We start from the raw sequence: 244452 nt of genomic DNA on the forward strand, positions 1-244452 counted from the left end.
CCATTCTCCTGCCTCAGCCTCCCAAGTAGCTGGGACTATAGGCGCTCGCCACCTCGCCCGGCTAGATTTTTGTATTTTTTAGTAGAGACGGGGTTTCACCCTGTTAGCCGGGATGGTCTCGATCTCCTGACCTCGTGATCCGCCCGCCTCGGCCTCCCAAAGTGCTGGGATTACAGGCTTGAGCCACCACGCCCAGCCTAATAAATAATTTTTAAAAAGCATGTTCAGTAGAGAAAATTAATGGTTTGGCCAAGCAGCCCTTTTAAAAGAGATTAACATGAGTAGAAGGAAGCCAGGTTTTATTCATCAAGACGATGGGAAAATAACCCCTAAGGCATTTGAGAGATCTTTGAGGCAAGCTAGGACCTTGAGGGTGAGTTTTCCAGAGAGATGCAGATAAATTCCAAGCTCAGGTGCCCCAGCCATAGCTCAAGTGGACCCACATGGGGCTTGACCTGCCACTCCAGAAAGTACAAGCTGTAGATCAGTATACAATATATATATGTATTGCAACATCAAATTGCACCCTATAAATGGTACAATTATAATGTACAATTTGTCCCATTTCTGTTTAGATATGATGTGTCAATTAGAAAGATAACTTTTAAAAAGTACAAGCCGAGAACCTTGGCAGCATCCACGTGATGCTCATTCTACAGGTGCATAGAACACAAGTGCTGTGGTGCTTTGGCAGGCTCCACCTCCATCTCAAAGGATGTTGCAGACAGTCGGGGGACTCAGGAAGAGATGTATCACGGGGCAGGGCCATTTCAGAGTCCCCACTAGGGCAAAGGCTAGTGGAGCCATGAGAGTGGGGCAGTTCTTGAGGCCCCAAACAGTAAGGCTGCCAGTGTGTAACTCCAGCCTGGGAAAGCTACAGGGATGAGATTCCAACCCATGAGAGATGCTGGGTAGACTGAGCCCAGCTGCCTAAGGCCTTGGGGGGGTCAGTTCCCAACCCAGTATGCCCAGGACGTGGGACATGCAGCCAAAGACGATTATTCTGATATCTGAAGGTTTTTTTTTTGTTTTTTTGTTTTTTTGTTTTTTGAGATGGAGTCTCACTCTGTTGCCAGGCTGGAGTGCAGTGGCATGATCTTGGCTCACTGCAACCTCTGCCTCCTGGGTTCAAGCGATTCTCCTGACTCAGCCTCCTGAGTAGCTGGGGTTACAGGCGTGTGCCACCACACCCAGCTAATTTTTGTACTTTTAGTAAAGACAGGGTTTCGTCATGTTGGCCAGGACAGTCTTGACGTCGTGATCCGCCCGCCTCAGCCTCCCCAAGTGCTGGGATTACAGGTGTGAGCCACCACATCTGGCCTATCTTAAGATTTAATAGTTTCCTCTCTTGGGTTTTATACTCACTTGGGACCAGTAACTCCTTTCTTCTTGCCTGTTTCTTCCTTTCGGGATAGGAATGTCTATTTGATGCCTGTCCTGCAACTGTATCCTGGAAGTAGATAAAACAGGCCCACAGTTAGAGGGAAATTTACCTCAGGATGAATTGTGCCTTGAGCCTCACCCATATCTGATTTAGATGAGTCTGGAATTTGGACTTTTGAGTTCACACTGAAAGAAGTTGAAACTTCTGGGCTACTGGGATAGAATGAATGTGTTTTGCATGTGATGACATGAGTTTTGGGGGCCAGGGATAGAATGCTATGATTTTAATGTGTCATCTGAAGTTCGTGCGTTGGAAACTTAACCCCCACTGCAACAGTGTTGAGAAGCGGGCTTTTAAGAGAGGATTAGATCATGAGAATGCTGCCCTCATGAGTGAACTGATGTCATAATGGCAGATGTGCATTCATTATCATGAGACTGGGTTTGTTATAAAAGTGAGTTTGGCCCTCTCTGGCTCTCTCTCACCATGGGATGCCTTCCGCCATATAACGACACAGCAAGATGGCCCTCACCAGGTGCAGACCCCTCGACCTTGTAGTTCCTGGCCTCCAGCACTGTTAATAAATAAACCTCTGTTCTTTAGGAAGTACCTAGTGTTAGATATTCTATTATAGCAGCACAAAGTATACTAGTTGCATTTGTGTTAAATATGCATATACTGAGGCCGGGCGTGGTGGCTCATGCCTATAATCCCAGCACTTGGGAAGGCTGAGGCAGGTGGATCACCTGAGGTTGGGAGTTCGAGACCCGCCTGGCCAACTGGAGAAACCCCATTTCTACTAAAAATACAAAATTAGCCAGGCATGGTGGCGCATGCCTGTAATCCCAGCTACTCGGGAGGCTGACTTAGGAGAATCGCTTAAACCCGAGAGGCGGAGGTTGTGGTGAGCCGAGATTGCACCATTGCATTCCAGCCTGGGCAACGTCAGCAAAACTCCGTCTCAAAAAATAAATAAATAAATAAATAAATAAAAATTATATATATGTGTGTGTGTATGTATGCATATATATACACATGCATATATTCATATGCATATATACACATGCATATATACGTATGCATATATATACATATGCATATATATATGTGTGTATATACCATTACTCTGCTGATACAGCATCATATCTGTTCTCTGTGTCATTGCCAAATCCTGTGATAAGTTACCTTGAGTGTAAAAACATCTGCTCCTCCTCATAGGAGTAGGTTCCAACTGTCGCTTCTAAGGGTCAGGAGTCCATTTTGAAAAAGAATAGAGAGATAAAAATTGATAGTGCTTTGTCTTTATTGGTGATGCCCATCTTCTTCGGAGGTAAGAGGAAATGACACTGATGTACAAATGACTCACCAAGGGACTCTCACCTGAGTGTACCCTTGCAGGGGTAGAATAAATCCGTTCTATTTTCAAGTCTATTTGTCCCATTTCTGTTTAAACATAATTTGAAAGCCAGCTTGGGCCTTGTACTTTTCAGTTATGTTAATGTAAAATACTCGTAAAGAATGCAGTATGAGTTTAAAGTGAGCTTTTCAGATCCTATACGTGCTGCATCCTAAGTAGTGACAGGCTTTAAGATAAGGAATATATGCATTTAGTTAAGGCAGAAATCTCATAAAATTTCCATGAAAAACCAAACTTTTAAAGATAGGTTTATCTGGAAACTGGAAGGGTCAAAAGACAACAAAAAAGCACACACACAAAAAACCTCACTTTTAAGCAAATCTATAGCTTAAAAAAAATAAAAAGCCTAAGAATATTCTGAGAGTGGTACATAGTTTTACAGTAGCCACAGTAACTTCCAGTGACTGGCAAATTTCTTTGCATCAGCTGGCATGTGTGGTGAACGGAATTCCCATCAACAGCTCTTGCACCCTTCCACCTCCCTTCTACAGGCCTTAGTCTTGTTTCCAAAGGTGACTGCAGTGAGGATGTAAGATCCACGACCTCTACCGATAATGCCATCCACTCAGGAAGAAAGACGCTGAGAAACTCTAGGGATATCGAAGTGCACATGATGGGTGAGAATCAATTGTGGAGGTTTTAAGAAGACATTTGAATTTTTGCCCCTAATCAAGAAGTGTTTTGCCATCTGGTTTACATTCAAGAACGAGTTGGCTCATCATTTGTAGAAATAAACTTTCCTCTAGATTAGGAAACTTCATCATGAGATCTGAGATATACTGGTTTGGAAAGTTTCCTCAGTTTCTCTTGGCTTCGAAGTCCCCGGCCTCGGAGTGGGGTAAGGCCCATTGGAGGCAGATGAATCTGAATAATAAGAACAATAATATGAAGAATCATACTCATAATCATTGCAGCAGCTCGTATTCACTAAGGATCTACTCAGAAAGTACCATATCCTCTGCTAAGTGCTACATCTACACTGATTCATTTCTTTACACACGTTAATCCTACATTAACCTCATAAGAGATTATTATTCTAATATTTACAGATGAGGAAATGAAACCTCAGGGAAGTTAAATAACTTGCTTCAGGTTATACATTAAGAAGGGAAGCCAGGATTTGAACCAGATCTGTCAGATTCCAGAGCCTGTGCTCTTTGCTATATTGCCTACATAGAGGACAAAAAACAAGCATGGATCACAGAGCAAGTTGAGAATCCAAAGAAGGGGAGAAAAGTGTGTGTATACAAAGATGTTCTGAGCATAGTGGAAAACTGAGATCAAACTAAATGCCTACCAATAGAGGGGCTGGTTAAAATATGGCTGGGATGGTTAATTTTTCTTTCTTTCTTTCTTTTTTGAGACACTGTTTCACTCTGTCACCCAGGTTGGAGTGCAGTGGCATGATCTCAGTTCACTGCAACCTCCACCTCCCAGGTTCAAGTGATTCTTGTGCCTCAGACTTGCCAGTAGCTGAGATTACAGGTGCTCGCCACCACGCCCGGCTAATTTTTGTATTTTTAATAGATATGGGGTTTTGTCATGCTGGCCAGGCTGGTCTCGAATTCCTGACCTCAAGTGATCCACCTGCCTCGGCCTCCCATAGTGCTGGGATTACAGGCATGAGCCACAGTGCCTGGCCTAGGATGCTTAATTTTTTGTGTCAATCTGATGGGCAATGGGTGCTCAGATTAAACATCATTTCTAGGTGTATCTGTGAGGGTGTTTCTGGATGAGGTTAGCATTTGAATCAGCGGACTCAGTAAAGCAGATGGCCCTCCCCAATGTGAATGGGCATCATCCAAACCATGGAAGGCCTGAACAGAACAAAGAGGCAGAAGAAGGGGAAGCAGCTCCTTTTGCTTCCTGCCTGTTTGAGCTGGGACACCTCATCTTCTCTGGGCCTCAGACTGGGGATTTCTACCATGGGCCCCTTGGGTTCTCAGGTGTGTGGACTCAAACTGAGTACTACCACCAGCTTTCTTCTGGGTCTCCAGTTTGAAGATGGCAAATCCTAGGACTTCTCAGCCTCTATAATCACATGCACCAATTCCTTATAATAGATCTTTCGGCCAGGGACAGTGGCCCATGCCTGTAATCCCAGCACTTTGGGAAGCCGAGGCGGGTGGATCACGAAGTCAGGAGTTTGAAACCAGCCTGGCCAACATAGTGAAACCCTGTATCTCTAAAAATACACAAAATTAGCTGGGCATAGTGGTGGCGGCCTGTAATCCCAGCTACTTGGGAGGGTGAGGCAGGAGAATCGCTTGAACCCGGGAGGTGGAGGTTGTAGTGAGCTGAGATCGTGCCACTGTACTCCAGCCCAGGTGACAGTGCGAGACTGTCTCAAAAAAAAAAAAAAAAAAAAATTCTTTCAGGCATATCTAGATATATCTCTGTCTAGATATATAGAGAGCCAATTCCTCATAATAAATCTCTTTACATATACATCTAGCTGTCTCTATATCTACATATCTTCATTCTACCGGTTCTGTTTCTTTGAAGAACCCTAATACAATGGCACATTCTTTTTTTTTTTTTTTTTTTTTTTGAGATGGAGTCTCGCTCTGTCACCCAGGCTGGAGTGCAGTGGCCAGATCTCAGCTCACTGCAAGCTCCGCCTCCCGGGTTCACGCCATTCTCCTGCCTCAGCCTCCCGAGTAGCTGGGACTACAGGCGCTGCCACCTCGCCCGGCTAGTTTTTTATATTTTTAGTAGAGACGGGGTTTCACCATGTTAGCCAGGATGGTCTCGATCTCCTGACCTCGTGATCCGCCCGTCTCGGCCTCCCAAAGTGCTGGGATTACAGGCTTGAGCCACCGCGCCCGGCCTGGCACATTCTTACAATAGCATACAATGCAATCATTTAAAAAAGACTGGGCTGGGTGTGGTGACTCACGCCTATAATCCTAGCACTTTGGGAGGCCAAGGCAAGCTGATCACTTGAGGCCAGGAGTTCGAGACCAGCCTGGCCAACATGATGAAATCCTGTTACTACTAAAAATACAAAAATTAGCTGGCTGTAGTGGTGCACCTGTAATCTGTAATCCCAGCTACTCAGGAGGCTGAGGCAGGTGAATCCCTTGAACCCAGGAGGCTGCGGTGAGCCAAGATTGTGCCACTGCACTCCAGACTGGGTGACAGAGTGAGACTCTGTCTCAAAAAAAAAAAAAAAAAAAAGGCCGGGCGCGGTGGCTCAAGCCTGTAATCCCAGCACTTTGGGAGGCCGAGACGGGCGGATCACGAGGTCAGGAGATCGAGACCATCCTGGCTACCACGGTGAAACCCCGTCTCTACTAAAAAAATACAAAAATCTAGCCGGGCGAGGTGGCGGGCGCCTGTAGTCCCAGCTACTCGGGAGGCTGAGGCAGGAGAATGGCGTAAATCCGGGAGGCGGAGCTTGCAGTGAGCTGAGATCCGGCCACTGCACTCCAGCCCGGCGACAGAGCGAGACTCCGTCTCAAAAAAAAAAAAAAAAAAAAATTGAGGGAGAGCTACATACAAAGATGTGCGGAAGACATGAAGTAAAATAAGTAAGCAGTAAACATTTTATCCAGAACCCTACATATGTAAAAAAAAAAATAGGTACATGAATATAGAAAAAAAGACTAAAAGGGTGTACTACCAAACTAACTAGGTTGAGCCACTACAATATAAAATTGCTGTTTTTGTAGCTAAAAGAGTTGAATACTGACAATTTTCCATTTAACAGTTAAAGTGGTCACCCTCTACACAATGAGAATTTTTTTTTTTTTCCAAGAATTTTGGGCTGGGTGCAGTGGCTCACGCCTGTCATCTTAGCACTTTTGGAGGCCATGGTGGGCAAGCTGCCTAAGCTCAGGAGTTCAAGATCAGCTTGGGCAACATGGTGAAACTCTGTTTCTATTAAAATACAAAAAATTAGCTGGGTGTGGTGGCACATGACCATAGTTTCACCTATTCGAGAGGTTGAGGCATGAGAATCACTCAAACTGGGAAGGCAGAGGTTGCAGTGAGCAGAAATCATGCTGCACTCCAGCCTGGGCGACAAAGTAAGACTCTGTCTCCAAAAAACAAACAAACAAAAAAGAATTTTGGCCAGGCACAGTGGCTCATGCCTGTTATCCCAGAGCTTAGGGAGGCTGAGGCGGGAGGATTGCTTGAGTCCAGGAGTTCAAGACCAGCCTGGGCAACATAGTGAGACCCCCATTTCTACAAAAAATTAAAACATTAGTGGTGGCACATGCTTGTAGTCCCAGCTACTTGGGGAAGTGAGGTGGGAGAATTGCTTCAGCCCAGGAGGTCAAGACTGCAGTACCCATACTGTACTGCACCACTGTACCCAGCCTGGGTGATGGAGCAAGACTCAGTCTCCACAGATAAATAAATAAATAAAACTTATTTTAAATTAAATTATTGTTTTAAATTTATGGTATGAAAGAATTTGAGGAAGAAAAATATTTATATACATTTGTTATTTTAAATTCACATAAATTTGAAAATTATTTGTTTCTTGACATTCTGAATGTATTAAATTAATTGATACAATTTATTTTATTTTTATTTTAAATTTATTTATATAAATTTAAGTTTTATTTATTTCTTTTTTGAGACAGGGTCTTGCTCTGTCTCCCAGGCTGGAGTGCAGTGGTGTGATCATGGGTCACTGCAGCCTCAACCTCCAGGGCTAAAGCAATTCTGTCACCTCAGTCCCCCAAGCAGCTGGGAATACAGGAGTGTGTCACCATGCCCGGCTAATTTTTAAATTTTGTGTAGCAATGGGGGTCTCACTGTGTTGCTCAGGCTGGTCTCGAACTCCTAACCTCAAGTGATCCTCCCGCCTTGGCCTCCCAAAGTGCTCGGATGACAGGCACGAGCCACAGCTCCTAGCCTGGATGAGAATTTTTGACCATTTTTACTTTCTACTTTATGCATTCCTTTCATGTTTGAACCTTATTCTTTTAGTAACAACAAACCTACCTTTTATAATTAAAAAAACACATTTCCATAAAAAAGATGAAAGTGAAAAGAGAAAAGCTCTACAGTGTGAGCTGGTTTTCCCTTCCATACGTGGAAAGCTGTATAAGGAGGATACATCAGGCATTCATTGACATTTTACTTTGTTGTGATGGGCTGGCAGCATGCAACGATAGCTTATTTCCAACACGCGTCCCACAGCAGCTCTGGGCTTCTCAGCAAGCACTTGCCCTCTTGTTACGCATTCTTGGAAATAACCGGGTTGATGATAACCCACCACCTGTTAACCAGGAATCACACTTACTGGCCTTGGATAAGGAATCTTGTAATGCAGTCCAATTTCAATCCTGGCTGTGCATTCATCTATACACTGTTTAATTAGGTCTGTGTCTGTGAGCTATTAAAAGGGAAAAAGAAATGAGGCTGATAGTATGTTTCTAATGGTACATACAGTATAGGTATACATTTTCTCAAACTTTTTCAGTTCACTAGCCAGTAAATTAAATGGTGCTAATTTGGAAAATCAAAAGCAATTTAATTTTAAAGCTTACGATAAACTTTTAAAATCGTTAAAGTAGGTAAAAATAACTCAAACAATACAAAAGGATATAACATAAAAACTATGCTTCCCTCTTACTCCTCTCTTCCAGTTCTTCATCTCAGAGGCAACAATTAGCAGTTTCTTGTGTGTTCTTTTTTTTTTTTGAGACGGAGTCTCGCTCTGCCGCCCAGGCTGGAGTGCAGTGGCCGGATCTCGGCTCACTGCAAGCTCCGCCTCCGGGCTTCACGCTATTCTCCTGCCTCAGCCTCCCGAGTAGCTGGGACTACAGGCGCCCGCCACGTCGCCCGGCTAGTTTTTTGTATTTTAGTAGAGACGGGGTTTCACCATGTTAGCCAGGATGGTCTTGATCTCCTGACCTCCTGATCCGCCCGTCTCGGCCTCCCAAAGTGCTGGGATTACAGGCTTGAGCCACCGCGCCCGGCCTCTTGTGTGTTCTTGCAGGGGTATTCTATGTATATGTGAAAATGCACATGTATATAGAAGCTGATTATTTTTCTGACACAAGCAATAGCTCCCCTTGTTCTGAACCTTGCTTTTTCATTAACATAACTTGAAGTTCCTTCTCTATTCCATCTATAAAGCTGCCCCCTTCTTTTTAACAGCTATACAAAATTCCAACAGAAGGCTTTATTATAATTTAACCAATCTCCTACCCATGGATACTTAAGTTATTTCCAATTTTTTGCTATTATAAATGATTCTGCTATGGATCCCTCTAAAATTACTTTGCTTACATGCATAGGTATCTAAAAGATGAATTCCTAGAGAGAGAGGACTGCTAGGACAAAGGCCATAGATACACGCATTTTTAATTCTCACAGATATTCCCAGATTACTCTCTAGAGTTTGCACCAATTTACATTCCTACCAACAATCCATAAATTATATTCCCACCGACAATGACTGAGAGTGCTTCTTCACACCCCCTTCATGCTGATTAAACTTTAAAGTAACCCGATGGTTTCCGCAAGTGCTGTCCTGAAACCCCCAGAGTAGGACACTGGAGAATGATCTACACCTCTGAAACTGTCAACTACCTTGGCTCATTAGTAAGGGGAAGAAAGGGCTTTTGAAATTCCAAAATAGTCAAATCATGGTAATCTACTTTCAATTAAAGGAATAAAAAGTTCATTCTCAAAAACAGCCAAGTAGGAAAAGGGGAGAAACTCTTTCATTCTGAGGAGGGAAAATGAATCAAGACGTGGCTCTGCTAGGAGTTTGCAAGTGGACTTCAAAGCAGAGCTGGGATTGCATCACCACCAGATGACACCCACACAGCAAAGTCTGGGTCCATGTGGCTTGGAAATTTTAAGGGTGTTCCTGTCCTATGGAACAGAGCAGAGAAGAGTTCCAGGAATAGCAATGCAGAGAACCACAGCTGTGAGTCCCTTGTGACAGAGGGACTTTCTGACCTCTGTGCTTCTCAGAAGTCACTGATTTGCTCTCTGTGTTGGAAAAGAGTTCCATGTTCCCGTTTGCCCACTGAGATTCACAGCAGTTCATGGGATACCTTTGGATTATTAAACTCTTAGAGCAATCAAAGTTACAAGAAACTCCTTATGTCTGCATGAGGGACTAGGAAGAAAGAAAAAGCCCTTGACAAAGATATAGTTAAGGGGGTTGGGGCTTCTGGGGCTTCAGCTGTCCATCTGAACAAGCTTGGACTAGAGTACTCCAAATTCAGTCATTCACGGGCTGGCTGCATGATTCTGCCATATCCATATACTACTTACACTAATGTTAGAATTTTTCATTAAATGAACTCTCTCTTAAGTAACAGTATTTGTGAAACTGTGATCTAATATTCTCTTTCCTTTATAACACATGCTAAAGCAAGTACACATCTTAAAATTAAAAACCCATGTACCTCTTCCACCCACTCCCAAATAATCTCATGTACCATCAGTGGCACATACACCTCCCTCTGGCTCACCCCACTCGAGCCAATCTAGCCGAGGCAAAGGAAGGGTTATTGCAAAAACTGAAAACCGAAAAGTCTTGAGTAGTCTTCAGGTGAGTGAGTGTGCAAAGGTTTATTGGGCATGTACTATGATATCCCCAACACTGCAGGCTGGACAGTGCCTTCAACTATCAAAGTTATTACTTGGGCAGAACAACTCTGATACCTAAAGCTACAGAAAAGGCACAGTGGTATATAATCAATGGATGCAGTGACTGCTACAGACAGCTATGGGAATTCAGAACAGGCAGCCAGCATGGCGTTGAGGGGGAAGCAGAGAAACTGAGGAAGATTTCCTGGAGGAGGTCAGTTAAATCAAAGTATTTATAGCTGCTCATTCATTTAGTGACAACTACAAGGAGGTCCCTTGGGATAGACTAGAAAAGTACAAGACTTTGTCTATATGTTCAAGGAACTGATGATCTGGTTGGGAAAATCATGCCAACATAAATAAAATAAAGAAGAAAAAGGAGAATATAAACAACTATTTAGGGATCTCCAAGTCTTTTGATCTACTCTTTTTTGTTTTTTTTTTGGAGACAGTCTTGCTCTGTTGCCCAGGCTGGGGTGCAGAGGCGTGATCTTGGCTCACTGTAACCTCTGCCTCCTGGATTCAAGTAATTCTTGTGCCTCAGCCTCCTGAGTAGCTGGGATTACAGGTGTGCGCAACCACACCCAGCTAATTTTTGTATTTTCAGTAGACAGGGTTTCACCACATTGGCCAGGCTGGTCTTGAACTTCTGACCTCAAGTGATCCACCGGCCTCAGCCTCCCAAAGTGTAAGGATTACAGAAGTGAGCCACCACACCTGACTGATCACCTACTCTTTTCATTAAAAAATTTCTGAGCCCATAGCCCCCATATTTGTATTTAATTTATAAATGTATTAATTTATAAATTATAGATATGTACTAACAAGTTCATTGTAACTGTGTACCAGACAGACTTTTTAGAAAGATGAAAGAATAAATAGAAATAGCAGTTGTATTTTATTTCCATTCCTTAGAGGATTGTTTAAGGACTCCATGGGGTACATATACTCTGGTTTGGCAAGCATGGTCTGTGCCAAGAGCAGAAAAAGCTTGGGGAAGCTGGGTTTGAAGGAAGGTCAGAAGGGTAGAGAGAAACTTCCTAAGTAAGTCAGCCTTGAAAAGCTAGGGGCATCAGGGATTCAGAGAAGGGGAAGTTGCTGCAGATTAGGAGGGTTTCTTTGGTAATGCTTTTCTTCTTTTTTTTTTAAGAGACAGGGACTCGCTATGTTGCCCAGGTTGGTCTCAAATGCCTGGGCTCAACCAATCCTCCAGCCTTGGCCTCCCAAAGTAGTAGGATTACAGGTGTGAGCCACCATGCCCAGCCTTCGTGGCACTTTCTCAACTGTAATTTTATATTTCTTTCCATCTAACTCCGTCTAACTTTAGTAAGGGGAACAAAGGGCTTTTGAAATTCCAAAATAGTCAAATCATGGTAATCCACTTTCAATTAAAGGAATAAAAGTTTGACAGCTCTGTCTTAGTTTGGCTTATGTTTGTCCTCAACATCTAGTCTTGTGTTTGGCACACAGTGGGCAATCAAGTATTTGTTGAGGAATGAGAACAAAGAGTTGCAAAGTGGTGACAGGAGCTGTGACACCAATGGGCCAGTGGGGAAAGGGAGGCACTCCTGTAGAAAGATGATTCTGCTTTGGACCATTAAGCTGTGGTGAGGTCCTCCAGGTGGCCAGGCAGCAGCCAAAGCCGGGGATTCAGATGTGACGGCTTAAACCACAAGGTGGCTGCATGTTGCACAGGCTCAGCACAGAGGGCCGACCTTCAGAGGACCCCTGTAGCTGGCAGGAAGGTGTGTGATGACAGGGTCCAACAGAGACAATCAGAGGTCAGGAAGGGAAAAGTGGTTAAACTGTTAGGAGGTTTCATGAGGGGAGCAGTGACAGCGCTGAATTCATTAGATCAGTGAGAAGGCGGAAGAGAAGTCAGGCGTGAAAGCCTCTTCCATGCTTAGTGCCAGGTGGTCTTCCCCAGAGCTAACAGCTAATGTTTTAGGGTTCCTAGGGGTGGGTCCAATCTGGCTCCCTGCTGTCTGCATGTGCAGTTTCCGTAAATCAGCTAATGGAGATACTATTTTACCCAGTTCCGTGGTCCCAAAGGGCAACCTCACTCTACCAGCCAAAGAGGCTTGAGTTCAAAGCTGTTATGAAGGGAACCCTGTGTCTTAATCCTATTCTCTTCCTTCTAAGTGGGTTTATATTTAGAGGCTTTGAATAGTTTATGAATTGAAAAAACAACAAAACAAAACCACTTTCCTGCACATCTCCTACGGGAGTGGCCAGCAACGGGTACAGTATGAGGACTGGCTCCTCCTCTGAAAACTCTCATTGGCCTGACTAATGTCACCTGGCTCATGGGGTCTTCTGAGGACACTGAGCCACTTACTGGCTGGCTTGAGACGTGGAACAAGTGAAGAAAGAAACACAGGCTTCCCAGTGGTCAGGCAAGCTAGCCAAGCTGTGCACTGGCCCCTTCCTGCCCTACAATGTGCCACCGTGACTGTGCGGCTCAGCCCTTTCAATTAAGGACCGACAAGAAATAAACATATATCATAAGGAACAACTTTCCCCTGCGCAACCTCCAAGTGGGGCCTACTTACATTTTTGTTTTTCCGGAACAGCGTTCTGGCTTCATTTAGTATGTACTGTTTTTCTTTGATGGTGTCTTCCATCTGTCCTGATGTCGCCTGCCATTTCCTCGCAAGCCTGAAAATGCTGCGGTAGAGGCCAAGGACTTCTTGTCGTGTTGCCGTTGTCATCTTCAGACCCACCGAAATAGAAGAGGGAACATTTGCATAAAAATGCAACTTGACAGGAGGCAGCCAGGCAGATGTACAGTTTTTTAATCAAGACCTTTAATGGGTCTAGAAATAGTTGCTCTTTCTCAGCAAATCTGTTGGGTAGCATTGCCGAAACCATGTAATAGAAACACCGTATCTCTCAACTGGCTTTGCAACTCATCCCGAGGTTGAGGGTTGCTCAACCACACAGTTTGCCATGGTGGCCACATTTATGAACACGGCAACACCAAAACTCACACTTATTATTCTTTAAGCCAGTCCAGTAAAATTATATGACTCACCTGAATGCCTAAGAGAAGGCATATTTTGGATAACTGAATATTCTTGTTAAGTGAGAAATGGAATTTAATCCACTGGTGACAAACTCAAGTGCTTCTGCAGCCTGGCAGGTAATATAAATAAGAGGACCTGCTTGAATGGGGACAGTGGCCACCTGGATAGGAACTGGCCCCTTCAAAGGGAACAGTTGCTATTCAGCTCCAGCCAGCATCTGCCATGTAGAAAGAAGTCCCTAGGAATGCCAGATTTCCTGATAGCTTAAAAATAGGTGGCAATCCAGATTTTTAAAATATGACATCTCAAAAAAACACAGTAAGTCATTATTCTTGAAAATGTGAGGCCAGGCATGGTGGCTCACGCCTGTAATCCTAGCACTCTGGAAGGCTGAGGCAGGTGGATTGGGTGACCTCAGGAGTTCGAGATCAGCCTGGGCAACATGGTGAAACCTTGTCTCTACTAAAATACAAAAAAAAATTAGCTGGGTGTGGCAGTGTGTGCCTGTAGTCCCAGCTACTTGGGAGGCTGAGTCAGGAGAATCGCTTGAACCCCAGAGGCGGAGGTTGCAGTGAGCCAAGATCGCGCCATTGCACTCCAGCCTGGGCGACAGAGCGAGACTCCGTCTCCAAAAAGAAAAAAAAAAAGTGAGGACTGTACAGGCCAAACAAAATGAGTCTGTAGGCCCAGTTCCACCCAGAGGTTGTCAGGTTGCAACCTCTCAACCTTTTTGGAAATACTTCTCAAAATCGTTGGTCTACTTTCTCGTCCAATAAGTATAATTAAAAATCTTTCTGATGACTGGCCAGGCGTGGCAGCTCATGCCTGTAATCCCAGCACTTTGGGAGGCCGAGGCAGGTGAATCACAAGGTCAGGAGATTGAGATCATCCTGGCTAACACGGTGTAACCCCGTCTCTACTAAAAATACAAAAAATTAGCCAGACATTGTGGCGGGCACCTGTAGTCCCAGCTACTCAGGAGGCTAAGGCAGGAGAATGGCGTGAACCCAGGAGGCTGAGCTTGCAGTCAGCTGAGATCCCACCACTGCACTCCAGCCTGGGCAACAGGGCAAGACTCCATCTCAAAAACAAAACAAAACAAAAAAAACTTTCTGATGACTGAAGATCTGAAGGCCCCTCTGGGTTTTTAGTCTCAAACATCAGTTTTAATTTCAGAAGACATGGCCAAGAGAGAACTGACCTAAGTATATTCCATGAAGCTGACTGTATTTTTTAAAAGCACAATTCCCAGTATCTTTAAATTCTTTTTTTTTTTTTTGAGACAGAGTCTCGCTCTGTCGCCCAGGCTGGAGTGCAGTCGTGCGATATCTCGGCTCACCACAAGCTCTGCCTCCTGGGTTCACACCATTCTCCTGCCTCAGCCTCCCGAGTAGCTGGGACTATAGGCACCCACCACCATGCCCAGCTAATTTTTTGTATTTTTAGTAGAGATGGGGTTTCACCGTGTTAGCCAAGATGGTGTATCTTTAAATTCTTATTACAAAATATTTCAGATACAAAAAGATAGAGGTCAGGCACAGTGGCTCATGCCTGCAATCCCAGCAGTTTGGGAGGCCGAGGCAGGTGGATCACTTGAGGTAAGGAGTTTAAGACCATCCTGGGCAACATGGTGAAACCCAGTCTCTACTAAAAATACAAAAATTAGCCAGGCGTGGTGGCAACCACCTGTAATCCCAGCTATTTGAGAGGCTAAGGTATGAGAATCACCTGAACCTGGGAGATGAAGGTTGCAGTGAGCCAAGATCACGCACTGTATTCCAGCCTGGGCAACAGTGACTCTGTCTCAAAAAAAAAAAAAGGAAAGAAAAGATATTGAGACCAATATAATAGCCATATAGTTACAACAGACCTTAAAGAATAAATTATGTATATAGTAGAAACCCCCACTGCACCCCTTCCAAATCACATTCCCCTTCCTCTCTCCTAGAAGGAATCACTATGCTGAATTTGTTATCGTGCATATCTTTACACGTAACATTTATTGTTGTTTGTTTTGCAAGATTTATTTATTTATTTATTTATTATTACTGTTTTTGAGACAGAGTTTCGCTCTTGTTGCCCAGGCTGGAGTGCAATGGCGCAATCTCGGCTCAATGCAACCTCCGCCTCCCGGGTGCAAGTGATTCTCCTGACTCAGCCTCCCAAGTAGCTGGAATTACAGGTGCGCACTATCATGCCTGGCTAATTTTGTATTTTCAGTAGAGATGCGGTTTCACCATGTTGGTCAGGCTGGTCTCGAACTCCTGACCTCAGGTGATCCACTTGCTTCGGCCTCCCAAAGTGCTGGGATTACAGGCATGAGCCACGGTACCCCGCCTGCTCTGCAAGTTTAAAAAGTTTATAGGTAAGTTCTGCAATTTATTTGCCCATAACATTCAATAAGATTCATCCATGTTACACATGGCTCTAGTTCATATATTCTCACTGCTGCAATTCAGCCCACTGTATAAGATATCCCAATGTACCATCTATTTTGCTGATGGATATTAGGTGTTTCCTTTTTAAAAAAATTTATTTAAGATCACGTGCAGTGGCTCATGCCTGTAATCTCAGCACTTTGGGAGGCCAGGATAGGCAGGTCACCCTAAGCTCAGCAATTTGAGACCCACTTGGGTAACATGTATTTTACAAAACATTCATTTTGTAAAAAATACAAAAATTGGCCAGGCGTGATGGCACGTGCCTGTAGGCCCAGCTACTTGGGAGGCTTAGGTGGGAGGATCCTATGAGCCCGGAAGGCTGAAGTGAGCTGAGATTGCACTCCAGCCTGGGCGACACAGTGAGACCCCATCTCAAAAACAAACAAGCAAACCCCAACAACTTATTTAAAAACTCAGGCTGGCTCCAGTGGCTCATTCTTATAACCCCAGTACTTTGGAAAGCTGAGATGGAAGGATCATTTGAGGCTAGGAGTTTGAGACCAGCCTGGGCAATATAAAGAGACCCTATCTCTATAAAAATGAAAACACAAAACAAAACATTTCAGCCCCCCACTCCTTTTTTCATAACTATATTCAGGGAAGCTAGGAAAAAAAAAAGTCCCACTACTGGAAGATTCTGATTAGTCAGAATTAGAACAATGAATATTGTACAGCCTTGAACCAGAAGACAGGGTGGGAAGACAAGGAGGGCAGAAGGCCAGGCAGTCGGACACCTCATTCTGAGTTCTGGGTTTTCCTCTAACAGGCTCATCAGGATCGGGAAGTAAGCTGCTCAACTGCCTGCTTTTGGGAACATGATTCATTTTCAATTTATGGAGGGAAAGGCATAAGAAGTGGAGATACCATGCTTTAGGGTAGTCCTGAAATTATGAGAATTTGAGCAGCTGAAGAGTGCAGATTGGAGCTGGAAGTGGGCATGTTTACCTCAAAATTCTAAGTACTTGCAAGGAATTCACCTTACAGAGAATTTCTCTTTCCAATGTGAGCACTTACGCTGACTCTGATGACGTTTTTTGAGGTTTATCCTTGAGTAAAGAATGAGCCAAATGACGAAAAGCTTCAAAGACTACTTCACCTAATTCAAATGTTAAAAGGACCAAAGTTATATTCAATACCAATTCTGAGTCTATGAGGCTGCACAGAAAAAATGCTTACAAGGAATTCATAAAAACCAAGAGAGAGAACATCATGCTTTGCGGTTTATTGTAATAAAAACCCAGATGAGATGATGACATTTTTCCTGGTAAGGAAACAGGTTTCTGAGTTTCTGGCTCTCCCTAAAACTCCATGGTTTCATATGAAAATACGTGAGTCAGTTCCTGTGAGTTACAGGGAGTCTGTAACTAACATCTCTTAACGATTGCTTCACTTCCCTGTCATTAACAGACGGAACTTCATTGACTGCAAGACACTGGAGAAAAGTGATGAAGGTCAGGCATATTCATACAGCAGCAAGGTTTTTTTTTGTTTGTTTTGTTTTTTTTTTTGAGGCAGGGTCTCGCTCTGTCACCCAGGCTGGAGTACAGTGGCATGATCATAGCTCACTGCAGCTGTGATCTCCCAGGCTCAAGTGAGCCTCCCACCTCAGCCTCCAGAACAGCTGGTACCTCAGGCGTGCGCCACAACAACTGGCTGAAGCAACCTTCTCTAAAATCTAACTTTAGTTGGTTTCCTTGCAAGACTCTAAGAACCACAGCTTCAAATTCTAACTGATCATATACCATAATCTGATACACAAGCCCTGCAATTAGGTTAATACCCTCAAGGTAATGAGCAGTGCTTACAATTGGTACTTAATAGGACTATTTTCAAAACACTTTAATTAATGTTTAAGTGTTTTGAAAACTAATCCTGAAAGGGATTTATGTGATGTCTCACTCTGCAACATCAGGTGACCCAGAAAACCCAAGTTCCAAAGATTTCCCGAGAGAAGGGTCTAAAACTGTATTCACCACTGTGTACTATTAACAAACCTAGTCTACCATTTCCTTCGAAGTCTTGATAGAAAAGTCAAGAAAAGAAAAACACTTCTTTTTTTTTTTTTTTTTTTGAGGCGGAGTCTCGCTCTGTCGCCCGGACTGGAGTGCAGTGGCCGGATCTCAGCTCACTGCAAGCTCCGCCTCCCGGGTTTACGCCATTCTCCTGCCTCAGCCTCCCGAGTAGCTGGGACTACAGGCGCCTGCCACCTCACCCGGCTAGTTTTTGTATTTTTAGTAGAGACGGGGTTTCACCGTGTTAGCCAGAATGGTCTCGATCTCCTGACCTCGTGATTCGCCCGTCTCGGCCTCCCAAAGTGCTGGGATTACAGGCTTGAGCCACCGCGCCCGGCGAAAAACACTTCTTTTGTTCTTTTCTTGCTGTGTTTGTTTCAGGTCTTTGAGGGAACCATGTTCTTTCTTGCCTTAGGGGCACATATCCATGCTGTTTTCTTTCTAGAAGGCTTTCTCCTGACCCCCTCGCTTTTATCTGACCAACCCTATTCATCCTGCAGTTCCCAGTGAAAATACGGATGTCTCAGAAAATCCTCCCGCTTCCCCCACACCCATTGGGTTGGGGCTCTCTGCTGAACCTTCTCACAGGTCCTAATCTTCTTCCTTGTATAGCACTCCTCACTTAAGTAATGGTTTGTTAATGTCTTCCCCCAGTAGACTGTCACCCTTACGGGGGACAATGATCACATTCATCTTATTTACTGCTGAATTCTCAGCACCTAGAAAGGTGCATAATCAGTATTCAATAAATGTTTTGCTGAATAATTGGGAGTATTCTCTGCTATAGAAAGTTCGTAATTCTGGAAACAGAATCAGCCATATATTTTTAAAAAGTTTAAAAAGCTCTTTTCCTTTTTATTCTTGTCTTTGTTCCTAGAAAGCAACTCATTTAGAAAAACCACCTTTTCCCGAATATGGATTTAATGGCTTGAAACCAACACTTATTCCTCTATAACTATCAATTATCTCTCACAATTAATACAAGACTAAGGAAGCCTTTTTCCTTCTTCACTGTATCGGGGTTGATCTGATACAACAGGGTCTGCTTTTCCTACGGGTAATACATCAGGAATATTCAGTAGTTTAGAGGACCACAGTTCAACTGTGGTCTCAGCTGGTCATGAAGTCTATCCATGTAGATTTTTAAAAGTTAACCTGCTATAATCTTTATTCTGAGATGGACATTTCTTGCAATTCTTTACTCCTTTTCATCTCCCTAACCCCCAAATCCCAGAATGAAGAAAGACAGAAGATATAAGGTGTGCCTGGAAGGAAATGGCACTGGAAGCTGGTCTTTTTAAAAATCACGCCCTGTCTGTTATAACACAGGGTTATACATGTGTGGAGGCGAGGATCATTTCCAAGCCTCTATGATGTGCACGCCTGTGCCACTAAGAAAAGGCTGACAGATGTTGCTGCCAGTGTGTTTTGGCCTCTGGTCATAGTTGAGAAATGTGTCCCCTAATGCAAGTGTCCCAAACATTGGTTGGGGAGGTGATCTTAGATACACAATACAAACTGTGTATTAGAATAGCCCATGAAACCCATAATTTTGAATGATTTAGATTGTATGTGATATAGAGCTTCCTTTAAAGAAATGAATTACAAAACTTTTTAAGCTGGTTTAAAATATAGGTAAACAGCAAAAACTGTGATGTTGTCTCTGAAGTTTGGGAGCTACTGTTCTAAGGTGCCTTGCCATGTCATACTTCTCTGTCTCGGCTGAGTCTTCCTCTGCTTACAATGTCTCTTTTCTGCTAGCCACCCCATCTATCAAATAGACACCTACTTGCTATTAAGCTTTTTCAAAGCAACTTTTTCCTTGCTTCTATCATGGCCAGGAGATAGTTCCGCATTTCCTTCACTTTATGTTTTTTTTCTTCTGAGTCTGAATTCCTGGAGGGCAGGGATTGTATCTTGTTCATTACAGTAATACAAATATTAAAAGTTACATTTGCTTTGCATTTACTGTGTGCCAGATAATTTGCTAGGTACTCTATATATGCAAATACTACCAATATCCCCATTTTACAAAGGAGGAACCTGATGCAGAGGTTAAGTAACTTGTCCAGGGTCACACAGCTAACAATAGGCAGTGCCAGGATGCAAACTCAGCTGGTCTGAAGTCAGAGCTCATGCTTTTAATCATGAAATAGACTGTTCAATGTCAATAAATGTCGAATGTCTGTTGATTACTTTAAAGAGCTTAGCTAGTTGTGACAAAGGGAACTAAATAATTCTAGTCCCTTTCTATACAAACAGCAAAGGAAGCAATTTTTTTGCACATTGATGTGAATTGCAATAGTCTTCCCCATTTGCCATCTGCCCGTGTTCCTATCCTGCAACTGCCCTTTTAAATTATGTTACACACCAGCATGCTCTAAGCAGGCTGGGCACATGGCTGCACCGCTTTGCTTTTCCATTCCCTGTGGCAACCCTGTCCCCTCCGACTCCAATGGGAGCTGACATAAAAGCCACCAGTGCAGGGGCTCATTACAGTGCTACTACCTGGTAGGCCTTACTCTTCCCTTCCAAGGACCCATCCATCCATCCACTCACTCAACATTTATTGAAGGTCCGCCATGTGCCAGACACCTGCAGTTTCTGGGGATACAGTGATAAAAAAGCAGCCATGGTCCCTACCCTCCTTGAGCTTATATTCTAGTGGCAGAGGCAGATGATATACAAGAAAAAGAATTTCAGATAGTCATATGCGCTCTGAAAAGTAGTAAGATACAAATGAGCAGAAGTGGGGGTTATTTTCTGGGTGGTCAGTGACATTTGAGCTGAGTCCTGAATGGTGTGATGGAACCTAATAATGGACTCACGTCAGGGGAAGCTGATGCAAGAAGGGGGAACAACAGGAGCAAAGGTTGTGAGGTGGGAATCAACTTCACAGATGAACATGAGGCAGGGCATGGTGGCTCATGCCTATAATCCCAGCACTTTGGGAGGCTGAGGTGGGAGGATTGCTTGAACCCAAGAGTTTGAGACCAGCCTGGGCAACACGGGGACACTCCATCTCCATTGAAAAACAAAAAAATTAGCCAGGCATGGTGGCTCACGCCTATAAGCCCAACACTTTGGGAGGCTGAGGTGGGAGGATCCCTTGAGCCCAGGAGATCAAGGCAGCAGTGAGCTATGATCACACCACTGCACTCAAGCCTGGGCAACAGAGTCAGACTGTGTCTCAAAAAATAAAAATAAAAAAGATGAACATGAACGCAACAAGAGCCTTTGGGAAAGGGGCCACAGGTCCACAGAATCCACCACAGGTTGGGTGTAGGCCTTGGAAAGGCACTTTGTTTCTGGTCTTAAGAGCAAAAGACACTGGTAAATTTTATGCAAGCTGAAGTAATATGGTCTGATTTATATCTTTTTAAATACACTGGATATCAAACTACTGTATATCATAACTACTTATAATTCCAACACTTGTACAGATGGCAAAACAAGATCTTGCCTAATGCCCCTAATTAGTTGACAGGAGTCAGGGTCAAGAGCCCAAAAAGCTGGATGATTATTTTCCTGACTGACCACAAGCTTTTCTGTTTTTATTTTGGAGTCAGTAATGGGGACTCATAATGGGCAGTGATCAATCTAAAAAACAAAAACCAAAACCAAACACCAAACACTCACCCACTCTGCCATTCACTGTCCAAAGTGTAGTGAGAGGGTCTGGGGAGGTTCCAAGAACTTACTGTACAAGGCATGCCTAGACACTCGGTCTGTCTAGATCTAGTTCTACAGGACTATGGAAAGATCTGCTGGTATGAGGGGCCTTATCCACTATGCCCTTTTCCCCACCTCTGGAACGGTTCCCCTGCCTCTGGAGAGACCACTGCAGCATGAACACTTAGGAGTTTAAGAGCAGAGATGAAAATTCCCTTTCCCCAGATGAGATTTATAGAAGTATGACTCTGGTCTCAGGAATGTCCAAATTCCAAATGCTGGACTCTCATGAGGCTTTGCCTTCTAAAGAAAATGTGCTGCAGTACAAATAAAAGGGACAAAGGCAAGAGGAATTTACCCTGATTTTCAAGCCCCAGGAAGTTAAACACCCCTTTCCATTTATTTCAGGAAAGACCTACCCCTAGGTGGAATTTTTTCCCTCGTCAGAACTAATGACCATAGTATAGTCAGATTTCTCTCCCAAATACTTTATGATTTTTTAGCAAGGAGGGGGAATCATGAACTCCACCCAAATGAAATCATGGTCTTCTGTGCTCGTTATGTGATATGTCCTTCTTTTTGCCACAGGAAACCTCTCTAGTTCATACAACTGAAATATTCTTTCTTTGCCTATCTGCTGCTTCCACCTTTTGACTTCCATCACTTCTGAATGGGTGCACTTTTCACACTGGGGCTGGGTCAGTGTACCGGCTATGTGCACTTCTGGCACCTCTAGCGTACCCGTCATAATGTTCATCCTACTCTATCATAATTTTGCATGACTTACCTTTCTTTTTCCACCATGTGTGTGTTGCAGGGAGTAGGAGGTGGGGGAGCAGGGAGAGATTTGGGACTGTCTTGCACATTACATGCCTAGGCTGGCACATAGTTGGAACATGACAAATATTTATTAGAAGAATAAATTTACACACACAGAATGGTCATTGATAATGCATGTTCTCATCCTGAGATACACAGGGTGGTATCTGGACAAGCTTCCCAACTGATGATCCCAGAGCATCGAAGGGTTAAATACTAATTAACCCTTACTAGGATGCTTTCAAGAGCATTGTGTTAGGATAAAGAACTGGAGACTCAGTGTTATTTGGGGAGGAATCCTCATCAGTCTCATCCAGAACAGTGTTTAAGAGACACAGCTATGATGTAACCCTCACTCTTAAGTTTTCTTAAGGCTGGTTAGGGTTTGTCCACTGGACTGAAATACTTTATAATATTTCCATGAAGTTTAGAACCAAACATAGAAAAATGAGGTTCTGACACTTTTTTCCTGAAAAACAAAATCCTTTTGGGGAATAAGGTCCACTATACTCAGTGACCATGGATTAAAATCAATCTAGAAAACTGTGACTTAAAACTGTCATTTGGAAAGCCTCTATGGAATTGAAATGCTCTTGACAATGTCAAAGCAACCAGACGTTCTTGCCCTGTATAGCAGAATAGGGAATGTCTGTCCCATTTGTAAGGAATAGCAGATATAATACGAAAAAAATGAACATTTATTTTGGGCTCTTGGTGGACAAAGCTTGGTTTGAATCTTGACTTTACCCCATTGGGCAAATTATTAACCTGCCTGAGACTTGGTTTCTTAGAATGTAAAATGGGGTAATAGCAGAACCCGTTTCAGAGTCGTAAGGATTATTCATGAAATAATCCATGTACATCACTTAGCACTGACAGTTAACAAAGGCAAATGTTACCTGAATAGGAGGAAACAGAGGAAGAACAATGAGGCCTCTTTTATCTATGCTAAGCTTTGTCTGCAGAGGAGAGAAATGTGTGGCCTGTTGGTGAATTTACTGCTTTGTGGTAGTAATGGATTTTCCTAAAGCTGTTTCCCTCTGATCATTAATAATCCCTGTACAGCAAAGGCTATTGTTCTTTGGTATGAGTAAATAAACCTGTTGGAAGCACCGCTTATCTTCAGACCACAGCGCATACTTCTTACTGGAAATATAATGCAGGTGCCAACACCAAAGGCATGACCAGGCTTCCCTTCCTATTTTTCTTCCTTTATCTCTTATTCCTTGTTTATCCCTCAGTGCACTTTTCTCTTAGATCTGTTATACTCCCTCCTTTTTGGTACACCCATATTCCTACCCCAATCAGATAACCTTTAAGTGAAATTGTTCTCCAATACACTGGTCCCATATCCTCCCCTCCATCAATCAACCATACACACACACACACACACACACACACACACACCACAGACTTATTTCCTGTTTCAGATTCAGTTTTTGGTTACTAGAATCCAAAAAGGGAAGTGTAATGCCACACATGCCACACACTGTTTTGCAAACTTCAGGATATGCTTGTGTGGTATACTTAATCATACCACAGCTATTTTATGAAACAGCATCTTTTTACACAGAAAATGACAAGAATACAGTCTGTCAGCAATAGGGGGCAGGGAGGAGAGGGTGGATAGTATTTTTATTTTACCTAAGGGAAAATAATTTAGTTTAGGCCCTGTAATATAGGAAATTTTTAGAACACAGGGCCAAAACAAAATACTAATGTCTGAAAGACTTCTAAAATGTCTATCCCAAACAAGATCACTGGAAGCAAGCACACCCATTCTAAATATATCATACCAGCACTGGAGCACACACAAGATTATATTTGTACAGGGGAACTCAAATCAGGCTACTGTAACCAAGATAACAACCAATAGATATACAGCTATTTCCCCATCAGGGATAGAAGTTCTAAATGAAAAGTTATGGGCCCCTCAATTCAAAAGAAATGGAAGTATGTTTCCTTATCAGCATATTTTAACAGGCAAAGAGAAGGTAAGGGTCAGTCAGAGGTGGTGAAAAGCAATTGCCAGTTACCAGTAGTAGAAAGCAGTGGAAGAAATGTAGGGGAGGGGCTAGAATTGAAGGCCAACGCTAAAGATCAACCATTCATTCATTCATTAGTAACTCGCCAGCCAGGATCTGGCGAGTTACTAATGCATATCAAGTCGAGAAGTCTGAGAATACAAGACACTGACTTAAATTCTTGCTTTGTGACAGTTTTCTGAGGAACTGGATTAGGAAACTGACCAAAGAGCTTTGTATGCCACATTAGATACAGCTGGGGCTTTCTAGCACCAGCCCCTTGATGCAACTCTCTGATAAAGAACCGCGTTCTGTGCAGGGGTCCACGCCTTCAGGACAGCTTCCTCCACCATCAAATAATTATCGAATGCGCAACTTTTCCATCTGCAGAGGCACCAGAGCTCCTCACTAGGCTAAGTCCCTTGAGTTTCACATGTGGAGAATGACTAGCCTACATAGTACCCTCGAGTTCCTCCAGTTCAGTGCTCACCAAGATAACTTTCTGCGAAGGAAATGTTCTATCTGCTCTGTCCAATAGGATACACACCTGTCACAGGTAGCTACTGGCACTTGATATTATGTGTTGCAGGGACTGAATTTTTAAATGAAATTTTAAATTTTAAAATAGTCAGTGGCCACACAGGCTCAGCATAGCCCTAGACCAAGAATTGCAAATCAAATGCCCACAGGGGTCAGCCAGGTAGCGGGAGAGGAGAGGCCTTTTTGGCAAACCCTGAGCATGAGCCACATAGGAGGGGAAGCAGCCCTTCAGCTCTGGCTGACAGTTGCTGTGTAGGAACCTCTAGGAACTTCAGGCTGGCGTTGTCAGATTGTTGGATTTTTCAAATGAAGCCCAAAGTCTGGATTTTGATGTCCAATTTTTAAATGTTGGCAAGTAAATTTAAAAAAGAATTTAAATCACTGTGTGGGCTGAACAATATGTTTGCAGGCAATATCTGTCTTGTCAGTATGTAACTTCAAATCTAGGCCAACCCTTCAGCTCAGAGAGAAGAGCTTTATCCATGGCCACTCTGCTGGTCAGTAGCAGATGCAGGATTGAAACCCAGGCCTTCTTATTCGTCTTCTGATACCCTTTACACTATATTGTGGAACTGACCATAATTGTGTTGGGGTTGGCAGCAGCGGCAGGGGCAAAAGCCCCTTTTTGTGAGAAGCTGCAGGATTGTATGGCTGATACCTTATGAACACAGTGTTCCTGCCCAGCTACAACCACCATAAGGACAAGGCTCTGTACCAGGAGCCAGGAAGACACAAAGAAGGAACAGTCCCTGGGGGAGACAGCCATATAAATAGACAATTTATCGAAAAAGTCAGGTTTTCTATAACGGACACAAATTACCTGAGCACAAGTCCAAAAGCACTGACAGCTGGGACAGGGAGGGAGGGAAGAGATTTGGGCCAGGACTCAGCTTCTACTTGCTGCCAGTAGAAGCTGGCAAGTGGGTGGATGAGACTCACTGATTACGGGGATGGGTCACATTATTCCAGGATATTAAGGGGCCTCCTCCTTTGATCTCTGAGGTCTTGTCTGTGTCGTCGCCTTTGCTGGCTTCTCCTTCTCTGGGTACTCTCTAAATGGTAAGAACCCAAGGGATTTAGGAGTCTTCCTCTTTTATTCACACCCTCTTCTTAGGTGATCTGGGAGCTCCTCCCTGCCTTCCTGATTTATTATCTCCAACTATGATTTTTCTTTTTTCTTTTCTTTTTTTTTTTTTTGAGACGGAGTCTCACTCTGTCGCCCAGGCTGGAGTGCAGTGACCGGATCTCAGCTCACTGCAAGCTCCGTCTCCCGGGTTTACGCCATTCTCCTGCCTCAGCCTCCCCAGTAGCTGGGACTACAGGCACCCACCACCTCGCCCGGCTAGTTTTTTGTATTTTTTTTTTTTAGTAGAGACGGGGTTTCACCGTGTTAGCCAGGATGGTCTCGATCTCCTGACCTTGTGATCCGCCCGTCTCGGCCTCCCAAAGTGCTGGGATTACAGGCTTGAGCCACCGCGCCCGGCCTCTAACTATGATTTTTCATCCGACTTGTATATCTAACTTCTTGACAACTTCATTTGACTTGTTAATAGACTTATCAAACTTCATATGTTCAAAAGAGAACTTTCGATATTCCTTGCTAAACTGTTTTCCCGTAGGGAGTTAACCTTGGTTCCTCCCTCTCCTACACACTTCACATCCAATTCCCCAGCAAGTCCTGCAAGCACTACCCCCCGAATATACGCTGAATGGAATTCTCTCCATTTCCACTGTGACTGAGGGCCTTTTTCTTTTCTTTTTTTTTTTTTTTTTGAGGCGGAGTCTCGCTCTGTCGCCCGGACTGGAGTGCAGTGGCCAGATCTCAGCTCACTGCAAGCTCCGCCTCCTGGTTTCCGCCATTCTCCTGCCTCAGCCTCCGAGTAGCTGGGACTACAGGCGCCCACCACCTCGCCCGGCTAGTTTTTGTATTTTTAGTAGAGACGGGGTTTCACCGTATTAGCCAGGATGGTCTCGATCTCCTGACCTCGTGATCCGCCCGTCTCGGCCTCCCAAAGTGCTGGGATTACAGGCTTGAGCCACCGCGCCCGGCCTCTTTTTTTTTTTTAAGACAGAGTCTCACTCTGTTGCCCAGGCTGGAGTGAAGTGGCGCAATCTTGGCTCACTGCAACCTCCGCCTCCCGTGTTCAAGCGATTCTCCTGTCTCAGCCTCCAGAGTTGCTGGGATTACAGGCGCGTGCCACCACACCCGGCTAATTTTTGTAATTTTAGTAAAGACGGGGTTTCACCATGTTGGCCAGGATGATCTCGATCTCCTGATCTTGTGATCCGGCCGCCTCCCAAAGTACTGAGATTACAGGTGTGAGCCACCGCGCCCGGCCGGCCCTTTCAACACTATCGTCACTTCTCCTTTGTCGTACAGTGCAATAGTCTCCTAACAGGTCTAACTACTTCCACCCTTCTCTATCCAGCACGCAGAGCGGATTTTTAAAAATGTAAATCAGGTCAGGTCACTTCCCTTCTTAAAACCCTTCAAGTACACAATAGCCAAACCCCTGCCTTGGGCTAAAAGGCGCTGCTACAGTCATGCCACTTGCCCAACTACATCACAGAGTACTCCGGCCCTGGCTCTGTCTGCTTCAGTCACATGGCCTTCTGGCTGTTTCCAACCTAAAAGTCCTTCTCATGGGCTCCACCAGAAAAACCATTGTCTAGGATCCCTGCAAAACCGTGGCCTCCTTTGAATGGCCTTACCCGATTTCAAGGGGCCCTCCCCCATCTTCTGTCACCTCATCCGGTCTTTGGGGGAGCATTTCTCACTTGCTGATACCTTCTTTATTGATTTACTTAACTCTTTCCTGCACACGAATGAAAGGTAACGGAGCAACATCCTGCTCTCAGGTTTGAAGAGCAAGGGAATTATGAAGCCGGCTCTCACGGTCCTAGGGAGTCTCCGTTCCTGTACGGGACCTGGTTTGGGTCAACTTTCCTTAGCCAGACACCTCTCGCCCTCGGAGCGGACTCTACCATCTCCCATTTACATTCCGGGGTCCAAAAGATTCACAGCCTCCGAGGGGGCCCCACGCCGCCACCTGAGCGTCCCCACACCAGGCCTCCCCTCTTGGACGCGCGAACCACTTCCGTGAGGCAGGTCCCCGAGGCCGGTGGCGATGACACCGAACCGCCACCTGCGAAGCTGGGGTCACACAGGACCGTCTCCTGGCAACGCCGCAGCCCAACCTCCAACCCATCCCTGCCCGTGGGGAGCCAACCCCTTCCCCGCCAGTCTCCCGCGCCTCAAGTCGGCACCTCCATCCCCTACACTCACTCTGTGTCAGTCCTGCCTTCCCCCACCCACAGAAGCGCGCAGCCCGCGGTAGGCTGGGAGGAGGCGGCGCCAGGAGCCCAGCAGAGCCGTGGCCGACCGAGCACAGGCGGGTCCAGTAGGCCAGGCCGGACCAAACCACCGGGCCCACCTCTGTGGGAGCACCAGTTCCAGGTCTGGGGGAGTCTCAAGCCTCTCCGAACCTGACTCTACCCATCTCCCGCCGCATCCAACAATAAGCTGAGCTCCTCCTCCCCCTATTTTTCCTTTACGCTTTCATTATCCTCCCCGCTCTATTCCCCTAAAACAAGGAAAAAATGGTCCAGTCCATCTCCCTCCGGGTTGCTAGGTCTTTGCCCTTACTTGGCGACGGCTTCGTACGTCTTTACGTGCGTCGTGACGCAATCTTCCACTCGTTCCCTCATCGCCCCTCTCCCATTCTCCCTCCTGGAGCCGGCGGCCGGCGGGGTTACCGGAAGTGATGATGCAGGAGGCGATGGAGGGGGCGGGGCTTCGGGGCGGCCGCCGCCGGTGGGCCGCAGATGAAGAGGAGGCGGTGGCAGTGGTGGAAGAAGAGGCGGCGGCGGCGGGGGTAGGGAGCCTGGAAACGCGAGCGGGGATGGTAGGTGGTTTGGACCCGCCGGGCCGCCGTCGTTTCCAGAAAGGGTTTGACTGGAGGAACCTCTGGAGCAGCTGTGAGTTTTGGGGAGGGGGAGAGTTGAGGAAAAGGCGGGGGGCCATTGAGAGATGAAGGGGCGGGGGTTGGGTACCTTCGAGAAAGGGGGGTGGAAAGGGAGGAGTGGAAGTCAGCGCGTTGTCTGTACTGGTCCCTCTGAAAGAAGAGGCTGTGAGGGGAGCCTGTGGCGTGTCAGCCGCAGGGCTCAGAAAACTTACCTACTGTCCCTGCCTTCCCACCGCCAGCACCCCTCAACCCAGGGCCTGGGGTTATGGGGTCGGAGCTGCCCTGGAGGGGGTGCAGACTCTGGTGCTCTGTCCTGGGTGAGCGCTGTGAGGTAGGAGCCCCAGGGGGAGGTGGTGGGTGAATCTCCCAGCTCCCTCCGCCCTCATTTCCCTCCCCACCCCCATCCTTCTCTTTAATCATTTACAGCCCTGGAATTAAGGGCTCAGACCTGAAGGCCTTTCTGTGCACCTTTGCTATAAACGATAACCATCTGTGTCCGAGGTTATGGGGCTGGAGCCTTTGCCTGTATCCTCTATAGGAAGTGGGACGGGGTGACAAATGTATTGTTTGTTCCTCCCCCACCCCGCACTTCTCACCCCTCATCCTCCCCCATGCACACCTCTGGTTTCCCCTTTAATTCTCTGTGGCTGAGTGGCAATCGTGGGTTGTTTTTTTTTCCTTCCCCTTTCCTCCTTTATGGCACTCAGTGCCTTGGTTATCTCTTTTGAATTTGGTGTTCAGCCTCTATCCCAGATCTTAACTGTAAGCTTTGTAATACTTCATACAGGCTGTCACGTTGGGAGTACCTCTTACGCTGGGTTATACGCTCCGATTATAATGAGCATTTTCTTTTATGAATACTGGAATTCCAGAGCCTTTGCAAGGAATCCTGAATGGCATCATAGCCCAGGAATCAAGGTCTCTTGCTCGAAATACTTTATGTGTGAGGAATTTACATGTTGTCAGCTCTTCCCAAAATGATTGCTAGGCTAATTCTGGATTTCTGTGTTTCTCTCCACCCCCTTTTCATGATGCACTTCAGAGAACAGAAAACCCCATATTACTTTTTTGTTTCTACAATTGGACAATAGCTCTCTTACCTTTTTCTCCATTTGTGTGTGACACACAAATCTTCAGTGACACATTCAGCTTGTGCTGATTTTCATCTTTATGTAGCTGATTCTTTGTGTATAGGGGGTCCTAAATGAGACAATGTGATTTGTTTAGTTTTAGTTTAAGGGCGGATACAAACCAATAACGGATGCGAAAAAATTGTTTGAAGCAAAGAAGGGAAAGAAGGCCTCTTTGTTGATATGCTGTTGGTTTAAAAAAAAAAAAAAATCAAGGAGCACTCCTCTAGCCTCTCAGACAGATTTCAGAGTGAAATGTTACGATTTTCCTTTTGGTGTTGATTTATTCTTCGGAAATCTTTTGTAGACTCTGAAACTGTTTTCTGAAGAACTTTAAGAGATAGTGCCTACATTTTCCGAGTCCTTTGATTAGAAAGTGCCCGTAAGCCCTGTCCTTCTGTAACTGAGCTTGATATGCATAGCGCTAGGAAGATCTGATGCTAGGAAGTCCTATTCAGGGCTTTCGGACCCTACAAAACAGAATATTTAATGCCTTGATTGGACCAGTAACAGCGTGTTTAGATGTTTCACAAAAATACAACAGAAGAATGACTACTGTTCTCACTTTGACTGATTTGGAACCTAGTTTACCATTGAATAAAAAGTTCACAATTCATTAATTCAACAACATTTATTGACTCCTAAGTGCCAGCCAGTGTTTGAGGCAGTGGGTGTACACAGGTGAACACAAGCAAAAGGTTCACCTTTTCATGGAGCTTACATCAGAGCGGGAGCTGGGGACAGAGAGAGACATAATATATACCCCAGTAAACCAGATTTTGATTAAGCGCTGAAGAAAATGAGTGATGTGATTGAAAGTGTCTTAACTGTAGATGCAGTCAAAGAGGACCTTTCTGAGGAGGTGACACTTAAGTTGAGCTTTAAGTATAAATAAGGAGCCAGCCATCCAGAGATAAGGGAAAGATCCTTCCAGGTTCAGGGAACAGCTGGTGCAGAAACTGGCTGGAATGCGTTTGTCAAGTTCCAGGGAATGGGAAGAAAGGGTCAGGGTAGGTGGGAGGTAGTAGAAAGAGGATGGGTTGGGTGAGTAATAGCCAGAGCTTAGTGACCACAGGGGAGAGTTGGCGATAAGGTGAGAGAGGTGGATGTGGGGCTCAGAATAGGTAGGCAAACAAATTAAGAGCCAGAAGGAGTAGGAAGTAGAAAATGATGCTCCTTGTTGATTAATTCTATTGCCTTAACTAGGGTCTTATCACTTACTGTTTTTGCAGGTACTGTTGGACTGTCATAATAAAGTCACTCTGCTGAGTGGGAGAGGAAGAGGCAGTGGTCACCTGGGTCTTTTCTAGCATATAAATCTCAAGCTGAGTGTTCAGATTTTCAGCAGGATGTTCAATTGAGGGCCCACCTCTTTCCTTATTTTGTCTTATATGCTGCTATTTAAAACTGCATAATAAGTTCTCTGAATGTGTTCTAGTATACGAATCCTCCTTTGTTTCCAGCTCTGCATGAATTTAAGGATTGGGCAAGTGTTAATACACCCTTGTCCATCTACCAAGATGACCATCAGGATCTAAGTTTCAAGTTGTCTTTTGTAGGGAGGCAGTTTATGTTGCAATAGTTGCACTCTTGTCTTGGCCTTCTTATGACTAATAACACTCAGCTGAGGTGTAGGTTGGTGCTAAAAGTTCACTCAGTGGATTACATTAGATAAATGACCATTGTGGGGCTCAATTCCACTGTGTCAGCATCTTTGGGCTGGCATGTAACCAAGGGATGTAACCTACTTTTGCCTTCTGCTGGGGGCATTCATCTCTAATGGTGTGCTGCTTTTCAGCCTCACCTTGACCAGATTGTCCACTTGAGAGGCCCAATCAAGACTCCTTGATTTGGCCCTCTTGAGCCATGTCACACTGGGCCGAAACAGAATATGCTTTTTTCTACTTTTGAACCCCACGACAGTGACTAGTGTGTTCTTTGAGTGAATTGGCTCTTTGAGCCAGGCGGTTGAGAGACTTAAATGTTGCTTGGGCTATTTGTAGTAAACTCAGTATTAGAAATGCTAAATAAAACCTTTTAGTGTTTGGGGAAAACGAATCAGAATTTGAGGATTGTCACCTGTTTTAGGTTCCTGTATTCTAGTGGCACCTGTAGAAGGATTATCGAAAACTTGAACAGAGCTTTCTGGGCAGTTCTGGGGGGTAATGAAGGGGACGAGGTAGATCCTGGTACTGAATTGCTAATTCTGATTTGACTGCAAACAGAATGTCTTTTAGTTAGCAAGCAAATGACTAAAGTAAACAGCTAGGAACAGGCAAACAACTTCTACTCTTCATACTAGAGTATCTCAAAGGAATAGAGAATTGGTAGTGAGATTTATTAACTTAATTATTTGGCTTTGGCCCAGGTTAAAGATTTTGGACTTAATTTATATGCTGTTTCTGGGTATAAAATGCTGTATCCCATGGGTTACTAAGCTCTCTCGACTTCATTTTCATTTCAATGGTTTATTGTAACTGAAGTATGAAAATATCCTGTAGGCTGAAGTTTCATCAGCCAGTTTGGAGACTGGTGGCTCTTTTCTAATTTTTGAAAGGGGGCGGGTGGGTAGGAGGGGACTTGAACACAAGGAGAAGCCATTGACTCCTACATTGGCTACTAATTGTTTTTGGGGAAAGAATCCGAAAATTTAAGTAAATTGGATTTTCAGAGCTGAGCTGGCCTTTTAATTTAGGGTACCAGTAGATTTGTTTCTTACACTTTGCAGGCTTTTGGACAAACTCTTCTGAAAGGTGGGCAACCTAGAAAGCCAGTTGATGCCACTTGCTATTGGAGTTGTGGGTAAGTGGTTTTACATTGCATTACACAACTTAAAGGTGATCTGATTTTGCTACTGTTTTGGTATACTGATGCTCTTTGATTTACAGTGGGGTTACCTTTGATAACCCTATTGTAAGTTGAAAATACTGTAAGTAAAAAACGCATTTAATATACCTCACCTGCCGAACATCATAGCCTAGCCTACCTTAAACATGCCAAGAACATTAACCTGCAGTTGGGCAAATGCATCTAACAAGCCTATTTTATAATGAAGGATTGAATATCTCATGTAATTTATTGAATAAATACTGGAAGTGAAAAACAGAATGGTTGTGTAAGTACTTGAAGTAGTCTGGGACTGTCTCTATGTGCTGTAGTAAGGAGATTTAATTGTGCACTATCTGCTGGTTGTTTTGAGGTGAAGAAGTGGTAACTTAAATTGAAACAATGGTGATGACGTGGTAACTCCTGTTTTCCCGGGTCTTGATAACTTAAAATTATCTCTTTGTGTCTGTTTATAGATGTTGATACCAGTGAACCAGAATCGGTTCTCTCTAAATGTTGAGACTGTTCTGAAGCTCTTTGGACAATGGACTCGGGTTAATTGAATTAGTGTCTTTCAGTTCAAATCTAGTTTCACTAGTTCTTATGTCCGTTTTTCTAGATGATGGTGAATCCTATTCTTTTGGGTGGCGGGAAGAGATTACCACAGAACTTGACCGTTTAATTAGTGAATAATTATAAACTAGAGCGGAACGTATTTACATCCCCTTGATATCCTGGGGGATTGGTTTTGGACCCCTTGGATACCAAAATTCTCAAATGATCAAGACTCTGATACAAAGTGGGTAGTATATGGGAAGGCGCAGGGAGTGGCGGTGATGCACATCTGTAGTCCCAGCTACTCAGGAGGCATTTCCAGATTACTTCTTATACCTAATACGGGTTGGGTGTGATGGCTCATTCCTGTAATCCCAGCACGTTAGGAGGCTACTCCAAATACCTGCCCCCTTTTTTTTTCATTATGTGGGAGGATTGCTTGGAGACCAGGAGTTCATGTCCAGCCTACGCAACGTTGTCAAGCCCTGCCTCTACAAAAAATTTAAAAAACTTAGCCAGGCATGGTGGTGCGTGCCTGTAGTCCCAGCTACTGGGGTGACTAAGGCAGGAGAATTGCTTGAACCCAGGAAGTGGAGGCTGTAGTGAGCCGTGATGGAGCTGCTGCACCCCAGCCTAGGTGACAGAGCAAGACTCCATCTCAAAAACAACAGCCAATACAATGTAAGTGGTATGTAAATAGTTGCTGTACTGTATTTTTTAAAATTCATATTATTTTTTATTATTGTGTTGTTGTTATGTGTTTTTTTCCAAATATTTTTGACCCATGGTTGGTCGAATCTGCCGATGTAGAACCTGTTGATACAGATGGCCAATTGCACTGAAAATGAGAGAAAAGGTTGGAAGTGGCTCGAACTGTTATTCTTTGAAGTTGTGATATGTTGAAAGAAGAGAACGGCAGATAGGGAAGTCATTCTCTTTAGGATGTGTGCAAATGAGACCTTCTTTAAATACCATACATTAGAATAGGGAATCTTAGTCAATCAGTCTTGAGGTAGTGATTAGCTCTTGTGGCAAAATAAGTCACCTGTGCCCAGTGCCTGGATACCAGCCTGGTTGCATGCAAAGGCAGACATGTCGATGACTCCTTTTACCTTCCTGAGGGCTTGACCTTGTTCAGGAGTGTCCTTTGAGCTATACTATGTTGTTGGGCTTGGAATTGAATTGCCACACAGAAGCTTGGATTGCATAGTGTTGGGAAGCATCATCCCGGATCCTTTTGTGCCTTGCTCTGCTGGAGGGCTCAACTGCAAGACCTGGTGACTAGAAATAATTCTGTCACTTGGGCCTGCAGATTCACGCTAGGTCTAATGAATGACTAAGGATCTCCGATAGTAGCAGTGTGTAGTGTGGGACTCTTCATTTTTGAGACTGCTTAGCATCTCGGAGCCACTGCCCCTCTTTCTGCCTGTTGGTCCAAGAGAAAGTGTTGGAAAAACCTGCCCCTTTTTTATTTATTATGTATTCATTTATTTTTTGAGACAGGGTCTCTCTGTGGCCCAGGCTGGAATGCAGTGGCATGATCAAGGCTCACGGCAGCCTCGACCTCCCAGGCTCAAGCGATCCTCCTCTCTTAGCCCTTCTGAGTAGCTGGGACTACAGGCCTGCGCCACCACGCACCACTAATTTATTGTATTTTTAATAGAGATAGGGTTTCACTATGTTGCCCAGGCTGGTCTCGAACTCCTCACCTCAAGTGATCTGCCTGCCTCGGCCTCCCAAAGTGCTGGGATTACAGGCGTGAGCCACCACACCTGGCCTGCCCCTTTATTTTAGTAGCAGATTGTTTCCACACAAGCAGCAGAGTTGAGTTACAGCTTTTAGCTGTCTATCATTCATGATGGGTTTGAACTCTATGCAGTGTTTGCTTAAAGTGGATTAGTATGTGTCCTTTAATTTTGATTCTGAACGAGTCTCAAGTCATAGCTTTACTACATTGAATGCTGTTAATTCCTCTTCCTGAAGTTTAGGAAAAGTAGGAAAAAGTCAAACCCTTGCAGAATCTTAGCATATCTGGTGTTTATTTCAAGCTGGGCTTGGAGGAGCCCTCTCTAGCCATCGTTGAAGTATGCCTGTGGCAGGGATGGGGGGGGTTTTGCTGTTTTCCTTCTGTTTCATGTTACTACTTCAGTCTGTGAAAAGTTACTGTAATATTCTGTTATGTTGGGCTACCCTATAAGATTCTAGTTGAATAAAATGTTCTGAGGCTGAAAACAGGTTGAAAAGTGGTGATTTTTAGTGGGAAAACAGAAATCAAGAAAAATGAGTAGGCCTGGCATGGTAATGCACTGCATGCCTGCAATCCCAGTACTTTGGGAGGCTGAAACGGGAGAATCTCTTGAGCCCAGGAGTTTGAGACCAGTCTGGGCAACACAGTGAGACCCCATTTTACAAGAAATAAGAAAAAGGAGCTGGGCATGGTGGTGTGCACCTGTAGTCTCAGCTGCTCGGGAGGCTGAGGCAGAAGGATCGCTTGAGCCCGAAAGGTCTGGCTGCGGTGAGCTGAGATTGCACCACTGCACTCTAGCCTTGGTGACAGAGTGAGACCCTGTCTCATTTAAAGAAAAAAAAAAAAAGGTGAGTAAATGCTTAAAGTCACAGAGCAAGCTCTAGGCAGCAGCAGGGCTAGAATCAGGCCTTCTCTGCACTAATTCTTGTTCTCTCTGTTGCACTGTATCTCTCAAACAAGTCGGTGTAGGCACCCGATAAAGTTTGAGTTTAATTGAATCCTTGGTGTTTGGACTCTGTATTCTTGGGTTCTGTACTCAAACATTTTGTCACAAACTCTTTATCTTTCAGAGAAGACTCCTTATAGTGAAGCATATGCAAAGCGAAGTTATTAATGGGTGATGGGGTGGGAGTCTCCTTAGTTTTAGTAGTGGTTGTGGATACTTAATAGTTGGCTTTTTTTCTTCAGAATAGTTCTGAAAGTGACCATATTAAATTCAAATAGGAGTTGAGACATTATCCCTGTAAGTTTTCTTTTTTCCCCCAAACCAAACCCCAAAATGGTCAGTGCGCTGTAAGTTTTTCAGGTAAGCAAGTGGGCCTGCTCTCAAACACCTGTGCAAAGTGCTGAACCAGACTTCAGTTTCCTGTGACCTGCCCTGGAATCTGAAGAGGAAAATCCAGGTGGATCCATGGACAGAACAGCTTTTGAACAGCTCTGTGGAAATAACCAACATGGACATGCATTCCTTATTTTTAAAAAATATCTGTAAAGCAAACTGGCTTTCAGTTAAATAGTTGCTTTGTGTCTACTTAATGACTTGCCTAGTAAGTGCTCTTTAAACAGAAGGGGGAGGTGAATAATACTATTACAGTGAGGGTGCCGGGACTCTAGAAGTGTGGGTCCTACGAGACAGCATCCAGGGGCACACTGGAAGTCTCCGGCCCTTTGGGGAGGTATTTTTCCCAGTTGTGACATTTTCTTCCTTCTCAGTAAGTGGAATTAGAGAGTGAGGAGTGATAGAGTGAATGCTCTGTGTCTACTTTTGAGAATGTTGTCAGGTTCTTTTTCTCTTAGAAATGTAGTTGTTCTTTCATATAGTCACTTGTTCAGTCCTTTACTCAAAACAATTGGTGTATCTCATGCCCATGGTGAGGAGCATTCTGCTTGAGAGTTTCCTAACTTTTTATGAAAGAGAAAAGCCGAAAGACTTCCAGAGAATTAAGATGGGAGGTTCAGTTGTCGGAGACGAGCTTGTGTAGGGTAGCTGGCCTTTGAGAGGGCACAGTGGTTGGTGGTATTGTGGACTGGGGAGAAATGCCCATCAGTGGTCTAGCTGGGAGAGGATGGAAAATACTAACAGTGCACTTACTGTGGACAGAGGGTAGGGAACGAGCAGGCCCACAAAATTGCCCAACTCCAGGGAACGGCATTCACAAGGAGGGGACAGGGTCCTCCGGAGCTGACAGGTCTCTGACCACAAGTCCTCTCTTCCCCAACTGGAAAGGATATTTCTGCCTGAGAGGGATGAGTACAGGGACACAATGGCTGGTTTGGCCAAATTGGTCTCCAAGATGGACTAATCAGCCATAATCCGGAGTTATCCCTGTTCCCAGCTAGACTACTGATGGGCATTTCTCCTCACTCCACACCCAGCCCACAATACCACCACCATCACATCACCACTGTGATCCCTTGAAGGCCAGCTACCCTACACGAACTCCTCTCTGACAACTTAACTTCCCATCTTGGAGACCAAGCATCTTTACGGACTGCTGGCCGATTCCCCGCTCCCCGAGATCCCTGTCTCTTAGGGCTTTATTCTGACACATCAGAAGTTGATAAAGGAGGGATTGTAATTGTTTATATCCGTTAGAGTGTGGGGTTAGAGAACCCTGGGTGGTGGCTCTTGACATTTGACAATGTTTGCTCTCCAGACAGAATAGTTACATGTCAATTACTGAGGTAATTAATGATTCTGTTGTGGGAACTGTAATGTGAAAAAACTACTAATTAAAGAAAATCGGCCGGGTGTGGTGGCTCACGCCGGTAACCCAGCACTTTGGGAGGCCGAGGTGGGTGGATCACAAGGTCAGGAGTTCAAGACCAGCCTGGCCAAGATGGTGAAACCCCGTCTCTGCTAAAAGTACAAAAATTAGCCGGGCTTGGTGGCAGGCGCCTCTAATCCTACCTATTCAGGAGGCTGAGGCAGGAGAATTGCTTGAACCCGGGTGGCAAGCGATTACAGTGAGCCGAGATCGCACCACAGCACTTCAGCCTGGGTGATAGAGTGACTCCATCTCAAAAAAAAAAAAGAAAAAAGAAAAAAAATCATTTTTTACTTCACATTTCTACAACATCCACATTCTCTTTGGCAGGCCACTTTAGTTTAGTCTTTCTTCTTTAAAAAAAAAAAAAAAAATTCAACCAGGTACTGTGATCTGTCCATAGGATCTGATTTCCTACTAGTGCCAGCCTGCAGGCAGTGCTCTGAATTGGTGACAGGTGTAGATTTAATGAATAGATCAAGCAGGGAAGTGGCTTCTGAGCATCAGAATGGTTAGTTTTAGTGTGAACCTCTTAATGAGGTTATTAATCATATCATTCCAGCAGTTCTTGGGCAGCAATTGAGTGTCCAGTAGTTCAGTTCTGTTACTGTGTGTAGTTAGCACAGACCCCACCTGTTTATTTCATTTTTTGTTTTGAGAGACAGGGTCTGGTCCTGTCGCCCAGGCTGGAGTGCAGTGGTGCTGTCGTAGCTCACTGTTATTTCAAACTCCGGGCCTCAAGTGATCTCCCCACCTCAGCCTCCCAAGTAGCTAGGACCAGAGGCACACGCCACCATGGCTGGCTAGTTAAAAAAAATTTTTTTTGTGGAGATGGGGTCTTGCTTGTTGCCCAGGCTGGTCTCAAATTCCTGCCTCAAGTGATCCTCTTGCCTTGGCCTCTCAAAGTGCTGGGATTACAGGTGTGGGCCCCCAGACCCTCACATCCCACATATTATTTACTCATTCTCTCAAAATTGCTCCACTTCAGATGCCAGCTGCAGGTGTTGGATATTTCTACGTTACCTGAACTTCTGCCCAGCAGACTATAAATTTGGAGGTTCCCATGACTTCCCGTCCCAGGTTTGGTAATTTGCTAGCATGAGTCACAGAACTCAGGAAAGCATGATATTTAGGATTACAGTTTTGTCATAAAGGACTTATTTATAACTCAGGAACAGCTGAATGGAAGAGACGCATAGGGCAAGGTATGAGTTGGGGGGTGCAGAGCTTCCATGCCCCTTCTGGTGTGCCACTCCTGGCTCATAAATGCTTTTACCAACCCGGAAGCTCTCCCAGCCTCATTGTTTTGGAGTTCTGATTGAGGATTCATTACGTAGGCATGGTATTGACCATTGGTAATTGAACTCTGTCTCTAGCTAGCCCTCCCCTCCCCAGAGCTCAGAAAGTAGGGCTTTGAAGTCTAATCATGTGCTTGGTCTTTCTGGCTTGGCCAGCCCTTGACTGGAAACTATAAGGGCCCATGTGAAATCACCTTGTTAGCATAAACTCTGGCATGTGGTCCAGAGGGCTCTTCATGAATAACAAAAGACAGTCAGAAAATTCCAAGGGTTTTAGGAGCTCTGGCAGGAACCAGGGACAAAGACCAAATATATTTTTCTTATACTCCATTAGTACCCCAGTTTTGTATATTGTAAGTAGTAATGGAATAATGGTACCTAAAGTTGATTTAAATGATAATTAACAATTGGCATTTCTTGACACACCAGATACTGCAAATTGATTAGCTTTAGATTATAAGCAGCAAATTCTTCCTTCAATCAGTATGAAATGGCATTCCTAGAATATTCAGTGTTCTTGAACTTCAGAGGTGCATTAAGTCTATTCTTCCCTAATGCAAGAAACAAGCTTACTTTATAATACAGATTTCATGTTACCTTTATTATTATTATTATTATTTTTTCACTCTGTTGCCCAGCCTGGAGTGCAGTGGCATAATCTCGGCTCACTGCAACCTCTCCCTCCCAGGTTCAAGCGATTCTCCCACCTCAGCTTCCCAAGTAGTTCGGATTACAGGCATGTAATTACACCATGCCTGGCTAATTTTTTTTTTTTTTTTGAGACGGAGTCTCACTCTATCACCTAGGCTAGAGTGTGCAGTGGTGCGATCTCGGCTCACTGCAGCCTTCGCCTCCTGGGCTCAAGCAGTTCTGCCTCAGCCTCCCGAATAGCTGGGATTACATGCGTGTGCCACCATGCCTGGCTAATTTTTGTGTTTTTAGTAGAGATGGGGTGTCACTATATTGACCGAACTGGTCTCGAACTCCTGACCTAAAGTGATCTGCCCACCTCGGCCTCCCAAAGTGCTGGGATTACAGATGTGAGCCACTGTGCCTGGCCCTGGCTATTTTAGAAGAAATGGGGTTTCATTATGTTGGCCAGGCTGGTCTCGAACTCCTGACCTCAAGTGATCCACCTGCCTCAGCCTCCCAAAGTGCTGGGATTATAGGTGTGAGCCACCGTGCCCGGCCCATGTTACTTTTTAATATGACTTTTAAAAAGGTTTAGATATACATAGTGGGCCAGGCATGGTGGCTCATGCCTGTAGTCCTTGCACTTTGAGAGGCCTAGCCAGGGAGGATCACTTAAGCCCACCAGTTCAAGACCAGCCTGGGCAACATGGTGAAACCCTGTCTCTACAGAAAATACAAAAGTTAGCCAGGCATGGTGGTGCCCACCTGGGGTCCCAGCTATTTGGGAGACTGAGGAAAAGCACCCTAGCCTGGAAAGTTGAGGCTGTAGTGAGTTGTGATTGTGTCACTGTGCTCCATTCAGGGTGACAAAGTGAGACCCTATCTCAAAACAAACAAACGAAAAATAGATATACATAGTGCATTGGTTAAGAGAGCATAGGCTCTAGAGTCAGTCTGGGTTTGAGACTGAACTTTATCACCAAGTTGTCACTTGACCTTGGATGAGCCACTTCTCTCTCTAAGCCTCGGCTTCCTCATGTATGGAGTGAGGGTAATCACAGTAAATAGTTGTGAGGATTCAATAAGATAGTGCATTCAAAGGACATGGCACAGTGCTGGGCATAAAAACAAACATTTAATAACTTTAGCTATTATTGGCTCTATGGCATCCATTGCTGTGCCCACCTGGAATGGCAGCTGACTCCCACGGAGTCAAGAATCGTGTATCATTTTACCTCCTCTTAGAATCAGTTTATGGGACAGTGTATACAAGATTGCTAGGCACACAGTAGACACAAGTTATCTATCATTTGAAAATAAAACCTGTCCTTTGGGTATCTGGGAAATACACTAGTGACTCTGTAATGGAAACTTCCAGCGGGCTTCCAAAGCTGGCCTAAAACCCAGAGATGGAAAATCTTCCTCCTGAAACCCTATAGAGCCTGTATGAGTCCAGCAGTAGGGACAGGGACTAGGATACTTGTTTCATGTGTCTGTGTGAAAAGATCACCAAACAGACTGTGTGTGAGCAACATGGCTGTTTTCACCTGGGTGCAGGCGGACTGAGTCCGAAAAAGGAGTCAGCAAAGGTGGTGGGATTATCATGAGTTCTTATAGGTTTTGGGATAGGTGGTGGAGTTAAGAGCAATGTTTTGGGGGCAAGGGGTGGATCTCACAAAGTACATTCTCAAGGGTGGGGAGAATTACAAAGACACTTCTTAAGGGTGGGGGAGATGATAAAGAACATTGATCAGTTAGGGTGGGGCAGAAACAAATCACAATGGTGGAATGTCATCAGTTAAGGCTATTTTCACTTGTTTTGTGGATCTTCAGTTGCTTCAGGCCATCGGGATGTCTACGTGCAGGTCACTGGGGATATGATGGCTTAGCTTGGGCTCAGAGGCCCACATTCCTGTCTTCTTATATTAATAAGAAAAATAAAACAAAATAGTGGTGAAGTGTTGGGGTGGCGAAAATTTTTGGGGGTGATATGGAGAGAGAATGGGCGATGTTTCTCAGGGCTGCTTCGAGCAGGATTAGGGGTGGCGTGGCAACCTAGAGTGGGAGAGATTAAACTGAAGAAAGATTTTGGGGTAAGGGGTGATATTATGGGGTTGTTAGAAGGAGCATTTGTCAATACTGTTGGATCAAAAACTGGGAAACTGATCCAGGAGACATTTTTGTCTTTGTATGCTTTGAGGTTCAGCTAGTTGGGCAAAACCACATTAGACTGGGAAAAGAAATAGATTTATTTCAGCCAGTCTAAATAACGTTTGACAGAGTCTCAGATAAAGTGAAAAGCCCAGATCCCCATGCAAAAGGGCTTCCTGACTGCTCAGAGTTTACTTGTTGGTGAACTCCTGTGAGTCCAGGTCTCTAATTCTTCCTGTGGCTCAACAACCAAGAGACTCTACTGTAGTGGGACTACCACTGGACTAAGTCCTTAGTTCCAGTCTAGACTCTGCCACTGTTGCTGTTTTTCCTTGGGCAGATCACATCCCCTCTCAGTCTGTTTCTTTAATTAAAACATTAAGGATTTAGGACTAAATCACTCTTTCTCAAGGTGTGGCTTTGGTTACACTTGTAATTTATGTGTTGCTGAAATGAATAGTCACGTGTTTTTTTTACTGCTGATGGTGCATAAGATGATTTTTGGTGGTACATGATGAATACTTTTCGTTTACTAGTTCTGTTTTTTATTGTATTTACTTATTTTTTGAGATGGAGTCTTGCTCTATCTCCCAGGCTGGAGTGCAGTGGCGCGATCTTGGCTCACTGCAACCTCTGCCTCCTGGGTTCAAGCAATTCTCCTTCCTCAGCCTCCCGAGTAGCTGGGATTACAGGCGCCTGCCACCACGCCCGGCTCATTTTTGTATTTTTAATAGAGATGGTGTCACCATGTTGGCCAGGCTGGTCTTGAACTCCTGACCTCAGGCGATCCACCCTCCTCTCAAAGTGCTGGGATTGCAGGCATGAGCCGCCACGCCCGGCCTAGTTCTGTTTTTTAATGTGTATGAATGAAAACGTAACTATCAGATCACACCTATGAATTCATGGACAGTAGTGCTTAGGATGATACTAAAGTCATGTCAAAGACAAAACTGCAACCAGTTTAGTTTCCAGATCTCAATTGGCTGTATTGCAATTCTAGAATTGGGCAATGTTTCATTCCATAATATAGAATAAGTGTTTAGATGAGCTAAGCAGGAGTTGGCTTTATAAACAGAAGGGCTGAAGAAAGCAGAAGCAAAGAACAAAGAGTGTATCAGTCTTTTCAAAGCTGCTTTTCTTGTAAGGCAGGACAGGGAGACAGAACAATAGAGAAATAACTGAATAGTTAGCATTAGATTACTTCAAACTTTTGTGTGTGTGTGTAAGGATTAGGGAACTTCATTATCATGCCAATTGAAGATTTAAACACGGAGTTTGGGAAGTTGGATGTTATCTCTTTCTCTTGGTTTCTGGGAAGGTCAGATAACAAACTTAGTTTGGGCATGAATGACTCCAGTTTGATTTTTAGTCTGGTCTCTTGGAGCCTAGTGCAGGAGCTTGGTCTAGAACCATGACCTTCTATCATTTTTATTTAACAGTAGGTATACTTTTTTTAAAAACTCTTAAGACAAATATTAGGTAAACAGTAGATGGGATGGTAAAGATGGGATACAAGTGGCTGAAGTTTGTAGGTTTCAGGACTCAGTAACTCTAGTGCAGTGCCACACCTTATTTAATGAAGTCTTTGTGGTGATAGCCACAGCTGAGCAGGTCCAGATTTCAGGACTTAACAACTTGCCTTCAGAAGTCTCAGGCAAAAAAATAAAGACTTGACTAACTCAAGCAAATTGACAAATTTCTTGTTTTGCATTCGTGGCAAAAATACCCACAAGTAGGTTTTGTAGAATGTAAAATATCATAGACATTAGTGTTGGTGGCCTTTTTTTTTTCCCCAGTGAAAAAATGAATAATATTGTTTCCTCTTTCACCTTTAGCAGTTTCCCGGCTACCTGGATTGCTCCTCGATTCCTCATTGTTTGCTGTTGGGACTTTCCATGTTAGAAGTAAAGTTAGGGTCTGACTTGTTCTGTTGGGGTGGGAGAAAAAGCCTAATCACTTCTTGAACCCAAGCCAGTGCATGGATTCAAGGCTGTGTCCCATCTCAAGAGCTGACCTGTACATTACTTCTTCCTGGTGACAGTGAGACATGTGCCCTAAAATGACGTTAAACATTGAGGCAGGCAGTACTTAAAATCTCATTTCACTTTGTCATATTGCACATAATTCAACATAGTGGGGTCTTGAGAAGGGAAACGATAGAAATGTAGAAATGATACTACTGTGGGAGGCACTTGCTTTTTTAGTAAAACCCAGAATAAAACGGAAATCTCTGTTAAGCAATAGAAGCCGAGAAAGCTGCTTTCAGATGTAGTTTATGGTTTTTTTTTTTTTTTAAGCCTTATTACCTGTAGTCCCTAGACATTTTCTCTGTATCTTAACACTGTCATCCTTCATTATCTACAGTTGGGTGTTGGTCTGTGTTTGCAAGTGATCTTGTTGAATTAACACCCTGTAAAGGGTCATGGATCTGGTATAGCTCCTTGTAATATGTTATTTAGTGTTTCAAATTTTAGTTTTAAAAAATTGCTGTAAAGATGGTTCCAAGTGTGATAGCTCCCTGTGTCAAGGGTTACTAGTGAAGATTAGGTTAAAATAGAGCAAAATGCCGGGTGCAGTGGTTCACGCCGGTAATCCCAGCACTTTTGGGAGGCTGAGGCAGGCGGAATCACGAGGTCAAGAGATGGAGGCCATCCTGGCCAACATTGTGAAACCATGTCTCTACTAAAAATACAAAAATTAATCGGGCATGGTGGCGGGTGCCCGTAGTCCCAGCTACTCAGGAGGCTGAGACAGGAGAACTGATTCGTTTGAAAGGAGGCGGAGGTTGCAGAGAGCTGAGATCATGCCATTGCACTCCAGCCTGGTGACAGAGCGAGACTCCGTCTCAAAAAAAAAAAAAAAAAAAGGAGCTAAATGGTGGCAGTGATATAGCCCAAGATTATTCTCCTACTTTATTTTATTTATTTATTTTGAGATAGGGTCTCACTCTGTTGCCCAGGCTGAGTGCAGTAGCCTAATCATGATTCACTGCAACCTTGAACTTACCTTCATTTATTTAATACAAGGTTTCTACATGACTTCATAATGAGAAACTCTCAGATGTTTCCCAACTGAGGTGGGATCTGTACTTCAATTCCTCATACCTTGTAAATTTTGATTTTGTCATCTGTCTTGTCTCTAGAGAAATGTCGTGACCTGTGTCATTGGGCACATTGGCAAGGGGGAAAAGCCTTTTACTGAAGGCTGTGTTTTGCAGGATTACAAGTCTGCCTTCCCATTAAGATCTAATTGACGACACGCGCAGCAAGCATCCTTTGAAGCAGATCTTGAGTTCAAACCGAGAACTCCTTGGATATAAAATTACAAGACCACCTACTTGTAGATGTCAGGTTTCTAGAACATCCCATTTCCTGTGGTGCTGAAGTTAGTCATTATATGTAGGCAATGGCTGATGAGTCTGGATACATTCTAAAAGGGGAGGGGCCGAGTTGTGACATTCGCCCTTGGTCTGCAGACCAGGTTTTGCAAAGCTAGAGTGGGGCTGTTTGTTTTCCTCTCTTCTTGGGAAGTTGCCATTGGATCAGTTTGTCTTGGTTAAGTAAGATCTTTTGTGGGTAGCTGAGCAGTTGGGCTTTTAAAGATGACAGCCACATGAAAGAAGACTGTTCTTTCCCAGTCATACAAATAATTATCTCCATGGTCGTATAATCTCCATAAGAAGTATGAGCATTTGAGACCACACATTTAAAAACTTAACATATAACAGAGTCAGAAGGAAAGATGTACAACATTGTGGCAGAGGTCTTCTCATGGTAGAATAACCTTTTAGTTTATCCAGAATCTTTTCACTCCTAAAATAAAGCCCTTTTAGGATGATAGAAACTTCAACATTCATGGTAACTTGAAGTAAAAAAATAAAAATGTTTAATTGAAGACTTAATCTTTAACTCTGACTTTAAAACTTTTCTAGTCAAAAGAGCTGGAATTGCTTAATTTATCAGAGCATTTGCTTTTCCAAGTTTACAGCTCTCAACCGTTGATTGGCCTAGCAGAAAGAGATAATAAAAAGTTATGCAACAGGTAAAAATCTTTCCAGTTGCCTTTTCCCCATTTGGAAGGAAACCTGTTTTTCCTTCCCTCTGAGCAGTTTGGCCTAAGCTCCTCCCCTTTCTGATTTGCATATTTACTATTTGCATACAGTACTTCAATTGATTCACTCAACAGAAAGTTCTAAAGATCTCCAGTATTTAATACTTCTGATACAACCTGCTTAAGCAAAAGAATTTTCAATTATGATAGCAGTTTAACAGAACAAAACTTTTAAAAACACACTTTTAACATACTGAAGTTACTGAAACTCTGAAATCTGAAATGCTCTAAAATTCAGAACTTTTGATTCCTGACATGAGGCCCAAACGAAATGCTCATTGAAGAATTTCAGATTTCAGATTTTTGTATTAGGGATGCTCTGCTGGTAAGTACAATGTTAATTAATATTCTAAAATCTGAAGTTCAGAATCCAGAACACTTCTGGTCCCAAGCATTTGGGATAAGGGATACTCAACCTGTACAAGATATTTTCTCCCTAAGAAGAACCAGACTGTAATTTTCAAGTTAGAAATCTATGAGCAAAAGACTGGTGTTCTCAGACAGAATGTGGATCATTCATAGGGTACTTCTGAAACTAAAAACCAGTTTTGTAAGCTAAAAAATTTTGGCGTTCAAAATGTAATGCTTTCATGGTTGTATTCAAAGTGAACCGTATGTATTCTGAATTTTTCTGAAAGACTGACTCTAGGATACATCGTATTTCAGGAAGAAGAAATGTGTTTATATGTTGCCAGCTACTTGTTCCAGTAATTTTTAGTGCCTATTGTAGATCTTGCTCTTAAGGACCTCATCGTCTGGTTAGAACATTAGATAGCGACAATTAGAAAGTGTTGTAAAACCAGTGCTATAAAAATAGCAGTGCTGGCTGAGCGCGGTGGCTCACGCCTATAATCCCAGCACTTTGGGAGGCTGAGGTGGGCAGATCACCTGAGGTCAGGGTTCGAGACCAGCCTGACCAACATGGAGAAAACCTATCTATACTAAAAAAAAAAAAAAAAAAAATTAGCAGATTGTGGTGGCACATACCTATAATCCTAGCTACTCGGAGGCTGAGGCAGGAGAATTGCTTGAACCCAGGACGCGGAGGTTTCGGTGAGCCGAGATTGTGCCATTGCACTCCAGCCTGGGCAACAAAAGTGAAACTCCATCTTAAAAAAAAAAAAAAAGCAGTGTTATAAATGTATAAACGAAGGTGCTGAGGGGCAGAGAGGCTCTCAGTCAGGAAGGAGTCCTGTGGAAAGTAAAATCCCAGCACAAGGCATGAAAGGGCAAGACTAGAGAAAGGAATGGGGAGGGATTCTGAGCAGTGGTAACAGTGTGCATAAGACTAGGCGGGGCATGGTGGCTCACGCCTGTAATCCCAGTACTTTGGGAGGCCGAGGCGAGCGGATCACAAGGTCAGGAGTTCGAGACCAGCCTGACCAACATGGCAAAACCCCATCTCTACCAAAAATACAAAAATTAGCTGGGTGTGGTAGCATGCATCTATACTTGGGAGGCTGAGGCAGGAAAATCGCTTGAACCCAGGAGGCGGAGGTTGCTGAGCCGAGATTGCACCACTGCATTCCAGCATGCGTGACAGAGTGAGATTCCATCTCAAAAATAAAAAAAATGTAAACAAATATCCCCACCTAACTGAAAGGATGCTTGGAAATTAGGGGAGCAGACGAAATGTTTGGTGAGTTTCCTCTGTCTCTGTCACAGGGGTAGGGACTTGTGTAAGCTGCTTTAGTTCTGAGCTTATTTCCTCATCTGTAAAATAGGGATAGCCATAGGAACCTCTGAGAGCAACTGTGGAGAGTAAATGCTATCATGACTGTAAAATGCCTAACATTGTGTCAGGTACAATAAAGGTATTGGAGGGAACCTTCATCAAGCTTGGTTGAGATTTCCAAGCTATGGGTGGTATCTCATTGGTGGGTTATAACTAACAATTAAAATGGAAAAAAAAAAAAAAGAAATAGTGCAAATCAGTGCATCACAGAAGTAAGGGTAAATATTGAGTAGATTGTTTGTTTATTTTTGAGACAGCGTCTTGCTCTGTCACCCAGGCTGGAGCGCAGTGGCACACTCATCGCTCACTGTAACCTCAAAGTCCTGGGCTCAAGCAATTCTCTCTCTCAGCCCCCTGAGTAGCTGGGACTAGAGGTGTGCATCACCACACACGCTTAATTTTTAAAAATTTTTTGTAGAGACAGAGTGTCGCTGTGTTGCCCGGGCTTGGGTAAATATTTAGAAGGTTAAATATTCATGGAACTTTTCTTTGAGTTATACATGGATTTATATGTGTGCATTGGGTAAGGATATAAAATGTATTTCTCACTGAAGGTTGCAGTTAAAGTTTGAAACTAACTTGTATAGTCCAAACTCTCATTTCTCAGTGACTCAAAGACTTAGCACACCAAAGCAAACAAAAAACCACTCTATCAGAGTATGCTGTTTTGAAAGACGCAATTTAAACCTTCAGGCCTAAAAAAAAAAAAAAGGCGTTGAAAAGCATTATCCTTAATTTAAGAGTTTGAATTTTGGCTCTACTGCTTACTACCTCCTAGGGTATTATTATTGGAGTGTTGGATTGTTTTATTAGTTGATATGTGTAAGAATGTTTTGAGAATGATGCCTAGTAAACCTTGGGAAACTATTTATGGACATTGTTATGTAAAAGTGGTAGTACTCTTCATTTAGGTAGATTTGTGCAGTACACTAGGGGCATAGTAGGTGCTGATTTTTCATTTGATTCTTTAGAAAGTATCTCTTAGATGCCAGTTAGCCATTTTCTGTTCCTTTTTTTTTTTTTGAGACAGAGTCTTCACTCTGTCATCCAGGCTAGAGTACAGTGGCATGGTGGCATGATCACTTCTCACTACAATCTCAGCCCCCTGGGCCCAAGGGATCCTTCTAACTCAGTCTCCCAAGTAGCTGGGACCACAGACATGTACCACCAAGGCTAACTAATAAAAAATGTGTGTTTTTGTAGAGACTGGGTCTCCGTATGTTGCCCAAGCTGGTCTCGAACTACTGCGCTCAAGCAGTCCTCCTGCCTTGGTTCCCAAAGTCCTGGGACTGGAGGTGTGAGCCTTTGCACTATGCCAAGTTGACCCTTTTTGTGTCATCATACACATTCCGTGTCTTCTTGGAGCTTGCAGTGTAAGATGCTGTCACTAGAGTAACAACAGCCTTTCTCTTCTATGTACTTTTTATATTTGACTCTTTGCTTGGGAGCCATGAATGTTTTTGTCCCAATGGAATAAATAAATGTATAATGCATTTAAGCCTTGGATGCACAATGGGCATAATAAAGTATATTATAATAAAATGTCATCTTAGGCACTTAAAAAATTCAGTGAGAAGGACTTACTGGGAGGGAGAAATTATAAAACATTTTCTTTTCTGGTTCTTAAAATATGTTTTTGGCCTGAAAGAAACAAGTGTCAAAGTTGTTTTTAAGATTATTAGGTTGATTTCTCTTACAGTGAGTAGTTGGTGTCAGCAAACTGATTTGCAATGAGAAAGATGGCTGTGCCTTTTGCTGAGCAGTGGTGGATAATGAGACTTCCACTTCAATAAGCCCATTGGCAATACCGAGTTGTAACCTGGGTGAATAGGAGTTCATCCTGGCTGGCTGGCAGAAGTAGATTTGTTATATAATTTATGATACTCAAGTCCTTTCGGGAGGTCTTTATTATCTTATTATCATGACAGTATCCATCTAGGCCTGAAGATTAATTTTTGTTGTTCTCATCTAGTTCCACCAGAGTGATTCTTCTAACTGAAAGGGTAGTAACTTGTTAAATGCCTGCATTTGGCTTTTGCTTTGACACAAAGGTATGCTAATCAAGATTGGATGTTAGAAATCCAGAAATATTTCGGTGACTTATTAATAGAGATTTTTTTTTCTCCTGTTAAACTGACTTCTGAAAAATGAGTCATATTCAGGGTTTCAAACATTTCCTCTTTGACCAGCCTCAAAAAAGGTTTATCAATGTTTCTGTCTTGTAGATTGCTGCTGTAATTCATTTGTGTCAGTCTTGCCACTGCTGAAACAAACACAAGAGGGGTGTCAGCTTGGTTTTCCATCATTTGACACAAGCGGACTTCTTAATTCTGTCACTGGTGGACGATCACTGTTAAACCAGCCTGTACTATTTTTTATGACTCACTGAGAAGTCATGTGGTAGTGTGATACCCCGTCTCCAGCTACCAGTGTTTAAACTTGTAATTTTCAATATATTGTGTTAAAACAGACTTCTAATTCTGGCTATTTTTCTTTTCACTTTTAAGCCTAAAATTGGAAGCTCTACTTTTATAAAACAGCCTCCTAGAAAAGTCACCGGTGTTGCTATTCTCTCTGTACCCCAAATATCATAACTGGGCCTGGGGGTGGGCAGAGTAAGAGTTGGCTGTTTCACATGGTTAAGCAGAATGTGTAGGCCTGCCAGCGGGCAGAGGTGGAATCTGCCCTTTGCTTTCTCAGCAAGTACCTCTGGCTTTGGGGGCCCGTTGAGGACTTTAGTTGATGGTCTTTCTCGCTGTCATGTGAAACAAAGTTCATTGTCTCTGGTGGCTCTAAAGAGATGGAGGACCTTTATTGTCTGTATCTCTTACCCTCTTTGACAAGGTATGTGCTTCAGCCCTCCAAGTTAAAAGTCACTCTGTCATCAAGCGAATGGTGGTATAACATCTCAAGAGGTGTAACACTGGTCATGAGTCCTTGTGTTTTAAGCAGTTGAATTCCTATTTAAAGCAAGCAGTATGCAGTGTTCAAAAAATCTGCTGGCTGTTGCTCCTGCATCTCTAGACACCTTAAATATGATGCCTTTATTTGTCGAGGTGGGGGAGGATGCAGTCCAGACCAGCAGCCTGAGGCTTTTCACTGGAGTGTTCCCAATTGGTGAGCCCCTTGGTCTTCCTAGAGTGCAGTGCATGGCTGTGGCTTCAGTAAACCCTTGGACATAACACCCTGGCTGAAAAGAAAGGCAGAAGTGATTTCCATTAATGTAAATTTTTTTCTAAGGTCCTGAGGTACAGGTCAAAAAGAGACATGACAGGTTGAACATCTCCCTGTGTCAGCTTCATATTTTAGCTTTTGCTGTATTTGAGGTGAAAATTAGCTTGCAAAGTGAGGAGAGATGGAACTGTGTACTGCTGGCTGAGAAGCTGTGTTTGTATCACATTATCTGAGAAATTCATAAGGTAAGGAATAATTGGAGTAATAAGATAACTGTCTCCTCTCTTCCCTCACTGAAGGTAGAGGGTGCTTTGAGTGGGAGAGTCTAAGAAAAGATAGACCTTAAGAATCAGGGCTGGGCATAGTCCTCACACCCAAAAACCCAGCGCTTTGGGAGACTGAGGCGGAAGGATTGCTTGAGTCTAGGAGTTCGAGACCAGACTGGGCAACATAGCAAGACCCTGTCTGTACAAAAATAAAAATGAAAAAAGTAGCTGGGTATGGTGCCGTATGCCTGTAGTCCTAGCTGCTTTGGGACACTGAGGTGGGAGGATCGTTTCAGCCCAGAAGTTTGAAGTTAACAGTGAGCTATGATTGCACCACCGTACTCTGGGTGGGCAACAGAGCCAGATCCTGTCTCTAAAATGAAAAAATCAGCTCTTGAGAACTGAAATTGAATTCTGCATCCTTAGGACTCAACTCCCTTTACGCTTTCCTATTGAATGTTTGTTAACATCATCATATAATTTGAATTGGTATAAATAGCTACCATTTATTGAGTACTAATTGTGTGTGAGAAAGTGCTAAACATCTCAGATTCAGCATTTATTCAATCACAAGTTAATACATTTAGAGCAATAAAGCCTTGTACAGAGCACGTGCTGAGTATCAGTGACTATTATTCCTTCTACAGATACTTATTAATGTGCCATGTGCCACATAGCCTAGGTGCACAGGGTAAAGTGGCGAATAAGACAGATAAAATGACTGCTGTTAGAGGGAGCAGGCAGTAAGTCAGTCAGCAGATTGGAATTTCACAGAGTTGTATGTGCCGTGAAGAAGTAAAACAGTGTTGTGCTGAATTACGGGGAAGTGGCATTTGGATTGGTTGAACATGGAACACATATCAGCACATGAACTGAGATCCATCTCATATGAAGCAGCCATTTAGTCTTCACAGTGACCTTTTTTCTTTCTTTTTTTCATCACAGAACTCAGTCTCATTTTTTTGTTAACTGGTAAATAATGTATGTAGTTTGGGTACATGTGATAATTTGATACATTCATATTATGTGTAAAAATCAAATCAGGGTAATTGGGATATTATGTCACCTTAAATATTTATCTTTTCTTTATGCCAGGATCATTTAAATTATTCTCTTCTACCTATTTTAAAATGTACATTAGATTGTTGTTGACTGGAGTCACTCTACTGATTTTTCCAACACTAGGTCTTCTGTTTGTACCCACTAACCCACTTCTTTTCATCTCCCCCTCCCCTCCCCTTCCCTGCCTCTGGTAACCACCTAGAGAAGATAACCATCTCTCTTTTCCTGAGATCCACTTTTTTAGCTCGCACATGAGTGAGAACATGTGCTATTTGTCTTTCTGTGCTTGGCTTATTTCACTTAACATAATGACCTCCAGTTTCATACATGTTGTTGCATATGACAGGGTTTCATTCTTTTTTGTGACTGAATAATATTCCATTGTGTGTATGTACCACATTTTCTTTATCCATTCATCCATGGAGGGGCACTCAGGTGGATTCCATATTTTGGCTATTATGAATAAGTCTGCAATAAACATGGGAGGGCAGATCTCTCCAGTATATTGATTTTCTTTCCTTTGCACATATACCTAGTAGTGCAATTGCTGGATCATACGGTAGTTCTATTTTCAGTTTTTTGAGGGCTCTTTATACTTTTTTCCATAGTGGCTATACTCATTAACATTTCCACCAACAGTATACGAAGGTTCCCATTTTTCCACATCCTTGCCATTCATTATTCTATTTTTTTTTTAAATAACCATTTTAACTGGGGTGAGATGATATCTCATTGTGGTTTTGATTTGCATTTCTGTGATGATTAGTGATGTTGAGCATTTTTTCATATACCTGCTGGCTATTTTCATGTCTCCTTTTGAGAAACATCTATTCAGATCTTTTGCCCATTTAAAAATCAGATTAGGGTCTGGCACAATGGCTCACGCCTGTAATCCCAGCACTTTGGGAGGCTGAGGGGGGTGGATCACCTGAGGTCAGGAGTTTGAGACCAGCCTGGCCAACATGGTAAAACACCGTCTCTACTGAAAATACAAAAATGAGCTGGGCCTGGTGGCGTGTGCCTGTAATCCCAGCTACTCAGGAGGCTGAGGCAAGAGAATCACTTGAACTTGGGAGGCGGCAGTTACAGTGAACTGAGATCATGCCACTGCACTCCAGTCTGGGTGACAAAGTGACTCTGTCTCAAAAAAAAAAAAAAAAAAATCAGATTATTATTATTATTTTGCTATTAAGTTGTTTGAGTTCCTTATATATTCTGGCTGTTAATTCCTTGTCAGATGGATAGTTTGTGGATATTTTTTTTCCATTCTGTGGATTGTCTCTTCACATTGTTGATTGTTTCCTTTGCTGTGTAGAAGCTTTTTAGCTTGATGTAACCCCATTTGTCTGTTTTTGCTTTGGTTGCCTGTGCTTTTAAGGTCTTACACAAAAAATCTTTGCCCAGACCAGTGTCCCAGATCATTTCCCCAGTGTTTTCTTTTAGTAGTTTCATAGTTTCTTGTCTTACATTTAAGTCTTCAATCCACTTTGATTTGATTTTTGTATATAGTGAGAGAGAGGGGATCTAGTTTTATTCTTCTGCATAGTTTTATTCTTCCACATATAGTCATTTAGTTCACAGTGATTTGTTTTAGTTCCCATTTTCAACTGAGAAAACTGAGATGGAAGGTGGTTAAGTGTGTGCTAGAGAGTTGGTGGAGCTGGGCTGTACAAACTTAGTCATTTTGTATCCAATGCATGTACTGTCCCTCCTGGAAGGCACATGACTATACTGAAGCAGCTGAAGGAGCTGCAGTATCTGTGCAACTGGTGTTTGAGTGAGAGAATTGAATGTTGGTTGCAGACCAGTCAAGACACTGAACGCAATTCAGAAAAGTTGCATGTGATTTCATGGACCCCCGATTGTTGGATGCAACATTTGTGTGTGTGTATGTGTGTGTGGGCATGCACGGGGCGTGCATGAGCGCACGCAGTTTATTCTGGGGCCCTAATTGTCTTTGAATTTTCAAACTTATTGATGACTGAAAGAACTTACGGTGCTGCTGCTCTATTTTATAATTTTTTCATGTTGTTTCTTAAAATAGGGCCTAGCTGCTAGGGCAGGATTTTAATAGACAGAATTGTGATGGCCATTAGGTGGCAGCAATTTTGGCAGGTCATGTGGGTGGGAAGTGGGCAGGAACTGAGCAGGAATCATCAGATGTCTTACTTTGCAAAGCTTGCAGTACCACAATGCCTTCCAACAGGTATAGAGCTCTATTTTTAATTATCTGCTTATCTTCACACGTTAATGTACTCTGGGGACTCATGCCACATGGGCATTTGTGAAAATAAGTAACTGTTAAAAAAAAAAAAAAATCAAAGCCTAAACCTTGGGGCCTCAAGTTTCAACCTGCAGAGAACGTATTTCAATAAAGATGTGCAAACATGAGCATTTCCTGTTAGTCTTTGAAACTTAAACACTTTCTAAACAGGCTCTTCACTTCGTAAAATCAAAGAGAAATTGTCTGAGTGATAGGAATTGAAACCAAGAGGGTAGCCAAGTTCAGGTTAGATTTGGGCTTTCAGTTTCATGGGATATGGTTTAGATCAAATACCTGTTTCAGCTGGAAGGTTGATCATGTTATTGTACAGAGGAAGAGTTCTGAGAGCTTTTGCTTTACAGCCTTTCATGTGGTGTCTGAATGCAGGGATGGGGTTCCTCCTTGGGAACAAGATGACGACAGCAAATATGTACACAAAAGAATAAAGCTCCTGAAGTACTCTGTGGCATAATCTACTTGAAGGAGGTCTAACGATGTAAAAATTTCAATTGGAAAGATTCTTTTAGCCAGTTAGTCATACCATCTTTTAAATAGCATCCTACTGGTCCACGTAGTTATAATGGAATTTGACAGCTTTCATGAACTTGGGATCATTGGTCCTGTTGTTCAGCTAAGGGTCCTATGATATATTCGACTAGAAATTGTGGCCTAGTCAGTTAGTTCTGAATCAGAACATCTAGCTATTGATCTTCTCTCTCTTTGCTCTCTGAATAGAAGAGATCTGAGTGACATAGCTCTGTCTTGGTAGGGACTCTTTCAGTTGTGATAGAAAACCTGACATCTGACATATGCAAAGGCGAGTTTGTTGGCTCATACCTGTGAAGTTCAGGCTTTGATCTTGACTCTAGGAACAGTTGGATTCAGGGTGTAAATAATGCCTTCAAAATTCAGTTTCTCTTTGTCTCTCGGTGCTGCTTTCCACTTGGTGATTTCATTTTTGGGTTCTACGTGCATTTGAGCTGAGCCCCATGTGACAAACAGGGACCATTTAATCCTCACAGTGACCCTTGAATAGGCATTCTTATTTTCACTGGTGGCTCTTTCTGGTAGCATCTTCAGCCTCCTGTATTTTCAGTGTTGAGATTCTCTCTGCCTGGCTTGTCATGGACGTATCCTGGATCCAGTCATTAAAGCCAGGGTCATATTAGGCCTTGGTGGGGCTGAGTCCCATAGTTCTTTATGAACCCCACTCAGCCATATGGATGAGTGAGGGAAAAGGATCTGCTGGTGAAAATTGGGTAATCACCTGATGAAGAGCCTGGATGCTGGGAAGGCAGACACGTCTGCTACAAATCTGTTCTTTGACCCAGTCTGCGGCTTGAAAGCCCATGTTAGTCTTCACACTAAATCCAGCCCATTGACCATTTCCAGGCATTCCATATTTCTCTTTTGAATGAGCCTCTTGCTCCCTGGGAATGTGAATCACTCAATCCATGGGCCAGACCCTTTTACCCCTGATGTTAAACCTTTGATGAGGGGACTGTTACTCATTAGACCTTAAGATGGTCATCATCTTTGTCCTCTTCCTTGGAGAGAGTGTGAGGGGGAAGTTGATCTTCTTTTGAAAGAATAAATTGAGGAAATTTAGATATAAGTGAAAGATGTCCTTAGGATTACGCTGGTTTTCTCCCCATTCCCCCGTCATTTAAAAACACTTCCTTAAAATCCCTGGAGCCAGAATCAGTGGATTGACTAGGGTTTTTTTTTTGTTTTTTTTTTTTTTTTGAGTCAGAGTCTTGCTCCATAGCCCAGGCTGGAGTATAGTGGCGCAATCTCCCTCACTGTTACCTCTGCCTCCCGGGTCCTGGTTCAAGCAGTTCTCCTGCCTCAAGCTCCCGAGTAGCTGGGATTACAGGCATGTGCCACCATGCCCAGCTAATTTGTGTATTTTTAGTAGAGACGGGGTTTCACCATGTTGGCCAGGCTAGTCTTGAACTCCCGACCTCGTGATCCACCCGCCTTGGCCTCCCAAAGTGCTGGGATTGCAGGCGTGAGCCACCGCGCCCGGCCTGGTTAGCCTTTTTGATTGTGATTCGCAGTGAAGCAAGACTGAAAGGATATACTCCAAAATATTAACCGTAGGTGGTGAAATTAGTGATTGGCTTTTTTTTCCCTTTATGCCTCTCTGTGCTTTCTAAACTTCACAAGATAATTATGTAATCCTTTTGGATTTGCCAGCAGGAAAGAGATCCTAGTGACCTCACTTTTCTGACCAGGTTACTGATGTGGTTGAAAGCAGGAATTCTTTTATTGTATGGGTCTTTTCTGTCCCTCTTCCTCTTCCTGTCTGCTATGCATTAGCAGTCAGCCTCCGTCGTGGGGAAAAAGCTGATAAATGTGGTCTTCATGGATTTAGGTTTTTTTTTTTTTTTTTTTTAAGAATTAGCAAGCATTAAGAGATTGATTGGTTACCACGTGGTGAACCTGAGGCCTGCTTAGAGGCCATTGGCTTCCAAAACCACATCTCTACATTTGTGGTCATCCAGGTGCCCTTTAAGACATTTGGATGCAGTCATTTATCATCTGTATATTGTGTTCCTTCGTCGTCTTTGGACTCATTTCACAATTTCCTTTCTTGCCTTTTACTTAGATGCAAAAATCTAACCTTATCTCCAGTTCACTAATTTTCAGTCGGTTGCTGACTCCCAAGTTCCTGAGAAGGTGATTGAAAAATGAGCAGCTGATGTGGTAATTGGGTGTTTTGAGGACTAATCAGCTACAATCAGGTAAACCTCCAGGGTGGCTGATATCCATATGCTGACTGGAAGGAGGGTATTAGTGCTAATCAGTGGTTTACTTTCAGTGGGCTCTACTGAGGCTCCATCCTAAGGAATAAAACAAGCTGCAAGCTTATAACTGGAGATGAAGAGTGCAGCAGGCATGCCATTTTTATTAGAGTGAGGTGCAGCACAAATCCAAGATGGCCTTCTTGTTTTAAACAGGGAAAGTCACTGGAAAAGCTGGTGTGAAAACAAAGAGTGACCTAGAAATTGGGTGCCCCTTGCACATAAGTGGCTAGTTAGAAATGCCCATTTCAATAGTGACAGCAAAAAATATTTCAAGTGTGGGTCAGTGAAATGATACGGCCCTTTTTTGGTTATTTTGAGTTATGTGGGATTAAACATGTAGCTCAGTTTGGAAGCCCAGGGACCAAAAAAATGGTTAATTATTTGGTATTTGGAAACTTTATAGTATGTGTGTGTGTGTTGGCTTGGCTGTACTTGGCGAGTAGGCATTTGTTCTAGCCAGCCCACACTGGCTTCAGTCCTGAGGCCTCAGCTGGACGTATATATATTCTTAGTAGTGTATTCAAAGGGTGCAATGTGAGGAACAGTGAGAACAATTTCAAAAAGAAATGACTATGCTAAACTGGCTGGTCTTAGTCATGTGACCTAAGATGATTTTATAGAAATATAGCCAGTTTTCTTTTTTAAAAGTTTTCTCTGCCCTCCCTACCCCCTTTCTCCCTTACTTCCTCCCTCTTTTCTTTTACACTTTTGAGACTGGGTGATGTAAAAAGTCATGGGTTCCTCCCCAACCCTAACTGGAACTGCTGTCTTAGCTTGTTGCTGCAGTACATTTTAGGACAAAAAGCCTTTTAAAAGCTGGAAAATAGAAGCAGACGGGTCTCGTTTGCTTTGGCAGAGGGATCGGCTTTCCCTCCCAAGTAGCTCTGGGTAAGACCTCATCTCCAAAGGTGATCTTTGAAGTCTTAAGTTGGAAGTGGCAGCAGCAACTCTGCATTTAAAGTGTTCCCTCAATCTTTCCTTGTTATTTTTGCACATTTACTTTCTAGGAAGTAGTTTACAAATGGACACCATCCATAGTCCATCCTTTTCTCAGGTCATTCAGAGTCTGTGGCTGCCAGGTGGGATCAAGGGGCTCCTGTGGTCTTGCTGTGAGACTCTCCAGAGGATGGTTATGCCAGTACAGCCGCCTCAACCCCTGGCAGCTGTAGAAAAGCTGTCTGAGGAATTCATGTACTCATGTTCTCTGGCCTTTGGGTATCTGGCATATGTAGAAAGAAATAAAAACCTGCACCCAGCTAGCTCTACAAACTATTTAGATGAAAGTTGAAAAGATGGGCTTTTTATATTGCTAATATGTAGGAGCACCAGCATCTGGCAGTGGTTTCTTGTTGCTGAATAGATTCTAGATGGGAACAGAATGGAGGAGTGGAATGGATTGGTCCCTTCTGTCAAGGAAGCCTCAGAGCAGATCTCAAGTGCCTTGCTGACACTGACTTTTGGTGCCAGCATTTGCCTCCTGTTTTTTAGCTCCTCATTTCACAAGTCTGTTCCTTGGGTGACAGGCTGTCCATCAGTAGCCAACACGCATTCCTCTGAATGGGCTTCCTGACCAGCGAGCCTCAGCAGTCAGTTTGCTTGGGTCTGTTTTCCGCGTCTGGGCCTATTACTGACCCTCCAGAGATCAAACTAAGATGATTAAGGAGCGGGAAGCCTGCAAAACCAGTGTTTCCTATCCTCCCCTTGTTCAGATTGGAGTAGCCCTGCTTTCCCTCTGCTTTTGGACTTAATGCTTTTTCTTTGACTCTGATAGTCTTGGGCAAGGAGAATTGTGAGATCTGTTCACCAAGGAGGCAAAGTGCCCGTCCTCAGGAGGGTTGCACATTTAGAACTTTGGCCTCATTGAATGCCAAAAAAGGTGAAGGTAGTCCCAGAATATTGGACCTTGGAAAGACTAACCCAGACCCCTAACTTTAATGTCGGGGTCACAGACACTCAGAGAGGTTAAGTGGCTTGCTCGAGAGTACACATTGCTCAGGAGGATTTCACAGCAGAACCACAGGGGGTGTACTCTGTTCATATTGACTTGGTTCTTCAGGAATATACATAGGCATTGATAGGGTGTTGGACATTTTCTTCTTGGGGCATCAGTACCTCCTTAGGGGTAGGGGAATATCCTGGCACGCACACATCATAGCAGAGAACAGTAGTGAGACCAGTGATGCAAAGTGGCGAGTTTAGAGTCAGACTGCCTGAATTTGAATCCTCCTCCATAGATTGGCTATGTGACCTCAGGCCACCTCTCTCAAGCTCTATTCACTTCCTCCCTCTGTAAAATGAAGATAATATTGTCTTCCTTATAGAGTCATGGATAAAATGTGATAATTCATGTCAATAAATGTATGTAATTATTTTTACAATATTGTTATTAATATACTTTACTAACATGAGCCAACCATATCAACCCTCTCCCTCCTCCCTTCCATTTCATGCTAATAGACATTTAAGGACCAGAATAAGACCTGCCTTCTCTCTGAAACTTCCCCATAGAAAGTCTGGCAGACTGGTTTTATTTTCCAGTCTTACTGCTTAGTAGTTAAGAGACCTGTTTCCTAATCTATGAAAGCTGCAACAACTCATTTCTTGAGGTTGTTGGGAGGCCTGAAGGTGATGATGAATATGAAGCATGTAGCCCCAGGCTCCACAGATACTGATTTCACATCCCCAGTCCCTCTCTACCTTTCTTTCTGTAATAGTGGTTCACACTTCTCTCTCCTTCTTCTGTCTGCATTTGTACGGAGTCTCACTGTGGGTTTGTCCTCTGGGGTGGTTCTGTTCTGTAAGACGCAGTTGAGAGTAAGCCCCTAGAAGATAGGGACTTGCCTGGTTGTCATTTCATGGTCTGCCTAGGAGATAGGAGCAACTTTCTAATCCCTCTTTGGAGCTAGAGCAACCCAGGGACTGCGGCCTCTGGGATTGCCCTTTGGGCCCAGCAGTGGCTGCTCCAGGCCTAGGACCAGGCAGCCAGCCAAGCCCATCCCCAGGAACAGCGGCCAGCGCTGGCACAGGGGAGGAAAGAGTCTGGAGACTGATGTGCAGAGGAGGGAGGGAGAGGCAGAGCAGCTGGGCTGAGACTGAGGGAGAGAAGCTGGAGGCTGATCTTGGTCCAGCAGAAGCTGAGCAGAGCTGCTGTCTTTGGTCTTTCAGGTAAACATTCAAAGCTATAAGTAGAAAAGAGAAAAAAAAAGCCTAGAAGTAGGTTTCCCCAGTTTGTGGGGTTTTCTTTTTTTCCTTCTTTCTCCTGCCTTTTCTTTCTCCACATCCCTCCTTGTCTCTGGCTCCATTCAACCCGTTTGTGCCCCTTGCTGATGCAGGAGAATGGTCACTTATTGTGAGCAGACCAGAATCGCCACGGGAGATCCGGGCTGGCTCCTAAAAAGAGCACTGTTCTAGGAGAAGGGAAATGATTCTATCACCAATGTTGTGACAATAATTATAACTATTATAGAGGCTAACACTTAACAACCAAATGCTTTCTGTGAGTCAGGTATTGAGCAGAGCATTTACATGCGTTATCTCATTTATTCTACCCAATAGTGCTTTGAGGTACAGCTGCCCCGTTTTAAAGTTCCATATGGACAGTTCCAGTTATTTGGTGAGATTGCCATGGCAATGGCAATGGTTTGTCTTGGTTTGTCTGAGCTCATCCTCTTCATCACTGCGCTTCTGTTTCCTCCATTCCTAGATAGGCTCCTTGACCTCGGTGTGTCTCCGTTTAGTTTCCTGTAAAATAGGGTACTTGCTTCACAGAGCTACGTTTATATATAGCTTTCATAATGTACTAACAAATACAAAATTATATTCATGACTAATAATGTTCTGTTGCTGTTGAAAATTTGGTGCCGGGATGTCCAGATTGTGCTTAGGCTGTCCACTTCAGAGGTGGCAGTGATGGGGAGGAGGACCAACTGGGAAGGCAGTTCCATTAAATTAGTAACTGAGTGGAAACCTAGACATCCTTTCTTTTGCAGATCTGCAGAGTCGGGACTAAGTGGAGAGGGGAAGGAGTTTGGAACTGGCTGAAAGCCTGCTCCAGGTTAGGGACTGGGCATAGCAATTCAGTGTCCATTGGGGACAGCAGATACTCAGCTTGATTTTATTCAGGATCCATCACAAGGAAATCCTGTGTTGTGGAGAGTCTGATCCTCCAAGCATTACTGAGTAGTGGTGTATTTGAGTAGGATCAGTGCTGTGGCAAGATAATCGGTTTTGGAACAAGCCCTGGGCCAGTGACTCAGTGCAGGGGTAGGAAGTCCTGGCCAGCTGGGCCTGTGGAATCTGAGGCTGGGAGCCCATTGTTCAGATGGAGTAAGTTGGGACTTCCATCAGGCTAACCAGATACTACTGAGCTACTACTACTAAGACAGTAACAGCTGTCATATCAAGTGTTTTCTCTGAAGCCATGTACCTTTTATATGCATTTCCTCACTGAATCCTTTCAAGAGCTCTGTCAGGCAGATACCATTTTGCAGACTGAGGAAATTCAGGCTTCCATTAGGGTCAGACAATTAGCCAGTGGCACAGTTGGGCATCCTTTTCAGAGCTGGAGCTTTTAACTCTGCTGGTGGACAAAAACGTCACAGGTTTAGGGCATCTGGACTAATTCTAGTTTCCACGTCTGGTGGGGATGAGCCTGGGTGCATGGTGTCTGCCTGGTTCATCACAGCAGGGCTGGCCTGGGGAGAGGGCAGTGAGTAGGAGATCCTTGTTGAGCGCCAAGCGCAGACGATGTGTTCTCTCTCCAGTGACTGATGGTGAGATTTGCTGCTCTGGGGTTGCTGTGGTGTCACTCCTGAACTTGGGGCCGGTCCCTCGTGCGTTCTCTCTAGGTGCTCTGCTTTTGTGGGTGGGCTCTGCCATCTAGCCTAGGGGTAAATGTCATGGTATCTTGATCCAGATGTGTGATCTTGGGTAATTTAGTTTCCTCAGCCTCAGTTTCCTTGTTTTTAAAGGGGGCTGTGATGAGTATGTGTGAGTTCATGTCCCTAGAAGTGCTTAGCATAGCGCCTGGCACCGCATCAAGTGCCCAATAATTGATGACTGCTATTATTAGCTGTTAGCCATCAGCTAGTGAGTCTAGGGGAGACCTTCAACTTTAAAACACTTGAAGTGCTGCCAGCCTGGGCCACGGGGCTGGGCACTGTGATTGAGCCTGGGGAAAGCTCTGGGAGAGCAAAAGTATTTTCCCAGAGAAGGGGGCAGACACAGAAGAAGGTACTGTTGGGCAGTAATCGGAGTAATCAGGGGACCATACGCACCAGATCTGGAGCTATTTTCTTCTGGCTTTAGACCACCACTCACCTCAACACTCAATGGAATGGGGGCATTTCAAAGAAAGGGACCAGAATGGAAGAAGGATCCAACCTTCAGGCATTTGCTGATTGATCATCTGTTGAAACTGATATTCTTCTCCCTTTTTTTATCTGCTGGGCATGTTAAAAGCTTTCAGGTTTCAGCTGGTTCTGCTGTGTCAGGTAATCAAAAGATGCTCTTACATGGAGGGCTGGTTGGCTAAATGGGATTAGGGCCTCTTTGGGAGTCCCATCTGTTCTGTCCCTACCTGAAGGCCTTGGCGCCAGGATTTGGAGGAAGCTGCTAGGATGAAGCATCTGTCCAGTGGGGGTGGGGTGAGTGGCCTGGGGTAGGTGGGTCAGATGGAGGCCAGGAAATCCTCTTATCTCGCTGGGTGCCCATGCCTCCCTCAGCAGCAGGAGCTGAGCAGCAAACCCTGGTGAGTCAGCGTGCCTGGGAATTAGAGTTGCCAGTCTGTGAGCATGTGGGGTTTGTGTAAGTTTGGGCCTTTTGTTTCTTTCAGCGTTCTAGTCTTTAGAAACACAAATCTGGAAACCAGGCCCTCCACATGGTACAGTCCTTGTTTTGAAATAATTCAGCTCACACAGTTGCTTCCCTTGTACCATGGTCTTCCAAGAATTAACCCCTTGCCATTGAAATTGTAATGAGTTGTACTTATGGCTTACTAGCTATAGTCTTAAAGCATAAAAAGTCTTTTAAAAAACTTAGGATGGTTATTTTCCATACCAAAAGCCCTCATAAGAGCTTCAGTGTATTTCTGAAGCCCAAGTAAAACTACAAGTCTTTGAGGACATATTTGGACATGTATTTTTGTCATTGTTCTCTTTGCGGGTGGAGAAGGGGACAGGCCTCGATAGGACTAATCTCTAATAACTACAGGAATGATTGTGCTCTTCATTTTAAACTTATTGTATACTCAGAGCGTATCCTCAGAGAATTCCTCTTGAAGACGACCCCCGATTTATCCAGGCACTATTGAGAGGAAGCCAAGTATTTTAGGCAAAGTTTAAAGCTCCAGCCTTTCATAAAAAACACCCTTCTGTCCCACTGTACGTTCTCTAAGATCTTTCAGTTTGGATCATAGACATCCACGAAAGCTCCCTAGACCCGGGGAGGCCCGGGTGACTGACGCTGACTTCTTTTTAGCGTCTGTTTCCTGCTACACTTCTGGCTCCTGGTCCACATTTCATTAATGATGTAATTTCAGTGACTGCCATTATAGCAGTTGGCAAAGCTTTATAAATACTAAATTGTACGTGGGTTTTCCAACAAACTGGAGACAGGAATAAGAATCCTGAGTAGCCAGAGTCATCTTAGAGAAATCACCTAGCTTCTGGCTTAGAAATGTCTAGCAATTGTTTTAAAAAATTTTTTTTAATTACATAAATAATAAACCACCATGATGAGTTTGTAATGTATCAGTACAAACTTTTCTTTTTCATTTAGCAATTATCCTACCATTTAGAGATTGCATTTGGGTAAATCTGTCCTTCTTTTATTTCTCTATTTTTTCCCAATTTTTTCAGTTTTTTTTTTTTTTTCCTGAATATTCTGAGCATTTTTATTTATCTATTTTTTGTAACTTTATTTTGAGTTTTTATTTTAGGTTTGGGGGTAATGTCAAAGTTTGTTACACAGGTAAACATGTGTCATGGGGGTTCGTTGTACATATTATTTCATCACCCAGGTATTAAGTCCAGAGCCCAGTAATTAATTATCTCTTCTGCTCCTCTCCGTCCTCCCACCCTCCACTCTCCACCCTCAAGTAGACTCCAGTGTCTGTTGTTTCCTTCTTTGTGTTCATAAGTTCTCATCATTTAGCTCCCACTTTATAAGTGAGAACATGTGGTATTTGGTTTTCTGTCCCTGCATTAGTTTGCTGAGGATCATAGCCTCCAGCTCCACCTGTGTTCCCACAAAAGACATGATCTCATTCTTTTTTTATGGCTGCATAGCATTCCATGGTGTATATGGACCGCATTTTCTTTATCCAGTCTATCACTGATGGGCATTTAGGTTGATTCCACATCTTTGCTATTGTGAATAAATGCTGCAGTGAACATTCACATTCGTGTGTCTTTGTGGCAGAATGGTTTTTATTCGTCTGGGTATATACCCAGTAATGGGGTTGCTAGTTCGAATGTAGTTCTGCTTCTAGCTCTTTGAGGAATCATCATACTGCTTTCCACAGTGGTTGAAGTAATTTACACTCCCACCAACAGTGCATAAGTGTTCCCTTTTCTCTACAACCTTACCAGCACCTGTTATTTTTTTGACTTTTTAATAATAGCCATTTTGACTGGTGTGAGATGGTATCTCATTGTGGTTTTGATTTGTATTTCTCTAATGATCAGTGATATTTAACTTTTTTCATATGCTTGTTGGCCACATGTATGTCTTCTTTTGAGAAGTGTCTATTCATGTACTTTGCCCACTTTTTAATGGGGTTGTTTTTCTCTTGTAAATTTAAGTTCCTTATAGATGTTGGATATTAGACCTTTGTCAGATGCATAGTTTGCAAATTTCTTCTTCCATTCTGTAGGAATCTCTTGATAGTTTCTTTTGCTGTGCAGAAGCTCTTAAGTTTAATTATTATAGATCCCACTTGTCAATTTTTGCTTTCGTTTTGATTGCTTTTGGTGTCTTTGTTATGAAATCTTTGCCTGGTTTTATGTCCAGGATGGTATTGCCTAGGTTGTCTTCTAAGGTTTTTATAGTTTGGGGTTTTACATTTAAGTCTTTAATCCATCTTGAGTTGAATTTTGTATATGGTGTAAAGGGGTCCAGCCTTAGTCTTCTGCATATGGCTAGCCGATTATCCCAGTACCATTTATTGAATAGGGAGTCTTTTCCCCATTGCTCGTTTTTGTCAGCTTTGTTGAAGATCACATAGTTGTAGATGTGTGGCCTTATTTTTGGACTGTCCATTTGGTTCCATTGGTCTGTGTGCCTGTTTTTATACCAGTAATTTTTTCAATTTTTTTACACAGGGTCTTACTTTGTGTCACCCAGGCTGCAGTGGGGTGGTGCTATCCCAGCTCACTGCAGCCTTGACCTGGGCTCTGTTGATCCTCCCACCTGAGCCTCCCTTGTAGCTGGGAGTACAGGTGTGCATCACCACACTCGACTAATTTTTTCTATTTTTCGTAGAGACAGGGTCTTGCTATGTCTCCCAGGCTGGTCACAAACTCCTGGACTCAAGCTATCTGCCTACCCACCTTGGCCTCCCAAAATGTTGAGATTACAGATGTGAACCACTGCAACCGGTCCCAGTCCTTCTTTTAAAGTGGAGACACACTTCTTTGGAAGACTCAGCCTATAGGCCCTATAGGACAATCACATTTATTGTGAACTTGGCTTGCTTTCTAAGTACAGCCTTGCTGAGGACCTGGGGGAGAAAAAGAAGCTCCTCGGTTAGGAAACTTGGTGTGGAGTACAGGCTTGGTGGATGGTTTCTACAGGTGGATGGAGTAGGGCAGAGAAAGGGCATTTCACCTCCTATGTGGGATAGGCCCAGAAAGGCATCTGGAGAGATCAGAGGCAAATTTCATTTTGCTGCTTGGCTTAGGCCCCTGCTTGTAGTCTTGACAACCTCATCGTTAGGGCATTATGAGACTACTATTCTGAATCTGGCCACCCCCCCTCCCTACTCATCCTACTTAAAAAGAAAATCTGAGAATGTTGGCATTAGGAATCAGAAGATGAACCCTTCCTTTGTGCCTTCTGGCTTAATCTAGGTCCAAATAACTTTTCTTATGTGATGGCAAGTTGGCAAGACAGATTTCCTCTGGAATATTTCTGTCAAACTGTAGTCTTTGATGCATTCTACATATGAATCAGCCTCTTTGAAATCTATGTTACCTTAAGAAGTTTGGGAATTTTCCTCATTGGTTCTCCATATGTGCCCCAACCACTGTGTCGCCAAGGTGAAGTTACAGAACTGGCCTATGAAGGAGATGATGAACTCAGGGTCTCTCCCATGGTTCGTTGTTGGCTTATGGAAGTAGAGTGGTGAACCAGTGCGCACCCTAGAAGGTAGGGTCCATATCCCATTTCCTCTGCCCAGAGGTGATGGCTTTCTAACTTCCTTCCAGGTTGGCTGGCTCCTCTGGCTGATGGCATGTTGAGGTACATGGGCCAGTGGCAGCGAGGGCATCCGATCCAGAGGGGGCCACTCTAGAGGCCAGGCCACCAGCACCATGGGCCAGTGTGTCACCAAGTGTAAGAATCCCTCATCGACCTTGGGTAGCAAGAATGGAGACCGTGACCCCAGCAACAAGTCACACAGCAGGCGGGGTGCAGGCCACCGTGAGGAGCAGGTACCACCCTGTGGCAAGCCAGGTGGAGATATCCTTGTCAACGGGACCAAGAAGGCCGAGGGTGCCACTGAGGCCTGCCAGCTGCCGACATCCTCGGGAGATGCTGGGAGGGAGTCCAAGTCCAATGCCGAGGAGTCTTCCTTGCAGAGGTTGGAAGAACTGTTCAGGCGCTACAAGGATGAGCGGGAAGATGCAATTTTGGAGGAAGGCATGGAGCGCTTTTGCAATGACCTATGTGTCGACCCCACAGAATTTCGAGTGCTGCTCTTGGCTTGGAAGTTCCAGGCTGCAACCATGTGCAAATTCACCAGGTCAGTCACAAACACTTTGTGTCACCAGGTGAGCAGTGGTGCCCAGCTAGGATAGGACTGGGTTGGCTTCATAGGGTTTTGGGTAAGTTTTTACGTTTTTATTTTTCTGATCAGGTTCTCTAAAGCTTAAATGTTTTGAGCCAAGTTGTGGTTATGATGCTGAGAAGCCCCTCTGAACTCTAAATGTTTAAAATGTATCTCCCTGGCTCTGCAGCAGACCTACTAAATATGAATCTCAGTGGGGAAGGCCCGGGCATTTGGATTTTGATTTTGATAAAGATTCATGTCTGGTTCTAATATGTACCCCATGTTTTTTTTGTGTGTGTGTGTGTGTGCAGAATAATGCCTTTGCCTAATTCATAGGTCAAATTTCAGGCCTATCCTAGCATTATTTGGCAGCTTCTCAGTAACTGGTCACTGCTCATCTTTGCCTTAAATGAGGAATAAGCCAGGGTGAACCAGGTCGCCAAGTTGCTGCTCAGTCCCATTGCTGTCTTGCACCTTTCTTTTCTTTTACTCCTTTACGTGTCAGTTCACTCACTCAATATTTATTGTATGCCCAGCATGTGCCAGGCGCTGTGTGTACCAATACAGTAAGTGCCTCTGGGGAGGGGATGTGCCTCTCTCCCTCCATGAAGCCACTTGCCCTTTCTAGTACTTAGCGTATTGCCCGCCCGCGGCCAGGCCTGTGTGTAACAAAGTCAGTTGGCCTCAGTTACTAAGCAGAAGCTGTGCATATTGTTCTGGTCATGTGTCCCTATAGAATGTGGTTTATAGAGCACAGGGTTATGAATAAGAACTGACTTTGAGACCCAGCCACACAATTTGTAGTTTGCATGCCCCCACCCCAGGAAGGTTACCCTCCAGACCTCAGAGGCCTCACCTCTTCAGCAGATGCTACTGTCCCTGAGAAGATGATCAATGCGAAACCATGCTGTAAGCTGAAAGCATTGTATAGATGTTAAAAATACATAATTTTTGTTTTTTAATGATAGAATTTTGATCTCTGGTGATAGAATTACCCAGGTTCAGAATCCTTGGCTCCAGAAGTCTCCCTTTGCAATCACTAAAAGTGTACCCCAAACAAACAACCCATAGAGAATCAGAAGGGAAGCAGGAAGCCTCCTCTGGAAGGAGAAAGAATCCACAGCTTAATCGCTATTGCAGAGCGGGAAACAGGGCAGGGAGTAGGAGACTTGAGTTTAGCTTTGGGAAGATGAATGAATGAATAAATGAACCATTATCAGCTGCCAACTGTGTGCCAGGCACTGTTAGAAGCAGAATAGTAATTTGTTTAGTCCTCACCAAAACCCTTTGAAGTAAGGTGTTATTTTTACCATTTGACAAATAAGGAAATAGGACTAATTAGTTGAAGGAGTTAGAATTCAAATCCAGACCATCTGGCCTGAAAGCCCTGCTCTTAATCACTATGTATATTGCCTGTAAATAATACAGTTTATAATTATTAATTGTCCTTTTCCTTTCTGTTGCAGGAAGGAGTTTTTTGATGGCTGCAAAGCAATAAGTGCAGACAGCATTGACGGAATCTGTGCACGGTTCCCTAGCCTCTTAACAGAAGCCAAACAAGAGGATAAATTCAAGGATCTCTACCGGTTTACATTTCAGTTTGGCCTGGACTCTGAAGAAGGGCAGCGGTCACTGCATCGGGAAATAGCCATTGCCCTGTGGAAACTAGTCTTTACCCAGAACAATCCTCCGGTATTGGACCAATGGCTAAACTTCCTAACAGAGAACCCCTCGGGGATCAAGGGCATCTCCCGGGACACTTGGAACATGTTCCTTAACTTCACTCAGGTGATTGGCCCTGACCTCAGCAACTACAGTGAAGATGAGGCCTGGCCAAGTCTCTTTGACACCTTTGTGGAGTGGGAAATGGAGCGAAGGAAAAGAGAAGGGGAAGGGAGAGGTGCACTCAGCTCAGGGCCCGAGGGCTTGTGTCCCGAGGAGCAGACTTAATGGCTCTGTCCCAGGAGCAGCAGCAAGGATCTGCCAGCTGCCCTGCAGCCAACAGAGGAATTGGACCATTTTGGAAATTACTGAAGATCCGGATATTTTCTACTTTACACCTTTCTCTGCCTTGTATCTGAAAGGGCTCTAAAATGCTGTATCATGTTTTAGGCACTTTCTTCATTGTTTTGGTTATTTTGGTTATTTCCTTTTTGAGGGGATCTCCCAGAATATTTGAACCTGGTTACATGTTGTGTATGTTTTTTTGAAGCCTTCAGATAGAATAAGCCTGCCATTTCTTGCACAAATTAGGTTTTTTTTTTTTTTTTTTCCCACTAGGGGAGGGCATAGAGCAGGGAGGGGGATGGGACTGTTAGGTTGAATTAACATTACAAAATGATGCAGTGCCAGATCTCAGTTTTCATATTGTTTTTCAGGGCAGGTCTGTACTGTGTGTAGTGCTGTTTACATGGTTGAATTTAGGTTGTAATAATTATTTTTAAAGATTTACACAGATTTGAATAGCAGTGTTAGCTGTTAACCACATTGCATTAATTCCCAGGCGATTTAGAGCTCTTGGAGAGCCAAGGCCAGCCAAGAGCATGTGTAGTCTGGTGACAACCCCCTTTTAAGCTAATTTATCCAGAACCCTGATTTCCCTCACTTCTTGCTCATTCCTTCTTTGACCTTTTGCATTTCATGTTGAGTTTTTCCATCAACATGCTGCACCTGTCAGTCAAGTGAGCATTTTTTAAGAACATGTTGTACTGAGAACCACTTAAGCATTGAATGCAGAGAAAGCAGTGCTACCTCAGTTTTGCTGGAAGTAGACTTCTTTGATAGTTTTCTTTCTTTGATGAAGTTTCTGTATTTTCATGTTGTAAGTGGAAATACTTTTTTTTGTTTGTTTGTTTCATTTACCTTGGAGCCAAAGTTTCTGTTCCTGGTGGTCGGGAAACTGCCTGCCGGCCAACTGACTTGAAGGAAAACTGTGGTATGGAGCTCTGCTTGAATTTTTTTTTTAAATATTTTTATTTTTTTCTTTGAATATCATCAGCTTACTTGTCTGGCAAGGGCAGAAGCCTGGGGTTGGCCTGAACTCTGCCAAACAAATATCAAAGTGTATTTAATAGTTAAATTTGTGCCCTTTCCCTTCTTGCTGCACCCATGTTGTCACTTAACCCCCAGGAGTTATTTATTATCTTTTTGTTAAAGTCAGGCTCATTTGGGGTAATGTGATGACTGTTTAGGTTTACATGACCCTCCTCTCCTTTCCCTACCCCCAAATATGTATATATACATATATAAAATATGTATATATTTTACCTATATAAAATATATATATACACATATATGTATCTATATTCCTTTGTTTCTTTGCCTGCTTATACTGGCCATAAAAGAGGGAGCTGCCTTCAATGTATAAAGTATAAGAAGAGTGCCAGGGAATGCCATAATGGAGGCTTTTGGATCTGAATTTGGACCATTTTCACTAAAGAGAACATGAGTTTTGCTCAGCCCTTTCCTAACAAGAGGGAGGGCCTGGTTCCCCAGACTTCTCCACGCGCTCGCTCCATAAGGCCAGCTTTGGCCAGACTGCCTCAGGGGCCTGAGGAACTGACTCTGGTCCTACCTGGTTTCAGTTAGAGGGTCCTCCTGTTATTTTCCCATTTAAAAAGTATGTCCTCAGAAAACTGTACTGGAAGGATGAGTGGCAGGAACTTGTATAGTTCAGCTGCCAACACTTTGGAACAGATTAAAAAGGGAATCTTTTAAATAAAAACTTATAAAAATATGTATACTCTTGAGGTAATGAGACTTTGTCTATGAAACATTTGGAGGTTTTTCCCCTAACCTAATACCCTGCTGTGTCCCAAGTATGTTTCTCAGCCTGGGCAGGAATTGCATGTTTTGAGTTCCATTGTGAGCAGCCTTAGAGCTCTGGGCTCCCACCTTAAGGGTTATTAAATAGTTTTGGCAGTCAATATTTTTCTTTTTTTTTTTTTTTTTTTTTTTTTGAGGAGGAGTCTCGCTCTGTTGCCCGGACAGGAGTGCAGTGGCCGGATCTCAGCTCACTGCAAGCTCCGCCTCCCGGGTTTACGCCATTCTCCTGCCTCAGCCTCCCGAGTAGCTGGGACTACAGGCGCCCGCCATCTCGCCCGGCTAGTTTTTTTTTGTATTTTTAGTAGAGACGGGGTTTCACCGTGTTAGCCAGGATGGTCTCGATCTCCTGACCTCGCGATCCGCCCGTCTCGGCCTCCCAAAGTGCTGGGATTACAGGCTTGAGCCACCGCACCCGGCCGGCAGTCAATATTTTTCTAAAATTGATATTGACCATAAGGAACATACTTGGAATTTTTTTTTTTTTTTTAATCCTAAAGCTGACAGTTCCTTCTTCAGAGGGGAAATGGGAAACTTTAAGATCATTCACGATATAGTACTGCTAGAAAGCTGGAGGGGGTCTTGGGCCAGATGCCTGGCTTCTGTTCTAGCTAAATAAAGCTCTGGAGTTAAGTCTCCAGGGGTCCCAGCAAGTTCTGTGGGATCAGCTCTAGCTGGGTACCCAGACTGAGGTTTTAAAAAGACTGCTGTTTCATTAAGCCGTTTGCAACTCATTTTCCTTGGTTCTGGATTGGGTAGTGGTTGACTGAGGGAAAAAGCAGGCTGCACTTGGCCAGGTAAGGCCCTTTCCATCCCAGATCAGGGTGTATGAGAGAGAGGTGCGCAAAAGAGGGAGGCAGCCCAGGACCCTGAGTAGAGAAACTAGGTTCCTTCCCCACCCTTTAAGAAGACATTCCGTGCATTAGGTGTACTCGAGTGGTGGGTGGATTTTGTTGTTTTTTAAATTAACTATTTAGCCTCCTCATCCCCCACCAAAAAAGCCATTTAGTTATTTTTTGGTTATATTGATCCATTTGCAAATGAGAAGCCAGAAAAGGGAGCAGTCAGGGAGGGACTTACAAGTTCCTTCCAAGTTTGAGTATTTGATGCCCAGCAAAGATTTCAAGCTTCTGCAGTCACTCTGGGCCAATGCTTGACTCTTTCATGACCACAAGAAATGCAGTTTTTCTGCAAAGGGATCCAAGGTGAGGTGTGTGTAGGGTTTGAAGTTATACTTCTGGGAAATGAAAAGCCTTGTTCCTTTCAACCTAGGAATAGGTTTGCCACTTAATGAGTGGTAAGTCTGTGTAAGAGGCTGAATGTATGCCCCTCAGGTAAGCCAGTACACTCCTTGCTTAGCAATAGAATATCAGGGTGATGTGGAGAGGGGCAGGATGTGGATGCCACTTTGGAAATTGGCAATATCTGAGGACGACAACAAACTGTGTGTTGGGAAATAAGAAACAACTCAGTTTTGACAAATGGCTTTGTAAGCTTTTGTGATGTTCCTTTAGCAATTTATTAGAAAGATGGTGTGAGATGACGTGCTGCATCATGGAATTGCTCTTTCCCCCCATCTTTGCCAAATCTCAATGTATCGTTCTTAACCCTACCTCCTGTAAGGGGCTTTGCTATGCTTCAGCTCGTCATCTCAGCAGCTGAAGTGCTGCCTACCTATGTGAGTTGGGTCCAGGAACCCATGTCTGCCCCTCTGATAAGGGAAGATGAATCTAGAGCTGGGTGAAGATCTAAATTTTAACCAAACTCCTGGGCCCAGGAAAATAACAATTGAAAACATACAAGGCAGTGTTTTCAGTATTAAACTTCCCCAAGGAAGGCACAAACTAGTCTTTTTGGAAAGGGAGAAAGGATTAAGCCACACAGTATTAGTCTTTGAAGCAGTACTGGTCTCCAGGGGCTGGTGCCGAATGCTGGAGGCTGCAGGGTGTGGAACTCCATAGTACACTTGATGGCCTCATGTACTACATACTATGCCAAATTGTATTGAACAGTGGTGGGAAGTTACTGGGATAAGAACTTGTCTAAAAGTTTACAAACCAAAACAGATGTTAGGTCGGTGCAAAAGTAAATTTCTGCCATACTTTATGTATGTTTTTGCCATTAGGTATGGCAAAAACCACAATTACTCTTACACCAACCTATATATTTAGGAGTGTTTGGTTTGCCAGATTCCAAATGAGGTCTTCAGTGCAGTGAAGCCCAAAAGGTAGACTCACTTATGCAATTATAAGGTTAAGGCATGGAAGAAAGCTGCTGCTAGGTTTTTGTTGCCTTTTACTTGACTGCTTTGCTATTTTTCTTGTCTCTCATGTTTGGTTAACTATGACTTGAGCATCTTGGTAACTGACAAAGGTCTTCCTTGGGGGACTTGAACATCTTGGTAAATGATGGGTCTTCCTTGGAGGAGGACTCCAGCAGTATCTTGTTTAAATGACTGAAAGAACTATGAAGGTTGTTGAATTGTGTTAATTGGGACTCATTGACGAAATGCAACATTGATCCTCCTCTTACTCCACAGTGTGTTTTCAGATCATATAAAGCTTCCCATCCACCCCCCTTCAGAGTTTATTCCTATGACAAGCTGTAATTGCATATCCAGTTTAAACTGGACTGGGACTGCATGTTGGTGAAGATCAGCAGGGGTTTTCTCCCTTTTCGAAAGATGAAATAGATTCTTGAGCACTGGTTGCAGAAGCCAAAATAGTTCAAATAGCTTTGCATAACCATTGGGTTCTGCTTCTGATTCAGGTGCTGGGCATCATGTCCTCCCTATTCTTCTCTTCTTGGAAACCCAGCCTATCTCATAGATACCTACTTCTGCCACCCATCCAACTTCCCTGCTCCTTTCAACACAAATCTTGGATATTGCCAAAGGAAGCCATTCAGCAGCTGCTGGGGTTTTTCATTCCCCCGACACGCATACATTTGCTCTGGGAGAAGTGTCTTCCCTCTGACCCTGGTCCCCAGCTCCGTCTGTGATTAATTGCTCTTACCTGTTGCACTAATGAATATGACTCTAGGTTTTAAAGGGGGAATGTGAAGCAATAGGCAAATGGGGCTTGGATGAATTGGTCCCACAGATATACCCTGCCTTAAGCCGCTGAGGTGATGAGTCCACTGCTCATGTGACCCTCCACCTTTGTGGATCCCTCTTGGTTTGTGACCAGTGTGTCTGTTTGTTGAGGTTGTACAAACTTGACAAAAGTTAATACTTTTGTTTGTATTCTCTGCACTGTTGCACTCTCCAAATGGCCCCTTGAGTATTTTTATTGACTTGTTACACACATTTTTGTCTTTGATGTCTACATTTTTCCTTTAATGTTTTTTATTTGGACGGTTATCTGCTGTTGGATTTAATAAATTTGTTTACTTGATTATTGATATTTCTACCAAAAAAAACAACAAAACAAACAGTGACTTTATTCTGGGGCAAAATTTACCCACTGGGAGCTTCTACCAACATAATATTGAGTGACAATTTTTATTCTTTGAAAAACAATCCAGATAAGTACAGGATCCTCAGACTCCAAACATGGGTGTTAACCTCCCACATACCAAGCTTAATAGGGTGGCTTTTGGGGGTCTTAGTGCTGAGAGGCAAAGAGCAAATAAGTCTTCACAGGGCCACTGCCTAAATAGTCTTACCTTAGCAACCGATGTGAATTCTCACGAGGAATAAAAAGCGAAGTTGAGCACGGTGTTAAATGCACGACCCCTAGATTTAACAGTATGGCAGTGATTAAGGCAAAGGAAACGAGCTGTATCTGGCCTAAACTCAAGTGCCACTGCTGTGTGACCTTTGGCAAGTTAGTGACCCTCTAAGTTTCCTTTTACTCATCTGCAAAATTAAAAGGCTCTTGCTTCCATCAGAGTGCTAGGATTTAAAAGTCTTGATAAAGTCCCAATGACACGTAAGTGCTCAAACATTACAAGCTCTTTTAAGGTTGTCCAAAGGAATGTTAGGTGAGTAATGCAGGGAAACCAGAGAATAAGAGAGGGGGGTTGGCATGGTCATACATGACCTTTCACAAGTCACAGCCCCTCTTAGGGGCTTAATTTCCCTCTGTGCCAAATTGGGGATGGGGGAAGAAGCTCAGACTAACGGGATCCCTGGGATTCCCATCTGCCTCTTAACACTCTAGATGTATGATGATTAGACCACTTACGACCCTTAGCTTCCTTCCATTGTATTTTCTGCCTACTTGTTTACATTCAGGAAAGCTCTTGAGTGACCATCTTACACATTTCTTTCATGGAGGCCCTGATGGCCTCCCCAAAGATTCCCAGCCTCATGTTGGTATTTTGTAAAAATAAATAAGTATGGTGGTGGGAGTAGGTGTACTTTTTCTTTTCAGTTGCAGAGGCTCTGGAAGTCATGTCTACATTCTCTGACTAGGGAGAGGTTTCTGAGATTCCTCAATGAACTGGAACTCTTTCTCTTCCTCTGTCATTACTAAGGACAGGACCAGGTGGGGGCTGGAAGGAAATCTAAGGGGTGATGTTTTCCTCACTTAAAAAGTATGCCTCTAAAGCATTCCCCAGTTGGCTCATAGGCTTGTTTCTTCTGTGCTTTGGCACTTCTGCGTTACGGAGCCCAGCCAGAGCCTTACAAATAGGTTTGGGGAATAAAGTGGAAGGATACTGATTTGGGGGCTTGTATAGAGCCTGGGCTATTCAAAGTGCTGTATAGATTACAGCTAAAATCCAATTTTCAATTAGTTGATGGGCAAACAACTTCACTTAGTTACCAGATGAGCTTAACTGCACATGGAATGCTTTCTAGCAAGAAAGGTGCACTGAAGGTAGTGCTCAGGGTCTGAGGAGTATGAAAGTTGCAACACTGGCTTCTTCCCTCCTTTCAAATCCAGTTGCTGAAGCACATGGCTGGATTGGCTCTGGAAGTCATCCTTCTAGCTCTCAGTTTTGACGTAGGTCAAAAAGGGTTAGTCTGCCTGATAAGATTAGGGAGCTTGCCTAACCTCTCCATTTCCTTTCCTTTATGCCAACTTCTGAGGATGCCCTGTCTTAAAAATACAAGGCTCCTACTTGAGTTTAATCTTCTGTCCAGTGTTCTGACCCTTATCCCATCTCTTGACTCAGGGGTGCTGAAAAAGTCCTGGTGGAATGTAGCAGCACCAGTGCAGTCAGCAGCAAAGCATCTTAACTACAGTGTTCTGTAATCCATGCTGATGGGTACTCTGGGCCCTGTGCTTATCTGGAGTGGTGCTGCTAAAACTGCTAGTACATTATAGAGCTATACAATAGAGTGGTACTACTACATGCCAAGACAGCAGAAAACATGAATACTGGCCCTAGTATACACGTGGACTTATATGATAAAGGAGCCTCGTCCTTTATTGGGTAAGTAAAGCTAGATAATTGGGTAAAATTATCTAAATATTTGGGAGTAAGTTATTACATGCCAAAATAAATTCCAAGAAAAATAAGGCTATGAAGTATAGACATTAAATCATTAGAAATATATAAACTTGTCATTGGATCCAGAGATCAGTCAGGGCTTTCTAAGCATAAAAGCAAATAGAAGAAATCACAAAAGACTAAACATAAAATGATGTACCTTAAAAAGCAGACTAAAATTTTGTAATAGTTTATAAATGGACACTATAGTGAATCCATAAGGTGCTCTTAATTCAGTATGGAAAAGGACCTGGCTTCCCAACAGAAAAATGGCAAAGGATATGAACAACTCACTTAGGAAAAATAATTTACCAAAAAGCTTCTGGGGAAAAAAGCAGGATGCTAATCTAAAGGGTATTCAAATAAGTAGAATTAAATATACAATGAAAAACTTAATTGGCAAAAATTTGAAGCAAATCTATGCTAGTAAACAGTAAAAGCCTTTCTGGAGTTAAAAGCTTGTGAGATTTCTTCCTAAAACATCTCCAAGGATGTATGTGCAAGGATATCACCGGCAGCATCATTTGGAAACAACTTCAACGTCAACAGAAGGGACTGCTTTAGAAATTATGGCATACATCAATGCTAGAATATTATACTCTGCTTTTGAATAACAGAATTTCTATCATCATGGAAAAAGTTGATCGATTATAAAATATTGGCAGTCATTGACCATTGATGGTGGGATCAGTTGTGATTTAAATTTTTCTGTATTTTTCAATTTTTCATTAATAGGTTTCCTTCATAATAGGGAAGAGGTTATTTACAGAAAGGGGGGCAAAAGGAAATGAACAACCCCACTATGGGCAAGGAGACCAGAAAATGGGAGTAATGTGTTCAAAGCCTAAACCATGAGTTCTGTAAAGGCCCTTGGAGTTGCTTTCCCCCCATAAGAAGCTGCTTCTCCAGCAGCTGCCTTGGCAGCTCTGCACTGGCTGCCTAGAAGGGTGTGGGAGGAAAAATGCACAAACGCACTTATGAATGGAATGTGTGTTTTGCAAGAGGCCAAGTTGGCAGCTTTGGCTTCCAAAAGGTGGAGCATCAGGCGAAAGAACAGAGTGTGCAGACTGAAGTCTCAGAGGCCTTGTAGTGCAGGCCCATCTCTGCAGAGTTCTGGAGTTGGATCCCTGGGGAAACCTCCAGCCCTACCCTTTCTCCTAAGAAAAAGATGGCCTTGGCTATTATTGGGAGCAAGTGGAGTGCTCTTGGTACAGGGAGATGATCCTTAGTAAAATAGTATGTCATTTATTCAGCACTCAATCTTGACTTTTCCTAGTTTAATCCTCATAAGCTTATGAAGTACTAATTTCCCCCATTTTAAAGGTGAGGAAACAGGCCCAGAGAGGGAAAATAATTCACACATAGTGCATCACTGTGTCATTTTCCACAAATGTCTCAATAATCAAAAGTAGTTATTTCCTCATTTTATACAGCTGTGGAAATAGCCTCAAATGAGGTTAAGTAACTTGCCCCAAAATACTCAGGTGTGTGTGGGAGGTGAAGCTCCAACCCAGGCCTGTTCATATTTAAGGCAGGCACTTAATTTGTCTCTCAAGACTTCAGCCTCAAGAGGTAAACAGCAGCTAAGCTCTCACAGCTTTGGAGCTCAGCTGGGCAGGAAGGAACCCAGCAACACTTGTCAGTTTCAAGTTCTCAGGGCCTTGCAGCAGAAGTTGGCAGTTCACCTAGGGAACTTTCCTCCTGATGAAGGGACTTGAATCAAGTTGCAGTGTCTGACCCCAAGTCAAGCTCTTCAGTTCTGGTTCCATATAGGTTCTTAAAGAAGCTACATTTAAACTTTCATATAGGACCAGATCTTATGAAACTACATTTACAGGAAACACTGCTCCAACTGCCCAACCCTAAGAGTTAATTTTAAGTAGAATTATCTTTTTCTTCTTTTCTTCTCCTGACAGCAGCTGTTAAGAATTATTTTCCAATTATAAAAGCAATGTATGTTGAATGTTTAAAAAAAAAATCGAGTCTACAACAGAAAAGCATTTGTTAAAACCTAATTTGTCAATGCCACTAGCCATAGATAAATACTGTTAACATTTTGGCATATAGCTTTGCAGGTTTTGTTAGAAGCCTATGTATAACTTTGTATATTTTCTTCTACAAAAGTGGACTCAAACTACATGCTATTCTGTATCCCTCCAGACTTCATACAACAAATAATATACAGTACTGTGAAATCTGTAATCCTCTGGGATACATACCATTATTCCAGACACAGAAATGTTAAGTAATTTATTCAAGTTCACACAGCTAATGATTTAAAAAGCTGGGATTCAAAGTCAAGCATTCTGGATCTAGAGGTCTACTGCCTCTTCTTGAAGATCTCTTTCACTGAAGATTTTATTTACTCTCTCTCACACACACACACACTTTAGAACTGGCTACCTAGAACTCCATTGTAATAACCCTGTGATATCTCCTTCATTACATGTTTTTGTGTAACGATCCTAGTACCCTAGGACAATGCTATAGAATTACAGGGTCTCAGTGTATGGAGCAATTTACGAGGTTTTTGGGTACGATACATACTGTATGCCAGGTTCATCTTTTCTGGAGGGCAGTTAATATCTCTACTAGTTTTGGAATTGGGTGCCTATGCCCCATGTCCTTTCCAACACAGATTGTTACCAGTTTGAGAGTTGATTAAAACGGCTTTTACTGAATTTCAAGTTTCCAGTTCCTAGGGGGAGAGATGGTGTGATGGAGGCACCTACTGGTGAGGGGTGGCACTGCAGTCATGTTCTGAAGGGAAGGATTCCTAAACGTGGAATGGAAGGGGTTTCCAGGGCTGCTTAAAAAAACTAAAAGAATCTTCCACTCCATTGCCTGGTGGACTTGCCAGATTTTTCAGTTCAGCCTATCATTGCCCTTCAATTTTATAAGAGCTGTCAATAAGAAAAGTTTAAAGAAATTTGCTTCACAGACATTACAACTTTGACAAATTGCCTAATTGGCTGGTTTTCTGCAGAGAAGGAGTCCTCTTGGTTTCCTTATCAGAATATACCACGTAATAGGGGTGCTACATGGAGTGAGTACCTGCTACCACGCCTATGCACATAAATTCAATGACACAAAGAAACAATCTGTGGACACCCCCATACTATGCTTGAACTTTAGGCATTTATTGAAAACTTATACATGCCATATAAACAAATTAAACTCATTTAGCTGCTACACCAAGTTTCTACAAAAGCTGTCTGCTGATTGGAGAGACTACAGCCTGACCACATTCTTTGCCATTGCCTACAAGGGGTAAGAAATGGCACATGAAAACATGGCAGGCCGACTCATGATCACAGGCCTGAGATGGTGCTTTCTTCTTCCTCTTTTATTCCCATCAGTCCTAGGCCAGAGAGTGAACCATGAGTGCTGCAATAAATGAGAAACAAAGGTAGGTTTTTATCCATAAGGTTGAATGAATGGTTATAAATGCCTAGTTGGAGAAGATGTTTTTCCAAGTACGTGTGTGTGTGTGCCATGGGGCAAGGGCAGGAAGGTTTATGGAAAGCTGCCTGCTGAAGATAGTTTAATGGAAAAAGCACTGATGAGTCTCAGAGGTCTAGATTCAAATCCTGCCTTTACCAATTAGGAGATATGAGGCATATCTCGAAAACTATGAACTAGTTACTCCCTCACAGGGATTTTGGTGAAGACTATCGGCAATAGCAAACATACACTGAGCACTTACTACATGCCAAGAATTGTTCTAAACACTTCTCTCATTTAATCCTCAAAACAGCTCACTGATGTAGGTACAAGTGTTATCCTCATTTAAAAAATAAGCTCATAGACATTATATGACTTGCTCAAGTCACACTGTTAAGTGACAGAACCAGGATATCAATAATAGCACTCTGTCATTAGAGCCCTTACAAGTTGCTGTTAAAGTGTCTTAGTCTTTGTTCATTCCATACTTTTGTAGCACCTGCTAGGTGCCGGGGGCTGTTTAAAAAACGTTGCAAAACATTAACTTATTTAATAATGTTTGTTGTAAAAAACCTGGCATGGTGCTTTGAATTTAGGAGCCATTCAATACTTGTTAGTTCCCTGCCACCTTGTAATGCATATTCATGAAACCGGGTTAGAGTTGAGGAGCTCTCTGAGGCAAAGCAGGTAGAAATGAGGAAAGACAAACACAGAATCTGTCTCCACCTGATGTCTGAACTTAAACATTCAAACACTAGACTTTTGTGTATGGAGAACTAGAGCTTTGAGGGCAGGAGAGTTGCTTTGGAGTCAGACACACCATCAGGGTACAAGTCCTGACTATGCACTTACTAGCTGTGTGACCCTAGGAAAATTGCTTAATCTGAGACTTTTTCTCCACTTGTTAAATAAAGATTCTAACAACCTCAACCAAAAATGCATATAAAGGCATTTAGCACAGTACCTGGGTTTGATAAATTACTGTTGTTTTCAATATTAATTTAAGAAGCTACCAAAAATGTAAGGATTAAGAGCTGCATCAAGACCCCAGCCTAAGGAAACCTTCTATTGTTTTTGCTATTCCTTTTTCCCAATGTTTCCCAAGAGTATCTGCTGCCATCACGGACACAGCTGCACAAACAAGGCCCAGAGAAGTCAGTCACACAGCAAGCTTCTACAGCTTGGGGAAATGCATGCTACTGCTGCTGAGTTTGATCAGTATGTCCACAGAAATCAGAATGTGACTTTTAAAGGATAGGAGTAGTTTAGGTTCTTCACCACAGGATTTGCTGCTTCCAGAGGGGCTTAATTCTCCTAACTTGTCAAACTTATCTTGGGATCTTTGTCTCAGTTACAACTTAAGTGTTTTTGCTCCCTGACCCCAGCACTTCCTCTTCTGGCTTCACCCTCTGTGGAACATCCAGGAAGAACAATGATTTGGGCTACTCTTGACTTGGTTTACCTAAACAATGGTGGACTGCAATTTAAGTATTCTACGTGGGAACATGAAAACCCAGTCCACCTACCACCATAACACTGCCCCTGAGGAGCTACCTAAGGACAAGTCTGTCTGTTCCCCAGAGCCCACATCTTAACCAAAAAGCTTTTACTGGCAACTTGTGGTCACTTTTTACCCTGTTCCTATTAGCTTACCCACAAGCCTGTTTAAAGTATGTTGGTCGAAGATGTTTTTTTCCCCCTCAATGTAAACACCTAATACTTGTTTCTGCTTTTCAGAGAAAACAGTTCTTTCAACCTACCCAGTAGGTAGACCATCTCCCTAATGGCCCTCAGATGCATGTTACAATAACTTTATGCTAGGTGATGAATTTCTGATCCAGCTTCAAGGCCAGAGGTATTCATGCTCTATCAACTCCTAGAATGTCAGAATTTTTTTTTTTTTTTTTTTTTTTTTTTTTTTTTTTTGAGACAAGAGTCTCAGTCTGTATGTAGCCCAAGCTGGAGTGCAGTGGCGCAATTTCAGCTCACTGCAACCTCTGCCTCCTGGGTTCAAGTGATTCTCGTGTCTCAGCCTCCCAAGTAGTTGGGATCACAGGCCCACAACACCAAGCCTGGCGGGTTTTTGTTTTTTTTTTTTTGCTTTTTTGTATTTTTGGTAGAGACGGGGTCTTGTCATGTTGCCTAGTCTGGTCTTGAACTCCTGAGCTCAAGTGATCTGCTCGCCTTGGCCTCCCAAAGTGCTAGGATTATAGGTATGAGCCACTGTACCTAGCCAGATGTCAGAATCTCAAGGAACTTTTTAAAATTAACACAATCCAAGGTTTTCAGACTGTTCAAAAAAGCTACCATCTTTCCCTCCCTCCCCCAATATACACTCATTCATTTAGCTGCCCACTCACTCATTCCAAAACTGCCCGTCTCTATGCTTTAAGATTTAATATTGGTTTTTCTTTAAAGAAAGGGTTTACAATTAAAAGGGTGTGAAAATCAATTGATTTATTCCAAATCCCTCATGTTACTGAAAGGAAATTGAGATCTATAGCGGGGAAGTAGCTTGGCCACTTGTCAGAGGAGATAGGTGATAAAGCTGGAACTAGACTCAGAGTCCTGCTGCAGTATTTCTCAGGCTTAGAATCAGCAAACCAGGCCCTGTTATCTCTTAAAACAGAGGTGTCAATGGGGAAAAAGGTACAGAAGGCAGGAACACATTCCTCATATGCGGGGAGGTTACACCTAAGCCTAGGGCTTGTTCTGAGACTTTACTTTTTTTACTCAAGTGGGGTTAGCAGCTACTTCTTTCTCCAGAGAGGAGTAAGAAGGACATAAGACCCCTGGTTTTAACTGGGGATAAGTTATCTCCCTGAGGGACCAATAGATGTAGTTATACAAGAGCATATAAATGTGAAATGGGAATACAATGCCTATCTTTTAGAACTGTGAGAATTAAAGAGGTGATTCATGTAAGTCCTCATTATGGACCTAAACATCAGCAAAAGGCTTTTTCTCTAAGAACAGCTGAAATCCAGGGGACAGAGTCCTGAAGGGATACCCTTTCCAGTCCATACCTCTTGGTTCCTGGCAGCAGGATGAGGCAGAGAGTGCCTGGGCACAAGCTGCTGTAGAGCTTTCCAATCTTCCGGCCCCAGCGCCAGGCTGCTATCTTTGGGTGGTCCAGTTTCAGAGTCTGGGATCAAAGCCACGTGTCAATACTCAGCCAGAACACTCTCTCGTTACCTATGGAAGGGCTGCAACACTCTTCCTCCGGGTCTAAGGCTATGGGATTCCAGTAAAGGTTCCAGACAAATCCCTTGTCTAACACTGGAGCCCACACTGCAGGTTCTCTGCTGACCCAGCATCCCCAGGCCTCCAAGTTGGTTTAGGACTTCCTCAGGGGAGGACGGCTACTATCCTTTCCTCCAGATGGGTCTTCTAAGACCCCAAGCTAGGGGAGCCACATTGCTGATGAGGGGTCTAGTCTGGCTTCTGCCATTAAGTCTCTTTGTGACCTTGGGCAAGTGACTTACCAACTCTAGCCCCTACATTTCATCTGCTAAGTATGAGAGATTAGACTAAGACAGGGTTTCCCAAGCTTTAGCCATTCACCTTCTACCTCCACTCTTCTGCTTGTATATCCCTCTAACATTTTTCCATAAAGTGAGTTAATTTCTTCCTTAGCCTTGTCTAACTAATACCATTCACAAAATCACAGTCTCAATGTAGTTGTTGTATACTTTAACAAGTATTAGCAAAACAAGTCCATTCAGATGTCTTAGCTATAATAAAAAGACAAATCCATAATCATAAAAGTGAAGACAACAAAAAAAAAGACCATCTATGACAACCACAATTTATCTTGTGTATGTACCACACTTTGGGAAACCCTAGACTAGATCACTGAATAATTATCCAGCTCTCTGACTTCCTGCCTTGGTCCCTCAAAGTCCCTTGGAGATCTGGAAGACTAAAAACCTAAGTTTAGCAGGTATGGAGGGGGCAAAAATATGAGAGATCTGGGAGAAAAGGAGATGTGGCCAAGACTGGAGGAAGCTGGAGAGTGAAATAAGACTGAGGGCCAGGGTAGAAAAAAAAAAAAAAAAAAAGATTAAAGGATTAAGTGTCACTGAGCAGGACTCTCCTGACATCTTCTCCAAGAAACCTTCACTCACTCACCTGCAAGGCCTCCTGTTCAAAGGGGGGAGGTACAACACGAAGTCCTGCGGGCCGTCTTGATTCAGGTGGTAAGCCTCTGAGCCAGGCATGAAGGTGCCTGGGGGTTAGAGCATGCCTGCCTTTCAGCTTCCAGTCCTTGCCTGTGAGAATGTTGAGGGCACACTGGGCACTGCCAAAACTTTTGAATTCTGAAAGCAAGAACCCCCACCTTGTTATTAAGGGCCAAAAAAGTTGATCCCATCCAAGCTGCCTGGCCAGGGCCATAGGAGGACAGAATCAGTAACTGCTGCCCTGGTCCAGCCCAGGAGGTGAATCTTCCCTTCTCTGACCTCATGTTATTACCATCCCCAGTTTCCTTCCCCAAAGCTACATTCGACAGCATAGACTTACTTAGGAAACAGTATTTTTTCTGCTTTCCATTTTTAAGATCTTTAGGCAAGATCACAGCTTCCAGGCCAAGAAAGAGGCGGGGCTCCTGCAACAGCTGTTCTTTGAAGGTTTCACTCACTCCAAACAGATATATAGAGCCTTGGTTTTCAGAATCTCCTTCCAGCTCATTCACGAGGGTCTCACAATCAAGCGTGAGCTCTGTCACAGGCCTCTGCACCTAACCAAGGAAAGTTGATGTTAGTGGTAGAAAATCAATTTAATCCTCAGGCCTGTTGGATACTAGCAAGTTTTTACCATTACTAATAACTTCACTTTTCAGTTTCCTAAACTTTTTCAGTTTCTTTCCTTTTCTGTAAAAGGAAACTAAAGATAACTGCCTCACAGAATTATGTTAGAGACTTAATTGATAAATACATACATATTTTCATGTAAACATATTCTCTTCAGTTTCCTGCCTCCCACCCTTAATGAAATTCTGTTTATGGGCACAAGAAACTTCAAAATACCATCATTTGATTTCCCTGAAAGATGAAGAAAAGGGCAACCACAAAGAACCAACCAGAATAAACCATTGGGAACTTAAGTAGTAATAAAGAATGCAAGGAAGCCCCAAATCTATCACAGGATGATTTCTGACACAAATGAAAGCTGTTATATCTTCAGTCACTGCCAGCAGGAGAATGTCAGACTTGGCTGAAGACTTTCCATAACAAAGTCTTGTGCCTGGGCCTCTTGAGGGTGTTTGCTACATGTCCTGGGGCACTATACATACAGGCTGTGTTAGGCTAGACCTGAGCAAAGGGAGCTTTCTCTTGTCACCCTACCTTGATGCAGGTACCATCTACCAGAATACCATCCAAGGACTCTATGGCCAGCTGGGCTGCTTCTAGGACTTCATACTGTATACAGAGATGAGGCTGCAGAAAGACCAAGATTTCCTCACCATTGCTTTCCAGCTCAAACTGCTAAAGGGGCTGGGGAAAAGGATTCAAACTACAGTGGCCAAAGCCAGAATGGCTTTGCTGTGCTGGGCTACACAGGTATTGATTGTAAACTGTCAACTTTAAATGGGATCATTAAAGCTCAGGAACTAGCTTTCAGACAATAACTAACGTTTGTCATTTAAAATGCAACTACCCAACAGGTTTTTCATAATATTTATTATGCATCACTAAAGTCATCACTGCAAATCACAGGCAGAGATTCCCATTTGTCTGTCTTTTAGCTTAACTTTATAAGCTTGGGAAGGATAAGTTCTTCCACTGGATAGGCTACATCTTCAAATGGTCTGCTTTTCTGTTTGGTAACTCGGAGTAAGTAAATCTTTGTGATTATCTGAGCCACAGCATCAATATGGAGATAAAAGCCTTCCCATGGGAAAGTTTCATGACACTGGACTTGGCAAGGGTTTCTTGAATATGACATCAAAGGTAGGCAACAAAATTAAAAATAGACAAATTAGACTTCATAAAAATTAAAACCTTTTGTATATCAAAGGACACTAACAGCAGTGTCAAAAAGCAACCCACAGAATGGAGAAATAGTTGCAATCATCTATCTAATAAAAGATTAATATCCAGAATGTACAAAGAACTCTTACAATTCAACAATAAAAAACCCAAACAACCTGATTTAAAAATGGGCAAACATTGCAGAGTCGCTGGAACTGAAAAAAATAAATAAGAAAAAAAAAGGGCAAATAAGTGAATAGACATTGCTGTAAAAGATGTGCAAATTGCCTACGACACTCAACATCACTAATCATTAGGGAAATGCAAATCAAACCCAAATGAGATACCATTTCACATCCATTAGGATGGCTATTATTAAATAAAATAGAAAACAAGTGTCAGTGAAGATGCAGATAAGTTGGAACCTTTGTTCTTTGCTGGTAGGAATGTAAAATGGTATAGCCACTGTGGAAAACAGTATAATGATTCCTCAAAAAATTAAACACAGAATTACTATTTGATCCATCAGTTCTACTTCTGGGTATATGCCCAGAAGAACTGAAAGCAGGGACTTGAACAGATATTATGTACAACCATGTTCATAGCAGCATTATTCATGATAGTCAAAGGTAGAAACAACCCAGAGTCAGGCACGCCTGTAATCCCAGGACTTCGGGAGGCCGAGGTGGGCAGATCTCTTGAGTCAGGAGTTCACGATCAGCCTGGGCAACACAGAGAGACCCTGTCTTACAAAAAATTAGCTGGGCATGGTGGTGCAAGCCTGTGGTCCCAGCTACTCAGGAGGCTGGGAGGTGGGAGGATTGCTTGAGCCCAGGAAGTCGAGGCTGTAGTAAGCTGTGATCACGCCACTGAACTCCAGCCTGGGTGAGCAAGATCCTATCTCAAAAAAAAAGAAAAGGTAGAAACAACCCAAATGTTCATCAACAAATAGATAACCAAAATGTGGTATATACATGAAATGGAATATTATTTTGCCTTGAAAATGAAATTCTGATACATGCTACAACATGAATGAACCTTGAAGACATGCTAAATGAAATAAAACAGACACAACAGGACAAATATTATATGATTCCACTTATGTGAGGTATACAGGAGTAGTCAAATTCATAAAGACAGAAAGTAAAACAATGGCTGGGGGAAGGAGTAATAGGAAATTATTGCTTAATAGGAAATTTCAGTTTGGGATGATGAAAAAGTTCTGGAGATAGATGGTGGTGATAGCTGCACAATGTCAATGTACTGAATGCCACTTAAAAATGGTTAAAAAGGTACATTTTATGTTATATGTATTTTACCCGCCACCCTCGCAACCAAAAAAAGGGACCAAGAGAAAGACTTAGGAAGATGTTATAGTCCCTTGCTATATTCTCATCCCCCAATCCATCTTCTCAGGGACAATCTTTGTATCTGTATTTTTAGTCATAGAAAAGCCATTAATAAAAGATTTAGAAGCTGTGTGCAGTGGCTCACACCTGTAATCCCAGCACTTTGGGAGATGGATCACTTGAGGTCAGGAGTTCGTGAACAGCCTGGCCAATATGGTGAAACCCCGTCTCTACTAAAAATACAAAACTTAGCCAGGCGTGGGGGTGCAAACCTGTAGTCCCAGCTACTTGGGAGGCACGAGAAATCATTTGAACTGGGGAGGCAGAGGCTGTGGTGAGCCAAAATGGCACCACTGCACTCCAGCCTGGGCCTCTGTGTCAAAAAAAAAAAAAATTAAAAAATTTAGAGATAGCACATTTAAAAATATCTAGGATCCTGCACTTACATCACTTTAGAAGTATTTTTACTTCACTTTCATACATGGTAATACACCAGTTAATAGTTACCTAGTTCCGAATTCTAAAGGAACAATATTTACAGTAAAGTCTTCCCCTAATCTCATTAGCTAATTCTTCCCCTGGAGGCCTCCATTGTTACCTTTATTGTATATCATTCTACAAACATCCTATTATACTGTTTCCATTTTTAATTCTTTTTAAATTATTTTCATGATTTCTTCTGTCTCTATATGCTTATGATGTTATTGCTTCATATATAAACTTTATCTATTGATATGGTATTGTTATGACTATGAAGATGGAGACTTAACTTGTGAAGTCCTTTTGAACTATATAAATTTTTAAAACCATATGCAAGCATTATTTTTGTTAAAGTAAAACTAATCTCTTTAAAAGGCTTTTATGTAAATACAAACCTACAATACCAAAAACTTACCCTATGAGATAAGAGAACTAATAACAATAACAACAAAAGCCCTCCCATAATCTTCTTCCTGTATCTTAACCAAGCAAGCCATGAACCTACTCTGTAAAAAAAGAAGTAATTTTCTAAGATATGAAAGTTACTTCTCTTTTTGAAAGGGCATTTTATCATTTAAAGCTGGGTACAAGCATAAGGACCATAGGTTATATTCAACCAGCAGACATATTTTTTCGCATGGCCTGATATTTGAGAAAATAGGAGCCAGCATATGAAAATTGACAGAGTTCTCAATTCTTGTTTTTAAATTTTTTGTAGCAATGTGGTCCCACTATATAGCCCAGGCTGGTCTTGAACTCCTGGACTCAAGCAATCCTCCCTCCTCAAACTCCCAAAGTGCTGGGATTACAGATATAGGCCACCACGCCCAACCAGATGTCTCAATTCTTTAAACACACACAACAAAAGATCTCACAATACTGGGTATACATTCTTGTGGGTCAACAATTGCTCTCATTAGCGTATGTCTCGCGCTCCAGTTGGTAGCAATCAAGCTTACTTCAGGAATATTTGCTATCTGCATGGCCCAAGCAGTCACCTGAATGTGAAACACTAATCTAGAAAATTGAAATCTGAATTTTCCAGTCTTACCTGACGGGTTTCAAGAACAAAAGTCATTGACTGGACTGGGCCAAAGCTCTTAAATAGCCTCTTCAGAGCCCTGAGATTGCAATTTTTGCTAAATGGCCCAGCATAGACAGTTGATATCTCTGTCCACTTGATCCTCATCTGTAGGAAAAACAACAGAATATAGTATGGGAATGAATGTGAAAAGAGAACTGAAATCATGAGTCAACGCATGGGATTATTCATCAAAGATTTTTTGACATAAATACTTGCCAAATATCCAAGGATGTTCACTGAAGTACCATTTAGCAATAGCAAAAGTATATAAAGTACAAATGCTGTTAATAGGTATATCATATAGCAGAATATTATGTAGCCATTAAAAACAAGGGAAATAAGATATGTAGTGATACAGAAAGATGTACAAGATATACTGTTAAATGAAAAAATAAAGTTGTAAAACAGTATGCATAGTTTGATTCCCATTTTTATAAAAATATTTTTAGATGTTAATATGCAGATAGTAAAAATCTAGAGAAAGACACAACAAATTAAATAAAGCATGTATTACTTTCCTTAATGATAAGAGGTTACAAAAAGTCACTAAATAAATCATTCAGCAGAACCCATCCACTTACCCTTTTGTTCATCTCCTCGGTGAGGATAGGTGAAAAGGCCTTAAAAGAGAACTGAACAATGCTGAAGGGAAACAGGGGGATTTCCACTCTGGCCTGCTCAAGAACCTGTAGAGAACAGCACAGCCTGGATAAGGTAGGAACCTCATACTCTATTGCGGCTCCTGGATATGAGCCACAATAATATAAATAGTAGTTGCCTTTTTACCCATACTGAGGTAATATGGGGCTGACTTCCAGATCTGGAGGAAAATGGTGAAACCACACAGCTTCCCTAAAGAACCACAGAACCAATAAAAAGAATAAAAATAAAATACATATAAGTCATACCTTCGGCATTACTAAGAGACAAGGGTTATTACAAAAATTTTCCAATGACCTGTAATTAAATAAATAACTATAACTCCCAGTATTGTAAACTGTTGCAAGCCTGTGAGTAGGGAAAGCAAGGGAGAGGAGGCTTAATAGATTTGGTTAAAATAATAATAATAATAATCAAGGGACGTGGAAGAATTAGATGAAGCACAAAAAAATCACCCCCAAAATAAAAACTCCAATTAAATGCCAAATAAGGAACATGGGTCATGATTTTGACATTTCTCAGCACTTGACTACAAGCAAGAGGCTTGGCAGCCTCAGAGAAGCTGTGCTTCTGGAGGAGAATCAGATATATAGAGAAAAGGTGGTACCCTTGGAGACACTGCTGTGAAGAATGCCAACCCTTCCAAACAATATTATAAATTCCTCCCTTCCATCAACACCACACCATCATTCTGGAAATGGAGAACTAGAAAGCTTCACTTCAGCTTCTTACTCTCCCACAGAGATAATGAGTTAACAACAATATATGGACCAGAACACCTTTGAGAGAACTGTAGAGACCAGATGAAAAGCTATATAGTACCTAGACCAGCATGAAACCAAGAAGGGTTTCCAGGAAATGGGAAAGGAAAATTTGTGATGTTTTGTGGTCCCATTTACATCCTTCCCTATCTGACATAATAGGGCTTCTCCCACACCACAGATCCTCTCTTGGGATGGAAATGAAAGAGTGGACCATGTGTCCAATGTTCTGAGTAGTGTGGGGGCTGTCTGAGGGACTATTTTCTGTCTTGCATGACTCGGAAGGCTGACAGGACTGACGGCCTTGTTTGGAAGCCACTGAAAACAGATGTGATCACCATGGCATGTTAGAGCTGCAGTAAAAAACCAGGGGAAGAAAGAGATTATGGGCTCTGAAAAGAAGTAGGGACAAGGGGCTCAGGAAACAACTAAAGGCACATGCACAACTCTAGAGAAGACAAATCTCCAGAACAGGTTTGGGAGGTCATGAAATTTCTAACTAGGCTGATTAATGAAGGTCTCCCCCTGCAGGAAGCAGTCTGTAAAGACAACTGGCTATTTATTCAAATGCCCAAGCCTCAACAATACCAACAACAATAAGTCACAAGGCATACAAAGAAACTTAGCCCAAGTTTCACTTCTGCAAAATAAAAAAGTTCTAAGATCTCTTTCACAAGAATATAAATATACTTAATACTGCTGAACTGTATACTTAAAAACAGTTAAGATGGTAAATTTTATGTTTTTTGCTACAATAAGAAGAGAGGGAGAAGAGGAAAGGGAGAGAGAATCCTTTGATAAGTAGAGGAAAAGCACAAAAGAAGAACAAAAAACTGCATTGAGGAAGGTAGAATAAAAGAGACGCTCTTGAATGAAAACCTTATTCAAAAACAAATCAGTAAAATTAGAAAATAGTAGACCATATTAATCTGAACTACTATCAAAAAAGCAGCAACAGCTGGGCACGGTGGCTCATGCTTGTGATCCTAGCACTTTGGGAAGCCAAGGTGGGAAGATAATTTGAGCTCAGGAGTTCGAGATGAGCCTGGGCAACATAATGAGACCTCATCTCTAAAAAATTTAAAAATTAGCCAGGCATGGTGGCACATGCCTGTAGTCCCAGCTATTCGGGTAGCTGAGGCAGGAGGATTGCTTGAGCCCCGAAGTCAAGGCTGCAGTGAGCTCTGCTTATGCCACTGCCCTCCAGCCTGGGCAACAGAGTGAAACTGTCTCAAAAACAAAAACAAAAACAAAAACCAAGAAATAAAGTGAGAATCGAAGCATTTCAGCTAATGAAAATTATTCCCCCTAAAAAAAAAAATCAACCATAGGGTTAAAGGATACAGTTAACATTACAGTATAAACTGAATTGAATATTAGCAGCCAAACATTTGAGGATATAAAAAAGCAACTACAAGTTGTCAAGTAAGAATAGATTCAAGTGAAATTTTAATAAAAGGCATTAATGAAAAGCATGGAAAGAATTAGGAGTATACAAATGAAATCAAAAGCATCAGAGAGAAAGTAGGTGAATGAAAGATAGGCCAAGGGGGGACAACATACATGCATAAGTAAAGTCTATGAGGAAGAAAATTAAAGCAATAGAACCAAATACTTGAAAATACAATCCAAGAAAACTTCTGGAAATAAAAGAAACTATAACCTATATATTGAAGGGGGCCTCAGGTACCAAGAAAAAGTGACTTGGAATGATCAACTCTGAGACATAGCTTAGTAAAACAATTAGACTTTAAACAAAAAGGGAAAAGTAAATCCTCAGTAAAAATAACTTACAAAGCCAAGAAAATTAGACTGTCATTAAATTTCTCAAATACAACTTACAAGGATTTCCATCCCCAGCCAAGATTGAATAACAGAAGACTAGAGTTACCTTCTCTCCTCCAACAACTAAGAAACTATAAAAAATATATGATTAAAGAGAATGAGAAGACAAGCCAGACTGGGAGAAAATATTTGCAAAAGACTTATCTGTTAAAAGACTGTTATTCAAATATACAAAGAACTATTAAAACTCACCAATAAGAAAATGAACAATGCAATTTTAAAAATGGGCAAAAGAGTTGAACAGACACTTGACCAAAGAAGACATATATATAGCAAATAAGCATACAAAAAGATGCTTCACATTACATGTCATTAGGGGACTGCAAATTAAAACAATGAGACACTAATACACATCCATCAGAATAGCCAAAATCCAAAACACTGACACCATCAAATGCTGAAAAGAATGTGGAGCAACAGGAACTCTCATTCACTGCTGGTGGGAATGCAAAATCATAGACACTTTGGAAGTTCAGCAGTTTCTTACAAGACTAAACATACTATACAATCTAGCAATTGCACTCTTTGGTATTTGCCCAAATATGTTGGAAACTTATGTACATATGAAAACCTGCACACAGACATTTATAGCAACTTTGTCCATAATTGCCAAAACTTGGAAGCAGCCAAAATGTCTATCAGCAGGTGAATGGATAAATTGTGGTAAATCCAGGAAATGTATAGTTATTCAGTGTTAAAAAGGAAAAACCATAAAGCAGTGAAAAGACATGGAGAAAACTTAAATGCATATACTAAGTGAAAGAAGTCAGTCTGAAAAAGCTATATACTATGTGATTCCAACTATGTGATATTCTTAAAAAGGCAAAATTATGGAGACAGTAAAAAAAAAAAAAAAAATCAGTGGTTTCCAACAGGCAGAGCACATTCATCACAGATTTTTAGGTCAATGAAACTATTCTGTATGATATATATGATATGTAATGGTGGATATATGTCACCATACATTTGTCAACACCAAGACAGATCCCTAATGTAAATTATGGACTTTGGTAATTATATGTCATAGTGGGTTCATTGATTTTAACAAATGTACTACTCAGGTACAGGTTGTTGATAGTGGTGGAAGTTGTTTGTGTGGGTGGGTGTGGGGGTAAATGGGAACTCTCTGTACTTTCTTTTTTTTGAGACAGGGTCTCACTCGGTCGCCAGGCTGGAGTGCAGTAGTGCGATTATACGTCAGTCACTGCAACCTCCACTCCTGGGCTCAAGCAATCCTTCCATCTCAGCTTCCTGAGCTGCTAATAGGCACGTGCCGCCAAGCCTGGCTGATATTTTGTAGGGACAGCGTTTCACCATGTTGCCCAGGTCAGTCTCAAACTCCTGGACTCAAGAGATCCACCTACCTTGGCCTCCCAAAGTCCTGAGATTACAGGTGTAAGCTACAGCACCCAGCTTATACTTTCCATATAATATTGTTGTGAACCTAAAACTGCTCTAAAAATTAAAGTCTATTACAATAACAATAATAATGCCCAAAGAGCCCTTGAGGCCCATGTAAGTGCACAGGAAAAAAAAAAAAAAAAAATCCTAAGAACAGCAATTCTCAGAATATCGAAAAATGAAGGACAGTGATCCTTAAAAGCTAGGAAACTGATAGATCTATAAACAATCCCCCTCAAATATTCAGTTGAGTAGGGATTAGTGTATCCATGTAAGTAAACTATGCAAGGTCAAGGAAAGGAAGCCCAAAAGGATTAGAGGAAACAATCACACGGGCTAACACAAGGCCAGGAATAGTTTAGATTCCCAAAAGCTAGAGTGTAAAATCTCATAATTTATGGAGATCAAGTACTTAGTATGGTTTTGCTTTAGTAGTGGGACAAAATTTACTCTGGTTCCACCTAACCAACTTTAAAAGCAAGAATTCAAAAGGATCTGGCCAGGCATAGTGGCTCACCCTTGTAATCCGAGCACTTTGGAATGCTGAAGTGAGTGGATTACTTAAGGCCAGGAGTTTGAGATCAGCCTGGGCAACATAAGAAAGAAAAGAAGGCCAGGTGCAGTGGCTCACGCCTGTAATCCCAGCACTTTGGGAGCCCGAGGCAGGTGGATCATGAGGTCGGGAGATCGAGACCATCCTGGCTAACACAGTGAAATCCCATCTCTACTAAAAATACAAAAAATTAGCCTGGGCCGGGCGCGGTGGCTCAAGCCTGTAATCCCAGCACTTTGGGAGGCCGAGACGGGTGGATCGCGAGGTCAGGAGATCGAGACCATCCTGGCTAACACGGCGAAACCCCGTCTCTACTAAAAAATAGAAAAAACTAGCCGGGCGAGTTGGCAGGCGCCTGTAGTCCCAGCTACTCGGGAGGCTGAGGCAGGAGAATGGCATAAACCCGGGAGGCGGAGCTTGCAGTGAGCTGAGATCCGGCCACTGCACTCCAGCCTGGGCGACTGCGAGACTCCATCTCAAAAAAAAAAAAAAAAAAAAAAAAAATTAGCCTGGCACAGTGGCGGGTGCCTGTAGTCCCAGCCACTTGGGAGGCTGAGGCAGGAGAATGGCATGAACCCAGGAGGCGGAGCTTGCAGTGAGCTGAGATGGCGCCACTGCACTCCAGCCTGGACAGCCCAGCCCGAGACTTTGTCTCAAAAAAAAAAAAAAAAAAAAAAAAACAGAAAGAAAAGAAGGAAGGAAGCAAAGAAAGAAAGAAGATCCAAAAGGACCAAAGTGTTTCCAAGTAACTTTTCCACATCCCAGACCAAAGCTCACAAATATTTATAGAAATACAAAAATATATAGCACCCAACAAATTAAAATTCACTGTGTCCAGCATCCAATATAAAAAACTACCAGACTTGGCCGGGCGTGGTGGCTCAAGCCTGTAATCCCAGCACTTTGGGAGGCCGAGACGGGCGGATCACGAGGTCAGGAGATCGAGACCATCCTGGCTAACACGGTGAAACCCCGTCTCTACTAAAAAAATACAAAAAAACTAGCCGGGCGAGGTGGAGGGCACCTGTAGTCCCAGCTACTCGGGAGGCTGAGGCAGGAGAATGGCGTAAACCCGGGAGGCGGAGCTTGCAGTGAGCTGAGATCCGGCCACTGCACTCCAGCCTGGGCGACAGAGCGAGACTCCGTCTCAAAAAAACAAAAAAACTACCAGACTGCAAAGAAGAATGAAATACAGTCCATAATAAGGAGAAAAAACCAATCAATTTATCTAAAAATGACACAGATTATCAAATTAATAGAGAAGGATGTTAAAATAGTTATTGTAACTATATTCTGTAATTTAGAAGCTAGAGGAAAGTCTGAATGTTAACTAGAAACATGGATGATATAAAATAGAACAAAAGTTAACTTCCAGAGGTAAAAAATACGATGTGTGAGGTGAAAGTACACTGGATTGGATTATCAGTAGATTAGATACTGCAGCACAATAAGCAACCTAAAGACATAGCAATGGAAACAATCTAAAATAAAACAGAGAGGAAAAAAGACTAGAAAAAACATGAACAGCACATCAGTGAGCTATGGAACAACTTTAAACAGCCTAATACATATGTAGTGGGAGTGCCCAAAGGAGGGGAGGGTGGTGAAAGAAGATAATGGTCAACACTTTTTCTAATTTGATGAAAATGATAAACCCACAAATTCCAAAAGCTCAACAAGCTCAAGCAAAAGACATATAAAAAAGGAACACTTGGCCGAGCCTAGTGGCTCACACCTGTAATCCCAGGCTGGAGTGTAGTGGTACGATCATAGTTCACTGCAGCCTTGACCTCCTGCGCTCAAGCAATACTGGCATGTTCTTAAAGTATCTCCCCACATATTTATTAGAATTAAGTGAAAAAACAAGAACTCTGTAATAGAGAAAGCAGACAACACCTTGACCAGGTGATCAAAATAAACAGCATAAAAGAGGGGCAGATGAATAATAACTGCCTCTGGATGCAAGACCCCAAGAAATGTGGTTAAGAATGCATAATCTGAATTTAATCATAAGCAACCACCACACAAACCTAAAATAAGCAAAACTCTGTTAAAAAAGGGATGGGGGCATGCATTACTCGAAAAGTATCAAGGTTATTAAAGACAAAGAAAGGTTGAGGAACTGTTCCAGCTTTAAAGGAGACTAAAAAGATATGACAAGTAATTGTAATACATGACCCTAGAAATGATACTGTTCTAAAGGGAAAAGACATGCTATAAAGACATTATTTGGTCAGCCAAGAAAATTAGAATACAGATGAAAAGTAGACAAAGGTACAAGGACAATATTAGATTTACTAAAATTGGTAACTATGTAAGATGTGGTTATGTAAAATAATATTCTCATGAAATACACTCTGAAGTATTTAGGGCCATGATATATGCAGCTTACTCTCAATTGGTTCAGGAAATGTCATACCGAGAGAGGAAGGAGAGTGTGTACATGAGAGAGCATAAGCATGTGGGTACACATAAAATAATAAAGCAACTGGGGCAGGGTGCTAAAAAAGGTGAATCTAGATAGAAGGTATACAGGTATTCTACCATTCATGCACGCTTTCCGTAAGGTTGAAATTATTTCCAAGGCCGGGCGCGGTGGCTCAAGCCTGTAATCCCAGCACTTTGGGAGGCCGAGACGGGCGGATCACGAGGTCAGGAGATCGAGACCATCCTGGCTAACATGGTGAAACCCCGTCTCTACTAAAAATACAAAAAAAAACTAGCCGGGCGACATGGCGGGCGCCTGTAGTCCCAGCTGCTTGGGAGGCTGAGGCAGGAGAATGGCGTAAACCCAGGAGGCGGAGCTTGCAGTGAGCTGAGACCCGGCCACTGCACTCCAGCCTGGGCGGCAGAGCGAGACTCCGTCTCAAAAAAAAAAAAAAAAAAAGAAATTATTTCCAAACAAAATGTTAAAAAAAAAAAACACAGGCCGGGCGCGGTGGCTCAAGCCTGTAATCCCAGCACTTTGGGAGGCCGAGACGGGCGGATCACGAGGTCAGAGATCGAGACCATCCTGGCTAACACGGTGAAACCCCGTCTCTACTAAAAATACAAAAACTAGCCGGGCGAGGTGGTGGGCGCCTGTAGTCCCAGCTACTCGGGAGGCTGAGGCAGGAGAATGGCGTAAACCCGGAGGCGGAGCTTGCAGTGAGCTGAGATCGGCCACTGCACTCCAGTTCGGGCGACAGAGCGAGACTCCGCCTCAAAAAAAAAAAAAAAAAAAAAAAAAAAAAACACAGATCTTCTGAATATAACACAGTAAGCTCATGTTTGATGTAGCCTCTCTGACTTAACATACAGCAATGATAGATAAAATACAAAAAAAAAAAAAAATTGAAAAGATATAGCCAGGCTCAAAACCAAGATAAACATTTCCATGAATCAGAAACACAACAGAAACTCAAATACGTATGCAAGGCCAAACCCAGAGGTCTGCTGGGCTCTGGAAGCAGGCACTGGCAGCTGACAGTTCTACTCCTATGAGGACTTAGGTACTCCATACAAGATGTGAGACAGAAGCCTGACTTACTAACTGTAACCAGGGTTACTGATTTAAAAAAGCTTGACACTTACATGGGGTGCAAAGGGCTACATTCCCCTTTGCTTTGAATATAACCTGCAAAGGTTCAGCAGGACACTCACCTCTTTATTTGAAATACACTTTATAGTTTGACAGTTTCTGGAAGACGCAAGTTCACCAGCATCTATCTCCCGGGTCAAAAAAAGAAGCTTCTGACCCACTGAATCCAAGCATTCTAAAACACTATAAAGAAGTAAAAGAGTTAAGGTAAGAACAACAGTTTTCCAGAACCTGACAGTTATTTCTCTATACCTGCACTATACAACATGGTAGCCACTAGCAATATATAGCTATTAAAATTAAAATTAAATAAAATTAAAAATTCAGTTCCTCAACTGCACTAGTCAAATGTGACTAGCGGCTACCAAACCAGATAGCACAGATGTAGAGCACTTCCATCATCATAGAAAATTGTTTTAGACAGTGTGGCTTCAGTAGAGAGAGGAAGAATAAACAAGAAATATACCCAAAGCTCTCTATCAAAGTGTAGGCAAAATGCTAAAGATCTGATACATTTGCCATAGTCTGGAGACAAAGCCCTTTTGAGTCTCTGTGTGTGTCTTTCATAGTCTGGGCAATACAACAAGGCTACAGATTGACTCTTCTAGCCAAAATACCAACTAGTCTATCATCTTTCCCAGTGCTACCTAGGTTCAACATATTCCAATCGTTTTTTGTTTTTTTTTTTTTGTTTTTCTTTTGGTCAAGGATATTATTTTAGACCAGCCACTAGATTCAGAAAATTAGAAATTAAATACTGTATATTAAGGCTAGAAGGTGGTATTTTTTCTGTGGTTTTTGTGATAGATGTTATTTATTTTTTGGTAAATAGTTTTCAATAGACTCAAAAGAGGATAAAAACATTCTCAGGTGTTGTTAAACAAGAAACTAGATACTACATTTGTCTTTGCTGTTGTTTCAAACTGAAAATATTACCTTGTGTTTGGATGCTGAAGTACTTCTGTTGTGTTTCTAGGCTCTTGGCCTGTTGCTTGTATTTCTTGGTGATTAGCTAGTGCTTCTAGATTTAGTTCTGCAATCTTGAAGAAAATAAAGTGGTAAAAATATAATTTCTTGCAAAGCATTTGATGCTTAAAGAAATACAAAACAAAAAGCAACAACAACAAAAAGCAAAAAATCCACTTGAATAATGTTCTGTTTTCTTAGGCAGTGGCTTTGCCATTGCCACAGCCCTGGGATGGCTTCAACAGTTACCAGATGGTTTATGGCTGCTTAGCCAAGAATGGCAATCTGTTACCAGCTACAAATGTTGTTACATGAATGTGGGGAAGGGCCAAGTAGGGCTGATTGAAAAAGGATGACAATTTTGGTTCATCACTCATCTAATAGTCAGTCACTTAAAATTTACCTCTCTGCAAACATGCAATTTTGGAAATGATAAAAGAATGGCTTTTACAAGAAAATTTTTAAAAAAGACTATTTATTAGTTTAACACAAAATCATGAGAAGTCTATTCTACTTGATATTTCTTCTCCTTCCATAAAGTGGGAGCCCACCAGGGAGTTGTGATGTAGAGAGAATAATTTTTAAAGTTACAAATTTTTAAAAATAAACTTTTTAAAGAATCAATTTGGATTTACAGAAAAGTTATGAAAATAGTACAGAGTTCCCTTACAGCATACCCCCATATTTACCTATTAGTAATAGATTCGTAGGGTGCATTTGTCACAATTAATGAAACAATAGTAATGCATTATTATTAACTAAAGCCCATGCTTAATTCAGATTTGGTTAGTTTTTATCCAAGTGAGATACAATTTTCACTGGAAATCAAGCATAATTAAGCTCCCCAAGTGTGGTTTGAGAATTCTGTGATTTCCAGATCTCACAAGGGGTGAGATCCTTCCTTCTCCAACTATGTGACATAACAGACTGAATGTAAAGCAGGTAGGAAAAGTCACTTGTTTTCTATTAAGCTAGATGTTAAAAGGTTTCACAAAAATACCTAAAACAATGATGCTCTTTCCACTAATATTTATGGAAAATTCTTTTTTTCATAAAAGCAAGTTATTTGTAGCTGGACAGAGTGGCTGTATATGCTGAAGTTCCAGCTACTCAGGAGGCTGAAGTAGGAGGATCCCTTGAGCCCAGGAGTTCCAGTCTAGCTTAGGCAACACAGTGAGACCCCATCTCAAAAAAAAAGGGATTTGTGTTAATATATAATGGTTTTTTATTTATCTTAAACTAATATTAAAATTTATGTAATTTCTAATATAGTAAATGTTGATAGATATTGTAACCCAGAGTCCCTGGGTCTTCAGGTGCACACTATAAAAGTGTAACCCCTGTTGTACCTTGTTGTTTCAAAAGGGTACAGGAAGAAGACCAGCTACAGCAAGACAAAAATCTGCTGGAACCAGAGATGCCTGAAGTTAGAGATGAACTTGGCAAACTCTCTGCATTACCATACTAAAAATCTCACCTAGGGAGGAACTTATTCTCCATTTTCTATACATGTATGTGTCAAGGAACAAACCCTGCCTTTACACATGCAATGACTCAGCCAACTAGCAAAATAAAAGCCCTGCTTTTGCCTTCATTTGGGGAGATAGTGCTTTGGGAACTATCCCTGGTGTTCTTACTTGTTGCAAAGTAATAAAATCCCCTTGTTAAATCCTCCTTGGGCCAGGCATGGTGCTCACGCCTATAATCCAAGCACTCTGGGAGGCCGAGATGGGTGGATCACCTGAGGTTAGGAGTTTGAGACCAGCCTGGCCAACATAGTAAAACCCCAACTCTAATACAAAAAAAATTAGCCAGGTGTGGTGGCAGGCACTTGTAATCCTAGCTGCTCGGGAGGGTGAGGCAGGAGAATCGCTTGAACCAGGGAGGCGGAGGCTGCAGTGAAGAGAGATTGCACCACTGCACTCCAGCCTGGGAGACAGAGTGAGACTCTGTCTCAAAAAAAATAAAAATAAAAAAGTAAATCTTCTTTGATAGTGGTCATTGGGTTAATACCCACCAAGTGATTGAACTCACCACTGTGTGGGTAACAATATAACCCACATTAACAAAAGAGTCATGAGACCAAAAGGGTTTTAGAATCTGCTGTAGTGATTGACAGCAGAGATTAGCAAACACTAATACATATTTTTTTGTAAATAAATAAAGTTTTATTTCATCTGTGCCCACCTGCGTTGACATAATGTCTATGGCTGCTCTTGCAGTACCACAGCAAGTTGAGTAGTTGCAAAACTGCAAAGCCTACAATATTTACTAACTGGCCTTTACAGAAAAAGTTTGCTAACCCCTGGTATAGATAAAAGACAGAATGTGACAGACATGAGTTTCAATTCTGGTTCTACCTCTGACTGGCTGTGGGACCTCAGATAAGTTATCTAACCTTTGATAACCTCAAAAGGCTCATGTATAAAATTGGAATGATAATGGTTAACTCACAGGGCTGTCGTGAGGATTAAATAAGATAATGTATATATGGCATTTTAGAATAATACACTTAAGTCCTCAGTGAGTGGTGGCTATTATTATCTATATGCTCAAAGAAGATCTGTTAGAATGTCTTTTTACCATCTGACACAAAAGACTATTCTGGCTGTTGCTTATTATTCCATGTGGAGTACAATTTATTTCATAATGGAGTCATGATGGAAAGTATTATGCAATGGGACAATCTAATAGGTTAGAATGCATTATAATAAAGTTTGTCAGAGACTATGTCCTCTTCTATGTCTCCCTTATGTGCTGTTCTAATCTGTACCCACTGAACTGCTGGTGAAACAATTGTATGCTCCCCCTACTCCAAGAAAACTAAAATCTATGCAGAATTTTTATAATTATTACAATTATTAGTATTAACTACAATAATCACCATGCCACCAGTATACTGCTTAATATATTCAAGGCACTGTGCTAAGAACTTTATACACAGTATCTCATTTACTCTCAACAATATCCCAGAAAAGTGCGTATTCCCCTATTATACATCCAAAAACTGATGTTGTTCAGAGAAATTGCCCTAGATTATACAGCTAGACATAGTAGAACATATATTTTAAAACAGATAAGCCCAACTGCAGAGACTATATACTTAACCACTACATTATGCTAGTGATATGGGTCTTAATTCAAAATATATGCTAGGCTTCAATCACATTGCCATTTTCCCTTTTTTTTTTTTTGAGATGAAGTCTTGCTCTGTTGCCCAGCTGGAGTGCAGTGGCATGATCTCAGCTCACTACAACCTCCACCTCCCTGGTTCAAGCCATTCTCCTGCCTCAGCCTCCCGAGTAGCTGGGACCACAGGCAAGCACCACCACACCCGGCTAATTTTTGTATTTTTAGTAGAGATGGGGTTTCACCATATTGGCCAGGCTGGTCTTGAACTCCTGACCTGGTGATCTGCCCGCCCCAGCCTCCCAAAGTGCTGGGATTATAGGCGTGAGCCACTGCACCCAGCCCACACTGCCATTTTCATAAAAATAGGTAACAGGAGTTGGTAGTCTGTGATAGACTGATCTAGTCCTATGATTTTAAGAAAGGTGAACACACTGGTCAAAGATACTAACCTTTTTTGGGCCATACTTAAGGAAGTATTGAGCCAATTCAAGGATTATTCTAGCATCTTCTGTGGCATCATGACCAAGTCTGTCTGGACACTGTATATCCTTCCTGGAAAGTCAGTATAAAATTGACATACTCACAGCACTTTTTAATGATAGGCTCTTTCAACCATCTCAAGTGTTGTGATTACATATAAAATGTTAGAATTCTGATAATTAGATTTGCATCACAACAATCAAGGTTCCTTTATTCCAGCTAATTGCCAGGCCCTGCAAGAGGCACTGGGGGTGCAGAACAATCAGGAATGGCTTTGTTCACAGCAAGCATAGCATGTGGACAAAAGGCTACCCAACAAAAAGCATCTAGCTGACTCCCCGGCCAGTCCCCTCTCTAAGAAATGGGGCAGGCCCATTTCTTAGATCTAACCATTGTTTAAAATTGCCTTCCTGAAACTTTTTTATTTGTATATAAGTGTCTATACATACTTAAATACTTTCTTAGGTGTTTTTAAAAAGCTTAATATATGTATATGTCTATGTCTACATATAGAACTAAATCTAATCCATATCATATAAATATCGAGGCATATATAGATCTTGCTCTGCATCTCTTATTCTCAGGTGTGTCTTAGAGAGGTTTCCATATAACATACAGATTTATCATATTCTTTTGAACAACAAAATATTCAATAATATAGATAACCATAATTTACTCAACCAGACTTCTAGAATATTTGAGGTTTTTCTATTTTGCTATTTTAAACCATGTTATAATGAACACCTTTGTACATATGAGTCTTAATACAATAGGACAGTATAAGTATGTTATACTATCTTGTATAGGCATATAGGTATGTTTTGAAATTTTGGTTACCTCTTCTGCCTTCATGGTTCAGTTCTATCCATTAAGCCTCAACTATGAATGTAAACCCCTGTCTCTATAGCTACAATTTCTTCATTTCATAAGAAATGCAAAAAAATAATGTTTATAAACAAAGAGAGCAGAAACTCTGAATTTTGCAATATGCATTAAATTAGATACTATATGCTAACTTGCATGCAGTTTGTCAGAACAATATTAGAGTATATAAGCAAACCTACCCCAAAATAGCTTTGGCTAAGAACTTCAGCTTAAATCTTCTGCCCTGCTCTCTGACATAAAGCAATGATGTATCAATAACATACGGATGTATCATCTGAGGAAGAAAGAGAATAAAATGAGTAATGTCTTATGCTAAAGGAAAAAACAAGTGGGCTAGCGGCGGGGGAGAAGAGCCCAAGACTTTAGATTTGAGATAAATGGAACAGGCATTTATACTGAAAATACAAAGTCCTAAATCAGATACTCACTTTCAGTGCTCTGAGATCTAAATCTAAGGAGTGGCCCACTAACACAGCATCAGGAGGAAGCAGTGCTTTTAACTGCCTCTGTACATCTTTGAGTTTGGTTGTCACTGGGTTAAGAATCTTCTTCGTGATTCCTGAAAAGCTTTCAACAAAAAAAGAGAAATGGACAGGCAAGGATATTAACAAGTCTTCCTCTCTGGAAAGACATTTTAAAAATAACATTTTAAAAAATTATAGTTAATATATATATGCTTAGTGTCCAAAGTGACAAATAAGAATTAAAAATTAGTGGCTGGGCGTGGTGGCTCAAGCCTGTAATCCCAGCACTTTGGGAGGCCGAGACGGGCGGATCACGAGGTCAGGGGATCAAGACCATCCTGGCTAACAAGGTGAAACCCCGTCTCCACTAAAAAATACAAAAAACTAGCCGGGCGAGGTGGCGGGCGTCTGTAGTCCCAGCTACTCGGGAGGCTGAGGCAGGAGAATGGCGTAAACCCGGAAGGCGGAACTTGCAGTGAGCCGAGATCCAGCCACTTGCACTCCAGCCTGGGCGACAGAGCAAAACTCTGTCTCAAAAAAAAGAATTAAAAATTAGTCATAATCCTATCACTCAGAGATGATCGCTTTTTACATTTTATTAAATGTCCTTCCATACTTTTGATATAGATTCAGGTATATATTTAATTTTTATAAAAATGTAATCATAATGCATGAGCTGCCTTTTACAAAGTCTATCTTTTGTAATATGTCATAAACACATTTTCATATCAATAAATCTATTTTAGCACATCCTTTTAAATGGTTACAGAGTGAATATTCCATTATACAGATACAACATATTTTAACTAATCCCTTACTTTCAGACATTTACATACCTACATTTTTGCAATACGGTGACAAACATGCTTGTGCATACAACTTTGCCACACATGACTGTTCCCTAAGAATCTAATTGTCAAGTCTGCTAATGGGACAGTTATTTATCACTATTATTGCCTCTCTGTCCCTAAGTAGTCATGAATCTACTGGTGCCACTTCAATGGATGGGAACAGTAATGTTTCACTGGCTTCTTGCCTAGTCACTGTGTGTACATTCTGAAATTACATGCTAATCTTTGGAAAAGTAGACTAACATTTTGAGCTTTGAATTTCTGTTATGAAAAATAATAGTTTTGTTTGTGTTTTAGGGGTCAAGGCAGATTAAGCTCTAACATCACTTGGCTGCCAAATGATGATGTGCAGATTTTCAGATGAGGTCTTATCAGAAAGCAAAGCTCCAGCTGTTTGGCAGTTGTAGATACTGATTATAATTGGGAGATTCTGGAACAAGGAAGATAATATTCTGCTGACTTAGGTCACAAGAAGATTGAAGATCAAGAAGGGCAAGAGCATTATACACTGACATTGTGCAATTTCAGCATTAAAATATACCTATGTGATGCCCTAATCTTTGATAATACTTAAGTAGATAAAACCCAACTAAACTGAAGCTGTGGGCCATTCTTCTTAAGAATTATTCCATTCTAGTCTGATAGCTCTCAGAAGAGCTAAAGACAAGGTGAAAAATACCTGGTGAGGTAGTCCAGAATCTTGTTTTCAGGTTTGACCAGTTCATCCATAACACAGCAGCCTCCTTCAGCAACCAGTGAGATGCGTGTTAGCTCTCTCCCCTTAGATGTGAGGCACTGAAAGACCAAGATGTAGTCAGTCTGCTGAACTGTGGAAGGTATTGCTTCCTCTTACTATTTACACTATGTCAACTGCCATCTACTCTAATCTACCAGGGTCCCTGTAGCAATGGCACAAACTTGCTTACTAGAGGATCTAGTGTGAGTGGAATTAAAGCTGGGCAGGCTGCTGAATGTTACACTTAAGAGGATCAACACAGTGTAATTTGCACAAGGAAGATGAATGCAAATAATATTAATAATTGAATCTACCATTTATGGAGTGTGTACTATATCCAGTATTATGCTAAATACCACTAATAGGTAATTTTTATTAAGCCCATTCTATTATCAGCTAGTGCTGTACTAAGCATTTTATATATGTCACTCTCATAATTACCTTTTGAGGTAGTCTTTATTATTACCCCCACTTCACAGAGGGAGAAGCCCAGGCTGATATCCTAGGGGAATTTGTCCAAGGTGACAAAGCCACTAACAGGCAAGGACAGGATATACACCCTGATATGTCAGATTCTCAAGTTTTAGGTCTTAGTTACTCTATTAAGAATTGAGAAACTGTTTCCTGAGTAATGAAAGAGGATGCACTGTCTTTGAAAAGAGGCTTACTACAATTAGATAAAGCAAAACATGAGGGGAACTTAAGGAGGGAAATCCTACTTCTGGTCTTCAAGGTGTAAAACTAAGCCAAACCAACAATTAAGGCAAAGTCCTCATAGCAGCAACAACAAAATACTTGTTCAAACACAAGGAATCAACTTATAGTAATGTGCAAAGACTTGATTAAACATAGTAACTAGTTGGAAAACTTATGTGATTTTTCTTTTTTTTTCCTGAGATAGATTCTCGCTCTGTCACCAGGCTGGAGTACAGTGGCGCAATCTTGGCGCACTGCAATCTCTGCCTCCTGGGTTCAAACGATTCTCCTGCCTCAGCCTCCCGAGTACCTGGGACTACAGGTGCGCACCAGCATGCCCAGCTAATTTTTTGTATTTTTAGTAAAGATGGGGTTTCACCATGTTGGCCAGGATGGTCTTGATCTCCTGACCTCATGATCCACCCACCTCGGCCTCCCAAAGTGCTGGGATTACAGGTGTGAGCCACTGCACCCAGCCACTTATGTGATATTTATTCTTTATCCTGGAATACAGATCTAAGTTTTCTAAAGTATGAGTAAAAGGACCTATTTTCAGCTATTCAAACAGAATACTAGAAATGAATGTATTCCTTCATTGGTGCAATAGACTCAAGAAATCATTTTCTACTAGACCTCAGCTTGTAACACTCCAATTGAAAAATCAAAAGTAGTACATGCCATTTCACAGTCAAGTCCAAAGAGAGGACTATTGTCTGCTATAGAACCATTACATTTGGTAAGTAAAAAGTTTTCACACTCAGGAAAACCTAGGAAAAAAGGAAGAAAATATTTGCCTTTAGAATAGAGATGGTAAACATCACTCTTAGATTCAAGCAGGTAAAACTAAAATACTAGATATTTTAGTCAGATATGTCGGTACATTAGACACTTGAAATACAAAGACTAAATAAGATACAATCTCTGTTCTCAAGTTTTTCTCCATCTATTCATTTTTATATTGAAAGAATAACGTAGGCTTGCTGTTAGGAGGAGATTCTGGGGGTTGAACTTCCCGGCAGTTGCCAAGTAACAATTTTTCCTCCTCATGAGAAAAGAGATAACTAAATCATGGCTAAACCCAAAGTCATTAGGCCCTTTCCATGTCAGCACTAAGAAAGAATGAATAACATATGCAAATAACTATATGTGAAATCTTTCTTTCCTAAATACAGGAAGAGAAAATAGGAATGAGATTCCACCATAATAGAGATCTAAAAGGATTTCACAGCAGGAAGAAAGTATAAGTAACATTCACCATACATGTCCCTCCACCCAACTCAACCCTCAAGATTCCTCTGAAACATCTATTCAGAGCCTTGCCTGCATTTTCTGGAATCACATGTTTCCTACAGAGGCTCAGCTACAGACTTAAGGTACTCCCTCTATTTGTGTACCCTGAGTCAATAACCATGCATATTTAGCTCAGAGACCCAAAAGCATCTGAATTGTTGAAGATTTCTACCTTCAGGCAGAGGCTGGAGCAGTAAAGGTAACATCTAAATCTTGTTTGACAAGGAAGAAACGGGGCTAGGCAAACCTTTGACCGATTTCTGATTCCCAGTACTGTGAAATTTCCAACCAATTGCAATTAAAAGAATCAAAATATGGTTTATCCCAGAGAAGAAAGGCAGCCCCAAATCTCAGAGACACTATACTTGCGGCCTACCTTATCTATATTATCAGTGGTGTTTTATAGGTGTCAGCAGTACTGCCCTTACTACGTGCTCATGTGACAGTAGTGCAACCTCAAGAAAAAGATGGTTATAAATATGTTAAAATAAATAGAGAAAAAGCCATCTATAAAATGGAGTTAAAATTTAGTTCATATATCATAGGATTGCCAGTTAACGTACAAAAAAGCACTTAGTATGGTGCCTGGGACCTATAAAACACATCTACATCAACTTAAAAAAAAAATTTAAAAAATAAAATTTATGCATCCAGAATATAAGAACTCCAATAATTCCATGATAAAATACAGCCCAATTTAAAAATGGACAAAGGATCTGAATAGACATTTCTCTGAAGCTATACAAATGACTAATAAGCACATGAAAAGTTGCTCAAAATCATCAGCCAACAGACACATGCAAATCAAAATCACAATGAGACACCACTTCATAGCCACTAGGATGGATATATTCAAACAAGATAATAACAAATGTTGGCAAGAATGTGTAGGAACTGGAAACCTCATATGTTGCTGGTGGGAATGTAAAAGGGTATGGTTGCTTTCACAGACTGACAGTGCCTCAAAAGGTTAAACACAGAGTTATCACGTGACCCAGCAATTATACTCCTAGGTATATACCCAACAGAAATGAAAGCATGTGTCCACACAAAAAACTTGCACTTGAATGTTCATAGCAGCATTATTCATAATAACTAAAAAGTGGAAACAACTCAAATGTCCATCACCCAATGAACAGTCTATCCAATAGCAGTATCATTAAGCAGTGAAAATAAATGTAGTACTGATACATGCTACAATATGGATGAACCTTGAGAACATTATGCTAAGTTAAAGAAGCCAGTCACAAAGACCACATATTGCACATCCACTTACAGGAAATATCCAGAATGGGTAAATCTATATATAGAAAACAGATTAACGGTTGTCAAAGGCTCAGGAGTTGGAGGGAAATTATACTATAGGGTTGCTTTTGGGGTGATAGAAGTGTTCTAAAATGTGGTGATGGCTGTACAACTCTATGAAAAAAAATACTTAATTGTAACTTTAAGTGGGTGAAATGTGTGGTATGTTAAATTATATCTCAGTTTAAAAAAAGGACATTTAATTATCATTGCTATAATTAGGAGGTAACAAAGAAAATAAAATGAAATCGAAGTACTTTTATTAAATTCTTGCTATATAATTGACCAAGGCTCTGAGCCTAGACCTGCTCTATTTGTTAAAGAAATATGGGGGCAGTGTGGGAGGAGAATTAGAAGTATTGGAAAAGTGTTAAAATATTAAAGACATACTAACTGTTTTTAATATAAAGAAATGAAAGAAAACTGAATGAAAAAGAAAGGGAATAAATTTCTCATCAAATATTATTTCAATGCTCTTCAATGTCACATTCATGTACTACCTAAAATCATCACTTTGCCAATCACAACATACATCACACACTTTGGGATACGCTGTGCTTAAGATATTTCCTCATTAATAGAAGATGAAACAAGAATAAGCCATTCAGAAAACAGCCAGATAAATCAATCTCCAACAGTCGTATTTAAATAAGCTGTTAGATATTTTTACATTGTTGGCAATATCAGATTAAGCCTAAGCCAACCTTGTAATGGAAAGTGAAACGTTCTCATTTCCTCCTTTGTCAGAAGGCATCTGGTCAAGCCCACTTTCTTAGAGCCATACTTTTGAATGATGGGGTCATTCTGAAGGTTGACGGTGGCTTTTGCATTAGAAGGTAAAGGCCCTAAAAGAAAAACAATTGAACGTATATTAGAATGTGTATTTAAGAACCCTAGAAGACATGTCTCCTGAGGTTGCATAGGCTAAGCACAGGGAACATCAAAAGATGTATAAAACTCAGCCCCAACCATTTAGGGACTTGCAATCTATTACAATTATAAGAACACAGAGAGGCAGGGCGCGGTGGTTCACGCCTGTAATCCCAGCACTTTGGGAGGCTGAGGCAGGTGGATTATGAGGTCAGGAGATCGAGACCATCCTGGTTAACATGGTGAAACCCTGTCTCTACTAAAAATACAAAAACAAAATTAGCCGGGCATGGTGGTGGGCGTCTGTAGTCCCAGCTACTTGGGAGGCTGAGGTGAGAAAATGGCGTGAACCCGAGAGGCAGAGCTTGCAGTGAGCCAAGATCATGCCACTGCACTCCAGCCTGGGTGACAGAGCAAGATTCTGTCTCAAAACTAAACAAAACAAAAAAAAAAAACACTGAGAAAATGAAGTCCCAAATGAGCTAAAACAATAAAGGGATAGGAGGAAGAATATACTTTACACTAGAGTGTCAGAGATCAAGAAAGGAAAAGATTAACTGAGTCTTAAAAAAACACAGAATTCAGATAGTTGGTATATTCAACCTGTTCTTTACAGTGCCTGTCACTCCCTTACGGTTCATTCTAGCTAAATATACTCCACCCTCAGCCACCTATTTAAGCAGCAAAAGTTTGTTCTTTAACCAGGGACCATTACTGATTGGATTAAGGGTATGACCCGGCTCAAGAGAGATCATCTAGGCCGGGCGCGGTGGCTCAAGCCTGTAATCCCAGCACTTTGGGAGGCCGAGACAGGTGGATCACGAGGTCAGGAGATCGACACCATCCTGGTTAACAAGGTGAAACCCCATCTCTACTAAAAAAATACAAAAAAACTAGCTGGGCGAGGTGGCAAGCGCCTGTAGTCCCAGCTACTCGGGAGGCTGAGGCAGGAGAATGGCGTAAAAAAACCCGGGAGGCGGAGCTTGCAGTGAGCTGAGATCCGGCCACTGCACTCCAGCCTGGGCGACAGAGCGAGACTCTGTCTCAAAAAAAAAAAAAAAAAAAAAAAAGAGAGAGAGAGATCATCTATAGATTGACCAATGACTTGATATTCCTTATCAAGACATGCTCTTAAAAGGAAAAATCAGTTGATCAGACTGCCTGCTTTAAGAATTTTCACTAAAAAATATAAAGAACTGGGCTAGTTACAGTGGTTCACACCTGTAATTCCAGCACTTTGGGAGGCTGAGATAGGCAGAACACTTGAGGTCAGGAGTTCAAGACTAGCCTGGCCAACATGGTGAAACCCCATATCTACTAAAAACACAAAAATTAGCCGGGTGTGGTGGCATGCACCTGTAATTCCAGCTATTCAGGAGGCTGAGGCACAAGAATTGCTTGAACTTGGGAGGTGGAGGTTGCAGTGAGCAGAGATTGTGCCATTGCACTCCAACCTGGGAAACAGAGTAAGGCTCTGTCTCAACAACAACAACAAAAAAACTATATATATATGTAGAGAGAGAGAGAGAGAGAGAGAGAGAGAGAGAGAGAGAGAGAGACAGAGAGATAGAGAGACAGCGAGAACTGACTAGTCAGAAGAGGAAAATGCACACACAGATAAGTAGATGCTATGAGAGGGTTGGAGAAAATCTCTTCACTAGGGGCACTTAGGTTCCTGCTGGCTTTCTACCCACATATATCCTTCTTCAAACAATACTTGCTCAAGATGGCCTAAGTGAGTAGTTGGTCCTTATGAGGAAAAGAGCCAAAGTATCATAAGTAGAAGAGGGCATTCCAGGTAAGACAGAAACGTAAACTTGGTTTGGCAGTAGACCGGTGATGAAGAAAAAAAGGTCTGTGCAAGAGACGAGTATAGGAAACAAAGTTGAGAGAAGAAGATAATTTTCATCCACCATTTAATACATAATGGGGAGCCACAAAAAGTTCCTGAAAATGGAAGTGACATAATTAAAGCAGTGTTTTAAGAAACATCAACCTCAAAAATTTGTAAAAAATGGAGTAGAGGCTGGGTGCATGGCATGTCTGTAATCCCAGCACTTTGGGAGGCCAAGGCAAGAGGACTGCTTGAGTCCAGGAGATTGAGACCACCCTAGGCAACAGAGCAAGACCCAGTCTCTACTAAAACAAGAATTGGTCAGGCATGATGGTGCATGACTGCAAGTCTTAGCTACTCAGGAGGCTGAGGCAGGAGGATGGCTTGAATGTAGGAGTTTGAGACTGCAGTGAGCTTAGATTGTGCCACTGCACTTCAGCCTGGGCAACAGAGGGAGATCCTGCCTCTAGATTTTTTTTTTTTTTTTTGGAGACGGAGTTTTGCTCTTGTTGCCCATGCTGGAGTGCAACGGCGCAATCTCAGTTCACCACAACCTCTGCCTCCCAGGTTCAAGCGATTCTCCTGCCTCAGCTTCCTGAGTAGCTGGGATTACAGGCATGCACCATCACACCCAACTAATTTTGTATTTTTAGTAGAGATGGGATTGCTCCATATTGGTCAGGCTGGTCTCGAACTCCCGACCTCAGGTAATCCACCCACCTCAGCCTCCCAAAGTGCTGGGATTATAGGCGTGAGCAACGGCACCTGGCCTAAATTTTTAAAAATATATAAAAGAAAGAAAAGAAAGAAAGAAAGAGAGAAAGAAAGAAAGAAGGAAGGAAGGAAGGGGGGAAGGGAAGGGAAGGGAAGGGATGGGAAGGGAAGGAAGGAAGGAAGGAAGGAAGGAAGAAAGACAATGAAGTAGAAAGAGGCTAGAAAGGGCTTTACAGTAATTCTGGCCAAAAAATTATGAGCATCTGCTAGAGGCAGAAATACCATTTGACCCAGCAATCCTGTTACTGGGTATATTCTAAAGGAATATAAATTGTTCTGTTATGAAGATACATGCAGGTGGAAAAGACATGGAATCAACCCAAATGCCCATCAATGATAGATTGGATAAAGAAAATGTGGTACATATACACCATGAATACTACGCAGCCACAAAAAGGAACGAGATCACGTCCTTTGTAGAGACATGGATGGAACTGGAAGCCATTATTCTCAGCAAACGCAGAAACAGAAAACCAAACACCACATATTCTCACTTATAAGAGGGAGCTGAATGGTGAAAACACATGGACACGTGGGGAGTAAACAACACACATTTCGGGTTGTCAGAGCGGTTGGTGGAGGTAGAGCATCAGGAAGAATAGTTAATGGAGGCTGAGCTTATTACCTAGGTGATTGGTTGATCTGTGTACTAAACCACCACATCACACATTTAGCTATGTAACAAACCTACACATCCTACGCATGTATCCCGGAACTTAAAATAAATGTTGAAGAAAGAAGGCCAGGTGCAGTGGCTCACGCCTGTAATCTCAGCACTATGAGAGGCTGAGGCGGGTGTATCACTTGAAGCCAGGAGCTCAAGACCAGCCTGGTCAAACATGGTGAAATTCTGTCGCTACTAAAAATACAAAAATTAGCTGGTGTGGTGGTGCCTGCCTGTAGTCCCAGCTAGTGAGGAGACTGAGGCACAAAAATCACTTGAACCCAGGTGGCAGAGGTTGCAGTGAGCCGGGATCATCCCACTGCACTCCAGCCTAGGCAACAGAGCAAGACTCTGTCTCAAAAAAAAGTTGTTACCAGCATCCAAATTAAGATAGTGGAAGGGATGGAGGAAAAGGGATATATAAAACATACACAAAAACCTGGTAGAACATGGTGAAAAAATAACTCAATTCAGCCAGCAAAATATTTAAATATTTATCTATAACTTTATTATATACCCGGCACTGTTTTGGCCACTAGGAATTTCCTAATGCACAAAACCAACAAAATTCCTCATGAAATTTAACTTCTAGTTGGAAATATGGATAATAAACAAATAAATATGTAATATATCAGGTAAGATAAGGGCTTTGAAGAAAAGGAAGAGAAAAGGATAGGAAATGTTGGGGCAGGAAATGGTTATTGTCTTATATTTTGTATAGGATGATCTGAGAAGGTCTCTGTTAAATTGACATCTGAATAGAGATTTATAGGAGCAAAGGGAATTAGGCATGCAGACAGATTGGGGATAGGGAGCCAAGAGAAAATTGTAAAATTCAACACTGGTGTCTTAGAGAAAAATGACACCAGCAAGAGGGAATATGAAGAGCCCATTATTTGAGGATGAGAAAAATGCTTTTAGCTATGTTATGACTAAGGACAGTAGAATATCCAAATAGCAATTGGAATATTCAGCAGGCAGTTGAGAATGCAGGCCTGCAAGCTAGGGCATCAGACCTAGAGGTAATGATATAGGAGTCATTCAAAGAAAACTAATAGGTGAACTTGGCAAAAACAGACGAATACTCCAAAGGAAAGACTGATTAACGAAGATCAGAGTGCGAGGGACTATGCCTTGGGGACTGTGATATTTAGCATGGGAAGATGAAGTGAAATACTTAAGAGGATAGAGAAGTTGCCATAGCCGGGCGCGGTGGCTCAAGCCTGTAATCCCAGCACTTTGGGAGGCCGAGACGGGTGGATCACGAGGTCAGGAGATCGAGACCATCCTGGTCTACACGGTGAAACCCCGTCTCTACTAAAAAATACAAAAAACTAGCCGGGCGAGGTGGTGGGCGCCTGTAGTCCCAGCTACTTGGGAGGCTGAGGCAGGAGAATGGCGTAAACCCGGGAGGTGGAGCTTGCAGTGAGCCGAGATCGCGCCACTGCACTCCAGCCTGGGCGACAGAGCTGGACTCCGTCTCAAAAAAAAAAAAAAAAAAAAAAGAGAAGTTGCCATAACCTCTCTGGCTCCTCAAGGCCTACAGAATAAAATCCAAATTCTTTTGGCATGGCATTCAAAGCCTGCAGGTTGTCTCTCTGTGGCTGGTACAGAATATAAAAATAAAAAATAAAATAAAAATAAAGCCTGCAGGGTGTGGCTTTAATCTGCCTTTCCAGCTTTGACTCTCATCACTGCCTCCTCCTGTTCTTCTCAGCACGCCCAACAAGCTGTACTCTTCAAACATGTCAAATTTCTTTTTCCTGATTACATCTTTTCTTTCACAACGTGGTGTTTTTACTTGAACCTAGAATCTCATAATGATTACTCTGTGATTTAATCACAGATGTTTAAAATACAATGCAGATCAAATCAAATACAACTGCAGATCAAAAATGGGCATCCATGAGAAGAAGAGAACAATGGAAAGATAGAAAATTAGAAGTGGGGATTAGGACAGAGGATAATACAAGCACATTTCTAGAGGAGATAAGAAATCAAGTTACTCCTCACTACTTTTTCAACACTGGTTGATATTATTCAATTAATTTCTGAACACAAAATACAGTATCATTGAACAATACCTAACCTTACTATATGCAATGAACTCTGATAAGTCCTATACTATTCTATCACTCACCTCCCGGCAAAACCAAAAAGGTTAGCTAAAACTTGCTAATAAGACTCAACCCATAGTTTGAAAAACACTGCTATCATGAATCTTGCAGCTGGCTAGTATCTAAACCTCCTGCCTATTCTTCACTGCGAGTAGTATCAGTAAGTATCCCTTATATTAGTCAAAGACATGATCTTCCTTCCCACCTGTACACTGGTGGGTACAAAGACCCAGTGACAGTTTAGAAATTATTCAGAGTAATTCATAACAGTCCAATGTTAGTGATACCCAGGTATCCTTAGCTATCTAACCAGATGGTTTCTGAGGCATGAACCCTGGCTGTGGTTCCTGCTATCTAACCTCCCTGGGTACCTGCCCAGTTTTCCTTAAAAGAACTGTTCTTGTGGCCCAGGTATGGTGGCTCACGCCTATAATCCCAGCACTTTGGGAAGCCAAGGCGGGAAGATCACTTGAGCTCAGGAGTTTGAGACCAGCCTGGGCAGCACAGTGGAGCCCTGTTTCTCAAAAAAAAAAAAAAAAAAAAAAAAAAAAAATTAGCTGGGAATGTGGCACGTGCCTGTAGTTCCCCAGCTACTCAGGAGGCTGAGGTGGGAGGACTGCTTGAGTTTGGGAGGTCAAGGCTGCAGTGAGCTGTGTGATCACAGCACTGCACTCATGCCTGGGTGACAAGAGTGAGACCCCATCTCAAAAAAACAAACAAAAATTGTTTTTGTGCTTAAGTTAGTTAGAATTGAGTTCTGTTGTGTTAAACCTACTTACAATCATATCCACATCTTTTAGAGTGAGCAAATCATCAAACCAGCATCATAGCTATACCTTCCATTGTCTTGGGCAGATCTCCAGCTCTTTGTTTTGTTTGTAGCCCAACAATATCAGCTAGAAAATCAGATGATGGTGGAGGCAAGCGGAATTTCTGAAAATACATTAACAGGTTTTAAAAAAATGGTTGAACAGCTAAAATACTGTGAAAGGCCTGGACTTTTATTGTCAGCTCAGTGCTTTTAAAGTTCTACACAGTAATTGTTAGCATTTTAAAATGAGAACTGTTTCCTTAATATAGAAAAGTGACTAAGTAAATGAAGCCACACAACGCTAACCGATCCCTGTGATTATACATCGTAAAAAAGACAAACTTTAAAGAAACGTATAACTTAGACAAGAAAAGTCCCTTTGTATTTTCAAAGTTCTTCCAAATCTATTATTTCATTGGAAAGCATGCCATTGCCATCAGAACAGATGGTACCACAGGGCAAAAAGGTTGAGCACTTCAGCTTCAGGTTCACCTGGGCTTAAATTTCAGCCCTACCACTTAGAGGCCAGAACTTGGGCAAGTTACTCAGTTTCTCATGTACAAAATGGAAATTAAAAGGTATCTATTTATAAGACTATTGTGATAATTAAAGATGATATGTGTAGCATGTGGTCCATGGTTAACAGAGAGCCTGACACACAGGGAGTGCTCAATAAATGAAAGCAAAAAAAGAAAATGGTGACCCAGGGAAGTTAAATTAGGGCTCACCAACTCAAATGCCTTCAGGAATAAATGGATGAAATGGGTCACTAGGAAATGGAAGAGGCTATGGGAAAATGGAAAGCAGGTGCCTCTTTTTAAAGATGACAACTGCTATTCAGTTCCATATACTGTTTTAAGGGTGCCCAATCTTGTGATTTTTTTAAAGAGAAGTAGAAAACACAGCTTGTATATATATTTTATAATTTCTGAAAACACCATAGCCCAAATAAAATAGAACAATATCAACCTAGGAGCTACAGATTATAACCTGGGAATAAGTGTTTGCCTAGATTTCCAAAGAAAATCAGAGACAAATCTACATGAGGCCTCTAAGGTCCTTTTGCTTTCTATATCCCCTACTGTTTGTTCAGTTAGGTTGCCAGGGAGCATGGTCCCTGACACACGTATTAGTCTCAGAATGGGAGGACAGACTCAACCCCTAGTGCAAAGTTTTCTTAACTTACATGTCTGAATGCTTTTCGAAGACATCCAAACTCCAAATAGAACCTGTAAAAGTGTAGCTGACTCATTCCCTGCAGAACAAAAACCACTACGTTGTTTAGGTGGTTTTGATGAAAAAGCTGGCACCAGCTGCCGAGAAATCAAACCAACACAGTTAAGAGAGATGGCCTTAAGTCAGTTACAGGCATATAGAGGGGAAATAGGGGAGAAGGAGCAGGAAAAGCAGTGCGTGAGAGTTAATAGAATTTATCATCATTCACTATCTGCCTGAAACTGGAAGACAGCCATTATTGCACTGAATTCAAATAAAGATCCATAGAGATAAATGGATCTCTTGTTGCATTCAAATCAAGTAAAATACCAAGCAAAACGCAATGCATTTAAATTCACTGTCCTATTGATTAAGATTTGTTTGGAATCAAACAAAGTCATCCCTAAGATCCCAACCTACTCTGCAGTCCTTCTTAAACCAGGTAATCAAATGGCTGGCTTTAAGAATTTCAGTTTTGGCCGGGCACGGTGGCTCATGCCTGTAATCCCAGCACTTTGGGAGGCCAAGGCAGGGGGACGACTTGAGGTCAGGAGTTCAAGACCAACCTGGGCAACATGGTGAAACTCCATCTCTACTAAAAAAAAGAATACAAAAATTAGCTGGGAGTGGTGGTATGTGCCTATAATCCCAGTTACTCTGGAGGCTGAGGCAAGAGAATCACTTGAACCTGGGAGGTGGAGGTTGCACTGAGCGGAGATGGTGCTGCTGCACTCCAGCCTGGGTGACAGAGCGAGACTCCATCTCAAAAAAAAAAAAAAAGGTTAAATCCTGCTCCACCCGTTTTTGTAAATAAGACTATTGAACTACAGTCGTGCTTATTTGTCTGTGTGTTACATATGGCTGCTTTGGGCTGCAATGGCCAAGTTGGGTAGTTGAAGTAGAGACATAAAACTTACCAAAAAAAAAAAGTTTTAGATAAACTGACAGACTGATGGCTGTAATTGTTGAAGGAAAAGATAGTTCTCAAAGTAGCTAGCCAATTTATAACAACCTCTCCCAGAAAGATGTGTATATTATTTGTATACATACAAAACATTTTTCATAAGACACTTAATAATGGCACCAACAATATCAGAATAGTAAGATTCTCTTTTTTTTGTAGGGACTGGGTCTCACTATGTTGCCCAGGCTGGTCTCAGACTCCGGAACTCAAGCAATCCTCCCACCTTGGCCTCCCAAAGTGCTGGGGATTATAGGTGTGAGCCACTATGCCTGGGTTCTCTTTGCCCTTTATTTGTAAAAGAAAGAAAAAAGATTAACTAGAATTCTTCACATATCATTGTTATTTCAACTGAGTCTGCATCAGGTGAAACAAACTAAAATACCTATAGTAGCCAGACAGATACTGTAAATACGGGAAGCAGGCCAGGTAGGACATTGGAGTATACATGTCCCATGTAATGGGGGAGACTACCACTCAGTTTTGACAAATTGTTGCCATGTGGGAATAGAGGGATAGCTGCCATTTTTGAGTTTTTAGAAGAAGAAAAGGTAGATTTTTATATAGGAATTTCCAGAATTAACACTTGGCAGACATCATGAAAAAATTTAGGATGTGCTGTAGAGCAAAAAAATAATGTTGATAAGCCAGTTTGAAATCTCTGGTTTGAATGATAGAGCCTTGGGAGAGGTAAAAAAAAAAAAAAAAAAAGAAAAGAAAATAAAAAGAAACCTGTGGTCAATACCCACCATTTAAGTTCATCTCATACCTGGGTTTTGGAACATTGGATTTGCCCAGAACTGCATACTTCAGCAATTCACATAGCTGGTCATGGGTTACTTCACAGTTGTCAGTAAATAAAATGGTAGATAAGCGGGCTTTCTGCAAAGATTAATCAGAGCATAGCAAACAATTATTGGTTATCAAGAATACCAACAAAGTGAGTTATTAAATTATTCTAGCTTCTGATTACTTTAACATCCAGGTATATTCTAACATAAGGAAGTTCTAATTAATTGAAAATGATGGTATAAAATAACAATATGTGGTAGGTATGACATTATTAATAAAATATTGAACTATCATTGACACAAAACCTGAATTATATATACTTGGTTACATGCTAGGAATAGGATAAATAAAACATAATTCATGCTCTCAAAGAGTCCACTCTACTAGGAGGAAAAAGCAATAGCTAATTCCAACATAGTGTGGGTAAGTGCTAATACAAAGGTATGAGAACAAGGAGTCTAACTGCTTTAGGGGTCAGAGAGTTTGGGGAAGGCTACTGAGATGAAAATACTGAGGCTAAACCTTGAAAATGAGTCTACCCTGTTGGCGGGAACATCACATTCAACATGTAGTATGGCTTGGCAAGGAGCCAAGAGTGCATGTTGCATAGTAGTGGAGGTATGAGGAGAGGGAAGCAGGAGCCAGATCATAGATCAATGTGGCCTAAGCTAATGAATGAGAATTTATCCCTGGGCAACAAGAGTTCAGTCAAGCTCCCAATCCCTTTAAAAAGGCTTTGAACTTACAATTGTTTCGTTTTTTCTTTTCTGAGATAGCGTCTCTGTGTCACCCAGGATGGAGTGCAGTGGCGCTATCTTGGCTCACTACAACCTCTGCCTCCCAGGTTCAAGTGATCCTCCCACCTCAGTGTCCTGAGTAGCTGGGACCACACATTAGCTGGGACCACAGATGTGTGCCACCATACCTGACTAATTTTTTTTGTATTTCTGGTAGAGATGGGTTTTCACCATGTCACCCAGGCTGGTCCTGAGCTTAAGCCATCTGTTCTCCTCAGCCTCCCAAAGTGCTGGCATGAGCCCCCACGCTCAACCTACAGTCACCACACCCAGCCTATATTTGTTTATTAAAGTAATTCGTGTTTGTTACAAAAGATTCAATAATAGAGAAGTGTAAAATAAATGATACACAATAGAGAAATGAAAATAAAAGTCACATCAGAGATAATTAAAATAAAAGTACAACTCAAAGGTAATCACCACTTTCCTTTTGGTCTGCGAGGCAGCAGAGTATAGCAATTAGAAGCTCAAGTCCTAGAGTCATACTACCTGAGTTCAAACACCAGGCTCTATCATCTTGGACCAGTGCCATAGCCTTTCTAGGACTCAGTTTCTTCATCTAGAGAGTAATTATAATTTTATCTCATTAAATAATTGGGAGTACGAATGAAATAGTTCAAGTACAATGTAGTGAGGCTAGTGCCTGATACAAGTACTTAATAAACATCAGATATTATTGCTAATTTCTTCCCATGGTCTTAAGTTAATGTTAAACTCTTATATTAGCCAGACACAGTTCTGATCACTTTACATGCATTAAATAATTTAATTCTCACAACTTTTTAAGTGGGTACTACTATTATCCCTATTTCACGGATAAATTGGAGAAACAGACAGATGACAGAACCAAGACTGGAATGCAGGCTTATCTCTATACTATATAGCCCCCAGTGGATTTTATCAATCATTCTTTTTTGAAACCAACTCCCTACTCCCGAACTTAATCTGTGAGTATCTTTCCATATCAGTTTAAAAAAAAAAAACACATCAATTTTAGTACTTGAATAATAGTCCATTTTCTAAATTTACCTGAAAATTTATATCTGAAAAAATTCCTTATTGATAACACTGTTTTGTTTTTTAAATTACAAACAACACTATGATGAACATCCTTGTACAGACACCTTTGTATATCTTTTTTTTTTTTTTTTTTTGTATTTTTTAGTAGAGACGGGGTTTCACCATGTTAGCCAGCATGGTCTCGATCTCCTGACTTCATGATCCACCCGTCTCGGCCTCCCAAAGTGCTGGGATTACAGGCTTGAGCCACCGCGCCTGGCCCACCTTTGTGTATCTATCTAATTACTTTCTTAGGATCAATTGCCGGTTCAAATGAACTCTTGAAAGAATATGCCTGTTTGTTTTTACCAAATAAAAACATGAAATTAATAAGGTGACACTGAGCAAGATGGAGTCTATACGGCGGTGAGTAACCCTAGTTGCCAGGCATGGGATGTCAAGAGCCTGAGTTGGGTGAGGGTGTCCTGCAGAGGAGACAGTCCAGGACTAGGAGCAGAAGACCAGGACATTCATGCAGGAGGGTGCTCAGGTGTGGGGTGTCAAAGCCTCAGCAGCACAAGGAGGTCACCCATACAGGAAGGAAGGGAGGGCAGTGAGGCCAGATATCAGATGTCAGAAACTATTTAGGGTAAGGAGGGCATCAATGCTGACGGACAGTAGTGGTCTGTTGCAGGATTTAAAGCCTGAACAGGATGAGGGTATAAACGTGAGAGGATGGTGGCAGCTACCTGTCATAGGATGAGGGTGCTCACAAAGGAAGATGACCTGGTACAAGGTGATGGAGCCAGTGTAGGGTAACAGAGCCTAAGCAGAGTCAAGAGGGTGTAAGGGTGGGTCAGTGGCAGCAATAAGGGATTGATCAAATATATTGAAGATGTTGGGTGTTGGGTTTCTCATTGTTAGTGAAGGAAGTTACAAATATGAAAATGGGTGGGGCACAGTGGCTCATGCCTATAATCCCAACACTTTGGGAAGCCAAGGTGGGCAGATCACTTGAGGTCATGAATTTGAGACCAGCCAACATGATGAAACGCCATCTCCACTAAATGTACAAAAATTAGGCGGGCGTGGTGGTGGGTGCCTGTAATCCCAGCTACTCAGGAGGCTGAGGCAGGAGAATCGCTGGGAGGGAGAGGTTGCAATGAGCAAAGATCATGCCACTGCACTCCAGCCTGGGTGACAGGGCAAGACTTCATCTCAAAAAAAAAAAAAGGAGAAAACTAGAATGAACCCTGTGGTACTGGATTTGGATTAAAGTGGAGATACTGATGTGAATTCACATCAGTAAAATACAGAAAAATATTTAAATGTAAGTGTGTGTATGTATACACTTTCAACTTACAGAATTTTCAATTTACGACGGGTTTATTGGGACATAATCTTATTTTAAGTTGAGAAGCATCTGTATTGACATCGCCATAGCACCCAAATCAAAATACCATTCTACACTAAAAAGAATCAAGTACCCTAAGAGAAATGATTGATTCCAGGCTTGGGGCAGGGAAAGCACATATGGGCCTAGAATATCTTTTTGTGCCAGAAAGTAATGACGTGCTCAAAGAATGGTGTTGTCATGTCAAAAGGCCACAGAAGCTAGCTTAATGACAAAATCTTGGATATTTAAAGCATCACAATCCAGTCAAAGATAGTAACACACTGAACAAAATAGGTACCACTGAGTTCATACTGATAAAAAAGTAAATGCATAAGCCCAAAATGTTTGAGGAAGCACATTACAAAGAGAGCTGGGAACAGTGGCTTGGGCCTGTAATCTCAGCTACACTGAGGCTGAGGTGGGAGGACTGTTTGAGCCCAGGAATTCCAGACTATCCTGGGCAATATAGCAAGATCCTGTCTCAAAAAAATAAATAAGAATGAAAATTACAAAAAGAAAAAGATAACTTTAGAGAAGTTTAGTAGAAACTACCTTAATCGAGTTGTCAAAGTTAATATCACCAATAATGGGATAAATCAAATTGTGTACAATCTGCAAGGGAGCAGAGTATCACTCCTGTGATATTCCTGCTAAAGATGTGTATAATCTGAATCTAATCAATGAAGAAACAGACAAATCTAATTTAAGGGACATTCAACAAAATAACTGGCCCAGGATTATTCAAAAGCAATAAAGTCATGAATATCAAGGGAAGACTAAGGAACTGTTTGAAGGAGACATGACAATTAAATTTAACACAATTCTAGACTGGATCTTATTGCTAAAAGGATTATTCAAACAACTACAGACAACTTGGATGGCATCTGAGGAGCAGATGATCGTAATATATCCATGTTAATTTCCTGATTTTGATGGTTGCACTGTGATTATGTAGGTTTATAGAAAATATATAATAAAATATCTTGGTGGTGGGTGGAAAAAGACCATTGTGTCAGCAAATACTTTCAAATGTTGGTTGAGGGAAGGTTTTGATACTGTTCTTACAATTTTTCTGTAAGTTTGAGATTGTTTCAACATAACAAAATATGTGATTGTCAGTCTCCTTACACTTCTTACCACATGAACATTAAACATTTTTTGCAAATTCGATAGGCAAAAAAACTGGAATCCCACTTTAATAAAAAAAATTTTTCAGCTGGGTGTGGTGGCTCATGCCTGTAATCCCAGCACTATGGGAGGCTGAGGCAGGTGAATCTCTTGATCCCAGGAGTTGGAGACCCTGTCACTCTTTAAAAAAAAAAAAAAAAAAGGCCAGGCACAGTTGCTCATGTCTATAATCCCAGAACTTGCAGAGGCCACGGTGGACAGATCGCTGAAGTCCAAGAGTTCAAGACCAGCCTGAGCAACATGGCAAAACCCTGTCTCCACAAAAAAAGAAAAATTAGCTGGCGCAGTGGCACACGTCTGTAATCCTATCTAATTGGTGGAACTGAGGTGAGAGGATCACTTCAACCTGGTAGGTGAAAGTTGCAGTGAGCCAAGTCCAGCCTGGGCGACAGAGTGAGACCACCTCAAAAAAAAAAAAAAAATCACATCCCTAATCCCGCTGTCACATATTATATAACTTATTTTTATCACTTGTCTATGCCCACTAGAATATAAGACCTACTAGGGCAGTGAACTTTATTCACTGATGTACCCCAAGCACCTAGGGTCAGTGCCCCAGCACATGGCAGACAATAAAAACCAATGAATGGCTGGGTGCAGTGGCTCATGCCTGTAAGAGGCAGAGACAGGAGGATCCTTGTCGCAACACTGTAGTCCAGCCTGAGTCCAGCAGAGCAAAGACCCTGTCTCAAACACAAAAACAAACAAAAAAGCCCAATGAACGACTAAAGGGATGAAGTATATTTAGTTCTCAATAAATGGTAGGGATGATAGCGATAATCAGCCTTTTTTTTTTTTTTTTTTTTGAGACGGAGTCTCGCTCTGTTGCCTAGGCTGCAGTGCAGTGGCCCGATCTCCGCTCACTGCAAGCTCCGCCGCCTCCTGGGTTCACGCCATTCTCCTGCTTCAGCCTCCCGAGAAGCTGGGGCTACAGGCCTCTGCCACCACGCCCGGCTAATTTTTTTTTTGTATTTTTAGTAGAGACGGGGTTTCACCGTGTTCGCCAGGATGGTCTCGATCTCCTGACCTCGTGATCCGCCCGCCTCGGCCTCCCAAAGTGCTGGGATTACAGGCCTGAGCCACTGCGCCCGGCCGATAATCATCCTTTTTATTCCCCTACTGCAGCGGTCCCCAACCGTTGGCACCAGGGACCGGTTTTGTGTTAGACAATCTTTCCACCGACTGGGAGAAGGGCTGGGGGGATGGTTTCGGGATGATTCAAGTACATTACATTTATCATTAGTCCTAGAACCCTCGTATGCAAAGTTCACAATAAGGCTCACAATAGGGTTGGCATTCCTATGAGATCTAATGCCTAGGTGGAGCTAAGTCTGTAATATTCGCTCGCCCACTGCTCACCTCCTGTTGCTTTGTTACCCGGTTCCTAACAGGCCAGCTGTGAACAGCGGGTTGGGGACCCCATGGACAGGCAGGTAGGTACCAGTCTGTGCACAGGGGGTTGGGGACCCCTGCCCTACTGGAATGTAAACTGCAGGAGGGCAAGGAATTGTATTTTTGTGCCCTGGGATACTGCTAGAACATAGAGCAATTCTTGGCACTGAGAAGATGGCAATAAATATTTGTTGGACGAACATTCCTATTATGCGCCAGGCACTGTGCCATTTTTTTTTTTTTTAAGAGATGGGGTCCTTGTTATATTGCCCAAGCTGGTCTCGAATTCCTGGCCTCTAATGATGCTCCGGCCTTGGCCTCCCAAACTGCTGGGATTACAGGCGTGAGCCACTGCACCCGGCCCACTATCCTAGTTTTTTTTGTTCTGTTTTGTTTTGAGACGGAATTTCGTTCTTGTTGCCCAGGCTGGAGTGCAATGGTGTGGTCTCGGCTCATTGCAACCTCCTGCTCCTGAGTTCAAGTGATTCTCCCGCCTCAGCCTCCCAAGTAGGTGGGATTGCAGGCGCCCACCCCACGCCTGGCTGGTTGTGTGTGTGTGTGTGTGTCAGGAGTTTCTCCATGTTGGCCAGGCTGGTGTCAAACTCCTGACCTCCCAAAGTGCTGGGATTACAGGCATGAGCCACAGCGCCCGGCCGACTCACTCTCCCAGTTTTAAACCGCCAATGACAGCTTTGTGTCAGGAAGGTGATAGTACACTCATTCCTATTTTAATGATCAGGGATCAGGTTCGGAGAGGCCAGGGTGGAGACCCAGCCCGCATCCAGGGCACCCGACGGCGGCTGGGCAAGGGTCCGGGAGCTCCAAACCGCCTCAGGCCGCCTGCTTGGGCTCCCCATTGCTCACCTTGGCCTCGGGCTGACTCTCCTCGAGATCCCAACTGGCTTTCATCGCCTCAGCCGCCCCGACCAGCTTGTTTGGGGCCTGCCTCCTTTTCCTGACCTTCCTGGGGTGTCTCTCGGTCCCTTCCCTCTCTGGCTCCATGGCTGTGGAGAAAGATCAGCTAGAGCTGGGGAAACTCCAGCTCCCCTATCCCCCGCGTGCCGCCTCCTAGCGGTAGAGCTGCACGGGCTTGACGGCTTTCAACTTCCCTCGGTTCCGCTTCTCAATTCACTTTACCGAACTATCCCCGTCCCCCTAAAAAAGCAAAGGTGCCAACGATCTCCCCGTTCCGCGGACTGGACACCCGCGCCGCTCTAACCCAAACGGCTTTACCGTCCGCATCGGATACCGGATTCCCAACGGTTCCCCAACGGCTACAACGGGCGTCTGCCTGGCAAAGAAAGAAGGAGGTGCTGCCGAGCAGCTTCCCCTCCTAAAACCACTCCCCCCTCCCTAGCCTGGGAAACGCAGAAGAGAAGCCGGGTGGGGAGCAGAGGCTGTCCACACCTTAGCCACAGCCGCCAACAACAACCGCCCTCTCAGCCTCGCGGGAGGTTTGAACGGAACGGAAGTAGAAGTCGAGCGACTTCCGGCAGCTGGACTTGGAACAGCAGCGAGTGTTGGGAATGGCGACGAAGCGGCTCGCGCGGTACTCGAGGGGGTTCCGGGTGGGGGACGGGTAGCTCCGGGTTCGGCGCTGGCGTGGGCGGCAGAGCAGGGCACGGCAGGTGGCATCTGCGGTGACGGCCTCCATTACCTGCAGCCCCGGCGTCTGCGACCTGCCGTCCCTGGCATGGTTGGAAAGGCGCCTCTCTGGACCGCAGTCTTCAGCCTTGGGCCGCTTTCTACCCGAGGGTGACAGGAGGAGGCCTACAAACCCTGGGGTCTTGACTGTGTGGCCTTGAGCCAATGCCTGCCCATTTTAGGCCTCGGGAAACGACTGGACGTGACAGTGCCCTGCAGACTAGTTGGAGGTCTCAGGCAGGCCACACTGAACCCATCAAGGTGTTCAACCTGTTTGAAATGCTCGTTCCTCGGTGCTGTAAAGAAATAGAACTTGAACTTAAATTTAATGTATTTAGTAAGGTCATTTTTACTTCCTGCAGAAAAGGTACACTTGCCAGCAGTTTTGCCAGGAGAGTGCACTGAATAAAGGAGACAGGGTCATTTATAACGTGGCGCGTCCACCCTACTGCTGTGTCTGGTTTCCATTGGCTGGAACGGGACCTCACATTCTGTGTTTGTCCGGACTGACTAGCAACTTAGAACTTTTTAGAAGAGGCAAAGGTAGAGGAGAACAAAGGAAGGAGGAAGTAACTTGTTGGAATGCTGAGAAAGGTAAAAACACTTTTAAAAAAGGAAGAGGAACAGGCTATGACCTAATGTTTGATTGGACCAGTATAAGCATGCCAGGGCAAATATTTAGGCTAAATTGTGGGAGCTAAGCACATAAAGTACATTGATTTCTTTATTATGGCTATCAGATATTTAAGAATGTTAGCACAGGTCTTTGAATCAATTTTGCTCTAAGAGAAGTTACTATTTATTCCTAATTAGACAGGAAAGGAAGTCTTTGAAGAGGAACCTCTACTTTACTTTTTACAAACCCATTTTCTATCTTTATTTTTTTTTTTTTTGACACGGAGTTTTGCTCTTCTTGCCTAGGCTGGAGTGCCCTGGTGCGATCTCAGCTCCCCACAACCTCCGCCTCCCTAGTTCAAGTGATTCTCCTGCCTCAGCCTCCCAAGTAGCTGGGATTACAGGCTTGTGCCACTACGCCCGGCTAATTTTGTATTTTTGGTAGACACGGGGTTTCTTTATGTTGGTCAGGCTGGTCTCGAACTCCCGACCTCAGGTGATCCACCCGCCTAGGCCTCCCAAAGTGCTGGGGTTATAGGCGTGAGCCACCATGCCTGGCCTAGTGATCCTTTTAATTCATAAAATTAATCATTGTGTCCTCCCTGATTCCTGGATGTGCTGTGCATATTTCTGATTACTAGAAGGATGTAATATATTAGCAAATAGCATGAGCTTCAGAATTGGACAGTCTTGGGTTCACATACCAAAGCTATGTTCCTTGGCAAATTAAGAATCAGTTTTCTCATCCATAAAATATAGGTAGGAAAAGTTTCTAGCTACCACACTTGCTGAGGAATAAAGGAGGTTGTCATCTTAGTTTAGTACCTGCTATGTAGTAAGCAATTAATAAATGATATTTATTATTCCCAAATCCTGGCACTTCCCTCTCTTAAACACTGAAAACTACAGGAGGTGTCTGCCTAGTTAAAACTCTACCTACTAATACCAAGTAGTTTGTTTTACTTGCACTTAAACCTCAGTAAACTCGTCTCTTTTTTTCTTCGTTTTATTTTATTTATTTAATTAATTTTTTTGAGACAGGATCTTACTCTGTTGCCCATGCTGGAGTGCAGTGGCGTGATCTCGGCTCACTGCAGTCTCCACCTCCCGGGCTCAAGCAATCCTCCCACCTTAGCCTCCTGAGTAGTTGGCACTACAGGTGTGTACCATCATGCCCCAGCTAGGTTTTATAATTTTTATAGAGACGGGGTTTCACCATGTTGCTCAGGCTGGTCTCGAACTCTGGAGCTCAAGCAATCCACCTGCCTTGGCCTCCCAAAGTGCTGGGATTACAGGCATGAACCACTTTACCTGGCCCTATCTTTTGTTTCTTTACCCAGATTTTTAAGCTGGAAGACTGAACCATGTCCTACATTGTCTTGTCTTCTTAAAACTGCACTGTACACATAGCAAGAGCTTAAAAAATGCAGGGGGAAAAATAAGATTTTCAGTGCATTTTTACCTGTACAATCAAATGATTGTAGGAACTCAAATAAGTTCCTCAGTATTACTGTAAAATAAGGGTAACATAAAATTAGTGTAAATTGGCTGGACACAGTGGCTCAGGCCTGTAATCCCAGCACTTTGAGAGGCTGAGGTGGGAGGATCGCTGGAGCCCAGGAGTTTGAGATGAGCCTGGGCAACATAGTGAGACCCTGCCTTTACAAAAAAAGAAAAAAAAAGAAGAAAAAAAATTAAAGCTAGTGGGCCATGGTGGCACGCGCCTATAGTCTTAGTCAGGAGACTGTGGTGGGAGGATTGCTTGAGCCCAGGAGACTGAGGCTGCAGTGAGCGGTGATCATACCACTGCACTGCAACCTAGGTGACAGAGCGAGACCCTGTCTCAAAAACAAAACCAACAAATTAGCCTAATTTGCAAATATATACTTTCGAGGCCTATGCAGGTAAACCCAAAGTCCAGTTCAATTTCCCCTCAGTCACAATAAATAATGAGATTCTTGCCCAGTACCACTAGTCTGATAGCCTATTCAAACAGGAGTGTGAATGAGTTTGCTGATCATATATGGATTGCTTCACATTTTTAGGCAGCTTGGATTAATTAGGAGAAAGTCAATTGCTCCAGCAAATGGAAATCTAGGAAGAAGCAAATCCAGTGAGTAGTATGCTTTGTTTCTTTGCGTTTTGTAGCTTTGCATTTTCAGCACTGGTAAAGCATAAGAACAACTTGATCTTTTGCAGAGCAGTTGTTTGACTACTTAATTGTCATTGATTTTGAATCCACATGCTGGAATGATGGGAAGCGCCACCATAGCCAGGAAATAAGTAAGTCTGGGCTACGAATGGCCAAAGCTGGCACTAGATGAGTCACTTTAAAGTTTATAGATATAAATCAGCCAAGAGTTTAAGAAAACAGGATGGTCTGTGCATTGGTAATTTAATGTAAAACCTGTGTTGAATAAAAAAGAGCAAAATCCCAAATACCTAAATGTGTTATTATATAAAATAGTTGTTTTATATTACATACAACACCTCAATGGCATAGAAACTGAAAAAAAAAACCTTTGCAAAAAAAGTAAATTTTATATTCCATATGGTTTTTATATTTAATTATATTGAGTTTTCTTTTAAGACAACATGCTTATGACTTCAATATTTTGATTTATTCTTTAGCATAACTTTATTATAACCTTTATGTCACACTGCTTTGGTCATTTTAATATGCTTTTACTGAAAACTGGTTGTTAAAATGGTAACATGTTTGATTTAGGATGATTACAGGATTAATTTAAAAATTATTTATTCAACTGTCAATTGATTATTCTTTCATTTAGTTGAATTTCCAGCAGTGTTGCTGAACACATCAACTGGACAGATTGAATCTGAGTTCCAGGCTTATGTTCAACCTCAGGAACATCCAATTCTTTCAGAATTTTGCATGGAATTGACAGGCATAAAGCAGGTATGATGCAAATCTTCAAATTCAGAGGTCAGTTTCAAAAAGAAAGTAAAAGCTATTATACCATTTGGAATTAGATTTATTTAGTGTTAGGCATGATGGCTTATGCCTGTAATCCCAGCACTTTGCAGGCTGCTGTTCGAGAATTGCTTGAGGCCAGGAGTTTGAGACCAACCTAGACAACATAGTGAGAACTCCATCTCTACAAAAAAAAAAAAAAAAAAGAAAATTTAGCCTGACTTCGTGGCATGTGCCTGTGGTCCCAGCTACTTGGGAGGCTGAGGTGGGAGGACCACTTGAGTCCAGGAGTTTGAGGCTGCAGGGAGGTATAATCTCAGTCTATCCTGGGCGGCAGATCTTGTCTCTGAAAATAAATAAATAAATAAGTAAATAAATAAATAAGATTAGTGTTATTCTAGATTCAAGACTCGATTTATGTATTTATTTATTTATTTTTCAGACAAAGTCATGCTCTGTCGGCCAGGCTGGAGTAAGGTGGCTGAGCTCATTGCAACCTCTGCTTCCTGGGTTCCAGCAATTCTCATGCCTCAGCTTCCTGAGTAACTGGGACTATAGGTACATGCCACCACACCTGGCTAATTTTTATATTTTTAGTAGAGACAGGGTTTCTCCATGTTGGCCAGACTGGTCTCAAACTCCTCACCTCAAGTGATCTGCCCACCTTGGCCTCCCAAGGTGCTGGGATTACAGGCGTGAGCCACCTCAGGACTCGATTTAAAAAGCAAAGGAACATGCCTGTAATCCCAGCACTTTGGGAGGCCAAGGTGGGTGGATCACCTGAGGTCAGGAGTTCGAGACCAGCCTGGCCAACTTGGCAAAACCTCATCTCTACTGAAAATACAAAAATTAGCCAGGCATGGTGTTACACACCTGTGATTCCAACTACTTGGGAGGCTGAGGCAGGAGACTCACTTGAACCCAGGAGGTGGAGGTTGCAGTGAGCCGAGATCTTGCCACTGCATTCCACCCTGGGCAACAAAGCAAGACCTCGTCTCAGAAAAAAAATTTTTTTTTAATTAAATAAATAAATAAAAAGCAAAGGAAGAATAGTGTTATAAAAATGAGGATCAAATTGATTTTATGGAAATTAAGTGACTCAAAATTTATCTTTCATTTCTGTCAGTCTGGGCTTAATGATCATATTTCTCTGTGATTTTAGTTTTTATCAATCTTTCTTACCTTGGTGGGTTCTAAATATAATTTCTTTCCCATGTGTTTTTACCTCTTTCCACTAAATAAACTCTTCTCCAGTTAGAACCGCTTTGTTATATCTTCCCACAGTACACTGTGTTTTCATGACTTGGCATTTCTGATTCTTTTAAAACAATCTTTCTCCACATTTATAAAACATGCTAAATAATCATGGAATTTGATTGTTGAATTCAGCTTTTGTGACTCTACTCAGGCTCAAGTTGATGAAGGAGTCCCTCTGAAGATTTGCTTATCTCAGTTCTGTAAATGGACTCATAAGATTCAGCAACAGAAGAACATTATTTTTGCTACTGGGGTTTCAGAGCCTTCTACTTCTGAAGTAAAATTATGTGCATTTGTTACTTGGTCAGGTAAAAAATAAGTTATACCTATTAATCACAAATGGGTAGCATTACCACTGTGTAATTCTTTCTTTCTAGTTTTATACTTGCTAACCTAGAATTATATTTGTTAATCTTCTGAGCTAGGAAGAAAAGTTTAAATGCCTAGCCGATATTAGCCAAGAAAAGTAAATTCATACATATTTTTTAAAATTAACCTTTTGGAATACCTTAAAATATTAAGCCTCAACTTAAAATAAAAAATCTTTCTAGAGTTCCACTATTATGAATTAAGCAAAGATGATTTAGTGAACACTCTTCTCATGCTCTTTTCTACAGAGTCTTCATCAGCTCAACATCCTTTGCTTTTATGCTTTGACACTTAAAAGAAAAAAAATGAGCCATTTAAAGTAGGTTTTTTGTATGACTGTGTTAGAGCATTGCTATTAATAGTCATTGATAACAATACTGTGTTATTGATAGCATAGCATTGATAGTCATATTTGGTTTCCAGTTACTACAAAATGTTTCGTTTCTCAATAACATTAATATTTTCCTGGAATATAGAAAATATAGTCCTTGTAATTTAACATCTTACTGTTCTTTCTGAAATAAGGTTTTACTGAGTGTTTAAGAAATCATTTTGAAATTTAGTCATCAATCCTAACTTGTTAATAGTTATATAAAGTGAATAATTTTTAGATATTAGCAGAGCAATGAAATCTTACTGTTCTATTTTATATGATCTTACAGCATTCTATTTGTAAATGGTGGCAGCATAGGTAAAAAATGCTGGCATCATTGACTTTGTTCCATTTTAATGTACCTAATGCAGACTGGGACTTGGGGGTTTGCCTGGAGTATGAGTGTAAAAGAAAACAGCTGTTAAAACCTGTGTTTTTAAATTCTTGGATTGATCTCAGAGCAACTTACAAGGTAACGGTCAAAAATCGGGGCATGTTTACTTTTTTCTATTGAAAAATGATTAACTTTTATCCTACACATGGGCATGGGTTTCTACAAATAAGATATTTTCTTTTGCACTGGTCACATAAGTGCATTTCTTAAAGTATTTAAAAACAACACACCAAAAAACGAGCACACTCTAAATCTAATAGAACTAAAAATTATGAAAAGTGGTTAATACACAGCCTTTAAAATAGTAATATATTTTTAGATATATCTTATTTTATTTGATTAGCTTTTCTATAGGAGAAAACCAAAAGGACTAAGTGGTGCCTTGCAGGACGTAGGAATAGAATTCTCAGGACGAGAACATTCTGGTTAGTATAAATTAAAAATTATGTAAGCCATTTGACTTTTAAAAAATATTTCATATGAATTTCATTTTTTGGTAATGTCATTAGTAAAGGATATCTTCAGCCTAAAAAAAAGCTCCTAAACAATTCACATTGTGTTTTCTAAGACTTTCAAATTACCACTTTCATAAACTACTGTAAGATGCACTGCCATCTAGTGGCTTTCTAGTTGCTAAAAAGAATGAAAAGAAAGAGCCAAATCAAATGGAGATTAAACAAGTGCTCAAATAATAGAATGGACTAGTGAAAAAACTGAACAAGACTATTAGATTATTCACAAATCCTGGTTCCTATGAAACGTTGGCCACATTTTGGGAGACTGTCTAATACATTTTCATATCCTCTATAAATATGGATGAGCTTGTCTTTCATTGGTAATGCTGCCATAGCCTTCCACTTCCAAGACCAGTTTATCATTATTAAAATTAGTAAAGGGTCATAAAACTAAAACTATGTTCCAGTTTCTGCACAAGTGGTGTTTTTTTAATGTTATTTCTTTAGTACTAAGGAAATAGTACTAGTACCACTAAATTCAGTGTTTGATATTTATATCCTCAGGGTTGGACGATTCTCGGAATACTGCCCTTCTTGCTTGGAAAATGATCAGAGATGGTTGTGTGATGAAAATTACAAGATCGTTGAACAAGGTTAGTAGTGTCTTGCCTCTTTATTCTGTCATCTCAAACTTCATAAACAGTCATACGTTCTTTGAAATGTAGATTTAATGTATGCAGTCATTTATAAATCAATGACATTTCTTTTTTTTGTCATAAACTGTATACTGAAGAAATTATGAATGCAGTTTCTAAAGCTGTTGCATTTGTCTGTGGAATCATAGGTTCCCACTAAGAAGAATTCCAGCATTCTGGCCAGAAATTTGAATATAAATCAAGTTGAAGAAATGTCTGCCTGTACCATTAGCATCCAGGGTCCCAGCATATATAATAATGAGCCTAAAAATACAATAAATCCTCATGAAAAAGTTCAAATGAAGTCAATTTGTGCAAATTCTCCTATAAAGGCACAACAGGATCAATTACAAGTAAAGAACAATGTAAAAGCAAGTCTTCACAATGTCAAAAGTTGCTTATCTCTTTTTAATACTAAGTCCTCTACTTCTCTGGGGCAGTTGCAGTCTCCTACCTTGAATTCACCTATCTATATGCAAAAGCAAGGAAAAAATGAACATCTTGCATTTAATACCAAATCTAAGTCTTCAACAGTTGGTTCAGAATTGGTACTTGTTTCTACCACCATTCCAACTGTTCATCATGTTTCTGATTTGGAAATGAGCTCTACTCTGGACTGTTTACCTATGTTGGCTGATTGGGAGGATGTGGTTTTACTGCCAGCGTCTCAGCCTGAGAAAAACATAGACTATACAGTTCCCATTAGTGACTCAGACTTAGAGATTTCATTTAATTCTGGAGAAGGATTAATGGTTTTGAAAGAATTGGAAATGCCAAGTCATGAAAACTTTGGAGACATAGAGGAAACTCCTAAAAAATCTGAGACTTCTAACTCTATTGTGTACAAGAGTCCTCACACCACTATTTATAATGTAAAAGAAGCCAAAGATCCAGGTTCAGATATTTCTGCCTTTAAATTACCTGAACACAAATCAGGTACCTTCAACAGAGTTAATGCCAATATGTCTCATCCTTTAGTTTTGGGGAAACATTCTTTTCTTTCAGGTGGTACCAAAAGGAATCCATGCAGTCCCCAAGCTTTCCCACCAGCAAAAAAACAACCCTTCACTATTCATGAAGAAAAGCCTACATCATCTGATTGCTCCCCAGTAAGAAGTTCTTCCTGGAAGCATCTCCCATCTATATTAACTTCTACAGTTAACCTACAAGAGCCTTGGAAGAGTGGGAAAATGACACCTCCCTTATGCAAGTGTGGTCGAAGATCTAAGAGACTTGTCGTTTCTAATAATGGACCAAACCACGGGAAAGTCTTCTATTGTTGCCCTATTGGGAAATACCAAGAAAACAGAAAATGTTGTGGTTATTTCAAATGGGAACAAACACTTCAAAAGGAAAGAGCCAACAGCATGGTTCCATCTCATTCCACAGGGGGAGTCACATTTAATTCACCAGAAACGAGCCATATTTGTGACAGAAATTTAAGTATTTCCACCAAAAATTCTTTGAGACTCAGGCCTTCAATGAGGAATTGATAACCTTTCATGTATGAATCCTAATTGTTCCTTGAATTTTCAAACATGAGTATTCTGATAACATCTTACATTATTTTATTTTTATTTTATGTATTAATGTTTACTGAATTTATCATATTTTCTTCGGGAACCACAAATGTAATCTTTTGTAAACAGTATTATTACATATAAATAAGAACAATAATATGATCCTTCTTTTTTTTTTTTTTTTTTTTTTTGTTGAGACGGAGTCTCGCTCTGTTGCCCAGGCTGGAGTGCAGTGGCCGGATCTCAGCTCACTGCAAGCTCCGCCTCCCGGGTTTACGCCATTCTCCTGCCTCAGCCTCCGGAGTAGCTGGGACTACAGGCGCCCGCCACCCACCCGGCTAGTTTTTTTTTTTTTTTTTTTAGTAGAGACGGGGTTTCACCGTGTTAGCCAGGATGGTCTCGATCTCCTGACCTTGTGATCCGCCCGTCTCGGCCTCCCAAAGTGCTGGGATTACAGGCTTGAGCCACCGCGCCCGGCCATGATCCTTCTTTTATAGTTAGACCTTGAAACAAGTCTTAAACTATTTTTAAATTATTTGCAAAAAATGTGACTAATAAAAATCCTTAGTCTATTTTCAGGTAGATTCTTGTATTTTGAGAATTATCATAATCTTCTGATATTTTATATTTTTCTAAAAACTTTTATAAGTTCTTTAGTTTTATTTCACGGCTTGAACATTGGTTCTGATTTGTATATCAACATAGAATAATTAGTCAACTAAAGTTTGAAAACCTATGTAGCAGAGATTTGGTTCAGAAATTGCTTCTATACTATACATTTAAAAATTAATCAGCACGGGGGGCGGAGCAAGATGGCCGAATAGGAACAGCTCCAGTCTCCAACTCCCAGCGCGAGTGACACAGAAGACCGGTGATTTCTGCATTTTCAACTGAGGTACTGGGGTCATCTCTCTAGGGAGTGCCGGACAATCGGTGCTGGTCAGCTGCTGCAGCCTAACCAGCGTGAGCTGAAGCAGGGCGAGGCATCGCCTCACCTGGAAGCGCAGGGGGAAGGGAATCCCTTTTCTAGCCAGGGGAACTGAGACACACAACACCTGGAAAATCGGGTAACTCCCACCCCAATACTGCGCTTTAAGGAAACAGGCACACCAGGAGAATATATCCCATACTGGCCGGGAGGGTCCCACGCCCACGGAGCCTCCTCAATGCTAACACAGCCGTCTGCGGCGATCTATACGCAAGGCAGCAGCGAGGCTGGGGGAGGGGCGCCCGCCATTGCTGAGGCTTAAGTAGGTAAACAAAGCCGCTGGGAAGCTCGAACTGGGTGGAGCTCACAGCAGCTCAAGGAAGCCTGCCTGTCTCTGTAGACTCTACCTCTGCGGACAGCGCACAGCTGCAGTCCATTAGGGGAAAGAGCGGGCCGTTGCAGACGCGAATGACTCTGTCTGACAGCTTTGGGGAGAGCCGTGGATCTCCTAACGCGGAGGCTGAGATCTGAGAACGGACAGACTGCCTGCTCAGGTGGGTCCCTGACCCCTGAGAAGCCTAGCTGGGAGACATCCCCCACTAGGGCAGTCTGACACCCCACACCTCACAGGGTGGAGTCACCCCTGAGAGGAACTTCCAAAGAAAGAAAAGGACAGGTACACTCGCTGTTCAGCAATATTCTATCTTCGGCAACCTCTGCTGCTGACACCCAGGAAAACAGGGTCTGGAGTGGACCTCAAGCAATCTCCAACAGACCAACAGACAGTCTTCTGACTGTCAGACGGAAAACTATCAAACAGGAAGGACACCTATACCAAAACCCCATCAGTACGTCACCATCATCAAAGACCAGGACAGATAAAACCACAAAGATGGGGAAGAAGCAGGGCAGAAAAGCTGGAAATTCAAAAATAAGAGCGCATCTCCCCCTGCAAAGGAGCGCAGCCCATCGCCAGCAACGGATCAAAGCTGGTCAGAGAATGACTTTGACGAGATGAGAGAAGAAGGCTTCAGTCCTTCAAACCTCTCAGAGCTAAAGGAGGAATTACGTACCCAGCGCAAAGAAACTAAAATCTTGAAAAAAAAGTGGAAGAATTGACAGCTAGACTAATAATGCAGAGAAGATCATAAACGAAATGACAGAGATGAAAACCATGACACGAGAAATACGTGACAAATGCACAAGCTTCAGTAACCGACTCGATCAACTGGAAGAAAGAGTATCAGCGATTGAGGATCAAATGAATGAAATGAAGAGAGAAGAGAAACCAAAAGAAAAAAGAAGAAAAAGAAATGAACGAAGCCTGCAAGAAGTATGGGATTATGTAAAAAGACCAAATCTACGTCTGATTGGGGTGCCTGAAAGTGAGGGGAAAATGGAACCAAGTTGGAAAACACTCTTCAGGATATCATCCAGGAGAACTTCCCCAACCTAGTAGGGCAGGCCAACATTCAAATTCAGGAAATACAGAGAACGCCACAAAGATACTCCTCCAGAAGAGCAACTCCAAGACACATAATTGCCAGATTCACCAAAGTTGAAATGAAGGAAAAAATCTTAAGGGCAGCCAGAGAGAAAGGTCGGGTTACCCACAAAGGGAAGCCCATCAGACTAACAGCAGACCTCTCGTCAGAAACTCTACAAGCCAGAAGAGAGTGGGGGCCAATATTCAACGTTCTTAAAGAAAAGAATTTTCAACCAGAATTTCATATCCAGCCAAACTAAGCTTCATCAGTGAAGGAGAAATAAAATCCTTTACAGATAAGCAAATGCTTAGAGATTTTGTCACCACCAGGCCTGCCTTACAAGAGACCCTGAAGGAAGCCCTAAACATGGAAAGGAACAACCGGTACCAGCCATTGCAAAAACATGCCAAAATGTAAAGAACATCGAGGCTAGGAAGAAACTGCATCAACTAACGAGCAAAATAACCAGTTAATATCATAATGACAGGATCAAGTTCACACATAACAATATTAACCTTAATGTCAATGGACTAAATGCTCCAATTAAAAGACACAGACTGGCAAACGGATAAAGAGTCAAGACCCATCAGTCTGCTGTATTCAGGAGACCCATCTCACATGCAGAGACATACATAGGCTCAAAATAAAGGGATGGAGGAAGATCTACCAAGCAAATGGAGAACAAAAAAAAGCAGGGGTTGCAATCCTAGTCTCTGATAAAAAAGACTTTAAACCATCAAAGATCAAAAGAACCAAGAAGGCCATTACATAATGGTAAAGGGATCAATTCAACAGGAAGAGCAACTCTCCTAAATATCTATGCACCAATACAGGAGCACCCAGATTCATAAAGCAAGTCCTTAGAGACCTACAAAGAGACTTAGACTCCATACAATAATAATGGGAGACTTCAACACTCCACTGTCAACATTAGACAGATCAACGAGACAGAAAGTTAACAAGGATATCCAGGAATTGAACTCATCTCTGCACCAAGCGGACCTAATAGACATCTATAGAACTCTCCACCCCAATCAACAGAATATACATTCTTCTCAGCACCACATCGCACTTATTCCAAAATTGACCACATAATTGGAAGTAAAGCACTCCTCAGCAAATGTACAAGAACAGAAATTATAACAAACTGTCTCTCAGACCACAGTGCAATCAAACTAGAACTCAGGACTAAGAAACTCAATCAAAACCGCTCAACTACATGGAAACTGAACAACTGCTCCTGAATGACTACTGGGTACATAACGAAATGAAAGCAGAAATAAAGATGTTCTTCGAAACCAATGAGAACAAAGATACAACATACCAGAATCTCTGGGACACATTTAAAGCAGTGTGTAGAGGGAAATTTATAGCACTAAATGCCCACAAGAGAAAGCAGAAGAGATCTAAAATCGACACTCTAACATCACAATTAAAGAACTAGAGAGGCAAGAGCAAAAAACATTCAAAAGCTAGCAGAAGGCAGAAATAACTAAGATCAGAGCAGAACTGAAGGAGATAGAGACACAAAAAACCCTCCAAAAAATCAATGAATCCAGGAGTTGGTTTTTTGAAAAGATCAACAAAATTGACAGACCGCTAGCAAGACTAATAAAGAAGAAAAGAGAGAGGAATCAAATAGTCGCAATAAAAAATGATAAAGGGGATATCACCACCGACCCCACAGAAATACAAACAACCATCAGAGAATACTATAAATGCCTCTACGCAAATCAACTAGAAAATCTAGAAGAAATGGATAATTTCCTGGACACTTACACTCTCCCAAGACTAAACCAGGAAGAAGTTGAATCCCTGAATAGACCAATAGCAGGCTCTGAAATTGAGGCAACAATTAATAGCCTACCACCAAAAAAGTCCAGGACCAGATGGATTCACAGCTGAATTCTACCAGAGGTACAAGGAGGAGCTGGTACCATTCCTTCTGAAACGATTTCAATCAATAGAAAAAGAGGGAATCCTCCCTAACTCTTTATGAGGCCAACATCATCCTGATACCAAAGCCTGGCAGGAGCACAACAAAAAAAGAGAATTTTAGACCAATATCCCTGATGAACATCGATGCAAAAATCTCAATAAAATACTGGCAAACCGGATTCAGCAGCACATCAAAAAGCTTATCCACCATGATCAAGTGGGCTTCATCCTGGGATGCAAGGTGGTTCAACATTCGCAAATCAAAAACGTAATCCAGCATATAAACAGACCAAAGACAAGAACCACATGATTATCTCAATAGATGCAGAAAAGGCTTTTGACAAAATTCAACAGCCCTTATGCTAAAAACGCTCAATAAATTCGGTATTGATGGAACGTACCTCAAAATAATAAGAGCTATTTATGACAAACCCACAGCTAATATCATACTGAATGGGCAAAAACTGGAAAAATTCCCTTGAAAACTGGCACAAGACAGGGATGCCCTCTCTCACCACTCCTATCAACATCATGTTGGAAGTTCTGGCTAGGGCAATCAGGCAAGAGAAAGAAATCAAGGGTCCATTAGGAAAAGAAGAAGTCAAATTGTCCCGTTTGCAGATGACATGATTGTATATTTAGAAAACCCCATTGTCTCAGCCCAAATCTCCTTAAGCTGATAAGCAACTTCAGCAAAGTCTCAGGATACAAAATTAATGTGCAAAAACCAAGCATTCTTTACACCAGTAACAGACAAGCAGAGAGCCAAATCAGGAATGAACTTCCATTCACAATTGCTTCAAAGAGAATCAAATACCTAGGAATCCAGCTTACAAAGGATGTAAAGGACCTCTTCAAGGAGAACTACAAACCACTGCTCAGTGAAATCAAAGAGGACACAAACAAATGGAAGAACATACCATGCTCATGGATAGGAAGAATCAATATCGTGAAAATGGCCATACTGCCCAAGGTGATTTATAGATTCAATGCCATCCCCATCAAGCTACCAATGACTTCTTCACAGAATTGGAAAAAAACGCTTTAAAGTTCATATGGAACCAAAAAAGAGCCCGCATTGCCAAGACAATCCTAAGTCAAAAGGACAAAGCTGGAGGCGTCACGCTACCTGACTTCAAACTATACTACAAGGCTACAGTAACAAAAAACAGCATGGTACTGGTACCACAACAGAGATATAGACCAATGGAACAGAACAGAGTCCTCAGAAATAATACCACACATCTACAGCCATCTGATCTTTGACAAACCTGAAAAAACAAGAAATGGGGAAGGATCCCTATTTAATAAATGGTGCTGGGAAAATTGGCTAGCCATAAGTAGAAAGCTGAAACTGGATCCTTTCCTTACCCCTTATACGAAAATTAATTCAAGATGGATCAGAGACTTAAATGTTAGACCTAATACCATAAAAACCCTAGAAGAAAATCTAGGTAGTACCATTCAGGACATAGGCATGGGCAAGGACTTCATGTCTAAAACACCAAAAGCAACGGCAGCAAAAGCAAAAATTGACACATGGGATCTAATTAAACTAAAGAGCTTTTGCACAGCAAAGAAACTACCATCAGAGTGAACAGGCAACCTACAGAATGGGAGAAAATTTTTGCAACCTACTCATCTGACAAAGGGCTAATATCCAGAATCTACAAAGAACTCAAACAAATATACAAGAAAAAAAACAAACAACCCCATCAAAAAGTGGGGAAAGGATATGAACAGACATTCTCAAAAGAAGACATCCATACAGCCAACAGACACATGAAAAAATGCTCATCATCACTCGCCATCAGAGAAATGCAAATCAAAACCACAATGAGATACCATCTCACACCAGTTAGAATGGCAATCATAAGAAGTCAGGAAACAACAGGTGTTGGAGAGGATGTGGAGAAATAGGAACACTTTTACACTGTTGGTGGGATTGTAAACTAGTTCAACCATTATGGAAAACAGTATGGCGATTCCTCAAGGATCTAGAACTAGATGTACCATATGACCCAGCCATCCCACTACTGGGTATATACCCAAAGGATTATAAATTACTTACTACAAAGACACATGCACACGTGTTTATTGCGGCACTATTCACAATAGCAAAGACTTGGAATCAACCCAAATGTCCATCTGTGACAGACTGGATTAAGAAAATGTGGCACATATACACCATGGAATACTATGCAGCCATCAAAAAGGATGAGTTTGCGCTTTGTAGGGACATGGATGCAGCTGGAAACCATCATTCTTAGCAAACTATCACAAGAAGAAAACCAAACACCGCATGTTCTCACTCATAGGGGGGAACTGAACAATGATCACTTGGACTCGGGAAGGGGAACATCACACACTGGGGCCTATCATGGGGAGGGGGGAGGAGGGAAGGATTGCATTGGGGGTTATACATGATATAAACGTCATGCACATGTACCCTAGAACTTAAAGTATAATAAAAAAAAAAAAATTAATCAGCAATTGATGACATTTTTATATTAAGAAATGATAGGAACATTGACACTAATGTGGAGGAATTTGCTAGATATTTTATTTCAAAATTTAGCCTCTGATATCATAACCACAAGATATTTTAAATCAACAGTTTCTAAGCATACTACCACAGTTTTTATCACGTCTCCATCATCCTGTGGTTTCTAGAGATTGACAGATACTATGTTTTATACATATGGTAATTAATGAAACAAATTTAAATTGTCTTCCATTCTTTCTTCCTCAGTTCATTTCTTTTTGTCTTCCCACTGATAGTCTTTGGCAGCTCTTGAATAAATTCTACCTGTTGGCATCAAGAGGAAGAAAATTAGCCTGGAAATTTTTATCTTTACATAAAGCCAATTATATAGCAGTTTGATTATGAATTCTAGGTGGAAGAATTAGAATAGTCTTTGGAATGAGTTTTGGGTAACAACCAAAATAGGGAAAAGGGTATTGTTAGGAAACTTGTCTTGATATTAAGTATTTACTGCAAGTCCAGTAAGCCAAAGGATCAAACAAAATAGGTTCAGGGTTTCATTTTAATCTCAAAGATTCTGATTCTTACCCATATGTCATCAGTTCAGTTTGGGACATGTGGTGTAGCATGTGTGAAGAAAATATTCATTAAAATGTAAAAATAGTTGAAATTTTCCGTAACACTGAGCAAATATTTGTTATAATTAGGATGCCTACCTTTCTGGGATATTTGTAAGGTGCTGTAGATTTTAACATGCTCCTGAATCTCCGTTATTAGTTGTTCTTGATCATGTGACTTGTAATCAGGATTTAGAACAATAAAAGCCTTTACTACCTAAAATAAATATTTGAAACACCAGGAAAATGAGTTATGCATTTGTATGTTTTAGTATGTCTTGTGTGCTTGCTCTGAGAATCTACATGCCTGATGGGGTGGGCCAGTGTGTTTTAATAAAGTTTGATCCCAGATCTGTGCTCTTAAGCCAGCCAGTTAATTCACACACTTCCTGGTCTGTACCTAATACAGGAGAGCCTCTGGGACCCCTGTAACAACCCAGCCTGGTCCAGCCTAGCCCTCAGCATGGGGATTACTTATAAACAGTAGTCACGCCGAGTTTGCCATGTCTTTGTTGAAGGGAACAGTTCACAGAGAACATGCAGTCTTTATACAAGGCTGTGAAGATTCCAGCAGCCACTTTTTTGTTGCTCTGATCCATTTCTGTGGCCCTTAGGAACAAGAGTAGAAATCATGGTGGCCTTTAACTGGTAGAAGCCAAGAAAGGCGTTATTACTTTATGCTTACAAATCCTGTTCTCCAAATTTTATCCTTCCTAGAAATGTTTTGAAAACTCTGCCTAGTTTTTGGACCTGTAATGGAGAAGACAGAAAGATAGGCCATCCCTCATAGCCCCCTTTAAGGTACATTTGGAGTCTTGTCATTTTCTCTCCTGGGGCACTACCAGGACTGCCATTTACTGCCTTCCCTAGAGGCATGAGTCTAGGTGCATCAACCAGTATGTACCTCCAAAGCCAGATTACCAGCCCAGAGCTGGCTATGGAATGATGCTTCCCTGGAGGCACAGTTCCGGAAGAGTCCCCTGAAGCTTTTTTATGATTAAATATCCTGCACTTAAGTGCCTGAAATCTTATTTAAAGATAAGCTGGCAACATTTCCTATCCACTTTGATCTGAGAGTAAAGGTTTGATTGAAAAGGAATTATTTGAAACAAATTAGGACAGCCATTTGGTGAGAAACAGACTTGAAGTTATAATTTTTTCACATATGGAAAACTGTTCACCAGTGGGCAATTTGACATTTTATGAGCAATTACCCATTTTTGTCTTTACCCGAAACCCCTGTGGCCAGGCGCAGTGGGTCACGCCTGTACTCCCAACATTTGGGAGGCCGAGGTGGGAGGATTGCTTGAGCCCAGGAGTTCGAGAGCAGCCTGGGCAACAGAGTGAGACTTTGTCTCTAAGGAAAAAAAAAGGAAAAAATAACAACAACACTTGAACATTTTTAATTTACATGTATCATGGGGTAGTTGTGAACCCTTGTGTCTGTGTGTGTCTATGGATATAATTTTGTTCCATTCATTTTTTGACATTTTATAAAATGTCAAAATTTTATAATGCTGCATTAACAACATTTTTACAAATTAAAAAACTACGCTTGTTATAAGTGAGTCATTCAAAGGTAAATTATTTTAAAAACTACAATACTGGTTCACATATTGACGATTCCTACAACTTGGATAAAGTCTCCTTTATCTTTTTAAACTACTACAGAAAATGTTAAATTAACAAGGAACAACCTAACATGGGTAAGAGTATGAACTCTGAAGTCAGAACAGCTGGGTTAAAGTCACAGTTTGTTATGTAATGTCGGACAAGTTAGGTAATCTCTTTGTGCCTCAGTTTCCTTCTCTGTAAAAGAGATTATGATGATTAAATGAATTAGCATAGATGTATAATGCCTGGCACATAGTAAGTCATCAAAAACATTAGCTCTTAGTTGTAGTCGTAGAATTACAAGAAGTTTGGGTCTTATTTTTTAACCCAGAATGCATAAGTGGGCTTCAAATCTCTCTGAAATTCTATGCAAAATCTTGTATTTTTCTGAGAAAAGTCTATGGCTGTGCCATTCAATATGATAGCCACTAGCCACATGTGGCTATTTCAATTTCAATCAATTAAATAAGATTAAATACTCTCAGTCACACCAGCCACATTTCAAGTGATTGGTAGCCATGCATGGCTATCACATTGGATGGTGCAAATATAGAACATTTCCATCATTGCATAAGTCTTAACAGTGGCCTATGGTTTTCTTCAAATTCTCAAAGAGGTATGTGGTCCCAAAAATTTAAGAACCTAGTGATCTACACAAATATTCCTCAAGTCTTTATTTCACATTCCAATGTTAAAATGGTATTTCAGATCCAAATGTTCTTTTTAATCAATTCTGGAACTTGCTACCCAATTACCCTGCCTGGCAAGACCCAGCCTGGAGAAGGACCTGACCCAGCTAGAATAGGCCTGGCAGCAGAAAGGGAGGCATGGAGCACATGGCCGTTTTGTTTATGCACACCTCATTTGAGACACCCACTCACATCTTCTACCAGGAAATGCTGCAGCCCACTACTATTGGGAAACTGGCCACACTTTCCCCCTCACTCTGACTAATCCAAGCCCTATGCCAAGACCCCAGAACTGTGAGGGGACCACAACCCACTTATAGATCTTTCCTATACTGTACTCTAGGACATCAGGTGGCTGCCAAGCCAACCCTGTTCCGAAAGGCTCAGCTACCATCCTGTCCCAAGTAAGCACCTGTTGAGGTGGGTAAAACTGATGATGACTGATGGTAGGGGAGAGGTACAGGAAGAGCTAAGACTCGTGAAACCTTGCCGGTGGTGTTCAGAGCAAAGAGACAAGCCAGTAATCACTGACTGTTTTCCCTGCCCTTAGCTGCCTGGAATATATCCTTTCACAGTAAATAGCGATTGTTATCCTAGCAACTTAACAAACTACCAATTCCCGCCACTAGGCTATATCTGGAACAACTCTGGGCCATCCAGGAGGACTTACAGGGTATCTTCTGGCATCAAAGATCAGTTAGGGGAATCATTCCTGGGGGAGATTCACCCTCCACTGTAACATGCACATCTCCCATTTTTACCTTAAACTTTTTTATTTTTTATTTTTATTTTTTTGAGACGGAGTCTTGTTCTGTTACCCAGGCTGGAGCACAGTGGCACAATCTTGGCTCACTGCAACCTCCCCATCCTGGGTCCAAGTGATTCTCCTGCCTCAGCCTCCCAAGTAGCAGGGATTACAGGCATGCGCCACCATGCCTGGCTAATTTTTGTATTTTTAGTGGAGACAGGGTTTCACCATGTTGACCAGGCTAGTCTCAAACTCCTGACCTCAGGTGATCCACCCACCTCAGCCTCCCAAATTGCTAGGATTACAGGTGTGAGCCACCATGCCCAGCCTGCCTTAAACTTGAGGATCTATTTCATCCCCTGAGATTGGATACCTTCTAACTCTGCCCTGTGCCCTGTGCTTGAAGCCCTATACCTAGGATTTGAGATAAGGAGCTTGAATACATGGTACAGAAAGTTCTGGATTTGTATTGACATGAATATCAGCTTCAAAACTTAGGTTCAGTGTTAGAAGTGACATGGATTGAAGAAATACTTGTGGGAACTTGTAACTCACCTAGAGAAACCCTAGGGGCATGTTGTAGACACACAGGCAAAACACAGGAGGCTGCCTGGCGTGGTACTTTTAAGCCAAAATACTGTGTGGTCAGCTCCAACAGGAATGGGCTTTCAGGACTCCGGTGTTATTCAGAGTTTACTTCCTGAAACCTCTACTTATTTACCTACCCAGACTGCTTATGGTCACCTCAGTTCTGGCCTCTGGTTCCCACTTCTGACATCTGATGCCAGCCCATTCTCCCTCACTACACCAGGGACCTTGTTGGTTTCCAGACCTTCTGGGTAACAACTTGATCCCATCCAGCTGACTTCGGTCACCCATCCTGGTGTGAGCCTGACATTCACACCATCTTTGCCCTAGTCCACCATGGAAGGAATTCAAATTCTTTCTAGTATATATTTTCAGCCTTATTTTGTTTGTTTGTCTGTTAGGATCAGAGCTACAACTCATAATTCAATCTTATTTTGTAGCAGTTCTTTCTGACTAGCGTATTTCTATCTGACTTGCATATTTAGTGAATGAATCATTTGGTTAATTCTGTTTCATTGAGCTACTGTTCGTAAGTATGTGTTAAATTGCCAACAAATTATAAAGTTGACATGAATCAGTTCTTTTACCTCTCCTCTGATGGGGTCTGGGCTGCTGACAACAGCTGACTCTGCAACTGAAGGGTGTTCATTCAGGGCATTTTCTACCTCAAATGGTCCAATTCGATAACTAGAAACACACATGGCAGGAATACATACAGGTGAGTGGCACGTTCACTCTAGAACACTGATCACCAGTTAACACAGACATATGCACATATGGAAAAGAAAATTACCCAGAGGATAATATGATATCATCTGATCTTGCAACAAACCAAAAATACCCATCTTCATCCATATACCCTCTGTCCCCAGTGATATAGAAATTGCCTCGTAGAGTTGAAGCTGTTTTTGAAGGATCATCCTGCAAAGCAAATAGCATTTTGTCATTATTGTGAATCCAACTCTTCTGGTCAACTGGAATTTTTTTTTTTTTTTTTTTTCCAAGACAGAGTCTCACTCTATCACCCAGGCTGGAGTGCAGTAGTACGATCTTGGCTCACTGCAACCTCTGCCTCCCAGGTTCAAGCGATTCTCCCGCCTCAGCCTCCCGAGTAGCTGGGACTATAGACGTACACCACCACCACGCCTGGCTAATTTTTGTATTTTTTGGTAGAGATGGAGTTTCCCCATGTTGACCAGGCTGGTGTTAAACTCCTTACCTCAAGTGATCCGCCCACCTTGGCCTCCCAAAGTGCTGAGATTACAGGCATGAGCCACCACTCCCGGCCCTCAGTTGGATTTTTAAATGTTCAAGGAAGCAGAAAAGTTTGGCTCCTTTGAGAAGCATTAGAGTTAGGAAGAGATAGAGTGTGAAAATAAGGATGAAATTCCAGCATGGAGCTAGCCCAACAGAAGAAAGGTAAACTACAGTTACAAAGATTAGGCATTTTTCTTAGATAAGATTTTTCTTAGACAGATTACAAAATAAATATCGCAGGAGCTCAGACGAGTAAACTAAATTAAGTCTTTTGCTAACTGATTAATATATAATGCTGGCAGAAAAAGAAAGAAGTAAATACTCGGAATCAAAAGAAAGCACTGACACCTAATAAAGAGCAGACAGGTTGTTTTGTTTTTGTGTTTTGTTTTGTTTTACACAATAATAGAACTGGTTCCGCAAGTCTGACATAAGAAAAATGAACAAGATACTGTTAAATTATATAAAATATATGGGCAAGTAGCATCTGGATATTTTATTATACGATAGAGACTTTGCTCTAATTTGTATACTGTGATTAGAGATGAAAATACTCTTGCAAACAGTAAGGAGCTTAGAAAGCCTCTCATGAAAGACATTTGCTTAATCCCACCACCCCCGCATCCCCTGTCCCTCTCTTCCTGAAAAGAAAGAGCACGACTTGGATTTCAGGAAAATGAGCGGGTTTTGTTTGATAATTGAGAGGATTAGGGGATGATAAGAGGCCATCTTCTTTCTAGGGTCCCTTCCTCTTGCCTTCATGGACCTGGAACAGTGATCTAGCCTCAGGAGACCAGCACGCTTTTCTTCAGCAAGAATTTGGGTATTTCTTCAATTTCTTGTCTTTGGGATTACTATTCAGGACAACCAATCTGTCAAGAAAGGGTCAAGTATCTATCCTAGGTATGTTTTGTGGCAAACAGGGATTGTTACCAAGCACTTGAGAAATAAAATAGAAAATAAGAGATGATTTAGTAAGTCACTTACTACATAATGAGCAAAAAGGCCAAATGGTCGGTTAGGTAGAACTTGAATGCCAATATCTCCTTCTTGTCCAGGAGGTAGAACATTGCCATTTACATCTACAATCTAGGATAAAATAGAACGATTTATTTAAGGAAATTTTTGTTTAATGTCACAGCTTAAATATTTACTTTGCAAGGTTTGTTTTGGCTTTTGCCATTTAAAAATGAAGACTTAAAAAAAATTTTGTGTGTATGAGACAAGGTCTTACTTTGTCACCCAGGCTGGAGTGCAGTGGTGCAATCATAGCTTATAACTCACTGCAGCGTCAAACTCATGGTCTCAAACAGTCCTCACACCTCAGCTTCCCAAGTAGCTGGGGCTATAAGCACATGCCATTATGCTTAGCTAATGTTTATTTTTATTTTTTGTAGGGATGAGGGTCTCGTTATGTTTCCCAGGCTGGTTCCCAGTTTCAAGTGATACTCCAGCCTTGGCCTCCCAAAGTGCTGGGATTATAGGCATGAGCCACTGCACCTGGCCCAAAAAACATTTTAAATATACTTTAAATTCCTAAGAGAAATATATTTATTTAAATTCTTATTGCATAAAATATTAAATACAGGTTACGAACATGTGAAAGAAGGATAATTTTTTTTTAAATTTTACTATCCAGCAATAATCTCATTTTGGTAATATCCTTTGAGACAATATAGACAAATAGAAAAATAGGATTGCTGGCTGGGCGCGGTGGCTCACACCTGTAATCCCAGCACTTTGGAAGCCCGAGGTGGGTGGATCGCCTGAGGTCAGGAGTTCAAGACCAGCCTGACCAACATGGTGAAACCTCATCTCTACTAAAAATAGAAAAATTAGCCAGGCATGGTAGCGGGCACCTGTAATCCCAGCCACTTGGGAGGCTGAGCAGGAGAATTGCTTGAACCCGGGAGGGGGAGGTTGCAGTGAGCCGAGATCATGCCATTGCACTCCAGCCTGGGCAATGAGTGAAACTCCATTTCAAAAAAAAAAAAAGAAAAAGAAAAGAAAAACAGGATTGCTTTGTAATATACAGTTTTGTCAACTTGTTTTTATCATTTAGTACTAGGTCTTGATTATCTTTTCCTCTTGATAAATAAATATCTTCATTACTGGTTTTCAAACTTTGTTTAGCTGTGGAACCTACAGAACCTTACTTCAGAAGCCCAATATAAGTAAACAGGAAAAGGGGAATATTCTCTGGTTGACAATGCTGAGTAAGCCACAGCCTTGCTCTCTTACCCTGTCTCCAATCCTCATCATTCCCTGAAGTGTCTAACAGTAACTAGCATTTATTAAGTACTTACTACATGCTAAGTAATCAATGCTAAACCTTTAAGTACTTTACATGTACCTATTCCTTACTGTAGCCCTATATGGTTAGAACTTTTATGCCCATTTTACACATGAGGAAACTGAGGTGCAGAGAGTTTAACACTGTGCATGATTGAGCTGGAATCCAAATCTCACCACTTACACTCCAGGTCATATGCTTTTAATCATTACACTCCTCTGTGCAATGCCTCTAGAGAGTTTAATCGAATTTTAAAAAATCAGATTAGCATTTCTCAAGTTGATTGCTGATTTTATATATCAGATTTTGCTCTAAATGACTTTTAGCTGTTTCTAAGTATCAAAATTCTGCTTTTATATATGTTCTCCAGATACCTTCAAACCTGAGGTGTGGCCTGCATGGAGAATAAGTATAATACTTATCTAACACTTTCCAAAAGGAAAGGGGCTTATGTGCTGAATGAGAAACTTAAATGGCAAAGGAATTCTAGGTGTAAAAACTTCTCTTTAAGCTCTTGCAAATAAAAAAAATATAAATTCCCACCCAGTGATCTAAAGAAATATGTGGTTCCAGGTATGAAAAAATTATTGACGGGAAGGAAGTATTTTAAAAGTTCCAGTTACTTATCACAGATTTTAATAGATGGGAATATAGAAAAAATCTTCTGTGTCTGGGGAGAATCATGTTCCTCATTGTTCATAGGGTCTTAAAATGTTTAAACATGAAAATTGCGAGTATTTAAAAGCAAACAAATAAGAGTATAAAGGTTGGGCTTTGAAGCTGTAGGAATATTCGCCTTGTTGGAACACATCCCCAGATGCCAGAATGTTACTGCAGATGCTCTTAGCTAAGGAACAAGAAGCCCAGTAATAACGGCCCGTGGAAAGAGTTAAAAATGAGTGGGGATGCAGGCAGAGTACTGTTTTCCTCTCGGCCTCATCATATTTGCATTCAAAGATAGCTGCTCTAGAAAAGCATTGGGCTCAAATTAATGAGGAACAGGTGGGGGTACCTTGCAGTTGGGATCACTGTGAGTACAGCTGTGCCTGTAAGACCCTGATAGCCATGCATATTGGGAATTGCTATTAAGGGAGGAAGAAAAAGAACATTGCTGTGTTACATATCAACTTCCCTGTAATGCAGACATGAGCGTGCTTAATTATCAGTATTTCTTTCTTCAACCTAAGGTAGCCTATTAACCAACAAACTATTGTTAAGCCTGTTTATGGAATGCAACTAGGGCTCTCTTACCAATTTTTCTTAGAGAAGCTTTTCAAAGAGGAATGTGAGGGAGAGGTAAATAACAGCACCCATCTTTTGGATCTTTATTACATACTGAGCATTCTGATATGCTCTTTAAACATACTGTCTCCTTTAATCACCACAAGAAACCTATGAAATCAGTTCTGTTATTATTTGGGTTACCAACCATCCGGGGACTGAAGTGGCGAGGGGTTGTGGGGAATTGCTTCTTCATGATGTATTGCCTTAAGTGCTAAAACCAGGTAAGTCCCAGGCAAACAGAGAGGTTGGTCCCTCTAGTCCCAACTCTACAAATTAGGAAACTGGAACTTAGAGAGCTTTAACAATGTACCCACAGACACTCAGCTAGTGAATAGCAGAGATACAGTTGAACCACTAGGCTATCCTATCTTGAGACAAGGTTCCCATAGCAAGGTTAAAGTGAGAGAAAGGACCTAGGATCGGGTTTATTCTATCAAGAGTTACAACAGCAATGACGTTCATCTAAACTCTCTCAAACTTACTTGATCCTAAAAACGACCTGGAGGTGCTTATTAAAATCACAAGATTTCAGATTCCAGAGTCCCACTCCAAATCTATTGAATTGGTCTCTCCAAGGGCCTGATAATTAGTATTTTTAATACATATCCATATGATGTTTATGATCAAATAAGCTTGGGAAACATTTATCTAAGAGCTGTACTCTGTTAATTCATCCATATTTTTGCTGCTTTTGCTCTCTCTTAACGTACAGATGGGTCTCTGAATTAAGATGGGTTGAACCTACTATTTCCCAACTTTACAATGGTGTGAAAGAGATAACCATTCCGTTGAAACCATCCTTCTCTCTAGATGCTGGGCAGCAACAGTAAGTCACAGTTTCCAGTCAGCCATGCATTTGTGACTTAGGATGTTTTCAACTTATGATGGCTTTATTTTGGGACATAACCCTATCATAAGTTGAGGAGTATCTAAATTAGTGTAAGTTCCTTTGGCTACACCCAGCTTTGAAGCTGGGTTGATCAGAGAACAATTTTAACCCTATATAAAGTTTGCTAATGGGGAATTGGAATGCCTCCTAGGCATCGGGTGGTAGTAATGGCAGTGGATACAGAAAGACTGGAAATGGCCAGGAAGGCTTGGGAGCAGAGAGGGAAAGTGCTGCAGCCACTGTAAACTGAAGCCTCTTTGGGGCTAGTTGACCTCCTCAGAAGGTCTTGACCTACCTCGCCTGAGAGGACAGTGTTGTGTTGTGGTTTAGAGTGCAGATATCGGAACCAGACTGCTTGGGATTGAAGCCCGACTCTAGCAGCTATTAGCTGTGTGACCTCTGGTGAGTTCTTTTACCTCTTTGTGCCTCGTTTGTAAAATGGTTCTAATATTAGTATGCTTCTCATAGGGTTTCTTCTGGAAATTCAATGGGTTAATATTTATTTATTTAGAGACAAGGTCTTGCTCTGTGGCCCAGGCTGGAGTGCAGTGGTGTGATCATGGCTCACTGCAGCCCCAAGCTCCCAGACTCAAGCAATCCTCCCATCTCAGCCTTCTGAGTAGCTGGGACCACAGGCATGTACTACCACACCTGGCTAGTTTTTTATATTTTTTTGTAGAGACAAAGTCTCACATTGTTGCCCAGGCTGTTCTTGAACTCCTGGGCTCAAGCGATGCTCCTGCCTCGGCCTCCCAAAGTGTTGGGATTAAAGGCGTGAGCCACTGCGTCCAGCCTAATGGGTTAACATTTATTAAATGCTTAGAATTGTATAGTACAATATAGGTATTTGCAAAATAATGGAGACCAATAAGCTAACATTTCTAACTCCTTTTCATCTATTAATAAAAATTAAAGTATCATGGAAGTAAAATGGAATCACCACCATAACAAAGAGAGTTTATATGGGGGTAAGCAGTAGGTAGATAGTGTACAGATTGGGTTGTTAAGTATTCTCCTGGAAGGGGATGTGCAAACCTTAACATCAAAAGCAGGAGAAGGTTTTCCCATTGAGCCAGGTTTAATTTTCATTCCCTTAAAATTTCCACAGATTAGCACCTAGTTAAGAAGAAGAAGAAAAAGTAAGATAACATTACAAGTCAGTTAAAATTTATTCATCTATCATGCATTCATTCAACAAATTATTTATTGAACACTTACTATGAACTAAGCTCAAAATGAACACTATACTCTCATGGAATGTAGTGATAAACAACATATAAATACATGCATATGTATAAAATATAGTTATAACAATAATTACTCATATATCCATATTTATCAAAACATGAGTATGCTAACATTTGCATTTGTATTAGCATGATACTTATTATGCTATTTCTAGTTCATGAATTTTTCTTTTTTTGTTTTTTATTTTTGATATTTTCATTTTTTACCAGGTGATACATGATCATGGTTCATAAATTGAAGCATTATAAAGACACATTGTGAAAAGTTTTTTCAACCTTTCTCTTATCTATTTCATCTTACTCCTCCCTCTTCCACAAAAGAACCACTGTCGTTCTTTTTTCTTATTTCATTATTTATTCTTATTTCATTTTTTTGTTCTTATTTCATTCGTTTCCTCTAGAATTTCTTATTCCTTATCTCTATGAGCTCTTTAAAAAAATCCTTTTTAGAGTATGGTTGCTAAGGAGTTGTCCAGCAAACTCTTAATATTTCAGGCAGCAAGGAGCTCAGCGTTTTCCGTTTTTTTTTTTTTTTTTTTTTGTTGAGACGGAGTCTCGCTCTGTCGCCCAGGCTGGAGTGCAGTGGCCAGATCTCAGCTCACTGCAAGCTCCGCCTCCCGGGTTTACGCCATTCTCTCGCCTCAGCCTCCCGAGTAGCTGGGACTACAGGCGCCCGCCATCTCGCCCGGCTAATTTTTTGTATTTTTTTTTAGTAGAGACGGGGTTTCACCGTGTTAGCCAGGATGGTCTCGATCTCCTGACCTCGTGATCCGCCCGTCTCGGCCTCCCAAAGTGCTGGGATTACAGGCTTGAGCCACCGCGCCCGGCCGCGTTTTCCGTTTTGAGGCAGCTCTAAATAAGATACTTCCCTATCACATTGGGAGGAATTCTTTCTTTCAGTAGATCCAGCATTATTTCATTTAAAAAAAATTGTAATTGCCCTCACTCTGATCCATTAACAGTGGTGTTTGTCAATGAATGACTATTTAAACAGCTATCTGTTATCAGAGCTTTTTTGCAATTAGGTTCTTGCAAGCATTGTTTTTTAAACATTTTCTAACCACTCAACTCTCATCCCTCAAATAATCATAAGGAGACAGTGGACACTTTGGTTTTTATTCATCTGACTAAATGGAGTCCAGCTACGTCTTTTCAGTGAGGTCAGGTACCGTTTCAGTCTGTCCATATCCTTCGTAGATATCTAGGCCCGTCTTGTTTCTCCATTTTTCAGTCACATCAGGGGTGATTGGTTCCCCAGCACTCACACAGTGCTTTAAGCTTTTAAACTTATAGCTTCTCAGAAAACCAGATAAGTTAGATTTAGGAGGAAAAATGGAGAGAAGTGAAAATTAAGGATTATTTCTTATGAACTTCAATATAAAATGTTTTAGTTGCTTTTTAATTCCTCTCCCTAGCACAAAACAAACCATTTTACCCCATAAATATATACATCTACTATGCACCTACACAAATTAAAAATAAAAATATTAAAAGATAAATCATTCTAATATCATAGAATGATATTAGAACATAGCAAATACTAGTTTTTCTTCACCCCCCCTTTTTGGGGTGGAGGTGTAATTTATTACAAAGAAAGTAATTCTGTTCTTAGGGAAGGTACCCCATAATAACATTTTATTTTATTTTGTTTTCATTTTTATGTTTTCATGGACTGCTTCAAAAATTTGCATGTCATCCTTATGCAGAGGCCATGGTAATCTGCTCTGTATCATTTCAATCTTAGTGTATGTGCTACTGAAGCGAGCACCATGATAACACTTTAAATCAGCAATGAAAAGTTTACCAATTGTTTGGTTAAACTGATGGTGGGATATTTATACAATGGAATACTATGCAGTTATAAAAAATGAGGAAGCTCTTGGATGGTGCTGTCCAATAGAACTTTCTGTCATGATGGAAGTACTCTGTAATCTACTGTACCCACTACAGTATATGCTAGCCCTATATGAATACTGAACACTTGAAACAGGACTAGTATAACTGAGGAATTGAATTTTTAATTTTATGTAATTAATATTTATATTGAAATAACTATCCGAGGTTAGTGGCTACCATATTGCACAACACAGTGCCAGAATGTATTGTTAGGGGAAAAAAGCAAGGTGCAGAACTGTGTGAATCTTGTGACTCCATTTATGATTATAATAGAGAAGGGGAGGCCAGGTGTGGTGGCTCACGCCTGTAATCCCAGCACTTTGGGAGGCAGAGGTGGGCGGATCACCTGACGTCAGGAGTTCGAGACCTGCCTGGCCAACATAGCAGAACCCCATCTCCACCAAAAATACAAAAAGTAGCCAAGCATGGTTGTGCACACCTGTAATCCTAGATGCTCAGGAGGCTGAGGCAGGAGAATTACTTGAACAGGAGGCAGAGGTTGCAGTGAGCTGAGATTGTGCCACTGCACTCCAGCCTGGGCAACAGAGCGAGACTCCGTCTCAAAAAAAAAAAAAAAAAATAGAGAAGGGGAGAACACATATGTATTAGTTTTTGTATTTTCAGGGAGAATAGACAGGAAACTGGAAACTCAGTTTGCCTCCATGGAAGAGGACTGGGTCACTGGGGACAAGGTTTGAAGCAAGCCCTTTCACTGTGTATTTTTTTATACCTTTTTATTTTTAAGGCAGGTGAATTATTTCCTATTCGATAATTAAATAACATCAATTAAAATATATTTACCCGTGATATGTGCTATAACGAGAAATACACAGATGTTGAGTATCTTTAATCTGAAAATTCTAAATCCAAAGTGCTCCAACATCTGAAACTTTTTTAGCACCAACATGATGCTCAAAGGAAATACTCATTGGAGGATTTCAGGTTTCATGTTTTTGGATTAGGGCAGCCCAACCAGTGTAATGCAAATATTCCAAAATCCAAAACAATCTGAAACCCAAAAGACTTCTGGTCTCAAGCATTTTGGATAAGGGATACTCAACCTGTACTGGGTCTTCATCCTGGGTTCCTGGCCCAGAGCGTCTAAAACCTTTGTAATTTCCCAAGTGATGGGTGTGCTAGGAGTATCTTCTGTTCTAATATTTTGCCTTTGACTGTAGTTCCTGACACAGAGCTTCTAAATTCCATGGAATTTCCTGGGTGATAGAATTGTCTTTTGTTCTCATGAGGTGACTCTCAATGGGGCTCCCATATAGGGGTTGGTCACCAGAAAGGCCAAGCCAGGAATAGAAGCCTGGCACTTTCAGCCTCACCCCCATTCTTCAGGGAAAGGAGAGGAGCTGGAGATTGACTTAATAACCAATCATGCCTACATAATGGAGCCTCCAAAAAAAATCCCGGAAATAGGAGGTTTGGAGAGCACCACGTGCCGGAAAGGTAGTGCACTCCCACTCCACAGGGATAGAAGCTGCTGCACTTGGGACCTTGTAAACCTCACCCTATGTACCTCTTCATCTGGCTAGCTATTCATCTGTAACTTTTATCATAACTTTAATAATAAGCCGGGAAATGTAAGTAAGTGTGTTCCTGCATTCTGTGAGCCATCATGACAGATGACTAAACCCAAGGAAGGGTCATTGGAACCTCTCATTTATAGCCATTTGGTCATATGCGCAGCTGACAGCCTGGACTTATGATTACCATTTGAAATGGGAAACAGTCTTGTGGGACCGAGTCATTAACCTGTGGGATATGATGCTGCCTACAGGGAGATAATGTCATATTGATGTTGGAGAATTGGTCAATGTGTGGGAAAAGATCCCTTACATCTGGAGACCAGGAGTATTGAGTGTTGTGAATACAGCAAAATAGTGGTTGCTGGGAGCTGAGTTATGAGGATGCAAAAGCATAAGAATGATATAATGGACTGTGGGGACTCTGGGAAAAGGGTGGGAGGTAGGTGAGGGATAAAAGACTACACATTGGGTACAGTGTACACTGCTTGCATGATGGGTGCACCAAAATCTCAGAAATCACCACTAAAGAACTTATTCATGTAACCAAACACTACCTGTTCCCCAAAACCCTATTGAAATAAAACAAAACAAAAAACAAACACATAAACAAAACAAAGAGAAACAGGAGTTGTTTTTCTTTTCGGATTACCAATGCACCGTTTCAAATGGAATCAGCATTTGAATCATCTTTTCTATCTGCTGGGATAAGGTTCCAAATAGAAGCAAGTTCTCTATTTTCTCAGCCCAAAGAAAGCCATCATCCAAAAGATTTCCCATCTTCTTACCCATAACCACTGGGCTTAGAGCTATAGATATAGCTGAACCCTCACTTTCTTCTTGTTTTGGGGAGCCTGCCCTGGACACAGTAATTATCATTTACAGAATGCAGGCAAGAAGGAGAAAGAGGAAGAGGAGAGATTGCTAAATCCTGTGTCTGCTGGCTTGGAGCTATGTTTCAGGCAGAAAGATCTTTTATTTTATAGCTTCCTCTTCTCTCCTCCCCCCACTAAATGCCTATTTACTAACATTTCTTACCTGGCCATATCATTCTGTACAAGCATTCGGTATACAGTTGCTGCTGAACAGAAGACTGTAATGGGGTACTTGGAGAGTGTCTGCAATTTAGAAAAAGTAAACTCTTGGTCTTACCACAACTTTAATAAGTGCTTAAATGTCTTTGGTTGGTGCAGCACAATTTAAACATTGTTTATGTTAATGTAAATGCATTCTTACCTTTTCTTGTAGAATCATCCCTCAGTGTCTGCAGGATTGGTTCCAGGAATGCTTAAGTTCCTTATATAAAATTGTGTGGTATTTGCATATAACCTATGCATATCCTCCCGTAAACTTTAAATCTCTAGATTATTTATACTGCCTAAAACAATGTAAATGCTATGTATATATTTGTTACATGGTATTTTTATGTACATTTTTTTAAATTGTTGTATTTTGTTTTTTTGGTTTTCTCCCCAAATATTTTCAATATGTGGCTGGCAGAATCAGAGGCTGCAGAACCTATAGATACAGAGGGGACCGACTGTATCTTTTCAGGCTTATTGACTTTCTGGATGTGACATATCTTAAATCATATTGTCTACTCTGATCTCTGCAAGTTGCTTTATTCACCAGTTCTGTCAGCCATACTGCTTAATGCATTTCTAAATATTGACCTCCCTGTGCTTTGGCTTACTTGCAAGACAGAAGTTGGCTCAAAACGGGGTAAATGGTGTGCGAATACACAGGCTCCCTGGATCCATGGAGAAAAAACACTACTCCATGCAGACTTTGCCCAGCCTGTATCTGAGGTATTCCACATCACATCTGAGGGTGTTAAATCTAGCCAGAACCTGAGAAAACAAAGAGTAGCCCTGATGTACATAGGAAAGTAAATATAAAAGACCAGTACATAAGTCATCTTTGCAGTTTTGACACTTCAAGCTGCACTTCTGTGGAAGTGTACCTTCCATTTACAGATAATCCTAAGCCAAAACTGCTGTGGGTGTGTGCAGTCATTTTCGGATATCCACTTGTTCCACTGGTAAAGAACATGGCCATGATCTCATTGTGTTTTGTCTTCACACAGGTGTGGCTGTCACTGGCACATCTGCAAAGGAAAAACTACAGTGACTGCATGTTAAACACAGCATCATAGACTGTTACCACTGAACAATTTTGAGAAGCTATCCACTTGAACCTCTTCATGTCGTGAATCAGGTGCCAGTGGGATAGCCTGAATTACAGGGTAAAAGCCATCACTTTCTCTGTCCTTTTGGGGCTTTCTAGAATCAAAACTCAACTTTGTCATCAAAAGCCCATTTGTAATAGCTGCTTTCCTAGCTTTTTATTCTACGATCAAGAAGGATTGAAGCATTTTTAAAACTTGAGATTTTTATCATACCTCCAGCAGAGTAAGGAGTCTGCGATCTTGCAATCATGGATAAGGAAGAATTTTCCCCTTCCCTCCCCTATGGATGCTTTAAAATGTGATTTTTAAAAATGAGTATGTTAATACAATACATGTCAGTAAAAGTCATGGGTACTGATGGGCCAACGAACTATAGCCTACTGGCAAAATCTGACCTGCCTCTTGTTTCTGTAAGTAAAATGTTATTGCCTATTCATTGATGTATTATCTGTGGTTGCTTTCACACTGCAATGGCAGAGTCGAGTAGTTGTGATGAGACTGACTATATGGCCTGCAAGGCCTTAAGTATTTATTCTCTGTCCCTTTTACAGAATATGTTTGCTGAGCGTGGGCATGGTGGCTCATGCCTGTAATCCCACCACTTTGGGAGGCTGAGGCGGGTGAATCACCTGAGGTCAGGAGTTCGAGACCAGTCTGGCCAAAATGGCGAAACCCTGTCTCTACTGAAAATACAAAAATTAGCCAGGAACAGTGACACGTACCTGTAATCCCAGCTACTCAGGAAGCTGAGAATTGCTTGAACCTGGGAGGTGGAGGTTGCAGTGAGCCAAGATCGAGCCACTGTACTCCAGCCTGGGTGACAGAGCAAGACTCTGGCTCAAAAAAAACAAAAAAAAGTTTGCTAACTATGAAAGGATGGTTTTTCTGTTTCCCACAAGGGAGTCTACATATATAGACACTCTGGATATAGTAGACAATAACATTGAACAGGATCTAACCATCCATCCAGGGAAGAAAGAATTCCAGTTAAAGGGCCGGGCGCTGTGGCTCAAGCCTGTAATCCCAGCACTTTGGGAGGCCGAGACGGGCGGATCACAAGGTCAGGAGATCGAGACCATCCTGGCTAACACGGTGAAACCCCGTCTCTACTAAAAAAAAATACAAAAATCTAGCCGGGCGAGGTGGCGGGCGCCTGTAGTCCCAGCTACTGCGGAGGCTGAGGCAGGAGAATGGTGTAAACCGGGAGGCAGAGCTTGCAGTGAGCTGAGATCCGGCCACTGCACTCCAGGCCGGGCGACAGAGCAGACTCCGTCTCAAAAAAAAAAAAAAAAAAAAAAAAAAAAGAATTCCAGTTAAAGAGAAAGAAAACTTTTAGTTCCAAAGGATAATCAGACTTCTATACAAGTCACACATTAGGGCAGCTGCACGTATACATATCAAGTGTCTAAGATGCACACAGATTTATCCAGGCATGTGGGGATGAGAGTGAGTAGAAACAACAAGGCCATTCCAGGTCATTCATGAGAAATATAGAAAAGCTATTTTCTTTTCTTTTCTTCCTTCCTTCCTTTTTTTTTTTTTTTAGACGGGGTCTCTCTCTCTCTCACCCAGGCTGGAGTACAGTGACTCAACCATGGCTCATTGCAGCCTTGACCTCCTGGGTTCAAGCAATCTTCCTACCTCAGCCTCCCAAGTAGGCTGGGACTACAGACGTGCATCATCACGCCTGGCTAATTATTTTTATTTATGTAGAGAAGAGGTTTCACTATGTTTCCCAAGCTAGTCTTGAACTCCTGGACTCAAACCATCATCCCACCTCAGCCTCCTTAAGTGATGATTTATGAGCATCAGCCACCGCCCCTGGCTGAAAAGCTGTTTTCAAAACCTGACAAAGCTACACCAAGTGTTCAGTCTATGATTTCATAATTATCTTAGTTAATTAAAAATAGTGTCTATAGACCAGGCGAAGTGGCTCACACCTGTAATCTCAGCACTTTGGGAGGCCGAGGCAGGCAGATCATGAGGTCAGGAGATTGAGACCATCCCGGCTAACACGGTGAAACCCTGTCTCTACTAAAAATACAAAAGATTAGCAGGGCATAGTGGAACATGCCTGTAATCCCAGCTACTTGGAAGGCTGAGGCAGAAGAATTGCTTGAACTCGGGAGGTGGAGGTTGCAGTAAGCCAAGATCGCACCACTGCACTCCAGCCTGGGCAACAGAGCAAGACTCTGTCTAAAAAAAAAAAATAGTATCTATAGCTGTGTTCCTATCACTTCCATTACCGATACTGTTGCCCTCAAGACCTGAGGCAGGGTTATCATACTGATCTCTTACTAGAGGCAGTACATACAGAAGTGAGGAGTGTAGGCTCAGCATCCATACTGCCTGGATTTGAAAGTTAGCTCTGCCAGGTACGAGCATTTGACCTTATTCAGCATATAATTGTAGTATCTAGGTTGCTGTGAGGTTTACATGAGGTAATATATCTGAAGTCCTTAGAATAGTTTCTGGCACATAACCATATCAATATAAGCTATGATTGCAATTATAACATTATTTTTATTAGAACAGTATTTGGCTTTTGGCAAGAACTCGGTATTAGCAATTTTAAATGCGGTAGGAAAAAGTCCATAGTCGCAGGCATGCTCCCAAATCCTTAAGTAAAGGTAGGAAGCTCATTCTAGAGAAGGACTTTGCTGCCAGCCCAATTCTAAGAATTAACCAGTACCTGGCAAGAGTTCCAAGTAACCCATGGAAGCACTCCATGCTAGGCTTCAGCATCAGTGAAATTCTGTTTTATAATTGCATCCATTAACATTAAGCATTCTTCTTATTTTAACCTGATACCAGTGTTGCTGTCAGCAAGGGAATGGGATAGCCAACACTGAAGGACTGACTGTGATCAATTTCCCTGGGAGATCATAACAGCTCTGTGATTGAGGCTGTGTTGCACTTCCAAGAGCCCTCTGCAGGAATGAAGGTCTTAATCCCCACAGGTGCTGGGAGCCCTCCTTAGAGATTGCCTTGACTGAAGAGAGCTGCTTTGTTAAAGGTCTTGACTCCTAGGGACAACCTACATCCAATTACTGATCAATGTGGGTGTATAAAGGCCAGGACCTCTTGCTTTAGCTGGGAACAGCTTTGAGGAGCTGTTCAACCTTCAGAGGTCCCAGAGGGTTGACTGAAGGCTTTGCAGGGAATACATCGCAAATAAATTTCTTTCTCTGCCCAATCCTACATTCTTACTCATCCTTCACAGGTGTTAATCCCAAAAGAACTCCTTAATAAACTTCCTATACACCCATCTCCATCTCAGGGGATCCCAACCTACAAAAAGCACTCCAAGCTCCTTCCTACTTCAGAGTTTAGTACTATTAGTGCAGCAACAACTACCAACTGTTCTCTTTGCCTGTTGTTTTAATTTGCATTTTTCTAATCACTACTGGGTTTAATATCTTTTCATTGTTGCCTTTCCTTTTGGGAAGCTGTTCTACAATAAGCATGGCTACTCACTTCATCATCTCCTTAAGGTTCCCCCACCCCTCTCTGGAGTTCTCTGATACAATCAGCTTGGAGTGCAGATTTTCACATTTGGGTGCAATAGCATCTACTGCTGGGGCTAAAACATCATTGGTGATGATGCAGTTTGCTTTTGAAGATTGTAGTCTGTAGAGAATGTCTTTCTGGGTCAGCTGAGTGGTTCCTGGAATTAAAATTGTCCCTAAAGGGGCAGAAAAGAAACAGTGTTTAGAAGAAAGGCTTCATTATGTTAGTTAGTGTAGATACCATCTATACATTCTGTATTTCTCAGAATGAGTTAGTCAGTTTACCAGGAAGGTATCTATTTATCTTACTTCCACTTACCTGCTTTTGCCTTTCAAGAGATTTCAGAGTCTATGACCCTTTTGGCCTAACATGAAAGCATGTTAAATACTGGATAATTATTCTTTATTTGAAGACCATCCATAACATTGAGCTTGAAGAAGGTCTTGATTGAAAAGTAATATTAATCAATATTTATTGAGTATTGATTATATGTTTTAACTCATTCAGTCCCCACCATAAAAAACCCCCAAACATAAAAGCTATGAATAACTTGCCCAAGATATCACCTAAGTAGTAAGTGACAGTGCAGGGACTGAACCCTGTAGCCCGACTCCAGAACTGTACACTTCACTACTTCAGCTTAGTGCCTCTTAAAATGTATATGATTGCTTTATGATGTCTTTCCAAAAGGACGGGTGGAGGCATTCATCTTTTCTGTGGTTCTATTCCTGCTGGTTGTATATTACACTGTAAGATGAAGTATAAGGATTAAGAATGTCCTAGAACCAGACACTCTTATAGCTGGGACTTGGGACAAGCCACTTCACCTCTGTGAGCTTCAGGTTCTGCATCTGTAAAACGATATTATAATAATCGTACTTATCTTACAGGATAATTAGGGGATTAAATGAGTTAAAACATGTAAAGAACTTAGAACAGTGCTCAGTAAGCTTTGGGTATTATTTTCTCAAAGGATAAATGGACTCTCCAAAATATATATATCTTCCTCCTGGGCCCCACCACCCTTAAGTCCCAGACCCTTAAGGCCTTCACAATAGGTTTTGCTCTTCCCAGGTGACACAGGAGGCAAGAAGATTCGGGAACACATGTCTGCCATTCCTGGACTCTTGACACTGGCTCATCATTTCACTTTGGGAAGGACCAGGCCTCTCCAGCAGGGTTCTTCAAGAAACCGGCAACCAGGACCAGAAAACAGGTTCTTTAGAATATCTTTTTTTTTCTAATCAGGGTAACACAACAATTTTTGTGAGGCTGTAATTCTAAGGTTATCTTTTAAAGATGTTCCATCTAGGGATAAGGAGTTAGCCTACTATGGCCTAACACTTTCATATAATTTAAAGGTACTCTGTGACAATAAGCCCACACCAGAATAAATGTATCATGATTACTTAGGTGTTCTGGAAAATCTCCCATCCAGCTTAGTATTAAATATGATCAGAAAGCAAACATTACTAACCTGTTCGCAGACAGGCCACATTTGCAAGCCACCACTCTGGGACCCTGGGCAGAATCAGAATTACCCGATCTCCTCTTTGTAGGGAACAGGCTTCTGAAAGTATATTGGCAAATTTTCTGGACAGAGATCCCAGTTCCTCAAAACTCCATCGCACCTCTTCTCCTTTTCCATTGATCCACCAGAAGGCTGGATTTGAAGGTTTCTTTCCAGCCTGAGGAAAGACAAACCAGTCACGGATTTAAAGGTTGTTATACAGCTAAATTCTGGGCCAACTGACTCAGTGGAATAGATTAGCTGAAGAAAATTCACAAGTCATTAGTTAGAATATGGATGGAGTATTTGGAAATAACTCTGGGGGAGACACCATCCAGATGGATGACTAGAGATGCCCAGTACTAACCTCTTACCAGAAGGACCAAGACAGTGAGCAGATAACCACATGACAAATAGAATGTCAAAGGATAACACTGGAATTTAGCAAGGAAGTGACAAAACTCTCTGAGACCTGAAAACTAGAGATGAAAGTATAGAGAGGGAAGAACAGCAGCTGGCCAGGATCAGCACAGAGCCCAGAGGGACTCCCTGTTTTGGGGAAAATGTAAGTGAAAGATCCTCAGCAGTCCACATTCCCATCACAGATGCCTGAAATCCCACCTACAGGAGAGCCCCTCAGCCCTCACAGGCCCTGAGCCTAGTCAACGCGGTAGAGTATAGTATACTAGTATAGTATAACATTGTTCCAGAGAGGAAGTTCATACCAGGTCCCCCTTCAAGAAACCCCAGGATCCGAGCTGCTACAGCATGGCATCATTTTAGGAACAGAGCTACCACCATACTACATCTTGCTCTGGGGCCAAGAGCCCCTGCATCTCCACATCCCTGGGGCCTTGCTGACATCCCCACACATTCCCCTAGAGGGCTGCAGCATTCCAACACCAGGTGGATCCAGTGATATAGCCAGGCCACTGGCACCCAAGCCTACACACAGCACTCTACACCCCAGGGAACAGGCAGTCCAGCACATCAGGGAGGCTGCCCCAGGACATAAGGCACTAAAGCACACTCCCCAGAGCCTCAGAGCTACCTTTCTGAGCCTGCTGCCATGAACATGATCTTGCCCCATCTCGTGGCAGAGTTGCTTTGTGCCTGCATTGCCATCTGGGGACCCAAGGACTGGCCCATTCAGGCCGCCACTACTACAAGTATCCATGTGCACTGTCAAAGGACCTGAGGTCTGACTCACTTGAGGCTTACCACCACTACTGCCAGTGCCCATGCACACCACCTGGGAGCCTGAGAATCAGCCTGCCTGGGACCCACTGGAGCCACTGCTAGCACCCTCATGATGAACAAAATAACACCTATCAATAACAATCTTGAATGTAAACAGTTTAAACTTCCCAGTTAAAAGATATGAACTGTATGGACTGACTGAATGGATAAAAAACAAGACCCAACTATAGGCTGCCTACAAGAAACTCACTTCACCTGTAAGGATACACATAGATAAGACCAGGCGTGGTGGCTCATGCCTGTAATCCCAGCACTTTGGGAGGCCGAAGAGGGGGGAACAGGAAGTCAAGAGATCGAGACTATCCCGGCCAACATGGTGAAACCTGTCTCTACTAAAAATACAAAAATTAGCTGGGCATGATGGCATGCACCTGTAATCCCAGCTACTTGGGAGGCTGAGGCAGTAGAATCACTTGAATCCGGGAGGTGGAGGTTGCAGTGAGCTGAGATCACGCCACTGCACTCCAGCCTGGCAACAGAGTGAGACTGTCAAAAAAAAAAAAGAAGATATACATAGAAAATGAAGAGACGGAAAATAGTATTTCAAACAAATAGAAACCAAAAATGTGCAGGAATAGCTATGCTTATATCACATGAAATAAGACTTTAAGTCAGTAAACATAAAAAGAGGCAAAGAAGGTCATTATATAATGATAAATAGATCAATTCAGCCAGAGGATATAACAATTGTAAATATATATGCACCCAACATCAGCGCACCCAGATATGTAAAGCAAATATCATTAGATGTAAACAGATAGACTCCAATACAACAATGTTTGGGACTTTAACACTCCACCCTCAGCATTAGATGGATCATCTAGAGAGAAAATTAACAAAGAAACATTGGTTTTATACTGCACTTTGGACCAAATGGACCTAACAGATATTTATACAACATTTTATCCAACAGCTACAGAATACACATTCTTCTTCTCATCAGCACATGGCATATTCTCCAGAATAGACCATATGTTAGGGCACAAAACAAATTTCAACAAATTTTTAAAAACTGAAATCATACCAAGTATGTTCTTAGACCACAATGGAATAAAACTAGATATCAGTAACGAGGAACTTTGGAAAATGTACGCATATATGGAAATTAAACAACATGCTCCTGAATGACCAGTGAGTCAATGACGAAATTGAGAAGGAAAGCAAAAAATTTCTTGAAAATAATGAAAATGGAAACATATCAAAATCAATGAGATAAAGCAAACACAGTGTTAAGAGGGAAGTTTATAGCCATAAACACCTATATCAAAAAAGCAGAAACATTTCAAATAAACAATCTAAGAACGCACGTCAAGGAACAAGAAAAGTAACAACAAACTAAACCCAAAATTAGTAGAAAGGAAGAAATGATAAAGATCAGAGCAGAAATAAATGAAATTGAGGCAAAAATTACAAAAGATCAACAAAACAAATTTTTTTTGAAGAAAAACAAAATAGACAAATCTTTAGTTAGATTAAGAAAAAAAGAGAGAAGACCCAAATAAATAAAATCAGAAATGAAAAAGGAGACATTACAACTGTACCACAGAAATACAAAGGATCATTAAAGACTGTTATAAACAACCATATGCCAACAAATTGGAAAACGTAGAGGAAATGGATAAATTCCTGGACACACATAACCTACCAGGATAGAAAACCTGAACAGACCAATAATGTCTAATGAGATTGAACCAGTAATAAAAAGCCCAGAATTTATGGCTTTACTGCTGAATTCTACCAAACTTTTAAAAATGAACTAACACTAAATCTTTTTTTTTTTTTTTTGAGACAGAGTCTCACTCTGTCGCCCAGGCTAGAGTGCAGTGGTGCAATCTCGGCTCACTGCAAGCTCCACCTCCCGGGTTCAGGCCAAGATGGAGTCTCATTCTTGTGGCCTAGGCTGGAGTGCAATGGTATGATCTCGGTTCACTGCAACGTCTGCCTCCCAGGTTAAAGCAATTCTCCTGCCTCAGCCTCCCTAGTAGCTGGGATTACAGGCATGCACCACCATGCCCGGCTAATTTTTGTATTTTTAGTAGAGACACGGTTTAACCATGTTGGCCAGGCTGGTCTCGAACTCCTGACCTCAGGTGATCTGCCCGCCTCGGCCTCCCAAAGTGCTGGGATTACAGGCGTGAGCCACCACTCCCAGTCCTAACATTAATTTTTCTGAAAATCTTTTTAAAAATTGAAGAAGAAGGAATTCTTCCTAGTGCATTCTATCAGTCAGCGTTACCCTGATACCAAAACTAGACAAAGACACCACATTTCCTAACTTCAAATCATGCTACAGAGCTATAGTAACCAAAACAGCATGGTACTGGCATAAAAACAGATGCAGAGACCAATGAAACAGAATAGAGAACCCAGAAATAAACCCACACATTTACATTGAACAGATTTTCAACAAAGGTGCCAAGAACATACACTGAGGAAAGGATATCTTCTTCAGTACATGGTCCGAGGAAAAGTGGTATCCATATGCAGTAGACTAAGACTAGAGCCCTATCTCTCACCATATACAAAAATCAACTCAAACTGGATTATAGACTTAAATGTAAGACTCAAAACTATAAAACAACTGAAGAAAACAGTGCAAATGCTTCATGTCATTGATCTAGGCAAATGTTTTATTTTTAATTTTAATTTTAATTTTTTAATTTTTACAAATTTTATAATACATTTAATAAACTCAGTGAGTTTATTAAATTCCTGAGCCAGAGTAGGCTCTGAGACTCCTCTAAGCAAATATTTTAGGGATAAGGATATGAAAACACAGGCAACAAAAACAAAAACAGACAAATGGGACTATACAGAGGTAAAAAGCTTCTGAACAGTAAAGGAAGCAATCAACAGAGAGAAGAGACAGGATGTAGAATGGGATAAAATATTTGTGAACTATTCATCTGACAAGGAATTAATATTCAGAATATACAGGGAATGTAAATAAACCAACAACAAAAACAACAACCACCACCAACGAAACAAAAAACCAAACAAATAATTCAATTAAAAAATTGACATAGAATCTGAATAGACATTTCTCAAAAGACATACTAATTGGCAGCAAATATATGCAAAAATGCTCAACATCATTAATCATCAGGGTAGTTCAAATCAAAACCACAATGAGATATGATCTTAACCCAGTTAGAATGGCTATTATCAAAAAGACAAAAGATAACAAATGCTTGAGAGGATGTGGAGAAAAGGGAACTCTTAAACACTATTGGTGAGAATATTAATTAGTACGCCATTGCAGAAAACAATAAAAAGACTTCTAAAAAACCTAAAAATAGAACTACCATATGATTTAGCAATCTCACCACTGGGTATTTTTTCAAAGGAAAGGAAATCAGTCTATCGAAGAGATATCTGCACTACCATGTTTATTGTAGCACTGTACATAATAGCCAAGATATGGAATCAACTTAAGTGTCCATCAACAGATGAATGGATAAAGAAAATGTGGTATATATACACAGTGCAATACTATTCAGCCATAAAAAAGAATGAAATTCGGTTATTTGTGGCAACGTGTATGAACTTGGAGGACATTATGTTAAGTGAAATAAGTCAGACACGGAAAGATAAATGCCACATGTTCTTACTCATATGTGGGAGCTTAAAAAAATGAGCTTCACTGAACTTCAGCCTGGGCAACAGACTAAGACACTGTCTCTTAAAAAAATAAACAATTAAAAAATTTTTTTAAAAAAGGAGCTCGGCCCAGTGCGATGGGTGGCTCACACCTGTAATCCCAGCGCTTTGGGAGGCCAAGGTGGGCAGATCACTTGAGACCAGGAGTTCAAGGTCAGCCTGGCTAACATGGCAAAACCCTATCTCTAATAAAAATACAAAAATTAGCCGGCATGGTGGCAGGTGCCTGTAGTCCCAGCTACTCGGAAGGCTGAGGCACGAGAATCACTTGAACACCTGAGGCAGAGGTTGCAGTGGGCTGAGATCACACCACTGTACTCTAGCCTGAAAAGAGCTCATAGAAGTAGAGAGTGGAATTGTGGCTATTAGAGGCTGCGAAGGGTAGTGGGGAGAGGAGGATAGAAAGAGGTTGGGTAACAGATGCAAAATTATAGCTAGATGGGAGGAATGAGTTCTAGTGTTCTATAGCACTGTAGAGTGAAAATAGTTAAGAATAACTTATTGTATACGTTCAAAAAGCTAGGAGAGAGGATTTTGAATGCTCCCAGCACAAAGAAATGATGCATGTTTGAGATGATGGGTAGTCTAATTACCCTGATTTGATCACTACACATTTTATACATGTATCAGAAAATATCTCTGTATCCCATAACTATATATAATTATTACATAACTAAAAATAACAGGAAAAATAATAACTTGGGGTCCTTATTTCTAGACATTGGAAGCCATGTCGTTTCTTTTGGCCAAAATCATTTCCCATTTAGCCTGATCATTTTTCTTTCCAATAAGTGAGAATTCTTGCATCCTTTATATTTTCCCCAAAGATTTTTCTGTGCCTCCTTTTCTACCATTTCTGACTCTCGGAATTACTTTTCACTCTTCTCCTTTTTTTTTTGTTTTTTTAAGTCAACCTAGAATTCTACATTTATGTAATCCAGGGTCTCTCAACTAACCATGGAGCTATTGACATTTCGGGTCAAATAATTCTTTGTTCTGAAGGCTGCCCTGTGCATTATGGGATATTTAGCAGAATCTCTGGCTTTTACCTGTTAGATGCCAGTAGCAACTGCCTCTGCCCCTATCATGGCAACAAAAATATTTCCAGACATTAGAGATGTTACCTAGGGGTAAAATCACTCCCAGTTGAGAAACTGTGGTCTGATTGGCCCTTCCCCCATACCTTTTCCATATTAGTCCATTGGTCCAGGACATCTTTAGCAAAGTTGAAGTACTCTGGAATCTCCAGTTTGAAGTCCTGTTTCACAGATTCATAGTTGGAAAAATTCTGAGGGGTTGCTCTTCTATTATCTTTATGCAATGCCCTCACAGAACCAAAAATTGTTAGGCGCTGAAAACACTTGGCACGATGTAGCGTCTTCATAGTGACACAAGCTAGCATCAGTCTTGTTGGAAACTTTAGCACTCAGGATTTGCACAGAGACCAATTCATCTAAAAGACGAGCAAAAAGGACATATATTTGTTTCTGTCTTGAAGGTAGCCATACCCCAAAGTGGCTAAGTTTTGTTATTATTATTGATAATCATCATGATGGTACCATTTTCTGCATACACTCTGTGTTCCAAACACTGTGCTCATTTTATATACACTTTCTTATTAAATCCTCAGAGAAACCCTGTGAAGTAGGCACTATTATCATCTCTGTTTACAGATTAAGAAAATGACTAGTAAGAGGCAATGGCTGGATTTGAACCCAGAACTTTCAGGTCCTAGTCCATTCTCCAGAATACTGTGCACTATTGACTCCCACATGCATTTCTAAAGAAGTAAAGATCTGGGTCACCCGCTTAATCTCACTGAAAGCAAAGGGCTAAGCCTTCTGGTCTAATATCTTTCACCTGCAGATTTCAAAGTAGGGCAGAAATGTTAAGGAGCATTTTTCACAGTGGATAATCTGTAGATGAAGAAATCGAGAGTAGCCCAATAAAAATTAGACATGAAAGCACTGTCACAGTTTATAAACTGTCTAGTTGATAGGCTGTAGTTCCCATGCTCTCAACAGGGGCCCATGCTACTTTCAAGTCCAGGCTTGGAGCTGCATTTACTGGAGATGTAATAATGGGGCTTTAATATTTAGGACTTTTGTGGAGGAGGCCCCTCTCGGCCATTGCCTGCTTCTGTGGGAAATCATTTGATCACAATGTCATTTACTTGGTTGAGGCTGTTAAAAATGCAGTTCTAGGGATTATAAGTGTTTGACGTTCTCATTATACTTCCTGTAATTTTCCAAATTTCCTACACTGCAATATATATTACTTTCATAATCATTAAATCATCATTCTAACTACAATTCTAGCTGTGTGCCATGTAAGGCAGTCTGGCTATGTGGAAGCATTTCTATACTGATACATTGCCAAAACAATACATAACTGCAGATGTCAGCTAAATGGAGAGTTTAGTTGACATCTACAATTATTGCAGTTTTACTCTAAACAGACCTGGTGTTTGGGCATCATGTTGATATACCCAATGCATCAGGAAACGTGGGTACTTCTGTCCTTCCCATTTATTTGTGTGAAGACCTGACAACTCAGTGATCTTGAGCCCTCTGAGACCATCTGGTTTCAGCTTTTTCCTTTTTTCACCTGCAAAGAAAACTGGAGACCCAGAGAGGGGAAACAGCCTGCTTCATTCTGTCATACCAGAGTTAGAACTAGAACTCTGGTCTTTGGATTCCCATTTGAATGTTTCTACTATCATTCAATAGGATTTCAACAGAGCAGTGGTTCGCAGTCCAGCTGTACATTTGAATCATCAAGAAAGCATTAAAAAGAAAAAACTCTGATGCCTAGGTCTTGGATCAATTAAATCAGAATATTTGAGAGTGGGCTCTGGGACCATTTATATTTTTTAAAATGTCCTCAGATTTTAATGTGCAGCAGCCATGGTTGAGAATCACGGATTTAGAGGCTGTGATTTGTGAACCAGCATCATCATCATTATCACCTAGAAGCTTGTTAGAAATGCACATTCTCAGGCCCCACTCTAGATCTGCTGAATTGGTAGATGTTGACAAGATCCCAGGTGAGAGGTATGTACATTCAAGTGTGAAAAGCACTGGTCTATAGCATGATGGTTAAATACGTTGGCTACTGAGTCATATAGTCATGTGATATGGTCTCCCAGTTTTGCCACTTATGAACTGTGTGACCTTATTTGAATTATTAATCACTCTGAACCTCAGTTTCACATTTTACCAATGGAGCGACTAATAGAACCTCCATCAGAGATTTCTCCTGAAGACTGAATGGGATACTGCATGCGAAATGCTTATCATGGTGCCAAGCATATTACTAGAATAGGGGTCAGCAAACTTTTTCTGTGAAGGGCCAGACACTAAATATTTGAGGCTTTGTGGGCCATATGGTTCTGCTGCAGGTATTTAACTCTGCCATTGACAGAGCAGTCACTGACAATACATAAATACATTTTGGCATGGCTGTGTTCTAATAAAACCTTATTTATGGATACTGACACTAGAATTTCATTTAATTTTCATGTGTCATGAATTGGTGTTCCTCTTTTAGTTATTTTTTCAACCATTAAAAAATTTAAAAACCATTCTTAGTACAAAGACTATACAAAAACAGGCGGACGGCTGGATTTGGCCCATGGGCTGCAGTTTGCTTATCTTTGCACTGTGATGTAAGCTCTACCAGAGCAGGGGCCTTGTCTGTTATGTTCCCGGGAAGCATTACAAAAATTTCTTGGCAGGCTTTAGGAGAAAAGGCTGCTCTTAAGAACAGAACTAAAATCACTCTGAATCCCAGTTGCCCTGCGGGTTAAGACCTTAAGTCTAACAACGTCATTCTGTTTGGCATTGGGGATTGGGTAGAGAGGGAAACACTGCACCCTGTTGTATGCTGGCAAGTCACAGCCTGTGCTCTTGGGTGCTCTCCTCCTAACAGAATTAGCATCAGGTTTCCTTCAACTGAAAGAATAAGTAACCAACACTACTTGTCTCTTTCTGTTTTTAATTTTTTTTCCCATAATATCTTCAAATGGCTCAAGAAAACCATAAAAGGTACATAGAGAAAAAAAATCTGCCTCCCACCTCTAGTCTCAAAGCTGCCTGGTTTGCTCTCACCCCCAGGAAACCACTATTATTCTTTCTACTTATCTTTTCAGGATTTCTTTATGTGCATTCAAGCAAATTATGAGTATAGATTCTTATTTCTCCACCAATTTTACACAACAGCTAGCCCAGAATACACACTATTCTGCCCACTAAAAACATTTTTAACAATGTACCTTTTGAGGGCTTTCCATACCAGTGCACAGAGATCTTCATTCTATTTTTTTAAATAAGTATTTATTTATTTACTCTTTCTTCCCCCCCCCCCCCCAAAGACAGGATCTCACTCTGTCACCCAGACTGGACTGTAGTGGCACGACCATACCTCACTGCAGCCTTGAACTTCTGGGATGAAGCGATCCTCCTGCCTCAGCCTCCAGAGTACCTGGGATTACAGGTGTGTGCCACCGCACCCAGCTAAGTGTTTTAAAAATTTTTTTTAGAGATGGGGTCTCGCTATGTTGCCCAGGCTGGTCTCAAACTCCTGACCTCAAGCAATCCTCCTGTGCTAAACGCTTTGCAGTTATATATTCTTATTTCCATTTTACAGACAAGGAAATATACACAAACATGCACACAGCCTCACAAAGCGCTAGGATTATAGGTGGGAGCCAACACACTCGGCCATGTTTTTTTCTTTTAACAGTTGCATGACATTCTAGTGAAGAACTGCACTATAATTTCTTAAACTGGTCCCCTATCAATGATCACTTGAGTTTTTGTATAATTTTGCAATTTAGATAAAATGTTGAAACTATTTCTTCCAAAAGGAATGTCCTCATTCTTTCATTACTTGGATATGAAAATGAATAGTATTTTTAAATGGTTGTGAGGTATTAGAAAAAATTTCTGATTCTATTAAATAAGTGGCAGGAATTTGGCCAAATATCATAAGGTCTTGAGCTTCATTCTTGGTAGGTTGGCATGATTCATTTATTTATTCAACAATTATTAATCACTTGCCATGAATTATTTCAGACATAGAAGACATAGGAGGGAATGAAAGAGACAAGATCCCCCCTGTTCTCATGGAAGGACACATATAGTAAACAAGGGAATAAACAAATGTGATGTTACACAAGAAAACAAAGAGAGTAATGGGAGAAAAGGGACCTTTTAGAAGGTCTCTCTAGGGAGGTAACATTTTTGCGGAGATCTGGCAGGTGGTTGTACTGTTAAGCACTTTGCAGTTATTTATTATTATTTTCATTTTACAGACAAGGAAGTATACACAAACAGACACAAACTGGACCCTGTTGTATGCTGGCAAGACACAGCCTGTGCTCTTGGGTGCTCTCTTCTTAACAGAATTAGCTGGCAAGTCTAATATTTAAATTGGACAATGTATTTATTCATTATCCATACATTTATTGAACACTTGCTATATGCCAGACCTGTACTAAATGCTGAAAATATAGCTGTGAACAAGACACAGCTGGTCTTGCTCCCATGAAGCTTATAGACTATTAAGGAAGACATTATATAATTATGTAAATATCAATATGATTGGGGATAAATATACCATACTTAGCTTGCTGATTCTGAAAAGAATCAGAGTTTAGTATGATTTCTTCCTTAGCTTCCATACAATACTCTATACCACATTCAGAATCCTTCAAACATATGTTGAAAAGAAAATTGATCAGTCATTTGGAGCTTAAAATGAACCTAACCATTCTGTTCTACCAAAAAGCAAATATCAACATCCTCTTCATCAAAACCATAAGATTGCCTTCTCCTCAACAAAGTTCTTTTCCTCCCTTTTCATTGACCTTAGCATTTTACAACTTCTATTTCCCAGGTTTATAAAATTATTTGTAGGTAAAAGAGCTGAGATAATTTTCCAGGGTGACTCCAGATTTGTATAGTGAGCCACACTGATAAGGAAAACTCTTCTAAGAAAGACAGTACCACCCCTCGTCAGATGGGCTTCTGCAAGTATTTAAGGTCTCATCTGAAATGCAAGCTCTTTGTCCCTACAGCCAAGGGGGCTTTAGCCTCCCCACATCTCCATAAATATCCTCCCGCTAAGTATAAAAGTAACAACAGTAGTTTAACATATACAGCCTCAACGCAAGGTAAAGCCACTGCTGTTCTCTCCAACCCCAACCAGACCCTGCCTGAAACCCCTCCTATACAGAACTTTTGCAGCTGCCCTTGAGCACCTAAAGGAGAAAACTGGCTGCTCTTAGGTTTGCATCTGTGTTTCTCAGAATTTCCTAGAAGTAATTTACATACTTTCTGGATGATGCAGAAGATCTCTCACCCAGCGAGGTGGGGAGCTAAGCAGACAGTACAGTGAAAAACTCAGCCACTACCTGGTCTTTTTTTTTTTTTTTTTTGAGATGGAGTCTTGCCCTGTCGCCCAGGCTCGAGTGCAGTGGTGCAATCTCAGCTTACTGCAACCTCCACCTCCCAGGTTCAAGTGACTCTCCTGCCTCAGGCTCCCAAGTAGCTGGGGTTACAGGCACCTGCCACCACACCTGGCTAATTTTTTATTTTCAGTAGAGATAGGGTTTCACCATGTTGACCAGGCTGGTCTTGAACTCCTGGCCTTAAGTGATCTTCATCTGCCCACCATAGCCTCCCAAAGTGCTGGGATTACAGGCGTGAGTCACCACATCCGGTTCAATTAAAATTAAAATTTTTAAAAATCAAGTTAACACATGTACATAGTTTTTCAAAAAATCAAATAGCACCAAAAGGCTCAATATGAAAACTCAGCTGCTACATTTATAGCCTTTTGTATGTGCATACTCCTCATCACTTAATAGATAGTATCACACAACTGAGAAATTCTGAGACAAACTTTGGCTGCCCAAGACTTTAATGACAGCATTTTTGATTGTTGGTTTTGTTCATCTGTTTGTTATCTTTGCTAAAAATCAGACGTGCCAGTTCAGGAAATCTTACACAGGAGAGGAGATGAGGTACTCACTAGTTAACGGATTCCAACACAGCTGGAGATTATGGCAGACTTGTTTTCTAGAAGAGCAGCCCTGAATCTTGAGTTCTCACATCCGCTTTTTCGTCGTAGCAGTCAAGAGAAGAGGGAGGAGCAGTCTGACAACCCGGAGGAGCAAGACTAGCCCAAAGCACTTTCCTTGATTGGTGGAGACATTCTGGAGGAGGAGCCAAGTTCTGGGCTAAAGTTCACAATGAAAGTTTACACGACTCCCAGCGGTTCCTCTTACAGTTAGTAATTTACATGCACAGCAAGCTTTTGAGGGGCCGAGAAAGCAAATTATTCACAAGAAGGAAAGTGTCCAAGGAGTTGCCGAAGTGGTTAGTTCTGTAAAGCGGCAAAGAAAGCACTTTTCAGAAGGAGGAAAGAACAGATGGAGGAAGCCATAGAGGAGTTTTGAAATTGAAAGGAAAGAAGTTGAGGGGTGCTTATGGGTTGGCTTAAATCTCAGCAAACACGTTGATGTGTTTATCTGTTGAAGTGGCAAGACTAAACATAAACGCTATCAGGTTACTCCCCTGCTCAAATATTTCAGTGCTTCTCTTTCCTTTCCAGGTAAAATCCGAGTCCTTACATGAATTGCAAGGAGTTGCATGATCTGGCACAAGGTCCTCTGATCCGCAGCCCATCCCCCTTCCTCTGCCTCACTCAGGACAGCCACCAGCCTCCTTGCTTTTTCTCAAACACACTTGTCTGTTTCAGCCTCAAGCTTTCTGAATTCACAGTTCCACTGACTGAAACTCTTCCCTCAGATATCCCCCTGGCCAAATTCCTCATTTTATGAGGTGTCCTATTAAAGAATTCTTCCCTTACCACATTTTTCTAAAGTACCACTCTTCATTTTTTCTTTTACCTTTTTTTTTTTTTTTTTTTTTTTTTTAACTTTTTACATCTCTTACTATCACCCTTGAGGGTAAGAACTCTTTTGTTTGATGGTGTATCTATTGCCTGGAATAGCTACTGGCAAATTTTAGGCATTCAATAAATAGTTGATGGATATGTGAATAAATAAAGGACTCTTTCACATGATAGAGACCCAACTTAAATTTACTTAAAGAGGAATTTGTTGGTCACTTTTGAGTTCTAGGAATCTTTCATTGTTGATTCCTTGGGATTTTCTGTGTAATCACAATATCTGTAAATAAGTAAACAGATTTTACTTATTTCTTTTAGATCTATATGCCTTTTATTCCTTTTCTTGCCTTATTGCATAAGCTAGAATGTCTAGCTCTACGTTGAATAAGAGTGATGAGAGCAGACATCCTTGCCTTGCTTTTGATCTTACAGGGAAAACATTCAGTCTTTCATGGTTAGGTACAATATTAGCTATAGGTTTTGTGTCTATGCCCTTTATCAAGTTGAGGAAATTCTCCTCTATTTCTATTTTTTTCTGAGAATTTTTATCATTAATAGGTGTTGAATTTTGGCAAGTGTTTTTTCTGTATCAGTTACTATAAGCATGTGATGTTTTTCTTCGTTAGCCTGTTAATAAGATAGATGACACTGATCTTCTAATATGGAACCAGCCTTGCCTCCGTGGAATAAACCTCGCTTGGTCCTAGTGTATATTTCTTTTTCTGTATTGCTGAATTCTATAGTTATGTCTCTCGACAAATTTTAGAAGTTTTCAGCCATTATTTCTTGGAGTAAATTTTTAGCCCCCATGTAGATCTTTTATGACAGTTCTACAGGTCCCTGAGGCTCTGTTCTTTTTTTTTTTTTTTCTTTTTTTCCAATTCTAGTTTCTTTCTGTTGTTCAGGTTGAGTAAATTCTGGCTTCCAGTTCTTTGAGTTCTTTCTTCTGTTATTTCTATTCTGATGTTAAGCTCATTATTAGAGATAGGGAAAAAAAAGTTTTTTTTTCTACTCTCACATACCACTCAACATAATGTTAGCAGTGGTGAATCCATATGGATCTACAGTAACTTGATTCTTGCCTCTTCAAAGGAAATAATTCATCCAAGAGGCATCATAAGGCAGAGAGACTGAGGCAAGTTTTTGAGCAGGAGTGAGAGTTCATTAGAAAGTTTTAGAGCAGGAACCAAAGGAAGAGGGGCAAGCAGGCAACTTGAGAGATCCAGGTGCCCTGTTTGACTTTTGACTTGGGGTTTTATACACTGGCATGCTGCCGAGGTTTTGTATCTCTCCTTTGATTTTTCCTTGGCGTGGGCTGTCTGCATGCGCAGTGGCCTGTCAGCACTTGGGAGGGGCTGTATGTGCAGTGTCTTTTACTGACGTTGTGTACATGCTCATTTGAGGCATTTTTCCCTTACCAGTCAAGTGTTCCTAGAGGAAAGTTGTATACCAGTTAAACTCTGCCACTTTGCCACTTAGTATGCATGCTTAAGCACACTTGCCCAACTCCTGAGATCTTAGTGGAAAGCAGCTGATCACCACCCTTAGGTGTTTTCTATCTCTTAGGAGATTGTCTTTCCCTGGCACCTACTGCAACCAATTATTATTTTAGAGTGACAGTTTAATAATTGCCTGGCTATCACCTGATTGTTGCCTGACATTCTTGCCTTTCTTGCCTTGCCCATATCTGTCTGACTACCTACTCTAACAATAACACTTCTGACACTAGATGTGTGGGGGATTTTCACTACACCAAGCAATTCTCCAGTGGACACCAGCTTGGGTGTCATGTCCTACTTCAGTTCAACACTGTCTACCTGGAAATAGTGTCAAATCCTACAGGTTAAGATCTCAATCTGTAAACTAAAAAGTATCTGAGACAGGATCATGACCCATGACACAGCTTCAGGAGGTCCTGAGAACATGTGCCCAAGGTGATTGGGTTACAGTTTGATTTGATACATTTTAGGGACAAAGACATTATAGGCAAAGACATAAATCAATACATGCTCAGGAGGCTCAGTCAGAAAAACTGCTTGAACCTGAGAGATGGAGGTTGCAGTGAGCTGAGATTATGCCACTGCACTCCAGTCTGGGCACTCCAGCCTGGGCGACAGAGTGAGACTGTGTCTCAAAAAAAAAAAAAAAAAGTTTATATGTTGGTTCAGCCTGGAAAGTTGGGACATCTCAAAGGAGGAGGGGGCTGGATTTTCAGGTCGTAGGTGGATTTAAAGATCTCCTGATTGGCAATTGGTTGAAAGGGCTAAGCTCTGGCTGAAGAGTTGAAATCAGCTTGAGTTAAGGTAAAGGGTGGGGGGTTGCAGAAACCAAGGTTCTTTTCAAGTAGATGAAGCCTCTAGGTAGCAGGCCTCAAAGAGAACACTTGTGAATGTCTCTTATTAGACCTCAAAAGAAATCACACTCTCTGGAAAGACATAGTAAAGATGAAGAAGGAATTAATGAAATCAACTATAACCTAATTGTAGCAGTAATAGAAATGTTTAAATCCTCTTAAAGTTGCTGCAACTTTAACTTGAGTTACACTCAAGTTAAAAGAGAATATTAACAGCTTGTCTTCTCTCTGTGGTCAGTGGACCTTACCTATACTTCCCAACTCCACATTCCTCAAAGTTTATTACAGGCCCAGTAAGTCCCTGCTTAACCTCCCTAGCATGGCTGCAGGGTCACAAGACTGGTAAGTTTAAGTTGCAAGACATGTTTTTCTCAAGATGTAAGAAATGTTGTAATGCTTGATTAATTGCCTTTGTTTCTCACTTCTGTAACTTGCTTCCCACCTCAAGTAGTTCCCACCTTAAGATGTTTAAAACTAGGGAAAGCCCTTTGTTTGGGACTCAGACTTTCTGGACCTATGTCTGGCTGAGCCGGTGATCACCTTAATAAACTCTCCTGAATCTTTTTCAGTCTCTGCAGTCTTTGATTGTCCTGTAACATTTCTAGGGGCCTCGTCTGGGATTGGAAATGGCAGATTTTCTGTCTCCTTTGCCTGTGGGCTAGAGCCCCAGGACATGGGAGACCTGGGGTCCTTGGTACCACCGGGAGAGTTTCAGCCTGGAAGGAGAACAGCCTGGCCCTCCTGCGTTCTGGAGCCTTCCCCCGAAAGTGTAAATGGAACCAGTAGAAAGGGTTGCAGGACAGTCACAGGAGTAGTGCACAGACATCTGAACCATGGTAAGATTTGGGCCCTAAGGCAAGACCCGTCGCATAAGGACGGAAGGGGAACCTGATCACCTCCCAGGGCGTGACAATTAGTCTGACCCAAGGGGGTTGGGAACACTGGGAGAGGTCCTTTGACTTGGACAAAACTCATGCCCTAACTGACACCAGACGCGGGTGGGGCTCGCGAGTCAGAAAGGAAAACCGTTTCAGGGACAGGGGACGTGTGTGAAAGTGTGTGAAGGAGATGGTCTCAGAAAAGACCAATGTGGGGTGTGACATGGGGAGGCACAGCTCTCTTAGTGTGAACTGTGTGCTCCGAGGCGAATGTGGGAAAAACCAGACCTCGGATGCTGCATACAACCCACAGGACCAGCTCTACGACTACAGCTAGCTGTGACAGGAATTAAGGCATGCTCCTGGCTAAGCAGTGTCTGAACCTCCCATAATAGAACCTGATCTGGTGGATCCAAGAGTGAAAGCGTGCCATGAGAGAAGAAATGGGAGGAAAAACGTCAAAGCCTACTCCACTGGCCTGTATGCTGAGAAACTTTAAAAAAGGTTTTAATGGTGATTATGGGGTTAAGCTAACTCCACAGAAACTGAGAAGCCTTTGTGAGATAGACTGGCTATCTTTTAATGTAGGGCGGCCAGCTGAAGGGACAATAGACAGAGAAATAATTGGCCGAGTGTTCTGGGTAGTCACTGGGGTTGGAGAACAGCTTGGGCACCCAGATCAGTTTCCGTATATCGACTCCTGGCTAAGAGTAATTCAAACTCACCTTAAGTGGCTGCAGGCCTGCTTTGAGACCTACTGTAAGACTCTGATGGCCCAGATAAAACCAGGAACCATAGAAAAAGACTGCAAGGCATCAGAAAAAGAAAAGGAGTCACAGGAAAAGCAGAAAAATACCTGTCCTACAGGTCACACCTGAAGAGTTAGAAAGTCCACCCCCCATACACCAATTTATCCATCCCTGGCAAGGCTGACAGGAGGCTGCCCCGGCTGCCTCCAGAGGCTCAGACTCGGAAGAAAGCATCCCTCAGGCAACACCATGCAGAGAGAAGCCAGAGCCCTTGCCTGAAAAGCCAAGGGAGGAACTCCAGGGGGATGAGATTGGCCCCCTTAGGTCGGGCCATGCCGAGCAATGCAGATGCCCCTCTGAGAAACAAGGGGATGAATTTATTTAAATGCACAGAATTAAGTCCAAGGGGGAGGATGGCTCTTCATTTATCAGCCCTTCTCTACTACTGATCTCTTAAATTGGAGACAACATTGTCCCTTCTATACAGAGAAGCTTCAGGCTCCTATAGATCTAATGCGGTATTTTTCCTAAGTCACAATCCTGGGCTGATTGCAAAAACTTCTTCTGTCATTATTTAACATGGAAGAGCACTGTAGAGTTATACAAGCCACTCTCCAGTGGCTGGAGAACAATGCACCTGCAGGCATAGGAGATAATGAGGCAGAATGTACAACAAGCACTCCCAATAGAGGCTGACCCAGGCTGGGACCCTAACCAGGCTCAAGGGCTACAAAGTTTGCAGTGTTATCAAGAGGCACTCCTAAATGGAATAAAGGCTGGAGGGAAAAAGGCCACCAATATTGGAAAGGTCTCAGAGGTCTGCCAGAAGCCAGATGAAAGTCCCAGTGAATTTTATGAGAGGCTCTGCAAGGCTTAATAGCTTTAAACGCCATTTGACCCAGAGGCTGCGGGTAGTCAGTGTATGGTTAATGTGGCATTTGTAAGCCAGGCACAAAGAGACATAAAGTGAGATCTTCAGAAGTTAGAAGGTTTCGAAGGCATGAATATTACCTAGCTTATCCAGGTGGCTACTAAGGTGTCTGTAAATTGGGATGTGGAGGTCAAGAGAGAAGCTAGATGCAGGGCTAAGGAAAAGGCAGAGTTGCTGGTGGTGGCCTGAGTTGGAAGAGAAATTGGTTTTGTAAGAGGACATGGTTGTGGTCACAGTTGTGGTAGAGGACAAACTAGGCAAACCGGGAAGCTAAGCCAGGACAAGAGGGCCGACCTAGGCTTGAGAGAGATCAATGTGTGAGATGCAAGCAGATGGGACACTGGAGGAATGAATGCCCAGAAAGAGAAAAGGATAAAGGCAACAATCAGGGAATGAATGAATGCCCAGAAAGCGAAAAGGATAAAGGCAACAATCAGGGACAAAACCGCTGGCCAGAACCCCTTGCCACCAGTCTGGCAGGAATAAACGATTTTTATGAGGACTGAGACAGACTGGGCTCCATTTCATTAGGCCCCAAGGAGCCTATGGTCTCAATGGAGATAGAGGGCTGGAAAATGGACTTTATGGTTAATACTGGTGGGGAGCACTCAGTAGTAACTCAAGCAATCGGGCCATTGTCTAAAAATTATGTCAATATAATTTGAGCTACAAGAGTAACAAAAAAGAGGCCTTACTTCAAACTTAAAAGATGTGTGACTGGAGGACAGGAAGTCCAACATGAATTTTCATATTTGCCAAATTGTCTGGTGCCCTTGTTAGGAAGAGACTTGCTCCAGAAATTGCAAGCACAAATCTTTACACCAGAAGGGAACATGCCTCTAAACCTAGGTCAAAGAAAAGCCACGATAATGACCCTTACTGTCCCAACAACAGAGGAATGGAGACTCTATGAGAGATGCAAAATTTGTAAAGATGCATTTTGCCAGCAGGAAAATGAGGCAATATATAAGGAATTATTTATCAAGCTGCCAGGGTTCTGGGCAGAAGACAATCCCCCGGGACTAGCCATAAATCAGGCACCCGTAGTGGTGGAACTGCTGCAGGACACTTACCCAGTGCGAATCCATCAGTATCCCATCCCAGCAGAAGCCACCCTGGATTACAAAGCATATAGACTGGCTCTTTAAATTTGGGATAATAAAAAGATATGCCTCTTCTTGGAAAACTCCTTTGCTACCGGTATTAAAACCCTCCGGACGTTACCAGCCAGTACAGGATTTGCGGGCCGTAAATAATGTTGCAGCTACATTATATGCCATTGTGCCCAACCCATATAGAATGCTTGGGTGAATTCCTGTTGACACTGCTTGGTTTATGTGCTTAAGACATAAAGGATGGATTCTTCTGCGTCTGACTAGCTCCTGAAAGCCAGGGCATCTTTGCCTTTGAGTGGGGCTCATCACAGTATACTTGGACCAGACTCCCCCAAGGATTTAAAAACTCCCCAACCATTTTCAAGAAAGCACTAGCCTCAGACCTGAAGGCTTTTGTACCAACAAGTGACTACTGTGTCCTGTTGCAGTACATAGATGAATTATTGTTGGCTGTATCCACAAAAGAAGAGTGCTTTCAAGGCACAGAAAACCTCCTTCGTGTTTTGTGGGAGGCTGGCTATAAGGTATCTAAGGAAAAGGCACAAATCTGTGGCCAAAGAGCAAGGTATCTTGGCTTTAACATCTCTCAAGGGCAGCATGAGCTTGGATGTGAGCAAAAAGAGACTGTGTGTGGCATTCCTTGACCTGACACTAGATGACAAGTGCAGGAGTTTTTAGGGGCAGCTGGTTTCTGTTGCATTTGAATTGCCAATTACTCACTCTTGGCATAACCATTGTATAAGGCTACCAAAGAGGGGGGAAAAAGAACCCCTCCTGTAGGGAAAAGAGCAGGACATGGTCTTCAAAGAAATCAAGAAGGTTTTGATTCAGGCCCCAGCATTAGGACTGCCAGACAGGACAAAGCCTTTTTATGTCTGTGAAAGGAAGAACTACAGGAGTCTTGGTAAAAACACTAGGGTCATGGTATCAGCCTGTGTCATATTTGTCCAAGTGACTAGACCTGTTGACTATGGGATGGCCACCCTGTTTCAAGGCGTTGGTAGCCACTGCCCTGTTAGTGAAAGATGCTCACAAGCTCACATTTGGACAAAGGTTGATAATTTGGGTGCCCCACATGGTCGTCACCCTGATGGAGCAGAGGGGGCATCACTGGCTTTCTAACCCTAGGATGTTAAGATATCAAGGACTTTTGTGTGAAGACCCCTAATAACCTTGGAGACGGTGAATACTCTAAATTCAGCCACACTGCTGCCAATAGAATGGGTGGAGCATGGAAAGCCCCCATTGTGTGGCCCAGGGTATCGGTGTTGTGTGGAAATGGTGGGTGAGGTTTTCTCAAGCCAAAAAGACTTAAAGAACCAGCCCTTAAAAAACCCAGATGTTGAATACTTTACTGATGGAAGCAGCTTCATATCTGAAGGTGTCAGATGGGCTGGATATGCAGTGGTAACACTGAATTCAGTAGCGGAAGCCCACCCTCTTCCAGTTGGAACTTCAGCCCAAAGAGCTGAGCTGATAGCTCTCACTAGAGCATTGCTTGGCCAAAGGAAAGTCAGTAAACATCTATACTGACTCAAGGTATGCTTTTGCCACTTTGCATGCCCATGGAGCCACATATAAGAAAAGAGGATTATTAACTACTGAAGGACAGGAATCAAAAACAAAAAGGAATAGAGCAGCTCTTAGAAGCCGTGTGGGCTCCAAAAGAAGTAGCAGTCATCCATCGCAAAGGGCATCAAACAGGAGGAGGTGACAAGGCTAGAGGAAACAGAAAGGTGGACAGAGAAGCCAAAAGAGCTGCAATGACAGAGGTAACTAAGAAGGAAGAGGAAACACTTACCATGTCCTTACTGGAGCTTTCCCTTACAGAACCACCTAACTACTCCTCTAATGAAAAGGCTTGGTTTAAGCAGGAGAGTGGAAGTTGCCAGAAAGGAGGTTGGTGGAAGTTCTCAGATGGGAGGCTCACTATCCCAGAAGCAATAGCCCCCCAGTTCATAAAGCAGTTTCATCAAGGAATGCATATGGGAAAAACTGCATTAGAGACTCTTGTAGGATGGCATTTCTATGTGCTGTGCCTAACTGCCATCACTCGAGCTGTTTGTGAGCAATGTTTAACTTGTGCCCAAAACAATTCATGTCAGGGGCGAACATGGCCCCTAGGAATTCAAGAAACTAGAGCTACACCCTGTGAAAACCTGCCTGTGGACTCTACTGAGCTGCCTTGAGCCGGAGGCTACCGGTACATGCTAGTGTTTGTCTGCACTTTCTCAGAGTGGGTTGAGGCATTTTCCACCAGGACAGAGAAAGCTCAGGAAGTAACCAGCATCTTACTAAAGGACATTATTCCTAGATTTGGACTGTCTCTAACTTTAGGATAAGACAATGGCCTAGCATTTGTGGCAGAGGTAGTACAACAGCTAATGCAGACGTTAAAAATCAAATGGAAACTGCATACAGCTTATTGCCCACAGAGTTCTGGAAAAGCTGAAAGAATGAACCAGACACTCAACAGCTGTCAAAGAAGTTTTGCCAAGAAATTCATCTAAGGTGGGATCAGGTGCTGCCCATGGTCCTTCTCCGAGTCAGGTGCACCCCTACTAAATTAACACTATGAGCTAGTGTTCGACTGACCACCCCCAATCTTAACTCAGATAAAAGGGGATTTAAAATAAATTGGGGAATTGACCTTAAGAAGGCAAATGCAAGCCTTCGGTGAGACCATGCAGGAAATACAAGGGTGGGTAAGAGAAAGAATACCCGTTAGCCTCACAGATGCAGTACATCCCTTCCAACCTGGAGACTCTGTCTGGGTCAAATGACGGAATCCAACTACCTTAGGGCCTTTATGCGATGGTCCCCATATTGTGATCTTATCTACCCCCACTGCTGTTAAAGTTGCAGGTATCACACCTTGGGTTCATTATAGCTGGCTGAAACCAGCAGTGACCACAACTCAGGACCAGTGGATCAGTCAACAAAACCCAGCCACCCGACACAGTTGATCCTGCATTGAAATCAAGCCACTGCTGACAAGAACAACTGCCCTGCTCTGATCACACCAGAGGCTGGTCAGTCCATCGACGGCTGAAGCTTAAGGAAACGTCAAGCCCTGCTGTAGTCACACAACCGGAAACTGACTAGTCTACGCATGGCTGAAGCCTGAGGAGGTCAACAATAGGTAAGTAAGTGTGGATTGAATTTACAAGCATAGTTATACTCTTACTTGTACTGATTATTTTATTGTCATGTTATCTTTGCAAATGCTCCCAAGCTTGTTGCCTAGAAGAGTGCCCATGCATAGTACAAGTTTAATCATATGAGTAATACTGAAGCCACTGACACTTTCACCTATGGTTATAAAAGGGGACCAGGATGACTGCCATCACTGTATGATGGAAGCCTGGTCTGGAAAAGGTGTGACTAAAACTCTGTGATACCAGACCTACTATGAGTGTACAGGGACTCATACAGGAACTTGTGTCTATAACCAGACTAGTTATTCAGTCTGGGATCCTGGAAATGGGCAGCCCCAAGTATATTATGACCCAGAGTTCTTGCCCTATGACTTCTGGTATGAAGTCCAAACTGGCAAACCCCTAATGCCATCATATACAAACCCCACAGAAACTAGGGTCAGTAAACTTGAAAACAAAACAGAAGTATTCCCTTACTTGCATAAAGGGCCTGTCTCCATATATTTTGATGCCTGCCAAGCTGCACATCTCAGTAAACTAAATAATATTGGGATGATCTGTAAAAATCTAGGACAAGAAAGAGTCAGCAGCAGACCTGCCAAGGCCATAATAGGAGAGTCCAAAAAGGACGGCCCTGATTATGATAATCAGTGGACCACATATCAATTTAATCACCACCTATAGACAGGAAAGGTTGCTCTGTTTGCCAGCCAAGAGGTAAAGATAGGGTGCAAAACTGGAACATGGAACCCACTCAATCTGACAATACTAAAGCCAAATATGCCTTTGTGGACTAAAGGACTTAAAGGGCTACTAACTTTTAATCAGGAAGGAGCTCTCCTGTGACTTGGAATTCCTCTGGTCATCAACACGAAAACCCAAAGGACCCAAGTTCAAGTTAGCCCGATGCAACAGTTTAGGTTTTATAAATCTTTCAATAAACACTTGAATCCTGAAGTATCAAAAATTCAAATTCCTCCTATATCAGCTGAAAATCTGTTTGCCCAGCTAGCCAAAAGTATTGCTAACAATTCAGGAGTTACTTCATGTTATGTATGTGGAGGTACTAATACGGGAGATCAGTGGCCCTGGGAAGCCAGATAATTGATGCCACAATTTTACCTTGCCTGTATTTGTTACAAAATTCAATGAAAATCCAAGTGTTTGGCTAATAAGGAATCCTATCAACAGAAAATACTGTATCGCTCATTGGGGCAAGGCCTTTCAGAACCAGGTAGGGGAAACAACTTGCTTGGGTCAACAATATTTTGAAGAATCCAAGAACAGAAGACAATGGAGAAGCTTTATAGACAATTCCTCTGTGTCAGACTTTAATCCCTTTTTGCAGTTCCCAACACTAAATCAATCATGGTACCAATTAGATGCTCCAACTGTTTGGAGAGCACTTGCAGGGTTATATTGGATCTGTGGAACAAAGGCTTATAAATTACTACTCGATAAATGGACAGGGGCATGTATGTGAGGAACAATAAGGCCATCCTTTTTCCTACTCCCACCGCAGCAAGGGGAAGATCTAAGCTATTCAGGCAGAAAAAGAGTCAGAAGAAATGTGTTTATAAAAATAAGTACTGTGGAAAAAATAAATACTTACATTAAAAAGAACATTGAAATAGGGAGCTGGAAAGATAATGAATGGCCCCCTGAAAGAATTATCAAACAGTATGGGCCGGCCACCTAGGCACAAGATGGGTCATGGGGATACAGTACTCCTATTTATATGTTAAACCACATCATAAGGTTGCAAGCAGTTCTGGAAATTATAGTCAATGAAATAGCCCAAGTCTTAGACTTGCTAGGCATTCAGGCGACCCAGATGAGAGATGCCATTTATCAGAACAGGTTAGCACTAGATTGTCTTTTAGCTGCAGAAGGAGGAGTTTGTGGAAAACTGAATTTAACAAATTGCTGCTTACAAATTGATGACAATGGAAAAGCTATCATGGAAATCACTACCAGGATGCAGAAGTTAGCTCATGTTCCTGTCCAGACATGGTCTGGCTGGAACCCGAGTTCACTCTTTGGAGGATGTTTTTCACGGTTTGGAGACTTTAAAACTTTAATAACAGGCTTTGTGGCCATAATAGGTGGATGCCTACCACTTCCCTGTCTCCTGCCACTTCTCATCAGAAGCATCCAATCCACCACAGAAGCAATAGTAGACAGACATACCACCACCTGAATAATGGCTCTGCAAAAGTACCAACTGGTATCCCCAGATGAGTATGTACCCACTCAAGAAATAGCTAACTGTGGTGCTCTTTACTAATCTACATTTTTGTTGAGCATCAAAGGGGGGAAATGAAGAAGGAATTAATAAAATCAACTATAACCTAATAGTAGTAGTAATAGAAATTTTTAAATCCTCTTAAAGTTGCTGCAAAGTGTGACCCCCACCTTACACACTCAAGTTAAAAGAGAGTATTAACGGCCTGTCTTCTCTCTGTGGTCAGTGGACCTTATCTATACTCTCCAACTCCACATTCCTCAAAGTTTATTACAGGCCCATTGAGTTTCTGCTTACCTCCCTAGCATGGCTGCAGGGTCACAAGACTGATAAGTTTAGGTTGGAAGACATATTTTTCTCAAGATGTAAGAAATATTGTAATGCTTGATTAACTGCCTTCGTTTCTCTCTTCTGTAACTTACTTCCCACCTCACATGGTTCCTGCCTTAAGATGTTTAAAAGCAGGGAAAGCCCTTAGTTCGGGGTTCCAACTTTCTGGACATATGTCTGGCTGAGCCAGTGATCACCTTAATAAACTCTCCTGAACCTTTTTCGGTCTCTCCAGTCTTGGATTGTCCCGCAACCAAGGAAGAAGATTTTCCTACAGAATGCAACTTTTCCCCACAAGAGATAGCCTTGCAGGGCCATTTCAAAATGTGTCAAAGAAATATATTTTGGGGTAAAAGACTTTGATTTTCTTCAGGGCCTGCTATCTGTTATGTGATGCTGTACTGGAGTCATTTTAGAATTTGGATCCTATTGCTACAAAGAGTGTGTTTTGTCAGTTTTAAGATCTCTGTTTTAATGTTAATGTTGGTCGGTTGTGCTTGAACTCCAAAAGGGAAGAGTGTATAATGAGGCATGTCTGTCCCCTGCACCCCCATAGCTGCCCCTGCTGGCTTTCCATCATGGCCTGACTAATTTTTCAGATTTTCTTGGGTCCTCTTGGTCAAAAGGAGAGTCAATTCAGTCAGTCTGGGGGCTTAGAACTTTATTTTTGATTTACAAGTCCCAGGCAAGACTGTCCCCCCCCCCACTTCAAGTGCCATAAGATTTGAGGTTGTAATCTGTACTTCTAACCCCTCTCCTTGAGTTCAATTAATTTGTAGGCAAATCAAATAATTTGCCAATAAGTAGGCCTATAAGAACTACTTATAGAACAAAGGGAAACACTTATATCAACCCATTTATTATAAAGGATATTACAAAGGATACAGATAAACAGCCAGATTAAAGAGATGCATAGGGTGAGGTGTGGGAGAAGGGGCACAGAGCTTCCATGTCCTCGCCAGATGTTCTACCCTCCCAGAACTTCCTCATGTTCATCTACCCAGAAGCTCCCTGAACCCAGCCTTTTTATTTTATTTTATTTTATTTTATTTTATTTTATTTTATTTTATTTTATTTTATTTTTGAGATGGACTCTCGCTCTGTCGCCCAGGCTGGAGTGCAGTGGCCCAATCTCGGCTCACTGCAAGCTCCACCTCCCCGGTTTACACCATTCTCCTGGCTTAGCCTCCTGAGTAGCTGGGACTACAGGTGCCTGCCACCACACCTGGCTAATTGTTTTGTATTTTTAGTAGAGACGGGGTTTCACCGTGTGTTAGCCAAGATGGTCTCGATCTCCTGACCTAATGATCCGCCTGCCTCAGCCTCCCAAAGTGCTGGGATTACAGGCGTGAGCCACCGTGCCTGGCTGACAGCCCCACTACATTTCTACAGTTGGAGATAACCATTTCACTCCTTCCCCCATTTCTTTAAACCGGTACCTTTCCTTCTCCTTTCTTATTTCACTGAGATTTATAAGTGAGAAAAACCAGAAGACAATATCCTTATTCCCCCAATCAGATAACCAACCAGTACTCCTACAACTCTGCCCATACTTTCTGCATTCCTCCCAATGACCATGGAAAAATTGTCCAAGGTCCTAGCTTGGGCCACCCTTTCCACTGTGGCCTTGACACCATTCCCTCTCCCTTACTCCAGGATATTACTCCCTCAGTTATCCTTCCTCTCTCTTGCATCATCAAATTCTTTCTTTTTCTCCCTTCCTTCTTTCCTTCCTTCCTTTCTCTTTCTTTCTCTTTCTTCTTCCTTTCTTCCTTTTTCCTTCCTTCCTTTCCTCCTTCTTTCTTTCTCTCTTTCGTTCTCTCCTTCTTTCTGTCTTTCTTTCTCTTTCTTTTCTTTTCCTTCCTTCCTTCCCTCCTTCCCTCCCTCCCTCCCTCCTCCCTCCCTCCCTCCCTCCTTTCTTTCTTCCTTCCTTCCTTCCTTCCTTCTCTTTTCATGTCTTTTTTGAATAAGACTTGTAATAGAGAAACAAAGTCAGCCACAAATACATGGTAATATTTCCCATGTGAAAATAAAATTTCTTGGGCCATTTGTCTCCCTCCACCTCTTCATTCCTTGTCTCCGTTTTACAGCAAAATTTCTCAGAAATAGTTGTCTATATCTGCAGTTTTTACTTCTTTATTCTCTGTCTCTATATCTGTATCTCTTCTCTCAGTCTCTCTCTCTTTTTCCTCCTTATTGTGGAAAATCCTTGTGTATTTCTAAAAGATAAGGACTCTTAAAACCTAACCACAATACCATTTAACACCTGAAAAAGCCATACTAATCCTCTATTAATATAATTTTTAAAATTTCATGTGCTTCCAGATTCACTCTTTTTTTTTTTTTTTTTTTTTTTTGACAGTCTCACTCTGTCACACAGGCTGGAGTGCAGTGGTGCAATCTTGGCTCACTGCAACCTCCGTCTCCCGGGTTTAAGCAATTTCTGTGCCTTAGCCTCTCAAGTAGCTGGGATTAGAGGCATGTGCCACCATGCCCAGCTAATTTTTGTATTTTTAGTAGAGACCATGGGCTGGTCTCAAACTCCTGACCTTAAGTGATCTGCCCGCCTCGGCTCCCAAAGTGCTGGGATTACAGGTATGAGCTACCCCACCCAGCCAGCCTTTTCCAGATTCAATTTTGTTTTACACTTTTTTTTTTTCAACTCAGTGTACAAACAAGGGCAACACATTGCATTTTATTGATATGTGTCTTAAGTTTTTAATCTATACATTCCATCTCTCTCTTCTTTTTCTTTGTAATTCATTGTAGAACACAGGGCATTGTCCTCTAAAGTTTCCCAAATTCAGTGTTGATTTTGTTAATTCAATGTGGTTGACTTTAACATATTTTTCTGTCCCCTGTAGTTTCTATAAACTAATAGTTAAATCTAGAGGATAGAACCATTTATAGCAAAAAGATTGCATAAATATTTTTGCAGAATTCTATTGCATCACATCTGGAGAATCATAATGTGTTGGCTCTCCTTTTGTGATGTTAAGGCATCACCTGATCCATTCATTATGTTTCCAGAAGCTTTTCACCTAATGCAGCTATTGATACTTGTTATCTATATCTATTATTTCATAAGGATCTCCATTTTCTCTGGAAATAGATCAGGTTTTCTTCTCTAGCACTCCACTTAAATCTAATCTCCTTCAACCCCTACCCAGTTTTAATCCTAGAGAGTAACCTAGTGCCACTGAGGCTTTATGTAAGAAGGATTCTGACATAAGTGATTGGAATAATTCTTATACTCAACTGTCTTAAGAAAAACTCTAATAAATAAATGTAGTTCCCAGCCAAGACCAGGCTTTTGAGAGTCTTCTAACATCATTTTCCTCAACTGTTTTGTTTTATCATGAGACAACCACAAGAAAAACAATGGCAAGGAACAGCAACTAGGGTTGGGACCATTCTTTACATGGAGTAGAAGTGAATTTTTTTTTGAGCGACAGAGTCTCACTATGTTGTCCAGGCTGGTCTTGAATCCCTGGGCTCAAGTGATACTCTGGCCTTGGCCTCCCAAAGTGCTGAGATTACAGGCCTGGGCTACCATACCCGGCCGAGTAGAAGAGAATGACCACTTTCGGAATGTTTTCTGTATGCCAAGTGTTTTAGATAGCTCATATCGTTTATTTCTCACAGCAGCTCTGTAAGCTAAGTAGTACTATATATCCAATTTTTAAAATATGAGGAAACGAAGTCTAGTAGAGAACAAACAACCTTGAAATAAGTCATAGCTTGAAAGTGACTCTGACAGAAGGTTAATGTCCTTTTGTTTCAATGTCAACTTGTTTGTTTCCAACAAACAAGTTTGTTTCCAAAAGTTGTTTCCCAACTTTTGTTTTCTCCCTTTTATATCCCTTAATGTAATGGCCTTTTGGAATGATTCCACAATTTCACAATCACTTTCAGTTTTTAAAAGTTGGTTCCCTCAAAAATTTAAATCTCAAACTCAATGTATGTTGTACCTGTTTGCCTCTCCCCAGCATAGGCTTGACCTATACTTCTGGGGACGTGTGGTGGGCAGTTTGGTTGTCCACTCTTCTCCTCTGGCTCTGACACCTGGAATAGAGACACGTGGCCTTATTTATCACTGACACCTTTCCCTTCTCCTTCTTTTAAACTTTGGATCCTCCATTGTTGAGGGTAAGGAAACAAGATTAGAGTAAGAGGGCTTACTATGCTGGGTGTGACTTTCACCTAGAATCTAGGTATAGAATGACTATACCTAGAATCAGTTTGGCTGGAGCAAAGATTTTGACAATGAACATGTCAATATATCCCTTAAATGTGATTTTTGCCTTCTTGTAAAACCCCCAAGGGAAGAGGAATGGAGAATCCAAGGTGACATAACTGATGTGTAATGAAACCCCATCTTTCCATTCCTTTTCTTCCCAAGAGACCCTGGCTCCCACATAGACCAGCTCTGGTACAGCTAAGCAGAAGAAGAATGGCAGGGCTTCTCAGAGCCCCACTGGCTCTAGTATCACTTGGCAGGGGGAGGATGAGGAGTGTTTCATGGAATTGGCATAATTTAGTCAAAATGGGGGAAAAAAGGCACCTGGAATATTTTCCCAATTTCTCCTGGGCTTCTATCTATCATCAGCCAAGTTTGACTACATCTTTTCTTAAATGTAAAATAGCTTGAAGTTATGAATATTTTTTTCAAATACTTTAAACAACAATCAAAAAATCCTTTAAAAAGAAAAACATTTTAAAAAATAGTTCTACAGGGAAACAAGAAACAGGAAAAAGGACAAAGCTTTATAGAACTGTCAACTATTTTGTGAGTTACATACAGACAGAAGACCTTGAATTCTGTTTCATATACATGTTGTAAGGAAAAGGGGAAGAGGTTCTTCATGGTGTTCTAGCAGAAATACAGAAGGTTGGCCACTGGTTCAGGACTTTCCACTGATTCTACCAAGAAAATAACAGATCTAGACTTTCTATTAAAATCTGACACCAACTGGGCACGGTGGCTCACGCCTGTAATCCCAGCACTTTGGGAGACTCAGGCAGACGGATTTTGAGACCAGCCTGGCCAACATGGTGAAACCCTGATTCTAAAAATAAAAAAATTAGCCAGACATGGCGATGTAAGCCTGTAGTCCCAGCTACTTGGGTGGCTGATGTTAGAAGAATTGCTTGAACCTGGGAGACAGAGGTTGCAGTGAGCCAAGATTGCACCACTGCACTCCAGCCTGGGCAACAGAGTAAGACTCTATTTCAAAAAAAAAAAAAAATCTGACTCCAAAACTCATATTGTCTCTACTACCTTATGAGGCCTCTTGCTGTCTTAATTTGTCTCAAGCACAGTGTTTATAATCTTATAAAGTTGTAACAAGAATAGTGAAGGCACTCTGAACAAACTCTGGATTCCCAGTGTATTAGTCAAGGTGTGCTAGGCTAGGCTGCAGAAATAAACAAATCTAAAGCTCAGAGGCTTAAGTCTGATGCAGAATTTTTTGGTTAATGGGCTTTCCTAGGTGGCTGTCACTTTAAGTAGTAGACTCGTTTATATTCAGAGGCTCCCCTCTCCCCTAAGCCTGAGTCCTGGTTGGATCCTCTGAAATCAGATAGCTGACAAGAAACAAGAGAGAGAGGTGTTTGGGGGAAAAGAGATGCATTTGTGAAGGATCTCATGAATTTAGGCCTAGAAGTAGCATGTATCATTTCTGCCCACATTTCAATAGCCTCACTCTCACTTCCAGGAACCTGAGAAATTAGCCTATCTGAGGACCCAGGAGAAGAGAGAAATACTTTGGTAAGCAACTACATCAAGAAATAACACTATATTAACATATGAAAATAATACATGCATATGGTTAAAATATAATAAAAGATACAGATTGATATAAAAAGAAGAGTAGTCTCAAGGGAGTAAGTGGGATAGATATATGTAACGAGTTTTCCAAGCAAGTCTTAACACTTTTTCCCCCAACTTTTGTTTTCTCCCTTTTTTTATCCCTTAATGTAATGACCTTTTGGAATGATTCCACAATTTCACAATCACTTTCAGTTTTTAAAAGTCGGTCCACTCAAAAATTTAAATCTCAAACTCAATCCATGTTGTACCTGTTTGCCTTTCCCCAGCATAGGCTTGACCTGTACTTCTGGGGATGTGTGGTGGGCAGTTTGGTTGTCCACTCTTCTCCTCTGGCTCTGACACCTGGAATAGAGACATGTGGCCTTATTTATCACTGACACCTTTCCCTTCTCCTTCTTTTAAACTCTGGATCCTCCATTGTTGAGGGTAGGGAAACAAGATTAGAGTAAGAGGGCTTACTATGCTGGGTGTGACTTTCACCCTCTGTCTGTTGGGTCCACCTGGTCAAGGCCAGGCACCTTCTGAAGATCCATTTGATGTACCAGACATGCACATATACTTGCAACACTCTATCTTATGCTTCAGGCCTCTCCTCTGGTGTCCTCCAACCCTGCTCTACTGTCTCTGCCTTGCCATTCATTTCTACTTCTCTTTCTGGCTCAGTTTCTCACTCAGTCAGGCAGAAGGGGATATCAACCAAGGAATGTGATGCCAGTCTCTTCTTAGAACCACCTCTCACCTTCACAGGGATTCCCTTGGTATCCCTGACAGCAAAGGGGGTGAAAAAATACCATTTTCCCTTTTCCCCGACTTCTAATGTAAGCTGAGAAGCAGGATGGTGAGTCTGGGAAATTGGCCGGAGGTAGTGGGGCCAGTTGAGCTACCTTTTCGCAAACCTGGAGAGAGGTGCTTCACTTAGTCCTTGTTGACGATTCTCTTTAGAATGCAAAAATCAGAGGTTTAGTGTCTCTTCATTCCTATCTTTGGGCTTTAGTTGGGAAATGTGGAAAAATAGTAGGTCTTACTAACCATCATTTTGATATATATATAGGATGAAAATGTAACACACACATATATACATCTGTGTATATATATGTGTACATAGATATATAGATATTCCCCTTTAAAACATAAGTTAGTTCATATTACACATACTTCACTTTGAAAATCTTTTCTTTTTTCTTTTTTTTGGAGATGGAGTTTCGCTCTTGTCGGCCAGGCTAGAGTGCAATGGTGCGATTATGGCTCATTGCAACCTCCGCCTTGTGGGTTCAAACGATTCTTCTGCTTCAGCCTTCTGAGTAGCTGGGGTTACAAGTGCCCACAACCACACCTGGCTGACTTTTGTATTTTTAGTAGCGATGGGATTTCACCATGTTGGCCAGGTTGGTCTCAAACTCCTGACCTCAAGTGATCTGTCTGCCTCAGCCTCCCAAAGTGCTGGGATTACAGGTGTGAGCCACTGCGCCTGGCCACATCTTTTCATATTAACATGTTTAGATATAATAGGGTATCTCTGGGGTACTGAGAACCAGCAAGAAGTGGCTAGAAACACATCAAAGCAAACTGACCAACACAAAAACCCTGAGTCTCAACCTCAAGTCTTTTTTGCTAAAAATTATCTCTATCAAACCTTCCAATTAGCAACAGCTACAACAAAACAGCAGCAGTGAACACTTATTGAATATTTGTATGTGTGACTGACATCAATATTTTATTCAATACTCACAATAACCTTTAAGATATATACTGTGGCTATTCTCATTTTACTGATGAGGAACACGAGGATTAGAACAATTAACTTGCCCAAGGTCACAGAACTACAATGTGGTGGACTTAGTATTTAAACTCAGGATGGTGTGACCCCTAAAATATATTCTTAATCAATTTGTCTTTGTTCATCTATACATTGAATGCTATACTCTCACTGAGGATGTGGCTTCCCTTCAATTTTTCGTTTAAATATAAATTATTCAACCTGAGTATTCATGTAGATAATTCTTATTGAGGCCTCATTTGTACTAAAGAACCTATGAACTCCAGTTACCCTAGACTCTTTGTTTATTTATTTATCTATTTATATATTTTTTCAAGACATGGTCTAATTTTGTTCCCCCAGGCTGGAGTACAGTAGTGAGATCATGGTTTACTGCAACCTTGACCTCCTGGGCTCAAATGATCCTCCCACCTCAGCCCCCCAAGTAGCTGGGACCACAGGTGTGCACTGCCACACCTAACTTTTGTACTTTTTGTAAAGATGGGGCTTCACCATGTTGCCCAGGCTAGTCTGGAACTCCTGAGCTCAAGTGATCCACCAGCCTTGGCAGCCCAAAGTGCTAGGATTACAGGCGTGAGCCATCATGCCCAGCTAGACTCTTCAATGTACACTACACCTATCCTGAAATTTATATTTCTTACACTAGTGTTTTACTCAAGACTAGTGTTCTGCATTGGTGGAATATGCAGTCCATAGTATGATTTGAGTAGTAAATGGAATTATCTTTCTCTAACTTATTAAACTGAGATGCCACCATTGGTGATTCAGTCTTTGGAGCATTGACTAAAGTGAAAGTAAGAAGCAGGCAGATGATCTAGAAGTGCTCAAATAAGTAAACTAAATAATAAAACTGTTGCAGGAATTAAGGGACAGGAGAGACCAATGGGTGGGACAGGAGGATTTTATTAGGTGAGCACCAGCCCAGAGGATTAACATCCAAAGGCTGAGCCCCAAACAAAGACAGGGCTTCACTTTTATACATGCATTTGAAAGGAGGTTGGTCAACTTCATGATGTGAAACCTGCAGGGTGGGCAAGCAAGCTTACAGAAACAGAACAAAGGCAGTTTGTTAAACAGTGACAGGTTTTGCAACTCAAGCATATCTTGTGACTTTGCTGTGCTGTACAGAAGGGAAAAACAGGAACTTATAAAACTTTGCAAAATAATTATGAGAATGATAAGGGGGAAGGGGGAAGCTGAAAGAGAAGAAAAACTTGTTTTTCTCATCCCTGCTCTGGGATGGGAGGGAGAGGCTCTGGAACCCATCCCTTGAGGGCCCTGGCTCTGCAGATAGTGTTATCAAAGCCCTTCCAGAGCCCTGCCTATTGCTGGTCTTGGAGTGAGTCAGCCTCCAAGAAAACTTGTTTTTTTGTTTTTTTTTTTTTTGAGACGGAGTCTCGCTCTGTCACCCAAGCTGGAGTGGAGTGCACTGGCCAGATCTCAGCTCACTGCAAGCTCCGCCTCCCGGGTTCACGCCATTTTCCTGCCTCAGCCTCCTGAGTAGCTGGGACTACAGGCGCCCGCCACCTCGCCTGGCTAGTTTTTTGTATTTTTTAGTAGAGACAGGGTTTCACCGTGTTAGCCAGGATGGTCTCGATCTCCTGACCTTGTGATCCGCCCGCCTCGGCCTCCCAAAGTGCTGGGATTACACAGGCTTGAGCCACCGCGCCCGGCCGAAAACTTGTTTTTTTTTTATATCTCCTGCTTCAAAACAATTACTTTGGAACATAGATTTTTCAACCAAATCTCAAAGGAGTGGGCAGGAAGTACCCACAAAACACCAGGAAAAGTTTAAGAAGAAAGACTTGTATGTATAGAGTATAAAATTGAAGGAGAAAATTAGAGGGAAAGAGATTCATTGACTTTTGCCCTTAAGAACATAGGCCCTCAAAATGCCAAGTTTGCCATAGAGAAACATATCTGTCAAAACTTGGAACCAGGCACTGGTGGGATGAAATTAATTAGAGGTGATGGGGATCAGTATAGGACACCCAGCAGGGCTGAGTAGGTACAAAGGCCAGGCCAAATGTGACTCCTCTAGGGACAGACTCAAGTTCACATGGGTTTAAAATTGGGTTCCAGCCTGGGAGATGAGGCTGCTGGGTGAGTTTCTCACACAGAGTGTGACACAAGTGTGACAAGTGCTGCCAGTGAGGCTACAAAGCTAGTGCAAAGTGGGATGTCATTCAATCAAATGTGAGGCAGAAACCAGTTGGCAAAGGTAAAGCATGCAAGTCTTATGCATTTTATGTTATTTTACTTTACACTATATATATTTTTATTTATTTATTTTTATTTTACTTTAAGTTCTAGGGTACATGTGCACAATGTACAGGTTTATTACATATGCATACATGTGCCATGTTGGTGTGTTGCACCCATTAACTCATCATTTACATTAGGTATATCTCCTAATGCTATCCCTGCCCTCCCCTGCACCCCACAACAGACCCTGGTGTGTGATGTTCCCCACCCTGTGTCCAAGTGCTCTCATTGTTCAATTCCCACCTAAGAGTGAGAACATACGGTGTTTGGTTTTTTGTCCTTGCAATAGTTTGCTGAGAAATGATGGTTTCCAGTTTTATCCATGTCCCTACAAATGACATGAACTCATCCTTTTTTATGGCTGCATAGTATTCCATGGTGTATATGTGCCACATTTTCTTAATCCAGTCTATCATTGATGGACATTTGGGTTGGTTCCAAGTCTTTGCTATTGTGAATAGTGCCACAATAAACATACTTGTGCATGTGTCTTTATAGCAGCATGATTTATAATCCTTTGGGTATATACCTAGTAATGGGATGGCTGGGTCAAATGGTATTTCTAGTTCTAGATCCTTGAGGAATCGCCACAGTCTTCCACAATGGTTGAACAAGTTTACAGTCCCACCAACAGTGTAAAAGTGTTCCTATCTCTCCATATCCTCGCCAGCACCTGTTGTTCCCTGACTTTTTAATGATCGCCATTCTAATTGGTGTGAGATGTTATCTCATTGTGGTTTTGATTTGCATTTCTCTGACGGCCAGTGATGATGAGCATTTCTTCATTTGCCTGTTGGCTGCACAAATGTCTTCTTTTGAGAAGTGTCTGTTCATATCCTTTGTCCACTTTTTGATGGGGTTGTTTTTTTCTTGTAAATTTGTTTGAGTTTTTTGTAGATTCTGGATATTGGCCCTTTGTCAGATAAGTAGATTACAAAAATTTTCTCCCATTCTGTAGGTTGTCTGTTCACTCTGCTGGTAGTTTCTTTTGCTGTGCAGAAGCTCTTTAGTTTAATTAGATACAATTGTCAATTTTGGCTTTTGTTGCCATTGCTTTTGGTGTTTTAGACATGAAGTCCTTGCCTATGCCTATGTCCTGAATGGTATTGCCTAGGTTTTCTTCTAGGGTTTTTATGGTTTTAGGACTAACATTTAAGTCTTTAAAACCATCTTGAATTACTTTTTGTATAAGGTGTAAGGAAGGGATTCAGTTTCAGCTTTCTACATATGACTAGCCAGTTTTCCAAGCACTGTTTATTAAATAGGGAATCCTTTCCTCATTTCTTGTTTTTGTCAGGTTCGTCAAAGATTGGATGGTTGTAAATGTGTGGTATTATTACTGAGGGCTCTGTTCTGTTCCATTGGTCTATATCTCTGTTTTGGTACCAGTACCATGCTGTTTTGGTTACTGTAGCCTTGTAATATAGTTTGAAGTCAGGTAGCGTGATGCCTCCAGCTTTGTTCTATTTTCTTAGGATTGTCTTGGCAACGCGGGCTCTTTTTTGATTCCATATGAACTTTAAAGTATTTTTTTCCAATTCTGTAAAGAAAGTCATTGGTAGCTTGATGCAGATGGCATTGAATCTATAAATTACCTTGGACAGTATGGCCATTTTCATGATATTGATTCTTCCTATCCATGAGCATGGAATATTCTTCCATTTGTTTGTGTCCTCTTTTATTTCGTTGAGCAGTGGTTTGTGGTTCTCCTTGAAGAGGTCCTTCACATCCCTTGTAAGTTGAATTCCTAGGTATTTTATTCTCTCTGAAGCAATTGTGAATGTGAGTTCACTTATGATTTAGCTATTTGTCTGTTATTAGTGTATAAGAATGCTTGTGATTTTTGCACATTGATTTTGTATCCTGAGACTTTGCTGAAGTTGATTATCAGCTTAAGGAGATTTTGGGATGAGACATTGGGATTTTCTAAATATACAATCATGTCATCTGCAAACAGAGACAGTTTGACTTCCTCTTTTGCTAACTGAATACCCTGTATTTCTTTCTCCTGCCTGATTGCCCTGACCAGAACTTCCAACACTATGTTGAATAGGAGTGATGAAAGAGGGCATCCCTGTCTTGTGCCAGTTTACAAAGGCAATGCTTCCAGTTTTTGCCCATTCAATATGATATTGGCTGTGGGTTTGTCATAAATAGCTCTTATTATTTTGAGATATGTTCCATCAATACCGAATTTATTGAGAGTTTTTAGCATGAAGAACAGTTGAATTTTGTCAAAGGCCTTTTCTGCATGTATTGAGATAATCATGTGGTTTTTGTCTTTGGTTCTGTTTATATGCTGGATTACATTTATTGATTTGTGTATATTGAACCAGCCTTGCATCCCAGGATGAAGCCCACTTGATTATGGTGGATAAGCTTTTTGATGTGCTGCTGGATTCGGTTTGCCAGTATTTTATTGAGGATTTTTGCATTGATGTTCATCAGGGATATTGGTCTAAAATTCTCTTTTTTTGTTGTGTCTCTGCCAGGCTTTGGTATCAGGATTATGCTGGGTTCATAAAATGAATTAGGGAAGATTCTCTCTTTTTCTATTGATTGGAATAGTTTCAGAAGGAATGGTACCAGCTCCTCCTTGTATCTCTGGTAGAATTCGGCTATGAATCTGTCTGGTCCTGGACTTTTTTTGGTTGGTAGGCTATTAATTATTGCCTCAATTTCAGAGCCTGCTATTGGTCTATTCAGGAATTCAACTTCTTCCTGGTTTAGTCTTGGGAGCGTGTATGTGTCCAGGAATTTATCCATTTCTTCTAGATTTTCTAGTTTATATGTGTAGAGGTGTTTATAGTATTCTCTGATGGTAGTTTGTATTTCTGTGGGATCAGTGGTGATATCCCCTTTATAATTTTTTATTGCGTCTATTTGATTCTTCTCTCTTTTCTTCTTTATTAGTCTTGCTAGCAGTATATCAATTTTGTTAATCTTTTCAAAAAACCAGCCCCTGGATTCACTGATTTTTTGAAGGGTTTTTTGTGTCTCTATCTCCTTCAGTTCTGCTCTGAGCTTAGTTATTTGTCACCTTCTGCTAGCTTTGAATGTGTTTGCTCTTACTTCTCTAGTTCTTTTAATTGTGATGTTAGGGTGTCAATTTTAGATCGTTCCTGTTTTCTCTTGTGGGCATTTAGTGGTATAAATTTCCCTCTACACACTGCTTTAAATGTGTCCCAGAGATTCTGGTATGTTGTGTCTTTGTTCTCATTGGTTTCAAAGAACATCTTTATTTCTGCCTTCATTTCGTTATTTACCCAGTAGTCATTCAGGTTGTTCAGTTTCCATGTAGTTGAGTGGTTTTGAGTGAGTTTCTTAATCCTGAGTTCTGGTTTGACTGCACTGTGGTCTGAGAGACAGTTTGGTATAATTTCTGTTCTTTTACATTTGCTGAGGAGTGCTTTACTTCCAATTATGTGGTCAATTTTGGAATAAGTGAGATGTGGTGCTCAGAAGAATGTATATTCTGTTGATTTGGGGTGGAGAGTTCTCTAGATGTCTATTAGGTCCTCTTGGTGCAGAGCTGAGTTCACTTCCTGGATATCCTTGTTAACTTTCTGTCTCATTGATCTAATGTTGACAGTGGGGTGTTAAAGTCTCCCATTATTATTGTGCGGGCATCTAAGTCTCTTTGTGCATCTCTAAGGACTTGCTTTATGAATCTGGTTGCTCCTGTATTGGGTGCATATATATTTAGGATAGTTAGCTCTTCTTGTTTAATAGATCCCAATACCATTATGTAATGGCCTTCTTTGTCTCTTTTCATCTTTGTTGGTTTAAAGTCTGTTTTATCAGAGACCAGGATTGCAACCCCTGCCTTTTTTTGTTTTCCATTTGTTTGGTAGATTTGCCTCCATCCCTTTATTTTGAGCCTATGTATGTCTCTGCACGTGAGATGGGTCTCCTGAATACAGCACAATGATGGGTCTTGACTCTATCCAATTTGCCAGTCTGTGTCTTTTAATTGTAGCATTTAGCCCATTTACATTTAAGGTTAATATTGTTATGTGTGAATTTGATTCTGTCATTATGATGTTAGCTGGTTATTTTGCTCGTTAGTTGATGCAGTTTCTTCCTAGCATCGATGGTCTTTATAATTTGGCATGTTTTTGCAGTGGCTGGTACCGGTTGTTCCTTTCCATGTTTAGTGCTTCCTTCAGGAGTTCTTGCAGGGCAGACTTGGTGGTGACAAAATCTCTCAGCATTTGCTTGTCAGTAAAGGATTTTATTTCTCCTTCACTTAGTTTGGCTGATATGAAATTTTGGGTTGAAAATTATTTTCTTTAAGAATGTTGAATATTGGCCCCCACTCTCTTCTGGCTTGTAGAGTTTCCGCCAAGAGATCTGCTGTTAGTCTGATGGGCTTCCCTGAAACCTGACCTTTCTCTCTGGTTGCCCTTAACATATTTTCCTTCATTTCAACTTTGGTGAATCTGACAATTATGTGCCTCGAGGTTTCTCTTCTCGAGGAGTATCTTTGTGGCATTCTCTAAATTTCCTGAATTTGAATGTTGGCCTGCCTTGCTAGGTTGGGGAAGTTCTCCTGGATAATATCTTGCAGAGTGTTTTCCAACTTGGTTCCATTCTCCCCGTCACTTTTGGGTACACCAAACAAACATAGATTTGGTCTTTTCACATAGTCCCATATTTCTTGGAGGCTTTGTTCATTTCTTTTTAATCTTTTTTCTCTAAACTTTTCTTCTCACTTCATTTCATTCATTTGATTTTCAATCACTGATACCCTTTCTTCCAGTTGATCGAATCGGCTACCGAAGCTTGTGCATTTGTCATGTAGTTCTCTTGCCATAGTTTTCAGCTCTATCAGGTCAATTAAGGACTTCTCTACACTGGTTATTCTAGTTAGCCATTCGTCTAATATTTTTTCAACTTTTTAGCTTCTTTGCAATGGGTTCGAACGTCCTCCTTTAGCTGAGAGAAGTTTGATCGTCTGAAGCCTTTTTCTCTCAACTTGTCAAAGCCATTCTCCATCCCTCTCTGTTCCATTGCTGGTGAGGAGCTGTGTTCCTTTGAAGGGGGAGAGGCACTCTGATTTTTAGAATTTTCAGCTTTTCTGCTCTGTTTTTCCCCATCTTTGTGGTTTTATCTACCTTTGATCTTTGATGATGGTGATGTACAGATGGGGTTTTGGTGTGGATGTCCTTTCTGTTTGTTAGTTTTCCTTCTAACAGTCAGGACCCTCAGCTGCAGGTCTGTTGGAGTTCGCTGGAGGTCACTCCAGACCCTGTTTGCCTGGGTATCAGCAGCAGAGGCTGCAGAACAGCGAATATTGCTGAACATCAAATGTTGCTGCCTGATCATTCCTCTAGAAGCTTCGTCTCAAAGGGGTACCTGGCCATGTGAGGTGTCAGTCTGCCCATGCTAGGGGGTGCCTACCAGTTAGGCTACTCGGGGGTTAGGGACCCACTTCAGGAGTCAGTCTGTCCATTCTCAGATCTCAAACTCCATGCTGGGAGAACCACTACTCTCTTCAAAGCTGTCAGACAGGGACATTTAAGTCTGCAGAGGTTTCTGCTGCCTTTTGTTTGGCTATGCCCTGCCCCCAGAGGTGGAGGCTACAGAGGCAGGCAGGCCTCCTTGAGCTGCGATGGGCTCCACCCAATTGGAGCTTCCAGGCTGCTTTGTTTACCTACTCAAGCCTCAACAATGGTGGGTGCCCCTCCCCCAGCCTTGCTGCCATCTTGCAGTTCGATCTCAGACTGCTGTGCTAGCAATGAGTGAGGCTCTGTGGATATTGGACCCTCTGATCCAGGTGCGGGATATAATCTCCTGGTGTGCTGTTTGCTAAGACCATTGGGGTCTCAGTATTAGGGTGGGAGTGACCCAATTTTCCAGTTGCCATCTGTCACAGCTTCCCTTGGCTAGGAAAAGGAATTCCCTGACCCCTTGCACTTCCCAGGTGTGGTGATGCCTTGCCCTGCTTTGGCTCACACTTGGTGGGCTGCACCTACTGTCCTGCATCCACTGTCTGACAAACCCCATTGAGATGAACATGGTACCTCAGTTGGAAATGTAGAAATCACCCGTCTTCTGCATCGCTCATGCTGGGAGCTGTAGACTGGAGCTGCTCCTATTCGGTCATCTACACTATGTACATTTTTAAATTCCCTTTTCCACAGAGGAGGTCTATAGAAAAATAAAATAAAGTCCCTTTTAGTCTCCTAAGTAAAAGGATTCAACAGCTTTTAGTAAGCCAAAAATATAAAAGAACCATTAAATTAGAGAATAATAGACAAATAATGAGGTTAGCTGATCAGACTGAAGGATGGACACTTATACCGAAAAGAAAAAAACAGGCTTCCATGAGTCATGACTCATGAGTCTGAAAGCAGCTATTTTTAAGCACACGTTGACTGAACAGTGGCTGAGAGCTAAGCACTTGTCATGCCTGATCTTACTGGATTTTCCTAATAACCCATGATGTGAGTATTATTATTTCCATTATTTTTATTATTTTTAAATCTAACAGGGAACCTAAAACTTGGCTTGGGTAACTTACTCAGAGTTTCACAGCCAGGTCATGGCCAAAGCAGAATTTGAACTTGGTTTGACTTTAGAACCTGGGCTCTTAATCATACATGATACCTACTCTGAAGGCAGCAGATATTGGGAATCAAGTCAGAAGGAGACTGGGATTCAGTGCCAGGACACCATTCCCTAAAGATGCTGGTAGCAAGAGAATAAGGCAGGAAGTGTGGATGGGGAGCAAGGTCAGAACAGGAGGAGTGTCTAAGAGCATCTCCTACCTGGATTCTGTACTGAACTTCAGGGACAGTAACTTTGAAGGTTAGAAAGAGAAAGGGAAAGGGAATCTAGAATGTGTCACACCATTCCCCCCTTGCTTGGCTGTGAGGCCTTCTGAATATCTGAAGCAAATAGGTTAATTAAAACAAAAGGTAACTTCCTCAGATCACCTTCATCTACTCTACATGGTGCCACAAGGTGCCAAGTGGTCTCTTCTTATTTATTTATTTATTTATTTTGAGACAGAGTCTTGCTATTTCGCCCAGGCTGGAGTGCAGTGGCACGATTTCAGCTCACGGCAACCTCTGCCCCCCAGGTTCAAGCAACTCTCATGTACAGCCTCTCAAATAGCTGGGATTATAGGCATGCACCACCATCCCCGGCTAATTTTTGTATTTTTAGTAGAGATGCGGTTTTGCCATGTTACCCAGGCTGGTCTTGAACTGGTCTCAAGTGATCTACCCTCCTTGGCCTCCCAAAGTGCTGGGATTACAAGTGTTAGTCACCGTGCCTGGCCCTAAGTGGTCCCTTCTAAGAGAGGTTTTCAAGTGACAAAGTCCTTGGTGTCTAAGTATAGACACCAGGCCATTGTCCATGTCTGGGAGGTAACCTGAGGAGGTGAAAGTTCACACAGCCATGAAATAATAGATGTAGTCATAAAGAATAAGCAAAAAAGAACAAAGAAGAATAATAAGGAATAAATGAAGGTTAAGTTATTTAGAGCTGGGCAAGGGCCTAGTTCAGAAGAGGAAGTAAGTGGACGCAGCTGCCACAGGATAAGGGTGTGATTTAGATAATTCTAACATCTAGACTGAGAGCTACAGGGTTGCATATTATTCTCACTTCATTGGATATTCTCAGCATAGTCAGCAACCATGAAATACAATAAACTGTTTTAAAAAACTTTAGATGAATTAAATTTAACAGAATTAAATTGCACAAGAAACAATTCTCAAATCAGGCAGGCCCCTGACCCACCAACCAGATTAGGTTTAGAGACATCCAGGTGCTGCCACATGGTCAGAGATGACTTATGGACATAAAAAGAAAAGTGAGGTGCAGGAAACGGAAGTAAGGTACAGAAGCAACCCAATAGGTTACAACTCAGTATTTGCCTTATTTAAACATGGTTTGGCCAGGCACGGTGGCTCATGCCTGTAATCCCAGTGCTTTGGGAGGCCGAAGTGGGCAGATCACTTGAGGTCAGGAGTGTGAGATCACCCTGGTCAATGTGGTGAAACCCCCTATCTACTAATATACAAAAATTAGTTGGCCATGGTGGCATGCACCTGTAATCCCAGCTATTTGGGAGGCTGAAGCAGGAGAATCGCTTGAACCCAGGTTGCAGTGAGCCGAGATTGTGCCAGTGCACTCCATCCTGGGTGACAGTGAGATTCTGTCTCAAAAAACATAAAAATAAAAAACATGATTTGAACAATCAGCCACCTGTGAATAGTTAAGCATGGCTTCTGTGATTGACTGAGATTTGGCTACTTGTTACAAGAGCAGTTACAGTCTGTTTACACATCCAATTAGGTTATAGTTCACTACGGTATGGAGAAGCCTGTAGGCCAGGGATGTCCAATCTTTTGGCTTCCTTGGAAGAATAATCCTCTTGGACCACCCATAAAATACACTAATGCTAACAATAGCAGATGCATTTTTTAAAATTGCAGATAAATCTTACAATGTTTTAAGAAAGTTTATGAATTTGTGTTGGGTTAGTTGAATTTCAAAAGCTGTCCTGGGCCACATGTGAACTGCGGGCCAACAGGTTGGACAAGCTTGATTTACACTAAACTTAAATTTAGCCTAAAGCTGCCTCCTCACGTATTTCAACAAAACTGAGTTTTGGTTTTTCAAGTTTGCCTCCATGTAGTACTCAGATATGCTTGGGACTTGAAATATATATATTTTAACTTGTTATCTGTATGCTAATATTTAATATCCTAAGGACAGGTGGCAGAGTGTGGGCAACTGAAATCCAGCCAGCAGAACAGAGAGATTTGGGGGAACGCCAATGCCAGTGTCATGACACTGCTCTTCAGAAACAACTGAGGAGTTCTAGAAATCTCTGCTGTGCAGTCTTCACCAAAGAAATTCTGAAAATTGAATACCGTATTGAATACATAGGTAAAAGCAGATAGTAAGATGATAAAATTTTTGGACATAGTGGTAGATCTGGGGTTAGAACCTAGGGTTATTGACTGTGAATTCAGCGTCCCTTTCAAAATATCAGATTACACCTTTTAGGGGTTTGTAGGAACTCAAATCTGCTAATAGGTTTGTACCTGAAGAGTAATATGAGAAACACGTGTTTTTAAAACACATTCTTCAAAAGTGGCATCTTTTCAATGATTTTTAAAAAGATAGTAACATGATAGTTGCCAAGACTATGGATAAAAGGCTGCAGAGAAAGCAGCATGAAACACTTAACACTAGCCAACATCCTTGGTTGTAAGTGAAATAGAAACATAGCCTGAAATGTAATTTACTGGAAGCCTTTTGAGTAACTGTTCTGTGTGGGAAATGTGCGACGGGAAAAGACAAACATACGGCTGGGTGCGGTGGCTCACGCCTGTAATCCCAGCACTTTGGGAGGCCGAGGCGGGCGGATCACGAGGTCAGGAGATAGAGACCATCCTGGCTAACACGGTGAAACCCCGTCTCTACTAAAAATACAAAAAAAATTAGCCGGGCGTGGTGGCAGGCGCCTGTAGTCCCAGCTACTTGGGAGGCTGAGGCAGGAGAATGGCATGAACCCGGGAGGCAGAGCTTGCAATGAGCCGAGATCACGCCACTGAACTCCAGCCTGGGTGACAGAGCAAGACTCCCTCAAAAAAAAAAAAAAAAAAAGAAAAGACAAACATACAATACCTTTGGGGTAAACAACCTTTATCCCACGTAAATGGCAATGCAGATATAATGGGAAGGGGAGAAGGGGAAAGAAAAAAAAAAAAAAATATATATATATATATGCACCAGACTATGGAGGATTCATCACCATACCGGAAAGCAACAGCCTGGGCTCCAGAGTCAGCCACTTGTCCGTGCACAGAGGAGGAGAGGTCTCATGAAGCTTTAGTGTGGACTGGGACCCTGGCTCATTTTTTTTTTTTTTTTTTTTTTGAGACAGAGCCTCTCTCTGTCACCAGGCTGGAGTGCAACGGCACAATCGCCGCTCACTGCAACCTCCGCCACCAGAGTTGGAGTGATTCCCCTGACTCAGCCTCCCGAGTAGTTGGGACTACAGGTGCGTGCCACCACGCCTGGCTAATTTTTTGCATTTCAGTAGAGACGGGGTTTCACCATGTTGGTCAGGCTGGTCTCCATCTCCTGACCTCCTGATCTGCCCGCCTTGGCTTCCCAAAGTACTGTGATTACAGGTGTGAGCCACTACGCCCGGCCACCTTGGCTCTTTTTGTAATGTGTGGATTGGCATGACGCCCAGTCACGAGGGCCCTTCGCGACTGGCTCAAGGAACACATAAAGATCAACTTGTTTTTGCGATTGTCTTTCAATAACTCAAGTACAGGCACAGAGTTATCTGTAACAGTGCTGGATGAATGAATGCCTCAAGGGGCTGATGCAACCTGTTCTGGGACTTGATGACCATTGTGTCCACGTTCAATTGAGTTCAAATTTAACATTTTACTTTTCCTCCACAGTAACTGGCAGAATTATAGGGAAGGCTGGAGGAACACGTACCAAGGTTGGGTGGAGGAAGCTATGAGGCTGGAGCCAGCTTCAAGGGTGGGGAGCCACTGACACCACGTCCAGAATACCTGCCATGCTGCCTCTACCGGGTTCAGGTTGCAGTTGGTAGGCGGGGAAGGAGGCGGGGTTTGGGCGGGTATCACTCCACCCCTTTGTCGGTTGCAGACCCGCCTTAGGACCCGGCGCAGCACGGCATGAGGCTTGGAAGCAGGCTAGGGGAGGCCGTCGCTCATATCTGACGTCACCAACTCGCGCCGGCGGTAGGTGAGGACGCCAACAGCAGCCGAGAAACGTTTCTCTTTACTCTCAGCTTGCGTACACCATGGCGGCCCCCGCCCAGTCGACTGCGCAGCCTGGCGGCGGGAAGCGCAAAGGCAAGGCTCAGTATGTGCTGGCCAAGCGCGCTAGGCGCTGCGACGCTGGCGGGCCCCGTCAGCTAGAGCCCGGGCTACAGGGCATCCTCATCACCTGCAACATGAACGAGCGCAAATGCGTGGAGGAGGCCTACAGCCTGCTCAACGAATACGGCGACGACATGTATGGGCCAGAAAAGGTACCGGTACCGGGGCGGGCGGGCTGCCAGGCCTTGCGGGAGGTGGGAAGGCTGCAGGGTTGGCTGTCGGTATGGGCATGCGCGCTTTGGGTCGTCGGCGTGACGGCTGTAGGGGCGTGGTCTCGCCGGCGTTTCCGTCCCTAGCCCTGAGACGTTCGCAGACTTCGGCGCTATGGTTTTTGTGCTTGAAGTGCTTGCACCTTTTCTTTCCATCATTAACCACGTTAGCTCCCATTACTTTTATGTTTATTTTTGTGAGACAGGGTCTCGCTCTGTTGCCCAGGCTGGAGTGCAGTGGCGGGATCATAGTTCAGGGGAGCCTCGACTTCCCGGGCTCCAGCGATTCTCCTGCCTCAGCCTCCGGAGTAGCTGGGACTACAGGTGCGCGCCACTACTCTCGGCTAATTTTTGTAATTGGTAGATAAGGGGTCTCACTGTTTTGGTCAGGGTAGTCCTAAACCCTACACTCCAGCGATTCTCCCTTCTCTGCCTCTCAAAGTGCTGAGATTACAGGCGTGAGCCACTGAGCCCGGCCTAGCTCCCACTGAGGGCCAGGCGGTGTGCTGAAGGTCTTTCAGAAACACATTTCTCATGACAGCCTTGTGAATGTGTTTGCCTGAAGCAATAATATCTTTGAAATAATAGGTTTACTACTAATGCCAGTTATTGCACTTACAATACATTTTAGAAAGTAAAGACTTTTTTACCATTATCACCTAAAGTCTTACTGTTTGGAAATCATATTACTGTCTTAGAATCTGGACCAATGCCCACATGCACACTGTGAGGGATTAAATGAAGAAGGGTAATAATACAGAGGGAATTTAAATTCACGGCTCATCCTTTACCAGCTGGGGACTCGGACATGGGCACGTTGTTTGATGCTGCTGAGCTGGATAAAAAGAAGAATACTTTAAGACTGGCTAATGAGTTGCTTATGTACATAAAGTACATACTGGTATGTAATAAAGTTTCAGTAAATGTGTACAATTATTGTGCCTGATTGGCGATTTCATTGGGCACTGGGGGGCAGAGAAATGGGCAGCAAGTACATATCCTGTCTACTCCTGTACTTTGAGCAAATTCTTTTTTTGGAAGCGGTCTTGCTTTGTCACCCAAGGTGGAGGCTGGAGTACAGTGGCATGATCTTGCTCACTGTAACCTCCACCTCCGAGGCTCAAGCGATCCTCGTGCCTCAGCCCCCGAGTAGCAGGGACTGCAGGCATGTGCCACCACACCTGACTAATTTTTTGTATTTTTTGTAGAGAGGGGTTCTCAGGCCATGTTGTCCAGGCTGGTCTCAAATTCCTAGGCTCAAGGGATCCGCCCTTCTCTGACCCCCAAAGTACTGTGATTACAGGTGTGAGCCACCATGCTTGGCCAAAATTATTGAACAAGTATTTCTGTGCCTTGTTCCTTAATAGAGCAAGAGTAAGGGTTTTTAATTCCACAAGTATTTGGTCTAATCTCACCAAAAGGACAGTGTCATGTCAGTCACACAGATACCTGGTCAAGGTGTTAAGGTCCACCCTGAAATGGTTGATCTGGTCAGCACATTTCTCTCTGTCTCAAACTGTCAGAATGCTTTTGAAAACATTTTCAAATTTTAAATACTATATCTGCGGGAATTCCTCTTCCTCCACATTTTTTTAAAAAATTTTTTTGAGACAGAGTCTTGCTCTGTCGCCCAGGCTGGAGTGCAGTGGTGCAATCTCAGCTCACTGCAACATTGCCTTCTAGGTTCAAGCCATTCTCCTGCCTCAGCCTCCTGAGTAGCTGGGATTACAGGTACCTGCCACCACACCGGGCTAGTTTTTATATTTTTAGTAGAGACAGGGTTTCACCATGTTGGCTAGGCTGGTCTTGAACTCCTGACCTCAGGTGATCTGCTTGCCTCAGCCTCCCAAAATGCTGGGATTACAGGTGTGAGCGACCACTTCCGGCCTTGCTCCATGTTTTGAAGGGTATGGTGTCCCAGTTTCGTAATAAAAAGCTGTATTATCAATACTGAGTCAGCTGGGCATGGTGCCTCACGCCTGTAATCCCAGCACTTTGAGAGGCTGAGGCAAATGGATCACCTGAGGAGTTCAAGACCAGCCTGACTGACATGGCGAAAGCCCATCTCTACTAAAAATACAAAAATTAGCTGGGCGTGGTGGCATGCGCCTATTATCACAGTTATTCAGGAGGCTGAGGCAGGAGAATTGGTTGAACCCAGGAGGTGGAGGTTGCAGCGAGCCAAAATCGCACCACTGCACTCCAGCCTGGGAGACAAAGTGAGACTCCATCTTAAAAAAAAAAAAAAAAAAAAAATCAATACTGAGCTGCCTGCCACAAGGGATTTCACATAAATGATTACTTATGGTGTTTAAATGTAAGCTGTTGTGTCATTTCTGCTCATTAGTTTTATGCAAACAGTTTACAGACAAGGATCAGCAGCCCTCTGGAAGTGAGGGAGAGGATGATGATGTGGAGGCTGCCTTGAAGAAAGAAGTTGGTGACATTAAAGCATCTACAGAGTTGAGGCTAAGAAGATTCCAGTCAGTGGAAAGTGGAGCAAATAACGTCGTCTTCATCAGGACACTTGGGATAGGTGTGACGAATACTTGTTAAGATTATTGATCTTATAACATCTGGGTATATTCCTCTCTCAGGGAATACTGCTTACAAAATGGCTTCTTGGGCATGACTCAATCATTTGATGGCAGCTTCTGTACACTGTATTAGCAGTTGGCCTGTGGAGAGGTAGAATGGGGTGGTGGATGTAGCATTGGCTTAAGAGTGGAAACCTGGCTTTGCTGCTTCCTTCGTATATAACAAAGCAGAACTAGAGTGCCTGTTCTGTCTAAAAGGGGCAGCTGCTACTCAGCTCCAGCCAGTTGTAGCTCTTTGGGAATGCAGGACCAGGTATTCGAATTTCTCAAAATAAGTTGGAAATCTGGAGTTTTAAAATTTTTCAATGTGGTCAACTAATTTAAAAATTTTTAGAGCAGCCCCAAATAGACTTGTATGTAGGCAGGTTGCAGCCTGAGGACCTCCCTTTCATGATCTCATGCCCAACATGGTTCTGGGATTCCTCCTGGGTATGAGATTTAGACTTCTGTGCTAACTTAGCTAATGGATTAATTACATCTTTTAAAGTGACTCACAGATTTTTTTTTTTTTTTTTTTTTTGGTAAAAAACTATGTACTGTTTAATGTACTCTGATAGTTGTTACAGGAAAACAGCATGGTGTTAAGGTTGAATAACTCAGGATGTCACAAAAATGTTAACAACAGTGTCTAAACAGTCATTTCTAGTGCAAGCAGTAATGATGAAAAGTTAAAATATTAGGTACATTATAGTACATATTAGGCACTGAAGAAATACTAGTTGGAAAAACGACTAGGTAGATTCATTTAAATTCATTATCAGAATTTCTTCTGTCAACTTATGTCATTGCCAGTGAAAATTCATTTTAGAGTTCAGTCTTTAGGATGTCTGAGAAATTACCTTCTTCACTTTTTTTTCTGTTTTTTTTTTTCTTAAGAACCTGAGAAATTGGTGCATCATATTCTCCAGGATATGTACAAAACCAAGAAGAAGAAGACTCGAGTTATTCTACGAATGTTGCCCATCTCAGGCACATGCAAGGCTTTTTTAGAAGATATGAAAAAATATGCACAAACATTTTTGGAACCCTGGTTTAAAACTCCTAACAAAGGGACATTTCAGATTGTGTACAAATCTCGAAATAACAGTCACGTGAATAGAGAAGAAGTTATCAGAGAATTGGCAGGTATATTTCTCTTAGTGATTTTCCATAGGCGTTCAATGGTAAATACTTGTTTTTAAAGGATTTTTTTTTCTTTTTAAAGATTTAAGGCTTACATTTTTGAGTGTAGAACAAATGTATTAAAATGTTCTTAAAGTAATATTAAATCAACTGATTTCAGTATGTTGGATATGAGATTTTCTGGTAGTTAGATAAAGTCTTTTTTAACTCAAAATTGAATTTTGTTTGGAAAAAAATATTCTTACTAAATGTTGTAGGGTTTCATTTATATTTATTTATTGTAAGGGTTCAGAGTATTTGAAGTCCACATAGAGGAGTGTATTACTGTATGTCTTATTTTAACAAGAAACAGAGACAAAAGATTTTTTGTATCTGTCAAACATAATGGTATCCTCCTCAGCTATGTGTTTTTCTCTTTTTGTTACAGGAATAGTGTGCACCCTCAATTCAGAAAATAAAGTGGATCTCACCAATCCACAGTACACAGTGGTTGTAGAAATCATCAAAGCTGTCTGTTGCCTGAGTGTTGTGAAAGATTACATGTTGTTTAGAAAATACAATCTCCAGGAGGTGGTGAAGAGCCCTAAGGATCCATCACAGCTTAACTCAAAGCAGGGAAATGGGAAAGAAGCTAAATTGGAATCTGCTGACAAATCAGACCAAAGCAACACAGCAGAAGGAAAAAATAACCAGCAGGTACCAGAGAATACTGAGGAGCTGGGGCAGACAAAACCAGCGTCTAATCCGCAGGTGGTAAATGAGGGAGGAGCCAAACCTGAACTTGCAAGTCAAGTCACAGAAGGATCCAAGTCAAATGAAAATGACCTCTCATAGGAAGTCATTCGGTGTTAGAGGTGGGTTTCTCACTTGGGGCTCTGTGAGATGTTGCTGGGGTTTCACCTTAAATTATGACTTAAAAACAGTTTTTTATTTGTGTGCTGCATTATGCTGTTCTCACAGTAGTGAACAATGATTGCGCAGCCCTGTTAACAGTTTTGTTAGGGATCTTTCAGCCCTTATGGTATTATGTAGAGGCAGACCCATGTGCTGCTATTGCAAAGAGGGGAGGATAGGAGGAGGCGGATGTTGACCTCTCCCAGGCTCCTCTTCTGCAGTGCCAGCTGACTTATGGGAGTGAACTGACTGTGAAGTAGAAAATCAGAGGGAAGTTTTCATTCTAAGGAAGGCGTTTATACATGCCACAGCTCAGCTGTCTTGCTGCCACTTTGTTGTAAACATTGCAAAAATGTGGATCATGTAGGTTAGAAGTGAATTGTTTAGTGAAGTTTTTGTACTTTTGTGATTTTCTTGTTTATGTCTGTTTTTATTTTTTTATTTTTATTTTTTAACATTTGTGTGTAACAAAGTTGACAGTCCAGTGCCGCAATTTTGGAAGGCAAGATGTGAGAGAGAAGAGAACCATTTAGGCATAGAGCTACAGACATTTCTGAAAAGGTTGGTGATGAAGAATTTCAGTCTTCTGAGTATACTTCAGTATACTAGTGCAACAAGGGACACAACGAAATTCTGTCTTTATAATGAAAGCTACTTCTCAAGGGTTTTATATGGACTCAGTCCAAGCTGTCCTATCCTATTGTGCACTGTCTGTGGCATGCAACTTATAAAACTAGCAATTGTAACTAAATCACAGCCACTTGACAAGAAAGGATATTCGTTATTTTCAAATGGCTTTTGGACTATCAAAACAAAAACAGTAAGGCTTTTGTTCAGAAATCACATTTAGTCAAAAGGTTTAAGAAGCAAATTATTTAGTAGCAGAACTTACCTCAGGAAAGGAAAATATGCATAGTTGGTGAGAATCTAATAACATTAAAATGCTGGGGCAAGATGCAGTACAAAATTGAAAAGACTTTATTTTCTCAGTAAGTTGATTTACTGATGATATCTCATATGATGCAAAAAAGGTTTTGTGTCATTAACTGAAAAGTGGCAGCTTCTCTATCCAGGATGATGAGTCAACAGGTTTCACTAATACTTGTCATGCTGTAGCATTTGTAAGATTTATAAATGATGAAATTCAAAGAAAACTTGTTCTTTTGCTAGGAGCCTGCCAAAACAAAGGCCAATATATAATGTTGTGACATCCTATCTGATAACCAGAGGTCTGTTATCTACACTTCTGGTGCCCCATCAGCGGTTGTCTCCAGAAGTCGTTTTGCATTATTATAAAAGAAATCCTGATGTTGACATTATAGCACACTGCTTTCTTCACAGAGATGCTGATATCAAAAACTTGAAGATACAGTGATGTTCTGAATAATGTTACAAAACTGGTTACCTGTGTCAAAGACCCATTTATGCAAAAATGTTTAAAAAAAAAAAAAAAACACCCAAAAGAAAACCCTGGACGAATAGCACATAAACCTCCCACACCATACAGACATCCATTAGCTTATCAGAGGACGAGTTCTCTACAGGATATTTGAATTGAAAGGTGAATTACCAGAGTACTTACAAGAAAACAGCCAGCTTTTGCTGACTGCTTTGGAAATGAAAAATGGCTATAGAAACTAGCCTATTTTGCAGACGTTTTTCATCACATGAACACATGGACAAGTCTCTGAAAGGTTCAGGGGAAAATTTTTTTTCTTAAAGTGACAAGAGTCTTAGATCTAAAAGGAAACTGACTTGCCGCCTTGCCAGAGGAATCCTTGAAATGTTTCTGCAGCCACTTGGACTTGAAAATGAAGGGTACAACTCTCAAATCTTCTCTAACCCAACTGGAGGAACCACAAGACCCAATGAAATAGCATTTTCTCTCCTTTTCCCAGCACTAGTATATAACCGTATGAGGAACCCTTGTCTATGAATCTGCTCAGCTTGAAATTTTGTCTCTGAAGGAAGAGAATGAACTCAGCCCTAGTCTGACAGTCCTAAATTTCTGTGAAATAAGAGTATTCTTCAAGTTAATGCTCACACTCACATACCATGAGGGTTCTCTGCAGGAGTTTCCTGAATTTGAAAGTTTTTTCAAGGCCTATTTTTGGGTAAAACAATTGAAAAGGCAGACACCAACAAAGTCTGCAAAGTAAACTGTCCAGATTAAGAATATTAAGAAGCTGTAAAGTTAGCTTGTAGAAATGGGCTTATCCTTAAGCTTTAAAGTTAGGAATTGCTAAAAATGTTAGGGTTCCTGCACAAGTGGCTATGTTTATTTAATGGCTAGTGAACATGGGAATATATTTTTATCCTAGCTAGTGGTTCTATTTGGCAAGCTAGACCAGAATGATTTGAGAGGGGTAAAGAGAATAGGCAGGACCTTCCTTCTGTAGCTTTACATATTTCGAATGTTAATTCTTAATGACATTGAAGTTACTTTGAAATGATTGATAAGAGGATTATTAATATCATTTAGGGGAATAGAGAGGATAGGATTTTGGTGCCTTCTTCAGCAGACTTGCTCCAAGACAAAGATTCTATTTTGATAGTGCAAGACAAAAGGACTCGGAAAAAAACTGGCCATATGCCTACAGAACATACAACTCTGTGGAACTAAATTGTTTTTACTTTGTGAAAGCTGCTACTTTACGGAAAGACTTTGATTTTATAGTTTTGTTTTTAATTGCCTTTTATATTTATTTGTATTTGGTAAGACTCAGTTGTTATACAAACTATTCTTTCCCAGTTACAAAATCCTGTGTTCGGTTGTAACCTGAACTCATTAAAATACTTGTTTTCAGGTTTATCAGCTGTTTATTTTCACTGACATTTGAGCATGTTATTTTATAAATGACGAGATTCCAGAATAGGAAGTAAGTGCTTTTTATTCCCCTTTTGTTTTTTCTTTTAAAAAATTACGTCAGTTAAAAAAAAGTAAAACTGCCGTCTTGTCGTTTAGAAAACGTTTAGCTCCATAGAGGAAAGAATGTTAAACTTTGTATTTTAAAACATGATTCTCTAAGGTTAAACATAGTTTTCAAATGTTATTTTTACTTGTATTTTGCTTTTGGTACAGCTAAATATCAAGCTTGTTTTTCATAGTTCTGATATTTTCAGAAAAATCAAAATAAATTTGTTCCCTAAAAATTGGTGTTCTGTACTTTTTCTTTCTTTCTGACTCTTAGTAAATCTGTTGCTTTATAGTATATATATATATATATATATATAGTGTATATGTATATCATGAAAGATGTTTATATGTCACATTATAAAAAGTCATGGACATGAACCTAAAAAGTATAGAAAATTTATTAATTACCCTCGATCCTTAAATCCAAGTTTCAGATATTTTACAGTTAATTTGCTTCAAAATGAGCCACAGTAATACAGTACTTACTTTCATTAAATTCACTTACTGATTTTTGAATTATACTCCTCATTTTAACAGTATTTTAAATGTCTTAAAGTTTGGTCTCATAAAGTTGTTAAGCAGAAGAAATTGTCTTGAACATTTAGGGGGTATCTTTATTTTGAATTAATCAGGCACAAAATACAGATTCATTGTGCACTTTCTTTTTCTAAGTAATCATTTGACTCCTATTTTAAACACTAGAAACCATTATTACCTTTGTCAGTTTGGTTATTAAAACAAATTTCATCCATATATTTTTAGACTTTTATTTTTTAATTTTTTAGCTAAGTAGAAAATAAAAACTTCAACCAGGAAGGATCTTAAACTTTTAAGAGAGTAGTCACAGAATTATCAGGAACCAATAATGAGAGAAAGCAATCATATTACTACTTAACCTTTTTAAGTCTTTTTTTATCAAGCTATGTTCGTCCCCATTCTTGGTCTCTTAAAACATTGTGTTTGATTTTCCCAGTGATTGTCTTTGGGAGTTCTTGAACAAATTCCACCTAATTGACAGAAAAACATTATGAGACATTTGATTCCATTCTTCCAGTTAGTGCAATAGGAGAGAGCTTGCATGAAACTGTTTGAGACTGAATTTTAAAGTCTAGATTATCTTGATAATAAGCCTAAGCTTATTGAATCTCATGGACACTAGAAACTGTTCTGTTTATATAAGAAGGGTGACAGTGTAGCTCCATCTTAGGGGTTTTTAGTGCAAATTCACTTAAATGCTTTGCCACAAGAAAGTAATAATCCCTTTACCCCATTGCTTTCTCCTAGTTCAAACTAGTCCTAGGTCTCTACTGTTCCTGGAAAATGGAGACTACACCTAAATACAAAAAGAACACTTAGTTCTTGTCTTTTCAGAGCTGGATCCTGGACATTGAAGAAGATTTTTTAGGGATAATTTGGAATATACACAGTTTTCTGCCCTGGCTTGACCATAAAAATCCTCTTTTCTATTCTCTCAAAATAAGACTACTACTGTATTTTTAAATGCCCTCAAATAGCCTTTCTGAAAGTCAAAGTTCATTAATTTAGTGAATGTAATGGAGAAAATGTGAGTAGTTCTTAGGTTGAAATTAACTACCTTTTGGCTGAAATGATGCTAACTGAAATAGAAATTTCATGCAGACGATCAGTCAATATCAACAATTCCACGGTTAGAAGGAAACTACAGGGCCATCTTCATGTCTTTATGTAGTATTGTTCTTAAATCCTTATTTGATGAAAGTTTCTGGTTTCTTTGGATATTGTCTTCTTTCTGAATATTAAATGGGGCCCGTTGATATGTACAGTCATGTTCTTTGAATTTATAGGGGTATTAGGGCCAAGAGTCCTAGGATAGATGTCAAGTGCTGTCCCTAAAAACAAGGCAGTTACTCATCCTTGGCCACTGTGCTTTTCTCATACAGGATGGGACAAAAGATTTCTAGAAAGATTCTTAGTAGTGATTCAGTATTGCAGAGTTGATTAAAGGCTCTAGTTCATCATGCGTTTATACTGTTCTAACAAAACATTTTCAGGTTCTTAGGGCTAAACAAAAAAAGATGCCTTCTACCTATATAATGAGCTACTATATGGTCAACATAGTGAGACCCCATCTCTACAAAGACTAAAAAGAAAAAATTAGGCAGGGCACGATGGTGCACACGTGTAGTCCTAGCGACTCAGGAGGCTGAGGCAGGAGGATCGCTTGAACCCAGCAGTTTGAGGTTGCATTGAGCTATAACTGCACCACTGAACTCCTGCTTTTGCCTGGGTAACACAGCAAGTGTCCATCTCAAAACAAAACAAAATGAAGCAAAAAACTCTCAGGAAAGATTGATCTATCTCTACAAGGTCGTTTCTTGCCTCATGTTGTTTGCTTCTCTTTGTAATACTGTTTAAAACCTACCAATTAGATAATTACTGAGGTTAGCATAATTTATATTATTCATTGTTCATACATTGATTCTAATTGGTGGTTACTTCTGTTCAGCTGAAATCATTTATATTGAGAGAATGAGAACATGGCAGCAAAAGGAAACTATTTCTGAGAATAGAATAAATGGGGAGTAGAGGGGGTAAAAGAGGTAAGAGTAGGGGACCCGTAGTGTCACTGCAGAGGCTCACTGGTGTGTGAGAGGGAGAGGTACAGATGTGGGAAGATGCTGACAAACTGTTTTGAAATTTTGTCACTTGCTGTGTCCGTAGGAAATGTCCATGAGGAAAGGAAATTAGGAAAATAGGGCTTCTTCCTAGAAGTAAGACTATTATTGTCATTGCCAGAGTTTCCTTTCCATTGGTCCTAAACAGTCTCATGAGACTTGTTTGAGAAACTGGCCACAATTTTCTGTTTGCCTTGTTTCTGTGAGAAAATGTATTCTGAGTTCCATGGCAGTTGTCCATTCGGTGAAATCTGCTGCCTATCCAGTGAAATCTGCGTATGCTTATATAGTATCTGTTCCCCCTTTTTAGTAGCTACTGTAGTTTTTCCTATAAAGTATCACCCTAACTTCTCTCTGGTGGGATTGACACCAACCCCTATCTCCAATGATAGACATATTGAGAGGTGACAGCGTGCTGGCAACCCTGGCTCACTCTCAGTGGCTCCTCGGCCTCCGCGTCTGCTTTGGCCACGCTTGAGGAGCCCTTCAGCCTGCCACTGCACTGTGGGAGCCCCTCTCTGGGCTGGCCAAGGCCAGAGCTGGCTCCCTCTGCTTGCAGGGAGGTATGGAGGGAGAGGCGTGGGTGGGAGGCTTAGCACCTGGGCCAGCAGCTGTGGAGGATGCGCTGGGTCACCCAGCACTGCCAGCCTGCCGAGCTCGAATTCTCACTGGTCCCCCAGCACTGCAGCCCAGCATGCCCATGCTGGAGCCTCCCCTAGAGGTGCCGCCCCCCTGCTCTGCAGAACCAGGTCCCATCAACCACCCAACGGCTGAGGAGTGCAGGTGCCAGACAGGACTGGCGGGCAGCTCCGCCCACGGCCCTGGTGCCGGATCCACTAGGCTAGCCAGCTGGGCTCCTGAGTCGGGTGGGGACTTGGAGAACTTTTATATCTAGCCAGAGGATTGTATATGCACCAATCAGCACTCTGTGTCTAGCTTGGGGTTCATGGTTGCACCAATGGGCACTCTGTATCTAGCTAATCTGGTGGGGACCTGGAGAACCTTTATGTCTAGCTAAAGGTTTGTAAACACACCAATCTGTACCCTGTGTCTAGCTCAAGGTTTGCAAATGCACCAGTCAGTGCTCTGTGTCTAGTTAAGCTGGTGAGGACTTGGAGAACTTTTATGTCTAGCTAGAGGATTGTATACACACCAATCAGCACCCTGTCAAAATGGAGCAATCAGCTCTCTGTAAAATGGACCAGTCAGCAGGATGTGGGTGGGGTCAGATAAGGGAATAAAAGCAGGATGCCTGAGCCCGCAGTGGCGGCGGCTGTCATCCCATTTCACTCTGTGGAAGGTTTGTCCTTTCCCTCTTTTCAATAAATCTTGCTGCTGCTCACTTTTTGTGTCCATGCCTCGTTCATGAGTTGTAATACTCACCACAAAGGTCTGCAGCTTCACTCCTGAAGCCGGCGAGACAATGAACCCGCCGGGAGGAATGAACAACTCCAGATGCCACCGCCTTTAAGAGCTGTAACATTCACCGCGACTGTCCGTGGCTTCATTCTTGAAGTCAGCAAGACCAAGAACCCACCAATTCCGGACACAATATGATCCAAGTCTGGCCGATCAGCATATACGATTACCCTAAACCACACTGGTGAGAGATGTGATCTAAGGTAGGCAAATGCAGTCCTGAGAGTTACTTGAAATGATTGAAAACAGAGCTCTGTCCTTTCCTGGAGGGATGGAGGGTTGCTAACCTGTGTAAGTCTGGAGTTGATTGCTATCAAATAGGAAGAACCCACTCAAATAGAGCCAGCATGAAGAACAGCAGAGCCAAAAATGGAGAGAGACTAAGTCTTGCCAACCTTACATGAACCCTTGGATGTGGCTATACTTGAATACTTGTCACTTACCATGAGCCAAATGTCTTTTTTTTTTTTAAACTTAGGACAGTTTGAGTTGAGTTTCTGTCACTTGGCCGTCAAAAGAATCCTAATAGCTCACCTTTGGGACACAACTTATTGTGAAGTTGGTTGCCTGGTTTATATTTTGGCCAAATGGATGCCTCATAGTGAAAATTAAATGACCACTTTTGGTTCAGCCTTTACTGTAGTCAAATGGACAGAACTCGAAAATATAAAGTTGCTACTTTAATTAATGACATTCATCTACCTCTCCGCAAATTGGATCTGGACTACTGACAACAGCCGATTCAACAACTGCTGGGTGCTCAGCAAGCGCACTCTCCACTTCAAATGGCCCAATATGTTACCTGAAAAGGAAAAGAAGCCTTTGACCACCACATCCTCCAGTAGGAGATCTCCCTTCCTGTCAATCCTTGCCTCTTAAGAGTGGCAAATCTACAAGCTCAGAGGAAATAATGACGTCATCAGCTCTGCTGGCAAACCAGAAATCCCCATCGCTGTCCATCATTCCTCTGTCTCCAGTGACATAAAAATCTCCCTTTACCATGGCAGCAGTTTGGACTGTCCTAGGAATCAAAGATGACATTTGGGGATTAGTTTGGTCAGAGCAGGGACGGGTATGGCACTCATTAAGTGACAAATTGTACTTCTAAAGGAAATTATTTATATTTTGAGGCAGAGTCTGTTGCCCATCCTGGACTGCAATGGCTTGATCATAGCTCACTGCAGCCTTGACCTCCCAGGCTGTAGCCATCCTGTCGTCTCAGCATTCTGAGTAGCTGGGACCACAGGCATGTGCCACCACATCTGGCTAATGTTTTATGTTTTTGTAGAGACGGGGTCTCGCTGTATTTCTCAGGCTGGTCTTGAATTCTTGGGCTCAAGTCACTCTCCCACCTCGGCCTCTCAAAATGTTGTGATTACAGGCATGAGCCACTGTCCCTGGCTGGAAATTAATTTTTTTTTTGCTTTTTAAATTTAATTTAATTTTATTTTATTTTGGAAATTAATTTTTTAAAAAAGGTAGTTCCTAGTGTAAAATACAAAAGGTCCCAAAGAGTATAATAAAAAGCCGCTCTTCTGCCTCTAGCACCCCCCAACTGCACCCCCATCCTACCCTGTCCAGTTGTCCTTTCTGAGGATAACCACTGCAACTAGTTTGTTACATTTGAAATTTCATCTTTATAATACTCAGATGATAGATGATAGTCTCCGCATTTTACTGCTGATGAAATAGATTTTGTTGCTTGCCCAAGGTTACATAGCAAGACATGGTGGAAATGAAATTTGGACCGAGGTCTGTATTAAGGCATGACTAGCACTTTCTATCCTCATACCACATAGTCAGAGAAGAAACAGAAGGGCAGTGTAGACTTTAGTCTGAGGGCAATTTCTGCTTCTTTGCCAGGTGGTAGAACATTGTCATTTTCATCTATAATCTAGAATGAAAGACAATTGATGTTCTTAAAATTTTCTTTTCACAAAATGACAGCAGGTTGTGAATAGTTGTACAGTGAATAGCAGAAAACTGTAAAACATTCTTTCTGCTTGATCGAAGCAGTCAGATATTTTCTCAACCTCCTGGACATCACAGTGCAGCATTCTTTTCCCCATTGAGCCTGGTTTAATTTTTTTTCCTTTCTGATCAGCACAAATTATTCCCTATTGAAAGGACAAACTTTGCGTAAGTAGACAAAAATTTATTTTCTGAAATGATATCATGACAATGAAACAAGATTCAATTTGGACTGATTTTCCCAGTATTTAAGCACACCTTCTGAAATATGCTATTTGAGACCAGGAGTTCTCAAAATGGGTGTGCTTTAGAATCAAATTGGAGATTCTGGAGCATTGTTGAAACACAGATTTATGGGCCTCATCCCAGAGTTTCTAATGCATTAGGTGTGGAGTGGGGTCCAAGAATTTGCATTTCTACCACATTCCCAGATGATGCTGATGTTGCTGGTTTGAGGACCACACTTTGAAAACTTCTCCTCAGACTCCATTAAGTGCACCTTGGAATAAATTCCCCACAGAGGCTCTCAGATGATTCTTCCCAGCACAGTTGGAAAGATGAGCTGCTCAGTTCTGAGCCTCACCCACCTACTAAAGCCCTTACGATTTCTCCTGCATGAAGGGGAGGCGGGTATGATGGAATAATAATCATCACCTCTTTAGCAAAACCTAACTGAACAGTTTGCCAGTTTTGGTAACTACTGGCAAGATGAGGTGTACTGGGAAACTCTGTAAAAATTTAGAGTGGGATGGAGGCACTTCAGGGGCTCAGGTTGAAAATCCTGGGGCAGAAAGGCCCCCACATATATTAAACATAAATGTTGCTCTTTAAATATACCACTTCTGGCTGTCCATAGCCCTCATGTTGCTCCAGCCCAGTTTGCGCCCTCCACTGCTCCAGCACCTCTGGGGTGAGTGCCTCCCCTCCTGTCAAGCAGTCGCGCAGCCTCTTGAATTCATATCTGGAGAGACAGAGTTGCATGGGGCCTTTTTGAGAGGAACCTGAGTGCTTTCCCTGCAGGATAATTAGGACATTCAAGTAGCAAGCCTAGAAGCTAGGAGAGGCAAGTCTTAGGAAAGTTCCTTCAACAAATACTTGTTGAACACCTACTGTATTGCCAGACATTATTCTAGGCATATGGGGCACATTAGTGATTATAACAAAAATTTCTGACAGCTTACGTTTTAACAGATGGAGCAGAACTTAAAAGGTGGGACAAAATGCTATTAATGATACTAAGTGCTTATTACGAGCCACATGATATAACAGCTAATATTGATTGAGCAGTTGCTAGGTTGTAAGGGCTTTAGAAGCATTCTTGACTCCTCTCAATCCCTACTTTACACATGAGGACACTGAGGCTCAGAGAGTTTAAAGAACTTGCCCAAGGCCTTCCAAGTAATAAAGGGCTGAGTTGACACTCATGATACTGTGTACCAGGCATCTCCCACTTGTCAGGGTGATCTCACCAAGCAAGTCACTTACATTAAATTCTCACCACAGCCTTGTGAGGTGGCTCTTAATCTTTTCTTATAGATGGAGTTGATGGAGGTTTAGCAAGGTTATCTTGAGTGTCTGAGGCCACACTATTAGTAAGTAGCACGGCCCTGCCTGTTTGATTTGGAGCTAAGCTTTTAACCACTGGCCTTACTGAAGACAGGTGAGAAAGCCTAGAACAGCTTGCTTCTCAAACACTGAGGCCCCAAATGAACCAGAGGGTGTGGGTAGAACACAAACCATATGCATTCAGAATAATCATTGAATAGTCCCTGAATTACTATTGAAACATGAGCAACATGCTCACATAGGACCAAAGGCGTTGACACTGACTAGGAAAAGAGAAAACTTGTATTTGCATTATTCTGTCTTGCGTAGCACTTTCCCTCTTGGGCATCCACACTTTGGTGACAAAAGAGGGTGGACAAGCCTGCACTTCTTAAATTGCTCCTCTCTTCCTTTCTCTCCTCATGTATTGAGTTTGAATGAAACAAATATACATTGTAACTCTACTGGATGCTCATGTGGCGTGGCTAAACTGAATGTAACCTTCAAGTCAAACTTTGTTAGCTTCTCTTCAAGGCAGTATAAATATGCTTTTCTTTCTTTTTTGAGGGGTGGTTCTAAATGACAGTGTTTCTAAAAAAGTAGTACTAGAGGATAAATTTTTTGAGTGGGAGTTCTGGGATTGTAGAGCTCTGGTTGTCCCTGGAAAAGTGTCCAGTTGTCCTAGAGGATATACCAGTGGTTTATAGACTAGGGGACAATTTTGTCCCCCAGGAGACATTAGGCAGTATCTAAGGACTGTTTTTTTTTTTTTTTTTTAAATGGAGTCTTGCTCTGTTGCCCAGGCCGGAGTGCAGTGGCGCGATCTTGGCTCACTGCAACCTCCACCTCCTGGGTTCACGATTCTCCTGCCTCGGCCTGCGAAGTAACTGGGATTACAGGCATGTGCCACCACGCCTGGCTAATTTTTGTATTTTTAGTAGAGACAGGATTTTGCCATGTTGGCCAGGCTGGTCTTGAACTCCTGACCTCAGGTGCTCTGCCCGCCTCAGCCTTCCAAAGTGTTGGGATTACAGGTGTGAGCCACTGAGCCCAGCCTAGGGACATTTTTGATTGTTACAAATGGTGGGGAGGAGGTGCTACTGGCATCGAGTAGAGTCTTGGGATGCTGCTCAACATCCTGTAATGCATACTTTCAGGAGTTTGGGCCCATGGCACAAGCAGGTCATGGGTCGCTGGCTTCCTGTGACCTTTACCCTCCTTGCCAAGGGAAAATGTGACCCTCCAAAGCAAGAAACTTGAGGGTGTGGGTCACCCCAGCCTTGCCATCTGCCCAGAGCCTGAGAAGGAAGGAACAATGATCCTCCAGGTACCTCACAGGGCTGCTACAGGTGGCCACTGCCCTGGGATCACCCAGCCATGTCGGGCAGCCTGAACCCCATCTGCAGGGATGTGAGGAGGAAAATACAAAAGTCTTCAGGTGAGCACTGAGAAGGCAGATGCAGCAGAAACCTCCAGGCGTTAACTACCCAGTCTTGGACCTTGGGTGCAGAAAAGCGCATAGTTGGTGATCATGTGCACTTACACGCTAGGGTCACCAGGTGGCACTATGGCCTCATCTGTGGCTCTGAAAATGAAGCTTTGGAAGGAGATCATCACAGCTAATGTTTAACAAGCCCCTACTATGTGCCAAATCCTTCACCCCTCGCAACAACCTAATGAGCTAAGGATTCTTATTATATATATTTTATAGAGAAGGAAATGCAGACATAAAGAGGTGAATTATCTTACCCAGATCACACAGTTAATAAGTGGTGGAGGCAGAATAGAATCTAAACAGTGTGGCTCTGGAGCCCACATGCATTGATTCGACAGGTGTTTATTGAGCACCTGCCATGGACAAGGCCTTGTGTGACTAAAAAGGGTTATAATTAATTATATAAAAATGACAAATCACTAGCACTTTTTAGAGTTAACTTTTTTTTCCCCAGACGGAGTCTTGTTCTGTCGCCCAGGCTGGAGTGCAATGGCATGATCTGGGCTCATTGCAAGCTCTGCCTCCTGGGTTCATGCCATTCTCCTGCCTCAGCCTCCAGAGTAGCTGGGACTACAGGTGCCCGCCACCACGCCGAGCTAATTCTTTGTATTTTTAGTAGAGATGAGGTTTCACTGTGTTAGTCAGGATGGTGTCGATTTCCTGACCTTGTGATCCGCCTGCCTCGGCCTCCCAAAGTGCTAGGATTACAGGTGCGAGCCATGGTGCCTGGCTGAGTTAATTTTTTTTTTCTTTTTTTTTTAAATTGAGACAGAGTCTCACTCTGTCACCCAGGCTGGAGTGCAGTGGCATGATCTTGGCTCACTGTAACCTCCACCTCCCAGGTTCAAGTGATTCTCCTGCCTCAGTCTCCAGAGTAGCTGGGATTACAGGTGCCTGCCACCACATCCGGCTAATTTTTATATTTTTAGTAGAGATAGATTTCACCATGTTGGCCAGGCTCATCTCAAATTCCTGACCTTAGCTGATCCACCCACCTCAGCCTCCCAATGTGTTGGGATTACAGGTGTGAGCCATTGTGCCTGGCCAACATTTTCTTTCTTTGTAGGTTTCAGGCACAGAACTGTATATACAGTAATAGTGAAATTGATCCCACTGTTGCAGAAAATCAGGAAGGCATGAGAGACCTTGGGGTTTATACAGGAGAATCTTTATTGAGTGCACTCAGACCCAGTGGACTCAGCATCCAAAATCTGGACCCAGAACAAAGATGAACAAAGACAGCACCTGACTTTTATAGGCACTTCAAAAAGGGGAGTGGGCTAGCCTGAAGCAAGCTTACAGTGGCACAAAGCATAGTGGCATAAAAGCAAGGATGCAGAGGCAGAACAACGGCAGTTATTTAAATTGTAACAGGTTCATAACTCAGGATTACACTTGGCCATGGCCATTGCTATGCAACCCAGATGTCTGTTATCCAGGTTTGCCTAGGCACAGTCTTATCCTATAACCTTCAGTATGGTACCCAGGTGGCCGTAACTCAGGTCTGCTCAGATGGCTCATGACCTTCGCTGTGCTACTTAGATAAAACAGAATACTTGAAGTCACTAACAAAGAACAGGAATCTATACACTCATACCACAAAACAAAGGAAAATTTGTTTTTTTTTCTTGCTATGTTGAGGGAGTGCTGGGAGAGTCTTCAGAGCACATTAGATAGTATTATCAAGGCTTTTTCTGGGTCTGGGCTGTGCTTGTTGCTGCCTCTGGGAAAAGTCAGCCTAATATAGGGAAGCTTATTTCTCTTTCTTTTTAATTTTATTTTTCTTTAATTTCCCATCTCACTGCTACTAATTATGAGACGAATGATTATACATTTAAATGAATTGGATGTTTTATATGTATGATCTGGTGAAACCTTGAGAGAAACTGAATGAGGAATGAAACTTTATTGTTCCTGTTTCACACAGAAGAAAACTGAGGTTGAAAGGGATAAAGTAATTTTGCATGGCATGAAGTAGAAATTCAGAGTACAGGAATTTGAACTTGGTTCTGTCCTTTTCTGAAGCCCCCATGCTCTTGACCACTATAGACTCCAACGTCACCTTTTTTTCCCACTAATTTGACAAACGTTTTCTCTTAAAACTATATAATAGATTGGCACTCATCATGAGCCCCTGTTCTCATTCTGCAGGTGGTGAAGCTCTTCATTGTCCTGACTCCACAGTTCCTGTCCCATGACCAGGGCTAGCTCACCAAGGAGCTGCAGCAGCATGTAAAGTCAGTGACATGTCCATGCGAGTACCTGAGGAAGGTGAATGAGCACAGACAGATGGGGCCCAGTGCCCTTGAACAGTCAGTGACATACCCCATATGAGTACATGAGGAAGGTGAGTGACTGCAGACAGATGGGGCCCGGTGCCCTTGAGCAGTTCCCAGTTCTTGGCTGTCCCACGTCTCATAGCATGGCCATGCTTGGGGAAGCTTTGGCAGTCACAGTACTGGCTTTTTATTCTATCTGAGTGGCTTAGGGATGGGGTGAAGTAGTTGACTTATTTGGATGAAAACTGCTATCTTGTGTCAGAAACCCAAAAGGAATTATTGCTGACATGTTAAGCTAAAAAAAAAAAACAACCAGATAAGGGCCCAGCAATACTTAAAAAGGTTATTTATAATCCTGCAAAATTTGAAAAGGAAATCCAAATCAGCAACTTCTAAACTATTTTTTAACATGACTCATAATAAGAAATCCATTCTATATTATATATATGTTCTATATTTTTGAATAAAAGAATTAACAAAATCATATTTATTTTACAACATGTAATACGTATTTTTTATTCTTCTTCAGTTGTTTTAAATGCTGTGTGCAACCTACAAAAATCCAATAATAATAATTAAATTATTCACTAAAGTGAACACTATCATGTAATTTAAAATGATAATCTCAAAAAATCTTTTAGTTTTGTGATAAAAATATTTTAACAATATACTATTAAGAGAAAAACACTGGCTATGAAAAATATACATAGTTTTATCCTATCTGTTTGAAAATAAAGTTTGAAGAAATACATATGCAAAAAAAGTTTACATTTCCTTCTTTGTAATACTTGGTTGCATTATTTGAGTACTGACAGTACACATTATGAAGCTACATGGCTGACATTGAGTACTCACTGTGCGTGCCAGCCATGGGCTCAATGCTCTACATGCATTTTTACTTCACTTAATGCCCTCTACAACCTGAGATAGTATAGCCCGCTTCACAGAGTGTGGAGTAGATGGTGCGTGTCTGCTAGGATGGGCTAGGTATCACTGTAGGTAACAAACAGCCACAAACAATGGAAATGTACAACACTGAAGGTTCTTTTCCTGCCCATGCTGCACATCCTCCATGGCTCTCCTGGGCCCTGTGCTCCACATCCCCTCATCCTGCCACGAGAATAAAGGAGCAGCCTCCATATGGGAGCTGTCAGCTGCTCTAAGAGAGGAAGGAGAGGGTGGCCAATCTTAATGGCTCCCAATTCTTTTCCCTTGAGGTGACACGCTTCACTTCCACTCACATCTCCTGGGTCAAAGCAAATCCCATGGGTACATCTACTTTCAAGGGGTCCAGGGGAGAACCTGAAATACTCGGTGGACTCCATTAAGGCCACCATATGGTGTCAGCCTGCATCGGAGACTGTGGAGGGACAGAAGAGGAGAGTGGGGAACTGATGGGAAAGGACAGCAGGACTCAGTCACCGTGGATTTGCTTTATCCTTAACCAGGTGGAGTTTGTCCCAGAGCTGCATAAAATCATCACCAGCAAGATTAAATGGAGTGAAGTTTGGAAAAAGGAGATTAGTCAGACGTAATCAGCAGTGAACTTAGAATTAACTGAGTGACATTGAGTCAGTAAATCTCTGACTGCCTCAGTGACTCCATATGATAGTTTTGAGGATGGGAGCATTGAAAGAGTTGATTTGGAAGGATATCAAGAGTGAAAATGCCAAGATTTTACTTCCTTTAAGTTAAACTCAGACACTATCTTTCCTGAAAGTCTCCCGTTTCTTTCAGATTGCACAGGTGAGAGTGCTCACATTAGGGCTGGAGTTCATAAAATATTAGCTCCCACAATATCAGTGCCCCTGTGTCGTGCGTGTATTCTGTGCTTTGCTGAACACTTTCCCAAAACATCTTGGGGTCTGTTTTCCCTCCTTGTTCCAATAGCCCTGGGTGAGTCAAGTGCCCATTCAATGACCGGGACACAGAGATCTTAGAGAGATGCTCCATGAGGCTCCAGGTGCCAGCCTGTACCCTGCTGGAGCATGAGGCAAGGGACAGGGCATCGTCTGTCGGGGGTAGTGGTCAGCCAGGCTTGGTGACTCTACTTGCTCACTAGACGATCCTACACCTGCCACTTCTGATGGATCCACTGCCTCTGTGCCTGCCTTTACTGCTGATGCTCCAGTGGCTGCCTCAACATCCTGGCCTAGGCCCAATGCCATTGAAGATGGACTGCCCCAGGAGACCTATGAGCCCTACAGGACTCACTCAGCTGTCCCCAGGAGTGTCCAAACACTCATTCCTATCCAGGACATAGAAGCCCTACCCCTTGGCTCTCCCTCATCTTATCATCATCACTGCCTTTAGTGTCTAAGGACCTTCCAAGGTGCCAGTTCTGGAAGGAAAGATGCCCTTAGGGGGTGATGACACTCAGGTACACAAGCGCTCAACAGAGTGCTACCTCCTATCCTCAGACAGTCTTTGCGCGCAGCCATTGGCACTCCCATTGTATGGAAGGAAACCAGCCCAGGGTCACACAGCTGGTCTCAAATCTAAGGTACCTGGCCCTGCCTCCATGAGAGACCGGCCTGCAAGGGAGGTTGATCCTGGCTTTGGGGAGCCTTTCCTGGGCTGCATGAATAACCTCCCCTGTTTGAAGCCCCAAAGTCTGCTCACATCTCCTTCCTTTCCCTGTCTCTGCTTGGGCTATAATCAAGACGACCCTGGCAAACTTTCATGGACATCATGGTACTCTGTACCATTCACTTTTGGGCTAATCTGACTTCAACCCCTCTTCACCTGATCTCTTCTTTTACAACTAAGACAACGCAAATCTGGGGCTCTTTATGCAGGCAACAGCATACAGGTAGAATTTCATTCCAGTGTTTTGTTATACCTGTTTTGTTTTTGTTTTGCTTGTTTCTTAGAGTTTCTTTCTATTTTTGGTAAAGGCATTGACTATTTGTAGCATCAATAGAATATCTCCTGTTTACAATAACTTTATGTTCTAGTAAATGGTAAAGGGATTTCAAGCAGTGGTTTTAAGCTGCCAGAGGCCTGAGTAAGTTTAAGCACACTCTGTGCGATCAGGTAGAAGAAGGCCTTTGGGAAATTTAGCTGAGGACAGGGCCAGAAAAGGTGATGGACAGTGGGGGTCTGTTCTCATCACCAGGCCCCTGGGTTCTGTCTACCTGTCTGACACTCCCCACCCATCACTCATGAGGCAGCCAAACCCTCTGGGTATTGTGGCCAAATGGCCCAGGAGAGAAGCTGAAGATCTTTGTCTCTTGAGAAGCACAGAATCCTTGGACATCCCTGGGAGGTCAGCCTTGGGAATCAATTTGGTTTTCTTCCCCTTATTAGGGTTCAAAATGTAAAGTCCACACTCACAGGCAGTAAGATGACACAGATTAGTGACATCATCACTCTGTTTCAGATGTGAAAATGTCTATGTGGGTTGGGGTGATTTGCGACCACACAACCTTGTGCCACAAAGTGGAATTCCCAGGCCAGAGGGAGACATTTTATTGCCATATTATGATCTTATCATTGAGTGCAAAGGCAGTTTTGTTTCATTTTGGAATCTTTCTCATGTTTATATCTTACTTATAAGGGCACTTTAATTTCCAAGCATATAAAAGTTTTTGCTTATCTTTTTATCATTGCTTCTCGCACAATTATATGATCAGAAATATGCTATGTGATTTGACTTATCTTAAATATATTGAGATTTGCTTGATTAACAAAACAAGTCCGGTTAATTTTTGTAAATGTACCACATTTGCTTAAAATGAATGTATCTCCAACATTTGTTCCCAAGATACAAGGATGATGGATGGATGGTACATGTATGTGCTGGAGAGGGTTCGCTATTCAGACCTTCTGCATCCTACTGATGTTTTGTTGCTTGTAAATAGCTGAGAGGGGGCTATGGAGTCTTGCGCTCTGCTTGCACGTGAGGTTCTTCCTGCCATCCTGCCATCATTTGTTTTTTATGTTTTGCACCCAAGCTCAGGAAGGAAGGAGTGGACCAGAAGTAGGAATAGGGAGCTGGGTTGGGGAGGATCAGAAATCTGAAGGTCTGAGAAGGTTCCAGAGAGGATCTGTCCTTGGGATGGTGCTTGGGTTCTCAGGTTGGGGAGGGGGTGTGGAAGAATTCAGGCACCACATGGAATGTCCACTGTAAGGCACCACATTCTGGAGCCAGGGATTGATGGAGAGGAGGTATAATGCCCCAGGGTTGCTAAGGCAGCACCAGACAGGAGAAGGTTTGGCGGAACCCAGAGCCCTGGTCTTCCTCCCACTGCTCCTGAGCCTCCCACTCTCCTGCCCCACGTGTCCCATTGCCTTGCTGATCGACTTTCTCACTGACTTGTAGCTGGTCCTCCAACCAGTGCTTGAGGGCTTAGTTTGAACTGGATACTTTCCCAGAGCCCCTTCTCCTCCTCCTCCTCCAGGTGCCCAACAGCCACCCTTCCCTTCCCTCCTTTTCCCTTCACTTCTCTCTTCCACCTCAACTGTGATCCCACTCTCATCCCCATTCCTTTCCCTTCCCCAGCCCTAAGCCACCCCCACCTTTGTCCTGGCCACCTCAGGGTGCCCTGAGAGGACTAAGACATGCGGGTGTAGTGGGTGCTGTTTTGGCTTCTCTTGCTGGGGTTTTCCAGCCATCAGTCCACCCATGTGAATAGATAATGGACCCACAGGGTTTCTTCTTTTTCGTTGGGCTGTGTCATGAGGCATGAAATTACACAGCTCATACCTATAATCCCAGCACTTTAAGGCCCAAAAGGTGTGCAGATCGCTTGCGTCCGGGGGTTCAAGACCAGTCTGGGCATCACAGCAAAACCCTGTATCTACAAAAATATTCCAAAAGAAAATCAGTTGGGCCTGGTGATGCATGCCTGTAGTCCCAGCTACTGGAGAGGCTGAGGTGGGAGGATTGCTTGGGCCCAGGAGATGGAGGTTGCAGTGAGCCAAGATCACCCTATTGCACTCTAGTCTGGGCGACAGGGTGAGACCTTGTCTCAGACAAAGCAAAAACAAAGTGAAATGTCACTTGAGTTCTGTGTCATCTGGTTTGATAACTTTTTAGGAACTTCTGATTCATCCATGTCTTCTGCTCTTGGGAGCTGCCTCCAGGGAGTCTGTGTGAAATTAGTGTGATGGGAACCTGAGAAGCCCATCAGGCGACAGAATAAAGGGCTGTATTCTTTGGGTATGTTTGCAGTATGGGAGTCACTAGGAGGGACATGAGCAGGATGTGAATAAGAACTCTGTTGTCCTTTGTTTTGTAAATGTGTCAAGTGCAGATCATTGATTTACTCAAATCAGAAATGTTTTTAAAGTCCTTATGGTTGTCCAAATATAAAGAAATGACAGATTTTCACTTTGAAAGTGTTCACCCTCACATTATAAAACTTCACTGCTACCCTCAGGAAAGGTGACCTTATAGAGATGAGAGTATTTTTTCTGACCGGCATCCACCAGATTCTTAGGGAGGGATCTGGAAAAGTCTAGTGATGGGGAGCAGCCACTGCCTCAAGACAGAATCACCTCACATGAGAACCTCCAATCAAAGAAGAGTCTATTCTTTTGAGCTTATGAAGGAGGAAATGTCTTGATAATCTTTGTTGGAATTTTTTTCTCTTTACCTGACTGCATTTTCATAGATCAGTTAAACTCTCTTTCCCTACCTCACCTCTGAAGACTTTATGAATTTCCCTCATTGCATTTTGCACCTTCACCCTTGCTCATGCCCATTGACTGTCAGAACGTAAGCGTTACCAGCCCCATTGGATCTAATCTAGGTAGAAGCCCGTGACTGATAAGCTGCATCCAGATAGTTGTCAGATGTGACAAGAGTGCCCAAGACGGGGGAGGTTTTCCTGGTCAATGACAAGATGGCCTTTGTCCTTCTCATGCATTTGATTCACATCTTTAACCATTGTCTCCAGAGCTCCTCGTCCCTTTCAGACAGAGGCTACTCAGAAAGAGTGTGTCCCTCCCAGGAGCCCAGGCTGAACTCACCTCCACTGTGAGGCTGAAGATGAAAGTGCTACAGAGCTCTGAGGCTGCTTTTTAGAGAGGTTTTGTTTGCACAAAACTGAGTCTTGGTGTGTGGATTGGTCTGAATTACATTTGTATTCATTTTCTCCCCCAATACTTGTAAATCTAATGTTTGTAAAATAATATGTGTGCCTTTTGTTGCAGTGGCTATACATTCCCAAAAGTTTTTATTGCTTTCCATATGGATTTCCAAGGTTGCTACTGATTGCTTTAGGTGCAATGCTCTAAAATATGAAGGGGAACTCTTGTTATTGGTGTCTTGGTGTTGTGTTTTTAACTAACTTCAATTCTCTCAGTTTGAATTATAATTCCAGGAAGACTATGTTACGCAAATCTTTATGGACTTTGAAAATGTGACATGAAGTGCAGCTGTTTCAGCAGCAAAGTGAACATTAATTTTCAAAAGTTAACATTTTTATAAACTTGGGCTAAACAACAGTCTGTGTTTATTTTTGTTGAAATATAACCTAGGTATTATTATTACAGCAGCTGTCCTCTCTCAGTTTTGTGTATATATAAACATGTCTTTATGTCATATTTTCATCTATAACCTTAAGACTTTTTTCTTATATTTTTCTCATTCTTCCATACAGTGTGCACATATTTTTGGATATATTACAAATAGTGTAATGCAAATTTATAAATATTTTTAAAAAGATCTTGGCTTCCCGACCCATTGTGAGTTTGTATTTTTTATCCACATTTTAATTTGAATTATAAATTTCTAGGTAAAGTTCCGTAATTATTTTTTTTAATGTTTGCAATGTTTTTGTCACAGAAGGGAGCGTGAACCCTGAATAGAGCACGCCTCTAAGACAGCCTCTCAGCCAGGCAGCCTCTCAGCCATCCTCTCAGGCAGCCACCCTCTCAAACAGATTCTTAGAAGTCTCTCAGCCAGCCATCCTCTCAACAGGCCTCTAAACTGGTCTCTCAGCCAGGTCGATTCTCAGCCAGACTTCTGCTCAACCAGTCTCTGGAACAGCCAGACAGTCAGCCTCTCAGCCAGCCTGCCTGCTGGCTTCTTGGTCAGCCTCCTCAGCCAGCCTCCCAAACAGCTTCATGGCCAGCCTCTCAGCAAGACAGTTAGCCAGCCATTGTCTCAGCAAACATCTCAGCCAGCCTCTCAGTCAGGCAGATTCTCAGCCTGCCATTTTCTCAGCCTGCTTCTCAGCCAACCAGCCAACCAGCCTCTCAGCTGGTTTCCTCAGCCAGCCTGTTAAACAGCCTCCCAGACAGCCTCTAGGCCAGACTCCCAGCCTGCTTTTTCCCCAGCCTCCCTTGCAGCTACATCTGGACCAGGCTATGAGTCACTCTGTCAGCCAGCAGGACAGCCAGCTTCTGAGCCCGTCTCTCAGCTGGCCTCTTGACTGGCCTCCTAAGTGGCCTCTATACCAGTGAGTCAGCTAGCCTCTTGGCAAGCCTCCCAGCTGCACCATTGGCTGACTGAGATGCCAATGGTGCCTCAGCCAGGCAGCCTCTCAGCCAGACACCCAGTCAGACAGACCACCTCTCAGCCAGAGAGCCTGTCATCCAGCCTCACAAGCTACTTGGCCAGCCTTTAAGATAGCCAACCAACCAAACTCTCAGCCAGCCGACCAGCCTGCCAGCTAGCTTCTAAGCAAGTAAACCTCTCAACCCATCTCTCAGCTGGCCTTTAAGTGAGCCTCTCCACCAGGCAGCCTGTGAGCCAGCCTGTCAAGCAGCCATCCTCTGTAACATACCACCAGGCTCTCGGAAAGCCTCTCAGCCAGCCAACCTCTCAGCAAACCTCTAAGCCAGCCTCTCAGTCAGGCAGAAATGTAGCTAGCCATCCTCTCAGCGATCCTCTTGGCCAGCCTCCAAGATGCCCCCTTGACCAGTGTCTCAGCCAGCTAGCCTGCTTACCAGCCCTTCAGCAAGCCTCTCAGCAAACCAGTATCTCAGCAAGCCACTAAGCCAGCCTCTCAACAATGTGGTCTCTGAGCTAGCCTCTCAGGCAGCCAACCTCTCAACCTCCCAACAAGCCTCTCAGCCAGCCAGCGTTTCAACAAGCCTCTAACCCAGCCTCTCAGCCAGGCAGATTCTCAGTCACCATTCTCACTTCCATCCTCTCGGCTAACCACAAAGCCTGCACTCAGCCAGACTCCCCAGACAGCCTCTAGAACAACCTCTAAACAGCTTGACATACAGCCCCCCAGCCTGCCTCTTCACCAGCCTCCCATGCAGCCATCCTCTGGACCAACCTATCAGCCAGCCTCTCAACCATAAAGAGAGCCAGCCTCTCAACCAACCTCCCAGCGAGCCTCTTGACCAGTGAGCCAGCTGGCCCTTCAACCATCGTTCAAGTCGCCCCCTTGACTTGCCTCAGCCAGCTAGCCTGCTAGTCAGGCTCTCAAAAAGCCAGCAAGCCCCTCAGCAAACCACTAAGCTAGCCTTTCAGCAAGGAGGTCTCAGAGCCAGCCTCTCAGACAGCCAGCCTCTCAAACAGCCTCCAAGCCAGCCTCTCATAAAGCCTCTAAGCTGGTCCCTCAGCCATGCAGATTCAGAGCCAGCCTCCCATCTGTCCTCTCACCCAGGCTTCCAGGTAGCTTCTCACCCGACTTTCCAACCAGCCTCTCGGCAAGCCTCCCAGCTGGACTGTCTGTCAGCCTCCCAGGTGTCCTCTAGGCCAGCATCCTGGCCTGGCATTGGCCGACCTCTCGGCGAGCCAACTAACCAACCAGCCAACTTCTTAGCAAGCTTCTCAGCCAGCCAGCCTCTCAACAAGATTCTAACCCAGCCTGTAAGCCAGGCAGCTTCTCAGCCAGTCAACCAGCTGGCCTCTCTGCCAGCCTCCCCAGCCAGTCTCTCAAATAGCCTCCCAGCCAGCCTCCTCTGGACCAGCCTTTCAGCCTACCTCTACACTGGCAAGGCAGCCAGCCTCTCAACCAGCCTCTTAGCCATCTACTCGGCCAGTCACCCAGCAAGTCTCTTGGCCAGCCTGCCAGCGTATCAGCTAGAAGACCTGTCATGCAGCCTCACAACCAGCCCCTCTACCAGACTCCCAGCAAGCCACACAGCCAGCCTTTAGTACAGCTAGTCAGCCAGACTCTCAGCAAGCAAGCCTCTCAGGCAGCCACCCTCAGCCAGCCTCTCTGCTGCCTTCTCAGCCAGCCTCTGGTTGGCCAGCCTCCCAGGTGGCCCCTTGGCCAGTTCCCCAGTCAACCACCCTCCCATCCAGACTTTCTCCCAGGTTCTAAGCCAGTCATACTCTCACCAAGCCTCTCAGCCTGGCAACCTCACAGCCAGGCTCTCAGCAAGCCATCCACTCAGCCTGCTACTCTGCCTGTCACCCAGCCAGCCATTTGGCCATGCAGCCAGTCTTTCATTTAGCCTTCCAGTCAACCTCTCGGCCAGCCAGACTGCCATCCTCTTGGCCAGAATCACAGCTGTCCTTTTTGTCAGCCTCTCGGCCAGCCAGCCTGCCAGCCAGCCTCTCAGCAAGCAAGCCTCTCAGGTAGCCTCTCAACTGACCTTTTGGGCAGCCAGCCTCTCAGCCAGGCTGTCTGACATCCTGCCTCTCAGCAAGCCTCTCAGCCAGCCAGCCTCTCAGTAAGCCTCTAACTCAGCCAGTCAGTCAGACAGCCTTTGAAACAGTCATCTTCTCACCCAGCCTCTCAAACAGCCTCCCAGCCAGCCTCTCAGTCAATCTCTAAGTCAGCCTCTCAGCCAGGCAGCCTCTGAACAAGTCTCTCAGGCAGCCAGCCTCTCTCATCCAGGCAGATTCTCAGTCAGCCATTCTCTAGGCCAGTCGCTAGCCCATTCAGCCAGCCAGCCTGTCACACAGCCTCCCATACAGCCCTCTAAGCCGTCCTCCCAGCCTGCCTCTTTGGAAGCCTCTGATGCAGCCATCCTCTGGACCAGCCTATCAGCCAGCTTTTCAATCAGCAAGACTGCTAGCCTTTCAAGGAGTCTCCCAGCTGACCTCTCAGCCAGGCTTCCAGCCGACTTCTCGACTGGCCTCCCAGTTGGCCTCTCAGCAAGCCTCCCAGCCACACCCTTGGGTGGCCTCTCAGCCAGTCAACCTGCCAGCCAGCATCTGAGCAAGGCTCTAAGCCAGCTAGCCTCTTAGCAAGCCTCTAAGCCAGCCTCTCAACCAGGCAGCTTCTGAGCCAGCCTCTCAGGCAACAAGCCTCTCAAACAGCCTCCAAGTCAGCCTCTCGGCCAGCCTCTCAAGTGTCCTCTTGGCTATCCAGGCAGCTGGCTTCTTGGCCAGCTTCCAAGGCCCCCTTAACTGGCCTCTCAGCCAGCCAGCCTTCCAGCCAACCTGTCCATAAGCCTCTCAGTCAGTCACCCTCTCAGCCTGCCTCTAAGCCAGCCTCTCAACCAGTCAACCTCTGAGGCAGCCAGCCTCTCATACAACCTCTCAGCCAGCCTCTTGTCTGGCTCTTAAGCCAGACAGCCTCTCAGCCAGTCTCTCAGAGAGGTCTGAGTGCCAGCCTCTCAGACTTCCTCTCGACCAGCCTCCTATCTGCCCCCTTAGCCAGCCTCTCATCCAGTCAGCCTGCCAGCTCTTACTGAAGGGCTGCAGGGTGTCTTGTCTGCACATGGCTTCCATTACCATTGAAGGAACATTTACTAGGAGAATAGCAATTGTTTAGAAGATCAGTTTTACTAGCCTTTAAAATAAGCACAATAGCACATTAAAAAATCCAAGAAATCAACACTTAAAACATTTGTGTTTTTGGGCTCAGAATTAACATAATAACAAACAATCAGATTTGAGGGGAAAGAACTATTATCACAGATTAATAACTCATCCAATGCCTATTCATTAAACAACTACTATATGCTCAAAATTGTTTTACATGGTCTTTGCCCTCATGGATAAAGAGCACAAAAGTAAAAAACAAAAACAAAAACAAAAAAACAAACAAAAAAACTTACTTTTGACCAAAAGCTCTGTTGACATCCTACTAAACAAACACAAACCTATTTAATTGTCATAATGTAAATGACAGCTATTTTTATAATTCTTATGCTAAGAAATCATTTTCTTTCTGATTTTTTTTGGTCAAATCCGATATTCATAATGAAGTCCAGAACCATAAATTGCTTAAAATAATTTCTTCTTATTTATGATTACAAGTATACCTCTACAGGAAGTCAGCATACTCACATCAAGGCTAGTATTCCAGAAGAAAATGGCAAATGCAATGATTCCCAGGAACACAAAAACAGTGATAAGCATCTAAGGAATTAAAAAAAAAAAGTCAGGCCCAGGATGAAAATGGTCAGGCAGAAAATTGATGACCTGGAATAATAACAGTTGAAATAATGAGGAGGGTCAATGACATTTACAATATTTCAGTCACAAATAATTATCCTTAGAAACCTTCAGCCTCTTCCAAGAAGTAAGCAGACCCTCAGATATCACCAGGGGATTCCATTGTTTCAAGAAAGATTGGAAGTTCCCAGTCTCATGCTTCTTGCATGGCTGGTAGTCTTCTTAGGCTTTGGGAATGTGGTGTGTCTTTTTTCTTGGTCTAAAGCAGGGATGTCCAATCTTTTGGCTTCCTTGGGCTATATTAGAGGAAGGAGAATTTTCTTCAGCTTGGGCCACACATAAAATATACTGACACTATCAATAGCTGATGAGCTAAAAAAACACACACAAAAACTCATAATGTTTTAAGAAAGTTTACACATTTGTTTTAGGTTGTATTCAAAGCTGTCCTGGGCCACATGTGGCCTGTCACCTGTGGGTTAGACAAGCTAGGTGTAAAGTAATTATCTTTTCTTTAAAGTTATTTACTTATATTTACTCATTTACTTATATTTACTTATTTTTTAAATTGAATATGACGTATTTATTTGTCATGTATTGTATGATAAAAGAATCCCTCTGAATCACACTTCTTTCTTACATTACATGAATCTTTGCCATTTAAAGATCAGCATAAGTAAAAAAAAATACAATAAAGAGATGATTTCATTCAGAAATAAGTATCAAATTTTAGTGCTTAAAAATAACCAAGGTAGAGATCATAAAAATGGCATGAATAGTGGGAGATTTCTCTAAGATTCTTGATATTAATTCCATTAGACTCTTACATCAATTAAGACAGACTTCACCTGAGTAAGTTCAGACAGCTTGTGATAACATTTCTACATCGATTCCTCAGGATTTAACTATATGTTCTTGAAAACATCTTAATTTTAAATGTTTCTTTCAAGATGGTGAATTAAACAGAGATAGCCCTTCAACAGGTTGAACTCAGCATATACTGAGTCTGAAATGGAAAGGATGGCATTAGGGAACTGTGCAACAATGATAATGATTTCAGAAACATTGTGTTGAGTAGAATAAGGCAGACACAAAAAAGTACCTATGGCATGGCATGCATCTATATACACGAAATTCCAGAATAAGCAAAATTAACCTACCATGAGAAAGGGATTGTCTAGGAAGAGGGAGAGTTCGCTTTCTGCGGTGACATAATAGTGTAGATCTTGAAAACGGGGTGGGTTATGCTGGTGTATGTACTTTTCAAAGTTAGTAAACTTACACTTAAGATTTGCATATTTTCTTCTATGTCACTCTTCTTTAGAAGAAAATTTTATAAAGAAATATTGAATTATAGTTAACATTAGTCTTGCTAAACTATTCAGCAGGAAGTATGTTGATGCCTCCAAGTCAGTTGGAAATACATCTAAAATAAGATGGGATGAGGGATGAGTTGAGGAATGGAAAGATGGGTAGATATGTGTTAAGTCATGTTCATTAAAATGTTAACAAATCAAAGCTGTATGTATGAGCATCTTTATAATAAAATGTTGACAGTAATTGCCAAAAGTCACTTGTCTCATGTCAGTGAGTTTTCCTTTGAACAAGAGTTTGAAAATAATTATTATTCATGTTCTATATGTTTGAACAATTTGAGACAATCTATCAATTGGATCTTTTCCCTGTCAATTGATCATGGAGTTGCAAAAGTGCAAGGATACACAGGGAAATCTTGCAGAGGTGCTGCTTTCTGGGTTTTTGTTTTCAGGACAAAGACTAAATGGGAAAAACAAGTCTCATATCTCTTTCCAAGCGAGAGGATTGACACACTGTCATATGTCCATACAAAGGCATTTTACTCAGCAATAAAAAAGAACAAAGTATTAATATTTAAAACAGTATGGATCAATGTGAAAATGATTCTGCTGACTTTATAGAATCTGGAACAAGAATGCCTGTCCTGTATGACTCCATGACGTGAAACGGCAGTTCACAGGGAGGATAGTAGGATGGAGGGAGAAGGACAGGCATATTAAAAAGGAGAGGAGGAAACTTTGAAGAGGAAGGAATGTGTTGAATCTGGAATGTGGTGATGCTTTAATTGCTGTATCCATATGTAAAAGTAATCAAATTGTATTCTTTAAAAAGATGCTATTTACTATATGGGACTTTAGAACACTTAAACTGTAGGAAGGAAATATGAGACACAAACTCAATCCTCTCCCTTGGAAAGTTTCCATTTTTCTGACAAAAACATTGCAAATATTTTTAAAAATAGTTACAGAACTTTACCTAGAAATTTTTAACTCAATTTAAAATGGAGGCAAGAAAATACAAAGTTACAATGGTCAAGAAGTTAAGGTCTTCTTTTAAATATTTAGAAATTTGTATCACATTATTTGTAATATATCCAAAAATATGCCCACACTGTATGAAAGAATAAGAAAAATATAGGAAAAAAGTCTTAAAGTTATAGATGAAAATATTACATAAAGATATGTTTATATATACATAAAACTGAGAGTAGACAGCTGTTATATTAATAATACCTGGGTTATATTCCAACAAAATAATCACAGATTGTTGTTTAGCCCAAGTTTGTAAAAACATTAACTTTTGAAAATCAATGTTCACTTTGCTGTTGAAACAGGGCACTTCGTGTCAGATTTTCAAAGTCCATAAAGATTTGCATAACATATGTTCTTAATTATGACTAAAACTGTGAGAATTGAAGTTAGTTAAAAACACAATACCAAGTAACCAATAACAACAGTTCACTTTCATATGTTAGAGCATTGCGCCTAAAGCAATCAATAGCAACCTTGGAAATCCATATGGAAAGCAATAAAAACTTTTGGGAATGTGTGACCACTACCACAAAAGGCACATATATTATTTTACAAACACTAGGGATTTACAAGTATTGGGGGAGAAAATACATTCAAAATGTAATTCACATCAATCCACACACCAAGACAAAGTTTTGTGCAAACAAAACCTCTCTAAAAAACAGCATCTGAGCTCTGTAGCACCTTCGTCTTCATCCTCACAGTGGAGGTGAGTGCAGCCTGGGCTCCTGGGAGGGACACACTCTTTCTGAGTAGCCTCTGTCTGAAAGGGACGAGGAGCTCTGGACACAATGGTTAAAAATGTGGATGAAATGCATGAGAAGGACAAAGGCCATTTTGTCATTAACCAGAAAAACCTCCCCCGTCTTGGGCACTCTTGTCACATCTGACAACTATCTGGATGCAGCTTATCAGTCGTGGGCTTCTACCTAGATGAGGTCCAAAGGGGCCAGGAAAGCTTAGGTTCTGACAGTCGACGGCCATGAACAAGGGTGAAGGTGGAAAATGCAATGAGGGAAATTTATAAAGTCTTCAGAGGTGAGGTAGGGAAAGAGTTTAACTGATCTATGAAAATGAAAATCAGGTAAAGGGAAAAAAATTCCAACAAAGATTATCAAGACATTTCCTCCTTCATTACCTCAAAAGAAACAACAAATTATTCTTTGATTGGAGGTTCTCATGTGAGGTGATTCTGCCTCAACGCAGTGGCTGCTCCCCATCACTAGAGTTTTCCAGATCCTTCTCTAGGAATCTGGTGGATGCCAGTCGGAACAAATACTCTCTTTTTTTTTTTTTTTTTGAGACGGAGTCTCGCTCTGTCGCCCAGGCTGGAGTGCAGTGGCCGGATCTCAGCTCACTGCAAGCTCCGCCTCCCGGGTTTACGCCATTCTCTCGCCTCAGCCTCCCGAGTAGCTGGGACTACAGGCGCCCGCCATCTCGCCCGGCTAATTTTTTGTATTTTTTTAGTAGAGACGGGGTTTCACAGTGTTAGCCAGGGTGGTCTCGATCTCCTGACCTCGTGATCCGCCCGTCTCGGCCTCCCAAAGTGCTGGGATTACAGGCTTGAGCCACCGCGCCCGGCCAAGAACAAATACTCTCATCTCTATAAGGTGCCCTCTCCTGAGGGTAGTGGTGAGGCTTATAATGTGAGGGTGGAAACTTTCAAAGTAAAAACCTGTCATTTCTTTTTATTTGGACAATCATAGGACTTTAAGACTCTTTCTGCTTTGGGTAAATCAATGATCTACACAAGATGCATTTTACAAAACAAAGGACAATAGAGTTCTCATTCACATCCTGGCCATGTCACTCCTCGTGATTCCCATATTGCAAACATCCCAGCAGGGTGCAACCCTTTCCTCTCCCATCTGATTGGCTTCTCAGGCTCCCTTCACTCTGATTGGACACAGACTCCCTGGAGGCAGCTCCCAAGAGGAGAACACATGGATGACTCAGAAGTTTCTAAAAAATCATCAAAGCAGATGACACAAAACTCACAAAGTACTGGGATTACAGGCTGTGTAGTTTTATGCCGCCTGACACAACCCAACGAAAAGGAAGAAACCCCGTGGGTCCAAACGTCTACTTACAAGGGTGAATTGAAGGCTAGAAAACCCCTGCAAGAGGAGCCAAAACAGCAGCCACCACACAGGTAAGTCCTGGTCCTCTCAGGGCACCCTGAGGTGGCCAGGACAGAGGTGGGCGTGGCTTAGGACTGGGGGAACGAAGGGGATAGGGATGGGAGTGGGATCGCAGTGGAGGAGGATGGGGAGGGCAGGGAAAAGGAGGGAAGGGAAAGGATGGCTGTTGGGCACCTGGAGGAGGAGGAGGATAAGGGGCTCTGGGAAAGGGTTCGGTTCAAACTAAGTCCTCAAGCGCTGGTGGGAGATTCAGCTACAGGTCATAGAGAAAGGCCATCAGCTATCAGTGAAGTAGCAGGACACGTGGGGCAGGGGAGCGGGAGGCTCAGGAGCAGAACTGTGGTTTCTGCCAAACCTTCTCCTGTCTGGAAGCTACCTTAGCATACCCTGAGGCTTTATACTCCCTCTCCACAAATCCTTGGCCCAGTACTTGGGGCCTCACAGTGGGCAATCCACAAGAAGCCCGTGTTCTTCCAAGGTCCCCTCCCCGACCTGATCCCCCCATCCCCAACCCAAGGACAGGTCCTTTCTGGAACCTTCGCAGTCTTTCTGATTCCTAGGTGCCAGCCCACTCTGGCCCAGGGTAGGGTCCTGGGGGGCACACCTCTCTTTCTCTCTTGACTTCTAGATCTGCTAAGCGCCATGCAACACCGCCCTGTCTAAATATACCCACACAGGGTCCCAGGCTCAACCTTGTGCCCCTGTCCCCACAGTCACCCAACCCTGGCCTCTCTGGCATTTCGGGGTCCAGGAACAGCCCTTCTGAAGGCCCGGAAAGGGGCATACACCCAGCCCTGGGTTTGGAACCTGGAACATACGCCCTTCCAAGAGAGCTTGGGAGGGCCAGGTCATGTCTGGGTCTATTCTCTCCACTGCCTTAGGAGTGCCCTGTGG

At 42.1% G+C, this 244452-nt stretch overlaps 6 protein-coding genes and 1 non-coding gene across 38 annotated transcripts; 3 read left to right on the top strand and 4 right to left on the bottom strand.

Annotated features, from left to right (window-relative positions):
* Nucleotides 1–2669: 2669 nt before the first annotated feature.
* Nucleotides 2670–29204, bottom strand: LYRM1 (LYR motif containing 1). 6 transcript variants are annotated; one of them, XM_033217824.1, is made up of 5 exons: nt 29082–29204; nt 28551–28788; nt 12923–13081; nt 8062–8154; nt 2670–3665 (listed from the first exon to the last, which is right to left on the bottom strand). In XM_033217824.1, exons 3-5 carry the CDS (start codon nt 13079–13081, stop codon nt 3549–3551), a joined length of 369 nt encoding a protein of 122 aa, XP_033073715.1. In that variant the 5' UTR covers nt 28551–28788; nt 29082–29204; the 3' UTR covers nt 2670–3548. The 6 variants fall into 6 exon arrangements, with proteins under 6 accessions (XP_033073715.1, XP_033073717.1, XP_033073718.1 ...); XM_033217826.1 differs by lacking the exons at nt 28551–28788; nt 29082–29204 and adding exons at nt 16852–16933; nt 28191–28304; XM_033217827.1 differs by lacking the exon at nt 28551–28788 and having other exon boundaries at nt 29082–29203.
* DCUN1D3 (defective in cullin neddylation 1 domain containing 3) lies at nt 28277–71122 on the top strand. 5 transcript variants are annotated; one of them, XM_033217819.1, is made up of 4 exons: nt 28289–28361; nt 32728–32801; nt 66823–67358; nt 68852–71122. In XM_033217819.1, exons 3-4 carry the CDS (start codon nt 66928–66930, stop codon nt 69333–69335), a joined length of 915 nt encoding a protein of 304 aa, XP_033073710.1. In that variant the 5' UTR covers nt 28289–28361; nt 32728–32801; nt 66823–66927; the 3' UTR covers nt 69336–71122. The 5 variants fall into 5 exon arrangements, with proteins under 5 accessions (XP_033073713.1, XP_033073710.1, XP_033073711.1 ...); XM_033217820.1 differs by lacking the exon at nt 28289–28361 and adding an exon at nt 28711–28809; XM_033217817.1 differs by lacking the exon at nt 28289–28361 and adding an exon at nt 28726–28882.
* An 8640-nt stretch (nt 71123–79762) lies between these two features.
* Nucleotides 79763–125902, bottom strand: REXO5 (RNA exonuclease 5). 10 transcript variants are annotated; one of them, XM_033217795.1, is made up of 21 exons: nt 125798–125884; nt 125255–125394; nt 119843–119974; nt 118596–118708; nt 116837–116963; nt 115676–115772; nt 109285–109425; nt 106664–106752; nt 105233–105348; nt 103667–103805; nt 103418–103512; nt 102323–102425; nt 98712–98815; nt 97838–97958; nt 89557–89661; nt 88943–89080; nt 85436–85528; nt 84612–84828; nt 84222–84409; nt 83117–83235; nt 79763–80033 (listed from the first exon to the last, which is right to left on the bottom strand). In XM_033217795.1, the coding sequence occupies exons 2-21, from the start codon at nt 125390–125392 to the stop codon at nt 79958–79960; spliced, it is 2451 nt and encodes an 816-aa protein (XP_033073686.1). In that variant the 5' UTR covers nt 125393–125394; nt 125798–125884; the 3' UTR covers nt 79763–79957. The 10 variants fall into 10 exon arrangements, with proteins under 10 accessions (XP_033073686.1, XP_033073687.1, XP_033073685.1 ...); XM_033217796.1 differs by having other exon boundaries at nt 125528–125852; XM_033217794.1 differs by lacking the exon at nt 125798–125884 and adding an exon at nt 125624–125708.
* ERI2 (ERI1 exoribonuclease family member 2) lies at nt 125784–134683 on the top strand. 8 transcript variants are annotated; one of them, XM_033217809.1, is made up of 10 exons: nt 125789–125939; nt 126397–126628; nt 128695–128762; nt 128849–128932; nt 129442–129569; nt 130993–131149; nt 131955–132055; nt 132321–132402; nt 132997–133085; nt 133277–134683. In XM_033217809.1, the coding sequence occupies exons 5-10, from the start codon at nt 129546–129548 to the stop codon at nt 134618–134620; spliced, it is 1797 nt and encodes a 598-aa protein (XP_033073700.1). In that variant the 5' UTR covers nt 125789–125939; nt 126397–126628; nt 128695–128762; nt 128849–128932; nt 129442–129545; the 3' UTR covers nt 134621–134683. The 8 variants fall into 8 exon arrangements, with proteins under 8 accessions (XP_033073697.1, XP_033073704.1, XP_033073700.1 ...); XM_033217810.1 differs by having other exon boundaries at nt 128854–128932; XM_033217806.1 differs by lacking the exon at nt 126397–126628 and having other exon boundaries at nt 125784–125939.
* Nucleotides 134684–141541: 6858 nt separating this feature from the next.
* On the bottom strand, nt 141542–192003 carry ACSM3 (acyl-CoA synthetase medium chain family member 3). Of its 5 annotated transcripts, XR_004438842.1 has the most exons (16): nt 191915–192003; nt 175303–175656; nt 169451–169720; nt 163315–163525; nt 161805–162012; nt 158103–158246; nt 157833–157989; nt 157178–157257; nt 153881–154004; nt 152500–152580; nt 147986–148087; nt 146535–146662; nt 146329–146428; nt 142577–142711; nt 142202–142319; nt 141542–141809 (listed from the first exon to the last, which is right to left on the bottom strand). XR_004438842.1 is itself a non-coding variant. In XM_033217814.1 (15 exons), the coding sequence occupies exons 3-15, from the start codon at nt 169667–169669 to the stop codon at nt 141754–141756; spliced, it is 1728 nt and encodes a 575-aa protein (XP_033073705.1). In that variant the 5' UTR covers nt 169670–169720; nt 175303–175656; nt 191915–192003; the 3' UTR covers nt 141542–141753. The 5 variants fall into 5 exon arrangements, 3 of the variants coding, with proteins under 3 accessions (XP_033073705.1, XP_033073706.1, XP_033073707.1); XR_004438841.1 differs by having other exon boundaries at nt 142202–142711; XM_033217814.1 differs by lacking the exon at nt 142577–142711.
* LOC117088828 lies at nt 154373–154479 on the bottom strand. The gene has a single exon (XR_004439358.1). It is a non-coding gene; the product is annotated as a U6 spliceosomal RNA (small nuclear RNA).
* A 16400-nt stretch (nt 192004–208403) lies between the features above and the next one.
* On the top strand, nt 208404–228175 carry THUMPD1 (THUMP domain containing 1). 3 transcript variants are annotated; one of them, XM_033217835.1, is made up of 5 exons: nt 208404–208859; nt 211278–211452; nt 212390–212638; nt 213063–213489; nt 227682–228175. In XM_033217835.1, exons 1-4 carry the CDS (start codon nt 208629–208631, stop codon nt 213467–213469), a joined length of 1062 nt encoding a protein of 353 aa, XP_033073726.1. In that variant the 5' UTR covers nt 208404–208628; the 3' UTR covers nt 213470–213489; nt 227682–228175. The 3 variants fall into 3 exon arrangements, with proteins under 3 accessions (XP_033073726.1, XP_033073725.1, XP_033073724.1); XM_033217834.1 differs by lacking the exon at nt 227682–228175 and adding an exon at nt 214871–216682; XM_033217833.1 differs by lacking the exon at nt 227682–228175 and having other exon boundaries at nt 213063–215015.
* The last annotated feature ends 16277 nt before the right edge of the window (nt 228176–244452 follow it).

Source organism: Trachypithecus francoisi, unplaced genomic scaffold, assembly GCF_009764315.1.
Source record: "Trachypithecus francoisi isolate TF-2019V2 unplaced genomic scaffold, Tfra_2.0 Lachesis_group10, whole genome shotgun sequence".
In the NCBI taxonomy this organism is placed as follows: domain Eukaryota; kingdom Metazoa; phylum Chordata; class Mammalia; order Primates; family Cercopithecidae; genus Trachypithecus; species Trachypithecus francoisi.

What these genes read in the sequence shown, in the direction of transcription:
- LYRM1 (XM_033217824.1), bottom strand. Translation starts at nt 13,081, where the DNA reads ATGACAACGGCAACACGACAAGAAGTCCTTGGCCTCTACCGCAGCATT. An exon ending in TGTTCCGGAAAAACAAAAAT is followed by an intron (nt 8,155 to 12,922) that starts GTAAGTAGGCCC and finishes CCCTTTTAATAG; the next exon opens with CTCACAGACACAGACCTAAT. An exon ending in AGATTCCTTATCCAAGGCCA is followed by an intron (nt 3,666 to 8,061) that starts GTAAGTGTGATT and finishes CTTATTATTCAG; the next exon opens with ATTCATCTGCCTCCAATGGG.
- DCUN1D3 (XM_033217822.1), top strand. Translation starts at nt 66,928, where the DNA reads ATGGGCCAGTGTGTCACCAAGTGTAAGAATCCCTCATCGACCTTGGGT. An exon ending in ACCATGTGCAAATTCACCAG is followed by an intron (nt 67,359 to 68,851) that starts GTCAGTCACAAA and finishes TTTCTGTTGCAG; the next exon opens with GAAGGAGTTTTTTGATGGCT.
- REXO5 (XM_033217795.1), bottom strand. Translation starts at nt 125,392, where the DNA reads ATGGAGCCAGAGAGGGAAGGGACCGAGAGACACCCCAGGAAGGTCAGG. An exon ending in TAGATCTCAGAGCACTGAAA is followed by an intron (nt 103,513 to 103,666) that starts GTGAGTATCTGA and finishes TTTCTTCCTCAG; the next exon opens with ATGATACATCCGTATGTTAT. An exon ending in TTAAGTATGGCCCAAAAAAG is followed by an intron (nt 98,816 to 102,322) that starts GTTAGTATCTTT and finishes ATTTTCTTCAAG; the next exon opens with ATTGCAGAACTAAATCTAGA.
- ERI2 (XM_033217805.1), top strand. Translation starts at nt 128,654, where the DNA reads ATGAGTTTGCTGATCATATATGGATTGCTTCACATTTTTAGGCAGCTT. An exon ending in AATTGACAGGCATAAAGCAG is followed by an intron (nt 129,570 to 130,992) that starts GTATGATGCAAA and finishes GACTCTACTCAG; the next exon opens with GCTCAAGTTGATGAAGGAGT. An exon ending in TGCATTTGTTACTTGGTCAG is followed by an intron (nt 131,150 to 131,954) that starts GTAAAAAATAAG and finishes TACCTAATGCAG; the next exon opens with ACTGGGACTTGGGGGTTTGC.
- ACSM3 (XM_033217814.1), bottom strand. Translation starts at nt 169,669, where the DNA reads ATGCTAGCTTGTGTCACTATGAAGACGCTACATCGTGCCAAGTGTTTT. An exon ending in AATGGACTAATATGGAAAAG is followed by an intron (nt 163,526 to 169,450) that starts GTATGGGGGAAG and finishes GTCTTTCCTCAG; the next exon opens with GCTGGAAAGAAACCTTCAAA. An exon ending in GTACAGAATGATATGGCCAG is followed by an intron (nt 154,005 to 157,177) that starts GTAAGAAATGTT and finishes TTTTCTGAGAAG; the next exon opens with CTATAAGTTTAAAAGCTTAA.
- THUMPD1 (XM_033217835.1), top strand. Translation starts at nt 208,629, where the DNA reads ATGGCGGCCCCCGCCCAGTCGACTGCGCAGCCTGGCGGCGGGAAGCGC. An exon ending in CATCAGGACACTTGGGATAG is followed by an intron (nt 211,453 to 212,389) that starts GTGTGACGAATA and finishes TTTTTTCTTAAG; the next exon opens with AACCTGAGAAATTGGTGCAT. An exon ending in AGTTATCAGAGAATTGGCAG is followed by an intron (nt 212,639 to 213,062) that starts GTATATTTCTCT and finishes TTTTTGTTACAG; the next exon opens with GAATAGTGTGCACCCTCAAT.